Source organism: Rutidosis leptorrhynchoides, chromosome 1 (genome assembly GCF_046630445.1).
Source record: "Rutidosis leptorrhynchoides isolate AG116_Rl617_1_P2 chromosome 1, CSIRO_AGI_Rlap_v1, whole genome shotgun sequence".
Lineage (NCBI taxonomy): Eukaryota > Viridiplantae > Streptophyta > Magnoliopsida > Asterales > Asteraceae > Rutidosis > Rutidosis leptorrhynchoides.
The window spans coordinates 580,202,712-580,491,069 of NC_092333.1; the positions used below are offsets into that span (position 1 = coordinate 580,202,712).

The 288,358-nt window shown below is 34.4% G+C and overlaps 8 protein-coding genes and 3 long non-coding RNA genes across 12 annotated transcripts; 8 read left to right on the forward strand and 3 right to left on the reverse strand.

Moving 5' to 3' along the window:
• Positions 1-23,443: 23,443 nt before the first annotated feature.
• Positions 23,444-24,485, reverse strand: LOC139845656 (uncharacterized mitochondrial protein AtMg00810-like). Its single transcript, XM_071835921.1, has 2 exons — positions 24,330-24,485; positions 23,444-24,232 (listed from the first exon to the last, which is right to left on the reverse strand). Exons 1-2 carry the CDS (start codon positions 24,483-24,485, stop codon positions 23,444-23,446), a joined length of 945 nt encoding a protein of 314 aa, XP_071692022.1.
• A 1,121-nt stretch (positions 24,486-25,606) lies between these two features.
• LOC139882427 (chlorophyll synthase, chloroplastic-like) lies at positions 25,607-211,928 on the forward strand. Its single transcript, XM_071866751.1, is given in 16 exon segments — positions 25,607-25,700; positions 25,804-25,854; positions 26,060-26,151; positions 27,508-27,556; positions 27,559-27,594; positions 192,760-192,845; positions 192,924-193,010; positions 193,114-193,179; positions 193,259-193,342; positions 193,459-193,520; positions 193,880-193,955; positions 194,128-194,190; positions 194,302-194,383; positions 210,839-210,915; positions 211,111-211,158; positions 211,544-211,928. Coding segments are annotated over 16 exon segments (1,116 nt in total). The 3' UTR covers positions 211,607-211,928.
• A 1,551-nt stretch (positions 211,929-213,479) lies between these two features.
• On the forward strand, positions 213,480-217,562 carry LOC139845672 (wall-associated receptor kinase 2-like). The gene is made up of 4 exons (XM_071835922.1): positions 213,480-213,563; positions 214,469-215,429; positions 215,538-215,705; positions 216,312-217,562. Exons 1-4 carry the CDS (start codon positions 213,480-213,482, stop codon positions 217,523-217,525), a joined length of 2,427 nt encoding a protein of 808 aa, XP_071692023.1. The 3' UTR covers positions 217,526-217,562.
• A 16,824-nt stretch (positions 217,563-234,386) lies between these two features.
• Positions 234,387-235,760, forward strand: LOC139882437 (uncharacterized). Of its 2 annotated transcripts, XR_011771798.1 has the most exons (5): positions 234,387-234,711; positions 234,862-234,990; positions 235,072-235,161; positions 235,307-235,622; positions 235,742-235,760. It is a non-coding gene; the product is annotated as an uncharacterized lncRNA (long non-coding RNA). The 2 variants fall into 2 exon arrangements; XR_011771797.1 differs by having other exon boundaries at positions 234,387-234,990.
• A 65-nt stretch (positions 235,761-235,825) lies between these two features.
• Positions 235,826-237,904, forward strand: LOC139882446 (uncharacterized). Its single transcript, XR_011771799.1, has 3 exons — positions 235,826-235,889; positions 236,061-236,185; positions 237,185-237,904. It is a non-coding gene; the product is annotated as an uncharacterized lncRNA (long non-coding RNA).
• Positions 237,905-246,500: 8,596 nt separating this feature from the next.
• On the forward strand, positions 246,501-247,861 carry LOC139845688 (wall-associated receptor kinase 2-like). Its single transcript, XM_071835923.1, has 2 exons — positions 246,501-247,404; positions 247,497-247,861. Exons 1-2 carry the CDS (start codon positions 246,501-246,503, stop codon positions 247,859-247,861), a joined length of 1,269 nt encoding a protein of 422 aa, XP_071692024.1.
• Positions 247,862-253,709: 5,848 nt separating this feature from the next.
• Positions 253,710-254,984, forward strand: LOC139845704 (uncharacterized). Its single transcript, XM_071835924.1, has 2 exons — positions 253,710-254,693; positions 254,766-254,984. Exons 1-2 carry the CDS (start codon positions 253,710-253,712, stop codon positions 254,982-254,984), a joined length of 1,203 nt encoding a protein of 400 aa, XP_071692025.1.
• Positions 254,985-256,175: 1,191 nt separating this feature from the next.
• LOC139845720 (uncharacterized) lies at positions 256,176-257,639 on the reverse strand. Its single transcript, XM_071835925.1, has 4 exons — positions 257,379-257,639; positions 256,778-257,083; positions 256,304-256,522; positions 256,176-256,187 (listed from the first exon to the last, which is right to left on the reverse strand). The coding sequence occupies exons 1-4, from the start codon at positions 257,637-257,639 to the stop codon at positions 256,176-256,178; spliced, it is 798 nt and encodes a 265-aa protein (XP_071692026.1).
• A 4,947-nt stretch (positions 257,640-262,586) lies between these two features.
• On the forward strand, positions 262,587-265,855 carry LOC139882454 (uncharacterized). Its single transcript, XR_011771800.1, has 3 exons — positions 262,587-262,815; positions 265,435-265,520; positions 265,606-265,855. It is a non-coding gene; the product is annotated as an uncharacterized lncRNA (long non-coding RNA).
• Positions 265,856-268,118: 2,263 nt separating this feature from the next.
• LOC139845736 (uncharacterized) lies at positions 268,119-268,532 on the reverse strand. Its single transcript, XM_071835926.1, has one exon. It carries the CDS (start codon positions 268,530-268,532, stop codon positions 268,119-268,121), a length of 414 nt encoding a protein of 137 aa, XP_071692027.1.
• Positions 268,533-269,402: 870 nt separating this feature from the next.
• On the forward strand, positions 269,403-269,843 carry LOC139845752 (uncharacterized). Its single transcript, XM_071835927.1, has one exon. It carries the CDS (start codon positions 269,403-269,405, stop codon positions 269,841-269,843), a length of 441 nt encoding a protein of 146 aa, XP_071692028.1.
• Positions 269,844-288,358: the final 18,515 nt, after the last annotated feature.

Genomic DNA, 288,358 nt, shown 5'->3' on the forward strand with positions numbered 1-288,358 from the left:
CTGAGCCAACTTCTCTATTTTATCAGTTTCTCTTATCGGTAAGAAGTGTGCAGACTTAGTGAGACGATCTACGATAACCCAAATAGTATCGTGACCTCCCGCCGTTCTCGGCAGTTTCGTGATGAAGTCCATGGAAATACCTTCCCACTTCCACTGGGGAATCTCTGGTTGAGTTAATAATCCTGATGGCTTCTGATGTTCAGCCTTGACTTTAGCGCAAGTCAAGCACTTCCCGACATAGGTAGCAATGTCAGCTTTCAAATTTGACCACCAATAAAACGCCTTCAAATCTTGGTACATTTTATCTGATCCCGGATGAATTGAGTATCTCGACTTGTGTGCTTCCTCTAACACTAGTTATCTCAATCCACCAAACTTTGGTACCCAAATTCGGTTAGCAAAGTACCGTGTTCCGTCCTCCTTGATGTCAAACTTCTTATCCATTCCTCTGGGAAATTCAACATCGACGTTTTCTTGTTTCATGGCTTCTTGTTGTGCTTCGCGGATTTGTGATGTGAGATTCGCACGGACAACTATGTTAAGAGCTTTAACCCTAAGAGGTTTCTCTCGCTCCTTTCTGCTTAAGGCATCCGCCACAACATTCGCCTTGCCCGGATGGTATTGAAGTTCGCAGTTATAATCGTTAAGTAGTTCCATCCAACGTCGTTGTCTCATGTTGAGCTGTTTCTGATCGAATATGTGCTGTAAACTCTTATGGTCAGTGAAGATGGTGAACTTGGTTCCAAACAGGTCGTATCTCCACATTTTAAGTGCAAAGACAACAGCTCCTAACTCAAGGTCGTGCGTAGTGTAGTTCTGCTCATGAATCTTTAACTGACGCGATCCATAAGCAATAACCTTTTTTCGTTGCATAAGCACAACCCATTCCTTGACGTGAGGCATCACAATAAACAACAAAATCTTCACTTCCCACGGGTAGAGACAATACTGGTGCAGTTGTTAACTTCTCCTTCAACAACTGAAATGCAGTCTCTTGTGGTTCTGACCACTCAAACTTCTTGTCCTTATGAGTCAATGCGGTTAATGGTCAGGCCATTTTAGAAAATCCTTCAATGAATCTTCTGTAGTAACCAGCTAGACCCAAAAATTGCCTAATCTGCGTTGACGTCTTTGAAGTTTCCCAATTCTTAACCGACTCAATCTTTGCTGGATCGACCTGTATTCCATTGGCCCCTACAACATGGCCAAGAAATTGTACTTCTGGTAACCAAAAGTCACACTTAGAGAACTTTGCATACAACTGCTCTTCTCTAAGCATAGTCAATATCGAACGTAGATGCTGCTCGTGCTCTTCTCTGTTCTTGGAGTACACCAATATATCATCAATAAACACAATGAAGAATTTATCTAGGTATGGCTAACACACACGGTTCATAAGGTCCATGAACACTGCTGGTGCGTTTGTCAAACCAAACGACATCACTGTAAACTCATAATGTCCATAACATGTTTTAAACGCTGTCTTTGGGAAATCAGCTTCTTTGACTCTCAATTGGTGATACCCGGATCTCAAATCAATCTTCGAATAACGACTAGATTCCCTGTAGTTGACCAAATAAGTCATCAATCTCGGTAACGGGTACCGATTCTTGATTGTCAACTTGTTCAATTCTCTGTAGTCGATACACAATCTCATCGACCCATCTTTCTTCTTAACAAACAAGACCGAAGCTCCAACTCGGGAATTCGTGGTTATGTGACACACCTTCTAGTACATGTCACAAATTAGGGCATTACAACCCTGATGTTCTTCACCATGGGAAGTTCTTGTAGTTCTAAAGGTGCAAGTCCGTATATTGTGCGCGTAACTGGTGCAGCTGCTGGCACCAAATCAATTCGGAATTCGACTTCACGGTGGGGTGGACGTGTAACCCTAGGACATTCTCTAATAGTCGGGTCATAATCGGGTCCCTTAAATGTCGATTTATCTTTACTCACATGTGCCAGATTTGTGAGACATTCTCATCTCATGTACTTCTGGACCTTCGAGTAATTAGTGTAACTTGACGGTGTACTGATCTCCTCTCCGTACACTATTATCATAGGTAAAAGGAATTCGAATAGCCTTTCGGTCATAGCTGCCTCGGTTGTATCGTCAGATAACCAGTTTGTTTCAACCACGAGGTTAAAACTTCCTAGTTTAATAGTTCTATAGAGTACACGTTGTCTAAGAAAGGTACAGGGTTATAAACGTTGCGACCAAACTCCTCTAGCGTAAGGCTTCTCTCAGCACCGGTGTTGACAGCATATATAAACATTATGGTTGATGAGTGAGAACGTGACGAGTTCCATTGGAAAACGAAAATGAACAAGGTGTATGGCAACTCAAACAAAATATGATATTTATCGAAAAGGGTTGGTATAAACTCCCAAACATGTGTGTCTCACGGAGAAACAGGTGAAGTGTGGTTCGCGTCGATGTGTTCAAAGTTGGTTGGTAATATTTGTGGGTATAATGAAAATGATTGCCGCTTAAGAAAAGAACGTTGGAACAAAATGAGGAGGGATTTGGTAACGGGTAGTATTACCGGTAGCAATGAGTGATGGCGTTAGCGATAAGTAGCGATGTGTTATGATGAGCAGTGATGATAGTAGTGACGCATAAGTTGTTAGATAGCATGCTCGCATCATAAGTATATACACATGTATACTAATGCACCCAATAAGGCATAATAGCTATCAGTCGGTAGGCTCATGTTGGGAAGCAAAATCGTGAAACTGCGCGTGACTGAATGATAAGTAAGTTGGAAATCGAGTAGATAATGTCTACTACTTATTGTGTGGGCTGTTATCAGGAATTCCTCCTCTAAAGACGTATCATAAATGAGTTGTGATGCACAGCAGCGAGTAGTAAAACGCGGAGATGTTAGCAGTGACGAGTAGTACTTAGTAGTGGTAAATAGTAATGAGTAGTATTGAGTAGTAGCAAGTGGCAAGTGCTAGCGGCAAGTAGTATTTAGTAATGACAAGCAGTGAGAAGTAGTGATCAGTCGTGACTAGCAGTGAAAGGCGGCGTTGAGTAGTAGTTGACAGTGATAAACAGTACTGAGTAGTGGTATGAGATGACGAGTGTGTTCAAGTAGTGTCTTTGTAGTGACAAGTGGTGATCGGTGGTGACAGACATTGTCGAACAGTGGCAAGTTGTGTCATGATTATAAGTTACTTATAAGTTATAATAACAATTAATTTGCACAGTGTAAGTTTCTACTCACATTTGAGGTTATACGGTTTATTTTCTAAACTTTTTTTACCCAAGTAACCTACTTGACTCGACCCCAATTCCTTATTTTGCGATGTCGAAACTTCTATATGAGTTACCGCAATGTAATCCCGGTCATCACATTACGCTATCTCGCATTTCCATTCGACATCGCTCCATAAGTTCAAGATGACGTAGTCAACTTAATTCAGTTAAATCTGGCTTCATGTGTACGTATGTGTTTCGTGATATAGTATATTTAGTCCAAGTCCATATCGTATGGTATAAGGTGTATATGTATGTGGTGTAATGTGTAGCCCTAATTGTAACATTGTGAAGCAAATAATGCAGGTATGGTGTATAAAAGTCATCCAAGACACACGGCTATAGACTAGACTTCACTAATGCGCCCTACGGTTAGACACACTAATGTATCCTAGTTCTCTATAGCCAAAGCTCTGATACCAACTTTAACACCCCGCCAAATTACCATCTGACGGCGTGTTAATTCAGGTCCCACAGTTAACAGTTACGCCTTCTATATGAGACGTTTAAAGCAATCGCATTTAATTTAATTAAAAATTAACTTTCAAAAACATAAGTCAATAATCCCAAAATAGAAACACTGTTGTGATCGTAACCACAAGCCAACAGTATTTAAACAGTGTAAAAGTTTTAAATGCGAAAGTAAATAATGTTCTTTAAAATCAAATGCTGACTCCACGGCCAGTCATGCAGCAAACACAGCGGAAGCATACCTCTTAAGGACCTGAGAAGAACAACACGCAAAAACAGGTCAACAAATAATGTTGGTGAATCTACAGGTTTAAAGTAATGTAACAGTATCTGAAAAACAGTTATCAGAAAAATAGTTTAGTTTCCTTGACCACGAGATTCTATAGTTTGCATAAACCGAGCACCTGAATACTAGCAATGACCCGAGTATAGAAGCCACTATACCCGCCTTATCTCGTAAAATGTTATACACTTATTCAAATGTATTTAATGTTCAAAGTAAATGCACCACAGTTTTTATAGCGGGTGAGGTTGTCAACCTAACGGATCCGTCCATCTAAATTGTGCTTACACCGATGGTATTAAAAGTATTCAAGCTAGAGGATTTTTGAACAAACTCATTATGCATATGTGTAGTACTCATGTCAATACAAAAGTATTTGAAAATGTAAATATAACAGCTTGTATTCTCATCCCTGAAAACATATAAAAAAAGCGGGACTGTAGACTCACCTTTGAATAAAGCTCGGATTGAAAAGCGAACAATTAACTTGTACGGTTTATAGCCGAGTAATGCAACCTAAGTATACGTATGTAGGTTGGTCAATATATGTATCTTAAATAAGTGTGGTTTCATAGTGTACGTTGTCTTACTGCTCGACTCGACGCGTTTCAAAGTAAAAGTCAACTATATCATGCAAGTCAAACAAAGTCAACCGAAGTCAAACCGAAAGTCAAACTTGGTCAAAGTAGTCAACTAAAGTCAACATTAGTAGGTTCATGTCAAATATTGGTCAAAATGCCAAACCTAAGTCAAACAATACGTTTTAGGTCATGAATGATCATTTTCACAATTTCAGTTTATCGTCATGCACAAAGTTTATGAACACATAGCATACTTAGCACATTATCTCATAGTACAAAATTCAAGTAAATATGAAAAACTCCAGATCATAAATATACTTAAAATCGATTCCAAAAAGTCTGGTCAGGGACTCATACGACAATTAAAAGTCAGGAATCAGAAGGGAAACATTGGGGGTTTGTCAAGTCAGTTTCTGACCGCGCACTGATTTCATTTTGGCTATAACCAGAGTTAGGAACATGAAATTGATACAAGACCAGTGGCCATAGTTCAAGGACAAATCAAAGTAACATATATCAAAAATCTAGCAACTTTTGTTTAGCCAATTTGTAAAGTTTATTCATGCAAGTTGAACGTTCAGTTTTTAGCTCAAACCCAAATTCACATAAAGTATGGCTCTATTGTGCCCAATTCATAAGGTTTCAGAGATTGACATAAACTGAAAATAAGTCACATATCATGTTAAGTTTCATTTTCCAGAAGCATACATGCTCATGCAATTCACACAATCCACAGAGTACAAAACCGTGAGCAAGTTACAGATTCGATTCGATTCTCATTTAGTTAGCCACATTCGCACGCGATTATCCGAAGATCTAGATACAATTAGCCTATGATATCCACATGAAAGATGAATTAATTTTTGTCTAATTTTCAAATATGCAAAGCTTTAATCACAGAAGTTAAAAAATTTTATCATACAAGGTTATTTTCATGCAAGTGCTGTATAAAACTACTTTTACACTAATTCAAGCATATCTCAGGTTATACATAAGGCAACGACATGATATCCTAGTCTAAATTGAGTGTTTTTAAATTATATTTCCAGTGGTATAAGTCTCACATTCCAATTCGTTGTCTATCAATACCAGATTTCTGATCAAGCAACAAAAACACAACGATAATTCAAATTGACATAACTTAATCATACGGAAACGAAATCAAGCGAATCCAAAGCCTAAACTCAATAGTTTTTCGCAAGGAATCTGATTATAACATAATAATTAACATTTGAAAAACTTAATTTTTCTGATCAAACAATAACAAATTCGTTTTTAAACCCTAGCGCATCAAACAATCAAAATAACGATAACGATTAACACGTACGCGTATAGACTTGAGCAATTGACAACATAACTATGAAACTCTCATGAAAATCAGATTTTAAGAATTAGGGTTCATGCAATTATACCTTAGATCGCTAAAAGAATTATACCAACGCGTAGAGGAGACCGAGAATTGCAACTTTCGTGTTCAAGGCTTAAGCAAAAATTAAATTTTTGATGGTGGTAGTGGTGATGGAAGTCAACGGCCTGGAAGAGGGAGGAGGGAGCCAATTTAGTCGACTGGAATATTAGGGTAGGGATTATGGCAGTGTTTGCTTTTACATGTTAATTTATATTTAGGCCCTAATCACTAGTTAACAAGTAAAAAGGCCTAAAATAGAAATTTAAGGGGGAATGGGGGAGGGGTCAGCCGAATATGGCCCACATGGGGTTTCCGGGCTCGTGTTTTGTAATTCCGTGTAATCGTGGTCCGTTTTAAGTGCCGTTTAGTCGTACCGAAGGCCCGGAACGCTAACCCGATCGTTAAACGCAACTAATTATTTAATTTATTAAAAACTCAATAAATTAAATATTTTAAAAAGTTAATAATTAATAAAATTAATTATTAAAATAAACTCGAGCGTTTCGTTGCTCAAAAAGCTATTATCAAAAATCGTGTCTTTTTTATCGTATTTCATTAACCGAAATATTTATTTGAATTAATATCAACCCATATTAATTATTGTAACCCTCCGAAGATCAATTACGCATTTAATACACGTAAACGCACAAAAGTTAAATAATCGCCGTTAAATAAACTAACGGAAGGTTAACGGAAGTAACGGAAAATTAGGGTTGTTATAGTTCACACCATGAAACATCATTTTCTTTATTTTTTATTTCTCCCCCTAATCTAGGGAACAATGTTTCATTAAAGTGACAATCAGCAAAACGTGCTGTAAAAACATCACCCGTCATGAGTTCAATATATCTTATGATTGAAGATGTTTCATATCCAACATATATTCCCATCCTTCTTTGAGGACCCATTTTAATGCATTGTGGTGGTGCGATAGGAACATAAACCGCACAACCAAATATTCTAAGGTGGAAAATATTTGGCTGATGGCCAAAAGCAAGTTGCAAGGGAGAATATGTATGACTTGCACTTGGTCTAATGCGAATTAATGATGCAGCATGTAAAATTGCATGACCCCATACAGATACTGGGAGTTTTGTTCTCATTATCAATGGTCTTGCTATTAACTGAAATCATTTGATTAGTGATTCGGCTAAACCATTTTGTGTATGTACATGAGCAACAGGATGTTCAACAACAATCCCAATAGACATGCAAAAATCATTAAATGCTTGAGATGTAAATTCACCAGTATTATTCAATCTCACCCTTTTAATAGTATAATCAGGGAAATGTGCTCTCAATTTAATAATTTGAGCAAGAAATTTTGCAAATGCCATGTTTCGACTTGATAATAGACAAACATGAGACCATCTACTAGATGCGTCTATTAGGACCATGAAATATCTAAATGGTCCACATGGTGGATGAATTGGTTCACATATATCACCTTGAATTCTTTCAAGAAACATTGGTGATTCTTTTTCAACCTTAAGAGGTAATGGTCTTATTATCAATTTTCCAAGTGAGCATGATGTACATGGGATAATTGCATCATGAGGGATCTTTTGATCCGTCAATGGATTTTCATATGTATTTTGAATTATTCTTTTCATCATTGTTGATCCTGGGTGGCCTAATCTTTCATGCCACAGATTGATCATTACAGGATCACATGCCTTTTCATTAACTACCATGTGTGTTTCTGGTACATTTATATATATATAATGTAAACCAGAACTAAGTCTTGGTAGTTTTTTAATCACATGCTTCTTGTCAGTGATACTTAAATATTTATCATTTTCTGTAGTCACTGACTGATAATCATACCATTTTGGTATATGTCAGAGAAGCTTAAAAAATTTCTCTTTGACATGGGAGAAAATAAGGCATTTTTATCAGAAAATTTGTACCATTTGGTAACATAAATTTTGCTTTTCTCATTCCTTTTATTAAATCCGCAGGACCTGATATAGTATGTACCGTTCCTTCTGTTGCTTTAAAATCAGTGAAATATTTTTTAAATTTGAGTATAGTGTGTGTGGTACCACTGTCTGCAATACAAAGATTCCCACCATTTGACTGATTTTGCACTCCAGTAGTGTACATCATGAACTTGATTAGTGACTTGTGCTTGCTTAGATAAACCTTGATTATACGGAGCACTTCGTGCTGATAACGTGTTATAATTCAGTAGGCTTATAACTACCTTTAGTGGTTTAAACTTACTATAGATATTATAGTAATGCAAGAGTAAGAAATGAAAGAATGAAAAGTACTTGAAGTATGTGTTCAAAAACGGTGCAATTTTCATTCTTACATTCAACACTTATTTATACTACTTGATTACTGTACAAAATATTGTCACCATATATCAACTTGCAAATTTGTCTTTGACTTTTGTGGAAGCATTAAATTGTTAGCCATCTACTTTGACTCATATGATCATAACACTTTGAAACTAGAACTTTCACTGATATAAATTAAAAGCTAGTAATCTCAAATTTCATTTGGAACTTTTTGCAAGTATTGTATGATGTATCATGTATGTGTATTTATATTTAGTGTTATCAAATGAAATTACAAAGGCTAAAGGATTCTATGAGAAATTCAGATATTTATTTATACCATGGATAGTAATATTGTGACATAAATTAAAATATTTTATTGTATATTGTATAGATGACGAATTAGAAAAATTTACATACATAATAATTTTTAAATATATAAATTTGAATTTGGTTTAACAAAATATTGTGATTGTAATATTAAATCGAAGTCTAATATCAATTCGATTTCATTTATAATTGATCCAAAAATTGGTTTGATTTAAGACCTGTCATGAATCATTTTGTTTTTTTTAGTAAAACTGTTTCAAATTGATGTCGGGCAACCCTAAATATTCATATTCATACGAGTAAAAAACAAAGTACACTGTAATAATAAGTACGGAATATATACAAAGAATTACTGGTGTAACAGAATTTGCCAATTTTAGTCTAACAAGATTATGAATTTGGCATAATCGCCATGAATTTCATTGATGAGGATAAAATGTTTCTACAGTACAAATGAAGAAGAATACAACCTTTTTATACTATCTCTATGTCTATCAACTAATTACCACTAACTACTAACTAATTTGTAAGTAACTCTCTAACAACCAATAATACATATTTAGTGAATAAATTAAATACAATTACAATTAATAAAATGCTTTTGTCTGTTCATGTATTGTGATAAAAGTGAGTTGACCACAACTTTGACTTTGTGATGTGCTTCATCTTCATATATCTCTTTATCCCCCCCCTGAAATGTCCCGTTCTTATTGATTAAAAACGTTCCATATTAATTGATTTCGTTGCGAGGTTTTGACCTCTATATGAGACGTTTTTTCAAAGACTGCATTCATTTTTAAAACAAACCATAACCTTTATTTCATAAATAAAGGTTTAAAAAGCTTTACGTAGATTATCAAATAATGAGAATCTAAAATATCCTGTTTGCACACGACCATTACATAATGGTTTACAATACAAATATGTTACATCGAAATCAGTTTCTTGAATGCAGTTTTTACACAGTATCATACAAACATGGACTCCAAATCTTGTCCTTATTTTAGTATGCAACAGCGGAAGCTCTTAGTATTCACCTGAGAATAAACATGCTTTAAACGTCAACAAAAATGTTGGTGAGTTATAGGTTTAACCTATATATATCAAATTGTAACAATAGACCACAAGATTTCATATTTCAATATACATCCCATACATAGAGATAAAAATCATTCATATGGTGAACACCTGGTAACCGACATTAACAAGATGCATATATAAGAATATCCCCATCATTCCGGGACACCCTTCGGATATGATATAAATTTCGAAGTACTAAAGCATCCGATACTTTGGATGGGGTTTGTTAGGCCCAATAGATCTATCTTTAGGATTCGCGTCAATTAGGGTGTCTGTTCCCTAATTCTTAGATTACCAGACTTAATAAAAAGGGGCATATTCGATTTCGATAATTCAACCATAGAATGTAGTTTCACGTACTTGTGTCTATTTTGTAAATCATTTATAAAACCTGCATGCATTCTCATCCCAAAAATATTAGATTTTAAAAGTGGGACTATAACTCACTTTCATAGATTTTTTTACTTCGTCGAGAAATAAGACTTGGCCACTGTTGATTCACGAACCTATAACAATATATACATATATATTAAAGTATGTTCAAAATATATTTACAACACTTTTAATATATTTTGATGTTTTAAGTTTATTAAGTCAGCTGTCCTCGTTAGTAACCTACAACTAGTTGTCCACAGTTAGATGTACAGAAATAAATCGATAAATATTATCTTGAATCAATCCACGACCCAGTGTATACGTATCTCAGTATTGATCACAACTGAAACTATATATATTTTGGAATCAACCTCAACCCTGTATAGCTAACTCCAACATTCACATATAGAGTGTCTATGGTTGTTCCGAAATATATATAGATGTGTCGACATGATAGGTCGAAACATTGTATACGTGTCTATGGTATCTCAAGATTACATAATATACAATACAAGTTGATTAAGTTATGGTTGGAATAGATTTGTTACCAATTTTCACGTAGCTAAAATGAGAAAAATTATCCAATCTTGTTTTACCCATAACTTCTTCATTTTAAATCCGTTTTGAGTGAATCAAATTGCTATGGTTTCATATTGAACTCTATTTTATGAATCTAAACAGAAAAAGTATAGGTTTATAGTCGGAAAAATAAGTTACAAGTCGTTTTTGTAAAGGTAGTCATTTAAGTCGAAAGAACGACGTCTAGATGACCATTTTAGAAAACATACTTCCACTTTGAGTTTAACCATAATTTTTGGATATAGTTTCATGTTCATAATAAAAATCATTTTCTCGGAATAACAACTTTTAAATCAAAGTTTATCATAGTTTTTAATTAACTAACCCAAAACAGCCCGCGGTGTTACTACGACGGCGTAAATCCGGTTTTACGGTATTTTTCGTGTTTCCAGGTTTTAAATCATTAAGTTAGCATATCATATAGATATAGAACATGTGTTTAGTTAATTTTAAAAGTCAAGTTAGAAGGATTAACTTTTGTTTGCGAACAAGTTTAGAATTAACTAAACTATGTTCTAGTGATTACGAGTTTAAAGCTTCGAATAAGATAGTTTTATATATATGAATCGAATGATGTTATGAACATCATTACTACCTCAAGTTTAGTAGGTAAACCTACTAGAAGTGACAAGAAATGATCTAGCTTCAAAGGATCTTGGATGGCTTGAAAGTTCTTGAAGTAGGATCATGACACAAAAACAAGTTCAAGTAAGATTTTTACTCGAATTAAGATAGTTTATAGTTATAGAAATTGAATCAAAGTTTGAATATGAATATTACCTTGAATAAGAAAGATAACCTACTGTATATAACAAAGGTTTCTTGATCTTAGATGATTACTTGGAATGGATTAGAAAGCTTGGAAGTAAATTAGTAAACTTGAAGGGATTTTTGAAGTGTTCTTGAAGTGTTCTTCCTATGATGATTATAGCTTGATTCTTGAAGTGATTTTTGATGAAGATGATGATTAACTACTGGAAAAATACGTTCATAATAGTGTGTGTGTGTTGAGAGAGAATTAGAAAGAGAATTGGAAGTGAAATGGAGTGAATGATGAGTGGTAATTGGTGAGTGGTGAGTGGGGTTAAAAGGAGTTCTAGTTAGTTGACTAGCTCATGGTAGAAGTTAAAATTGATTAGTCATACATGACATAATCAAGAGTGGAATCCCATGCTAGTTCCTATTGGTATATACCCATAGTAAGTACGTTTTGAAGCTGTGTATAATACGGGTAAGAATACGACTAGAATTCTTGATGAAAGAAAAGATGGGAAAGTAACTGTAACCATTTTCGTTAAGTATGAGTGTTTTGATATATGTCTTGAAGTCTTCCAAAAGTATTTAATACATCTAAATACACTACATGTATATACATTTTAACTGAGTCGTTAAGTCATCGTTAGTCGTTACATGTAAGTGTTGTTTTGAAACCTTTAAGTTAACGATCTCAATTAATGTTGTTAACCCATTGTTTATTATATCTAATGAGATGTTAAATTATTATATTATCATGATATTATGATATATTAATATATCTTAATATGATATATATATACATTTAAATGTCGTTACAATGATAATCGTTACATATATGTCTCGTTTCGAAATCCTTAAGTTAGTAGTCTTGTTTATATGTATATAACTCATTGTTAATATACTTATGGAGATACTTACTTATCATAATCTCATGTTAACCATATGTATATCCATATATATATCGTCATGTCGTTTTTACAAGTTTTAACGTTCGTGAATCGCCGGTCAACTTGGGTGGTCAATTGTCTATATGAAACATATTTCAATTAATCAAGTCTTAACAAGTTTGATTGCTTAACATGTTGGAAACATTTAATCATGTAAATATCAATCTCAATTAATATATATAAACATGGAAAAGTTCGGGTCACTACAGTACCTACCCGTTAAATAAATTTCGTCCCGAAATTTTAAGCTGTTGAAGGTGTTGACGAATCTTCTGGAAATAGATGCGGGTATTTCTTGTTCATCTAATCTTCACGCTCCCAGGTGAACTCAGGTCCTCTACGAGCATTCCATCGAACCTTAACAATTGGTATCTTGTTTTGCTTAAGTCTTTTAACCTCACGATCCATTATTTCGACGGGTTATTCGATGAATTGAAGTTTTTCGTTGATTTGGATTTCATCTAACGGAATAGTGAGATCTTCTTTAGCAAAACATTTCTTCAAATTCGAGACGTGGAAAGTGTTATGTACAGCCGCGAGTTGTTGAGGTAACTCAAGTCGGTAAGCTACTGGTCCGACACGATCAATAATCTTGAATGGTCCAATATACCTTGGATTTAATTTCCCTCGTTTACCAAATCGAACAACGCCTTTCCAAGGTGCAACTTTAAGCATGACCATCTCTCCAATTTCAAATTCTATATCTTTTCTTTTAATGTCAGCGTAGCTCTTTTGTCGACTTTGGGCGGTTTTCAACCGTTGTTGAATTTGAATGATCTTCTCGGTAGTTTCTTGTATAATCTCCGGACCCGTAATTTGTCTATCCCCCACTTCACTCCAACAAATCGGAGACCTGCACTTTCTACCTTAAAGTGCTTCAAACGGCGCCATCTCAATGCTTGAATGGCAGCTGTTGTTGTAGGAAAATTCTGCTAACGGTAGATGTCGATCCCAACTGTTTTCGAAATCAATAACACATGCTCGTAGCATGTCTTCAAGCATTTGTATCGTCCTTTCGCTCTGCCCATCAGTTTGTGGATGATAGGCAGTACTCATGTCTAGACGAGTTCCTAATGCTTGCTGTAATGTCTGCCAGAATCTTGAAATAAATCTACCATCCCTATCAGAGATAATAGAGATTGGTATTCCATGTCTGGAGATGACTTCCTTCAAATACAGTCGTGCTAACTTCTCCATCTTGTCATCTTCTCTTATTGGCAGGAAGTGTGCTGATTTGGTGAGACGATCAACTATTACTCAAATAGTATCAAAACCACTTGCAGTCCTTGGCAATTTAGTGATGAAATCCATGGTAATGTTTTCCCATTTCCATTCCGGGATTTCGGGTTGTTGAAGTAGACCTGATGGTTTCTGATGCTCAGCTTTGACCTTAGAACACGTCAAACATTCTCCTACATATTTAGCAACATCGGTTTTCATACCCGGCCACCAAAAATGTTTCTTGAGATCCTTGTACATCTTCCCCGTTCCAGGATGTATTGAGTATCTGGGTTTATGAGCTTCTCTAAGTACCATTTCTCTCATATCTCCAAATTTTGGTACCCAAATCCTTTCAGCCCTATACCGGGTTCCGTCTTCCCGAATATTAAGATGCTTCTCTGATCCTTTGGGTATTTCATCCTTTAAATTTCCCTCTTTTAAAACTCCTTGTTGTGCCTCCTTTATTTGAGTAGTAATGTTATTATGAATCATTATATTCATAGATTTTACTCGAATGGGTTCTCTGTCCTTCCTGCTCAAGGCATCGGCTACCACATTTACCTTCCCCGGGTGGTAACGAATCTCAAAGTCGTAATCATTCAACAATTCAATCCACCTACGCTGCCTCATATTCAGTTGTTTCTGATTAAATATGTGTTGAAGACTTTTGTGGTTGGTATATATAATACTTTTGACCCCATATAAGTAGTGCCTCCAAGTCTTTAATGCAAAAACAACCGCGCCTAATTCCAAATCATGCGTCGTATAATTTTTCTCGTGAATCTTCAATTGTCTAGACGCATAAGCAATCACCTTCGTTCGTTGCATTAATACACAACCGAGACCTTGCTTTGATGCGTCACAATAAATCACAAAATCATCATTCCCTTCAGGCAATGACAATATAGGTGCCGTAGTTAGCTTTTTCTTCAATAACTGAAACGCTTTCTCTTGTTCATCATTCCATTCAAATTTATTCCCTTTATGCGTTAATGCAGCCAAGGGTTTTGCTATTCTGGAAAAGTCTTGGATGAACCTTCTGTAGTAACCAGCTAGTCCTAAAAACTGGCGTATGTGTTTCGGAGTTTTTGGGGTTTCCCACTTTTCAACAGTTTCTATCTTTGCCGGATCCACCTTAATACCTTTTTTGTTCACTATGTGACCGAGGAATTGAACTTCTTCCAACCAAAATGCACACTTTGAAAATTTAGCGTACAATTCTTCCTTCCTCAATACTTCTAACACCTTTCTCAAATGTTCACCGTGTTCTTGGTCATTCTTTGAGTAAATAAGTATGTCATCAATGAAAACAATGACAAACTTGTCAAGGTATGGTCCACACACTCGGTTCATAAGGTCCATGAACACAGCTGGTGCATTAGTTAAACCAAATGCCATGACCATAAACTCGTAATGACCGTAACGTGTTCTGAAAGCAGTCTTTGGAATATCATCTTCTTTCACCCGCATTTGATGATACCCGGAACGTAAGTCAATCTTTGAATAAACAGACGAGCCTTGTAGTTGATCAAATAAGTCGTCGATTCTCGGTAGTGGGTAGCGGTTCTTAATGGTAAGTTTGTTAAACTCTCGGTAGTCGATACACAACCTGAATGTACCATCTTTCTTCTTGACAAACAAAATAGGAGCTCCCCACGGTGATGTGCTTGGTCGAATGAAACCACGCTCTAAAAGTTCTTGTAATTGGCTTTGCAGTTCTTTCATCTCACTGGGTGCGAGTCTGTAAGGAGCACGAGCTATTGGTGCAGCTCCTGGTACAAGATCTATTTGAAATTCAACGGATCGATGTGGGGGTAATCCCGGTAATTCTTTCGGAAATACATCGGGAAATTCTTTTGCGACGGGAACATCATTGATGCTCTTTTCTTCAGTTTGTACTTTCTCGACGTGTGCTAGAACAGTATAGCAACCTTTTCTTATTAGTTTTTGTGCCTTTAAATTACTAATAAGATTTAGCTTCGTGTTGCCCTTTTCTCCGTACACCATTAAGGGTTTTCCTTTTTCTCGTATAATGCGAATTGCATTTTTGTAACAAACGATCTCTGCTTTCACTTCTTTCAACCAGTCCATACCGATTATCACATCAAAACTCCCTAACTCTACTGGTATCAAGTCAATCTTAAATGTTTCGCTAACCAGTTTAATTTCTCGATTCTGACATATATTATCTGCTAAAATTAATTTACCATTTGCTAATTCGAGTAAAAATTTACTATCCAAAGGCGTCAATGGACAACTTAATTTAGCACAAAAATCTCTACTCATATAGCTTCTATCCACACCCGAATCAAATAAAACGTAAGCAGATTTATTGTCAATAAGAAACGTACCCGTAACAAGCTCTGGGTCTTCCTGTGCCTCTGCCGCATTAATATTGAAAACTCTTCCGCGGCCTTGTCCATTCGTGTTCTCCTGGTTCGGGCAATTTCTAATAATGTGGCCCGGTTTTCCACATTTATAACAAACTACATTGGCATAACTTGCTCCGACACTACTTGCTCCGCCATTACTCGTTCCGACACCATTTGTTCCTTTCGTTCTATTAACCCCTGGTCCGTAGACCTCACACTTCGTCGCGCTATGACCATTTCTTTTACACTTGTTGCAAAATTTGGTGCAGAACCCCGAGTGATACTTTTCACACCTTTGGCATAGCTGCTTCTGATTGTTGTTGTTGTTGCGGTTATTATTGTTGTTGGGATGATTGTTGTTGTTGCTGTTGTTGTTGTTGTTGTTGTTGTTGTTGGGCCATTTGTTGTAGTTGCGATTGATGTTGCGATTGTTGGGATAATTGTTGCGATTATTGTTGTAATTGCTGTTGTTGTTGTATTGGTGATTCTTATCACCGTTTTCCTCCCACTTTCTTTTGACTTGCTTCACATTGGCCGCTTCAGCAGTATGTTTTTTAATTCTTTCTTCAATCTGGTTCACTAGTTTGTGAGCCATTCTACATGCCAGTTGTATGGAGGCGGGCTCGTGTGAACTTATATCTTCTTGGATTCTTTCCGGTAATCCTTTCACAAACGCGTCGATCTTCTCTTCCTCATCTTCGAATGCTCCCGGACACAATAGGCATAATTCTGTGAATCGTCTTTCGTACGTGGTAATATCAAATCCTTGGGTTCGTAACCCTCTAAGTTCTGTCTTGAGCTTATTGACCTCGGTTCTGGGACGGTACTTCTCGTTCATCAAGTGCTTGAATGCTGACCACGGTAGTGCGTACGCATCGTCTTGTCCCACTTGCTCTAGATAGGTATTCCACCATGTTAACGCAGAACCTGTGAAGGTATGCGTAGCGTACTTCACTTTGTCCTCTTCAGTACACTTACTTATGGCAAACACCGATTCGACCTTCTCGGTCCACCGTTTCAATCCGATCGGTCCTTCGGTTCCATCAAATTCCAAAGGTTTGCAGGCAGTGAATTCTTTGTAGGTGCATCCTACACGATTTCCTGTACTGCTAGATCCAAGGTTATTGTTGGTATGTAGCGCAGCCTGTACTGCGGCTATGTTTGAAGCTAGAAAAGTACGGAATTCCTCTTCATTCATATTCACGGTGTGTCGAGTAGTCGGTGCCATTTCCTTCAAAATAGTCAAATGGAACAAGTTAATCATACAGAATATTAAGAGTAGTTAATAGTATTTCGTAGCATAATATGAACTCATTTATAAAAGCTTTTTCTTCATATTAGCGTTTTATAAGTTTAAATTCGGGTAGTACCTACCCGTTAAGTTCATACTTAGTAGCTAATATACAATTCAACTACTACAATTCTATATGAAAAACTGATTATAATAATATTTCGCGTTCAACTTTTATACAATATTTTACAAACTTACAATACCGCTTATTTTACATAAAGCATGAAATATAGCACACAATAACTTTGATACAAGATAGTTGTGAAGATAATTCTAGCTAGTACACAAGTCGTTCAGCAAAGGCAATAAAGACACGTAATTCATACGTCCAGAAACAAGTCATGCATTCTGGTTTTACTAGGACTACTTCCCATCCTTGGTCTTGTGGAACATAACCGTTATGGCCGTTGATAAGACCGCATGTTGTAACGTCGTCAAAGGGACGAGGGTTACGTAATGTCCAACAGTCCCGTAACAATCTAAAAACCTCATTTCTTACCCCAATTACCGACTCCGTCACTTGTGGGAACGTTTTGTTTAATAGTTGTAGGCCGATGTTCTTGTTCTCACTTTGGTGAGAAGCGAACATTACTAATCCGTAAGCATAACATGCTTCTTTATGTTGCATGTTAGCCGCTTTTTCTAAATCACGAAGTCCAATATTCGGATATATTGAGTCAAAATAATTTCTTAACCCATTGCGTAAAATAGCATTTGGGTTCCCCGCAATATATGCGTCAAAGTAAACACATCGTAACTTATGGATTTCCCAATGTGATATCCCCCATCTTTCGAACGAAAGCCTTTTATAAACCAAGGCATTCTTGGAACGTTCTTCGAATGTCTTACAAACTGATCTCGCCTTAAATAGTTGTGCCGAAGAATTTTGACCGACTCTAGACAAGATTTCATCAGTCATGTCTCCGGGTAGGTCTCTTAAAATATTGGGTTGTCTATCCATTTTGTGTTTTTATACTGTAAAATAGACAAGAGTTAGATTCATAAAAAAAAAATACTTATTAATACAAGCAATTTTTACATATATCATAAAGCATAAGCACACTATATTACTTATATTACACCACACGCATACAACTATCTTATTCCGACTCGCTTGTTTCTTCTTCTTCGGTTTTGGTTCGTTTTGCCAAGTTTCTAGGGATATATGATGTTCCCCTAATACGAGCCGTCGTTATCCACATTGGTTTAGAAAAACCTGGTGGTTTAGAGGTTCCCGGGTCATTGTTACAACTTAAGGACTTCGGGGGTTGACGATACATATAAAGTTCATCGGGGTTGGAATTAGATTTCTCTATTTTTATGCCCTTTCCCTTATTATTTTCTTTTGCCTTTTTAAATTCAGTTGGGGTAATTTCTATAACATCATCGGAATTCTCGTCAGAATCCGATTCATCGGAGAATTGGTAATCCTCCCAATATTTTGCTTCCTTGGCGGAAACACCATTGACCATAATTAACCTTGGTCGGTTGGTTGAGGATTTTCTTTTACTTAACCGTTTTATTATTTCCCCCACCGGTTCTATTTCTTCATCCGGTTCCGATTCTTCTTCCGGTTCCGATTCTTCTTCCGGTTCCGACTCTTCTTCCGGTTCCTCTTCGGGAACTTGTGAATCAGTCCACGAATCATTCCAATTTACATTTGACTCTTCATTATTATTAGGTGAGTCAATGGGACTTGTTCTAGAGGTAGACATCTATCACATAATATCAAACGCGTTAAGAGATTAATATATCACATAATATTCACATGTTAAAAATATATAGTTTCCAACAAAATTTGTTAAGCAATCATTTTTTAAGTAAACACGGTCGAAGTCCAGACTCACTAATGCATCCTAACAAACTCGATAAGACACACTAATGCAAAATTCTGGTTCTCTAAGACCAACGCTCGGATACCAACTGAAATGTCCCGTTCTTATTGATTAAAAACGTTCCATATTAATTGATTTCGTTGCGAGGTTTTGACCTCTATATGAGACGTTTTTCAAAGACTGCATTCATTTTAAAACAAACCATAACCTTTATTTCATCAATAAAGGTTTAAAAAGCTTTACGTAGATTATCAAATAATGATAATCTAAAATATCCTGTTTACACACGACCATTACATAATGGTTTACAATACAAATATGTTACAACAAAATAAGTTTCTTGAATGCAGTTTTTACACAATATCATACAAGCATGGACTCCAAATCTCGTCCTTATTTAAGTATGCGACAGCGGAAGCTCTTAATAATCACCTGAGAATAAACATGCTTAAAACATCAACAAAAATGTTGGTGAGTTATAGGTTTAACCTATATATATCAAATCGTAACAATAGACCACAAGATTTCATATTTCAATACACATCCCATACATAGAGATAAAAATCATTCACATGGTGAACACCTGGTAACCGACATTAACAAGATGCATATATAAAAATATCCCCATCATTCCGGGACACCCTTCGGATATGATATAAATTTCGAAGTACTAAAGCATCCGGTTCTTTGGATGGGGTTTGTTAGGCCCAATAGATCTATCTTTAGGATTCGCGTCAATTAGGGTGTCTGTTCCCTAATTCTTAGATTACCAGACTTAATAAAAAGGGGCATATTTGATTTCGATAATTCAACCATAGAATGTAGTTTCACGTACTTGTGTCTATTTTGTAAATCATTTATAAAACCTGCATGTATTCTCATCCCAAAAATATTAGATTTTAAAAGTGGGACTATTACTCACTTTCACAGATTTTTACTTCGTCGGGAAGTAAGACTTGGCCACTGGTTGATTCACGAACCTATAACAATATATACATATATATCAAAGTATGTTCAAAATATATTTACAACACTTTTAATATATTTTGATGTTTTAAGTTTATTAAGTCAGCTGTCCTCGTTAGTAACCTACAACTAGTTGTCCACAGTTAGATATACAGAAATATATCGATAAATATTATCTTGAATCAATCCACGACCCAGTGTATACGTATCTCAGTATTGATCACAACTCAAACTATACATATTTTGGAATCAACCTCAACCCTGTATAGCTAACTCCAACATTCACATATAGAGTGTCTATGGTTGTTCCGAAATATATATAGATGTGTCGACATGATAGGTCGAAACATTGTATACGTGTCTATGGTATCTCAAGATTACATAATATACAATACAAGTTGATTAAGTTATGGTTGGAATAGATTTGTTACCAATTTTCACGTAGCTAAAATGAGAAAAATTATCCAATCTTGTTTTACCCATAACTTCTTCATTTTAAATCCGTTTTGAGTGAATCAAATTGCTATGGTTTCATATTGAACTCTATTTTATGAATCTAAACAGAAAAAGTATAGGTTTATAGTCGGAAAAATAAGTTACAAGTCATTTTTGTAAAGGTAGTCATTTCAGTCGAAAGAACGACGTCTAGATGACCATTTTAGAAAACATACTTCCACTTTGAGTTTAACCATAATTTTTGGATATAGTTTCATGTTCATAATAAAAATCATTTTCTCGGAATAACAACTTTTAAATCAAAGTTTATCATAGTTTTTAATTAACTAACCCAAAACAGCCCGCGGTGTTACTACGACGGCGTAAATCCGGTTTTACGGTGTTTTTCGTGTTTCCAGGTTTTAAATCATTAAGTTAGCATATCATATAGATATAGAAAATGTGTTTAGTTAATTTTAAAAGTCAAGTTAGAAGGATTAACTTTTGTTTGCGAACAAGTTTAGAATTAACTAAACTATGTTCTAGTGATTACGAGTTTAAACCTTCGAATAAGATAGCTTTATATGTATGAATCGAATGATGTTATGAACATCATTACTACCTTAAGTTCCTTGGATAAACCTACTGGAAAAGAGAAAAATGGATCTAGCTTCAATGGATCCTTGGATGGCTCGAAGTTCTTGAAGCAGAATCATGACACGAAAACAAGTTCAAGTAAGATCATCACTTGAAATAAGATTGTTATAGTTATAGAAATTGAACCAAAGTTTGAATATGATTATTACCTTGTATTAGAATGATAACCTACTGTAAGAAACAAAGATTTCTTGAGGTTGGATGATCACCTTACAAGATTGGAAGTGAGCTAGCAAACTTGAAAGTATTCTTGATTTTATGAAACTAGAACTTTTGGAATTTATGAAGAACACTTAGAACTTGAAGATAGAACTTGAGAGAGATCAATTATATGAAGAAAATTGAAGAATGAAAGTGTTTGTAGGTGTTTTTGGTCGTTGGTGTACGGATTAGATATAAAGGATATGTAATTTTGTTTTCATGTAAATAAGTCATGAATGATTACTCATATTTTTGTAATTTTATGAGATATTTCATGCTAGTTGCCAAATGATGGTTCCCACATGTGTTAGGTGACTCACATGGGCTGCTAAGAGCTGATCATTGGATTGTATATACCAATAGTACATACATCTAAAAGCTGTGTATTGTACGAGTACGAATACGGGTGCATACGAGTAGAATTGTTGATGAAACTGAACGAGGATGTAATTGTAAGCATTTTTGTTAAGTAGAAGTATTTTGATAAGTTTATTGAAGTCTTTCAAAAGTATATAAATACATATTAAAACACTACATGTATATACATTTTAACTGAGTCGTTAAGTCATCGTTAGTCGTTACATGTAAGTGTTGTTTTGAAACCTTTAGGTTAACGATCTTGTTAAATGTTGTTAACCCAATATTTATAATATCAAATGAGATTTTAAATTATTATATTATCATGATATTATCATGTATGAATATCTCTTCATATGATATATATACATTAAATGTCTTTACAACGATAATCGTTACATATATGTCTCGTTTAAAATCATTAAGTTAGTAGTCTTGTTTATATGTATATAACTCATTGTTAATATACTTATGGAGATACTTACTTATCATAATCTCATGTTAACCATATGTATATCCATATATATATCGTCATGTCATTTTTATAAGTTTTAACGTTCGTGAATCGCCGGTCAACTTGGGTGGTCAATTGTCTATATGAAACATATTTCAATTAATCAAGTCTTAACAAGTTTGATTGCTTAACATGTTGGAAACATTTAATCATGTAAATATCAATCTCAATTAATATATATAAACATGGAAAAGTTCGGGTCACTACAAAATTGATTAGTCATACATGACATAATCAAGAGTGGAATCCCATGCTAGTTCCTATTGGTATATACCCATAGTAAGTACGTTTTGAAGCTGTGTATAATACGGGTAAGAATACGACTAGAATTCTTGATGAAAGAAAAGAATGGGAAAGTAACTGTAACCATTTTCGTTAAGTATGAGTGTTTTGATATATGTCTTGAAGTCTTCCAAAAGTATTTTAATACATCTAAATACACTACATGTATATACATTTTAACTGAGTCGTTAAGTCATCGTTAGTCGTTACATGTAAGTGTTGTTTTGAAACCTTTAAGTTAACGATCTCAATTAATGTTGTTAACCCATTGTTTATTATATCTAATGAGATGTTAAATTATTATATTATCATGATATTATGATATATTAATATATCTTAATATGATATATATACATTTAAATGTCGTTACAATGATAATCGTTACATATATGTCTCGTTTCGAAATCCTTAAGTTAGTAGTCTTGTTTATATGCATATAACTCATTGTTAATATACTTATGGAGATACTTACTTATCATAATCTCATGTTAACCATATGTATATCCATATATATATCGTCATGTCGTTTTTACAAGTTTTAACGTTCGTGAATCGCCGGTCAACTTGGGTGGTCAATTGTCTATATGAAACATATTTCAATTAATCAAGTCTTAACAAGTTTGATTGCTTAACATGTTGGAAACATTTAATCATGTAAATATCAATCTCAATTAATATATATAAACATGGAAAAGTTCGGGTCACTACACCCCCCCCGGAAGTTGGCAATGTGTATGGGTCACATATGCCAAACTTGTAGATACAAGTATGAAATGGAGCTTTGCAGAGTGGTTTGGTGAGAACATCTGCAATTTGTGCTGTAGAGGGGATGAAATGAATAGAAAGTTGACCAGCTTTGACTTTATCCCTGACAATATGGCAGTCAATTTCAATGTGTTTGGTCCTTGCATGTTGTACAGGATTTGCTACTAGGGCTATTGTGGAGGCATTATCACAAAAAAATAGGGACATATGTGGTAGTAGGAACATGTAGGTCATGTAATAAACTCTGTAGCCATGTTATTTCACAAGTGCAGTCTGCAAGTGCCCTATACTCTGCTTCAGTAGATGATCTAGACACCATAGTTTGCTTTTTGGATTGCCAGGAAATTAAACAAGAACTCAAGTAAATGCAGTAACCTGTAACATACCTTCTAGAAATAGAGCATTTGATCCAGTCACTATCACAGTAGGCCTGTAAAGATAATGAAGTATGTTGTAGAAAGTGTAAGCCCTGTCCAGGAGACAACTTGATGTATCTAAGTACTTTGTATAAGGCCTGAAGATGACTTGTTTTAGGAGATTGACTAAACTGACTAAGTATTTGAGCTGCAAAGGACAAGTCAGGCCTGGTGATAGTGCAATAAATTAGTTTGCCAACAAGTGTTCTGTATTGGGTAGCATCAGGTAAAGGTTCACCAATGTTGTCTGTGAGATTAATGGTTGGATCTAAAGGGATATTAGATGGCTTTTCAACAAGTATACCAGCTAAGTGAAGAAGTTCCAAGGCATATTTCCTTTGTGATATTGTAATACCTTGTAAGTTTCTAAGGAATTCAATCCCTAGATAGTAATGTATGGAACCAAGGTCTTTGATGCTAAAAGTTGTATCAAGCTGCTGTTTAACATCAGAAATGAGTTTGGGATTGTTACCAGTAAGAAGCAAGTCATCAACATAGATGACAAGTGCCAAGAAAGTGGTACCCTTATTATATGTGAGCAAGGAGGTATCTGCATAGCTCTGCTTAAAGCCATAAGTTATCAGAAAAAGTGAGTTTAGTAAACCACTATCTATTAGCCTGTTTCAAACCATATAAAGACTTTTGTAATTTGCAAACAGAGTTTGGTGGAACAGATTTGGTATATCCCTGTGGTATGTGCATATAGACTTCTTCATTTAGATCACCATGGAGAAATGCATTATTGACATCTAGTTGTTCAATTTCCCAATTATGGTGAACCGCGGTTGCAATTAGTGCCCTAACTGTTACCATTTTTGCAACATGTGCAAAGGTTTCTTTATAATTGATAGATTCTGTGGCCATCAAGCTGAGAGTATTGCTCTTGAAGCTCCTTCCATAGTTCACTTGCAGTGTTGACAAAATTGAATGAGTTGCTGATCTGGTCCGTTATCGTATTGAGTATCCATGATATAATCATGTCATTTTTCATCTCCCATAGTGCTCTTGTTCTTGAATTAGTTTCTGGTTCAGCAAGTTCACCTTAACGATCTTCAGTTTGTTCTTTGCATTTAAGGCAATCATCATAGATCGCTTCCATGAGCCATATTTATCGGAACCAGTAAGCTTCTTTGATATGAGAATCAAGCCTGGATGATCATTTTGATGAAGGAATAGCGGATGATTGGGTGAATTATGATCCTCTTCGGTGAGATTTTCAGTTAAATTGTGAGTATTGTTGATCGACATGATTTGATTCGAGTTAGGTTAAGGATTTCAGTTGCGAAATTAACAAATTAGGGTTTTTCAATTTCATGAAGATGAGTGATGAAGATGATCAGTTTATGTGATGTTTGGTGAATCGGATAGAACGAAGATCGAATCACTGATTGTGATTCCGCTCTGATACCATAACAAGATTATGAATTTGGCATAATCGCCATGAATTTCACTGATAAGGATAAAATGTTTCTACAGTACAAATGAAGAAGAATACAGCCTTTTTATACCATCTCTATGTCTATCAACTAATTACCACTAACTACTAACTAATTTGTAACTAACTCTCTAACAACCAATAATACATATTTAGTGAATAAATTAAATACAATTACAATTAATAAAATGCTTTTGTCTCTTCATGTATTGTAATGAGAGTGAGTTGACCACAGCTTTGACTTTGTGATGTGATTCATCTTCATATATCTCTTTATAGTCAAAGAATTGATTTCATTGCCTAAAGAGATTACACTCCTACTAGTCACAAGTTGGTACAGGTACAACTATACAGAGGAGATTAATAAACCAATAAATTGAGTTGAACAAACAAACAGACCCATTAATAAAAAAAGTTGAGTTGAACTGAATTGAAATTTATAAACAAAAAATAAGAATCAATAAAATTCTGTTATCTCTTTCTCTCCATAGCTTGTTAAATGGCTACCATGGCGTCTTCTTTGCTCAATACTCTTTCTCCTTCCATTAAACCCAATTCTACTCTACCATTACCAACACCCATTTCTCTTTCTCGTCCTTGTAAGCTCAATCTTCAAAATTTGTCAACATTAAATTAATTACTTTAATTTTCTATTCCTGTAATTTGTTTAAGTTATCATTTAATTAATTATTCTAGGTAGAAGGCTAACATTAACAATCAAAGCAACGGAGACACATGCAAATGAAGGTGAGCATTAGGTAGAAGTCACTTCAATTATTTTTCTTAGTTAATGCCACACTTATTTTGTTATCTATTTATTTTTTTATATTTTACAGTTCATGTGTAATTTATACCTTTTTGTTCTAATGTTTATTACTGTATCATTTTTTTTTTCTTCCTAATATAAAGACAATTCTTTTTTTGGGTGATTAACTGTTTTTTGATAATGTAGGGGTGAAAGCAAAAACACCAGAGAAAGCACCGGCTGCAAGTGGATCAGGTTTTAATCAAATTCTTGGGATTAAAGGGGCTAAGCAAGAAACTGTTAAGTTTCTTATTCCAATCTCTTTTATGTTTCCTCTGTTATGAATTGTTATCTTTTGGTTATCATCTATATTATCAAAGTTACCATTTACCAATCAACTAGACATGGCTTTCCCACTTAACAAATTTTTATTTAATTTTGAAACAGCAACCTTTCAATCTGTCTTTTATCTCACCAGTATATGCAAACCGCACACATATACATACATATATATGTACACATAGGGGCAGGATCGATGGGGAAGTAACCAATCGGGGGAAGCGGGGGAAGCAAAAAAAAAAAATTCCTTTTTTTCTGGAATTTTTTTTCTTTCAGGCATCAAGATCACACGAAAATATGAACATTTAAAAAAGACTCTTCGTGATGAATGTTATTATTTAGGCAGGAAAACAATCGACAAAAATAACATTCAAGATAATATTGATCGTGAAGAATGTTAACGTTTTGTTTTTTGTTTTTTTTTTTTTCCTTCATGTTTTGTGAAGTAAAATTTATCCCGATTTAGAGTTTAGGGTTTAGGGTTTGGTGTTTTGGGTTTAGTCCCTAAACCCAAAACCCAAAACCCTAAACTCTAAACCGTTCGTGTTAAAAACTCAATCTAAATCCTAAATCTAAACCCTAAATCTAAACCCTAAACCCTATAACCCTAATATCTAAAACCTCAACATACGCTCGAAAAACACGATAATTGTTATATATTACTTCTTCGAGCGTTTTTCCGCCAACATAAAAACATTTATCATAAAGTGTCTTTATTAAATGTTCATATTTTCATCCAATCTATAATGTGCGTGAACAAAGTTTTTTCAAAAAACGAAAAAAAAAAAAATTTTGCTTCCCCCCGATTGGTTACTTCCCCCTTGATCCTACCAGTGTACACATATATACAAAGAGTCTTCAATGAGACTTGAACTCACAACCTATTGGTTAATGGGTTCATCACCTACTGCGTGTGGGTCAAATTCTAGTTTTAAGTAATTGTTGATAGTTCTTACAAGTCCTTTTTTTTATCATGTAAGCATAAGGTCCTAGAAATTTTACAGTAAAACATGGTACCATCTAAAGGGGTTCAATGTACTATCTGTTTGAATGTATGTGCATAGCAATTGGGCCCCGCTAGTTGCACTTAGAGAACTAGTCCATGAATGTGAATTATTCTGTCATAGAAGTGTTCCTACTATATGAATACAATGAGTAAATATATGGGAAAATATAGTAATAAGTGGTTTACTTATTGTATTAACTTTATAAAGTTGTGAATCTAGAGGCGTTTGCTACACATTCATGTAATTATAAACGATGTAATAACTTTTTTTTTTTGATCTTAACGACATTTGTTTTTGTGTCCGGTACAGGATATATGGAAGATCCGTGTTCAACTGACAAAGCCAGTTACTTGACCTCCGTTATTTGGGGTGTCGTATGTGGAGCTGCTGCTTCTGGTTATAACAACTTTTCAATTTACTTAATTTTTGATATATAATATAATATAATGTAAGATCCAGTTTCTCTCAGTTGTTTGGGACGCCGTCCAAAATGGTGTGACGCCATCCCAGTGTGAAGGGCTGGACGCCGTCCAGACTATTGGACGCCGTCCAAATGGTCTGGCGGGCCAGCTGTCTGTTTTTGGATATTTTAAAGAGGGCAAAGTAGTAAATTCACATGGGGACCGAATTTAAGGCCCTAAATCAGTTTTGGAGCATCATTTACTCCATTTTCAACAACCACACCACTTCCAATTCAATTTAGAGAGAGAAAAGGGTTTCTAGAGTGAGAGAGCTCAAATCAAGGAAGAAGAAGGTCGAATCGGGTCTAAGTGCGAGTTCTAAAGTTGTTCATCTAGTCCCTAGCTACATTTTGGTTGTAGTGGTAAGTCTTAACCTTGATTTCCTTGTTTTGATTGTTTAAGGGTTAGGGTTTGTGGTAAAGATAAACATAAAAATCAATTGTTAGAGTTTTGTAGGTTTTTGGGTAAGTTTGGGTCATGAGGACCCAAAGATGACTAACCTAGGGTTTGAAAATGTTAAATGGTGTATATGGGTCTTAAATGATAGTAAATCACTAGCACACTTAGAGTTTAAAGTGAATGGGTGTATTTGGGTATGATAGTGACCCAAATGGGTGTGTTAACCTTGAAATGGGTCACATGTGTCTTTGGTGGCCTAAGTGGGTTAATGGGTGCGAAGTGAGATAACTTTGTGTTGAAAAGTGTTTTAAGACCATAATTGAATCGTTAGTAAGGGTTTGACAAAATCCCGACCTAGTGTTAGAATGAATGGTGCAAATGGGTCATGTTTGCACTATGGGCCAAATGGCACTTGTATGGCGAATAAGTTGGTTGACCAACTTGAATGTATGATTGATATATGTGCGTAATGTATTAGGTACTTTGCTTTGAAGAGTACGGAAGTGTAATCATCACCGACGTGTTAAGGTGAGTGGAATAATTATATGCGTAGGTATATAATGTATTTATTTGTTGTAGCGTGAGATGTGAAGTGTCGATGTGCTAAGACACCATATTTCACGTGACGAGTGAAGTGTCGATGTGCTAAGACACCACTCAAAGTAATATGACGGGTGAAGTGTCGATGTGTTAAGACGCCACCCGGAGTGAAGTATCGATGTGCTAAGATGCCACTCCAAGAAGTTAACTGATGAAGTGTCGACGTGTTAAGACGCCATCCTGTAGTGACCCGAACTTTTTCATGTTTATATATATATATATATTAAATGAAATTGTTATTTACATGATTAAGTGTTTCCAACATGTTAAGCAATCAAACTTGTTAAGACTTGATTAATTGAAATAGGTTTCATATAGACAATTGACCACCCAAGTTGACCGGTGATTCACGAACGTTAAAACTTGTAAAAACTATACGATGACATATATATGGTTATATATATAGTTAACATGATTTTATTATGAGTATGTATCTCATTAGGTATTTTAACAATGAGTTATATACATAAAGATGAGACTATTAATTTAAGAAACTCGAAAACGATATATATATAACGATTATCGTTATAACAACGTCTTACTAGGTACATATGAATCATATTAAGATATTGATACACTTGGTTAATTATGTTAAATGATAAGTAAATATATTATTAAGTGTATTAACAATGAAATACATATGTAAAAATAAGACTACTAACTTAATGATTTCGAAACGAGACATATATGTAACGATTATCGTTGTAACGACATTTAACTGTATATATATCATACTAAGATATATTATATATCACAATATCATGATAATATAACAATTTAACATCTCATTTGTTATAATAAACAATGGGTTAACAACATTCAACAAGATCGTTAACCTAAAGGTTTCTGATAATGCTAAAAACGAACATATATTTCATAGCATTATTCCTCAAGAAAGACAAGCTTTTAGTTGCAATTGTTCTATTTACAAGTGATATTCGTTTAAATATTAAAAGGTAAAGACAAAAGACAGATTCGACGAATTAAAAACGCAAACGACCAAAAAGCTCAAAAGTACAAAATACAATCAAAGAGGTTCCAATTATTGATAAGAAACGTCTCGAAATTACAAGAGTACAAGATTCAAAACGTAAAGTACAAGATATTAAATTGTACGCAAGGACGTTCGAAAATCCGGAACCGGGACCAGAGTCAACTCTCAACGCTCGACGCAACGGACTAAAAATTACAAGTCAACTATGCACATGAATATAATATAATATATAAATAATTCTTAAAAATTATATATATATTATATTAATATTTAAAATCGTCGGCAAACAAAGAGCCAAGGATGAATGAGCGAAGGCCAAATGTACCGCGAGTCGCGGAGATTACCTGAACGAAAATTCCTATAAAAGCAAACGAATTCTGATCATTTTCATGATCCATAATCTATCTCTCTCTCAATATATACGTAAATATATATATATATATATATAATTTATATTTTAATTTTAATTTTAAATCCTAATAATAAGGGTATGTTAGCAAATGTTGTAAGGGTGTAAGTCGAAATTCTATCCGTGTAACGCTACGCTATTTTTAATCATTGTAAGTTATGTTCAACCTTTTTAATTTAATGTCTCGTAGCTAAGTTATTATTATGCTTATTTAATCCGAAGTAATCATGATGTTGGGCTAATTACTAAAATTGGGTAATTGGGCTTTGTACCATAATTGGGGTTTGGACAAAAGAACGACACTTGTGGAAATTAGACTATGGGCTATTAATGGGCTTTATAATTGTTTAACTAAATGATAGTTTGTTAATGTTAATATAAAGATTTACAATTGGGTGTCCCTATAAATTACCATATACACTCGATCGGACACGATGGGCGGGGTATTTATATGTACGAATAATCGTTCATTTTACCGGACACGGGAATGGATTAATAGCCACTAGAATAATTAAAATAGGGGTGAAATTATGTACAAGGACACTTGGTATAATTGATAACAAAATATTAAAACCTTGAGTTACACTCAGTCGACATCCTGGTGTAATTATTAAACAAAGTATTAAAATCTTGTTACAGTTTAAGTCCCCAATTAGTTGGAATATTTAACTTCGGGTATAAGAATAATTTGACGAGGACACTCGCACTTTATATTTATGACTGATGGACTGTTATGGACAAAAACCAGACGGACATATTAAATAATCTAGGACAAAGGACAATTAACCCATGGGCATAAAACTAAAATCAACACGTCAAACATCATGATTACGGAAGTTTAAATAAGCATAATTCTTTTATTTCATATTTTATTTCCTTTATTTTATATTTAATTGCACTTCTAATTATCGCATTTTATTTATTGTTATTGTATTTAATTGCAATTTAATTTTCGTACTTTTTAATTATCGCAAGTTTATTTTATCGCACTTTTATTTATCGCAATTTCATTATCGTTATTTACTTTACGCTTTAATTTAAGTCTTGTATTTATTTTTAATATTTTACATTTGGTTTTAACTGCGACTAAAGTTTTAAAATCGACAAACCGGTCATTAAATGGTAAAAATTCCCCTTTATAATAATAATATTACTTATATATATATATTTGTATTTTTATAAAAGTAAACTAATATAGTGTTAAGCTTTGTTTAAAGATTTTTCCTGTGGAACGAACCGGACTTACTGAAAACTACACTACTGTACGATTAGGTACACTGCCTATAAGTGTTGTAGCAAGGTTTAAGTATATCCATTCTATAAATAAATAAATATCTTGTGTAAAATTGTATCGTATTTAATAGTATTTCCTTGTAAAATATAAAGCTATTTTATATACACCTCGTACGACATCAAGTTATTTTTGGCGCCGCTGCCGGGGAAGCTTAAACGCCGAAAGCGCAACGCTAAATATAAAAAAAAAAGATTTTTATTTTTAGTTTACTTTTATTAAAATTCACTTTTGTAAAAATACGTTTTAAATATTCGAAAATATAAAAAGAAAAAAAACAAAAATTTATATATTTTTAAGATTTTGTTAAATATTTAAGTTTTATAAAGTGTCTTTATTTTTATTTTATAAAAATATAAGTTTTATTTAAGTATTTTGTTTTTATTTATAACATAAAAACAAAAAAACCGAAAAAAAACATATATAAATCTATTTTTAAGATATTTTTTTTATTATATAAATATTTTAGATTTTAAAACAGAAAACAGAAAAAAATATAAAAAAAAGCGTCGAATTTTAAACTGTACCTGAGTTGAAATTTGGAACCCCGCGACTCGCGGAGTTTGCTGCTTGGAACACCGCAACTCGCGAAATTCTCTCTGACGCGCCTGACAGAACCCTAATCAGCATTTATTACGGAGTAATTATTATTATTAATTTTTAATTAAAACCCTAATTAGGTTTATAGTTTTTAATTAGTTTTTAGTTTTTATTATTATTTTGTATATTTAGTTTATTTAGTTAATTAAATTGTAAAATTAATAGTTTTATAAAATAAATAATATAAAAATAATATTTTTATAAAAATTGTAATTTTTACAACTTTTTGTATATTTTTATATTTTGTCCCTTTTTAATTGTTTTAGCGTAATATTTGTATTTTTAGCTCATATTTAGTTTTAAACTTAGTTTTTGCCATAGTTATTTTTACTTCTAGATTTTTAGGCTTTGCCGTAAAATTCCTTAAGTCCTTTTTCTTTAGACTAAGATTTAGGTACTTTAGAATTTTGCGACGCCTTTTTAAGTTTTAGTTTCTTTTTAAGTTATTTCCATTTGGGATTTAGTTTTTCCTGTAAGCTTTAATATTTTTAGACGACTTTTACCTATGTATCAATTATCATTCCAATTAGTAATCTCAATTTGCGATTATAATTTTAAGTTAGTTGTAGTAATAAGGTTAGGTTAGTCAAGTGTTTTTAAGTGTTATAAGTTTCTTTTATTTTTTCGTCACCTTTTATTTTTCAACCATTTTTCTTTTTCGACCTTTTTCGACGAACTCTTTTTCTTTCTTATTTCTCGCTATTCTAGTTTTAGGACATAGATTTTTATTCTACTTCTTATCTAAATTTCTTAAAATTACGAAAATTTATTTTAAGTGGTTAAATTGATAGACATCAAAATTTTCTGGTTCGTAGTAATAGTTGGATTTGTATGTGGACCGGATTATTGGAGCCAAACAGTCCTCAATTATATTGAGACCAAACGAATCCTGCCCCTCTGCTGCATCTTTTGGCTATTCGAAACGTGGGCAAAATCAGAAAAGTCTATTAATTGGATAACTTATTATAATTTTTCTTTCCTTTTTAAAAAAACTAATAGGATATTCAGTGAATGCACCGAGCAAGACGTTCACCACCTTTTGTACGTTCACCACCTGTAACTAGATCAAGACATTTAGCAAATATTATCGCCGTTGATTTTTCTTTAGAATCGTCATCCAGTCGACCAAGTACTCCAGTTCAAATTTCCGATAATCCATTTTTTGAACCCGGCCTCACAATTGAGAATCCGGAGAATATTCAAGGACGATTCGTAGATCCTGAACCATTAAATTTTCCTCCGGAACCACCAATCATTCAAACAGAGATTGTTGAGGAACGAACCATTAAATCAGAATCCTCTAGTGATTCCGATTCAACAAATTCAATTATGGAGAATCTGGAACCTTTAAGTATGGAAGACCGAATGAGAGCTAAACGCACTGGCCAAGGTCACGCAATTACTCATCCAGACATTAATGCGCCAGATTATGAAATCAAAGGACAAATTCTACACATGGTGACTAATCAATGCCAATTTAGTGGTGCGCCGAAGGAAGATCCAAATGAACATCTTCGTACCTTTAATAGGATCTGCACACTATTTAAAATCCGAGAAGTGGAGGATGAACTGAAATGACTCGTTCATATACATTATAAACGATTCACAATAGTTGATTACATCGCGAGGTATTTGACCTCTATAAGATACATTTTACAAACATTGCATTCGTTTTTAAAAGACAAACTTTCTTTACAACGGAAATTGACGGTATGCACACCATTTCATAATACATCCAACTATAATTGACTTAATAATAATCTTGATGAACTCAATGACTTGAATGCAACGTCTTTCAAAATATGCCATGAATGACTCCAAGTAATATCCTTAAAATGAGCTAATGCACGGCGGAAGATTTCTTTAATACCTGAGAATAAACATGCTTTAAAGTGTCAACCAAAAGGTTGGTGAGTTCATAGGTTTATCATAACAATCATTTCAATATATTAATAGACCACAAGATTTCCGTTTATAAATATATGTACACTCGCAAGTGTATAAAATTATTCTATAAATTGTAGGCACCCGGTAACAAGCCTTAACGTTCATGTTTTACCCTCTGAAGTACACCAGATCAGGTGTGTTTAAAATAACCTCGAAGTACTAAAGCATCCCATAGTCAGGATGGGGTTTGTCAGGCCCAATAGATCTATCTTTAGGATTCGCGCCTACCGTACATAGACAAGTAGTTTAATGTTACCAAGCTAAGGGTATATTTCTGGTTTAAACCCACGTAGAATTAGTTTTAGTACTTGTGCCTATTTCGTAAAACATTTATAAAAAAACAGCGCATGTATTCTCAGTCCCAAAAATATATATAAAAGGGAGCAAATGAAACTCACAATACTGTATTTTGTAGTAAAAATACATATGACGTCATTGAATAAGTGCAATGTTGGCCTTGGATTCACGAACGTATCAATATTGAGATTCAATATTGCAGGAAAAGTACGTAGACGCAACGGAGATGATAAACACTAGTTTGACTCACGAGCAATACTCTCGATCAATACCCATAACCTCCATAGCTATAACCCATAATTTCCTTAGCTTTATCCCGTTTGAAAACTTATTTTGAAATCGTCTGAGTATAACTCCATCGTAGTATTTTATGTATACTAATAATATCATGAAATAATACAAAGAAAATATATATATGTAATTCGAATGAGAGAGTTTAGAGAAATATATTTTCAAGTTTCTATGAAATAATGAAACCTATTCAATTCTATTTATATTAGATTTTTGAATTATTAAATTATGAATTATTAAAGTGAATTATTAAAGTATGAATTATTAAAGTGAATTATTAAAGTGAATTATTAAAGTATGAATTATTAAAGTGAATTATTAAAGTGAATTATTAAAGTATGAATTATTAAAGTGAATTATTAAAGTGAATTATTAAAGTATGAATTATTAAAGTGAATTATTAAAGTGAATTATTAAAGTATGAATTATTAAAGTGAATTATTAAAGTGAATTATTAAAGTATGAATTATAAAAGTGAATTATTAAAGTATGAATTATTAAAGTGAATTATTAAAGTTAAAGTAAAGTAAAAGTAAATGTAAAGTAAAGGTAAAGTTAAAGTATAGTAAAAGTATAAAACTATATACGTATAATACGCGAATAAATATATATAATATTAATTTAAATCGTTATATATATTTAATAAAATAAAATATAAATATCGTTATGTTTATCATACTGGTTAAGTAATAAGTTGTCAAAAGTAGTTCTAGATATTTATAAAAGTTATATACGTTTTAATAATAAAGTTCTTTTTAAACTGAAAACGTCTTTGTACGTTTGAAAATAGATTAATAGAATATTATGGAAACCAATTCTCCACTAACTTTTGTCTAACTTTCGCAAATGACACTTTTTTTTATTTATAAATAGCTTTACAAATTATTCTAAATATCGTTAAGAGGAATAGATTTTCTCAAATCATAGTGGACCTCTCAACAGAGACTTGTAATCATAATTCAATGTTTCTAATAATTCAATCATTTAATATATTTTTTTTTAATTTCGTCGAAAATCATATTGAAACAAATACGTTCGTGTAAAGTATTATACGTTTAATACTTTATTAATATTCTCAAGTTATAATATATATATATACATATACATATCTATTTATATATAACGGTTCGTGAATCGTCGGAATTTGGTCGAGGTTATAATGAATGTATGAACACAGTTTAAAATTCTTGAGATTTAATTTAACAAACTTTGCTTATCGTGTCGGAATAAAAGAAAGATTAAAGTTTAAATTTGGTCGGAAATTTCCGGGTCGTCACAGTACCTACCCGTTAAAGAAATTTCGTCCCCGAAATTTGATAGAGGTCGTCATGACTAACAATGAGAATGTTATTATAACGGTTATAGAGTTTGATCATGTTCAAGAAGAATGGATAAAATAATTCGATTACTCGAAGCGTGTGAGTGAAGTTATCGTAAATGAATGAAATAAGATAATAGTGATTCGTCGTATCTTTTGACGTCATCACGATTGATCTCCGAAAAGAAAATCTTTGTAATCTATATTGGATTTGATTATTCGGCGATTAAGGAAATTATGATCCTCTTCGAATTAATGCGATAATCCATTTTGATTTCTCTGTCGGATATTACACCTTCTCAACTCATATTTTAAAGTATTTGTCAATATGCTTCATCCAGTGCTGATTCTTGATATACTCCTCACTTTCATATCTGTCACTCTTCTTTTTCATCTGCCTCTGAAAGAATCTATTTACTTCTACTATACTCTTGGTTTTATAGTGTTTTTAGTTCTCCCGTGTCTTTATATTGCTATATGCATTGATATATACGGTTTGTGATTTCTGGGTTGTTGTTGGGTTTTATATCTTCCCTTATATTTCAAAGTCCTTGCTTCTTCTATAATCATTGTCATTCCCAATTAATACTCTCTTTTATTTGCTGCGATTTATACCCCAATTTCTATTTCAGAGTTTTGTCCTTTCGTTTCTTCTTCTTGCGATTAAACACCGCTTGTAATGGTCCAGAATTCGCATATATGAATTTCGGAATGAACATTGTTAATGTTCTAAGAAGGAATTTGTAATGGCACGATCTTGACTTGTCAAATTACTAGAATACCTCGAAAAAGGCCGAATCATCAAGAAATATTTTCTTGATATTTTAGAGGTTAAAGAGAATACAAGAGTCGTGTAACATAGCACATGATGACGTTATGATCTGTGAATCATCACGTTCCATTTAGAAACTCAGCATGACTTACTGTAATATAATCACGTTGATCAAGTGTCATTATATTATACTAGTTCATGCTTCAGTTCACAACACTACTTCAAAAATATTCCTATTTTAAATTCGAAAGTTTCAGAATTTAGAAACTAAAATAGTTTCTTTTATGATGTAATACAGACAGCACGAAGAGGTAAATGATTTCAGATAAGAATAATTATGGAAATATCTTCAGAAATATGGAGGATATTTATAATGAAAGATACGATGATATCTTAAAATTTCTAATATCAGAGGATGATGAAGAATATTGTCCGTAAGGGTTTAGAGTCAGGAGCAAGGTATTAGATAATGACTTCAGCAGACAAAAATCATTTGGATTCTTTGAAGGTAGATTTCGTCCTTGTGATTTATCCACAGCCTTCTTCATGGTTTGCTCAATCCGTATTTTTCAGTACCAAATATTCTCTTTTTCTGAGCTTTGCCAACACACTACTCTTTATCATCAAACTTTTTACTGTTAAGGTCGTTTATAGTTTTTGCTGCTTCATCAGTATTTCGAGAACTAGTTCGCAGTTTAGGGTGTTTTTCAGAAACTTCACATTCAAAGTATATAAGTCCAGAAGATAGACACATATAATTGTTGGCGTAGACATGTTGCGAGATTTTAAAATACTGATTGCTAATTTCCGATGATTCGTATGGCAATTCTCGTTACAAGATGCAGATGAGTAAATGATGGGGTTTTGATAAATATAAAGATTTTTCGGAAAGTCAAAGATCAATGAAGTTATTAATAAGTTTACTGCTAATGTGGCGAGATATGACAGGTTCCCCGGTAATATTGATGAAGAGGTAATCATTATAATAAGGCTTAGTCGATTGAACAATTGAAGTTGGTTTGCTGGAGCTGTGACAAAACCGTCTATTTTTAGAAGGGATTGAAAAGTTATTTTAGCTAGTAAATGCCAAAAGGTCTGACATGGATACATGTTAAATTATGACTTTGGTTTCAAGAGTTTTTCAAGTACGTAACTGTGGATAACATGTGGTTGGATCATCATCTCGATTGTTCATTATTTGAAGTGTCTTCAGGTATTTCGAAGGGCTTGAACACTGATTATAATCGTTAATATACATACGATGTTCTAACACAGTTTTGAAGTTAAAGTATAGCTTTGAAAGATGTAAGAATCTAAGAGTGATGATACCGGTTATAACTTGAATTGAATTTGGCGATTTCAAAATCAGAATATGTAATTAGATTTTTGAATGAGTATGGTTGTTTTGATTTCTATAAAAGAATGTATATTGTTGTGAAAGTAGGGACTATAATGGATGATTTGCTGAATCAGATTCGAAGAATGTAACATATTAATTGTGAATTTATATATCTCTCGGGTATTACCTACCCGTTAAAAAAAATTGTCACAATTAATATTTTGTACAAAAGAATTTTATTACAGTCTTTATGGAAATATATGTGTATATTTCTTCAGATGTAATATTGATTTAATGAGTTAATATTAAATTAAACTCACTTAATTTATGGTTAAGGCTAGGATAGATAATTTCTAAACTTTAGAAATTACATAATCGTCATAGAATGTTTTCCCAATGAAGTTATGAATCAATACTTCATCGTTGTGGTATTCCTTAGTATCTACAGGGCGTATGACGTCGATGCTCATGAGACAGATTGTGAAGTTGAGGTTTGCGATGCGGTTGTTGTTGGTGGTGGTAATGGTACTGTTGATGTTGCTGGTGGTACTGGTTATGTTGTTGGTGCTGCTGCTGGTGTTTGTAACCTTTGCACCATATTCTCCAAAGCCACTACCCAAGCGCGAAGCTCGTTGACTTCTTCTATTACAACGGGGTGATTATCGGTTCGAATGAGCGGATAAATAAGATCTAGAATTTGGTGTAGTATATAATCATGACGAGATACTCTGGAAATGAGAGAGAAAATGGTGTTTCGAATAGGTTCACCGGTAAGTGCTTCAGGTTCTTCGCCAAGAGGGCAATGTGGTGGATGGAAGGGATCACCTTCTTCTTGTCTCCAATGATTATGGAGGCTACGAACCCATCCCCAATTCATCCAGAATAGATGATGACTAATTGGTTGATCCATTCCGGTCACACTGCTTTCGGAACTTGAGTGGGATTCCATTTCGGAATCCGAGGGACTTGAACTAATGACGAATTCCATTTCGTACGATTGAATAAAGAATTTTTCGATATGAAATGATTTTCTGGCTATCAGGTGGTATTCTAATTATATAGAGCAAAAGGTTTCGTAGATTACGGAGGAATTTACGGAAAATGTCAGGCAAAGTTTACAGTAACAGATACGCTAAGATATGAATTTGCAGATACGCTAAGATATGAATTTTGTCTATACACTATTCATGCAATCAATGCAATAAGATGTGTCTAGACTAAGAATGATAAGCAGATAATTTCCGACAAAAATGATGAGCAAAACTTTTGACATGCAGACACGGTCGAAGTCCAGACTCACTAATGCATCCTAACGACTATCAGTTAGACACACTAATGCAGACCTGGTTCGCTAAGACCACCGCTCTGATACCAACTGAAATGACTCGTTCATATACATTATAAACGATTCACAATAGTTGATTACATCGCGAGGTATTTGACCTCTATAAGATACATTTTACAAACATTGCATTCGTATTTAAAAGACAAACTTTCTTTACAACGGAAATTGACGGTATGCACACCATTTCATAATACATCCAACTATAATTGACTTAATAATAATCTTGATGAACTCAATGACTTGAATGCAACGTCTTTCAAAATATGCCATGAATGACTCCAAGTAATATCCTTAAAATGAGCTAATGCACGGCGGAAGATTTCTTTAATACCTGAGAATAAACATGCTTTAAAGTGTCAACCAAAAGGTTGGTGAGTTCATAGGTTTATCATAACAATCATTTCAATATATTAATAGACCACAAGATTTCCGTTTATAAATATATGTACACTCGCAAGTGTATAAAATTATTCTATAAATTGTAGGCACCCGGTAACAAGCCTTAACGTTCATGTTTTACCCTCTGAAGTACACCAGATCAGGTGTGTTTACAATAACCTCGAAGTACTAAAGCATCCCATAGTCAGGATGGGGTTTGTCAGGCCCAATAGATCTATCTTTAGGATTCGCGCCTACCGTACATAGACAAGTAGTTTAATGTTACCAAGCTAAGAGTATATTTCTGGTTTAAACCCACGTAGAATTAGTTTTAGTACTTGTGCCTATTTCGTAAAACATTTATAAAAAAACAGCGCATGTATTCTCAGTCCCAAAAATATATATAAAAGGGAGCAAATGAAACTCACAATACTGTATTTTGTAGTAAAAATACATATGACGTCATTGAACAAGTGCAATGTTGGCCTTGGATTCACGAACGTATCAATATTGAGATTCAATATTGCAGGAAAAGTACGTAGACGCAACGGAGATGATAAACACTAGTTTGACTCACGAGCAATACTCTCGATCAATACCCATAACCTCCATAGCTATAACACATAATTTCCTTAGCTTTATCCCGTTTGAAAACTTATTTTGAAATCGTCTGAGTATAACTCCATCGTAGTATTTTATGTATACTAATAATATCATGAAATAATACAAAGAAAATATATATATGTAATTCGATTGAGAGAGTTTAGAGAAATATATTTTCAAGTTTCTATGAAATAATGAAACATATTCAATTCTATTTATAATAGATTTTTGAATTATTAAAGTATGAATTATTAAAGTGAATTATTAAAGTGAATTATTAAAGTATGAATTATTAAAGTGAATTATTAAAGTGAATTATTAAAGTATGAATTATTAAAGTGAATTATTAAAGTGAATTATTAAAGTATGAATTATTAAAGTGAATTATTAAAGTGAATTATTAAAGTATGAATTATTAAAGTGAATTATTAAAGTGTGAATTATTAAAGTGAATTATTAAAGTATGAATTATAAAAGTGAATTATTAAAGTATGAATTATTAAAGTGAATTATTAAAGTTAAAGTAAAGTAAAAGTAAATGTAAAGTAAATGTAAAGTTAAAGTATAGTAAAAGTATAAAACTATATACGTATAATACGCGAATAAATATATATAATATTAATTTAAATCGTTATATATATTTAATAAAATAAAATATAAATATCGTTATCTTTATCATACTGGTTAAGTAATAAGTTGTCAAAAGTAGTTCTAGATATTTATAAAAGTTATATACGTTTTAATAATAAAGTTCTTTTTAAACTGAAAACGTCTTTGTACGTTTGAAAATAGATTAATAGAATATTATGGAAACCAATTCTCCACTAACTTTTGTCTAACTTTCGCAAATGACACTTTTTTATATTTATAAATAGCTTTACAAATTATTCTAAATATCGTTAAGAGGAATAGATTTTCTCAAATCATAGTGGACCTCTCAACAGAGACTTGTAATCATAATTCAATGTTTCTAATAATTCAATCATTTAATATATATATTTTTTAATTTCGTCGAAAATCATATTGAAACAAATACGTTCGTGTAAATTATTATACGTTTAATACTTTATTAATATTCTCAAGTTATAATATATATATACATATACATATCTATTTATATATAACGGTTCGTGAATCGTCGGAATTTGGTCGAGGTTATAATGAATGTATGAACACAGTTTAAAATTCTTGAGATTTAATTTAACAAACTTTGCTTATCGTGTCGGAATAAAAGAAAGATTAAAGTTTAAATTTGGTCGAAAATTTCCGGGTCGTCACATGAACAGATATATCTCATGTTATTTCCCTGGACTTTAAAGGGAGAAGCCAAAGATTGGTTGGAATCGTTACCTGAAGGGGCGATTGATACATGGGATGTTTTAGTTGAAAAATTTCTTAAACAATTCTTTCCGGCATCTAAAGCCGTAAGACTTCAAGCAGAAATTGTTACGTTTACACAGAAGCCAAATGAAACTCTATATGAGGCGTGGACAAGATTTGGAAAGTTATTAAGAGGATGTCCGCAACATGGTTTAGACACCTGTCAAATAGTACAAATATTCTACCAAGGATGCGACATCACTACAAGGAAAGACATAGATATAGCAGCTGGTGGTTCCATTATGAAGAAAACCGAAACTGATGCTTACAAAATTATTGATAACACTGCTTCCCACTCACATGAGTGGCACCAAGAAAAAGATATCGTTAGATCATCTAAAGCAGCTAGAGCCGATTCTAGCCATGACTTAGATTCCATTTCCGCAAAGATAGATGCTGTTGAGAGACGAATGGAAAAGATGACTAAAGATATTCACTCAATACGAATTAGTTGTGAGCAGTGTGGAGGACCACATTTGACAAAAGATTGTCTCAGTATTGAATTAACAATGGAACAAAGAGAGAATATTTCATACATAAACCAAAGGCCTGGAAATAATTATCAGAATAATTATCAACCGCCAAGACCGATTTACAATCAAAACCAGAATTATAACCGAAATATTCCATACAACAACCAACAAGGTCCTAGCAATCAACAAGTATCCAATAATACTTACAACCAGCAAAGACCTAATTTTCAAAACAAACCACTACAACAAATCGATGATAAAAAGCCGAATTTAGAAGATATGATGACGAAGCTAGTTGAAACTCAAACGCAGTTTTTCACATCTCAAAAACAAACTAATGAACAAAATGCTCAAGCATTTAGAAATCAACAAGCTTCTATTCAAAATCTGGAACAAGAAGTAAGTAACCTAGCAAGGTTAATAGGTGAAAGAAAACTGGGAAGTTTACCTAGTGATACAAATGCTAACCCCCGGAATGAAACAGCTAAAGCCATTACCACAAGAAGTGGTACAACACTTAAACCACCTGAAATACCTGTAACTTCTGATGAAGCTATTCCTACTCTACAAGAACCACAACCTGATCAAGATAAAGAAAAAGAACCGGTAGTTGAGAAGGTTAATGAAGATAACACAGTTAAGGCTAAACCTTATGTTAAACCATACCAACCACCACTTCCTTACCCGAGTAAAATGAAGAAAGAGAAACTTGAAGCCGAGCAATCCAAATTCTTGGATATGTTTAAACAGATAAATGTAAATCTTCCTTTCATTGATGTGATTTCAGGAATGCCTAGATATGCTAAATTCTTGAAAGATCTAATCTCAAATAGAAAGAAAATGGAAGAACTCTCAGCTGTTACCATGAATGCTAATTGTTCAGCAGTGCTGTTGAATAAGATACCAGAAAAATTATCTGATCCAGGAAGTTTCATAATTCCATGTTTTCTGGGTAGTCTTAGTTCAATAGAAGCATTGGCAGACTTAGGTGCCAGTATAAATTTAATGCCGTATTCACTATACGCTAAACTAGACCTTGAAGAATTGAAACCAACAAGAATAAGCATACAACTAGCCGATCGATCAATAAAATATCCTAGAGGGATAATGGAGAACATGCTAGTTAAAGTTGGTACTTTAGTATTTCCAGTAGATTTTGTTGTCTGGACATGGAAGAAGATTCTCAAGTTCCTCTCATATTAGGAAGACCATTCTTAAACACAGCTAAAGCAATGATAGACGTGTTTGGTAAGAAATTGACCCTAAGTATAGAGGATGAGAGTGTTACCTTTTCAGTTGATAGAGCAATGCAACAACCGCAATCTGTAGATGATACATGTTATTATATTCAAACTATAGATGCACATGCAGAATTGTTAGAAGAATTTCCAGAATTACAAGGAACAGGAGAATGTTCTTTAGGAGAAGGAACAGAACAAATTGATAAAGCTGAAATGTTAGCTACACTTATAGCTAATGGACATGAATCAACAACAGAAGAAATTCAAATGCTAAAAGAAGAAGACAGATATCGATATAAATCATCGATAGAAGAACCTCCGAAATTAGAGTTAAAGCCACTTCCAAACCATTTAGAATACGCTTATTTACATGGTGAATCTGAATTACCTGTAATAATATCGTCTTCTCTTACTGAAAATGAGAAATCACAACTCATTTCTGTGTTGAAAGCTAATAAACCAGCCATTGCATGGAAGATTCATGATATTAAAGGAATAAGTCCTTCGTATTGCACACATAAAATCCTTATGGAAGAAGGTCATAAAACGTATGTGCAACGCCAACGAAGACTAAATCCTAATATGCAAAATGTAGTTAAGAAAGAGATTATTAAACTGCTAGATACAGGTCTAATTTATCCAATTTCTGATAGTCCATGGGTAAGCCCAGTTCAATGCGTGCCTAAGAAGGGTGGCATGACTGTCATTACAAATGAGAAAAATGAGCTTATTCCTACTAGGACTGTAACAGGATGGCATGTTTATATTGATTATAGAAAATTAAATGACGCCACCAGAAAAGATCACTTTCCCTTACCTTTCATTGATCAAATTTTGGAAAGATTAGCCGGAAATAGTTACTATTGTTTTCTAGATGGATTTTCCGGATATTTTCAAATTCCAATAGCACCCGAGGACCAAGAGAAAACCACATTCACGTGCCCTTATGGTACTTTTGCTTACAAACGCATGCCATTTGGACTTTGCAACGCCCCTGCAACCTTTCAAAGGTGTATGATGGCGATTTTTCATGACATGATAGAAGAATGCATGGAAGTTTTCATGGATGACTTTTCAGTCTTCGGTGATACATTTGAAACATGTCTAGCTAATCTTGAACGAATGCTTATTAGATGCGAACAATTAAATCTAGTACTTAATTGGGAGAAATGCCATTTCATGGTTAAAGAGGGCATCGTTCTTGGACATAAAATTTCAAAAGAAGGAATTGAAGTGGATAGAGCTAAAGTAGATGTAATTGCTAAACTTCCACATCCCACCAATGTTAGAGGAGTTAGGAGTTTTCTAGGGCATGCCGGTTTTTACCGACGTTTCATAAAAGATTTTTCTAAAATTGCCACTCCTATGAATAAACTCCTAGAAAAAGATGCTCCATTCATCTTTTCAGATGAATGTATCAAATCTTTTAATATTCTTAAAGAGAAACTCACTAATGCGCCGATCATGATAACACCAAATTGGAATCTACCGTTTGAATTAATGTGCGATGCAAGTGATTTTGCAATGGGAGCCGTTTTAGGACAAAGGATTGAAAAACGATTTCAACCTATATATTATGCTAGTAAGACGTTACAAGGAGCACAAACAAACTATACAACTACTGAAAAAGAACTCCTTGCTATTATCTTTGCTTTTGACAAATTTCGATCATATCTCGTTCTAGCAAAAACGGTGGTCTATACCGACCATTCTGCTCTTAGATACCTATTTTCAAAACAAGATGCTAAACCAAGATTAATCCGTTAGATCTTACTCTTACAAGAGTTTGATATTGAAATCCGAGATAAAAGAGGAGCAGAAAATCTCGCCGCTGATCATCTTTCTCGTCTTGAAAATCCCGAATTAGAAGTTCTAAATGAATTGGCCATACAAGACAACTTTTCTGATGAATATCTATTAAAGATAGATTATAAAGAAATTCCATGGTTTGCAGACTATGCAAACTACTTAGTTTGTGGATTCCTTGAAAAAGGATTATCGTACCAAAAATGAAAGAAATTCTTCAGTGATATAAAACACTATTTTTGGGAAGATCCACATCTGTTTAAAAGTTGTCCCGATGGAATAATACGCCGATGTGTATTTGGAGATGAAGCTAGTAAAATTTTAAACCATTGTCACACAGGACCAACAGGAGGGCATTATGGGCCTCAACTAACAGCAAGAAAAGTTTATGATGCTGGATTCTATTGGCCTACAATTTACAATGACGCACACCTTCTTTGCAAATCCTGTGATGCTTGTCAAAGGACCGGAAAAATAAGTCAACGTGATGAAATGCCACAAAATGACATCCAAGTATGTGAAGTATTTGACATTTGGGGTATTGACTTTATGGGTCCATTTTCAAAATCTCATAATAATCTATATATACTCGTAGCCATTGATTATGTATCTAAATGGGCGGAAGCACAAGCTCTCCCAACTAACGATGCACGAGTTGTAGTCAACTTTTTAAAACGTCTTTTTGCAAGGTTTGGAACACCGAAAGCTTTAATAAGTGATCGGGGTACTCATTTCTGTAATAATCAACTTGAGAAAGTTCTTAAAAGATATGGAGTAACTCATAAAATCTCCACCGCATATCATCCACAAACAAGTGGACAAGTTGAAAATACCAACCGAGCTTTAAAACGTATTCTAGAGAAAACCGTAGGATCAAATCCGAAGGAATGGTCCATTAAATTGGAGGATGCACTCTGGGCTTTTAGAACAGCCTACAAAACTCCAATTGGAACCACACCTTTTAGACTTGTTTATGGAAAAGCATGTCATCTTCCAGTAGAAATTGAACACAAAGCATTTTGGGCTTTGAAGACATGTAATCTTGATATACATGAAGCTGGACGTCTACGATTAAGTCAACTAAATGAATTAGAAGAATTAAGACATGAAGCATACAAAAATTCATTAATCTATAAAGAAAGAACGAAGAAATGGCATGATAAAAGAATCATAAGTTTAAAAGAATTTAAAGAAGGAGACAGAGTTCTTCTTTTCAATTCACGATTCAAGCTATTTCCTGGAAAATTGAAATCAAGATGGTCTGGACCATTCATAGTCAAAAGAGTTTTCCCATACGGAACGATAGAATTAATAAATTCAAATGGAATTGAATTTAAAGTTAATGGTCACAGAGTTAAACATTACATACATGGTCCGATGGAAGAAGACAATGAAGTTAATCACAATTTCGATACCACAGCTAACTAAGTATAGGGGGTTTATGTATTTCTGTTAAAGTTAGATTGTCTGTTTTCGTGTAGTTCTTGAAAATGGAACCCGAACGGTCTTTCCCTAGCAGACCCTAAAGAACTAGTCTTCTCCCCCCATTCAGATTTTTTATTTTTTTTAGGAAATGAAGACTGCCTGTGAACTAAACCATGGTCTAATGCTACACGCTTTGATCACTAAACGTAATAATGACACACTTCCGAGTGAAATAGTATCAGTAATCAGAGAAAGATTAGACGGAGTAAGAAAAGAATCCAGATGTGAAGATAATAAGTCACAATTTGGTAAAGGAAAATCAAAATTCGCAGCGAAAAGAAGAGCACGACACCTAGAAAGATGTCACAAATGCGGAAAATGGTCACATGGAGGTAAATGTTCAAATAATCAAACCTATTCAAACACCGAATTTGTTACTTTATGCCGAGATGGACCGTTCATATGTTTAGAAGAAAAAACACTGAATGCTCGAGGTTACGCCTATGTAGCCATGGAAAACCAATTAAAGCAACTATCTTATGAATGGGATAGATCATATAACTAAGAAATCTATTTCACAGGTATGTTTGTACAGTTTTTTTTTTATTTTTATTTTTAACCTTTTGATAATAAACGCTAATTTGTTCGCTATAAAGTATTAAATTGGTATTGAATAAAATTAGGTTTGGCGACCGAAATTATTGATATCATTCAAAAATTTATTACATCACTGCGAAATTTAACGTTTATTCTTAAGGTATAAATATCTTTAATCAATCAACCCAAAATATTTCAAAAATTCGTCATGAGTTAAATTAGGTCATGGAACCGAAATTACTTTACCGAAAAGAGGGGCGCATATTTTTGATAATATTTGATTGATTAAAGTGGGATAAAAAGCCAAAAAGATTTTTAATTTTATTTTTACCATGTTTTTAAAATTAATATATAAATCTTAAATTAATATTGTAAACTTTGTAAAAACAATATATTTAAAATTGTAAATATTTAAAAAATTAATATAAGTTTGGTGTGAATTTATAATATGAATTTTTAAATTAAGTTTGGTGTGAATTTTTAATTTTTAAAATATGAATTTTATTTTTATGCATTTTAAATTGTAAGTTTGGTGTGAATTTTTAATATTAATTTTGAATTTTATATTTAAATTGTGTGAATTTAAAAACAAAAATTTACTTTATCTCATTAAGTTAAAAATATGATTTTTAAAATTCGTCGTAAGTTGAAGACTAGGTCTTTGAACCGAAATTGCTTTACCCAAGGGAGGGACGAGAACTTTTATTATCATTATTTTTAATCTTATTGAATTAAAGTATGCCAAAAACATTAAAAAAACCCCAAAAATCTTAGCTTTTAAAACAATCGCTACAAAAAGACAAATTTTAAAATTTTGTCGAAGGACGGACTAGGACATCGATCCGAAACGACCTCGTCCTAAATAACAAGGGAAACAAAATTTTAAAATTAATTACTTAATTGTTTTAATTAGTATAAGATGTTAAAAAAAAAAAAATACAAACTCCGTTACTCGCGGAGTTTGAAGGTTCAAACACCGCGACTCGCAGAGGGACCGAATTACAGAAAAAAATAAAGGAGCTGGAACAGCTCAGTCCACACAACACCCACAAAATATACTGCGAAAAAACCCGAATATATCACACAAAAATCGAATTTTTTCACCATTAATCACCAAATCTTTTACTAAAATCATGTTGAGAAGGATGCTATCAAGGAATTACTCAAGAAAAACGGTAAATTTCTACACCTAAACACCATTTAATCCGAAAATTAGTGTTCTTGAGCAATTTTATACCCAATTCGATTTTGATGCTTTTTAGTGTAATTATGCTTAAATTGCTTATGTATTATGCTTGTATAACCTAGATTGATGCTATTTAACATGATTAGAAGCCTTAAACTTCAAATTTTGAGTAATCTAGGGTTTGTGTAAAAAAGCAATTTGGGGCTTTTTGATATAAACAGGTTATGGCCGATTTTTGTCATGAATTGTTGCTAAATTAAGTAGTGTAACATGTTTAGGTAGTTAAATGATCCAAACTTTGAGCCTAAACATGATTTTGAGAATTAAAGTGGACTTTTTCAAGTCTAAAATTCATGAACTTGATTTTTGAGAGATAATGCCATTTGAAACTTGTTTAATTGCTAGTAATGATTATTTTTACATGTTATTTGAGTTGAATGCTTATGAACTTAGCGAACATTTTCGTATATGTTTATTTGAAAAAGTGTAGATTTGATGAAAATATGAAAAATGAGCTTAAGTTTGATATAAATTGATCATGTCATTGTAATTATTTTGATTGATGATTTTGCTGACACTAATGCATATTTGGATGCACAAAAATTGTGTTTGATGTGTTTTGCAGACTGAAAGGGGTGAATCTTCATCCCAAGCTCGCAATGCTCCTGCTGAGAATGCGGAACAACAGGAGGTGGATAACTACTACAAACAAGATATACCTCATCCAGTCATGACATTTTCTGATATGCACTTGGAAGATTTGCACCCGAACCTGAGATTTGACAGACTTTGGATAGATTATCCAAAATACCAAAGGGGTTTGCATACTCTTCATTCTAAAGTTGTTGAGGTACCTAGGGTCATAGAATGGGGACCATTAGAAGCTGTAGAATTGGCCGGGCCAATTAGGGAATTACTTGCACAGAGGTATGGTAATTCTACTTTTAATGACTGGGTACGTTTATTCACCATGCGTAGACCTGTATATAAAGTATGGTGTGAAGAATTGTTGTGTAGTATAGAATTAAATGATCGGGTAGCTAGTTTAACCGATCGATCTTTTATTAGATTTTTATTAGGAGGTTCGATGCGCCACATGTCTTTACTAGACATGGCTCAGGCTTTACGTATATATACGCCTGAGGAGTTATCATCTGCCGATTGTAGAGGGTTGATACTAAATGGTAGAAAGATAGATGAAAATTTTGATACACATGGTGTATGGAGTCAAATGACAAGCCATCACCGATTCAAAGGGGGAAATTACTCTTATTTGGATATAGATAGAGCTGAATTAAGAGTAATTCATAGGTTTTTAGCTAATTCGATTACACAAAGAGGTAAGAACAAGGAAAAGGTAAATGAACAGGATTTGTTTTACCATATGTGTATTCGAGACCCACAAAGCGCTGTAAGTATACCTTATTGTGTGGGTTATTATTTATCAGTTATGGTTAGGGGGATGAGACCGCATAGCATAATAGGAGGTGGTATATTTATTACTTTGATTGCTGAATATCTCGGTGTGGATATAAGTCGGGGGGGATTATTAGTCGAAGAACCAGAACCCCGCGATACAATAGGTTTAAATGTATACCATAGTGCGAAAGTTTTGAAGAGGCGAAATAACGCCGCAGTACAATACCATGGTAGACATCCACAGGTTGAGAGAAACCAACAGCAAGGTAATGTAGGAGGGGAAATGAAATGCAAGAAATGCAAAGGTTTATAGCTTCACAAGAGTATGAAAATGCTAGACATAGAGCATTTGAAGATTGGAAAGTTCATCAAAACCAAATCATAGCTTATTGCCAACATATAGGTAGAAACTATATTCCTACTCCATCGCCCATATTCCCTCCCTGGTCTATAGAAATTCAACCACCGTATCCTACGTATAACCCAGCCGAAGCATTTTATAGCACCTATGGTTATTCATGGAACCCCTATTGGTATCAGTATCATCCCTAGTCTACTTAGTTTTATTTATTTTGTAATTTGTAATGTTAATACGTTTAATACTTATGTTAATATTGTAATAGTTGTTATAATTTTCTAACTTTTATTCTTAGATTTTAATAATTTTTGAATGTGGGTAATATACCAAACTTCAAAAATATGTATATATGTTTGCAGTTTATCTTATGTACACAACAGGGTAAAACAACGCATTTTCAAAGACTGGCATTAAGTTCAGCAAAAATAACTAATTTTGACGACAACATGTAAAATATATGTGAAATAACAACAAGACGGAATGAACAAATGATGTGCACCATTTATCATTCAGCAAACAAACGCCAATATATTTGGAAACTTTGGTAAAATTTAATCATTTTCACACAAATCACCCTCAATAATTTAAATTGTTACTGATTTCTTGCAAATGAGGGCATTGCAAGATCTTAAGTGTGGAAAGGGGTTAAATTCTTTCGGATTTTTAAAAATTTTTATCATAAACACTTGGTTACCATTAAAAATACTAGTAAAGCAGTAGTTGTATTAGAATCTAGTGCTCTCTGATAATAAAGAACAACCCTAGTCTTATATACTGACTACCCAATTCTAGTAAAATTTTTCAAAATTTTCAATTAAATGAACTCAAAATCATGTTTATACATATTTATGAACGATAAAACTAGGTTTTAACACCGAAATTATTGTTACCTCGAAAAGGACATAAATTGAGAAACAAACCAAAATGTTAAAATTCATTTAAAATGGAATAGAGGACAATAAAAAGGAAAATAAAAGCCAAGTGTGGGAAAATTCTCCAAGTTATTCAAAACATATGTCACATATTTTTGTACAAATAACTGAAAATACTTTTGCTTTGGACTAAACTAAAAAATTTTACCTGATTTACTGTAAGAAAGATGGATCTACACGATGAATCAATTCCATCATTAAAAGGAAGTAAAGTCTTCCGAAAAAGACACGCGCTTCTTGATTTAGGTCAAGAAGTTGTCGTCCAGACCAGCTGTAGGTTGATGAAAAATCTAGAAAAGTCATCACTAAAATCAGCAGGAAATCCACGAACCTCAGCATTAAACAGGGTCGCCAAGTGGTCAGATTTATCCTAACTATGAGAAGGATTTATCTCGTACAATGGGGGGCACCGTGCAAATTAGCTGGATAAGACTAATGAATCAGATCCCCAGAAAGGATAATCTCCTTAAAGATTAAAAATCAGCTTTTAAGCCTGATATTACTCAATCCTAGAGATTGACCTTAAAGATTGAGAATTCAAACTCATGGAATTCATTGATATCTAAACTCGAGCTTGAACGAGAAAATATTTTGATAAAATTACAAACCGATTTGTTTTCTAAAAACCCATTTTCAATGCGTTCATTACCATTGAACATAAAATCCTAGGAATTCACCTGGAATTCATTAGGTCACCTGAACCAAATCGGGTGTCAACCGTAAGAACGGTGGTTGCATAGCATGGTCAAGGACAGGACCTTATGCCAGACCGAAAAATTATAAGGGTGAGCTTTATTATTGCTCCTACCAAGGATAGTAATTGCGTCCGACACGTTATAGACCATAATTAAAAGCATGTCAGGGGACATTGCCTTAACAGTTGCTTGTTCAACGCTTTCCTTTACAACCGGACGGTAGTTTACCGAAAGGTAATATACGGGACAAGTAAACTGGACGTGTTGCTTTCCAAATACAAGGTTAGCAAGTGGGTGACACAAAACCGCAAGTTTTGAGCTAAAATTTTCAAATCTGAAACCCACCAAACCCACAAAAATATTTTGCAAACACCGGTGAAGGGTTATTCTGGAAAACTTATCTAGGGTAAAAGCTAGATTTAATTTTCAAAAGATCAAATGTTTTCATAAAGATCCAATTTCCTTAATGGATCTAAATTCTTATAGTCATGTGGGACTGTAAACCATATCGTTACTACCATTGTTTATACCGCCGTATAGAAATCACTGATGTACAAAGTGTGAAGAATAAAGAAGTGATTCTAGTATTTCAAGACTATATTGCTTGAGGACAAGCAACGCTCAAGTGTGGGAATATTTGATAATGCTAAAAACGAACATATATTTCATAGCGTTATTCCTCAAGAAAGACAAGCTTTTAGTTGCAATTGTTCTATTTACAAGTGATATTCGTTTAAATATTAAAAGGTAAAGACAAAAGACAGATTCGACGAATTGAAGACGCAAACGACCAAAAATCTCAAAAGTACAAAATACAATCAAAGAGGTTCCAATTATTGATAAGAAACGTCTCGAAATTACAAGAGTACAAGATTCAAAGCGCAAAGTACAAGATATTAAATTGTACGCAAGGACGTTCGAAAATCCGGAACCGGGACCAGAGTCAACTCTCAACGCTCGACGCAACAGACTAAAAATTACAAGTCAACTATGCACATGAATATAATATAATATATAAATAATTCTTAAAAATTATATATATATTATATTAATATTTAAAATCATCGGCAAACAAAGAGCCAAGGATGAATGAGCTGTAAAAACGAACTCCGCGACTCGCGGAGTTCGAAGGCCAAATGTACCGCGAGTCGCGGAGATTACCTGAACGAAAATTCCTATAAAAGCAAACGAATTCTGATCATTTTCATGATCCATAATCTATCTCTCTCTCAATATATACGTAAATATATATATAATTTATATTTTAATTTTAATTTTAATTTTAATTTTAAATCCTAATAATAAGGGTATGTTAGCAAATGTTGTAAGGGTGTAAGTCAAAATTCTGTCCGTGTAACGCTACGCTATTTTTAATCATTGTAAGTTATGTTCAACCTTTTTAATTTAATGTCTCGTAGCTAAGTTATTATTATGCTTATTTAATCCGAAGTAATCATGATGTTGGGCTAATTACTAAAATTGGATAATTGGGCTTTGTACCATAATTGGGGTTTGGACAAAAGAACGACACTTGTGGAAATTAGACTATGGGCTATTAATGGGCTTTATAATTGTTTAACTAAATGATAGTTTGTTAATGTTAATATAAAGATTTACAATTGGGCGTCCCTATAAATTACCATATACACTCGATCGGACACGATGGGCGGGGTATTTATATGTACGAATAATCGTTCATTTTACCGGACACGGGAATGGATTAATAGCCACTAGAATAATTAAAACAGGGGTGAAATTATGTACAAGGACACTTGGTATAATTGATAACAAAATATTAAAACCTTGGGTTACACTCAGTCGACATCCTGGTGTAATTATTAAACAAAGTATTAAAATCTTGTTACAGTTTAAGTCCCCAATTAGTTGGAATATTTAACTTCGGGTATAAGAATAATTTGACGAGGACACTCGCACTTTATATTTATGACTGATGGACTGTTATGGACAAAAACCAGACGGACATATTAAATAATCCAGGACAAAGGACAATTAACCCATGGGCATAAAACTAAAATCAACACGTCAAACATCATGATTACGGAAGTTTAAATAAGCATAATTCTTTTATTTCATATTTTATTTCCTTTATTTTATATTTAATTGCACTTCTAATTATCGCATTTTATTTATTGTTATTGTATTTAATTGCAATTTAATTTTCGTACTTTTTAATTATCGCAAGTTTATTTTATCGCACTTTTATTTATCGCAATTTCATTATCGTTATTTACTTTACGCTTTAATTTAAGTCTTGTATTTATTTTTAATATTTTACATTTGGTTTTAACTGCGACTAAAGTTTTAAAATCGACAAACCGGTCATTAAATGGTAAAAATCTCCCTTTATAATAATAATATTACTTATATATATATTTGTATTTTTATAAAAGTAAACTAATATAGCGTTAAGCTTTGTTTAAAGATTTTCCCTGTGGAACGAACCGGACTTACTGAAAACTACACTACTGTACGATTAGGTACACTGCCTATAAGTGTTGTAGCAAGGTTTAAGTATATCCATTCTATAAATAAATAAATATCTTGTGTAAAATTGTATCGTATTTAATAGTATTTCCTTGTAAAATATAAAGCTATTTTATATACACCTCGTACGACATCAGTTTCAAAACAACATTTACATGTAATGACTAACGATGACTTAACGACTCAGTTAAAATGTATATACATGTAGTGTTTTAATATGTATTCATACACTTTTGAAAGACTTCAAGACACTTATCAAAATACTTCTACTTAACAAAAATGCTTACAATTACATCCTCTTTCAGTTTCATCAACAATTCTACTCGTATGCACCCGTATTCGTACTCGTACAATACACAGCTTTTAGATGTATGTACTATTGGTATATACACTCCAATGATCAGCTCTTAGCAGCCCATGTGAGTCACCTAACACATGTGGGAACCATCATTTGGCAACTAGCATGAAATATCTCATAAAATTACAAAAATATGAGTAATCATTCATGACTTATTTACATGAAAACAAAATTACATATCCTTTATATCTAATCCATACACCAACGACCAAAAACACCTACAAACACTTTCATTCTTCAATTTTCTTCATCTAATTAATCTCTCTCAAGTTCTAACTTCAAGTTCTAAGTGTTCTTCATAAATTCTACAAGTTCTAGTTACATAAAATCAAGAATAGTTTCAAGTTTGCTAGCTCACTTCCAATCTTATAAGGTGATCATCCAACCCCAAGAAATCTTTGTTTCTTACAGTAGGTTATCATTCTAATACAAGGTAATAATCATATTCAAACTTTGGTTCAGTTTCTATAACTATAACAATCTTATTTCAAGTGATGATCTTACTTGAACTTGTTTTCGTGTCATGATTCTGCTTCAAGAACTTCGAGCCATCCAAGGATCCGTTGAAGCTAGATCAATTTTTCTCTTTTTCAGTAGGTTTATCCAAGGAACTTAAGGTAGTAATGATGTTCATAACATCATTCGATTCATACATAAAAAGCTATTATATTCGAAGTGGTAAACTAGTAATCACTAGAACATAGTTTAGTTAATTCTAAACTTGTTCGCAAATAAAGTTAATCCTTCTAACTACACTTTTAAAATCAACTAAACACATGTTCTATATCTATATGATATGCTAACTTAATGATTTAAAACCTGGAAACACAAAAAACACCGTAAAATCGGATTTACGCCGTCGTAGTAACACCGCGGGCTGTTTTGGGTTAGTTAATTAAAAACTATGATAAACGTTGATTTAAAAGTTGTTATTCTGGGAAAATAATTTTTATTATGAACATGAAACTATATCCAAAAATTATGGTCAAACTCAAAGTGGAAGTATGTTTTCTAAAATGGTCATCTAGACGTCGTTCTTTCGACTGAAATGACTACCTTTACAAAAATGACTTGTAACTTATTTTTCTGACTATAAACCTATACTTTTTCTGTTTAGATTCATAAAATAGAGTTCAATATGAAACCATAGCAATTTGATTCACTCAAAACGGATTTAAAACGAAGAAGTTATGGGTAAAACAAGATTGGATAATTTTTCTCATTTTAGCTACGTGAAAATTGGTAACAAATCTATTCCAACCATAACTTAATCAACTTGTATTGTATATTATGTAATCTTGAGATACCATAGACACGTATACAATGTTTCGACCTATCATGTCGACACATCTATATATATTTCGGAACAACCATAGACACTCTATATGTGAATGTTGGAGTTAGCTATATAGGGTTGAGGTTGATTCCAAAATATATATAGTTTGAGTTGTGATCAATATTGAGATACGTATACACTGGATCGTGGATTGATTCAAGATAATATTTATCGATTTATTTCTGTACATCTAACTGTGGACAACTAGTTGTAGGTTACTAACGAGGACAGCTGACTTAATAAACTTAAAACATCAAAATATATTAAAAGTTTTGTAAATATATTTTGAACATACTTTGATATATATGTATATATTGTTATAGGTTCGTGAATCAACCAGTGGCTAAGTCTTACTTCCCGACGAAGTCAAAATCTGTGAAAGTGAGTTATAGTCCCACTTTTAAAATCTAATATTTTTGGGATGAGAATACATGCAGGTTTTATAAATGATTTACAAAATAGACACAAGTACGTGAAACTACATTCTATGGTTGAATTATCGAAATCGAATATGCCCCTTTTTATTAAGTCTGGTAATCTAAGAATTAGGGAACAGACACCCTAATTGACGCGAATCCTAAAGATAGATCTATTGGGCCTAACAAACCCCATCCAAAGTACCGGATGCTTTAGTACTTCGAAATTTATATCATATCCGAAGGGTGTCCCGGAATGATGGGGATATTCTTAAATATGCATCTTGTTAATGTCGGTTACCAGGTGTTCACCATAAGAATGATTTTTATCTCTATGTATGGGATGTGTATTGAAATATGAAATCTTGTGGTCTGTTGTTACGATTTGATATATATAGGTTAAACCTATAACTCACCAACATTTTTGTTGACGTTTAAAGCATGTTTATTCTCAGGTGAATACTAAGAGCTTCCGCTGTTGTATACTAAAATAAGGACAAGATTTGGAGTCCATGTTTGTATGATATTGTGTAAAAACTGCATTCAAGAAACTGATTTCGATGTAACATATTTGTATTGTAAACCATTATGTAATGGTCGTGTGTAAACAGGATATTTTAGATTATCATTATTTGATAATCTACGTAAAGCTTTTTAAACCTTTATTTATGAAATAAAGGTTATGGTTTGTTTTAAAAATGAATGCAGTCTTTGAAAAAAAAAAACGTCTCATATAGAGGTCAAAACCTCGCAACAAAATTAATTAATATGGAACATTTTTAATCAATAAGAACGGGACATTTCAGTTGGTATCCGAGCGTTGGTCTTAGAGAACCAGAAAATTTGCATTAGTGTGTCTTATCGAGTTTGTTAGGATGCATTAGTGAGTCTGGACTTCGACCGTGTTTTCTTTAAAAATGATTGCTTAACATTTTTGTTGGAAACTATATATTATTAACATGTATATATTATGTGATATATTAATCTCTTAACATGTTTGATATTGTGTGATAGATGTCTACCTCTAGCACAAATCCCATTGACTCACCTAATAATAACGAACAGTCGAATATATATTGGACTGATTCACAAGTTCCCGAAGAAGAACCGGAAGAAGAATCAGAACCGGAAGAAGAATCAGAACCGGAAGAGGAGGAACCAGAGGAGGAAATAGAACCGGTGGGGGAAATAATAAAACGGTTGAGTAAAAGAAAATCCTCAACCAACCTACCAAGGTTAATTATGGTCAATGGTGTTTCCGCCAAGGAAGCAAAATATTGGGAGGATTACCAATTCTCCGATGAATCGGATTCCGACGAGAATTCCGATGATGTTATAGAAATTACCCCAACTGAATTTAAAAAGGCAAAAGAAAATAATAAGGGAAAGGGCATAAAAATAGAGAAATCTAATTCCAACCCCGATGAACTTTATATGTATCGTCAACCCCCGAAGCCCTTAAGTTGTAACAATGACCCGGAACCTCTAAACCACCAGGTTTTTCTAAACCGTTGTGGAAAACGACAGCTCGTATTAGGGGAACATCATATATCCCTAGAAAATTGGCAAAACGAACCAAAACCGAAGAAGAAGAAATGAGCGAGTCGAAATAAGATAGTTATATTCGTGTGGTGTAATATATGTAATATAGTGTGCTTATGCTTTATGATATATGTAAAAATTGCTTGTATTAATAAGTATTTTTTTTTATGAATCTAACTGTTGTCTATTTTACAGTATAAAAACACAAAATGGATAGACAACCCAATATTTTAAGAGACCTACCCGGAGACATGATTGATGAAATCTTGTCTAGAGTCGGTCAGAATTCTTCGGCACAACTATTTACGGCGAAATAAGTTTGTAAGACATTCGAAGAACGTTCCAAGAATGTCTTGGTTTATAAGAGACTTTCGTTTGAAAGATGAGGGATACCACATTGGGAAACCCATAAGTTACGATGTGTTTACTTTGACGCATATATTGCGGGGAACCCAAATGCTATTTTACGCAACGGGTTAAGAAATTATTTTGACTCAATGTATCCGAATATAGGACTTCATGATTTAGAAAAAGCGGCTAACATGCAACATAAAGAAGCATGCTATGTTTACGGGTTAGTAATGTTTGCTTCTCACCAAAGTGAGAAAAAGAACATCGGGCTACAACTATTAAACAAAACGTTCCCACAAGTGACGGAGTCGGTAATTGGGGTAAGAAATGAGGTTTTTAGGTTATTACGAGACTGTTGGTCATTACGTAACCTTCGTCCTTTTGACGACGTTACAACACGTTGTCATACTATCAGTCACAATGGTTACGTTCCACAAGACCAAGGATGGGAAGTGGTATTAGTAAAACCAGAATGCATGACTTGTTTCTGGACGTATGAATTACGTGTCTTTGTTGCCTTTGCTGAACGCCTTATTTATTAACTAGAATTATCTTCGCAACTACTTTGTATCAAAGTTTTATGTGCTATATTTCATGCTATATGTAAAATAGCGGTATTGTAAGTTTGCAAGTTATTGTATAAAGGTTTGAATATGATATATATATTTTTTTGTGATTAGTTTTTCATATAGAATTGTAGTAGTTGAAATGGTATGTTAGCTACTAAGTATGAACTTAACGGGTAGGTACTACCCGAATTAAAGAGTATAAAACGCTAATATGAAGAAAGAGCTTTTATAAATAAGTTCATATTATGCTACGAAATACTATTGACTACTCTTGATATTCTATATGATTAACCCGTTTCATTTGACTATTTTGAAGGAAATGGCACCGACTACTCGACACACCTTGAATATGAGTGAAGAGGAATTTCGTGCCTTTCTTGCTTCAAACATAGCCGCAGTACAGGCCGTGCTACATACCAACAATAACCTTGGATCTAGCAGTACATGAAATCGTGTAGGATGCACCTACAAAGAATTCACTGCCTGCAAACCTTTGGAATTTGATGGAACCGAAGGACCGATCGGATTGAAACGGTGGACCGAGAAGGTTGAATCGGTGTTTGCCATAAGTGAGTGTACTGAAGAGGACAAAGTGAAGTACGCTACGCATACCTTCACAGGTACTGCGTTAACATGGTGGAATACCTATCTAGAGCAAGTGGGACAAGATGATGCTTACGCACTACCGTGGTCAGCATTCAAGCACTTGATGAACGAGAAGTACCATCCCAGAACCGAGGTCAATAAGCTCAAGACAGAACTTAGAGGGTTATGAACCCAAGGATTTGATATTACCACGTATGAAATACGATTCACAGAATTGTGCCTATTGTGTCCGGGAGCGTTCGAAGATGAGGAAGAGAAGATCGACGCGTTTGTGAAAGGATTACTGGAAAGAATCCAAAAAGATATAAGTTCACACGAGCCCGCCTCCATACAACAGGCATGTAGAATGGCTCACAAACTAGTGAACCAGATTGAGGAAAGAATTAAAGAACAGGCGGCTGAAGAGGCCAATGTGAAGCAAGTCAAAAGAAAGTGGGAGGAAAACGGTGATAAGAATCACCAATACAACAACAACAGCAATTACAACAATAATCGCAACAACTATCCCAACAATCGCAACATCAATCGCAACTACAACAAACAGCCCAACAACAACAACAACAACAACAACAACAACAACAACAACAACAACTACAATAATCATCCCAACAACAATAACAACCGCAACAACAACAATAATCAGAAGCAGCTATGCCAGAGGTGTGAAAAGTATCACTCGGGGTTCTGCACCAAATTTTGCAACAAGTGTAAAAGAAATGGTCATAGCGCGGCGAAGTGTGAGGTCTACGGACCATGGGTTAACAGAACGAAAGGAACAAATGGTGTCGGAACGAGTAATGGTGGAGCAAGTAGTGTCGGAGCAAGTTATGCCAATGTAGTTTGTTATAAATGTGGAAAACCGGGCCACATTATTAGAAATTGCCCGAACCAGGAGAACACGAATGGACAAGGCCGCGGAAGAGTTTTCAATATTAATGCGGCAGAGGCACAGGAAGACCCGGAGCTTGTACGGGTACGTTTCTTATTGACAATAAATCTACTTACGTTTTATTTGATTAGGGTGCGGATAGAAGCTATATGAGTAGAGATTTTTGTGCTAAATTAAGTTGTCCATTGACGCCGTTGGATAGTAAATTTTTACTCGAATTAGCAAACGGTAAATTAATTTCAGCAGATTATATATGCCGGAATCAAGAAATTAAACTGGGTAGCGAAATATTTAAGATTGATTTGATACCAGTAGAGTTAGGGAGTTTTGATGTAATAGTTGGCATGGACTGGCTGAAGAAGGTGAAAGCAGAGATCGTATGTTATAAAAATGCAATTCACATTGTAAGAGAAGAAGGAGAACCCTTAATGGTGTACGGAGAAAAGGGCAACATGAAGCTACATCTTATTAGTAATTTGAAGGCACAAAAACTAATAAGAAAAGGTTGCTATGCTGTTCTAGCACATGTCGAGAAAGTACAAACTGAAGAAAAGAGCATCAATGATGTTCCCGTCGCAAAAGAATTTCCCGATGTATTTCCGAAAGAATTACCGGGACTACCTCCACATCGATCTGTTGAATTTCAAATAGATCTTGTACCAGGAGCCGCACCAATAGCTCGTGCTCCTTATAGACTCGCACCTAGCGAGATGAAAGAACTGCAAAGATGTAACGACCCTACTTTTTCCGTTATCTTTTACCGTTAATTATTTAACGACCGTTAACTGTTATTCGTGCCACGTCATTTCTATGACCCATATTATTATTTTTGTAATAATATATTAATTATTATGTGTTAAATGAATATTTGTATTCATATTTTAAGTTGTACGTTTCTACGTGTCGCGGATTTCCATCCGGCGAATCTTTTCGATTTTCAAACCAACGGTCGAGTTTTTGGGATATTTAAATCCTAATTATTTTAAATATAATATTTTAAGGTCATATTATTATATAGAGTATTTATATTTATTTTTCGTCGCGCGTTTGTTATCTCTCCGAATTTTTAATCGCGTAAGCGTGTTTTCGCGTTTCGGGCTTCGGTCGGGCGTTCGGGCCACAAGCTTCTTGACTTTATAGCATTTTGGGCTAATGGGGCCCACCCCCATGCACATTTCGGCTGAACCCTTTAAGGGAGGGGTGTTTTTGCAATTTTTATGACTAGTTCCCTTTTAATCTCAAATTAATTCATTCCTTTATTTTATTTCTTAACCTAGCAAGCTTTTCTCTCCCTCTTTTCTTTCTTCTTGGCCATGAACTAGCAACAACAATATCATCATCATCAATTAAAAATATTACTTGGATCATCAAATCGTTTATACAATCAGATTCCTCATTCCGTTCTCTACGCGATCATACCAATTGTTTCTTGATTAGGGTATAAACCCTAACCCTAGAACTTTTAATTTTTATTTATTTTTCTGTATTTTATGTTTATATTATTAGTATGATGATTATTAGTTGTTGTAATGTTGATTGTATGCGTAGAATTGCTCGATTGCATACTTTTTGGTTTGATAAAATTGGGACAGCATCTTTTTCGTATGTTTCTGATATTGTACCTGATGTTGATCATAAAATAAAGTATATAAATGAGTTCCTGTCATCAAGACATTAATTTTAGACTCCGGATTCATGTCGTTTCGATTCCCGGAGCCCTAGAAACTATCAAAGTGGTATTATGTTAAGATTGAAATGTGATTTTGGTATGAACCAGGTTTGGTCCGACTTTGTGACCATATTTGGTGACTTTAGGGTGTGTTAGTGTGTTAGGACTAATGGTGGGGCGAACTTTCATGTTCGGGTCATCTCAATCCGAGCCACGAATCACCCGTTACGTCTAAAACACGTTTTTGATTGAATTGAAGTTCCAAGTAGTGTATTGGCTGTATATCACGACTTGTGGGCTGTTCATGGTGTGTTCTTGAGTGTACCAAAGTGTCGGGTGGTTTGCTTAGGCGGAGATATATGTAAGGCTCGCCGAAAACCGACACCCGGGGCTCAGGATACGACCCGATGAACTTTTGATTTAAAACTTGGGATTTATTATTAAACTTATGATATAAATAATGGATTTCATTATTATTTAACTACTTATGATATAAAAAGTAATTATTATTATTATTATTATTTAAGACTTATGATATATATTTATTATATCATTTAATTAATACTTATGATTTAATTAACATTTTAATTAAACTTGTGATTAATAATACTTTCATTATTAATGGAAAATACTTATGATAAGTATTAAACTTATATTATGAGATTATTATAATAAGACTTATAATAAGGATTAATTAATTATTTAATTATTATAAGGCTTAGTTATTATTTAATTATAATTTAATTATTAAATACTTATGATTTAATGATTATAATTAGAAACTTATGATATGATTAATAATTCATTATTAATTAATAATACTTATGATATAATTTAAAATTTATTATTAATTAATAATACTTATATTATGACTAATATTTAATTAATTAATTAAATACTTATGTTATATTAATTATATGATTTAAACTTATATTAACTGTAATAATTCATTTTAATTTAATTAAACTTATGTTATGACATAATTAGACATATTTAACTTTAATAAACATTATAACTTATATTATTATTATAACTTGCACTTTTAAAATTTACATTGACCATGTTTGACCAAGGTTGACTTTTGAGTTGAATTTCGGTTGACTTTGACTTTCAGTTGACTTTTGTTGACTTTCTAACTAAGGAAACTTTCCTAACTTATAAACTTTCCTAAAATAGCAACTTTCTAAATTTGGAAACTTTCCAAAAATAGAAACTTTCCAAAAATAGAAACTTTCCAAAAATTGAAACTTTCCAAAAATAGAAACTTTCCAAAAATGGAAACCTGCTAAAAATAGAAACTTTCTAAAAATAGAAAGTGTGTCCGTAAGCTGTTCCGATCAAACCGATGGATATTGAGTATTGTTCTATGACTACTTGCAACATGTACAATAGATATCATACTAAGACTTGACCTAAGTAAGTTATTTATATCGACCTGCTTTATTTATAGGTCGGCGTTGTGATCATTCCTGATCACTGTACTACATTTGCTGTTCGCTTAATTGTGTTGGTTACTTTGTTACTATTAAGGTGAGTTATAGTCCCATTTTTCTATTTTAAATCTTTTGGGATGAGAATACATGCAATTTATTTTATATTTTGGACAAGTGGAAGTTGGTTTAAATTATTCATTGTGAGTCGAACAAAAATATTCCCTAATCTGGTAATTGTAATCACTGATTTCTACTGGTGAACGCGAATCCTATGGATAGATCTATCGGGTTTGACAACCCCATTTCGAGCTAGTCGTGCTAACAATTTATAATCGGAATGTTTAGTACTTCGTAATTTGTTGTAGATACACTTGTTCGGTGTATATTATTTATTGTGTTTGGCAAGGGTAAATAAATGGTTAAGTGGTTACCAGGTGGCTCACGATAAATGGAATAATGTTTTTATATATTTTCTAGCATATAATTTTGTGGTCCAAAAAAGAGTTTTTATGTTTTCAAACATAAATTTTTATGGTTTACATTAAATATTGTTTGCAATATTAAACCTATAATTCACTCAACCTTTGTGTTGACAGTTATTCGCATGTTTTATTCTCAGGTTCATGATTGATTGCTTCCGCTGTGCTTAGAGAGTCTGCATATTTATGATGGCAGCTTTTGTTAAACATTAACTTGCATTCTATTTTGTTACATTGAATAGTGGGTGTTTGTTGACTTTGTTTTGGTCAAATTTTGGTTAAAGTATTTATGTATAGTTTTTCTAAACTTATACATTTTAGTAGATTTCCTTTATAGGAAATCATTTTTAAATAAAGAATGCAAGGTTGTTTTATTAAATTCATATAGAGTTTCGATCAAGCTGTGGGACCAAGATAACGATGGTCGTCAAGTGTACTTTGACGGGTCGTTACAGTTGGTATCAGATCTCTGGTTGTAGGGAATTAGGCTGCATTGATGTCGTTACCCGAGTCAATAGGGTGCATTAGTGAGTCTAGTCTACAGCCCGACCTATTATATATTATTATATGTGATTATTTGTATCGTATTGATATGTATATTGTTATCATACATACATCTCTATTATGTTCTGAATCCGGGAGGAACTCCCATTCCAATTTAAACGTATTCTCCGACTCATGCGAGTTTATCTTTTATAAGAACACCTCAGATAGTGAAACCGAGGGATGTCATTCTTGACTTCTAAAATTCTCGACATTCCTATGTCATCTATTATGGTTATGTGTTTGACATTTGAGTTATGTTACGCGAGATGTCATTCTTGACTTCTAAATGCTCGGCATTTCAATGTCAGCTGTCACGACCCGGAAAATTCCGACTAATTTTAAACCAAATTCTTGATATGATTTAATATTCTTGACACAATAAGTAAAGTCTGTTATGTTGAGTCTCAAAAATTTTGAACTGTTTCATATATTCAATTGACCTTCGACCATTCTTGATGATTCACGAACAACTTTGTAAATAGATATGTATATAGATATATATAAATAAATATATTTATATAATAACTTGAACTGATATTTATATATTGAATGAAATTGTTGTTATAAATAATTATGTAAAATAAAATACTAAGTAATGAAATTATTATATATACATATATGAATAATAATATTAAAATTATTTGTTTAAAATATATATATATATATATATATATATATATATATATATATATATATATATATATAATTAGTAAAGTCATTTATGTAATAAAACTTGTTATTTATAATGTATATATATACATATATATAGTATATTGAAAATGAATGATTTCGGGCTTAATTAGTAAACGTCAGAAACACTCGGTTGACGTTTCGTTAAGTTTTAATATAGATATTATACATATTCATGAATGATTGAAATAAAATTTGGACTGTAAATTGATTATGAAAATGGTAGATTTGTTAAAAATATTTTTACCTTTTTAATTTTAAATATTAGTACTCCGTACACATAAATTGGAACAGAAAATAAATAATTATCGAACCTTTTTGATCAGTTTTGAAACAGTTAATGAGTGAAATAATTAAATATACCTAATCTAAAAATTTGGGATGTTTAGGGACACTTTTATACGTTAACTGTTTAGCAATGGACACGATATAGCCAATCCGTTAAAAGTGTCGGTACATAAATCTAAATAAGAGATGGCTTCACTATTTGGGAATTACTGTGCTACCTATTATTCTGGTTCCTTTTCATTTACAACTTGCTAAGTTATGAGTATATATATATATATATATATATATATATATATATATATATATATATATATATATATATATATATATATATATATATATATATATATATATATATATATATATCACTCATACACAGAACATTTATCAAACTCCATCATAAAATTTCTTCATCGTCCATCACTTGAAACCATGATCCACCGGCCACCACATCCCACCGGAGCAACCACCATGTACAACCATCAAAAACCGCCACACCCTCTTTCTCATATATCTCTCTCTATCTTCGAGATATTAGAAAACCATCACCACCTCAACCATGCTCGACCGTCACCATCACCGTTTAACCACCTTACAACCCCCATCACGACACCAAAACAACCACTATGCGAACTACAGATGCCTGAATTGCTCGATGTATTGCTACTGCTTGCAGTTGGTATTCGACCCAAGTACCACCTTCACCTTCCCCTCCTCTCTCTCCTCTCTCTGTCCAAGAAAACCCCCACAATCACCCTCGTTTATACTTCTATTTAATCATACAACCCAAACCCACCTCAAATCATAATCACAACCGGGAACCACCTTCGTCTACTTGAATCATCACTCCGAGAACCACCACCCAGAACCTAGCACCACCTTTCTTTCTCTTTCTCTCTCTCATATTTTTTCTCCCTCCTCTCCATCTTCTATTTTTTTTTTTTCGGTTAATCATATTACAACTTTTGTTACCCTTCCTCATGCTCGATCACTAGTTGTTGCTATAAACTAACGAAAACCACGTTGCTAACCTTCTTATTCGTGGACAACCCAACCCAAAACCACCCACATGTTTAACCTTCAACACCACCTGCTATTATTACCTGAATCATTGTTCTATTTTAGTCGGATGTTAAGAGCAAAAACCGACACCTTGGATCACTACAAAATACTCATCAATTCAGCTATTATTGAATTGAATTACCTTATGCGACAAAAGGGCTGTTGGTATGCGTTTTTTTTCTTCTGGCCAAAAATCACAAAACCCCACTTGTGTTATTAAAGTTATATTAAGATAATAAAGTGGAGTGGTTTCAGTAAAGAGGAGATAGCTGTAAAGAAGAGAAGACAACGATTGTTTCTGTCTTTTTAATATAACCGAACCCCACCTCGAACATATTAACCCCACGCAATTACCTTGAATCGGTTTATATATTTTTTTTACTCCTGATCAATCGCCAACCTCCAATATATTGCGGCTATTATTTTTTTTTTTCATATATGCTTCTTGGTGGCCGACAAGCTCAACATTAATAAATCCCACAAGTGATAAACATCCAGCTGTGTAGTTTTCTTAACTTCCGAAATATATAAACTACAATCGGGCCATGTTTTATATAGGGCCGAAGTTTATTATCTGTTGGGCTGATATTTTGTTGTTGGGCCGTTAAGGTTGTTAATTGGGCCGTGACTGCATTTCTTCTTGTTTGGACCGATACCCAGTTCACTGGTTGGGCCGTAGAACTTGAATAAATGATGATGATGGAACGTGTGATAATGATTATTAGGGAATGATGATGTTAGATGTTTAATGATATATGAAGATTGATGATGAAGTTATATGATTAGTGTGGGTGACGAGTTATGATCTTGATGAGGTTATGATAAATGATATGATGATAATAATAATCATAAAATTGATAATGAAAATAATATGATGTTGATATGGAATGCGATATAGATCAGGATGAGGTTATAAATGTTAATGAGGATTTAAAGATAATAATGATGTATGATTAAAAGAAAGAATTGAAACAAAATAAAACGGGTTAGCAATAATTAAGCTGGGTTTAAATCATAAAGACAAGGATAGCCGAATGGTTAAGGGTATTATCGGGTTAGCGGGACGTCGCGGGTTCATACCCGGACTTGGGCATTATTTTTAGGGCTACTTCCTTAAGGTATTATTTATCTATTTATTATTATTATTATTATTATTATTATTATTATTATTATTATTATTATTATTATTATTATTATTATTATTAAAATTATTATTAATAATACCATTCATATTATTAATAGTATCATTTTTTTTTATTAAAAACTGTTATTAAAAGTATCATTTTTACTATTATTATTATTATTATTATTATCATTATTAGAGAAATTATCATTTTTATCAAAATTATTATTATTACTATCATTGTTATTATTTTGACATTAATATTATGATATTATCAATATTAATATCATAATTATTATTATTATTATTATTGTAAAATAAGACAACTTTTATTTATTATTATTATCAATATTACTTTATCAAATAACAATTAGTTATATAAAACCATATTTACTACACATAACTATATTAATACTTTTATAATAAATATAATTAATTAGGTTATTAATGAAACATCTAATTAAAATAACAATTAAATCACTAATAATATATAAATTTGATCGACTACCATTATATGTGTTAACATATATAAATGAAATAGGTTCGTGAATTCAAGGTCAACCCTACACTTGTTAAATGACGCCATATGTATTTTTACTACAAAATACATTAGGCGAGTTTCATTTGCTCCCTTTTTAATTGCTTGTGCAATATATATTTTTGGGCTGAGAATACATGCACTGTTTTATAACTGTTTTACGTTATGGACACAAGTAATTAAAAATATATATTCTACGTTGAGTTGTACCACTGGCATACTTCCCTGTAACTTGGTAACTACTATTTACATGAGATATTGTAAACGCGAATCCTGTTGATAGATTTATCGGGCCTGACAACCCCAACCGGATTGGACGACCAGTATTTAACGGTTGCACAATACTTCGTTTCGGTGACTACACTTGGTACGGTGTAGTAAGATTTCATAATAAAGGGAATATGCGACGTTGATTAAATGTTAAGTATGGTTATCAAGTGCTCAACAACTTAGAATATTTTTATTAAAACGTTTATGTATATGAAATCTTGTGGTCTATTACTATTACGGAAATAATTGATTATGATAAACTAATGAACTCACCAACCTTTTGGTTGACACTTTTAAGCATGTTTATTCTCAGGTACGAATTAAGTCTTCCGCTATGCATTTGCTCATTTTAAGGACATTATTTGGAGTTGATCATCGCAATGGGACCAAATGTTGAAGACTTCATCCAGGTGGATAAGGGCGGGTCTTTACAGGTGGTATCAGAGCGTTGGTCTTAGCGAACCAGGTCTTGCATTAGTGTGTCTAACTAGGAGTTGTTAGGATGCATTAATGAGTCTGGACTTCGACCTTAGCTGCATGTTATAAGTATTGTATATCATTTCTAGTGGAAAATTACCTGCTTATTATTCCTAAGTCTAGACACGACTTCCTGCACTTATTTGGTAGACAGTGTATAGATAAATTCATATCCTAGCATATCTGTTACTGTAAACTTTGCTTGACACGTTTCCTAATTCCCTCCGAAATCTACGGGATCTCCTGTACTATATCTAGGTATTCTATGCAATTAGAATATCATCCGATATCTGAAAATCTTTTCATATCGAAAAATCCTTTATTCACTCGTACGCAATGTAACTCACCACTAGTTCAAGTCCCTCGGATTCCGATATGAAATTCCACCTAAGCTCTGAAAGCAGTGTCACCAGAATGAGTCAACCAATCAGCTATCCCCAATTCATCTAATGGGTTCGTAGTCGACTTAACCAATGGAGTCAAGAATAAGGCGATCCTTTTCACCCACCAACCTGCATCCTCGGCGAAGCACCTGAAGCACTTACCGTTGAACCTATCTGAAACACCCTTTTTAGCCTCACCTCCAGGGTAACTCGTCACGATTATCTTCTATCTTTAATTCTAAACCTTATTCATTCGCTCGTTCCTACCGACAATCATCCCGGATTAATAAGTCAACAAGCTTTGCGCTCGAGTAGTGGCTTTGGAGAATATGGTGCAAAACTTACCAGCTTCAGCAGCATCACCGGCACCAACAGTACCGCCAACATCAGCACCAGTACCACCAACAACCCAAGTTTCAACATCACATTTCTCAATATCTCCTTCTATACCTCGAGTATAACCATCGTTCTACATATCGTTCAACATCAATTATCTTCGTTCTACATATCGTTATACCCCATTTATCTTCATCCAACACGTCAATTATGTAATCTCTAATGTTTTAGAGATTATGTACTCTAGTTCTAACCGTAAATAAAATGAGATTAATATCATATTAACTCATTAAATCCATGATTACATCTGAAGAAAATATATATGTATGTATATTTTCATAAAGATTGTAATTAAAAATTCTTTTGTACAAACTGTTAATGATGACAATATTTTAACGGGTAGGTAATACCCGAGGAATATTTAGATTTCACATTAATAAGTTACACTGTACATTCTTCGAATCTGATTCAACAGTCATTTACTATCCTACTTACATCCACAGATATACGTATCCGTTCACCGCAGAACAACCATTTTCATTCAATTTCATATTTGGATTTTGACCTATCAGAATCCAACAAGTGACATAATGAAGAAAACATTGCACAAAATAAAATTTGTTAGAAACAAACGAATTAACTAATTGAAATTTTGTTAAGAATCCACGCTAACTGTTCCTAGCTAACTGTTCCTAGCTAACTGGTTAAATTTTATTTATCGCAATTTAATTATCGCAATTTATATTCTCGCAATTTACATTCTCGCAATTTACATTCTCGCAATTTACATTCTCGCAATTTACATTCTCGCAATTTTATTTATCGTCATTTAATTTCTGTATTTATTTTACGCACTTTAAATAACGGGACACGTATACAAGGTTTCGACATATCATATTGACCCATCTATATATTTATCTTGGAACAATCATAGACACTCTATATGCAAATGATGGAGTTAGCTATACAGGGTTGAGGTTGATTCCAAAATATATATATAGTTTGAGTTGTGATCGATACTGAGACCGGTACACGGGTCACGATACGTATTAATTAATTTGAATGTTGTATATTAAACTATATATGAACTATTGGACTATTGAACTATTGGACTACTAACTTTGGACAATTAAAATGAATTAAAATATTGATTATAATATATGAAACTAAATAATTCTTCAAGTTTGCCACTTGATTTCATCTTAAACCTCATTTGAATCCTGACGATTCCAATCCATGTTCAAATCTTTCATGATTCTTGAAAACACCTCGATCGAAAGGATGGACCATCCGCAATTTATCTACAGAAGAAAAGATTTATGCATATAGTTATGCATCTGAAAAACTCTCGGAACCTGAGTAAACGTTTAACACATAGCTATGTTAATTCCTTTGGCGTTATTATTACCCAAAATAACTATGCAATTCCTTTCCAAATTAGCCAAATTTTGTCACAGCTCCAACAAGACAACTTCGACTTTTCGTTCGAAATAATCATATTATAACTTTGATATATATGCGTGCTCTTTTATTGTTACCGTGGAACCTTTCATATTCCATCATATTACCATCAGCGTTTAATCATCTAAAAACACAATTCTCCTAAAATTACCTCGAATTGATAACCGATGATTCAGATATCGTAGCATTAAATGCAGAGGAAACAGAAAAATCGTAGATGGTCTGAACGGCCAAGAGCTTGATGATGAAGTATGGAATGTTAGGAACGCTCGATAGAAAAATTTGGTACTGAAAAACGGATTGAGCTAACCATGAAGGAGACCAAGGACAAATACAAGGACCAAACCCTATATTCAAAGAATCCAGGTAATTCTGGATCCGATGAAATCTCTAGAGAATATTTTGCTCTGAAATCATGATAAAATCTTGTGGAAAATTTTTCTTTATCAACCTTTGAACTTTGAAATTCCAAAATATCATCATAAATATCTTCGATATTTCTGAGGATATTTTCATAAATATTCTTGTTCGAAATTATCCACCTCATTGTGTTTTCAGTATTCCATTATATTGAAAACTTCTGTAAAATCCGAGTATAAATTATGAATGAATTATGGAGAAGTGTAGGGAATTGAAGCATGAGTTAGTATAATATAATGACGCCGGGCCAAGGTGGTTATATTACAGTAAGTCATGCTAAATTTCTAATGGAACGTGATGATGGTTCGCAGATCATACCCTCATCATGTGCCATGTTACAGGACTCTTTCATTCTGCTTAATCTCTAAGCATATCACAGAAATATTTCTTTGATATTTCTGTTCTTCCGTAATTCCGACAGTTGCTAATAAATCGTACGATTACATTTTCTTTCTGATTAGAAGATTTCCTTAAATTCCTCGAATTCCGAAAATCAAGCGTAACTACGTCAAAAGTTAAGACAAATCCCTATTTCAATATTTCACGATAACTTCACTCATACTCTTCGAGTAATCGAATTATTTTATCAATATTACTAAATGTTGATAAAACTCTATTTATCAACTCATATTCATCATGAAAAACATTCTTATTGTTAGCCATGACGACCTCGATCAAATTTCGGGACGAAATTTCTTTAACGGGTAGGTACTGTCACGACCCGGAAAATTCCGACTAATTTTAAACCAAATTCTTGATATGATTTAATATTCTTGACACAATAAGTAAAGTCTGTTATGTTGAGTCTCAAAAATTTTGAACTGTTTCATATATTCAATTGACCTTCGACCATTCTTGATGATTCACGAACAACTTTGTAAATAGATATGTATATAGATATATATAAATAAATATATTTATATAATAACTTGAACTGATATTTATATATTGAATGAAATTGTTGTTATAAATAATTATGTAAAATAAAATACTAAGTAATGAAATTCTTATATATACATATATGAATAATAATATTAAAATTATTTGTATAAAATATATATATATATATATATATATATATATATATATATATATATATATATATATATATATATATATATATATATATATATATATATATATATATATATATATATATATATATATATAATTAGTAAAGTCATTTATGTAATAAAACTTGTTATTTATAATGTATATATATACATATATATAGTATATTGAAAATGAATGATTTCGGGCTTAATTAGTAAAGGTCAGAAACACTCGGTTGACGTTTCGTTAAGTTTTAATATAGATATTATACATATTCATGAATGATTGAAATAAAAGTTGGACTGTAAATTGATTATGAAAATGGTAGATTTGTTAAAAATATTTTTACCTTTTTAATTTTAAATATTAGTACTCTGTACACATAAATTGGAACAGAAAATAAATAATTATCGAACCTTTTTGATCAGTTTTGAAACAGTTAATGAGTGAAATAATTAAATATACCTAATCTAAAAATTTGGGATGTTTAGGGACACTTTTATACGTTAACTGTTTAGCAATGGACACGATATAGCCAATCCGTTAAAAGTGTCGGTACATAAATCTAAATAAGAGATGGCTTCACTATTTGGGAATTACTGTGCTACCTATTATTCTGGTTCCTTTTCATTTACAACTTGCTAAGTTATGAGTATATATATATATATATATATATATATATATATATATATATATATATATATATGTATATATATATATATCACTCATACACAGAACATTTATCAAACTCCATCATAAAATTTCTTCATCGTCCATCACTTGAAACCATGATCCACCGACCACCACATCCCACCGGAGCAACCACCATGTACAACCATCAAAAACCGCCACACCCTCTTTCTCATATATCTCTCTCTATCTTCGAGATATTAGAAAACCATCACCACCTCAACCATGCTCGACCGTCACCATCACCGTTTAACCACCTTACAACCCCCATCACGACACCAAAACAACCACTATGCGAACTACAGATGCGTGAATTGCTCGATGTATTGCTACTGCTTGCAGTTGGTATTCGACCCAAGTACCACCTTCACCTTCCCCTCCTCTCTCTCCTCTCTCTGTCCAAGAAAACCCCCACAATCACCCTCGTTTATACTTCTATTTAATCACACAACCCAAACCCACCTCAAATCATAATCACAACCGGGAACCACCTTCGTCTACTTGAATCGTCACTCCGAGAACCACCACCCAGAACCTAGCACCACCTTTCTTTCTTTTTCTCTCTCTCATATTTTTTCTCCCTCCTCTCCGTCTTCTCTTTTTTTTTCGGTTAATCATATTACAACTTTTGTTACCCTTCCTCATGCTCGATCACTAGTTGTTGCTATAAACTAACGAAAACCACGTTGCTACCCTTCTTATTCGTGGACAACCCAACCCAAAACCACCCACATGTTTAACCTTCAATACCACCTGCTATTATTACCTGAATCATTGTTCTATTTTAGTCGGATGTTAAGAGCAAAAACCGACACCTTGGATCACTACAAAATACTCATCAATTCAGCTATTATTGAATTGAATTACCTTATGCGACAAAAGGGCTGTTGGTATGCGTTTTTTTTCTTCTGGCCAAAAATCACAAAACCCCACTTGTGTTATTAAAGTTATATTAAGATAATAAAGTGGAGTGGTTTCAGTAAAGAGGAGATAGCTGTAAAGAAGAGAAGACAACGATTGTTTCTGTCTTTTTAATATAACCGAACCCCACCTCGAACATATTAACCCCACGCAATTACCTTGAATCGGTTTATATATTTTTTTTACTCCTGATCAATCGCCAACCTCCAATATATTGCGGCTATTTTTTTTTTTTTTTCATATATGCTTCTTGGTGGCCGACAAGCTCAACATTAATAAATCCCACAAGTGATAAACATCCAGCTGTGTAGTTTTCTTAACTTCCGAAATATATAAACTACAATCGGGCCATGTTTTATATAGGGCCGAAGTTTATTATCTGTTGGGCTGATATTTTGTTGTTGGGCCGTTAAGGTTGTTAATTGGGCCGTGACTGCATTTCTTCTTGTTTGGACCGATACCCAGTTCACTGGTTGGGCCGTAGAACTTGAATAAATGATGATGATGGAACGTGTGATAATGATTATTAGGGAATGATGATGTTAGATGTTTAATGATATATGAAGATTGATGATGAAGTTATATGATTAGTGTGGGTGACGAGTTATGATCTTGATGAGGTTATGATAAATGATATGATGATAATAATAATCATAAAATTGATAATGAAAATAATATGATGATGATATGGAATGCGATATAGATCAGGATGAGGTTATAAATGTTAATGAGGATTTAAAGATAATAATGATGTATGATTAAAAGAAAGAATTGAAACAAAATAAAACGGGTTAGCAATAATTAAGCTGGGTTTAAATCATAAAGACAAGGATAGCCGAATGGTTAAGGGTATTATCGGGTTAGCGGGACGTCGCGGGTTCATACCCGGACTTGGGCATTATTTTTAGGGCTACTTCCTTAAGGTATTATTTATCTATTTATTATTATTATTATTATTATTATTATTATTATCATTATTATTATTATTATTATTATTATTATTATTATTATTATTATTATTATTATTAAAATTATTATTAATAATACCATTCATATTATTAATAGTATCATTTTTTTTATTAAAAACTGTTATTAAAAGTATCATTTTTACTATTATTATTATTATTATTATTATCATTATTAGAAAAATTATCATTTTTATCAAAATTATTATTATTACTATCATTGTTATTATTTTGACATTAATATTATGATATTATCAATATTAATATCATATTTATTATTATTATTATTATTATTGTAAAATAAGACAACTTTTATTTATTATTATTATCAATATTACTTTATCAAATAACAATTAGTTATATAAAACCATATTTACTACACATAACTTTATTAATACTTTTATATTAAATATAATTAATTAGGTTATTAATGAAACATCTAATTAAAATAACAATTAAATCACTAATAATATATAAATTTGATCGACTACCATTATATGTGTTAACATATATAAATGAAATAGGGTGAATTCAAGGTTAACCCTACACTTGTTAAATGACGCCATATGTAGTTTTACTACAAAATACATTAGGTGAGTTTCATTTGCTCCCTTTTTAATTGCTTGTGCAATATATATTTTTGGGCTGAGAATACATGCACTGTTTTATAACTGTTTTACGTTATGGACACAAGTAATTAAAAATATATATTCTACGTTGAGTTGTACCACTGGTATACTTCCCTGTAACTTGGTAACTACTATTTACATGAGATATTGTAAACGCGAATCCTGTTGATAGATCTATCGGGCCTGACAACCCCAACCGGACTGGATGACCAGTATTTAACGATTGCACAGTACTTCGTTTCGGTGACTACACTTGGTACGGTGTAGTAAGATTTCATAATAAAGGGAATATGCGACGTTGATTAAATGTTAAGTATGGTTATCAAGTGCTTAACAACTTAGAATATTTTTATTAAAACGTTTATGTATATGAAATTTTGTGGTCTATTACTATTACGGAAATAATTGATTATGATAAACTAATGAACTCACCAACCTTTTGGTTGACACTTTTAAGCATGTTTATTCTCAGGTACGAATTAAGTCTTCCGCTGTGCATTTGCTCATTTTAAGGACATTATTTGGAGTTGATCATCGCAATGGGACCAAATGTTGAAGACTTCGTCCAGGTGGATAAGGGCGGGTCTTTACATCAGCTATTATGTTTAGGTATATAACATTCTTGTTATACTACTTGCCTTTGTGCTGTTGTGCCTATGTGCTTTGGTTTTTGAATCGGAAGACGTCATTCTTGACTTTTAGAGATTCTTGGTACTTCGAAGACATTTTTATGTCATCGTTACTCCTATTCGTTACTTTTGATGTTTATGTCTCTTGTGCTATTCTTAGTACATTGTTTAAGAAATCATTTTAGGGAAATTGTGTGGAAATCCGAGGTTGATCGCGTGTCCTGACCTCATGTAGTGCTATTGGAATGAAACTATGAATTAGTGAAATATAATGGCGTTAGGCCAACATGATTATATTACGTTAATTCATAAAGAAGTCCCAATATTGTGACATGAGGAATAGAAAGCGAGTCAAAAAAAAAAAAAAAATTACACTACTCATTCAGAAATTCCGATGTATTACATGGGTAGGGAAGATATTCATTATCTTATTTGTTGATATACGAGAAGCTCGTTTTAACCAGATTAGCTATCTCATGCCCTATCCTCCATAACTCGCTTGTTAGCAACAGCTTCGCTCGGGAACAGTTTTGGCTCAAGGATTTATGTCTTGATAATAGTCAAAATAACATTTAACTTATTGGTTTTTATGACCTCGTAACATATGTTGGTCAAATGTCGTACGGCAATTCAAGTCCTTTACTCGATCTTTCACGATCTTACTTCAACTTGTAACCTCTGAAATACAGATACTCTGTTTATCATCGGGAGTTTTACACATTTGTTTAATTGGGTGGTTCTTACGGATTTATGGGTGAATAGAAGTAATGAAATATTTTATCATGTATACAATTTATAAAATAGTATATGTACGTATGGATTCAAATGAATAAATTTACCTTTACCTATTTTGGCTAGTGTATACTAAATCATACCTTCAAAATTATTTTAAAACCACTCATTTATTGAGCTGTTTGATTAAGTCAATTTTTTTTATAAAAAAAAAAAATGGTACACATTGTACATACTTCTAAATTTACTAAGAACTTCGTTCCATTTATGTTGTCACATCAAACGTTTAAAGCTTTTTCAAAACTCCGTTGATTAATTTTATCAACTTTTCGCATTACCCTACAGCGTGTCTGGATCACAGTTCTTCTCATCCTCGGTTTAAGGATGAAACTTACCATTAAGTTCGTTGATAGAAACTCTTACACCACTTTGGATTCTGGTTTTATAAAATTTGTTGGAAAGTCTTTGCGCTCATAAAATTTTCCCTCTTATGGTTAGACATAGCCAAAACGCGGACCGATAAACCAATTTCTGGGGTACACTTGGTGTTCACCCTATTGTAGAAAAGGCGCTAGGTGGATTTCTACCCCCAACTGTTGTTATAGTGGGTATCATGGATATATATTACACTTGACCGTTTGAGGAGTTTCTACCCTCAATACTCGCTGTTAACCGCAACACCCTCGTAAACATCAATTCTAGGATTCAACACTTTGAGGTGCACGAAATTATTTTTGGAGATTCATCCCACCTGGAGTCGGCCATTCTTTATAACCCATGATTCGCGTTCTTTTCATCCGCACATAAATTTAAGAATATAGATGAATCCTAGATTTCCTCGCTCATTGCACAAAGAAGTTCACTCTCGTTGAAAAAGCACACCTTTCATACGTCTTCCTTTCGGAAATGTAATGAAAATTTACTTTGAAATCCATGATCCTCGTTATCTCCTTTGAGAGAATTGCCTTAAATATCTATGCCACCGATGTGATTACTCCATATATTGCTTACTTCATTGTTGCAACTATATTTCATTCGTCCCAGTTTGTCCCCTTGGGGAGCTCCTGTTTTGTTTATTAAGAAGAAAGATGGTTCGTTCCGGATGAGCATTGATTATCGTGAGTTAAACAAGCGTACTATTAAGAATCGTTACCCTTTTCTGAGAATTGATGATCTGTTCGATCAACTTCAAAGTTCGTCCATTTATTCTAAGATTGATCTTCGTTCTGGTTATCACCAATTACGCGCTAGAGAAACTGATATTCCGAAAACCGCTTTCCGTACCCGTTATGGTCACTGCGAATTTCTTGTTATAACGTTCGGATTGAAAAATGCACCTGCTGTATTCATGGACCTCATGAACCGTGTGTGTAGACCCTATCTGGACAAGTTCGTTATTGTGTTCATTGACGACATTCTTATTTATTCGAAGAGTGATGAAGAGCATGAAGAACATTTGAAGTTGGTGCTCGATCTGTTAAGAAAAGAAGAGTTGTACGCTAAGTTCTCTAAGTGTGCATTCCGGTTATGAGAAGTTCAATTCCTTGGACATATTGTTAGTAAACAACGGATACAAGTTGATCCTGCTAAGATTGAGGCGATTGAAAAGTGGGAAACTCTGAAAACTCCTACTCAGATTCGTCAGTTCCTAGGATTAGCAGGTTACTATAGAAGGTTCATTCAAGATTTCTCTCGTATAGCGAAACCTCTGACTGCTTTAACGCACAAGAGGAGGAAATATGAGTGGAAGGATGAACAAGAGACTGCTTTTCAGATTTTAAAGAAGAAGTTGACTACCGCTCCGATATTGTCACTACCTGAGGGTAATGACGATTTTATCATTTATTGTGATGCTTCGCGTCAAGGCTTTGGTTGTGTTTTGATGCAATGAAAGAAAGTTATTGCGTACGCGTTACGTCAATTGAAGATTCACGAGCAGAACTATACAACTCATGATTTAGAGTTGGGGGCCATTGTTTTTGCGCTTAAGATTTGAAGACATTAATTGTATGGGGTCAAGAGTACTGTGTACACAGATCACAAAAGTCTTCAACATATTCTCGATCAGAAACAGTTGAACATGAGACAACGAAGATGGATTGAGATGTTGAATGATTACGATTGTGAACTTTTATATCATCGGGGTAAGGCCAATGTTGTGGCGGATGCGTTGAGTCGTAAAGAAAGGGTTGAACCTCGTAGGTTTAGGGCCTTGAATATGACCATTCGAACAAACCTCGCAAAGCAGATTCTTGCAGCTCAACAAGAAACCTTGAAGGAGGAGAATTTCTTAACGGGAAGGTCTGAGGCTTGAGTAAACAATTAGAGATACGAACCGATGGTACTTGGTATTTTGCGGGACGCCTTTGGGTTCCGAAGTTTGGTAATCTGTGACAACTTGTTTTAGATGAAGCTCATAAGTCTAGGTACTCTATTCATCCTGGTTCAGGAAAGATGTATCATGATCTTAAGGAGCTGTATTGGTGGCCTCATTTAAAGGCTGATGTGACTACGTATGTGGCTAAGTGTTGACTTGTGCTAAGGTTAAAGCTGAACATCAGAACCGTCAGGACTTTTGGTGTGACCTGAAATTTCCGAGTGGAAGTGGGAAGGTATTACGCTGGACTTTATTACGAAAATATCGAGAGTTGCGGGTGGCTATGATACCATTTGGGTGATTGTAGATTGACTCACAAAGTCAGCTCATTTCTTGTCGATTAAAGAAACTGATTTGATGGAGAAGTTTACCCGTTTATATTTGAAGGAAATTGTTTCGAGGCATGGTGTTCCCGTATCTATTATTTGGACCGAGACAGTCGATTTACATCGAGGTTTTGGCAGTCCTTACAAGATGCTTTAAGAACTAAATTGGTTATGAACACTGCTTATCATACATAGTCAGATGGTCAGAGTAAAAGGACCATTCAAACGTTGAAAGACATGTTACGAGCGTGTGTTATTGACTTGGGTAATGGGTGGGATAAATATTTGCCGCTAGCTGAATTTGCTTATAACAACAGTTATCATGCATGTATTAAAGCCGCACCATTTGAAGCGCTATATGGTAGAAAGTGTAGGTCTCTTGTCTGTTGGAATGAGGTTGGGGATGCTCAACTCACAGGTCCAGGAATTATTCATGAGACTACCGAGAAGATCGTACAGATTAAGGAAAGTTTGAGAACCGCCAGTAGTCGGCAAAAGAGATATGCCAATAAGAGAAGGAAAGATATTGAATTTCAGGTGGGTGACCATGTTATGTTAAAGGTATCACCTTGGAAAGGTGCGGTACATTTTGGTAAAGGGGGAAAGTTGAATCCTCATTTTGTTGGACCGTTCAAGATTATTGAGAGAGTTGGACCCGTGGCTTATCGTTTGAAATTGCCACCAGAACTCAGTGTTGTTCACGATGTTGTTCATGTGTCGAATTTAAAGAAGCATTTGGCCGAGGCCGATATGACTATTTCTCTGGAGAAGCTTCATGTCAATAAGCAACTTCATTTTATTGAGGAACCTGTCGAAATTATGGATCGAGAAGTTAAGACTCTTAAACAGAGTAGAATTCCTATTGTCCGGGTTAGATGGAACGCCAGACGCGGTCCCGAGTTCACTTAGGAGCATGAAGATCAGATGAAGCAGAAGTACCCACATCTGTTCCCAGATGCTGAGTCAACTCCTGCACCTGCTTAAATTTCGGGACGAAATTTCCGTAACGGGAAGGTACTGTAACGACCCTACTTTTTCCGTTATCTTTTATCGTTAATTATTTAACGACTGTTAACTGTTATTCGTGCCACGTCATTTCTATGACCCATTTTATTATTTTTGTAATAATATATTAATTATTATGTGTTAAATGAATATTTGTATTCATATTTTAAGTTGTACGTTTCTACGTGTCGCGGATTTTCATCCGGCGAATCTTTTCGATTTTCAAACCAACGGTCGAGTTTTTGGGATATTTAAATCCTAATTATTTTAAATATGATATTTTAAGGTCATATTATTATATAGAGTATTTATATTTATTTTTCGTCGCGCGTTTGTTATCTCTCCGAATTTTTAATCGCGTAAGCGTGTTTTCGCGTTTCGGGCTTCGGTCGGGCGTTCGGGCCACAAGCTTCTTGAATTTATAGCATTTTATACTAATGGGGCCCACCCCCATGCACATTTCGGCTGAACCCTTTAAGGGAGGGGTGTTTTTGCAATTTTTATGACTAGTTCCCTTTTAATCTCAAATTAATTCATTCCTTTATTTTATTTCTTAACCTAGCAAGCTTTTCTCTCCCTCTTTTCTTTCTTCTTGGCTGTGAACTAGCAACAACAATATCATCATCATCAATTAAAAATATTACTTGGATCATCAAATCGTTTATACAATCGGATTCCTCATTCCGTTCTCTACGCGATCATACCAATTGTTTCTTGATTAGGGTATAAACCCTAACCCTAGAACTTTTAATTTTTATTTATTTTTCTGTATTTTATGTTTATATTATTAGTATGATGATTATTAGTTGTTGTAATGTTGATTGTATGCGTAGAATTGCTCGATTGCATACTTTTCGGTTTGATAAAATTGGGACAGCAGCTTTTTCGTATGTTTCTGATATTGTAACTGATTTTGATCATAAAATAAAGTATATAAATGAGTTCCTCTCATCAAGACATTAATTTTAGACTCCGGATTCATGTCGTTTCGATTCCCGGAGCCCTAGAAACGATCAAAGTGGTATTTTGTTAAGATTGAAATGTGATTTGGGTATGAACCAGGTTTGGTCAGACTTTGTGACCATATTTGGTGACTTTAGGGTGTGTTAGTGTGTTAGGACTGATGGTGGGGCAAACTTTCATGTTCGGGTCATCTCAATCCGAGCCACGAATCACCCGTTACGTCTAAAACACGTTTTTGATTGAATTGAAGTTCCAAGTAGTGTATTGGCTGTATATCACGACTTGTGGGCTATTCATGGTGTGTTCTTGAGTGTACCAAAGTGTCGGGTGGTTTGCTTAGGCGGAGATATATGTAAGGCTCGCCGAAAACCGACACCCGGGGCTCAGGATACGACCCGATGAACTTTTGATTTAAAACTTGGGATTTATTATTAAACTTATGATATAAATAATGGATTTCATTATCATTTAATTACTTATGATATAAAAAGTAATTATTATTATTATTTAAGACTTATGATATATATTTATTATATCATTTAATTAATACTTATGATTTAATTAACATTTTAATTAAACTTGTGATTAATAATACTTTCATTATTAATGGAAAATACTTATGATAAGTATTAAACTTATATTATGAGATTATTATAATAAGACTTATAATAAGGATTAATTAATTATTTAATTATTATAAGGCTTAGTTATTATTTAATTATAATTTAATTATTAAATACTTATGATTTAATGATTATAATTAGAAACTTATGATATGATTAATAATTCATTATTAATTAATAATACTTATGATATAATTTAAAATTTATTATTAATTAATAATACTTATATTATGACTAATATTTAATTAATTAATTAAATACTTATGTTATATTAATTATATGATTTAAACTTATATTAACTATAATAATTCATTTTAATTTAATTAAACTTATGTTATGACATAATTAGACATATTTAACTTTAATAAACGTTATAACTTATATTATTATTATAACTTGCACTTTTAAAATTTACATTGACCATGTTTGACCAAGGTTGACTTTTGAGTTGACTTTCGGTTGACTTTTGTTGACTTTCTAATTAATGAAACTTTCCTAACTTATAAACTTTCTTAAAATAGCAACTTTCTAAATTTGGAAACTTCTCAAAAATAGAAACTTTCCAAAAATAGAAACTTTCCAAAAATAGAAACTTTCCAAAAATGGAAACCTGCTAAAAATAGAAACTTTCTAAAAATAGAAAGTGTGTCCGTAAGCTATTCCGATCAAACCGATGCATATTGAGTATTGTTCTATGACTACTTGCAACATGTACAATAGATATCATACTAAGACTTGACCTAAGTTAGTTATTTATATCGACCTGCTTTATTTATAGGTCGGCGTTGTGATCATTCCTGATCACTGTACTACATTTGCTGTTCGCTTAATTGTGGTGGTTACTTCGTTACTATTAAGGTGAGTTATAGTCCCATTTTTCTAATTTAAATCTTTTGGGATGAGAATACATGCAATTTATTTTATATTTTGGACAAGTGGAAGTTGGTTTAAATTATTCATTGTGAGTCGAACAAAAATATTCCCTAATCTGGTAATTGTAATCACTGGTTTCTACTGGTGAACGCGAATCCTATGGATAGATCTATCGGGTTTGACAACCCCATTTCGAGCTAGTCGCGCTAGCAATTTATAATCGGAATGTTTAGTACTTTGTAATTTGTTGTAGATACACTTGTTCGGTGTATATTATTTATTGTGTTTGGCAAGGGTAAATAAATGGTTAAGTGGTTACCAGGTGGCTCACGGTAAATGGAATAATGTTTTTATATGTTTTCTAGCATATAATTTTGTGGTCCAAAAAGGAGTTTTTATGTTTTCAAACATAAATTTTTATGGTTTACATTAAATATTGTTTGCAATATTAAACCTATAATTCACTCAACCTTTGTGTTGACAGTTATTCGCATGTTTTATTCTCAGGTTCATGATTGATTGCTTCCGCTGTGCTTAGAGAGTCTGCATATTTATGATGGCAGCTTTTGTTAAACATTAACTTGCATTCTATTTTGTTACATTGAATAGTGGGTGTTTGTTGACTTTGTTTTGGTCAACTTTTGGTTAAAGTATTTATGTATAGTTTTTCTAAACTTATACATTTTAGTAGATTTCCTTTATAGGAAATCATTTTTAAATAAAGAATGCAAGGTTGTTTTATTAAATTCATATAGAGTTTCGATCAAGCTGTGGGACCAAGATAACGATAGTCGTCAAGTGTACTTTGACGGGTCGTTACAAAAGCCAACTGCAAGAACTATTAGAACGTGGTTTCATTCGACCAAGCACATCACCATGAGGAGCTCCTATTTTGTTTGTCAAGAAGAAGGATGGTACATTTAGGTTGTGTATTGACTACAGAGAGTTGAACAAACTTACCATCAAAAATTGTTATCCACTGCCGAGAATTGATGACTTATTTGATCAACTACAAGGCTCGTCGGTTTATTCGAAGATCGATTTACATTCTGGATATCATCAAATGCGAGTAAAGGAGGATGATATTCCAAAAACTGCTTTTAGGACGCGTTATGGTCATTACGAGTTTATGGTTATGCCGTTTGGATTGACTAACGCACCAGCTGTGTTCATGGACCTTATGTGAAATGTCCCGTTCTTATTGATTAAAAACGTTCCATATTAATTGATTTCGTTGCGAGGTTTTGACCTCTATATGAGACGTTTTTCAAAGACTGCATTCATTTTAAAACAAACCATAACCTTTATTTCATCAATAAAGGTTTAAAAAGCTTTACGTAGATTATCAAATAATGATAATCTAAAATATCCTGTTTACACACGACCATTACATAATGGTTTACAATACAAATATGTTACAACAAAATAAGTTTCTTGAATGCAGTTTTTACACAATATCATACAAGCATGGACTCCAAATCTCGTCCTTATTTTAGTATGCAACAGCGGAAGCTCTTAATAATCACCTGAGAATAAACATGCTTAAAACGTCAACAAAAATGTTGGTGAGTTATAGGTTTAACCTATATATATCAAATCATAATAATAGACCACAAGATTTCATATTTCAATACACATCCCATACATAGAGATAAAAATCATTCATATGGTGAACACCTGGTAACCGACATTAACAAGATGCATATATAAGAATATCCCCATCATTCCGGGACACCCTTCGGATATGATATAAATTTCGAAGTACTAAAACATCCGGTACTTTGGATGGGGCTTGTTGGGCCCGATAGATCTATCTTTAGGATTCGCGTCAATTAGGGTGTCTGTTCCCTAATTCTTAGATTACCAGACTTAATAAAAAGGGGCATATTCGATTTCGATAATTCAACCATAGAATGTAGTTTCTCGTACTTGTGTCTATTTTGTAAATCATTTATAAAACCTGCATGTATTCTCATCCCAAAAATATTAGATTTTAAAAGTGGGACTATAACTCACTTTCACAGATTTTTTTTTTTTACTTCGTCGGGAAGTAAGACTTGGCCACTGGTTGATTCACGAACCTATAACAATATATACATATATATCAAAGTATGTTCAAAATATATTTACAACACTTTTAATATATTTTGATGTTTTACGTTTATTAAGTCAGCTGTCCTCGTTAGTAACCTACAACTAGTTGTCCACAGTTAGATGTACAGAAATAAATCGATAAATATTATATTGAATCAATCCACGACCCAGTGTATACGTATCTCAGTATTGATCACAACTCAAACTATATATATTTTGGAATCAACCTCAACCCTGTATAGCTAACTCCAACATTCACATATAGAGTGTCTATGGTTGTTCCGAAATATATATAGATGTGTCGACATGATAGGTCGAAACATTGTATACGTGTCTATGGTATCTCAAGATTACATAATATACAATACAAGTTGATTAAGTTATGGTTGGAATAGATTTGTTACCAATTTTCACGTAGCTAAAATGAGAAAAATTATCCAATCTTGTTTTACCCATAACTTCTTCATTTTAAATCCGTTTTGAGTGAATCAAATTGCTATGGTTTCATATTGAACTCTATTTTATGAATCTAAACAGAAAAAGTATAGGTTTATAGTCGAAAAAATAAGTTACAAGTCGTTTTTGTAAAGGTAGTCATTTCAGTCGAAAGAACGACGTCTAGATGACCATTTTAGAAAACATACTTCCACTTTGAGTTTAACCATATTTTTTGGATATAGTTTCATGTTCATAATAAAAATCATTTTCTCAGAATAACAACTTTTAAATCAAAGTTTATCATAGTTTTTAATTAACTAACCCAAAACAGCCCGCGGTGTTACTACGGCGGCGTAAATCCGGTTTTACGGTGTTTTTCGTGTTTTCAGGTTTTAAATCATTAAGTTAGCATATCATATAGATATAGAACATGTGTTTAGTTGATTTTAAAAGTCAAGTTAGAAGGATTAACTTTTGTTTGCGAACAAGTTTAGAATTAACTAAACTATGTTCTAGTGATTACAAGTTTAAACCTTCGAATAAGATAGCTTTATATGTATGAATCGAATGATGTTATGAACATCATTACTACCTTAAGTTCCTTGGATAAACCTACTGGAAAAGAGAAAAATGGATCTAGCTTCAATGGATCCTTGGATGGCTCGAAGTTCTTGAAGCAGAATCATGACACGAAAACAAGTTCAAGTAAGATCATCACTTGAAATAAGATTGTTATAGTTATAGAAATTGAACCAAAGTTTGAATATGATTATTACCTTGTATTAGAATGATAACCTACTGTAAGAAACAAAGATTTCTTGAGGTTGGATGATCACCTTACAAGATTGGAAGTGAGCTAGCAAACTTGAAAGTATTCTTGATTTTATGAAACTAAAACTTTTGGAATTTATGAAGAACACTTAGAACTTGAAGATAGAACTTGAGAGAGATCAATTAGATGAAGAAAATTGAAGAATTAAAGTGTTTGTAGGCATTTTTGTCGTTGGTGTATGGATTAGATATAAAGGATATGTAATTTTGTTTTCATGTAAATAAGTCATGAATGATTACTCATATTTTTGTAATTTTATGAGATATTTCATGCTAGTTGCCAAATGATGGTTCCCACATGTGTTAGGTGACTCACATGGGCTGCTAAGAGCTGATCATTGGAGTGTATATACCAATAGTACATACATCTAAAAGCTGTGTATTGTACGAGTACGAATACGGGTGCATACGAGTAGAATTGTTGATGAAACTGAACGAGGATGTAATTGTAAGCATTTTTGTTAAGTAGAAGTATTTTGATAAGTGTCTTGAAGTCTTTCAAAAGTGTATGAATACATATTAAAACACTACATGTATATACATTTTACCTGAGTCGTTAAGTCATCGTTAGTCGTTACATGTAAATGTTGTTTTGAAACCTTTAGGTTAACGATCTTGTTAAATGTTGTTAACCCAATGTTTATAGTATCAAAAGAGATTTTAAATTATTATATTATCATGATATTATGATGTACGAATATCTCTTAATATGATATATATACATTAAATGTCGTTACAACGATAATCGTTACATATATGTCTCGTTTCAAAACCATTAAGTTAGTAGTCTTGTTTTTACATATGTAGTTCATTGTTAATATACTTAATGATATGTTTACTTATCATAATATCATGTTAACTATATATATAACCATATATATGTCATCATATAGTTTTTACAAGTTTTAACGTTCGTGAATCACCGGTCAACTTGGGTGGACAATTGTCTATATGAAACCTATTTCAATTAATCAAGTCTTAACAAGTTTGATTGCTTAACATGTTGGAAACATTTAATCATGTAAATATCAATCTCAATTAATATATATAAATATGGAAAAGTTTGGGTCACTACAGTACCTACCCGTTAAATAAATTTCGTCCCGAAATTTTAAGCTGTTGAAGGTGTTGACGAATCTTCTGGAAATAGATGCGGGTATTTCTTCTTCATCTGATCTTCATGCTCCCAGGTGAACTCGGGTCCTCTACGAGCATTCCATCGAACCTTAACAATTGGTATCTTGTTTTGCTTAAGTCTTTTAACCTCACGATCCATTATTTCGACGGGTTCTTCGATGAATTGAAGTTTTTCGTTAATTTGGATTTCATCTAACGGAATAGTGAGATCTTATTTAGCAAAACATTTCTTCAAATTCGAGACGTGGAAAGTATTATGTACAGCCGCGAGTTGTTGAGGTAACTCAAGTCGGTAAGCTACTGGTCCGACACGATCAATAATCTTGAATGGTCCAATATACCATGGATTTAATTTCCCTCGTTTACCAAATCGAACAACGCCTTTCCAAGGTGCAACTTTAAGCATGGCCATCTCTCCAATTTCAAATTCTATATCTTTTCTTTTAATGTCAGCGTAGCTCTTTTGTCGACTTTGTGCGGTTTTCAACCGTTGTTGAATTTGGATGATCTTCTCGGTAGTTTCTTGTATAATCTCCGGACCCGTAATCTGTCTATCCCCCACTTCACTCCAACAAATCGGAGACCTGCACTTTCTACCATAAAGTGCTTCAAATGGCGCCATCTCAATGCTTGAATGGTAGCTGTTGTTGTAGGAAAATTCTGCTAACGGTAGATGTCGATCCCAACTGTTTCCGAAATCAATAACACATGCTCGTAGCATGTCTTCAAGCGTTTGTATCGTCCTTTCGCTCTGCCCATCAGTTTGTGGATGATAGGCAGTACTCATGTCTAGACGAGTTCCTAATGCTTGCTGTAATGTCTGCCAGAATCTTGAAATAAATCTGCCATCCCTATCAGAGATAATAGAGATTGGTATTCCATGTCTGGAGACGACTTCCTTCAAATACAGTCGTGCTAACTTCTCCATCTTGTCATCTTCTCTTATTGGCAGGAAGTGTGCTGATTTGGTGAGACGATCAACTATTACCCAAATAGTATCAAAACCACTTGCAGTCCTTGGCAATTCAGTGATGAAATCCATGGTAATGTTTTCCCATTTCCATTCTGGGATTTCGGGTTGTTGAAGTAGACCTGATGGTTTCTGATGCTCAGCTTTGACCTTAGAACACGTCAAACATTCTCCTACGTATTTAGCAACATCGGCTTTCATACCCGGCCACCAAAAATGTTTCTTGAGATCCTTGTACATCTTCCCCGTTCCAGGATGTATTGAGTATCTGGTTTTATGAGCTTCTCTAAGTACCATTTCTCTCATATCTCCAAATTTTGGTACCCAAATCCTTTCAGCCCTATACCGGGTTCCGTCTTCCCGAATATTAAGATGCTTCTCCGATCCCTTGGGTATTTCATCCTTTAAATTTCCCTCTTTTAAAACTCCTTGTTGCGCCTCCTTTATTTGAGTAGTAAGGTTATTATGAATCATTATATTCATAGATTTTACTCGAATGGGTTCTCTGTCCTTCCTACTCAAGGCATCGGCTACCACATTTGCCTTCCCTGGGTGGTAACGAATCTCAAAGTCGTAATCATTCAATAATTCAATCCACCTACGCTGCCTCATATTCAGTTGTTTCTGATTAAATATGTGTTGAAGACTTTTGTGGTCGGTATATATAATACTTTTGACCCCATATAAGTAGTGCCTCCAAGTCTTTAATGCAAAAACAACCGCTCCTAATTCCAAATCATGCGTCATATAATTTTGTTCGTGAATCTTCAATTGTCTAGACGCATAAGCAATCACCTTCGTTCGTTGCATTAATACACAACCGAGACCTTGCTTTGATGCGTCACAATAAATCACAAAATCATCATTCCCTTCAGGTAATGACAATATAGGTGCCGTAGTTAGCTTTTTCTTCAATAACTGAAACGCTTTCTCTTGTTCATCATTCCATTCAAATTTCTTCCCTTTATGCGTTAATGCAGTCAAGGGTTTTGCTATTCTGGAAAAGTCTTGGATGAACCTTCTGTAGTAACCAGCTAGTCCTAAAAACTGGCGTATGTGTTTCGGAGTTTTCGGGGTTTCCCACTTTTCAACAGTTTCTATCTTTGCCGGATCCACCTTAATACCTTCTTTGTTCACTATGTGACCGAGGAATTGAACTTCTTCCAACCAAAATGCACACTTTGAAAACTTAGCGTACAATTCTTCCTTCCTTAATACTTCTAACACCTTTCTCAAATGTTCACCGTGTTCTTGGTCATTCTTTGAGTAAATAAGTATGTCATCAATGAAAACAATGACAAACTTGTCAAGGTATGGTCCACACACTCGGTTCATAAGGTCCATGAACACAGCTGGTGCATTAGTTAAACCAAACGGCATGACCATAAACTCGTAATGACCGTAACGTGTTCTGAAAGCAGTCTTTGGAATATCATCTTCTTTCACCCGCATTTGATGATACCCGGAACGTAAGTCAATCTTTGAATAAACAGACGAGCCTTGTAGTTGATCAAATAAGTCATCGATTCTCGGCAGTGGGTAGCGATTCTTGATGGTAAGTTTGTTCAACTCTCGGTAGTCGATACACAACCTGAATGTACCATCTTTCTTCTTGACAAACAAAACAGGAGCTCCCCACGGTGATGTGCTTGGTCGAATGAAACCACGCTCTAAAAGTTCTTGTAATTGGCTTTGTAGTTCTTTCATCTCGCTGGGTGCGAGTCTGTAAGGAGCACGAGCTATTGGTGCAGCTCCTGGTACAAGATCTATTTGAAATTCAACTGATCGATGTGGGGGTAATCCCGGTAATTCTTTCGGAAATACATCGGGAAATTCTTTTGCAATGGGAACATCATTGATGCTCTTTTCTTCAGTTTGTACTTTCTCGACGTGTGCTAGAACAGCATAGCAACCTTTTCTTATTAGTTTTTGTGCCTTCAAATTACTAATAAGATGTAGCTTCGTGTTGCCCTTTTCTCCGTACACCATTAAGGGTTTTCCTTTTTCTCGTATAATGCGAATTGCATTTTTGTAACAAACGATATCTGCTTTCACTTCTTTCAACCAGTCCATACCGATTATCACATCAAAACTCCCTAACTCTACTGGTATCAAATCAATCTTAAATGTTTCGCTAACCAGTTTAATTTCTCGATTCCGACATATATTATCTGCTGAAATTAATTTACCATTTGCTAATTCGAGTAAAAATTTACTATCCAAAGGCGTCAATGGACAACTTAATTTAGCACAAAAATCTCTACTCATATAGCTTCTATCCGCACCCGAATCAAATAAAACGTAAGCAGATTTATTGTCAATAAGAAACGTACCCGTAACAAGCTCCGGGTCTTCCTATGCCTCTGCCGCATTAATATTGAAAACTCTTCCGCGGCCTTGTCCATTCGTGTTCTCCTGGTTCGGGCAATTTCTAATAATGTGGCCCGGTTTTCCACATTTATAACAAACTACATTGGCATAACTTGCTCCGACACTACTTGCTCCGCCATTACTCGTTCCGACACCATTTGTTCCTTTCGTTTTATTAACCCCTGGTCCGTAGACCTCACACTTCGCTGCGCTATGACCATTTCTTTTACACTTGTTGCAAAATTTGGTGCAGAACCCCGAGTGATACTTTTCACACCTTTGGCATAGCTGCTTCTGATTGTTGTTGTTGTTGCGGTTATTATTGTTGTTAGGATGATTGTTGTAGTTGCTGTTGTTGTTGTTGTTGTTGTTGTTGTATTGGTGATTCTTATCACCGTTTTCCTCCCACTTTCTTTTGACTTGCTTCACATTGGCCTCTTCAGCAGTCTGTTCTTTAATTCTTTCTTCAATCTGGTTCACTAGTTTGTGAGCCATTCTACATGCCTGTTGTATGGAGGCGGGCTCGTGTGAACTTATATCTTCTTGGATTCTTTCCGGTAATCCTTTCACAAACGCGTCGATCTTCTCTTCCTCATCTTCGAATGCTCCAGGACACAATAGGCACAATTCTGTGAATCGTCTTTCGTACGTGGTAATATCAAATCCTTGGGTTCGTAACCCTCTAAGTTCTGTCTTGAGCTTATTGACCTCGGTTCTGGGACGGTATTTCTCGTTCATCAAGTGCTTGAATGCTGACCACGGTAGTGCGTACGCATCGTCTTGTCCCACTTGCTCTAGATAGGTATTCCACCATGTTAACGCAGAACCTGTGAAGGTATGCGTAGCGTACTTTACTTTTTCCTCTTCAGTACACTTACTTATGGCAAACACCGATTCGACCTTCTCGGTCCACCGTTTCAATCCGATCGGTCCTTCGGTTCCATCAAATTCCAAAGGTTTGCAGGCAGTGAATTCTTTGTAGGTGCATCCTACACGATTTCCTGTACTGCTAGATCCAAGGTTATTGTTGGTATGTAGCGCAGCCTGTACTGCAGCTATGTTTGAAGCTAGAAAAGTACGGAATTCCTCTTCATTCATATTCACGGTGTGTCGAGTAGTCGGTGCCATTTCCTTCAAAATTGTCAAATGGAACAAGTTAATCATACAGAATATTAAGAGTAGTTAATAGTATTTCGTAGCATAATATGAACTCATTTATAAAAGCTTTTTCTTCATATTAGCGTTTTATAAGTTTAAATTCGGGTAGTACGTACCTGTTAAGTTCATACTTAGTAGCTAATATACAATTCAACTACTACAATTCTATATGAAAAACTGATTATAATAATATTTCGCGTTCAAACTTTTATACAATATTTTACAAACTTACAATACCGCTTATTTTACATAAAGCATGAAATATAGCACACAATAACTTTGATACAAGATAGTTGTGAAGATAATTCTAGCTAGTACACAAGTCGTTCAGCAAAGGCAATAAAGACACGTAATTCATACGTCCAGAAACAAGTCATGCATTCTGGTTTTACTAGGACTACTTCCCATCCTTGGTCTTGTGGAACATAACCATTATGGTCGTTGATAAGACAGCGTGTTGTAACGTTGTCAAAGGGACGAGGGTTACGTAATGTCCAACAGTCCCGCAACAATCTAAAAACCTCATTTCTTACCCCAATTACCGACTCCGTCACTTGTGGGAACGTTTTGTTTAATAGTTGTAGCCCGATGTTCTTGTTCTCACTTTGGTGAGAAGCGAACATTACTAATCCGTAAGCATAACATGCTTCTTTATGCTGCATGTTAGCCGCTTTTTCTAAATCACGAAGTCCAATATTCGGATATATTGAGTCAAAATAATTTCTTAACCCATTGCGTAAAATAGCATTTGGGTTCCCCGCAATATATGCGTCAAAGTAAACACATCGTAACTTATGGATTTCCCAATGTGATATACCCCATCTTTCGAACGAAAGCCTTTTATAAACCAAGGCATTCTTGGAACGTTCTTCGAATGTCTTACAAACTGATCTCGCCTTAAATAGTTGTGCCGAAGAATTCTGACCAACTCTAGACAAGATTTCATCAATCATGTCTCCGGGTAGGTCTCTTAAAATATTGGGTTGTCTATCCATTTTGTGTTTTTATACTGTAAAATAGACAAGAGTTAGATTCATAAAAAAGATACTTATTAATACAAGCAATTTTTACATATATCATAAAGCATAAGCACACTATATTACATATATTACACCACACGAATACAACTATCTTATTCCGACTCGCTTGTTTCTTCTTCTTCGGTTTTGGTTCGTTTTGCCAAGTTTCTAGGGATATATGATGTTCTCCTAATACGAGCCGTTATTTTCCACATTGGTTTAGAAAAACCTGGTGGTTTAGAGGTTCCCGGGTCATTGTTACAACTTAAGGACTTCGGGGGTTGACGACACATATAAAGTTCATCGGGTTGGAATTAGATTTCTCTATTTTTATGCCCTTTCCCTTATTATTTTCTTTTGCCTTTTTAAATTCAGTTGGGGTAATTTCTATAACATCATCGGAATTCTCGTCGGAATCCGATTCATCGGAGAATTGATAATCCTCCCAATATTTTGCTTCCTTGGCGGAAACACCATTGACCATAATTAGCCTTGGTCGGTTGGTTGAGAATTTTCTTTTACTTAACCGTTTTATTATTTCCCCCACCGGTTCTATTTCTTCATCCGGTTCCGATTCTTCTTCCGGTTCCGATTCTTCTTCTGGTTCCGACTCTTCTTCCGGTTCCTCTTCGGGAACTTGTGAATCAGTCCATGAATCATTCCAATTTACATTTGACTCTTCATTATTATTAGGTGAGTCAATGGGACTTGTTCTAGAGGTAGACATCTATCACATAATATCAAACGCGTTAAGAGAGTAATATATCACATAATATTCACATGTTAAAAATATATAGTTTTCAACAAAATTTGTTAAGCAATCATTTTTTTCAAGTAAACACGGTCGAAGTCCAGACTCACTAATGCATCCTAACAAACTCGATAAGACACACTAGTGCAAAATTCTGGTTCTCTAAGACCAACGCTCGGATACCAACTGAAATGTCCCGTTCTTATTGATTAAAAACGTTCCATATTAATTGATTTCGTTGCGAGGTTTTGACCTCTATATGAGACGTTTTTCAAAGACTGCATTCATTTTAAAACAAACCATAACCTTTATTTCATCAATAAAGGTTTAAAAAGCTTTACGTAGATTATCAAATAATGATAATCTAAAATATCCTGTTTACACACGACCATTACATAATGGTTTACAATACAAATATGTTACAACAAAATAAGTTTCTTGAATGCAGTTTTTACACAATATCATACAAGCATGGACTCCAAATCTTGTCCTTATTTTAGTATGCAACAGCGGAAGCTCTTAATAATCACCTGAGAATAAACATGCTTAAAACGTCAACAAAAATGTTGGTGAGTTATAGGTTTAACCTATATATATCAAATCATAATAATAGACCACAAGATTTCATATTTCAATACACATCCCATACATAGAGATAAAAATCATTCATATGGTGAACACCTGGTAACCGACATTAACAAGATGCATATATAAGAATATCCCCATCATTCCGGGACACCCTTCGGATATGATATAAATTTCGAAGTACTAAAACATCCGGTACTTTGGATGGGGCTTGTTGGGCCCGATAGATCTATCTTTAGGATTCGCGTCAATTAGGGTGTCTGTTCCCTAATTCTTAGATTACCAGACTTAATAAAAAGGGGCATATTCGATTTCGATAATTCAACCATAGAATGTAGTTTCTCGTACTTGTGTCTATTTTGTAAATCATTTATAAAACCTGCATGTATTCTCATCCCAAAAATATTAGATTTTAAAAGTGGGACTATAACTCACTTTCACAGATTTTTTTTTTTACTTCGTCGGGAAGTAAGACTTGGCCACTGGTTGAATCACGAACCTATAACAATATATACATATATATCAAAGTATGTTCAAAATATATTTACAACACTTTTAATATATTTTGATGTTTTACGTTTATTAAGTCAGCTGTCCTCGTTAGTAACCTACAACTAGTTGTCCACAGTTAGATGTACAGAAATAAATCGATAAATATTATCTTGAATCAATCCACGACCCAGTGTATACGTATCTCAGTATTGATCACAACTCAAACTATATATATATTGGAATCAACCTCAACCCTGTATAACTAACTCCAACATTCACATATAGAGTGTCTATGGTTGTTCCGAAATATATATAGATGTGTCGACATGATAGGTCGAAACATTGTATACGTGTCTATGGTATCTCAAGATTACATAATATACAATACAAGTTGATTAAGTTATGGTTGGAATAGATTTGTTACCAATTTTCACGTAGCTAAAATGAGAAAAATTATCCAATCTTGTTTTACCCATAACTTCTTCATTTTAAATCCGTTTTGAGTGAATCAAATTGCTATGGTTTCATATTGAACTCTATTTTATGAATCTAAGCAGAAAAAGTATAGGTTTGTAGTCGGAAAAATAAGTTACAAGTCGTTTTTGTAAAGGTAGTCATTTCAGTCGAAAGAACGACGTCTAGATGACCATTTTAGAAAACATACTTCCACTTTGAGTTTAACCATAATTTTTGGATATAGTTTCATGTTCATAATAAAAATCATTTTCTCAGAATAACAACTTTTAAATCAAAGTTTATCATAGTTTTTAATTAACTAACCCAAAACAGCCCGCGGTGTTACTACGGCGGCGTAAATTCGGTTTTACGGTGTTTTTCGTGTTTCCAGGTTTTAAATCATTAAGTTAGCATATCATATAGATATAGAACATGTGTTTAGTTGATTTTAAAAGTCAAGTTAGAAGGATTATCTTTTGTTTGCGAACAAGTTTAGAATTAACTAAACTATGTTCTAGTGATTACAAGTTTAAACCTTCGAATAAGATAGCTTTATATGTATGAATAGAATGATGTTATGAACATCATTACTACCTTAAGTTCCTTGGATAAACCTACTGGAAAAGAGAAAAATGGATCTAGCTTCAATGGATCCTTGGATGGCTCGAAGTTCTTGAAGCAGAATCATGACACGAAAACAAGTTCAAGTAAGATCATCACTTGAAATAAGATTGTTATAGTTATAGAAATTGAACCAAAGTTTGAATATGATTATTACCTTGTATTAGAATGATAACCTACTGTAAGAAACAAAGATTTCTTGAGGTTGGATGATCACCTTACAAGATTGGAAGTGAGCTAGCAAACTTGAAAGTATTCTTGATTTTATGAAACTAAAACTTTTGGAATTTATGAAGAACACTTAGAACTTGAAGATAGAACTTGAGAGAGATCAATTAGATGAAGAAAATTGAAGAATGAAAGTGTTTGTAGGTGTTTTTGGTCGTTGGTGTATGGATTAGATATAAAGGATATGTAATTTTGTTTTCATGTAAATAAGTCATGAATGATTACTCATATTTTTGTAATTTTATGAGATATTTCATGCTAGTTGCCAAATGATGGTTCCCACATGTGTTAGGTGACTCACATGGGCTGCTAAGAGCTGATCATTGGAGTGTATATACCAATAGTACATACATCTAAAAGCTGTGTATTGTACGAGTACGAATACGGGTGCATACGAGTAGAATTGTTGATGAAACTGAACGAGGATGTAATTGTAAGCATTTTTGTTAAGTAGAAGTATTTTGATAAGTGTCTTGAAGTCTTTCAAAAGTGTATGAATACATATTAAAACACTACATGTATATATATATATATATATATATATATATATATATATATATATATATATATATATATATATATATATATATATATATATATAATTTTACCTGAGTCGTTAAGTCATCGTTAGTCGTTACATGTAAATGTTGTTTTGAAACCTTTAGGTTAACGATCTTGTTAAATGTTGTTAACCCAATGTTTATAGTATCAAAAGAGATTTTAAATTATTATATTATCATGATATTATGATGTACGAATATCTCTTAATATAATATATATACATTAAATGTCGTTACAACGATAATCGTTACATATATGTCTCGTTTCAAAACCATTAAGTTAGTAGTCTTGTTTTTACATATGTAGTTCATTGTTAATATACTTAATGATATGTTTACTTATCATAATATCATGTTAACTATATATATAACCATATATATGTCATCATATAGTTTTTACAAGTTTTAACGTTCGTGAATCACCGGTCAACTTGGGTGGTCAATTGTCTATATGAAACCTATTTCAATTAATCAAGTCTTAACAAGTTTGATTGCTTAACATGTTGGAAACATTTAATCATGTAAATATCAATCTCAATTAATATATATAAACATGGAAAAGTTCGGGTCACTACATTATGAACCGAGTGTGTGGGCCATATCTTGACAAGTTTGTCATTGTTTTCATCGATGACATACTTATTTACTCAAAGAATGATCAAGAGCACGAAGAACATTTGAGAAAATTGCTAGAAGTATTGAGGAAAGAAAAACTATACGCTAAGTTTTCAAAGTGTGCATTTTGGTTGGAAGAAGTTCAATTCCTCGGTCACATAGTGAACAAAGAAGGTATCCAGGTGGACACTGCAAAGATCGAAACCGTTGAAAAGTGGGAAACCCCAAAAACTCCGAAGCATATACGTCAATTTTTAGGATTGGCTGGTTACTACAGAAGATTCATCCAAGATTTCTCCAAAATAGCAAAACCCTTAACTGCATTAACGCGTAAAGGGAAGAAATTTGAATGGAAGGATGAACAAGAGAAGGCGTTTCAATTATTGAAGAAAAAGCTAACTACGGCACCTATATTGTCATTGCCTGAAGGGAATGATGATTTTGTGATTTATTGTGACGCATCAAAGCAAGGTCTCGCTTGTGTATTAATGCAACGGACGAAGGTGATTGCTTATGCGTCTAGACAATTGAAGATTCACGAGCAAAATTATACGACGCATGATTTGGAATTAGACGCGGTTGTGTTTGCATTAAAGACTTGGAGGCACTACTTATATGGGGTCAAAAGTATTATATATACCGACCACAAAAGTCTTCAACACATATTTAATCAGAAACAACTGAATATGAGGCAGCGTAGGTGGATTGAATTGTTGAATGATTACGACTTTGAGATTCGTTACCACCCGGGGAAGGCAAATGTGGTAGCCGACGCCTTGAGCAGAAAGGACAGAGAACCCATTCTAGTAAAATCTATGAATATAATGATTCACACTAACCTTACTACTCAAATAAAGGAGGCGCAACATGGAGTTTTAAAAGATGGAAATTTAAAGGATGAAATACCCAAAGGATCGGAGAAGCATCTTAATATTCAGGAAGACGGAACCCGGTATAGGGCTGAAAGAATTTGGGTACCAAAATTTGGAGATATGAGAGAAATGGTACTTTGAGAAGCTCATAAAACCAGATACTCAATACATCCTGGAACGGGAAAGATGTACAAGGATCTTAAGAAACATTTTTGGTGGTCAGGTATGAAAGCCGATATTGCTAAATATGTAGGAGAATGTTTGACGTGTTCTAAGGTCAAAGCTAAACATCAGAAACCATCAGGTCTACTACAACAACCTGAAATCCCAGAATGAAAATGGGAAAACATTACCATGGATTTCATTACTAAATTGCCAAGGACTGCAAGTGGTTATGATACTATTTGGGTAATAGTTGATCGTCTCACCAAGTCAGCACACTTCCTGCCAATAAGAGAAGATGACAAGATGGAGAAGTTAGCACGACTGTATTTGAAGGAAGTCGTCTCCAGACATGGAATACCAATTTCTATTATCTCTGATAGGGATGGCAGATTTATTTCAAGATTCTGGCAGACATTACAACAAGCATTAGGAACTCGTCTAGACATGAGTACTGCCTATCATCCACAAACTGATGGGCAGAGCGAAAGGATGATACAAACGCTTAAAGACATGCTACGAGCATGTGTTATTGATTTCGGAAACAGTTGGGATCGACACCTACCGTTAGCAGAATTTTCCTACAACAACAGTTATCATTCTAGTATAGAGATGGCGCCGTTTGAGGCACTTTATGGTAGAAAGTGCAGGTCTCTGATTTGTTGGAATGAAGTGGGGGATAGACAGATTACGGGTCCTGAGATAATACAAGAAACTACCGAGAAAATCATCCAAATTCAACAAAGATTGAAAACCGCCCAGAGTCGACAAAAGAGCTACGCAGACAGTAAAAGAAAAGATATAGAGTTTGAAATTGGAGAAATGGTCATGCTTACGGTTTCACCTTGGAAAGGCGTTGTTTGATTTGGTAAACGGGGGAAACTAAATCCCAGGTACATTGGACCATTCAAGATTATAGATCGTGTCGGACCAGTAGCTTACCAACTGGAGCTACCTCAACAACTCGCGGCTGTACATAACACTTTCCACGTCTCAAATATGAAGAAATGTTTTGCTAAAGAAGATCTCATTATTCCGTTGGACGAAATCCAAATCAATGAAAAACTTCAATTCATTGAAGAACCCGTCGAAATAATGGATCGTGAGGTTAAGAGACTTAAACAAAACAAGATACCGATGGTTAAGGTTCGATGGAATGCTCGTAGAGGACCCGAGTTCACCTGGGAGCGTGAAGATCAGATGAAGAAGAAATACCCGCATTTATTTCCAGAAGATACGTCAACACCTCCAACTGCTTAAAATTTCGGGACGAAATTTATTTAACGGGTAGGTACTGTAGTGACCCGAACTTTTCCATGTTTATATATATTAAATGAAATTGTTATTTACATGATTAAGTGTTTCCAACATGTTAAGCAATCCAACTTGTTAAGACTTGATTAATTGAAATAGGTTTCATATAGACAATTGACCACCCAAGTTGACCGGTGATTCACGAACGTTAAAACTTGTAAAAACTATACGATGACATATATATGGTTATATATATAGTTAACATGATTTTATTATAAGTATGTATCTCATTAGGTATTTTAACAATGAGTTATATACATAAAGATGAGACTATTAATTTAAGAAACTCGAAAATGATATATATAACGATTATCGTTATAACAACGTCTTACTAGGTACATATGAATCATATTAAGATATTGATACACTTGGTTAATTATGTTAAATGATAAGTAAATATATTATTAAGTGTATTAACAATGAAATAAATATGTAAAAATAAGACTACTAACTTAATGATTTCGAAACGAGACATATATGTAACGATTATCGTTGTAACAACATTTAACTGTATATATATCATACTAAGATATATTATATATCATAATATCATGATAATATAACAATTTAACATCTCATTTGTTATAATAAACAATGGGTTAACAACATTCAACAAGATCGTTAACCTAAAGGTTTCAAAACAACATTTACATGTAACGACTAACGATGACTTAACGACTCAGTTAAAATGTATATACATGTAGTGTTTTAATATGTATTCATACACTTTTGAAAGACTTCAAGACACTTATCAAAATACTTCTACTTAACAAAAATGCTTACAATTACATCCTCGTCCAGTTTCATCAACAATTCTACTCGTATGCACCCGTATTCGTACTCGTACAATACACAACTTTTAGATGTATGTACTATTGGTATATACACTCCAATGATCAGCTCTTAGCAGCCCATGTGAGTCACCTAACACATGTGGGAACCATCATTTGGCAACTAGCATGAAATATCTCATAAAATTACAAAAATATGAGTAATCATTCATGACTTATTTACATGAAAATAAAATTACATATCCTTTATATCTAATCCATACCCCAACGACCAAAAACACCTACAAACACTTTCATTCTTCAATTTTCTTCATCTAATTAATCTCTCTCAAGTTCTAACTTCAAGTTCTAAGTGTTCTTCATAAATTCTACAAGTTCTAGTTACATAAAATCAAGAATACTTTCAAGTTTGCTAGCTCACTTCCAATCTTATACGGTGATCATCCAACCTCAAGAAATCTTTGTTTCTTACAGTAGGTTATCATTCTAATACAAGGTAATAATCATATTCAAACTTTGGTTCAATTTCTATAACTATAACAATCTTATTTCAAGTGATGATCTTACTTGAACTTGTTTTCGTGTCATGATTCTGCTTCAAGAACTTCGAGCCATCCAAGGATCCGTTGAAGCTAGATCAATTTTTCTCTTTTCCAGTAGGTTTATCCAAGGAACTTAAGGTAGTAATGATGTTCATAACATCATTCGATTCATATATAAAAAGCTATTATATTCGAAGTGGTAAACTAGTAATCACTAGAACATAGTTTAGTTAATTCTAAACTTGTTCGCAAATAAAGTTAATCCTTCTAAATAAACTTTTAAAATCAACTAAACACATGTTCTATATCAATATTATATGCTAACTTAATGATTTAAAACCTGGAAACACGAAAAACACCGTAAAATCGGATTTACGCCGTCGTAGTAACACCGCGGGCTGTTTTGGGTTAGTTAATTAAAAACTATGATAAACTTTGATTTAAAAGTTGTTATTCTGGGAAAATAATTTTTATTATGAACATGAAACTATATCCAAAAATTATGGTTAAACTCAAAGTGGAAGTATGTTTTCTAAAATGGTCATCTAGACGTCGTTCTTTCGACTGAAATGACTACCTTTACAAAAACGACTTGTAACTTATTTTTCCGACTATAAACCTATACTTTTTCTATTTAGATTCATAAAATAGAGTTCAATATGAAACCATATCAATTTGATTCACTCAAAACGGATTTAATATGAAAAAGTTATGGGTAAAACAAGATTGGATAATTTTTCTCATTTTAGCTACGTGAAAATTGGTAACAAATCTATTCCAACCATAACTTAATCAACTTGTATTGTATATTATGTAATCTTGAGATACCATAGACACGTATACAATGTTTCAACCTATCATGTCGACACATCTATATATATTTCGGAACAACCATAGACACTCTATATGTGAATGTTGGAGTTAGCTATACAGGGTTGAGGTTGATTCCAAAATATATATAGTTTGAGTTGTGATCAATACTGAGATACATATACACTGGGTCGTGGATTGATTCAAGATAATATTTATCGATTTATTTCTGTACATCTAACGGTGGACAACTAGTTGTAGGTTACTAACGAGGACAGCTGACTTAATAAACTTAAAACATCAAAATATATTAAAAGTGTTGTAAATATATTTTGAACATACTTTGATATATATGTATATATTGTTATAGGTTCGTGAATCAACCAGTGGCCAAGTCTTACTTCCCGATGAAGTAAAAATCTGTGAAAGTGAGTTATAGTCCCACTTTTAAAATCTAATATTTTTGGGATGAGAATACATGCAGGTTTTATAAATGATTTACAAAATAGACACAAGTACGTGAAACTACATTCTATGGTTGAATTATCGAAATCGAATATGCCCCTTTTTATTAAGTCTGGTAATCTAAGAATTAGGGAACATACACCCTAATTGACGCGAATCCTAAAGATAGATCTATGGGCCTAACAAACCCCATCCAAAGTACCGGATGCTTTAGTACTTTGAAATTTATATCATATCCGAAGGGTGTCCCGGAATGATGGAGATATTCTTAAATATGCATCTTGTTAATGTCGGTTACCAGGTGTTCACCATAAGAATGATTTTTATCTCTATGTATGGGATGTGTATTGAAATATGAAATCTTGTGGTCTATTGTTACGATTTGATATATATAGGTTAAACCTATAACTCACCAACATTTTTGTTGACGTTTAAAGCATGTTTATTCTCAGGTGAATACTAAGAGCTTCCGCTGTTGCATACTAAAATAAGGACAAGATTTGGAGTCCATGTTTTTATGATATTGTGTAAAAACTGCATTCAAGAAACTGATTTCGATGTAACATATTTGTATTGTAAACCATTATGTAATGGTCGTGTGTAAACAGGATATTTTAGATTATCATTATTTGATAATCTACGTAAAGCTTTTTAAACCTTTATTTATGAAATAAAGGTTATGGTTTGTTTTAAAAATGAATGCAGTCTTTGAAAAAAAAAACGTCTCATATAGAGGTCAAAACCTCGCAACGAAATCAATTAATATGGAACGTTTTTAATCAATAAGAACGGGACATTTCACATCCGGGGTGAAGTATCGACGTGTTAAGATGCCACCCGAGGTGAAGCATCGACGTGTTAAGATGCCACCCGTGGGATTAGTGTACGACGTGTTAAGTACTCTAATGGTTGTTATGAACACCGATGGGAAATTCAAGTACCATTCCTTGTACGATTGGTTAACCATAGTTATGTGTTGTAGTATAGCATAATATATTGTTCGTGTTATATGCTATCGTTTGTGCTAGCTCATGATATCGTGGACTTAGCATTTGTATTTTGAGATGGTATGCTAATTTTTAAAATGCTAGCGTGTATGAGGTATTTGTGTAAGTGATTGCAAGTAAGTAGATTATATATGTATGTGTATAATTGTTGCATTCACTAAGCTTTGCTTACCCTCTCGTTGTTTACCTTTTTATAGGCTCGGGCGTCGACAAGGGTAAGGGCGTTCGGTTGGATTAGAGATCCCGCTTGTTTTGATAGGGGACACTTTTGGATGTGTTAGCTTTTGAAGTTTGGCCAGTATGTGGGTAGTTTAACCCCAAACACCATGCTCTAGGTGTCGTTTGGAATTTAAACTCTTATGGTCGAACTTGTATTTTTGAACGAAACTCGTAAAACGGCCGATGTGGGCCCGATGTTGTAAAACTTGGTTTTATGGTGGAAACCTCTTAGTTTAACTTATTATAACATGTTGTGAAAGGGTTTTCGCTTAAAAGTGTCGGGAAGCGGGTTTTCCGCTAACGTAAGTGGGACACCTAGATCAGTCCCTGGCAGTTCATTGGGAAGCCGTCCCAAAAGGCTGGACGCCGTCCTGGCCTTCAGTGCTGGACGCCGTCCAGAATGCTGGACGTTGTCCAGATGTACTGACCCATATTTTTTTTAAGGCGTGTTTTTGGGTATAACGAGGGTTGGGTTGTTACAAGTGGTATCAGAGCATGGTCTAAGGGATTTAGGAGACTTGAGATAGGTACCTAGACTTAGATTTGAATTGTTTATGCGCGTTATGCGGGACTTGTAGGAGACGGGTCGGACCGGGGAATGGTTAGTGTAACGACCCTGGATTTTCCAACTTATATTTATTAATATTTATTATTAATACTTGTGTCTTAATAAATGTATTCTTGTACATTTACTTGTCACCGTATTTGACTTTACATGTCCCGACTTGTCTTTGTGACACACGTACTTTTCACGAATAATATTTCGAATATTATTTACGTTCATGATTAATTATTACTAATCATTTTTAATTAACTAATGTAAGTAGTTAATTACTTGGACTTTATTTAATTAATTGTTACATACTTGGACTTGGGCCTTTATTAATGGGCATGGACTTGGAAGCCAACCCTACTTCTCTTAATGGACTAGTTGTGAGCCCACTATATTACTAGCGACTTATTAAGGCTTAAACTTAGATTAATTAAGTTAATGGGGAGACAAAGTTGTCACAAGCATGCTAGCAACTCTTTCCCATACATTTATGATAATGCTAAAAACGAACATATATTTCATAGCATTATTCCTCAAGAAAGACAAGCTTTTAGTTGCAACTGTTCTATTTACAAGTGATATTCGTTTAAATAATAAAAGGTGAAGACAAAAGACAGATTCGACGAATTGAAGACGCAAACGACCAAAAAGCTCAAAAGTACAAAATACAATCAAAGAGGTTCCAATTATTGATAAGAAACGTCTCAAAATTACAAGAGTACAAGATTCAAAACGCAAAGTACAAGATATTAAATTATACGCAAGGATGTTCAAAAATCCGGAACCGGGACCATAGTCAACTCTCAACGCTCGACGCAACGGACTAAAAATTACAAGTCAACTATGCACATAAATATAATATAATATTTAAATAATTCTTATAATTATTTATATATTATATTTATTTAATTAAAACGTCGACAAACAAGAAAACAAGAACTTTGAGCTGTCACCGACGGCCATGCGATCGCATGGCTTGGAGGAAGAAATCCCATGCGATCGCATGAGCATCTTTTCCAGTTCACAAGGCCTATAAAATCGAGTGTTTGGTGCACCATAAAAAAATATATCCATCCTCTCTATATCTATACGTAAATATTTATATTTATATTTTAATTTTAATTTTAATTTTAATCCTAATAATAAGGGTATGTTAGCGAATATTGTAAGGGTGTAAGTCGAAATTCTGTCCGTGTAACGCTACGCTATTTTTAATCATTGTAAGTTATGTTCAACCTTTTTAATTTAATGTCTCGTAGCTAAGTTATTATTATGCTTATTTAAAATGAAGTAATCATGATGTTGGGCTAATTACTAAAATTGGGTAATTGGGCTTTGTACCATAATTGGGGTTTGGACAAAAGAACGACACTTGTGGAAATTAGACTATGGGCTATTAATGGGTTTTATATTTGTTTAACTAAATGATAGTTTGTTAATTTTAATATAAAGATTTACAATTGGACGTCCCTATAAATAACCATATACACTCAATCGGACACGATGGGCGGGATATTTATATGTACGAATAATCGTTTATTTAACCGGACACGGGAATGGATTAATAGCCACTAGAATTATTAAAACAGGGGTGAAATTATGTACAAGGACACTTGGCATAATTGTTAACAAAGTATTAAAACCTCGGGTTACACGCAGTCGATAACCTGGTGTAATTATTAAACAAAGTATTAAAATCTTGTTACAGTTTAAGTCCCCAATTAGTTGGAATATTTAACTTCGGGTATAAGGATAATTTGACTAGGATACTCGCACTTTATATTTATGACTGATGGACTGTTATGGACAAAAACCAGACGGACATATTAAATAATCCAGGACAAAGGACAATTAACCCATGGGCATAAAACTAAAATCAACACGTCAAACATCATGATTACGGAAGTTTAAATAAGCATAATTCTTTTATTTCATATTTAATTTCCTTTATTTTATATTTAATTGCACTTCTAATTATCGCACTTTTATTTATTGTTATTTTATTTAATTGCACTTTTAATTATCGTACTTTTTAATTATCGCAATTTTATTTTATCGCAATTTCATTATTGTTATTTACTTTACGCTTTAAATTAAGTTATATTTATTTTTATTATTTTACATCAGGTTTTAACTGCGACTAAAGTTTTTAAAATCGACAAACAGGTCATTAAACGGTAAAAACCCCCCTTTATAATAATAATATTACTTATATATTTGTATTTTTATAAAATAAAACTAATATAGCGTTAAGCTTTGTTTAAAGATTTTTTTTCCTTGTGGAACGAACCGGACTTACTAAAAACTACACTACTGTACGATTAGGTACGCTGCCTATATGTGTTGTAGCAAGGTTTAAGTATATCCATTCAATAAATAAATATCTTGTGTAAAATTGTATCGTATTTAATAGTATTTCCTAGTAAAATTTAAGCTATTTTATATACACCTCGCATAACATCAAGTATTTTTGGTGCCGCTGCCGGGGAATTCGAAATCTAGCTTAAAAGCCGGAAGCGCAACGCTAAATAAAAAAAAATTTATTTTTAGTTTACTAATATAAAAAAAATACGCTTTTGTAAAAATACGTTTTAAATATATTCAAAAATATAAAAAGAAAAACAAAAATATAAATATTTTTAAGAGTTTGTTAAATATATAAGTTTTATAAAGTTTCTTTATTTTTATTTTAGTTTGTAAAAATATAAATTTTATTTAAATATTTTGTAATTATTTAAATATTTAAAACAGAAAAAAAAATAATAAACTCTCGGGCCTGCTACTGTAGCAGCCCGTAACCTGGCCCAAAATCCAAGCTCATGCGATTGCATGAGCCCGAAGGCATATTTTCATGCGATCGCATGAGATCGTCTGACACGCCACAGTTTACCCTAACTCTGCATTTATTACGGGTATTGTTTATTATTATTAATTTAAAACCCTAATTAGGTTTTTAATATTTAATTAGTTAGTTTAGATTTTAATTAATTTATGTATTTAGGTTAATTAGTTTAAATAATTTATAAAATTAATACTTTTATAAAATAAATAATATAAAAATAATATTTTTATAAAAATTGTACTTTTTACAACTTTTAGTATATTTTTATATTTTGTCCCTTTTTATTTGTTTTTAGCGTAATTTTTGTATTTTTCGCTCATAATTAGTTTTAAATATAGTTTTTGCCATAGTTATTTTTACTTCTAGATTTTTAGGCTTTGCCGTAAAATCCCTTAAGTGTTTTTTTCTTTAGACTAAGATTTAGGTGCTTTAGAATTTTGCGACGCCTTTTTAAGTTTTAGTACCTTTTTAAGTTATTGCCATTTGGGATATAGTTTTACTTGTAAGCTTTAATATTTTTAGACGCAACTTTTAATTTTTAGTTTTTAGTTCCTTTTTAAGTTTCGACGTCTTTTACCTATGTATCAATTATCACTCCAATTAGTAATCTCAATTTGCAATTTTAATTTTAAGTTAGTGATAGTAATAAGGTTGGGTTAGTCGATTGTTTTTAAGTTTTATAAGTATCTCTTTTTCTTTCTTATTTTTCGACGTCTTTTCTTTTTCGAACTTTTTTGACGCGCTCTTTTTCTTTCTTATTTCTCGCCATTCTAGTTTTTAGGACATAGATTTTTATTCTACTTCTTATCTAAATTTCTTAAAATTACGAAAATTTATTTTAAGTGGTTAAATTGATAGACATCAAAATTTTCTGGTTCGTAGTAATAGTTGGATTTGTACGTGGACCGGGTTATTGGAGCCAAACAGTACTCAATTATATTGAGACCATACGAATCCTGCCCCTCAGCTGCATCTTTTGGCTATTCGAAACATGGGCAAAATCAGAAAAGTCTATTAATTGGATAACTTATATAATTTTTCTTTCCTTTTAAAAACTAATAGGATATTCAGTGAATGCACCGAGCAAGACGTTCACCACCTTTTGTACGTTCACCACCTGTAACCAGATCAAGACATCTTGCAAATATTACCGCCGTTGATTTTTCTTTAGAATCATCATCCAGTCGACCAAGTACGCCAATTCAGATTTCCGATAATCCATTTTTTGAACCCGACCTCACAATTGAGAATCCGGAGAATATTCAGGGAGAATTCATAGATCCTGAACCATTAATTTTTCCTCCGGAACCACCAATCATTCAAACAGAGATTGTTGAGGAACGAACTATTAAATCAGAATCCTCTAGTGATTCAGATTCAACAAATTCAATTATGGAAAATCTAGAACCTTTAAGTATGGAAGACCGAATGAGAGCTAAACGCACTGGCCAAGGTCACGCAATTACTCATCCAGACATTAATGCGCCAGATTATGAAATCAAAGGACAAATTCTACACATGGTGACTAATCAATGCCAATTTAGTGGTGCGCCGAAGGAAGATCCAAACGAACATCTTCGTACCTTTAATAGGATCTGCACACTATTTAAAATAAGAGAAGTGGAGGATGAACAGATATATCTCATGTTATTTCCCTGGACTTTAAAGGGAGAAGCCAAAGATTGGTTGGAATCGTTACCTGAAGGGGCGATTGATACATGGGACGTTTTAGTTGAAAAATTTCTTAAACAATTCTTTCCGGTATCTAAAGCCGTAAGACTTCAAGGAGAAATTGTTACGTTCACACAGAAGCCAAATGAAACTCTATATGAGGCGTGGACAAGATTTGGAAAGTTATTAAGAGGATGTCCGCAACATGGTTTAGACACCTGTCAAATAGTACAAATATTCTACCAAGAATGCGACATCACTACAAGGAAAGACATAGATATAGCAGCTGGTGGTTCTATTATGAAGAAAACCGAAACTGATGCTTACAAAATTATTGATAACACTGCTTCCCACTCACATGAGTGGCATCAAGAAAAAGATATCGTTAGATCATCTAAAGCAGCTAGAGCCGATTCTAGCCATGACTTAGATTCCATTTCTGCAAAGATAGATGCTGTTGAGAGACGAATGGAAAAGATGACTAAAGATATCCACTTAATACGAATTAGTTGTGAGCAGTGTGGAGGACCACATTTGACAAAAGATTGTCTCAGTATTGAATTAACAGTGGAACAAAGAGAGAATATTTCATACATAAACCAAAGGCCTGGAAATAATTATCAGAATAATTATCAACCGCCAAGACCAATTTACAATCAAAACCAGAATTATAATCGAAATATTCCATACAATAACCAACAAGGTCCTAGTAATCAACAAGTATCCAATAATACTTACAATCAGCAAAGACCTAATTTTCAAAACAAACCACCACAAACCGATGATAAAAAGCCGAATTTAGAAGACAAGCTAGTTGAAACTCAAACGCAGTTTTTCACATCTCAGAAACGAACTAATGAACAAAATGCTCAAGCATTTAGAAATCAACAAGCTTCTATTCAAAACTTGGAACAAGAAGTAAGTAACCTAGCAAGGTTAATAGGTGAAAGAAAACCGGAAAGTTTACCTAGTGATACAAATGCTAACCCCCGGAATGAAACAGCTAAAGCCATTACCACAAGAAGTGGTACAACACTTAAACTACCTGAAATACCTGTAACTTCTGATGAAACTATTCCTACTCCACAAGAACCACAACCTGATCAAGATAAGGAAAAAGAACCGGTAGTTGAAAAGGTTAATGAAGATAACACAGTTAAGGCTAAACCTTATGTTAAACCATACCAACCACCACTTCCTTACCCGAGTAAAATGAAAAAAGAAAAACTTTAAGCCGAGCAATCCAAATTCTTGGATATGTTTAAACAGATAAATGTAAATCTTCCTTTTATTGATGTGATTTCAGGAATGCCTAGATTTGCTAAATTTCTGAAAGATCTAATCTCAAATAGAAAGAAAATGGAAGAACTCTCGGCTGTTACTATGAATGCTAATTGTTCGGCAGTGCTGTTGAATAAGATACCAGAAAAACTATCTGATCCAGGAAGTTTCACAATTCCATATTTTCTGGGTAGTCTTAGTTCAATAGAAGCATTGGCAGACTTAGGTGCTAGTATAAATTTAATGCCGTATTCACTATACGCTAAACTAGACCTTGGAGAATTGAAACCAACAAGAATAAGTATACAACTAGCCGATCGATCAATAAAATATCCTAGAGGGATAATGGAGAACATGCTAATTAAAGTTGGTACTTTAGTATTTCCAGTAGATTTTGTTGTTCTGGACATGGAAGAAGATTCTCAAGTTCCTCTCATATTAGGAAGACCATTCTTAAACACGGCTAAAGCAATGATAGACGTGTTTGGTAAGAAATTGACCCTAAGTATAGAGGACGAGAGTGTTACCTTTTCAGTTGATAGAGCAATGCAACAACCGCAATCTGTAGATGATACATGTTATTATATTCAAACTATAGATTCACATGCAGAATTGTTAGAAGAATTTCCAGAATTACAAGGAACAGGAGAATGTTCTTTAGGAGAAGGAACTGAACCAATTAATGAAGCTGAAATGTTAGCTACACTAATGGCTAATGGATATGAACCAACAACAGAAGAAATTCAAATGCTAAAAGAAGAAGACAGATATCGATATAAATCATCGATAGAAGAACCTCCGACATTATAGTTAAAGCCACTTCCAAACCATTTAGAATACGCTTATTTACATGGTGAATCTGAATTACCTGTAATAATATTGTCTTCTCTTACTGAAAATGAGAAATCACAACTCATTTCTGTGTTGAAAGCTCATAAACCAGCCATTGCATGGAAGATTCATGATATTAAAGGAATAAGTCCTTCGTATTGCACACATAAAATTCTTATGGAAGAAGGTCATAAAACGTATGTGCAACGCCAACAAAGACTAAATCCTAATATGCAAGATGTAGTTAAAAAAGAAATAATTAAACTGCTAGATGCAGGTTTAATTTATCTAATTTCTGATAGTCCATGGGTAAGCCCAGTTCAATGCGTGCCTAAGAAGGGTGGCATGACTGTTATCACAAACGAGAAAAATGAGCTTATTCCTACTAGGACTGTAACAGGATGGCGTGTTTGTATTGATTATAGAAAATTAAATGACGCCACCAGAAAAGATCACTTTCCCTTACCTTTTATTGATCAAATGTTGGAAAGATTAGCCGGAAATAGTTATTATTGTTTTCTTGATGGTTTTTCTGGATATTTTCAAATTCCAATAGCACCCGAAGATCAAGAGAAAACCATGTTCACGTGCCCTTATGGCACTTTTGCTTACAAACGCATGCCATTTGGACTTTGCAACGCCCCTGCAACCTTTCAAAGGTGCATGATGGCGATTTTTCACTACATGATAGAAGAATGCATGGAAGTTTTCATGGATGACTTTTCAGTCTTCGGTGATACATTTGAAACATGTCTAGCTAATCTTGAACGAATGCTTATTAGATGCGAACAATCAAATCTAGTACTTAATTGGGAGAAATGCCATTTCATGGTTAAAGAAGGCATCGTTCTTGGACATAAAATTTCAAAAGAAGGAATTGAAGTGGATAGAGCTAAAATAGATGTAATTGCTAAACTTCCACATCCCACCAATGTTAGAGGAGTTAGGAGTTTTCTAGGGCATGCCGGTTTTTACCGACGTTTCATAAAAGATTTTTCTAAAATTGCCACTCCTATGAATAAACTCCTAGAAAAGGATGCTCCATTCATCTTTTCAGATGAATGCATCAAATCTTTTAATATTCTTAAAGAGAAACTCACTAATGCGTCGATCATGATAACACCAAATTGGAATCTACCGTTTGAACTTATGTGCGATGCAAGTGATTTTGCAATGGGAGACGCTTTAGGACAAAGGATTGAAAAACGATTTCAACCTATATATTATGCTAGTAAGACATTACAAGGAGCATAAACAAATTACACAACTACTGAAAAAGAACTCCTTGCTATTGTCTTTGCTTTTGACAAATTTCGTTCATATCTCGTTCTAGCTAAAACGGTGGTCTATACCGACCATTCTGCTCTTAGATATTTATTTTCGAAACAAGATGCCAAACCAAGATTAATCCGTTGGATCTTACTCTTACAAGAGTTCGATATTGAAATCCGAGATAAAAGAGGAGCAGAAAATCTCGCCGCTGATCATCTTTCTCGTCTTGAAAATCCTGAATTAGAAGTTCTAAATGAATCGGCCATACAAGACAACTTTCCTGATGAATATCTATTGAAAATAGATTATAATAAAATTCCATGGTTTGCAGACTATGCAAACTACTTAGTATGTGGATTCCTTGAAAAAGGATTATCGTACAAAAAATGAAAGAAATTCTTCAGTGATATAAAACACTATTTTTGGGAAGATCCACATTTGTTTAAAAGTTGTCCAGATGGAATAATATGCCGATGTGTATTCGGAGATGAAGCTAGTAAAATTTTAAACCATTGTCACACAGGACCAACAGGAGGGCATTATGGGCCTCAACTAACAGCAAGAAAAATTTATGATGCTGGATTCTATTGGCCTACAATTTACAAAGATGCACACCTTCTTTGCAAATCCTGTGATGCTTGTCAAAGGGCCGGAAAAATAAGTCAACGTGATGAAATGCCACAAAATGTCATTCAAGTATGTGAAGTATTTGACATTTGGGGTATTGACTTTATGGGTCCATTTCCAAAATCTCATAATAATCTCTATATTCTCGTAGCCATTGATTATGTATCTAAATGGGCGAAAGTACAAGCTCTCCCAACTAACGATGCACGAGTTGTAGTCAACTTTTTAAAACGTCTTTTTGCAAGGTTTGGAACACCGAAAGATTTAATAAGTGATCGGGGAACTCATTTCTGCAATAATCAACTTGAGAAAGTTCTTAAAAGATATGGAGTAACTCATAAAATCTCCACCGCATATCATCCACAAATAAGTGGACAAGTTGAAAATACCAACCGAGCTTTAAAACGTATTCTAGAGAAAACCGTAGGATCAAATCCGAAGGAATGGTCCATAAAATTGGAGGATGCACTTTGGGCTTTTAGAACAGCCTACAAAACTCCAACTGGAACCACACCTTTTAGACTCGTTTATGGAAAAGAATGTCATCTTCCAGTAGAAATTGAACATAAAGTATTTTGGGCTTTGAAGACATGTAATCTTGATTTACATGAAGCTGGACGTCTACGGTTAAGTCAATTAAACGAATTAGAAGAATTAAGACAAGAAGCATATGAAAATTCGTTAATCTATAAGGAAAGAACGAAGAAATGGCATGATAAAAGAATCAGAAGTTCAAAAGAATTTAAAGAAGGAGACAGAGTTCTTCTTTTCAATTCACGATTCAAGCTATTTCCTGGAAAATTGAAATCAAGATGGTCTGGACCATTCATAGTCAAAAGAGTTTTCCCATACGGAACAGTAGAATTAATAAATTCAAATGGGATTGAATTTAAAGTTAATGGTCACAGAGTTAAACATTACATAGATAGTCCGATGGAAGTCGACAACGAAGTTAATCACAATTTCGATACCACAGCTAACTAAGTGTGGGGAGAATCAAGTCTTTTAAGGATTTTATGTATTTCGGTTAGAGTTAGATTTTATGTTTTCGTGTAGTTCTCGAAAATGGAACCCGAATGGTCTTTCCCTAGCAGACCCTAAAGAACTAGTCTTCTCCCCCCATTCTGAATTTTTATTTTTTTTTAGGAAATGAAGACTTCCTGTGAACTAAACCATGGTCTAATGCTACACGCTTTGATCACTAAACGTAATAATGACACTTCCGAGTGAACTAGTATCAGTAATCAGAGAAAGATTGGATGGAGTAAGAAAAGAATCCAGATGCGAAGATAATAAGTCACAATATGGTAAAGGAAAATCAAAATCCGCAGCGAAAAGAAGAGCACGACACCTAGAAAGATGTCACAAATGCGGAAAATGGTCACATGAAGGTAAATGTTCAAATAATCAAACCTATTCAAACACCGAATTTGTTACTTTATGCAGAGACGGACCGTTCATATGTTTAGAAGAAAAAACACTGAATGCTCGAGGTTACGCCTATGTAGCTATGGAAAACCAATTAAATCGACTATCTTATGAGTGGGATAGATCATATCACTAAGAATACTATCTCACAGGTGTAGTGACCCGAACTTTTCCATGTTTATATATATTAATTGAGATTGATATTTACATGATTAAATATTTCCAACATGTTAAGCAATCAAACTTGTTAAGACTTGATTAATTGAAATATGTTTCATATAGACAATTGACCACCCAAGTTGATCGGTGATTCATGAACGTTAAAACTTGTAAAAACTATATGATGACATATATATGGATATATATATATATAGTTAACATGATACTATGATAAGAAAACATATCATAAAGTATATTAACAATGAACTACATATGTAAAAACAAGACTACTAACTTAATGATTTTTAAACGAGACATATATGTAACGATTATCGTTGTAAAGACATTTAATGTATATATATCATATTAAGAGATATTCATACATGATAATATCATGATAATATAATAATTTAAAATCTCATTTGATATTATAAACATTGGGTTAACAACATTTAACAAGATCGTTAACCTAAAGGTTTCAAAACAACACTTACATGTAACGACTAACGATGACTTAACGACTCAGTTAAAATGTATATACATGTAGTGTTTTAATATGTATTTATACACTTTTGAAAGACTTCAATACACTTATCAAAATACTTCTACTTAACAAAAATGCTTACAATTACATCCTCGTTCAGTTTCATCAACAATTCTACTCGTATGCACCCGTATTCGTACTCGTACAATACACAGCTTTTAGATGTATGTACTATTGGTATATACACTCCAATTATCAGCTCTTAGCAGCCCATGTGAGTCACCTAACACATGTGGGAACCATCATTTGGCAACTAGCATGAAATATCTCATAAAATTACAAAAAATATGAGTAATCATTCATGACTTATTTACATGAAAACAAAATTACATATCCTTTATATCTAATCCATACACCAACGACCAAAAACACCTACAAACACTTTCATTCTTCAATTTTCTTCATCTAATTGATCTCTCTCAAGTTCTATCTTCAAGTTCTAAGTGTTCTTCATAAATTCCAAAAGTTCTAGTTTCATAAAATCAAGAATACTTTCAAGTTTGCTAGCTCACTTCCAATCTTGTAAGGTGATCATCCAACCTCAAGAAATCTTTGTTTATTACAGTAGGTTATCATTCTAATACAAGGTAATAATCATATTCAAACTTTGGTTCAATTTCTATAACTATAACAATCTTATTTCAAGTGATGATCTTACTTGAACTTGTTTTCGTGTCATGATTCTGCTTCAAGAACTTCGAGCCATCCAAGGATCCATTGAAGCTAGATCCATTTTTCTCTTTTCCAGTAGGTTTATCCAAGGAAATTAAGGTAGTAATGATGTTCATAACATCATTCGATTCATACATATAAAGCTATCTTATTCGAAGGTTTAAACTTGTAATCACTAGAACATAGTTTAGTTAATTCTAAACTTGTTCGCAAACAAAAGTTAATCCTTCTAACTTGACTTTTAAAATCAACTAAACACATGTTCTATATCTATATGATATGCTAACTTAATGATTTAAAACCTGGAAACACGAAAAACACCGTAAAACCGGATTTACGCCGTCGTAGTAACACCGCGGGCTGTTTTGGGTTAGTTAATTAAAAACTATGATAAACTTTGATTTAAAAGTTGTTATTCTGAGAAAATGATTTTTATTATGAACATGAAACTATATCCAAAAATTATGGTTAAACTCAAAGTGGAAGTATGTTTTCTAAAATGGTCATCTAGACGTCGTTCTTTCGACTGAAATGACTACCTTTACAAAAACGACTTGTAACTTATTTTTCCGACTATAAACCTATACTTTTTCTGTTTAGATTCATAAAATAGAGTTCAATATGAAATCATAGCAATTTGATTCACTCAAAACGGATTTAAAATGAAGAAGTTATGGGTAAAACAAGATTGGATAATTTTTCTCATTTTAGCTACGTGAAAATTGGTAACAAATCTATTCCAACCATAACTTAATCAACTTGTATTGTATATTATGTAATCTTGAGATACCATAGACACGTATACAATGTTTCGACCTATCATGTCGACACATCTATATATATTTCGGAACAACCATAGACACTCTATATGTGAATGTTGGAGTTAGTTATACAGGGTTGAGGTTGATTCCAAAATATATATAGTTTGAGTTGTGATCAATACTGAGATACGTATACACTGGGTCGTGGATTGATTCAAGATAATATTTATCGATTTATTTCTGTACATCTAACTGTGGACAACTAGTTATAGGTTACTAACGAGGACAGCTGACTTAATAAACTTAAAACATCAAAATATATTAAAAGTGTTGTAAATATATTTTGAACATACTTTAATATATATGTATATATTGTTATAGGTTCGTGAATCAACAGTGGCCAAGTCTTACTTCCCGACGAAGTAAAAATCTGTGAAAGTGAGTTATAGTCCCACTTTTAAAATCTAATATTTTTGGGATGAGAATACATGCAGGTTTTTTAAATGATTTACAAAATAGACACAAGTACGTGAAACTACATTCTATGGTTGAATTATCGAAATCGAATATGCCCCTTTTTATTAAGTCTGGTAATCTAAGAATTAGGGAACAGACACCCTAATTGACACGAATCCTAAAGATAGATCTATTGGGCCTAACAAACCCCATCCAAAGTACCGGATGCTTTAGTACTTCGAAATTTATATCATATCCGAAGGGTGTCCCGGAATGATGGGGATATTCTTATATATGCATCTTGTTATTGTCGGTTACCAGGTGTTCACCATATGAATGATTTTTATCTCTATGTATGGGATGTGTATTGAAATATGAAATCTTGTGGTCTATTGTTACGATTTGATATATATAGGTTAAACCTATAACTCACCAACATTTTTGTTGACGTTTAAAGCATGTTTATTCTCAGGTGAATATTAAGAGCTTCCGCTGTTGCATACTAAAATAAGGACAAGATTTGGAGTCCATGTTTGTATGATATTGTGTAAAAACTGCATTCAAGAAACTGATTTCGATGTAACATATTTGTATTGTAAACCATTATGTAATGGTCGTGTGTAAACAGGATATTTTAGATTATCATTATTTGATAATCTACGTAAAGCTTTTTAAACCTTTATTTATGAAATAAAGGTTATGGTTTGTTTTAAAAATGAATGCAGTCTTTGAAAAACGTCTCATATAGAGGTCAAAACCTCGCAACGAAATCAATTAATATGGAACGTTTTTAATCAATAAGAACGGGACATTTCAGTTGGTATCCGAGCGTTGGTCTTAGAGAACCAGAAAATTTGCATTAGTGTGTCTTATCTAGTTTGTTAGGATGCATTAGTGAGTCTGGACTTCGACCGTGTTTTCTTTAAAAATGATTGCTTAACATTTTTGTTGGAAACTATATATTTTTAACATATGAATATTATGTGATATATTAATCTCTTAACGTGTTTGATATTATGTGATAGATGTCTACCTCTAGAACAAGTCCCATTGACTCACCTAATAATAATGAAGAGTCAAATGTAAATTGGAATGATTTGTGGACTGATTCACAAGTTCCCGAAGAGGAACCGGAAGAAGAGTCGGAACCGGAAGAAGAATCGGAACCGGAAGAAGAATCGGAACCGGATGAAGAAATAGAACCGGTGGGGGAAATAATAAAACGGTTAAGTAAAAGAAAATCCTCAACCAACCGACCAAAGTTAATTATGGTCAATGGTGTTTCCGCCAAGGAAGCAAAATATTGGGAGGATTACCAATTCTCCGATGAATCGGATTCCGACGAGAATTCCGATGATGTTATAGAAATTACCCCAACTGAATTTAAAAAGGCAAAAGAAAATAATAAGGGAAAGGGCATAAAAATAGAGAAATCTAATTCCAACCCCGATGAACTTTATATGTATCGTCAACCCCCGAAGTCCTTAAGTTGTAACAATGACCCGGGAACCTCTAAACCACCAGGTTTTTCTAAACCAATGTGGACAACGACGGCTCGTATTAGGGGAACATCATATATCCCTAGAAACTTGGCAAAACGAACCAAAACCGAAGAAGAAGAAACAAGCGAGTCGGAATAAGATAGTTGTATTCGTGTGGTGTAATATATGTAATATAGTGTTCTTATGCTTTATGATATATGTAAAAATTGCTTGTATTAATAAGTATTTTTTTATGAAACTAACTCTTGTCTATTTTACAGTTTAAAAACACAAAATGGATAGACAACCCAATATTTTAAGAGACCTACCCGGAGACATGATTGATGAAATCTTGTCTAGAGTCGGCCAGAATTCTTCGGCACAACTATTTAAGGCGAGATCAGTTTGTAAGACATTCGAAGAACGTTCCAAGAATGTCTTGGTTTATAAGAGACTTTCGTTTGAAAGATGGGGGATATCACATTGGGAAACCCATAAGTTACGATGTGTTTACTTTGACGCATATATTGCGGGGAACCCAAATGCTATTTTACGCAACGGGTTAAGAAATTATTTTGACTCAATATATCCGAATATTGGACTTCGTGATTTAGAAAAAGCGGCTAACATGCAACATAAAGAAGCATGTTATGCTTACGGATTAGTAATGTTCGCTTCTCACCAAAGTGAGAACAAGAACATCGGGCTACAACTATTAAACAAAACGTTTCCACAAGTGACGGAGTCGGTAATTGGGGTAAGAAATGAGGTTTTTAGATTATTAAGGGACTGTTGGACATTACGTAACCCTCGTCCCTTTGATGACGTTACAACACGCTGTCTTATCAACGGCCATAACGGTTATGTTGCACAAGACCAAGGATGGGAAGTAGTCCTAGTAAAACCAGAATGCATGACTTGTTTCTGGACGTATGAATTACGTGTCTTTATTGCCTTTGCTGAACGACTTGTGTACTAGCTAGAATTGTCTTCACAACTATCTTGTATCAAAGTTATTGTGTGCTATATTTCATGCTTTATGTAAAATAAGCGGTATTGTAAGTTTGTAAAATATTGTATAAAAGTTTGAACGCGAAATATTATTACAATCAGTTTTTCATATAGAATTGTAGTAGTTGAATTGTATATTAGCTATTAAGTATGAACTTAACGGGTAGGTACTACCCGAATTTAAACTTATAAAACGCTAATATGAAGAAAAAGCTTTTATAAATGAGTTCATATTATGCTACGAAATACTATTAACTACTCTTAATATTCTGTATGATTAACTTGTTCCATTTAACTATTTTGAAGGAAATGGCACCGACTACTCGACACACCGTGAATATGAATGAAGAGGAATTCCGTACTTTTCTAGCTTCAAACATAGCCGCAGTACAGGCTGCGCTACATACCAACAATAACCTTGGATCTAGCAGTACAGGAAATCGTGTAGGATGCACCTACAAAGAATTCACTGCCTGCAAACCTTTGGAATTTGATGGAACCGAAGGACCGATCGGATTGAAACGGTGGACCGAGAAGGTTGAATCGGTGTTTGCCATAAGTAAGTGTACTGAAGAGGACAAAGTGAAGTACGCTACGCATACCTTCACAGGTTCTGCGTTAACATGGTGGAATACCTATCTAGAGCAAGTGGGACAAGATGATGCGTACGCACTACCGTGGTCAGCATTCAAGCACTTGATGAACGAGAAGTACCGTCCCAGAACCGAGGTCAATAAGCTCAAGACAGAACTTAGAGGGTTACGAACCCAAGGATTTGATATTACCACGTACGAAAGACGATTCACAGAATTGTGCCTATTGTGTCCGGGAGCATTCGAAGATGAGGAAGAGAAGATCGACGCGTTTGTGAAAGGATTACCGGAAAGAATCCAAGAAGATATAAGTTCACACGAGCCCGCCTCCATACAACAGGCATGTAGAATGGCTCACAAACTAGTGAACCAGATTGAAGAAAGAATTAAAGAACAGACTGCTGAAGAGGCCAATGTGAAGCAAGTCAAAAGAAAGTGGGAGGAAAACGGTGATAAGAATCACCAATACAACAACAACAGCAATTACAACAATAATCGCAACAATTATCCCAACAATCGCAACATCAATCGCAACTACAACAAACGGCCCAACAACAACAACAACAACAGCAACTACAACAATCATCCCAACAACAATAATAACCGCAACAACAACAACAATCAGAAGCATCTATGCCAAAGGTGTGAAAAGAATCACTCGGGGTTCTGCACCAAATTTTGCAACAAGTGTAAAAGAAATGGTCATAGCGCGGCGAAGTGTGAGGTCTACGGACCAGGGGTTAATAGAACGAAAGGAACAAATGGTGTCGGAACGAGTAATGGCGGAGCAAGTAGTGTCGGAGCAAGTTATGCCAATGTAGTTTGTTATAAATGTGGAAAACCAGGCCACATTATTAGAAATTGCCCGAACCAGGAGAACACGAATGGACAAGGCCGTGGAAGAGTTTTCAATATTAATGCGGTAGAGGCACAGGAAGACCCGGAGCTTGTTACGGGTACGTTTCTTATTGACAATAAATCTGCTTACGTTTTATTTGATTCGGGTGCGGATAGAAGCTATATGAGTAGAGATTTTTGTGCTAAATTAAGTTGTCCATTGACGCCTTTGGATAGTAAATTTTTACTCGAATTAGCAAATGGTAAATTAATTTCAGCAGATAATATATGTCAGAATCGAGAAATTAAACTGGTTAGCGAAACATTTAAGATTGATTTGATACCAGTAGAGTTAGGGAGTTTTGATGTGATAATCGGTATGGACTGGTTGAAAGAAGTGAAAGCGGAGATCGTTTGTTACAAAAATGCAATTCGCATTATACGAGAAAAAGGAAAACCCTTAATGGTGTACGGAGAAAAGGGCAACACGAAGCTACATCTTATTAGTAATTTGAAGGCACAAAAACTAATAAGAAAAGGTTGCTATGCTGTTCTAGCACACGTCGAGAAAGTACAAACTGAAGAAAAGAGCATCAATGATGTTCCCATTGCAAAAGAATTTCCCGATGTATTTCCGAAAGAATTACCGGGATTACCCCCACATCGATCCGTTGAATTTCAAATAGATCTTGTACCAGGAGCTGCACCAATAGCTCGTGCTCCTTACAGACTCGCACCCAGCGAGATGAAAGAACTGCAAAGCCAATTACAAGAACTTTTAGAGCGTGGTTTCATTCGACCAAGCACATCACCGTGGGGAGCTCCTGTTTTGTTTGTCAAGAAGAAAGATGGTACATTCAGGTTGTGTATCGACTACCGAGAGTTGAACAAACTTACCATCAAGAACCGCTACCCACTACCGAGAATCGACGACTTATTTGATCAACTACAAGGCTCGTCTGTTTATTCAAAGATTGACTTACGTTCCGGGTATCATCAAATGCGAGTGAAAGAAGATGATATTCCAAAGACTGCTTTCAGAACACGTTACGGTCATTACGAGTTTATGGTCATGCCGTTTGGTTTAACTAATGCACCAGCTGTGTTCATGGACCTTATGAACCGAGTGTGTGGACCATACCTTGACAAGTTTGTCATTGTTTTCATTGATGACATACTTATTTACTCAAAGAATGACCAAGAACACGGTGAACATTTGAGAAAGGTGTTAGAAGTATTGAGGAAGGAAGAATTGTACGCTAAGTTTTCAAAGTGTGCATTTTGGTTGGAAGAAGTTCAATTCCTCGGTCACATAGTGAACAAAGAAGGTATTAAGGTGGATCTGGCAAAGATAGAAACTGTTGAAAAGTGGGAAACCCCGAAAACTCCGAAACACATACGCCAGTTTTTAGGACTAGCTGGTTACTACAGAAGGTTCATCCAAGACTTTTCCAGAATAGCAAAACCCTTGACTGCATTAACGCATAAAGGGAAGAAATTTGAATGGAATGATGAACACGAGAAAGCGTTTCAGTTATTGAAGAAAAAGCTAACTACGGCACCTATATTGTCATTGCCTGAAGGGAATGATGATTTTGTGATTTATTGTGATGCATCAAAGCAAGGTCTCGGTTGTGTATTAATGCAACGAACGAAGGTGATTGCTTATGCGTCTAGACAATTGAAGACTCACGAACAAAATTATACGACGCATGATTTGGAATTAGGCGCGGTTGTTTTTGCATTAAAGACTTGGAGGCACTACTTATATGGGGTCAAAAGTATTATATATACCGACCACAAAAGTCTTCAACACATATTTAATCAGAAACAACTGAATATGAGGCAGCGTAGGTGGATTGAATTATTGAATGATTACGACTTTGAGATTCGTTACCACCCGGGGAAGGCAAATGTGGTAGCCGATGCCTTGAGCAGGAAGGACAGAGAACCCATTCGAGTAAAATCTATGAATATAATGATTCATAATAACATTACTACTCAAATAAAGGAGGCGCAAGAAGGAGTTTTAAAAGAGGGAAATTTAAAGGATGAAATACCCAAAGGATCGGAGAAGCATCTTAATATTTGGGAAGACGGAACCCGGTATAGGGCTGAAAGGATTTGGGTACCAAAATTTGGAGATATGAGAGAAATGGTACTTAGAGAAGCTCATAAAACCAGATACTCAATACATCCTGGAACGGGGAAGATGTACAAGGATCTCAAGAAACATTTTTGGTGGCCGGGTATGAAAGCTGATGTTGCTAAATACGTAGGAGAATGTTTGACGTGTTCTAAGGTCAAAGCTGAGCATCAGAAACCATCAGGTCTACTTCAACTACCCGAAATCCCAGAATGGAAATGGGAAAACATTACCATGGATTTCATCACTAAATTGCCAAGGACTGCAAGTGGTTTTGATACTATTTGGGTAATAGTTGATCGTCTCACCAAATCAGCACACTTCCTACCAATAAGAGAAGATGACAAGATGGAGAAGTTAGCATGACTGTATTTGAAGGAAGTCGTCTCCAGACATGGAATACCAATCTCTATTATCTCTGATAGGGATGGCAGATTTATTTCAAGATTCTGGCAGACATTACAGCAAGCATTAGGAACTCGTCTAGACATGAGTACTGCCTATCATCCACAAACTGATGGGCAGAGCGAAAGGACGATACAAACACTTGAAGACATGCTACGAGCATGTGTTATTGATTTCGGAAACAGTTGGGATCGACATCTACCGTTAGCAGAATTTTCCTACAACAACAGCTACCATTCAAGCATTGAGATGGCGCCGTTTGAAGCACTTTATGGTAGAAAGTGCAGGTCTCTGATTTGTTGGAGTGAAGTAGGGGATAGACAGATTACGGGTCCGGAGATTATACAAGAAACTACCGAGAAGATCATCCAAATTCAACAACGGTTGAAAACCGCCCAAAGTCGACAAAAGAGCTACGCTGACATTAAAAGAAAAGATATAGAATTTGAAATTGGAGAGATGGTCATGCTTAAAGTTGCACCTTGGAAAGGCGTTGTTCAATTTGGTAAACGAGGGAAATTAAATCCAAGGTATATTGGACCATTCAAGATTATTGATCGTGTCGGACCAGTAGCTTACTGACTAGAGTTACCTCAACAACTCGCGGCTGTACATAACACTTTCCACGTCTCGAATTTAAAGAAATGTTTTGCTAAAGAAGATCTCACTATTCCGTTAGATGAAATCCAAATCAACGAAAAACTTCAATTCATCGAAGAACCCGTCGAAATAATGGATCGTGAGGTTAAAAGACTTAAGCAAAACAAGATACCAATTGTTAAGGTTCGATAGAATGCTCGTAGAGGACCCGAGTTCACCTGGGAGCGTGAAGATCAGATGAAGAAGAAATACCCGCATCTATTTCCAGAAGATTCGTCAACACCTTCAACAGCTTAAAATTTCGGGACGAAATTTATTTAACGGGTAGGTACTGTAGTGACCCGAACTTTTCCATGTTTATATATATTAATTGAGATTGATATTTACATGATTAAATGTTTCCAACATGTTAAGAAATCAAACTTGTTAAGACTTGATTAATTGAAATATGTTTCATATAGACAATTGACCACCCAAGTTGATCGGTGATTCATGAACGTTAAAACTTGTAAAAACTATATGATGACATATATATGGATATATATATATATAGTTAACATGATACTATGATAAGAAAACATATCATAAAGTATATTAACAATGAACTACATATGTAAAAACAAGACTACTAACTTAATGATTTTTAAACGAGACATATATGTAACGATTATCGTTGTAAAGACATTTAATGTATATATATCATATTAAGAGATATTCATACATGATAATATCATGATAATATAATAATTTAAAATCTCATTTGATATTATAAACATTGGGTTAACAACATTTAACAAGATCGTTAACCTAAAGGTTTCAAAACAACACTTACATGTAACGACTAACGATGACTTAACGACTCAGTTAAAATGTATATACATGTAGTGTTTTAATATGTATTTATACACTTTTGAAAGACTTCAATACACTTATCAAAATACTTCTACTTAACAAAAATGCTTACAATTACATCCTCGTTCAGTTTCATCAACAATTCTACTCGTATGCACCCGTATTCGTACTCGTACAATACACAGCTTTTAGATGTATGTACTATTGGTATATACACTCCAATTATCAGCTCTTAGCAGCCCATGTGAGTCACCTAACACATGTGGGAACCATCATTTGGCAACTAGCATGAAATATCTCATAAAATTACAAAAAATATGAGTAATCATTCATGACTTATTTACATGAAAACAAAATTACATATCCTTTATATCTAATCCATACACCAACGACCAAAAACACCTACAAACACTTTCATTCTTCAATTTTCTTCATCTAATTGATCTCTCTCAAGTTCTATCTTCAAGTTCTAAGTGTTCTTCATAAATTCCAAAAGTTCTAGTTTCATAAAATCAAGAATACTTTCAAGTTTGCTAGCTCACTTCCAATCTTGTAAGGTGATCATCCAACCTCAAGAAATCTTTGTTTCTTACAGTAGGTTATCATTCTAATACAAGGTAATAATCATATTCAAACTTTGGTTCAATTTCTATAACTATAACAATCTTATTTCAAGTGATGATCTTACTTGAACTTGTTTTCGTGTCATGATTCTGCTTCAAGAACTTCGAGCCATCCAAGGATCCATTGAAGCTAGATCCATTTTTCTCTTTTCCAGTAGGTTTATCCAAGGAAATTAAGGTAGTAATGATGTTCATAACATCATTCGATTCATACATATAAAGCTATCTTATTCGAAGGTTTAAACTTGTAATCACTAGAACATAGTTTAGTTAATTCTAAACTTGTTCGCAAACAAAAGTTAATCCTTCTAACTTGACTTTTAAAATCAACTAAACACATGTTCTATATCTATATGATATGCTAACTTAATGATTTAAAACCTGGAAACACGAAAAACACCGTAAAACCGGATTTACGCCGTCGTAGTAACACCGCGGGCTGTTTTGGGTTAGTTAATTAAAAACTATGATAAACTTTGATTTAAAAGTTGTTATTCTGAGAAAATGATTTTTATTATGAACATGAAACTATATCCAAAAATTATGGTTAAACTCAAAGTGGAAGTATGTTTTCTAAAATGGTCATCTAGACGTCGTTCTTTCGACTGAAATGACTACCTTTACAAAAACGACTTGTAACTTATTTTTCCGAATATAAACCTATACTTTTTCTGTTTAGATTCATAAAATAGAGTTCAATATGAAATCATAGCAATTTGATTCACTCAAAACGGATTTAAAATGAAGAAGTTATGGGTAAAACAAGATTGGATAATTTTTCTCATTTTAGCTACGTGAAAATTGGTAACAAATCTATTCCAACCATAACTTAATCAACTTGTATTGTATATTATGTAATCTTGAGATACCATAGACACGTATACAATGTTTCGACCTATCATGTCGACACATCTATATATATTTCGGAACAACCATAGACACTCTATATGTGAATGTTGGAGTTAGCTATACAGGGTTGAGGTTGATTCCAAAATATATATAGTTTGAGTTGTGATCAATACTGAGATACGTATACACTGGGTCGTGGATTGATTCAAGATAATATTTATCGATTTATTTCTGTACATCTAACTGTGGACAACTAGTTATAGGTTACTAACGAGGACAGCTGACTTAATAAACTTAAAACATCAAAATATATTAAAAGTGTTGTAAATATATTTTGAACATACTTTAATATATATGTATATATTGTTATAGGTTCGTGAATCAACAGTGGCCAAGTGTTACTTCCCGACGAAGTAAAAATCTGTGAAAGTGAGTTATAGTCCCACTTTTAAAATCTAATATTTTTGGGATGAGAATACATGCAGGTTTTTTAAATGATTTACAAAATAGACACAAGTACGTGAAACTACATTCTATGGTTGAATTATCAAAATCGAATATGCCCCTTTTTATTAAGTCTGGTAATCTAAGAATTAGGGAACAGACACCCTAATTGACGCGAATCCTAAAGATAGATCTATTGGGCCTAACAAACCCCATCCAAAGTATCGGATGCTTTAGTACTTCGAAATTTATATCATATCCGAAGGGTGTCCCGGAATGATGGGGATATTCTTATATATGCATCTTGTTATTGTTGGTTACCAGGTGTTCACCATATGAATGATTTTTATCTCTATGTATGGGATGTGTATTGAAATATGAAATCTTGTGGTCTATTGTTACGATTTGATATATATAGGTTAAACCTATAACTCACCAACATTTTTGTTGACGTTTAAAGCATGTTTATTCTCAGGTGAATATTAAGAGCTTCCGCTGTTGCATACTAAAATAAGGACAAGATTTGGAGTCCATGTTTGTATGATATTGTGTAAAAACTGCATTCAAGAAACTGATTTCGATGTAACATATTTGTATTGTAAACCATTATGTAATGGTCGTGTGTAAACAGGATATTTTAGATTATCATTATTTGATAATCTACGTAAAGCTTTTTAAACCTTTATTTATGAAATAAAGGTTATGGTTTGTTTTAAAAATGAATGCAGTCTTTGAAAAACGTCTCATATAGAGGTCAAAACCTCGCAACGAAATCAATTAATATGGAACGTTTTTAATCAATAAGAACGGGACATTTCAACAGGTAAGTCTGTACAGTTTTTATTTTTTTATTTTCATTTTTAACCTTTTGATAATAAACGCTAATTTGTTCTCTATAAAGTATTAAATTGGTATTCGATGAAATTAGGTCTGGCGACCGAAATTATTGATATCATTCAAAAATTTATTACATCACTGCGAAATTTAACGTTTATTCCTAAGGTATAAATATCTTTAATCAATCAACCCAAAATATTTCAAAAATTCATCATGAGTTAAATTAGATCATGGAACCGAAATTACTTTACCCAAAAGGGGGGCGCATATTTTTGATAATATTTGATTGATTAAAGTGGGATAAAAGCCAAAAAGATTTTTAATTTTATTTTTACTTTGTTTTTAAAATTAATATTAAAATAATATTGTAAACTTGTTTAAATTAAATCAATATATTTAAAATTGTAAATATTTGAAAAATTAATATAATTAATATAAGTTTGTATGTATAAAAACAAAAATATAATATAAGTTTGGTGTGAATTTATAATATAAATTTTTAATTAAGTTTGGTGTGAATTTTTAATTTTATGCATTTTAAATTTAAGTTTGGTGTGAATTTAAAAACAAAAATTTACTTTATTTTGCTAAGTTAAAAATATGATTTTTAAAATTCGTCGTAAGTTGAAGACTAGGTCTTTGAACCGAAATTGACGAGAACTTTTATTATCATTATTTTTAATCTTATTGAACTAAAGTATGCCAAAAACATTAAAAAACCCCAAAAATCTTTACTTTTAAAACCGCGCTTTGAATTGACAAATTTTAAAAATTTTGTCGAGGGACAGACTAGGACATCGATCCGAAAAGCCCTCATCCTAAAAAGAAACAAATTTTTAAAATTTTATTAATTATATGTTTTATTTAGTTTAAGGTTTTATAAAAAAAAAAAAAAAAAAAAAAAAAAAAAAAAGCTGAAACACTGTTCCCGGATACCCATGCGATCGCATGGGTATTGCACTCCAACTCCATGCGATCGCAAGGAGCTGGAAAACAGGCCTGATACAAAACTCTCAGCGGTTCTGTCTTCTCCACACAACACACACACAAACACGAAACACTCTCAAATCTTCACCAAATTTCGCTAATTTTCCACCGTAATTCGCCATTTTTCTTGCTCTAATCATGCCTAGATTCTCATTCTTCAACAAAATGGTAAAAATTACACCCCTAAACTCTATAAATTTCTAGTTTTTGTGATAATTACCAATTTTTTACCTAATGCAATTTTGTTAATTTCTAGTGTAATTAGTGTTAAATTGTTAGTATTTTATGCATGTATAACCTAGATTGATGCTATTTAACATGATTTGAAGCTAAAAACTTCAAAATTTTTAGAAATCTAGGGTTTGTGTTCTTGAGCAATTTGGGGCTTTTTGATATAAACAGGTTATGGCCGATTTTTGTCATGAATTATTGCTAAATTGAGTAGTGTAACATGTTTAGACAGTTAAATGATCCAAACATTGATCCTAAACATGATTTTTAGAGATTAAAGTGAACTTTTTAAGTCCAAAATTTATGAACTTGATTAATTTGATATATTTACCATTTGAGACTTGTTTAATTATTAGTAATGACTATTTTGACATGTTATTTGAGTTAAATGCTTATGAACTTTGTATACATTTTCATATGTGCTTATTTGAAAAGTGTCGAATTGTGAAAAATTGTGAAAATGTGTATAAGTTTAATTTTTACTTAACATGTTATAGTGATTGTTTTAAGTTGTTATTTTGCTAACACTAATGCATATTTGGATGCACAAATTTTGTGTTTAATGTGTTTTGCAGAAAGCCGATACTGGAGGTTTAGGAGCATCATCATCTAGACGACCAGCACCAGAACCAGAACCAGAAATGCAACACGAACAAGAACCACAACAAGAACCACAACAACAGCCTGATTAGCACATACCTTATTATGATCCGGTACAGTTTGTTGATGAATTCATAGTATTCCCGATGAGACCGCCAGTAGAATTCCCAACAATTCCTGAGCACACTCTACATCCTAATCTGAGATTTGATAGAAGATGGAGAGATTACGAGACATATCAAAGGAACAAATTCAAATTGGTAACAAAAAATGTAGAGGTGCCAAGGGTAATCGATTGGGTTCCTTTAGAAACGGTCCATCTAGCTGACCGTGTTAGACAGCTTTTAGTTCAAAGGTATGGCAGTTCTTCTTTTACAGATTGGGAACATATTTTCACCATTCGTAGACCTGTATATTAGGAATGGTGTGTTGAGTTGATGAGTACTGTATCACTTGATACAAATATAGTTAGAATAGATGATAGAAGATTTCTTAGGTTTATCCTTGGCGGTAGGATGTACAGAATGTCCATGCTGGACATGGCCAGAGCTTTACAGATATATACTCCTGGTGAGTTGCTACTACCCGATTGTACAAACTTGATTCATTATGGTGAAAGGGTAGATAGCAACTTTGACGCTGACGCCATTTGGAGGCGTATGTCATATTTTGATGTTTTTACACGAGCAGGAGGACACTCCTATACACATATTGACAGAGCCGAGCTTCGTATTATTCATAGATTTTTGGCTAACTCGATTACACAGAGAGGTCACAATAAAGAAAAAATTACCTTACATGATTTATTCTACCTAAAGTGTATTCGGGATCCTAGAAGCTTTGTCAATATCCCTTACTGTGTTTCTTTTTATTTATCTAAAATGGTAGAGGGAATGCAGGACTGAAGTATAATAGGAGGAGGTATTTTTGTTACTCTCATTGGAGAGTATTTAGGTGTTGATAGGAACCAAGAAGATCCATTATAGCTTTGTAGAGAACAGGTTGAGCCCTTAGGATTGAAAGTTTATGTGGGTGCTAAGGTATTGAAAAGTAGACGTAACCAGGCAGTACCCTATGAGGGATCTCATCCTCAGGTAGAGAGAGGCTCAGACGAGGAAATGGAGGAGGCGGAAGACATTAGGGATGTCTTTCGAGATGCTATTCTTGACGTCCACGTTCGTATAGATGAGGAAGCAATGACGAACGCGGCCAGACATAGTATGTATGAGCAGTGGAACTCCGAGCGAGTATACGAGAATTATAGGTGACGCCAACACGATAGCTGGTTAGTTCATCAGCACCAAATCATGAGCCAGCTATCATATCAGGTACCAAATAACTATGTACCTACTCGACCTGCTCATTTTCCGCCACACAGCCCCGATATCCGACCACCCTTTAACCGGTATGACTATAACCAAGCCTATCAGAACACCTATAACCAACAATGGAACCCACCTGACGAGATGAACTGGAACCCATATCCAGACTGATTTGGTTCCATTTGGTTATTTATATGATTTTTATGTTTTTATCTTTTTACTTATTCATGTTTAAACTTATGTTGTTGAATATACTTATGTAATCTTTATAATTTTTATTATTATTGTGTACTAATATTTCACATTTAGGATTTGAAAGTGGGATATTAAGTCCCATTTCAAATTGCCATGCATGTTTATATTTGTATGTATGTATATTGTAAATTGTACAAAACAGGGTAAAACAGCGCATTTTCAAAGACTGGCATTAAGTTCAGCAAAAGCTACTAATTTTGACGACAAGATGACAAATAAATGTGATGTAACAACAGATGGAATGAACAAATGATATGCACCATTTATCATTCAGCAAACAAACGCCAATATGTTTGGAAACTTTGGTAAAATTTAATCATTTTTACGCTAATCACCCTCAATAATTTAAATTGTTACTGATTTCTTGCAAATGAGGGCATTGCAAGATCGTAAGTGTGGGAAGGGGTTACATTCTTTCGGATTTTAAAATTTTTACTTTATACACTTGGTTACCATTAGAAATACTAGTAAAGTAGTAGTTGTATTAGAATCTAGTGCTCTCTGATAATAAAGAACAGTCCTAGTCTTATATACTGACTACCCAATTCTAGTAAAAATTTTCAATTAAATGAACTCAAAATCATGTTTATACATATTTATGAACGATAAAACTAGGTGTTAACACCGAAATTATTGTTACCTCGGAAAGGACATAAATTGAGAAACAAACCAAAATGTTAAAATTCATTTAAAATGGAATAGAGGACAATAAAAAGGAAAATAAAAGCCAAGTGTGGGAAAAATTACCAAGTTATCTTAAACATATGTCACATATTTCTGTAACAAATAATTGAAGATACTTTTGCTTTGGACTAAACTAAACGGTTTTACCCGATTTACTGTAATATATTTGAAAGAAATATGGATCTACACGATGAATCAATTCCATCGTTAAAAGGAAGTAAAGTCTTTCGAAAAAGAAATGCGCTTCTTGATTTAGGTCATGAAGTTGTCATCCAGACCAGCTGTAGGTTGACGAAAAACCTAGAAAAGTCATCTCTAAAATCAGCAGGAAATCCACGGACCTCAGCATAAAACAGGGTCGTCAAGTGGTCAGATTTATCCTAACCATGTGAAGGATTTATCTCGTACAATGGGGGGCACCGTGCAAATTAACTTGATAAGACTAATGAATCAGATCCCCAAAAAGGATAATCTCCTTAAAAGATCAAAAATCAGCTTTTAAGCCTGATATTACTCAATCCTAGAGATTGACCTTAAAGATTGAGAATTACAAACTCATGGAATTCAATGATATCTAAACTCGAGCTTGAACGAGAAAATGTTTTGATCAAAATTATAAACCGATTTGTTTTCTGAAAACCCATTTTCAATGCGTTCATTACCATTGAACGTAAAATCCTAGGAATTCATTTGGAATTCATTAGGTCATCTGAACCAAATCGGGTGTCAACCGTAAGAACGGTGGTTGCATAGCATGGTCAAAGACAGGACCTTGTGCCAGACCGAAAAATCATAAGGGTGAGCTTTACTATTGCTCCTACCAAGGATAGTAATTGCATCCAACATGTTATAGACCATAATTAAAAGAATGTCAGGGGACATTACCTTAACAGTTGCTTGTTCAACGCTTTCCTTTACAACCGGACGGTAGTTTATCAAAAGGTAATATTCAGAGCAAGTATACTGGACGTGTTGCTTTCCCAATACAAGGTTAGCAAGTAGGTGACACAAAACCACAAGTTTTGAGCTAAAATTTTCAAATCTGAAACCCACCAAACCCACAAAAATATTTTGCAAACACCGGTGAAGGGTTATTCCGGAAAACTTATCTAGGGTAAAAACTAGATTGAATTTTCAAAAAGATCAAGTGTTTTCATAAAGATCCAATTTCCTTAATGGATCTAAATTTTATAGTCATGTGGGATTGTAAACCACATCGTTACTACCATTGTTCATACCGTCGTATAGAAATCACTGATGTACAAAGTGTGAACAATAAAGAAGTGATTCTAGTATTTCAAAACGATATTGCTTGAGGATAAGCAATGCTCAAGTGTGGGAATATTTGATAATGCTAAAAACGAACATATATTTCATAGCATTATTCCTCAAGAAAGACAAGCTTTTAGTTGCAACTGTTCTATTTACAAGTGATATTCGTTTAAATAATAAAATATGAAGACAAAAGACAGATTCGATGAATTGAAGACGCAAACGACCAAAAAGCTCAAAAGTACAAAATACAATCAAAGAGGTTCCAATTATTGATAAGAAACGTCTCAAAATTACAAGAGTACAAGATTCAAAACGCAAAGTACAAGATATTAAATTATACGCAAGGATGTTCAAAAATCCGGAACCGGGACCATAGTCAACTCTCAACGCTCGACGCAACGGACTAAAAATTATAAGTCAACTATGCACATAAATATAATATAATATTTAAATAATTCTTATAATTATTTATATATTATATTTATTTAATTAAAACGTCGACAAACAAGAAAACAAGAACTTTGAGCTGTCACCGACGGCCATGCGATCGCATGGCCTGGAGGAAGAAATCTCATGCGATCGCATGAGCATCTTTTCCAGTTCACAAGGCCTATAAAATCGAGTGTTTGGTGCACCATAAAAAAATATATCCATCCTCTCTATATCTATACGTAAATATTTATATTTATATTTTAATTTTAATTTTAATTTTAATTTTAATTTTAATCCTATTAATAAGGGTATGTTAGCGAATGTTGTAAGGGTGTAAGTTGAAATTCTATCCGTGTAACGCTACGCTATTTTTAATCATTGTAAGTTATGTTTAACCTTTTTAATTTAATGTCTCGTAGCTAAGTTATTATTATGCTTATTTAAAACGAAGTAATCATGATGTTGGGCTAATTACTAAAATTGGGTAATTGGGCTTTGTACCATAATTGGGGTTTGGACAAAAGAACGACACTTGTGGAAATTAGACTATGGGCTATTAATGGGCTTTATATTTGTTTAACTAAATGATAGTTTGTTAATTTTAATATAAAGATTTACAATTGGACGTCCCTATAAATAACCATATACACTCAATCGGACACGATGGGCGGGATATTTATATGTATGAATAATCGTTCATTTAACCGGACACGGGAATGGATTAATAGCCACTAGAATTATTAAAACAGGGGTGAAATTATGTACAAGGACACTTGGCATAATTGTTAACAAAGTATTAAAACCTTGGGTTACACGCAGTCGATAACCTGGTGTAATTATTAAACAAAGTATTAAAATCTTGTTACAGTTTAAGTCCCCAATTAGTTGGAATATTTAACTTCGGGTATAAGGATACTTTGACGAGGATACTCGCACTTTATATTTATGACTGATGGACTGTTATGGACAAAAACCAGACGAACATATTAAATAATCCAGGACAAAGGACAATTAACCCATGGGCATAAAACTAAAATCAACACGTCAAACATCATGATTACGGAAGTTTAAATAAGCATAATTCTTTTATTTCATATTTAATTTCCTTTATTTTATATTTAATTGCATTTCTAATTATCGGACTTTTATTTATTGTTATTGTATTTAATTGCACTTTTAATTATCGTACTTTTTAATTATCGCAATTTTATTTTATCGCAATTTTTATTTATCGCAATTTCATTATTGTTATTTACTTTACGCTTTAAATTAAGTTATATCTATTTTTATTATTTTACATCAGGTTTTAACTGCGACTAAAGTTTTTAAAATCGACAAACCGGTCATTAAACGGTAAAAACCCCCCTTTATAATAATAATATTACTTATATATTTGTATTTTTATAAAATAAAACTAATATAGCGTTAAGCTTTGTTTAAAGATTTTTTTTCCCTGTGAAACGAACCGGACTTACTAAAAACTACACTACTGTACGATTAGGTACACTGCCTATAAGTGTTGTAGCAAGATTTAAGTATATCCATTCAATAAATAAATAAATATCTTGTGTAAAATTGTATCGTATTTAATAGTATTTCCTAGTAAAATTTAAGCTATTTTATATACACCTCGCATAACATCAATTTAACTTTAATCCATTCTAAGCTTACACCATCTCCCCATGCATGAAAGTGAGCATTTGACCTTCCCATTTTGGTGCCCAATACCGTCGGCCATAAGGGCTTGTGAGGGAGGTTCCAACTTTTTTTTATGTTACTTATTTACTTATATTACTTCATTTTTCTCACACACAAACTTACACTTTCTTTCTCTCATCTCTTTTCTCTCAAACTTGTAAGTAACAAGACTTTATTTTCTTTCTTTTTCTTCCTTAAAACCGAAATATATCATCATCATATTACTTGTTTTGCTACTTGTTTGATTGTTTGTTGTTGTTAAAGATCAAGTTTTCTAACTTGTATCTTCATGTAATCTTGGTTACTTCCATCTTTTGTTTGATGAAGAACTAAGAACAAGAATTTAAACTTATTAGTTTATGGTTCTACACTTAAATGTTTTAAAGATCTAAAAGTTCATAAGCTTTATAATCATACTTGTGTTCATGTTTTGTAGACTTGAAGTTTATTTCCTTAAGATCCAAACTTTGATTTGAATCTTCTCAAGTATGAAACAAACATGAACATAATACTTGTAACTTTAGTTTATTTTCTTTCTTTTGTAAGTACTTTAAAGTTGTGATGTTGTTAATTTGGTCAAGTATTACTAGTTAAACTTGATCTCATATTTCTTGAAACTAAAGTTAAACTTTGTAAGTTCAAGAACATGGAAGTATAACTTTCTAGTTATAACTTCATACACTTGTGTTGGATCTAAGTTTCTATAGCTTATGGTCTTCCAATTTTGTTGTAAACAAGAGCTTAAAAGCTTATATACATTTTACAAGATAAAAATCTAAGTTTCATAACTTATGGTTTATTAAAGTAAAGATCCAAGTTCTATAACTTAGGATTTAATTTAAGAACACTAGATCTAGACTTTCTAGTCTATGATCTTTAAGATCTAACTAAGATCTAAGTTCTACAACTTAAGATCTTGTTTATTTATTTTACTTTCAAGTTTATAGCTTAATATTACTATTAAAACTCATGTATGTGTCGGATCTAAGATCCTGATGTAACTTTGGTTCATCAAACTACTTACAACCCTTAAATGAGTTGTGCTACATATCTTAGACATACATTAGTGTTATGATGGTCAAAACTTGGTAAAGATGATGCAAACACATCAACGAGTTGTACACTTGAAGCTATAAGCATCAAGGATGAGAACCGTGATGAGCATCAAGCACCAAGAACCCACCGGAGCACCTTACCTACTGTTTTCCGGGTCTGATCAGTAACCTGGTGTAATAACCCGAATTTATCCGTTAAATTTCCGTTAAAAAACATAACAACCGTTACTTAAAATCTACAATTTTATATGTAAAATTTTTTTTTATAATATACTACTATTAATATTGGTTACATTTTTTTTTGAAAACACTACGGTTAGTGAAAACGAAAAAAAAATATATTTTAAGACAACAAAATGTATGATTATTAATTTTAATAATTAGGTTATATAACAATTGAGTTTTGAAAATCATTTTAATTAAGTAGGATGTTGATTCTTATATTTTTATTCAACAAGTATTTATACGCGTATTATACGAACGTTTCTATATATATAGTTTTATACACTAATAATTCAAACTAATAAATGAATTAATAATTCAAATTAATAATTTGGTTTAATAATTCAATCTAATAATTCAGTTTATTATTATAATATTTTATATTATATAATGGATATAAAAATTCGTAACCCACTTGCCAACTACTCCCATAATTTACGTAGCACATGACTTATAAACATTATAATTACTCTATCATATAATTTAAATATTATAGTGATATTTAAACATAATCTTAATAATTGACTGGAATTAAATATAAAAGGTTTCGAACAATATACATAGATGTATTTTTTTTAAATATAAAATTTATCAATCACAGAAACATGTTAAGGCAAAATACATTGGGTTTTAGATAACGGATAAAAATCTAATAAATATCTAATATATATATATATATATATATATTTTAGGGATACCCGTAAATGCCATTGTTAATTACCCTTGACTATATATTATATCTATATTTCTTACTATTAAACCCGTGACTACAAAAATTTATAACCCGTGTTTATTTAATATTACATCCATGATATATCTATACCCGTGACTATACAGTTAATACCCGTGATATCTATTATTGAGATAGATATTTACCCGTGATTCTATCTTATCTATATCAGATTCATTTCATCAAACAACCACGTACACAATTTTTCTCTTAAGAACACCCATCTACTATTCATCATCTTCATCGATCTTCCTTCCTCAAAAACACCTTCAAGAAATCACTTGATCATAAAATCGTTTACATATTCGGACTCCTCTCGAAGAGCTCTACACATCTATACCAATAATTTCTTGATTAGGGTAAGTTTTAAAAACTCTAATTTTTGAGTTTTCATATTTTTGATACATATTAGGGTAGATAGTGTCTAGTGCTCAAGTCCTTGAATATTTACAAATGAAATGGTGTTTAATTGATCATTTGAGTAGTTATAATGAAATTCCATTTTTGAACTGATATGAACTCATTCTTACATGTAAAATACAGTTAATCAAAGTTCATAATTGAATTGCTATCGAAGAGTAGTTAATTTTTCATATAGATATTGCGCGATTTCGATTTCTAGACCAAAAATTGTGATTAATTGATTTTGGTTTAAAAATTCGTATTTGATATTGCTAATTTGGAAAAGTTGAGTTTATAATCTGTTCTTGGCATGATAATATTTGAAAAGAGCTTGAAAAATTATTAACTTTTCGTTTAGATATCATATGTTTTCGATTTATAGAACTTAAGTTATGAACGATTGAAGTTATGTTTTTGTATGATTAAAGGTGAACGTTTTTGGCATGCTAAATGACATATAACTGATAATATAAGTTCATAGGGTTGTTGGACTTGAAAAACCACTGATATTAGACTCAAGAATCGGGTCGATTCGAATTTTCTTTAGACTTTTACGCTCGTTCAAAGTTTGGTACATGTTAATAAAAATGCTGTTTGATTTCTGAAAACTGCACGAACATAGTTTAACGTATTCTGTAACTGGGGCTTTTTTGGCACAAATCAGACTATACGAAAAATTGGATAGATTCTCCACTTAAAAATTCCACATGTCCAATTGGCGGTGACTGATTTGGAGTTGCGATGATTTTTCTAAAAATCACAGAAGTTGCTGCTGTAAACCTTGTTTTAAACTTGTGTTTTTGCAAATGTTTCGGGTTATAAAAATAATGACCAATACTTGAGACTTGAAACTTTTTGTATGAACTTAATACACTTATATTAACTATTTCATATAGTGTGAGGTGTTCTAAAGTGGTAATTTTGTATATGTATAAACCATGTAATTTAAACCGTCCGTTTGGACATTTAACCCGTTTAAGCCAAAAAGTGTCAAAATGGGTAACGGGCACCAAGGACACGTCCGATATATCAATTTAAGTAAGTTTGAAGTTTGTAATGTTTTAAAAATGATTTTTGGCATGTTTTGATCAAAATGAGTATTTATGACCCATTTGAGTCATACGCGTCTACTTTGAACAATATGCGAAATTTTGAGGATCAAAGTTATGTAACACGTCTAAAATATCATTTTTAAACTTATGACATGATTTTTACATGCTCAAGTATTATGATTTGGAATTTGAGTTGTCAATGGAAAAATTTTATTATTTTAGTGAAAGTGTCAAAATGACTCTCGGGCTCACTTTGTAGGCTCGTAAATTATAAATGATTAAGTTACGGCAAAAGCTATTATTTGGGTCAGAAAGTAGATATGAGATGCTTCAAAATGATATAAGATATGTATGATTTTGTCGAGTCAAAACTTGTTTAAAACGAGCCTGAAAACAGGATGTTGGGTCTGACTTTTAGTTTTGGTGAAGTGTCAAAAATGACTCTTGGATCTACTTTGCGGACTCGTAAGTTGAAATCAGTTAAGTCTGGATAAAAACTATTAATTGGTATTGAAAGTATTTACGACATGCTTTAAAAGGATATATTATATGTATGCTTTTGTTAAGTGTAAACAGGTTTAAAACAAGCGTGAAAATGGGTAATCGTTTAGGATTTTGAACACTTAGCATTATCAGCAGTTTACATTTTTTCAGCAGTTTATGTTTCGGGAGGCTGTTTTCGCGAGGCCATAACTTTCAAACCCTAACTCCGTTTTCATCAAATAAAATGTCTATAGAAAGGTGGGATGATATACTTTCCAATGGTTATGACCTAAGGTATTATATCAAAGTTAGTGGGACCCAGAATCAGCTACAAAATACCTAAAAAATACATTTATGTAAATAATATTTTTTTCTAAGTAAAAATAGATAACCTAAATTTGACTTATGTTTGACTATTTGACCAAATTGGGTAATATTATGAGATTGTTTATTTGTGTTGACCATGTTGACTGTGTTTGACTTGCGTTTGACTTACATTTGACTTACTTTGACTTCTGTTGACTTTTATTGACTTTTGCTAAACTTTGCTAAATTTATGAGTCAGACTTGAGTAATAGGACTATACTTATCCTATGGACCGACCTAGCTTATTAGACACTTATTGACCAACATATGTTCTCTAGGTTGAGGTCTACGGTTACTTGCATTTCGATATTCAGTCACATCTCTGTGATTTATTTCTGAAGTTGTCAGGTGAGTTTCATTGCTCTTTTTTTAATTGCTTTTGCAATCTATATTTTTGGGCTGAGAATACATGCACTTTATTTTAAACGCAATGGATACAAGTACATACTAAATTCTACACTGAGTTTGAACCGAAAATCCCTTAGCTTTGGTAACTGTTAACTGCCAGTTATAAGGACTGGTGGGCGCGAGTAGTAGTATATGGATCCATAGGGCTTGACATCCCCGTCTGTTCCAGGTATAGAAACCCTAGCCTGAACTATAAAACAGACGTATGCTATTTGAGCTTATTACACATTGGTTTGCGTGTATTGTACATGTTGGTTGCATGTATGTTAAAACGGGGATACTTATTAGATATACATTAAAGTTTAGTTACCAGGGTGCTCAATCTTGTAGAATATTTTGATAAACGTTTCTGGATGAAACAGCTGAAATCTTGTGATCCACATTTATATATAGATTATGCGCAATATTAAAACTATGAACTCACCAACCTTTGTGTTGACACTTTTTAGCATTTTATTCTCAGGTCTCTAGAAGTCTTCCGCAGTTTACTTATACGTTATACAAGCTATGTGCATGGAGTCATACATGCTTTATTAGAGAAAACTTTGCATTCACAAAATCATCACCATGTATCTTATTTTGACTGTATTGTCAACGGATGTATTATTGTAAACTATTATTTACGGTGGTTGTCTATATGTGATGCCCCGTACAAAACCATCGTGTAAGAATCATCAACAACAGGATCATTACAAGGTTAAGTACTATATGCTGTAATAAAAGAAGTTGCATTCACGATAAAAAGGTGACGTCATAATCGACATCAAATGTTTTACACCAACAGTATGCTTCTACGAATAGCAAGCATGAATAAAAGTATGTGACCCTTAGGTCGTTACAAAACATAGTTTCAAATGTAATAAAGTTTGAATGCAGGATAAACAGTTCATGTGGTGATAACACTAGAGCAGCGAGTGTCTACGGCAAGACTAGCACAACAGTGGAAGCAAATAACCTTAAGCATCTGAGAAAAACATGCTTAAAAACGTCAACACAAAGGTTGGTGAGCTATAGTTTAAGTATAACAGTAAGTAAGGTAGGCCACGAGATTTCAGTGCTACAAAGAGCGTTTCAAAACAGTATGATAAAGTATATGTTAACCGTGGGCACTTGGTAACTAACTTAACGTTTATACCCCCTGAAAGTACACTTGGCAAGTGCGTATGTCTACAAAGAATTAAACACTCATTAAATGCTAGCGCGACTAGCCCGAGTGGGGATGTCAAACCCTATGGATCCATATCTAAGATTCGCGTTCACCGGTTCAAAAACCAATGATTAAACGTTACCGAGCTAAAGGGAATGTTTCTGCCGTTATATAACCCACACATATATAAAGTTTAAGTACTCGTGCCTAGTATGTAAAACGTAAAATCTGCATGTATTCTCAGTTCTCAAAATAAGTTAAAGTAAAAAGGGAATGCTATAACTCACAATGATAATGTAGTCGTAAAGTCGAGTCGGGAAAAGTGTGCAAGTAATCGGTTCGAAAGTCCTCAACCTAAGTCAAATAGTACTAAGTCAGTAATTCTTCCGAATAGGTTTAAAAGTACGTAAATAAGGTCTTAAAGGTCATCATCAATCATCATTTAACAAAGGGCATAAAGTAAGTTTCGTTTATGAAAGTAGTTTAAAACAAAGGCTGACTTCAGTCAGTCACCACGGCCTCTACCCTTACTGAATTAAGGTGAGACCAGTGGCCATGGCTCCATATATGAGTCCTTTAAGGGTGATAAAATTTACATAATCAAACTCGTCTTCATTTGACCGTGGCGACGGTCTAAGTGCGAGTAGGTCAGAAATTTCTGCACAATGTTAAAGGACATAGTGACGATCGGAGGGCCATAAATCCTAAACCGTAACTCGGATTAAGACGAGTCCTATATGAAAAGTTATCTACACGAACTGACCTAACTGAAAATCAAGGTTAGAGTAGCCCAGGTGTACTGGTATGTTACAGAAACAGCAAAACAGTAAGCAGGGGACAGGAAACAGAAAAATAGTGGGTTCCGGTGGGTTTGGTGCTTGATGTTCATCATGGTTCTCATCCTTGATGCCTATAGCTTCAAGTGTACAACTCATTGATGTGTTTCCATAATCTTGACCAAGATTTGACCATCATAACCCAAGTGCAAGTCTAAGACATGAAGCACAACTTACTTAAGTGTTGCAAGTGTTTTGATGAACCAAAGTTACATCAAAGTCTTAGATTCAACACATACATGAAATGTAAAAGTAATATGGAACTATAAACTTGAAAATAAACTAACTAATCAAGATCTTAAGATGTAGAACATAGTTCTTAGTTAGATCTTGAAGATCCAAGACCCAAAAGTCTAGATCTAAGGTTATTAAGTTAAATCCAACACAAGTATGTAAAGTTATAAATAAAGTGTTACACTTCCATGTTCTTGAATCTTTAAAGTTAACTTTAAGTTTCAAGAAAGTATGAGATCAAGACTAACTTGTAGTACTTGACCAACAACAACAACAAACATGAAATTAAAGTGTATAAAATGAAGAAGTAAACTAAGTAAACAAGTAATTTGTTCATGGTTGTTCATACTTTAAAGATTCAAACCAAAGTTTGATCTTTAAGAAAGTAAACTTTAAAGTTTACTTCATGAATCACAAGTATGATTTTAATCAACACATGAACTTACAATCCTTTAAGAAAGTATATGCAGAACATAACTAGTAAGTTTATGTTCTTGTTGTTCTTGTTATAACAAGATAAAATGAAGAATCAAACTAGAAAGTTTGGTTCTTGGAAACTAGTAAGTAAAGTAACTAACAAATACATGTAACTAAATAATAATCAAGAACAAGTAGCAAACAACAAATGATGATGATGATTTTGTGGTGTAAGGCCACGGTTTTGTCCAAAGAAAAAGAAGAGAAGAAAGTTCTTGCTACTTACAATTTAGAGAGAAAAAGAAGAGAAAAGTTGAGAGGAATTTGTGTGTGTGTTTTGAATGAGAGAATGCTAGTGAATGAAGTGATGAAAAATGAAAACAAAACTCCCCTTATGCTTGCTATGGCCGACGGATTGGGTGGGTCAAGGGGGGAAGGATTTTGTTCACTAGATTATTACATGTAAAGCCTTCAAAAGTGTGGTTATTTGGTGTATGTGCATGGGGATTATGGTAACTAGATTCCTTCAAGTAAAACTAACTAGTTAAATCCCTAAGTGGTACTTACATGAAGAAGAATGGGCTAGTTAAGTCCATATGTGATGTAGGGTGGGCTTACAAATCTAAATTCATGAGTCCATTACACTAAACAAGCCCAAGTTCCATTAGTTAACAAATAAATCCAATAAAAGCCCATGTAATTAACTAGTAACCTTAGTTAAATAAAATGATTAATAAACTTAATTATGAATGCAAATAATATCTAAAAATATTATTCGTGAAAGTTTCGGGTGTCACAAAGACGTTTCGGGCAATTAAAGTCAAGTTCGGGCAATCATGGCAACATGTAAATGTAATAACATACATTTGTTTAATCACACGTATTAATAATAATAATACTTAATAAATAAACGTTGGAAAATCCAGGGTCGTTACATTACCCACCTGTTAAAGAAAATTTCGTCCCGAAATTTAAGCTGAGGTAGATGGAGGAGTCGGGAAAAGGTGAGGATACTTCCGCATCATTTGATCCTCTCGCTCCCAAGTAAACTCAGGTCCTCATTTGGCATTCCGTCGTACTCGGACGATCGGTGATAAGACTAAAAAGGAACATATAATTCATAGCAATATCCCTCCTAAATAATAGGTTTTCATATGTAATTGTATTATATTTTCATTGTAATTGTTTAAATAAATAAGTGCGAAGACAAAAGGCGAAAACGAAGATTTGAAGACAAAAACGTCCAAAAAGCTCAAATGTACAAGATACAATCCAAGTGGTTCAATTTATTGATGAGAAACGTCTCAAAATGACAAGAGTACAAGTTACAAAACGCAAAGTACATGATATTAAATTGTACACAAGGACGTTCGAAAATCCGGAACCGGGACATGAGTCAACTATCAACGCCCGACGCAACGGACTAAAAATTACAAGTCTACTATGCACAAGAATATAATATAATATATAAATAATTATATTAATTATTTATATTTTATATTTATATATAAATTATGTCGACAAGCTAAGATCCAAAAAATTGTGAGCTGAAAAATCAAACTCCACGACTCGCGGAGTTTGAAGGCCAAAAACTCCACGACTCGCGAAGCAGCCAGATTCCAAAATGCCTATAAAAGGCCACGAGCTTCTGCAGTTTTAAAAAAATATAAATATAAATAATAATAATAATAATACTCTGTAATAAATAAATAAATAAATATATATATAATATATATAGTATAGGGTAGTTTTATATTAGATTAGTTCGGGTTATGTAAAGGTTATTTTACGGGTTTTTGAAGTCGAAATTCTGTCCGTGTAACACTACGCGATAAATACTCAATGTAAGTTATGTTCTCCTTTTTAAATTAATGTCTCGTACTTAAGTTATTATTATGCTTATTTAATACCGAAGTAATCATGATGTTGGGCTAAAAATATTAAAATTGGGTAATTGGGCTTTGTACCATAATTGGGGTTTGAATAAAAGAACGACACTTGTGGAAATTAGACTATGGGCTATTAATGGGTTTTATATTAACTAAACAATACCTTGTTAATTTAATATACAAACTTATAATTTGACGTATTTATATATAACCACATACGCTTGACTGGGTACGGTGGGCGGGATATCTATAAATACCAATAATTATTCATTTTACCGGACACGGAACTGGATTAATAGTTAATAGACTTGTTGAAACAGGGGTGAATTACATTCAAGGGTAATTGGTGTAATTGTTAACAAAGTTGTAAAACCTTGGTTTACACGCAGTCGATAACCTGGTGTATTCATTAAACAAAGTATTAAAACCTTGTTACAATTCGAATCCCCAATTAGTTGGAATATTTGACTTCGGGAATAAGAATAATTTGATGAAGGCTTTCGCTCTTTATATTTACGACTGATGGACTATTATGGACAAATCCGTATGGACATATTAAATAATCCAGGACAAAGAACAATTAACCCATGGGCATAAAACTAAAATCAACACGTCAACCATCATGGTTACGGAAGTTTAAATAAGCATAATATATTTTATTTCATATTTCCTCGTACTTTTATTTATTGTCATTTTAATTATTGTTATTTATTTTATATTGTTATTTAAATATCGTCATTTACTATACGCTTCACTTAAAATATAAATCGACAAACCGGTCATTAAACGGTAAACCCCCTTTTATATATTATTATATATAATTATATATATTTTGTACAAATATAGTTGTTTAAAAATATAGTGTGCAATAAGCCCGCTCCCTGTGGAACGAACCGGACTTACTAAAAACTACACTACTGTACGATTAGGTACACTGCCTATAGTGTTGTAGCAAGGTTTAGGTATATCCCATTTGTAAATAAATAATTAAAACTTGTGTAATTTGTAACGTATTTCGTAGTAAAATATAGTACTATCACGTACCCCCACGCTACCACATCAAGTTTTTGGCGCCGCTGCCGGGGACTCGGCGAAACGCTATATTTTTAATTTATTTTTGTATAAATATATTTATATATATTTTTAGAAAAACAATATAAAATTTAAAAAAAAACACGTTTTTCAAACTCCACGACTCGCGGAGTTTGCAGGCTTAAAACTCCACGACTCGCGGAGCCACCCTGACAGGCGCACCCAGGAACCCTACTTCGCATTTATTACGGAATAATATTAATTATTATTATTTTAAAACCCTAATTAGGTTTAATTAATTTAATATTTAATTTTTAGTTTTAATTAAATTTGTAATAATTACTTTTAATTAGTTTTATTATATATAAAAATTAATACTTTTATAAAATAAAAATATAAAAATAATATTTTTATAAAAATTGTACTTTTTACAACTTTAAGTTTATTTTTATATTTTGTATTTTTTTTAGTGTAATATTTGTATCTTTATTGTTCGTAGCTAGTTTTAAGTTCTAGTATTTTGCCGTTGCTTATTTTTATTTTTAGATTTTTAGGCTTTGCCGTTAAATCCCTTAAGTGCTATTTCTTTAGACTAAGATTTAGGTGCTTTAGAATTTTGCGACGATTTTAAAATTTTAGTGCCTTTTAAGTCACGACTCGCTACTTTCTTATTTTTATTTTTCGACGTTTTTCGACGCGCATTCTTTTTCTTTCTTATTTCTCGACGCTTTAGTTTTTAGGACTTAGAAATTTTCTCTACTTCTTCTCTAATAATTCAAAACGAAAAATTATTTTAAGCTGTTAAATTGATAGACATCCAAATTTTCTGCTTCGTAGTAATAGTTGGATTTGTTAGTGGCTGAGTTGTGAGCTTCTGATTTAAAGGGTTCTGGCTCCCTGCTACATCTTTTGGCTATTCGAAACGTGGGCAAAAGCAGAAAAGTCTATTAATTTGATAACTTTAAATAATTTTTATCTTTTTATAACTAATAGGATAATTAGTGAATGCACCACATTGTAGCTAAAATTTGGCCATCGCAATAAAATGGAAAATTTTTGAAACAAGGCCTTGGAAACTCTTTATGACATCCGAAATCAATTTAATCAATACTCTCAAACGGGTGTTGATGACAATTCGTTCGTTCAATCTTGGATCACGAATGACGAAACAATAACTGGTTGTGAAATCTGTGGAGATTATCACTCAACATGGGAATGTTATTATTACGTTCCTATGGAAAATTACGCACCCACGGAACCTGAATGGAATGATTATGAAGAATACAATTCAAATTGGGATTATTCCCAAGAATATTTCCAAACTCAACAACCAGTAGACGAGGAAAATTACGTGTCTGAAAATTTATTAGACAATATGAAAATCAAACTCGAAGAACTCAATGTTCAAAATGAACAAATGAGAGAGTTTGTAAACCGGCAAGCTGAAACTCTATCAGACTACACACCTGTTGATCTGAGGAGTCGTGTGCAAGAAAATTTCATATCATCGAATTTTGATGAATTCGAGAGCTCCGAAATCACCAACTATCCCGATGATACTTTTTATTCAGTCTTACCAATTTCACAACATATCGACACATTAGCCTCTACCGACGAAATCATGGATCCATCAATGGATAAAGAAGAAGTAAGGGTGACAAATTGGTACTCTTGGGAATACGATAACGTTGAAAATTTTACCCCCGAGGCCAAACCGAACTTCACCATTCCACAACCTTCCAACCCATATTCTCAATAGACGAGTCATCCACCGGAAATGAACTACGAGCTGTAATAGATAATGACACCTCGAATTTCACCCAATTGGGAAATAGAGGTGAAAACTTTGATCCTGAGAATAAAAGGAAGGAAATATTAGGAATTGTCCACCCTATAGAAATAAGTATGTCGGTGTATATCGATCCATTTGACCAAGAGCCAGAAAAGAGACATATCCATTTACTAAAAGCTACACTTAAAAAAGAATTAAGTAGTGACGATCGGGTGAGTCTAAACTTTAAACCCATTGATATATTATACACCACCCGAGATGTAAATAACTGGCTCACTATTTTAATTCGTGGAACTTATTCTACCGACTTCACATGTCGTCAGCTAAGTGTGGGGAAGTCTAACCCCACTTAACGTTAAATTAGGGGTTCGGGTTAGTGCATAACTCGTTAATAAAAATGCATGATTAGGGTAAAAGACGCTTTTTCAAATATTAGTAAACAGTTCAGAAAAGCAGTCGTTTTTGAAAAAAAAGCATGTGTAATAAAACAAGAAGGAATGAACGATGAGGCGCACCATATATCTTTTGACGAGCTTTGTAATTACAAACTGGGTATTTTCAATCACTTTTCTACACTAATCACCCTCATAAATTTATAATTAGAGTCTAATTTCATGCAAATGAGGGCATTGCATGATCTCAAGTGTGGGGAAGGGTTATAAATTCTCTCGGGTTTATACGCCAAATTTTATGAAAATTTGAAAAATTTTCAACTAAATGAATTTAAAATCATGTTTATATATATTTATGAACGGTGAAAATTAGGTGTTAATACCGAAATTATCGTTACCTCGGAAAGGACATAAATTTGAGAAACACCCTAAAACGCTTGAATTTATTTATTTAAGAATAAAAAGGCAAAGAAAGAAACTAAGTGTGGGGAGAATGTACCTAGTTATTCAATTAAAAACTATCTAGCACATGTTTCTGTAAAGTTTATTGCAGGTGCTTTTGTTTTGAACTAAATTAACTATTTTACCCGATGAAAGAAAAGAAAAGATGGATCTACACGATGAATCAATTCCATCATTAAAAGGAAGTAAAGTCTTCCGAAAAAGACACGCGCTTCTTGATTTAGGTCAGGAAGTTGTCGTCCAGACCAGCTGTAGGTTGACGAAAAATCTAGAAAAGTCAACACTAAAATCAGCAGGAAATCCACGGACCTCAGCATCAAACAGGGTCGCCAAGTGGTCAGATTTATCCTAACCATGAGAAGGATTTATCTCGTACAATGGGGGGACACCGTGCAAATTAGCTTGATAAGACTAATGAATCAGATCCCCAGAAAGGATAATCTCCTTAAAGATTAAAAATCAGCTTTTAAGCCTGATATTACTCAATCCTTGAGATTGACCTTAAAGATTGAGAATTACAAACTCATGGAATTCAATGATATCTAAATTCGAGCTTGAACGAAAAAATATTTTGATCAAAATTACAAACCGATTTGTTTTCTGAAAACCTATTTTCAATGCGTTCATTACTATTGAACGTAAAATCCTAGGAATTCACCTGGAATTCATTAGGTCACCTGAACCAAATCGGGTGTCAACCGTAAGAACGGTGGTTGCATAGCATGGTCGAAGACAGGACCTTGTGCCAGACCAAAAAATCATAGGGTGAGCTTTACTATTGCTCCTACAAAGGATAGTAATTGCGTCTGACACGTTTATAGACCATAATCAAAAGCCAGTCACGGGACATTGCCTTAACAGTTGCTTGTTCATCGCTTTCCTTTATAACCGGATGGTAGTTTACCGAAAGGTAATATACGGGACAAGTAAACTGGACGTGTTGCTTTCCTAATACAAGGTTAGCAAGTGGGTAACACAAAACCATAAGTTTTGAGCTAAAATTTTCAAATCTGAAACCCACACAACCCACAAAAATATTTTGCAAACACCAGTGAAGGGTTATTCCGGAAAACTTGTCTAGGGTAAAAGTTAGATTGAATTTTTAAAAAGATCAAATGTTTTCATAAAGATCCAATTTCCTAACGGATCTAAATTTTCATAGGCATGTGGGACTGTAAACCGCCTTTCAAATGTGCACTTTGCTTTGGAAACCGAAAATAAATCGACTATTTGATTGCAAGTGTCGTTGACCTAAACCCGAGGCAACTGTGGATGACACACCCACCTTTAATCATGGTTCTATCGTTACTATCATTGTTTATACCACCATATCAAAATCACTAATATACAAAGTGTGATGAATAAAAAAGTGATTCATGTATGTTTTTATTTCAAGTTCTGTATTGCTTGAGGACAAGCAACGCTCAAGTGTGGGGATATTTGATAAGACTAAAAAGGAACATATAATTCATAGCAATATCCCTCCTAAATAATAGGTTTTCATATGTAATTGTATTATATTTTCATTGTAATTGTTTAAATAAATAAGTGCGAAGACAAAAGGCGAAAACGAAGATTTGAAGACAAAAACGTCCAAAAAGCTCAAATGTACAAGATACAATCCAAGTGGTTCAATTTATTGATGAGAAACGTCTCAAAATGACAAGAGTACAAGTTACAAAACGCAAAGTACATGATATTAAATTGTACGCAAGGACGTTCGAAAATCCGGAACCGGGACATGAGTCAACTATCAACGCCCGACGCAACGGACTAAAAATTACAAGTCTACTATGCACAAGAATATAATATAATATATAAATAATTATATTAATTATTTATATTTTATATTTATATATAAATTATGTCGACAAGCTAAGATCCAAAAAATTGTGAGCTGAAAAATCAAACTCCACAACTCGCGGAGTTTGAAGGCCAAAAACTCCACGACTCGCGGAGCAGCCAGATTCCAAAATGCCTATAAAAGGCCACGAGCTTCTGCAGTTTTAAAAAAATATAAATATAAATAATAATAATAATACTCTGTAATAAATAAATAAATAAATATATATATAATATATATAGTATAGGGTAGTTTTATATTAGATTAGTTCGGGTTATGTAAAGGTTATTTTACGGGTTTTTGAAGTCGAAATTCTGTCCGTGTAACACTACGCGATAAATACTCAATGTAAGTTATGTTCTCCTTTTTAAATTAATGTCTCGTACTTAAGTTATTATTATGCTTATTTAATACCGAAGTAATCATGATGTTAGGTTAAAAATATTAAAATTGGGTAATTGGGCTTTGTACCATAATTGGGGTTTGGATAAAAGAACGACACTTGTGGAAATTAGACTATGGGCTATTAATGGATTTTATATTAACTAAACAATACCTTGTTAATTTAATATACAAACTTATAATTTGACGTATTTATATATAACCACATACGCTTGACTGGGTACGGTGGGCGGGATATCTATAAATACCAATAATTATTCATTTTACCGGACACGGAACTGGATTAATAGTTAATAGACTTGTTGAAACAGGGGTGAATTACATTCAAGGGTAATTGGTGTAATTGTTAACAAAGTTGTAAAACCTTGGTTTACACGCAGTCGATAACCTGGTGTATTCATTAAACAAAGTATTAAAACCTTGTTACAATTCGAATCCCCAATTAGTTGGAATATTTGACTTCGGGAATAAGAATAATTTGATGAAGGCTTTCGCTCTTTATATTTACGACTGATGGACTATTATGGACAAATCCGTATGGACATATTAAATAATCCAGGACAAAGAACAATTAACCCATGGGCATAAAACTAAAATCAACACGTCAACCATCATGGTTACGGAAGTTTAAATAAGCATAATATATTTTATTTCATATTTCCTCGTACTTTTATTTATTGTCATTTTAATTATTGTTATTTATTTTATATTGTTATTTAAATATCGTCATTTACTATACGCTTCGCTTAAAATATAAATCGACAAACCGGTCATTAAACGGTAAACCCCCTTTTATATATTATTATATATAATTATATATATTTTGTACAAATATAGTTGTTTAAAAATATAGTGTGCAATAAGCCCACTCCCTGTGGAACGAACCGAACTTACTAAAAACTAGACTACTGTACGATTAGGTACACTGCCTATAGTGTTGTAGCAAGGTTTAGGTATATCCCATTTGTAAATAAATAATAAATATCTTGTGTAAAATTGTATCGTATTTAATAGTATTTCCTTGTAAAATTTAATAGTATTTTATACCCCTTAGCTTTAACATCAATCGGAATCTTGTTGCGTTTCAAAGTTTTGACCTCTCGATCCATAATTTCAACAGGTTCTTCCACAAAGTGAAGTTTTCGTCAATTGTAAGTTCCTCAAGTGGTATGATAAGTTCAGGTGCAGCAAGACACTTCTTCAAGTTTGACACGTGGAAGGTAGGATGAACTGAGCTCAATTGTGCTGGTAGATCCAAACGGTAAGCAACGGGTCCAACACGTTCCAAAATTTCGAAAGGACCAATGTATCGTGGGTTTAAATTTCCTCGTTTTCCAAAGCGAATCACACCTTTCCATGGTGCAACCTTCAACATTACACGATCACCAACGTTGAATTCAAAGTCTTTACGTTTAAGATCGGCTTAACTCTTTTGACGATCGCGGGCAGTCTTAAGTCTAGCTTGAATCTGAGCAATCTTCTCCGTGGTTTCGTGGACTACCTCGGGTCCGGTGATTTGCTTTTCACCTACTTCGGCCCAACAAATAGGAGATCAGCACTTGCGGCCATACAATGCTTCAAAAGGTGCAGCATTAATGCTTGAGTGATAACTGTTGTTGTACGAGAATTCGGCTAATGGCAAATGTCTTTCCTAGGCCTTTCCAAAATCAATGACACATGCACGCAACATGTCTTCCAACGTCTGAATCGTTCATTCACTTTGCCCGTCGGTCTGAGGGTGATAAGCAGTACTCATGTCAAGACGAGTTCCCATGGCTTCTTGCAAAGTACGCCAAAATCTAGAAGCAAAACGGGGATCGCGATCTGAGATGATCGATAAAGGTACACCGTGTCGTGATACAACCTCCTTAATGTAAAGTTGAGCAAGCCTCTCCATTGTATCGGTCTCTTTCATCGCTAAGAAGTGTGCAGATTTGGTAAGGCGGTCAACAATAACCCAAATAGTATCGTATCCGTTCACCGTCTTTGGTAGCTTGGTGATGAAATCCATTGTTATCCGTTCCCACTTCCATTGTGGGATTTCTGGTTGTTGAAGCAAACCATAAGGTCTCTGATGCTTGGCTTTAACCTTCGAGAAAGTCAAACACTTACCAACATAAGTCGCAACGTCCTTTTTAAGATTCGGCCACCAATACTGTTCTTTAAGGTCGTGGAACATTTTGCCCGCTCCAGGATGAATCGAATATCTCGATTTGTGTGCTTCATCAAGTATAAGGTTCCGTAGATCTCCATAAAAAGGTACCCAAATTCTTCCGGCATAACATCGGAGTCCAGACTCCCTAACCTCAAATCGAGAGACAAGTATGTTCAAATGTTCGTAAGATATATTCTCCTCCTTGAGAGCCTCATCTTGGGCTACTCTGATCTGGCTGTTGAGGTTCGAATATATGGTGATGTTCAGAGCCCTAACACGAAGAGGTGTCGTCCTCTCCTTTCAGCTTAAAGCGTCAGCTACAACATTGGCCTTGCCAGGATGATAGCGAAGTTCACAATCGTAGTCGTTCAACGTCTCGATCCATCGACGCTGTCTCATATTCAGTTGCTTCTGGTCGAAGATGTGCTGGAGACTCTTGTGATCGGTGAAGATAGTGCTCTTAGTTCCATAAAGATAGTGTCTCCACAATTTGAGTGCAAAGACAACGGCTCCAAGTTCAAGATCGTGAGTAGTGTAATTCCGTTCGTGAATCATCAATTGGCGGGAGGCATAGGCGATAACCTTTAAGCATTGCATCAGTACACAACCAAAACCACTCTTCGATGCATCACAATAAACAACAAAGTCGTCACTGCCCTCAGGAAGTGATAGGATAGGTGCGGTGGTTAACTTCTTCTTCAAAGTTTGAAATGAGGATTCATGTGCGGGTTCCTAAATGAACTTCTTGCCCTTGTGAGTCAGTGCGGTCAAAGGACGTGCAATCAGAGAGAAACCTTCGATAAACCTTCAGTAATAACCGGCGAGACCTAGGAATTGGCGAATATGCGTCGGAGTAGTGGGGGTCTCCCACTTGCTGATGGCTTCAATCTTGGTGGGGTCAACTTAGATACCCTGGTCGCTCACAACATGACCCAGAAATTGAACTTCCTTCAACCAAAATTCACACTTGGAGAATTTGGCGTAAAGTTGCTCTTGTCTCAAGAGTTCAAGTACTAATCGGAGGTGTTGCTCATGCTCTTCTTCGCTCTTAGAGTAGATGAGGATATCATCTATGAAGACGATAACAAACTTATCCAAGTACGGCTTGCAGACACGATTCATGAGGTCCATGAACACGGCAGGTGCATTTGTCAACCCGAATGGCATCACGAGAAACTCATAATGACCATAACGAGTTCTGAACGCAGTTTTCATCACGTCACTTTCCTTCACCCTCAACTGGTGATAACCGGATCGCAAATCGATCTTTGAGTAGACACTCGATCCTTGTAGTTGATCAAAAAGATCGTCAATTCATGGAAGAGGATACCGATTCTTGATAGTCAATTTGTTGAGTTCACGGTAGTCGATACACATACGAAAAGATCCATCCTTCTTCTTCACAAACAGAACAGGTGCGCCCCAAGGCGAGAAACTTGGTTGGATAAACCCTCAGTCAAGTAGTTCTTGTAGTTGGCTCTGTAATTCTTGCATCTCGGAAGGTGCGAGTCTATAAGGTGCGCGAGCTACAGGTGCAGCTCCTGGCACTAAGTCAATCTGAAACTCTACTGCTCTCTGTGGCGGCAATCCAGGTAATTCCTCTGGGAAGACATCGGAAAATTCGTTCACAATTTGAACGTCGTTCACGCTCTTTACCTCAGTTTCTACCGCTTTCACATGTGCTAGGACAGCAAAACGTCCCTTCTTCATAATCTTTTGCGCTTTCACGTAACTAATGAGGCTCAACTTCGAGGTACATCTCTCTCCATAGATAACCAGTGGTTCGCCATCTCCTTGTGGTATGCGAAGTGCTTTATCTCCACAGATAATATCGGCCCTTATCTTACTCAACCAATCCATACCAACGATCACATCAAAACTTCCCAGTTTGATAGGTTTCAAATCAATTTCGAAATCTACGCCAGCTATGTTGATAATAGCTCCTCGACTAATGTGGTCAACTTTTTTAAGTTTATCGTTGGCGACCTCGACAAGCATACTCTCTTTTAACGGGACTAACGACCAATTAATCTTATCGCAAAAATGTCTACATACATAACTTCTATCCGCACCAGTATCAAACAAGACAGAAGCTAAAAGATTGTTGATTTTGAATATACCTGTCACCAAGTTGGGGTTTTCGTGTGCGTCCCTTGCATTAACATTGAAAGCTCTAGCGCGCGGTGGTCCGCCATCTTTTCGCTTGTTTGGACACGCATTTTTGAAATGGCCCGTCTGCCCACATTCGTAGCACTTCTTCGGTCTATTGGTGTTCGGCTTCCCATTCAAAGTGGTGACCTTGCAATCCTTGCCAACATGCCCAGACCGTTGGCACTTCTCACAGATAACATTGCAATACCCAGTGTGGTGTTTGTAGCATCGCTTGCATTGTGGTAGGGTTCCTTTGTAGTTCGGGTTGGAGTTGGTGTTGTTGTTGGGGTTGGGGTTTCCACCGTTGTTGTTTCCTCTGAAACCCTCATGTCATTTCGACGGGTTCTGTTCATAGTTTCTTCCCCTGTTGTTGTTGTTGTGGTTATCCCATTTGCGCTTCTCGCTAGTACCCGCTTCAGTCTTAGTTTTCTCCGGTTCATCGATGGTTATTTGATTCATTAAAGTATGCGCCATGCGCATCGCTTCGGGAACATTTGGTGGTTTGGACGAGGTGACGTTTCCCTTAATGCTCTTAGGGAGTCCCCAGAAGTACATCTCCATTCGCTTGAATTCTGGGGTGACCATTGTCGGACACATCAGGGCTAGTTCCAAAAATCTCCTGTTGTAACCATCAAGGTCGTTCCCAACGGCCTTTAACTGCATGAATTCCATTTCCATCTTTTGGATTTCGGTTCTCGGACAATACTCCTCAATCATGGCACACTTAAATTCTTCCCATGGCGTAGCATACGCCTCATCAATGCCTTGTGCCTGTGCCATTGTGTTCCACCACGTGAGCGCGTCGTCAGATAGCGTGCAAGAAGCAAATTTGGTTTTGTTGTTCTCCGAACAGTTGCTAACTCGGAATACTGATTCAAGTTTCTCGAACCATCTGGTGAGACCAACCGGTCCCTCGGTGCCGCTGAAGTTATGTGGTTTACAGCTCTGGAATTCCTTGTAAGTACACCCATTTCGAACGGGTTGAATAACCGGTGGTGGTGGCGGTGGCGGTGGAGCTTGGGGTTGCATTTCTGCAATGGCTGCGGCTACACATTCTTGGATCATCTCTTCAATTTGAGCAGCAGTAGGTGTGGATCGACCGTTAGCCATGGTGTTCTATACAAACATTTTGACTCAAGTCAAAATCCAGCATTCAATATATAATAATATAGTATATAATAACCAACATGGAGTCAAAACATCACATGTTATTAAATAACGCATCTTGGTATAAATACCACAGAATCATCGTACAGTAATGTAAATAGAACATCGTGCAAGAATTAAATAACGCAAAGTTCCATTAATAATAATAAGTTTCATACATCTGAATAAGTCCGTAAAATACATAAGTGAAATATGAAACTACAACTAGATTACATCATGAAATCTAATACAAAAGGTCCTACGGTGAAGGTGGATGTAGGATGTCTAAAACCTGAGCCAACTGCTCCTCGAGCTCAGTAACCCGAGCTCGGAGGATTCCCACCTCCCTTATCAATTCCTCGACAGTGGGAGATGGTGGTGCAGGTGGTGGTGCTGGTGGTGCAGGTGGTGCGGGTGGTGCCGGTGGTGCGGGTGGTGCAGACCGCACGAAACGGGGTGCATACATTCCGGCTCCAGAAATAGTCAGTACGTAACGGGGTGTCTTACGCACTTGTGGGTCGGCAGGGTATGGCACAAGCCGCTTACGAGCAGTAACCCTACGACGCCGACCAAATGCGTCAGTGAAAGCACGGCCTTCGTTGATCCCCGGAATGATGGTACCGTCGAAGCAATACTGCTTCTTCGGCGGGGTGGAGAGTGGCTGAATAGGTATATCGGCAGGGTCCTCAACATCACTGGAGTCGTCTGAGGAAGAGTCATCTGATGAAGAATCGGTGGATGATGAGTCATCTGAATCATGTGGTGGTGGCACTGGTGGCTGAACTGGCAGTCCGAAGGCGGCCAACATCTCTCTGTTTCTGCCTGGCAGAATCGGCACTAAACGTCCATTAGCAGCGCGTCAGCACGGCATGCGCATATGTTTACGGAATGGCCCTTCCCCGAACTCCGCGGGAATCACGACACCACCGATGCGGGGCTGTGGCTCTGAGGCTCCGGGAGCAGACGGAGCTGGAATCTCCGTAGGGTCCACGTGTCCGTCAATAGTATCCACTGGTGAAGGCGCCTGGCTGCTAGTCCCGGAAGATGAAGCGTCGGCGTCACTCGTGGGTAGCGGGATCGGTGTGTCGACTGCAGCAGCAGGTGGGGTGGCTGACGAGTCTAAACTGCCCAAAACGATAGTAGGTGGAACATCCGACATCTGAACAAGGAAAAATAAATTTTCCATGTCAGTAAGTCATAGAGCAAGCACGTATTAGGCCAACAGTTTAAATCATGTATAATAATAAGTAGCATGGCAATAATAACGAATCGTACGGAAGTAGCATGCAATCGAAAGCAAGTAATATCATGCAGTAGTGAAATCATGTAATAGCATACGGCATGTAGCAGTAAAAGTAAGCAGCAGCATGCAGTAAGTTCAGCGGAAACAAGCAAACTAGCAAGTTGTAGATTAGTCCTATTAGTGAATCCTACTCGGGTCGGTCTTAGACTCACTAATGCATCCTAATTCCCTACAACCAATGCTCTGATACCAAATGTGATGCCCCGTACAAAACCATCGTGTACGAATCATCAACAACAGGATCATTACAAGGTTAAGTACTATATGCTGTAATAAAAGAAGTTGCATTCACGATAAAAAAGGTGACGTCATAATCGACATCAAATGTTTTACACCAACAGTATGCTTCTACGAATAGCAAGCATGAATAAAAGTATGTGACCCTTAGGTCGTTACAAAACATAGTTTCAAATGTAATAAAGTTTGAATGCAGGATAAACAGTTCATGCGGTGATAACACTAGAGCAGCGGGTGTCTACGGTAAGACTAGCACGACAGTGGAAGCAAATAACCTTAAGCACCTGAGAAAAACATGCTTAAAAACGTCAACACAAAGGTTGGTGAGCTATAGTTTAAGTATAACAGTAAGTAAGGTAGGCCACGAGATTTCAGTGCTACAAAGAGCGTTTCAAAACAGTATGATAAAGTATATGTTAACCGTGGGCACTTGGTAACTAACTTAACGTTTATACCCCCTGAAAGTACACTTGGCAAGTGCGTATGTCTACGAAGTATTAAACACTCGTTAAATGCTAGCGCGACTAGCCCGAGTGGGGATGTCAAACCCTATGGATCCATATCTAAGATTCGCGTTCACCGGTTCAAAAACCAATGATTAAACGTTACCGAGCTAAAGGGAATGTTTCTGCCGTTATATAACCCACACATATATAAAGTTTAAGTACTCGTGCCTAGTATGTAAAACATAAAATCTGCATGTATTCTCAGTTCTCAAAATAAGTTAAAGTAAAAAGGGAATGCTATAACTCACAATGATAATGTAGTCGTAAAGTCGAGTCGGGAAAAGTGTGCAAGTAATCGGTTCGAAAGTCCTCAACCTAAGTCAAATAGTACTAAGTCAGTAATTCGTCCGAATAGGTTTAAAAGTACGTAAATAAGGTCTTAAAGGTCATCATCAATCATCATTTAACAAAGGGCATAAAGTAAGTTTCGTTTATGAAAGTAGTTTAAAACAAAGGCTGACTTCAGTCAGTCACCACGGCCTCTGCCCTTACTGAATTAAGGTGAGACCAGTGGCCATCACTCCGTATATGAGTCCTTTAAGTGTGGTAAAATTTACAGAAGCAAACTCGTCTTCGTTTGACCGTGGCGACCGTCTAAGTGCGAGTAGGTCAGAAATTTCTGCACAACATTAAAGGACATAGTGACGATCGGAGGGCCATAAATCCTAAACCGTAACTTGGATTAAGACGAGTCCTATATGAAAAGTTATCTACACGAACTGAGCTAACTGAAAATCAAGGTTACAGTAGCCCAGGTGTACTGGTATGTTACAGAAACAGAAAAACAGTAAGCAGGGGACAGGAAACAGAAAAATAGTGGGTTCCGGTGGGTTTGGTGCTTGATGTTCATCATGGTTCTCATCCTTGATGCCTATAGCTTCAAGTGTACAACTCATTGATGTGTTTGCATCATCTTGACCAAGATTTGACCATCATAACCCAAGTGCAAGTCTAAGACATGAAGCACAACTCACTTAAGTGTTGCAAGTGTTTTGATGAACCAAAGTTACATCAAAGTCTTAGATTCAACACATACATGAAATGTAAAAGTAATATGGAACTATAAACTTGAAAATAAACTAACTAATCAAGATCTTAAGATGTAGAACATAGTTCTTAGTTAGATCTTAAAGATCCAAGACCCAAAAGTCTAGATCTAAGGTTATTAAGTTAAATCCAACACAAGTATGTAAAGTTATAAATAAAGAGTTACACTTCCATGTTCTTGAATCTTTAAAGTTAACTTTAAGTTTCAAGAAAGTATGAGATCAAGACTAACTTGTAGTACTTGACCAACAATAACAACAAACATGAAATTAAAGTGTATAAAATGAAGAAGTAAACTAAGTAAACAAGTAATTTGTTCATGGTTGTTCATACTTTAAAGATTCAAACCAAAGTTTGATCTTTAAGAAAGTAAACTTTAAAGTTTACTTCATGAATCACAAGTATGATTTTAATCAACACATGAACTTGCAATCCTTTAAGAAAGTATATGCAGAACATAACTAGTAAGTTTATGTTCTTGTTGTTCTTGTTATAACAAGATAAAATGAAGAATCAAACTAGAAAGTTTGGTTCTTGGAAACTAGTAAGTAAAGTAACTAACAAATACATGTAACTAAATAATAATCAAGAACAAGTAGCAAACAACAAATGATGATGATGATTTTGTGGTGTAAGGCCACGGTTTTGTCCAAAGAAAAAGAAGAGAAGAAAGTTCTTGCTACTTACAATTTAGAGAGAAAGAGAAGAGAAAAGTTGAGAGGAATTTGTGTGTGTGTTTTGAATGAGAGAATGCTAGTGAATGAAGTGATGAAAAATGAAAACAAAACTCCCCTTATGCTTGCTATGGCCGACGGATTGGGTGGGTCAAGGGGGGAAGGATTTTGTTCACTAGATTATTACATGTAAAGCCTTCAAAAGTGTGGTTATTTGGTGTATGTGCATGGGGATTATGGTAACTAGATTTCTTCAAGTAAAACTAACTAGTTAAATCCCTAAGTGGTACTTACATGAAGAAGAATGGGCTAGTTAAGTCCATATGTGATGTAGGGTGGGCTTACAAATCTAAATTCATGAGTCCATTACACTAAACAAGCCCAAGTTCCATTAGTTAACAAATAAATCCAATAAAAGCCCATGTAATTAACTAGTAACCTTAGTTAAATAAAATGATTAATAAACTTAATCATGAATGCAAATAATATCTAAAAATATTATTCGTGAAAGTTTCGGGTGTCACAAAGACGTTTCGGGCAATTAAAGTCAAGTTCGGGTAAACATGGCAACATGTAAATGTAATAACATACATTTGTTTAATCACACGTATTAATAATAATAATTTTTAATAAATAAACGTTGGAAAATCCAGGGTCGTTACACTATATGTAGAAATCATCAAATGTCGAAAGCCTTGGATTTAGATATTCATTTATGGTGTGTCTTTTCAAAAGAATGCAATGTTTACAAAACGTATCATATAGAGGTCAATACCTCACAATGAAACCGGTGAATAACGTACTGCGTCAATAGCGATTTTGGCGGGTCGTTACAAGTGGTATCAGAGCGTTGGTTGTAGGGAGTTAGGTGCATTAGTGTGTCTGACCTGGACTGTTTGGATACATTAGTGGTCTAGTCTACAACTGTGTCGTTACACTTATACGTGATTATGTGCATATTCTGACATTAATATAATATTATTATTACTATCGGTGAGAAAGTATTTCTCCTTTTGATTACAAGCCTTCTCCTGCTCAAGTCATTTTCAACACCCCGGTTAGTGAAAAACCAGGAAGTGTCATTCAGGACTTTCGAAATTCCCGACATTCCTATGTGAGTTATTACTTATATATTTTTATAGATATCATATGTGTTATATTATGTGCTTATGTGCTTCGATTCAGAAACTCCCGACATCTCGAACTGTAAATCGGAAGAAGTCTTATCGGACTCACGAAGATTCCCAATAGTTTCAAAGACATTCTTACATCATTACCCTTTCAATATTATTAATTAAATTAAATATTATATTCTCGTACTATTTTTATTACACCCCTTTTTGAAATCATTTCGATTTATAAATTCTGGAAAATGACACTTGTTTTATATCCATAAATATTTTGGAGTAGTGTTGGAATGGAAGCATGAGTTAGTGTAATATAATGACGCCCGATCAACATGGTTATATTACGGTAAGTCATGCGGAAGTTCTAATGGAACGTGATGGTGGTAATGCTTGATCAACCTTACCTTCACCAAGTATCATGTTACATGACTCATTTATTTTCTCTGCTGACATCTGAATATACTCTGACTATATATGTGACATCATTTGAGGTTACACTTGATTTCCTTTCCATCTTTGTCATATCATACTTGCACTCCGAGCAGTTTATTCGAAGGTATTCGTCACCAAAGGAATATGATCTCGTTTTACCCAACTTTCATATTTAACTACAAGATGCTCGATCTTACTACGTCAAGACAAACATTTCTATCCTCACTTGTTTTCCTAAACGCCGTTTAATCGCACTAACCAAAATTTCGGGACGAAATTTTCTTTAAGGGGTAGGTACTGTAATAACCCGACTTTATCCGTTAACTTTCCGTTAAAAAACATAACAACCGTTACTTAAAATCTACAATTTTATATGTAATTTTTTTTTATAATATACTACTATTAATATTGGTTACATTTTTTTTGAAAACACTACGGTTAGTGAAAACGAAAAAAAAATATATTTTAAGACAACAAAATGTATGATTATTAATTTTAATAATTAGGTTAAATAACAATTGAGTTTTGAAAATCATTTTAATTAAGTAGGATGATGATTCTTATATTTTTATTCAACAAGTATTTATACGCGTATTATACGAACGTTTCTAGATATATAGTTTTATACACTAATAATTCAAACTAATAAATGAATTAATAATTCAAATTAATAATTTGGTTTAATAATTCAAACTAATAATTCAGTTTATTATTATAATATTTTATATTATATAATGGATATAAAAATTCGTAACCCACTTGCCAACTACTCCCATAATTTACGTAGCACGTGACTTATAAATATTATAATTACTCTATCATATAATTTAAATATTATAGTGATATTTAAACATAATCTTAATAATTGACTGGAATTAAATATAAAAGGTTTCGAACAATATACATAGATGTATTTTTTTTTTTAATATAAAATTTATCAATCACAGAAACATGTTAAGGCAAAATACATTGGGTTTTAGATAACGGATAAAAATCTAATAAATATCTAATATATATATATATTTTAGGGATACCCGTAAATGCCATTGTTAATTACCCTTGACTATATATTATATCTATATTTCTTACTATTAAACCCGTGACTACAAAAATTTATAACCCGTGTTTATTTAATATTACACCCATGATATATCTATACCTGTGACTATACAGTTAATACCCGTGATATCTATTATTGAGATAGATATTTACCCGTGACTCTATCTTATCTATATTATCTATATCAGATTCATTTCATCAAACAACCACGTACACAATTTTTCTCTTAAGAACACCCATCTACTATTCATCATCTTCATCGATCTTCCTTCCTCAAAAACACCTTCAAGAAATCACTTGATCATAAAATCGTTTACATATTCGGACTCCTCTCGAAGAGCTCTACACATCTATACCAATAATTTCTTGATTAGGGTAAGTTTTAAAAACTCTAATTTTTGAGTTTTCATATTTTTGATACATATTAGGGTAGATATAGTGTCTAGTGCTCAAGTCCTTGAATATTTACAAATGAAATGGTGTTTAATTGATCATTTGAGTAGTTATAATGAAATCCCATTTTTGAACTGATATGAACTCATTCTTACATGTTAAATACAGTTAATCAAAGTTCATAATTGAATTGCTATCGAAGAGTAGTTAATTTTTCATATAGATATTGCGCGATTTCGATTTCTAGACCAAAAATTGTGATTAATTGATTTTGGTTTAAAAATTCGTATTTGATATTGCTAATTTGGAAAAGTTGAGTTTATAATCTGTTCTTGGCATGATAATATTTGAAAAGAGCTTGAAAAATTATTAACTTTTCGTTTAGATATCATATGTTTTCGATTTATAGAACTTAAGTTATGAACGATTGAAGTTATGTTTTTGTATGATTAAAGGTGAACGTTTTTGGCATGCTAAATGACATATAACTGATAATATAAGTTCATAGGGTTGTTGGACTTGAAAAACCACTGATATTAGACTCAAGAATCGGGTCGATTCGAATTTTCTTTAGACTTTTACGCTCGTTCAAAGTTTGGTACATGTTAATAAAAATGCTGTTTGATTTCTGAAAACTGCACGAACATAGTTTAACGTATTCTGTAACTGGGGCTTTTTTGGGACAAATCAGACTATACAAAAAATTAGGTAGATTCTCCACTTAAAAACGCCGCATGTCCAATTGGCGGTGACTGATTTGGAGTTGCGATGATTTTTCTAAAAATCACAGAAGTTGCTGCTGTAAACCTTGTTTTAAACTTGTGTTTTTGCAAATGTTTCGGGTTATAAAAATAATGACCAATACTTGAGACTTGAAACTTTTTGTTTGAACTTAATACACTTATATTAACTATTTCATATAGTGTGGGGTGTTCTAAAGTGGTAATTTTGTATATGTATAAACCATGTAATTTAAACCGTCCGTTTGGACATTTAACCCGTTTAAGCCAAAAAGTGTCAAAATGGGTAACGGGCACCAAGGACACGTCCGATATATCAATTTAAGTAAGTTTGAAGTTTGTAATGTTTTAAAAATGATTTTTGGCATGTTTTGATCAAAATGAGTATTTATGACCCATTTGAGTCATACGCGTCTACTTTGACCAATATGTGAAATTTTGAGGATCAAAGTTATGTAACACGTCTAAAATATCATTTTTAAACTTATGACATGATTTTTACATGCTCAAGTATTATGGTTTGGAATTTGAGTTGTCAATGGAAAATTTTTATTATTTTAGTGAAAGTGTCAAAATGACTCTCGGGCTCACTTTGTAGGCTCGTAAATTATAAATGATTAAGTTATGGCGAAAGCTATTATTTGGGTCAGAAAGTAGATATGAGATGCTTCAAAATGATATAAGATATGTATGATTTTGTCGAGTCAAAACTAGTTTAAAACGAGCCTAAAAATAGGATGTTGGGTCTGACTTTTAGTTTTGGTGAAGTGTCAAAAATGACTCTTGGATCTACTTTGCGGACTCGTAAGTTGAAATCAGTTAAGTCTGGATAAAAACTATTAATTGGTATTGAAAGTATTTACGACATGCTTTAAAAGGATATATTATATGTATGCTTTTGTTAAGTGTAAACAGGTTTAAAACAAGCGTGAAAATGGGTAATCGTTTAGGATTTTGAACACAGCATTTTATCAGCAGTTTACATTTTTTCAGCAGTTTATGTTTCGGGAGGCTGTTTTCGCGAGGCCATAACTTTCAAACCCTAACTCAGTTTTCGTCAAATAAAATGTCTATAAAAAGGTAGGATTATATACTTTCCAATGGTCATGACCTAAGGTATTATATCAAAGTTAGTGGGACCCGGAATCAGCTGCAAAATACCTAAAAAATACATTTATGTAAATAATATTTTTTTCTAAGTAAAAATAGATAACCTAAGTTTGACTTATGTTTGACTATTTGACCAACTTGGGTAATATTATGAGATTGTTTATTTGTGTTGACCATGTTGACTGTGTTTGACTTGCGTTTGACTTACATTTGACTTACTTTGACTTCTGTTGACTTTTATTGACTTTTGCTAAACTTTGCTAAATTTATGAGTCAGACTTGAGCAATAGGACTATACTTATCCTATGGACCGACCTAGCTTATTAGACACTTATTGATCAACATATGTTCTCTAGGTTGAGGTCTACGGTTACTTGCATTCCGATATTCGGTCACATCTCTGTGATTTATTTCTGAAGTTGTCAGGTGAGTTTCATTGCTCTTTTTTTAATTGCTTTTGCAATCTATATTTTTGAGCTGAGAATACATGCACTTTATTTTAAACGCAATGGATACAAGTACATACTAAATTCTACACTGTGTTTGAACCGAAAATCCCTTAGCTTTGGTAACTGTTAACTGCCAGTTATAAGAACTGGTCGGCGCGAGTAGTAGTACATGGATCCATAGGGCTTGACATCCCCGTCTGTTCCAGGTATAGAAACCCTAGCCTGAACTATAAAACAGATGTATGCTATTTGAGTTTAGTACACGTTGGTTTGCGTGTATTGTACATGTTGGTTGCATGTATGTTAAAACAGGGGTACTTATTAGATATACGTTAAAGTTTAGTTACCAGGGTGCTCAATCTTGTAGAATATTTTGATAAACGTTTCTGGATGAAACAACTGAAATCTTGTGATCCACCTTTATATACAGATTATGCGCAATATTAAAACTATGAACTCACCAACCTTTGTGTTGACACTTTTTAGCAAGTTTATTCTCAGGTCTCTAGAAGTCTTCCGCTGTTTACTTATATGTTATACAAGTTATGTGCATGGAGTCATACATGCTTTATTAGAGAAAACTTTGCATTCACAAAATCATCACCATGTATCTTATTTTGACTGTATTGTCAACGGATGTATTATTGTAAACTATTATTTACGGTGGTTGTCTATATGTAGAAATCATAAGATATCGAAAGCCTTGGATTTAGATATTCATTTATGGTTTGTCTTTTCAAAAGAATGCAATGTTTACAAAACGTATCATATAGAGGTCAATACCTCGCAATGAAACCGGTGAATAACGTACTGCGTCAATAGCGATTTTGGTGGGTCGTTACACCTGGGCTACTGGAAAAGTTTATTTCCAGCTAGTTCGGTTCGAGTAGATGATTTTCCATTTAGGCCTCGTATTAATCCGAGTTACGGTTTAGGATTTATGGCCTTCCGAAAGTCGCTACACCCTTTTAACGTTGTGCTGAAATTTCTGAGCTACTCGCACTTAAACCATCGCCACGGTCAAAAAAAGAAGAGTTTGGTTATGGAAATTGGTCAGCCTCTAGGGGACTCATATACGGAGCCATGGACACTGGTCTCACCTCATTTCAGTTTGTATAGAGGTCGTGGCGACTGAACGAATTCAGCCTTTATTTCAAACTCTATTCTTGATTGAAACTTACTTTACACTTTTTGATTAATGATGAATGATGATGATACTTAAGACCTAATTTACATATTTTTAAACCTTTGGGAACGATTTACTGACTTAGTAACTTTTGATTTAGGTTGAGGACCTTCCGGACCAACTGCTTTCTTACTTATTCTCGTACCGACTTTACTACTTTTCACTGTGAGTTATAGCATCCTTTTTTACTTTAACTATTTTGGGAACTGAGAATACATGTGCATTTTACATTTTACATACTAGGAATGAGTACTTAAACTTTATATATGTGTGGGTTATACAACGGCATAAACTTTCCCCTTAGCTCGGTAACGTTTAGTCATTGTTCTTTGAACCGGTGAACGCGAATCTTAGATATGAATCCATAGGGTTTGACATCCCCACTCGGGCTAGTAGCGCTAGCATTTAACGGGTGTTTAATACTTCGTAAACTTACGCATTCGCCAAATGTACTTTTAGGGGGTGTTATTTACGTTAAGTTAGTTACCAAGTGCCCACGGTTATACATATACTTTTCATACTGTTTTGAAACACTGAAATCTCGTGGCCTACCTTACATTACTGTTATACTTAAAATATAGCTCACCAACCTTTGTGTTGAGTTTTTTAAGCATGTTTTTCTCAGGTGCTTAAGTTTTGTTTGCTTCCGCTGTTGTAGTCTTGCTGTAGACACCCGCTGCTTGTGTTAGTGATGTCTTCGCATGAAATGTTTATCTTGCATTCACAAACTTTATTACTTTTGAACAATGTATTCGTAATGACCATTGGGTCACGTACTATTATTAATTGCTTCTATTCATAGAAGCATACTTTCGTTGTAAAACATTTGATGTTGGTTAAGACATCACCTTTTCTTATGAATGCAAAACTTCTTTTAAAACCGCATATAGTGTTTGACCTTGTAATGATCCTGTTGTTGTTGATCCGTACACGTTGATTTTGTACGGGGCGTCACAGTTAGTGCCTAGGATTAGGTGAACTAACTATGCGCTAATTTTTTTGTGTTGTGTTTTTGCAATCATTATGCGAGATGGACGTTGTACTAGCGAGTTAATGCGACGTGCTCGCGTAACAATGATTAGCTACCATTGTTACGGGTTCAAGTCGTGTCAAACAAGCGATGTACGACGATTGTTGAGCAAGATGGGGCGGTGAGGTGAATATGTATATGTGTCATGTCTTTTTGTTCGTTGTTTAACCTATTTCTGTTTTATAGAATGAAGATGAGAAATGGACACGACACCAATGAAGGAGGTACGAGTGAGGATGTTGAGTTCACGGCCAAAGTCGAGGCCATCTTTAAACATCAAAAAGTGGAGTTTCTCGAAGACGTTAAGAAGATGTTTCTAGAAATGATCGACGAGCAACTAGTCAATGTGGTTAAGGAACAAGTTAAGCTTGTTCTACAAGAAGATAATGTGGGGAGACGGGACTTCTTTTATAAGAATTTCAAGGATTCTCAACCTCCCACCTTTGATGGTGAACGAGACCCTCTTAAGAGTGCCCGTTGGATCTCCGATATGGAGGGGGCTTTCCGTACTTGTGAATGCCCTCTCGATAAGAAGACAAGGTACGGGTGTAGTATGTTGCGGGGCGACGCCAAGTTGTGGTGGGACGCGAAAATCCAACTTTACGGTGAAGAACAATGTATGGACTTCACTTGGGACGAGTTCAAGGCGGAGTTTTTCAACGAGTACTGAACTTCGGCCGATCTTACTAGACTCAAGGACGAGTTGTGTGCCTTGAGGCAAGGGTCGATGGATTTGAACACTCTCAAATCCGTTTTCTTGTCAAAAACCCAATTTTTTCCGGAGTATGTCGGGAACGATAAAATGTTGAAGGAAGACTTCTATCGAATCTTGAACGACAACTATCAAGAAAAGATTAGTGTAAACGTGGTGAAGAGCTTTGATGAGTTGTTCGACATGGCTAAAGGTTTTGAAGCGCTTGTCATGAGAAAGGGTGGTTTTACTTTTGGTAAAAGAAAGTTCGAGGGTTCGAGTCAATCGAACTTTTCAAGCAAGAAGAACAAGAAGGGTACCGAAAGTGTTAGTAGCAGGGGTTTTTCTTATTCGTGCTACAATTGTGGGCAAAAGGGGCACATGGCTCGCGATTGTCCAAACCAATCCGCTACAAACAAAATCATATGTTTTAATTGTAACAAAGAAGGGCACCGAAGGACGGAATGCCCCGAGTTGCGGGGTGATCATGTTAAGAAGTTAGAGAAGGCAACGGGTACGGCTCGGGGGCGAAACTATTTGATGACCAATGATGAAGCCAAGCAATCAAACGAAGTTGTCTCAGGTACTTTCATGGTTAACTCAAATCCGGCAAGGATCCTATTTGATAGCGGTGCTAATTTATCGTTTGTTTCTCCAAGATTTGTGTCTAAGCTTGAGAAACCGCTAGCTAAGTTAAGTCATCCGGTAGAAGTCGAAATAGCAGATGGTAAGACGGTACTAGGGGTTGATGTGTGTAATGATTGTGATATTGTGTTTGGTTCTTAAACGTTTAAAATTGATCTTATCCCGATGACCTTGGGTGAATTCGATATTGTCGTTGGTATGGATTGGCTCGATCGCTATAGAGCCGATATTGCCTGCCATGAAAAATCTATTCGTGTGAAGACCCCAAGTGGGGGAGAGTTAATAATTCATGGCGAGAGGCAGAGAAGAGTTGTGCCATTATGCACTTATGCACGGGCATGTCATTTTCTTGTTAGTGGTGGTATGGCTTTTCTTGCGCATGTAGTTGATAATCGTGAAGAGCCACCATCCATTCGTGAAATTCCGGTGGTTAGTGAATTCGAAGACGTTTTCGGATGAATTACCGGGTGTTCCGGCGGAAAGACAAGTTGAATTTCACATCGAGTTGGTTCCGGGCGCTACTCCCATTGCTAAAACTCCTTATCGTTTAGCACCAACGGAGATGCAAGAGTTGTTAAATCAAACCCAAGAGTTGCTTGAAAAGGGATTTATTCGATCGAGTGCTTTACCATGGGGCGCTTCAGTTTTATTCGTGAAGAAGAAGGATGGTATTATGTGGATGTGCATCGATTATCGGGAGTTGAACAAATTGACGATAAAGAATCGTTATCCATTGCCTCGGATTGACGATTTGTTTGACCAACTCCAAGGTGCAACGTATTTCTCTAAGATTGATCTACTGTCCGGCTATCACCAAATGCGGGTCCGTGAGGAAGATATTGAGAAAACGGCTTTTCGAACGCGTTATGGGCATTATGAGTTTGTAGTTATGCCTTTCGGTCTTACGAATGCACTGGCAGCATTCATGGATCTTATGAACCGAGTGTGCCAACCTATGTTGGACAAGTCGAAAATTATGTTCATTGACGACATACTTGTCTATTCGAAGAGTATGAAGGAACATGAACATCATTTGCGTGGTGTGTTGAAGACGTTGCGGAAGGAGAAGTTGTATGCAAAATTCTCCAAATGTGAATTTTGGCTAAGGGAAGTTCAATTCCTTGGCCATATTGTGAACAAGGATGGTATTCAAGTAGATCCGGGGAAGATTGAGACGGTGAAGAGTTGGGGACGACCGACTACGCCTACGGAAATCCGAAGTTTTCTCGGATTGGCCGGTTATTAGCGTCGGTTTATCCAAGACTTTTCTAAAATCGCTTCTCCATTGACAAAGTTAACGAGAAAGAACGCGAGATTTAATTGGAAAACGAGCAAGAAATTGCTTTCCAATTGTTAAAAGAGAATTTATGTCAAGCTCCGGTTTTAGTATTGCCGGAAGGTGTAGAAGACATGACGGTTTATTGTGATGCTTCTTTAAATGGGATCGGTTGTGTTCTAATGCAACGAGGTAAAGTCATCGCGTATGCCTCTCGATAATTAAAGGAACACGAAACGAGATATCCGACTCATGATCTTGAGTTGGCGGCGGTTGTTCATGCGTTGAAAATTTGGCGCCATTACTTGTATGGTTTCAAGTGTACGATTTATTCAGATCACATGAGCTTAAAACATCTTTTTGACCAACGAGATTTGAATTATCGTCAACGTAGATGGATGGATGTGGTAAAAGATTACGATTGTGAAATACTTTATCATCCGGGTAAGGCGAATGTGGTCGCGGATGCGTTAAGTCAGAAGAGTCAACATCCGGCGATACGAGTAGGATCGTTACGCATGATTATTACTAACGATTTTCTTGTAAAGCTTGGCGAGACTCAAATTGAAGCTTTTGTTAACAATAAGCATGAGGAACGAATCGTGGGACAAACGGAGTCTATTACTTTAGGTCCGCATGGTTTGTTATCCTTTCAAGGACGAGTGTGGGTGCCTAAGATGGGTGATTATCGACGAGTGCTACTTGATGAAGCACATAAGTCAAAGTATTCCATTCATCCGGGCGCGACAAAAATGTATCTTGATTTGAGGAAAGAGTATTGGTGGCCGTGCATGAAACGTGATGTTGTTAAGTATGTGGAACAATGCGTCACGTGTTTGCAAGTTAAAGCTGAACACCAAAAGCCGTATGGTATGTTACAACCGTTAGAAATCCCGAAATGGAAATGGGAGCACATTACCATGGATTTCATCACAAAGTTACTGAAGATGGCGAGGACCCAATTTGACTCGATTTGGGTAATAGTTGATCGATTGACGAAAAGTGCCTTGTTTCTTCCCATTCGGGAAACGATATCGTCGGAGACTTTGGCTAAATTGTTTATCAAGGAGGTGATATCGAGGCATGGGGTTCCTATATCAATTATTTCGGATCGAGACACTCGGTTCACATCTCGGTTTTGGGAGAAGTTTCATGAAGATATGGGTACACAATTGAAATTGAGCACAGCGTATCATCCTCAAACGGACGGTCAAACCGAACGTACGAATCAAACATTGGAGGATATGTTACGGGTGTGTATTATAGATTTCGGTGGTAGTTAGGATGAGCACTTGCCCTTGGTGGAATTCTCGTACAATAATAGTTATCACACTAGTATCGGGATGCCACCTTATGAGATGCTCTATGGGCGTAGATGTCGAACCCCGATTTGTTGGGGTGAAGTGGGCCAAAAAAAAATCCGGAGTACCGATTTGGTTTAAGAGACGAATAGCAAAATTGATATGATACGGGCTCATTTGAAAGCGGCTCAAGATAGGCAAAAGTCGTATGCCGACAAACGAAGGCGATTGATTGTGTTCCAAGAAGGTGACATGGTGATGCTTAAGGTTTCTCCATGGAAGGGTATTATTCGGTTTCAAAAATGGGGAAAGTTAGCTCCTCAGTTTATTGGGCCATTCAAGATTTTAGCTCGTGTTGGTGAAGTTGTTTATCGTTTGGAATTACCCGAAGAGCTTGCGGTGATCCATAATACATTTCATGTTTCCCATCTCCGAAAGTGTCTTGCGGATGATTCTTCATGGATGCCCTTAGATGAAATTGAGCTAAACAACAAGTTAGAGTATGTTGAGGAGCCGATTGCTATACTCGATGAGAAGGTCAAAACGTTGAGAAATAAAAAGGTGAGAACTTTTAAAGTTCAATGGCGTCGAAGTATAGGTTCTGAGTTTACGTGGGAATCCGAAGAGTTTGTGTTGGTGTATCTTCCTGCTTGTCATGCGGCTTGAATAAGCTCATTTTTCTCATTTGTGATGACAGTCATGCCACCCTTCTTAGGCACGCATTGAACGGGGCTTACCCATGGACTATCAGAAATTGGATAAATTAAACCTGCATCTAGCAGTTTAATAATTTCTTTTTTAACTACATCTTGCATATTAGGATTTAGTCTTCGTTGGCATTGCACATACGTTTTATGACCTTCTTCCATAAGGATTTTATGTGTGCAATACGAAGGACTTATTCCTTTAATGTCATGAATCTTCCATGCAATGGCTGGTTTATGAGCTTTCAACACAGAAATGAGTTGAGATTTCTCATTTTCAGTAAGAGAAGACGATATTATTACAGGTAATTCAGATTCACCATGTAAATAAGCGTATTCCAAATGGTTTGGAAGTGGCTTTAACTCTAATTTCGGTGGTTCTTCTATCGATGATTTATATCGATATCTGTCTTCTTCTTTTAGCATTTGAATTTCTTCTGTTGTTGGTTCATATCTATTAGCTATTAGTGTAGCTAACATTTCAGCTTCATCAATTGGTTCAGTACTTTCTCCTAAAGAACATTCTCCTGTTCCTTGTAATTCTGGAAATTCTTCTAACAATTCTGCATGTGATTCTATAGTTTGAATATAATAGCATGTATCATCTACAGATTGTGGTTGTTGCATTGCTCTATCAACTGAAAAGGTAACACTCTCGTCCTCTATACTTGGGGTCAGTTTCTTACCAAACACGTCTATCATTGCTTTAGCCGTGTTTAAGAATGGTCTTCCTAATATGAGAGGAACTTGAGAATCTTCTTCCATGTCCAGAACAACAAAATCTACTGGAAATACTAAAGTACCAACTTTAACTAGCATGTTCTCCATTATCCTTCTAGGATATTTTATTGATCTATCGGCTAGTTGTATACTTATTCTAGTTGGTTTCAATTCTCCAAGGTCTAGTTTAGCGTATAGTGAATACGGCATTAAATTTATACTAGCACCTAAGTCTGCCAATGCTTCTATTGAACTAAGACTACCCAGAAAACATGGAATTGTGAAACTTCCTGGATCAGATAATTTTTCTGGTATCTTATTCAACAGCACTGCTGAACAATTAGCATTCATAGTAACATCCGAGAGTTCTTCCATTTTCTTTCTATTTGAGATTAGATCTTTCAAGAATTTAGCATATCTAGGCATTCCTGAAATTACATCAATGAAAGGAAGATTGACATTTATTTGTTTAAATATATCTAAGAATTTGGATTGCTCGGCTTCAAGTTTCTCTTTTTTCATTTTACTCGGGTAAGGAAGTGGTGGTTGGCATGGTTTAACATAAGGTTTAGCCTTAACTATGTTATCTTCATTAACCTTTTCAACTACCGGTTCTTTTTCCTTATCTTGATCAGGTTGTGGTTCTTGTGGAGTAGGAATAGCTTCATCAGAAGTTACAGGTATTTCAGGTGGTTTAAGTGTTGTACCACTTCTTGTGGTAATGGCTTTAGCTGTTTCATTCCGGGGGTTAGCATTTGTATCACTAGGTAAACTTCCCGGTTTTCTTTCACCTATTAACCTTGCTAGGTTACTTACTTCTTGTTCCAAGTTTTAAATAGAAGCTTGTTGATTTCTAAATGCTTGAGCATTTTGTTCATTCGTTTATTTCTGAGATGTGAAAAACTGCGTTTGAGTTTCAACTAGCTTCGTCATCATATCTTCTAAATTCGGCTTTTTATCATCTGTTTGTGGTGGTTTGTTTTGAAAATTAGGTCTTTGCTGGTTGTAAGTATTATTGGATACTTGTTGATTGCTAGGACCTTGTTGGTTGTTGTATGGAATATTTCGGTTATAATTCTGGTTTTGATTGTAAATCGGTCTTGGCGGTTGATAATTATTCTGATAATTATTTCCAGGCCTTTGGTTTAGATATGAAACATTCTCTCTTTGTTCCATTGTTAATTCAATACTGAGACAATCTTTTGTCAAATGTGGTCCTCCACACTGCTCACAACTAATTCGTATTGAGTGGATATCTTTAGTCATCTTTTCTATTCGTCTCTCGACAGCATCTATCTTTGCGGAAATGGAATCTAAGTCATGGCTAGAATCGGCTCTAGCTGCTTTAGATGATCTAACGATATCTTTTTCTTGGTGCCACTCATGTGAGTGGGAAGCAGTGTTATCAATAATTTTGTAAGCATCAGTTTCGGTTTTCTTCATAATGGAACCACCAGCTGCTATATCGATGTCTTTCCTTGTAGTGATGTCGCATCCTTGGTAGAATATTTGTACTATTTGACAGGTGTCTAAACCATGTTGCGGACATCCTCTTAATAATTTTCCAAATCTAGTCCACGCCTCATATAGAGTTTCATTCGGTTTCTGTGTGAACGTAACAATTTCTCCTTGAAGTCTTACGGCTTTAGATGCCGGAAAGAATTGTTTAAGAAATTTTTCAACTAAAACGTCCCATGTATCAATCGCCCCTTCAGGTAACGATTCTAACCAGAGTGGGCTGCTACAGTACCGGACTCGAGTTTTAATATATATTTTTTTTCTGTTTTTGCTGTAAAATATATTTATAAAATATATTTATAAATTAAATAAAACTTATATTTTTACAAACTAAAAAATAGAAATAAAGAAACTTTATAAAACTTAAATATTTACCAAACTCTTAAAAATATTTATATATTTTTTTTTCTTTTTATATTTTTGAATATTTAAAACGTATTTTTACAAAAGCGTATTTTTTTTATAAAAGTAAACTAAAAAGAAAAATCTTTTTTTTTATATATATTAGCGTTGCGCTTTCGGCTTTTAAGCTAGATTGTCTCCGGCAGCGGCGCCAAAAATACTTGATGTTATGCGAGGTGTATATAAAATAGCTTTATTTTTACAACGAAATACTATTAAATATGCTACAATTTTACACAAGATATTTATTTATTTAACGGATGGATATACTTAAACCTTGCTACAACACTTATAGGCAGTGTACCTAATCGTACAGTAGTGTAGTTTTTAGTAAGTCCGGTTCGTTCCACAGGGAAAATCTTTAAACAAAGCTTAACGCTATATTAGTTTAAATTTATAAAAATACAAATATATATATAAGTAATATTATTATTATAAAGGGGGATTTTTACCGTTTAATGACCGGTTTGTCGATTTTAAAACTTTAGTCGCAGTTAAAACCAAATGTAAAATAAAAGACTTAATTTAAAGCGTAAAGTAAATAACAATAATGAAATTGCAATAAATAAAAGTGCGATAAAATAAACTTGCGATAATTAAAAAGTACGATAATTAGAAGTGCAATTAAATATAAAATAAAGGAAATTAAATATGAGATAAAAGAATTATGCTTATTTAAACTTCCGTAATCATGATGTTTGACGTGTTGATTTTAGTTTTATGCCCATGGGTTAATTGTCCTTTGTCCTGGATTATTTAATATGTCCGTATGATTTTTGTCCATAACAGTCCATCAGTCATAAATATAAAGTGCGAGTATCCTCGTCAAATTATCCTTATACCCGAAGTTAAATATTCCAACTAATTGGGGACTTAAACTGTAACAAGATTTTAATACTTTGTTTAATAATTACACCAAGTTATCGACTGCGTGTAACCCAAGGTTTTAATACTTTGTTAACAATTATGCCAAGTGTCCTTGTACATAATTTCACCCCTGTTTTAATAATTCTAGTGGCTATTAATCCATTCCCGTGTCCGGTTAAATGAACGATTATTCGTACATATAAATATCCCGCCCATCGTATCCGATCGAGTGTATATGGTTATTTATAGGGACGTCCAATTGTAAATCTTTATATTAAAATTAACAAACTATCATTTAGTTAAACAAATATAAAGCCCATTAATAGCCCATAGTCTAATTTCCACAAGTGTCGTTCTTTTGTCCAAACTCCAATTATGGTACAAAGCCCAATTACCCAATTTTAGTAATTAGCCCAACATCATGATTACTTCGGATTAAATAAGCATAATAATAACTTAGTTACGAGACATTAAATTAAAAAGGTTGAACATAACTTACAATGATTAAAAATAGCGTAGCGTTACACGGACAGAATTTCGACTTACACCCTTACAACATTCGCTAACATACCCTTATTATTAGAAATTAAAATTAAAATTAAAATATAAATATATATATATATATATAATTTACGTATGATGAAGAAGGAAAAAGATGTGTTTTGTGGTGCACCAAAGCTCGATTTTTATAGGCATGTGGGCTGGAACTGTGCACCATGCGATCGCATGGCCAGCTGGGGAGAGTCACATTTGATTGTTTTCTTCTGCCGACATTTATTTAAATATAATATAATATATATATTAATTTTAAGAATTAATTATATATTATATTATATTCATATGCATAGTTGACTTGTAATTTTTAGTCCGTTGCGTCGAGCGTTGAGAGTAGACTCTGGTCCCGGTTCCGGATTTTTGAACGTCCTTGCGAATAATTTAATATCTTGTACTTTGCGTTTTGAATCTTGTACTCTTGTAATTTTGAGACGTTTCTTATCAATAATTGGAACCTTATTGATTGTATTTTGTACTTTTGAGCTTTTTGGTCGTTTGCGTCTTCAATTCGTCGAATCTGTCTTTTGTCTTCACCTTTTATTATTTAAAATCACTTGTAAATAGGACAATTGCAGCTAAAAGCTTGTCTTTCTTGAGGAATAATGTTATGAAATATATGTTCGTTTTTAGCATTATCAAATATTCCCACACTTGAGCGTTGCTTGTCCTCAAGCAATATAGTCTTGAAATACAAGAATCACTTCTTTATTCTTCACACTTTGTACATCAGTGATTTCTTTACTGTGGTATAAACAATGGTAGTAACAATATGGTTTACAGTCCCACATGACTATAAAAATTTAGATCCATTAAGGAAATTGGATCTTTATGAAAACATTTGATCTTTTGAAAATTAAATCTAGCTTTTACCCTAGATAAGTTTTCCGGAATAACACTTCACCGGTGTTTGCAAATTCTTTTTGTGGGTTGGTGGGTTTTAGATTTGAAAATTTTGGCTCAAAACTTATGGTTTTGTGTCACCCACTTGCTAACCTTGTATTAGGAAAGCAACACGTCCAGTATACTTGCTCCGTATATTACCTTTCGGTAAACTACCGTCCGGTTGTAAAGGAAAGCGTTGAACAAGCAACTGTTAAGGCAATGTCCCCTGACATGCTTTTGATTATGGTCTATAACGTGTCGGACGCAATTACTATCCTTTGTAGGAGCAATAGTAAAGCTCACCCTTATAATTTTTCGGTCTGGCACAAGGTCCTGTCTTTGACCATGCTATGCAACCACCGTTCTTACGGTTGACACCCAATTTGGTTCAGGTGACCTAATGAATTCCAGGTGAATTCCTAGGATTTTACGTTCAATGGTAATGGACGCATTGAAAATAGGTTTTCAGAAAACAAATCGGTTTGTAATTTTGATCAAAATATTTTCTCGTTCAAGCTCGAGTTTAGATATCATTGAATTCCATGAGTTTGAATTCTCAATCTTTAAGGTCAATCTCAAGGATTGAGTAATATCAGGCTTAAAAGCTGATTTTTGATCTTTTAAGGAGATTATCCTTTCTGGGGATCTGATTCATTAGTCTTATCAAGCTAATTTGCACGGTGCCCCCCCATTTTACGAGATAAATCCTTCTCATGGTTAGGATAAATCTGACCACTTGGCGACCCTGTTTTATGCTGAGGTCCGTGGATTTCCTGCTGATTTTAGAGATGACTTTTCTAGATTTTTCATCAACCTACAGCTGGTCTGGACGACAACTTCATGACCTAAATCAAGAAGCGCGTGTCTTTTTCGGAAGACTTTACTTCCTTTTAATGATGGAATTGATTCATCGTGTAGATCCATCTTTTCTTTTCTTTCATCGGGTAAAACAGTTTAGTTTAGTCCAAAGCAAAAGTATCTTCAATTATTTGTTACAGAAATATGTGACATATGTTTAAGATAACTTGGTAATTTTTCCCACACTTGGCCTTATTTTCCTTTTTATTGTCCTCTATTCCATTTTAAATATATTTTAACATTTTGGTTTGTTTCTCAATTTATGTCCTTTCCGAGGTAACAATAATTTCGGTGTTAACACCTAGTTTTATCGTTCATAAATATGTATAAACATGATTTTGAGTTCATTTAATTGAAAATTTTGAAAAATTTTACTAGAATTGGGTAGTCAGTATATAAGACTAGGGCTGTTCTTTATTATCAGAGCGCACTAGATTCTAATACAACTACTACTTTACTAGTATTTCTAATGGTAACCAAGTGTATAAAGTAAAAATTTTAAAATCCGAAAGAATTTAACCCCTTCCCACACTTAAGATCTTGCAATGCCCTCATTTGCAAGAAATCAGTAACAATTTAAATTATTGAGGGTGATTAGCGTAAAAATGATTAAATTTTACCAAAGTTTCCAAACATATTGGCGTTTGTTTGCTGAATGATAAATGGTGCATATCATTTGTTCATTCCGTCTGTTGTTACATCACATTTATTTGTCATCTTGTCGTCAAAATTAGTAGCTTTTGCTGAACTTAATGCCAGTCTTTGAAAATGCGCTGTTTTACCATGTTTTGTACAATTTACAATATACATACATACAAACATAAACATGCATGGCAATTTGAAATGGGACTTAATATCCCACTTTCAAATCCTAAATGTGAAATATTAGTACACAATAATAATAAAAATGATAAAGATTACATAAGTATATTCAATAACATAAGTTTAAACATGAAAAAGTAAAAACATAAAAACATAAAAATCATATAAATAACCAAATGGAACTAAATCAGTCTGGATATGGGTTCTAGTTCATCTCGTCAGGTGGGTTCCATTGTTGGTTATAGGTGTTCTGATAGGCTTGGTTATAGTCATACCGGTTAAAGGGTGGTCGGATATCGGGACTGTGTGGCGGAAAATGAGCAGGTCGAGTAGGTACATAGTTATTTGGTACCTGATATGATAGCTGGCCCATGATTTGGTGCTGATGAACTAACCAGCTATCGTGTTGGCATCACCTATAATCCTCGTATACTCGCTCGGAGTTTCACTGCTCATACATACTATGTCTGGCCGCGTTCGTCATTGCTTCCTCATCTATACGAACGTGGACGTCAAGAATAGCATCTCGAAAGACATCCCTAATGTCTACCGCCTCCTCCATTTCATCGTCTGAGCCTCTCTCTACCTGAGGATGAGATCCCTCATAGGGTACTACCTGGTTACGTCTACTTTTCAATACCTTAGCACCCACATAAACTTTCAATCCTAAGGGCTCAACCTGTTCTCTACAAAGCTGTAATGGACCTCCTTGGTTCCTATCAACACCTAAATACTCTCCAATGAGAGTAACAAAAATACCTTCTCCTATTATACTCCCGTCCTGCATTCCCTCTACCATTTTAGATAAATAAAAAGCAACACAGTAAGGGATATTGACAAAGCTTCTAGGATCCCGAATACAATTTAGGTAGAATAAATCATGTAAGGTAATTTTTTCTTTATTGTGACCTCTCTGTGTAATCGAGTTAGCCAAAAATCTATGAATAATACGAAGCTCGGCTCTATCAATATGTGTATAGGAGTGTCCTCCTGCTCGTGTAAAAACATCAAAATGTGACATACGCCTCCAAATGGCGTCAGCGTCAAAGTTGCTATCTACCCTTTCACCATAATGAATCAAGTTTGTACAATCGGGTAGTAGCAACTCACCAGAAGTATATATCTGTAAAGCCCTGGCCATGTCCAGCATGGACATTCTGTACATCCTACCGCCAAGGATAAACCTAAGAAATCTTCTATCATCTATTCTAACTATATTTGTATCAAGTGATACAGTACTCATCAACTCAACACACCATTCCTTATATACAGGTCTACGAATGGTGAAAAGACGTTCCCAATCTGTAAAAGAAGAATTGCCATACCTTTGAACTAAAAGCTGTCTAACACGGTCAGCTAGATGGACCGTTTCCAAAGGGGCCCAATCGATTACCCTTGGCACCTCTACATTTTTTGTTACCAATTTGAATTTGTTCCTTTGATATGTCTCGTAATCTCTCCATCTCCTATCAAATCTCAGATTAGGATGCAGAGTGTGCTCAGGAATCGTTGGGAATTCTACTGGCAGCCTCATTGGGAATACTATGAATTCATCAACAAACTGTACCGAATCATAATAAGGTATGTGCTGATCAGGCTGTTGTTGTGGTTCTTGTTGTGGTTCTTGTTCGTGTTGCATTTCTGGTTCTGGTTCTGGTGCTGGTGCTGGTCGTCTAGATGATGATGCTCCTGAACCTCCCGTATCGGCTTTCTGCAAAACACATTAAACACAAAATTTGTGCATCCAAATATGCATTAGTGTTAGCAAAATAACAACTTAAAACAATCACTATAACATGTTAAATCAAAATTAAACTTATACACATTTTCACAATTTTTCACAATTCTACACATTTCAAATAAGCACATATGAAAATGTATACAAAGTTCATAAGCATTTAACTCAAATAACATGTCAAAATAGTCATTACTAATAATTAAACAAGTCTCAAATGGCAAATATATCAAATTAATCAAGTTCATGAATTTTGGACTTAAAAAGTCCACTTTAATCCTAAAAATCATGTTTAGGATCAATGTTTGGATCATTTAACTATCTAAACATGTTACACTACTCAATTTAGCAATAATTCATGACAAAAATTGGCCATAACCTGTTTATATCAAAAAGCCCCAAATTGCTCAAGAACACAAACCCTAGATTTCTAAAAATTTTGAAGTTTTTGGCTTCAAATCATGTTAAATAGCATCAATCTAGGTTATACATGCATAAAATACTAACAATTTAACACTAATTACACTAGAAATTAACAAAATTACATTAGGTAAAAAATTGGAATTTATCACAAAAACTAGGAATTTATAGAGTTTAGGGGTGTAATTTTTACCATTTTGCTGAAGAATGAGAATCTAGGCATGATTAGAGCAAGAAAAATGACGAATTACGGTGGAAAAATGATGAAATTTGGTGAAGATTTTAGGGTTGGTTCGTGTAAATGTGTGTGTGTTTGTGTTGAAGAAGACAGACTCGCTGTCTGTATGTATCAGGCCAGATTTTTGCCTCCATGCGATCGCATGGAGGTATAAGGTGATTCCCATGCGATCGCATGGGTACCCGGCTACAGTGTTTTGACCTTTTTTTTTTTTTTTTAAACCTTATACTTTATAAAACTTATGATTAGTTAAATTTTAAAAATTTGTTTTCCTTTAGGAGCGAGGATGTTTCGGATCGATGTCCTAGTCCGTCCCTCGACAAAATTTTAAAATTTGTCAATTCAAAGCGCGGTTTTAAAAGTAAAGATTTTTGGGTTTTTTAATGTTTTTGGCATACTTTAATTCAATAAGATTAAAAATAATGATAATAAAAGTTCTCGTCCCTCCCTCGGGTAAAGCAATTTCGGTTCAACGACCTAGTCTTTAACTCACGACGAATTTTAAAAATCATATTTTTAACTTAGCGAAATAAAGTAAATTTTTGTTTTTAAATTCACACCAAACTTAAATTTAAAATGCATAAAATTAAAAATTCATATTAAACTTAATTAAAAATTCATATTATAAATTTACACTAAACTTATATTATATTTTTATTTTTATACATACAAACTTATATTAAAAAGATTAATTTTTCAAATATTTACAAACTTAAATATATTGATTTTATAAAGTTCAAAATATTAATTTAATATTTATATATTAATTTTAAAAACATGGTAAAAAATAAAATTAAAAATCTCTTTGGCTTTTATCCCACTTTAATCAATCAAATATTATCAAAAATATACGCCCCTCTTTTTGGTAAAGTAATTTCGATTCCATGACCTAATTTAACTCAGGACGAATTTTTGAAATATTTTGGTTGATTGATTAAAGATATTTATACCTTAAGAATAAACGTTAAATTTCGCAGTGATGTAATAAATTTTTGAATGATATCAATAATTTCGGTCACCAAACCTAATTTTATTCAATACCAATTTAATACTTTATAGCGAACAAATTAGTGTTTATTATCAAAAGGTTAAAAATAAAAATAAAAAATAAAAACTGTACAGACTTACCTGTGAGATAGTATTCTTAGTGATATGATATATCCCATTCATAAGATAGTCGGTTTAATTGATTTTCCATGGCTACATAGGCGTAACCCCGAGCATTCAGTGCTTTTTCTTCTAAACATATGAACGGTCCGTCTCTGCATAAAGTAACAAATTTGGTGTTTGAATAGGTTTGATTATTTGAACATTTACCTCCATGTGACCATTTTCCGCATTTGTGACATCTTTCTAGGTGTCGTGCTCTTCTTTTCGCTGCGGATTTTGATTTTCCTTTACCAAATTGTAACTTATTATCTTCGCATCTGGATTCTTTTCTTACTCCGTCCAATCTTTCTCTGATTACTGATACTATTTCACTTGGAAGTGAGTCATTATTACGTTTAGTGATCAAAGCGTGTAGCATTAGACCATGGTTTAGTTCACAGGAAGTCTTCATTTCGTAAAAACCTAAAAAAAATAAAAATTCAGAATGGGGGGAGAAGACTAGTTCTTTAGGGTCTGCTAGGGAAAGACCATTCGGGTTCCATTTTTGAGAACTACACGAAAACAGACAATCTAACTCTAACAGAAATACATAATATCCTTTAAAGAATTGATTCTCCCCACACTTAGTTAGCTGTGGTATCGAAATTGTGATTAACTTCATTGTCAACTTCCATTGGACTATCTATGTAATGTTTAACTCTATGACCATTAACTTTAAATTCAATCCCATTTGAATTTATTAATTCTATCGTTCCGTATGGGAAAACTCTTTTGACTATGAATGGTCCAGACCATCTTGATTTCAATTTTCCAGGAAATAGCTTGAATCGTGAATTGAAAAGAAGAACTCTGTCTCCTTCTTTGAATTCTTTTGAACTTCTGATTCTTTTATCATGCCATTTCTTCGTTCTTTCCTTATAGATTAACGAATTTTCGTATGCTTCATGTCTTAATTCTTCTAATTCATTTAATTGATTTAACCGTAGACGTCCAGCTTCATGTAAATCAAGATTACATGTCTTCAAAGCCCAAAATGCTTTGTGTTCAATTTTTACTGGAAGATGACATGCTTTTCCATAAACAAGTCTAAAAGGTGTGGTTCCAATTGGAGTTTTGTAGGCTGTTCTAAAAGCCCAGAGTGCATCCTCCAATTTAATGGACCATTCCTTCGGATTTGATCCTATGGTTTTCTCTAGAATACGTTTTAAAGCTCGGTTGATATTTTCAACTTGTCCACTTGTTTGTGGATGATATGCGGTGGAGATTTTATGAGTTACTCTATATCTTTTGAGAACTTTCTCAAGTAGATTGTTACAGAAATGAGTACCCCGATCACTTATTAAAGCTTTCGGTGTTCCAAACCTTGCAAAAAGACGTTTTAAAAAATTGACTACAACTCGTGCATCGTTAGTTGGGAGAGCTTGTGCTTCCGCCCATTTAGATACATAATCAATGGCTACGAGAATATATAGATTATTATGAGATTTTGGAAATGGACCCATAAAGTCAATACCCCAAATGTCAAATACTTCACATACTTGAATGACATTTTGTGGCATTTCATCACGTTGACTTATTTTTCCGGCCCTTTGACAAGCATCACAGGATTTGCAAAGAAGGTGTGCGTCTTTGTAAATTGTAGGTCAATAGAATCCAGCATCATAAACTTTTCTTGCTGTTAGTTGAGGCCCATAATGCCCTCCTGTTGGTCCTGTGTGACAATGGTTTAAAATTTTACTAGCTTCATCTCCGAATACACATCGGCGTATTATTCCATCTGGACAACTTTTAAACAGATGTGGATCTTCCCAAAAATAGTGTTTTATATCACTGAAGAATTTCTTTCGTTTTTGGTACGATAATCCTTTTTCAAGGAATCCACATACTAAGTAGTTTGCATAGTCTGCAAACCATGGTATTTCATTATAATCTATCTTCAATAGATATTCATCAGGAAAGTTGTCTTGTATGGCCGATTCATTTAGAACTTCTAAGTCGGGATTTTCAAGACGAGAAAGATGATCAGCGGCGAGATTTTCTGCTCCTCTTTTATCTCGGATTTCAATATCGAACTCTTTTAAGAGTAAGATCCAACGGATTAATCTTGGTTTGGCATCTTGTTTCGAAAATAGGTATCTAAGAGCAGAATAGTCGGTATAGACCACCGTTTTTGCTAGAACGAGATACGAACGAAATTTATCAAAAGTAAAGACAATAGCAAGGATTTCTTTTTCAGTAGTTGTGTAATTTGTTTTGCTCCTTGTAACGTCTTAATAGCATAATATATAGGTTGAAATCGTTTTTCAATCCTTTGTCCTAAAACGGCTCCCATTGCAAAATCACTTGCATCGCACATTAGTTCAAACGGTAGATTCCAATTTGGTGTTATCATGATCGGCGCATTAGTGAGTTTCTCTTTAAAAATATTAAAAGATTTGATACATTCATCTGAAAAGATGAATGGAGCATCTTTTTCTAGGAGTTTATTCATAGGATGAAACGTCGGTAAAAACCGACATGCCCTAGAAAACTCCTAACTCCTCTAACATTGGTGGGATGTGGAAGTTTAGAAATCACATCTACTTTAGCTCTATCCACTTCAATTCCTTCTTTTGAAATTTTATGACCAAGAACGATGCCTTCTTTAACTATGAAATGGCATTTCTCCCAATTAAGTACTATATTTGATTATTTGCATCTAATAAGCATTCGTTCAAGATTAACTAGACATGTTTCAAATGTATCACCGAAGACTGAAAAGTCATCCATGAAAACTTCCATGCATTCTTCTATCATGTCGTGAAAAATCTCCATCATGCACCTTTGAAAGGTTGCAGGGGCGTTGCAAAGTCCAAATGGCATGCTTTTGTAAGAAAAAGTACCATAAAGGCACGTGAACGTGGTTTTCTCTTGATCTTCGGGTGCTATTGGAATTTGAAAATATCCGGAAAATCCATCAAGAAAACAATAATAACTATTTTCGACTAATCTTTCCAACATTTGATCAATAAAAGGTAAGGGAAAGTGATCTTTTCTGGTGGCGTCATTTAATTTTCTATAATCAATACACATACGCCATCCTGTTACAGTCCTAGTAGGAATAAGCTCATTTTTCTCATTTGTGATGACAGTCATGCCACCCTTCTTAGGCACGCATTGAACGGGGCTTACCCATGGACTATCAGAAATTGGATAAATTAAACCTGCATCTAGCAGTTTAATAATTTCTTTTTTAACTACACCTTTCATATTAGGATTTAGTCTTCGTTGGCGTTGCACATACGTTTTATGACCTTCTTCCATAAGGATTTTATGTGTGCAATACGAAGGACTTATTCCTTTAATGTCATGAATCTTCCATGCAATGGCTGGTTTATGAGCTTTCAACACAGAAATGAGTTGAGATTTCTCATTTTCAGTAAGAGAAGACGATATTATTACAGGTAATTCAGATTCACCATGTAAATAAGCGTATTCCAAATGGTTTGGAAGTGGCTTTAACTCTAATTTTGGTGGTTCTTCTATCGATGATTTATATCGATATCTGTCTTCTTCTTTTAGCATTTGAATTTCTTCTGTTGTTGGTTCATATCCATTAGCTATTAGTGTAGCTAACATTTCAGCTTCATCAATTGGTTCAGTACTTTCTCCAAAAGAACATTCTCCTGTTCCTTGTAATTCTGGAAATTCTTCTAACAATTATGCATGTGATTCTATAGTTTGAATATAATAGCATGTATCATCTGCAGATTGCGGTTGTTGCATTACTCTATCAACTGAAAAGGTAACACTCTCGTCCTCTATACTTAGGGTCAGTTTCTTACAAAACACGTCTATCATTGCTTTAGCCGTGTTTAAGAATGGTCTTCCTAATATGAGAGGAACTTGATAATCTTCTTCCATGTCCAGAACAACAAAATCTACTGGAAATACTAAAGTACCAACTTTAACTAGCATGTTCTTCATTATCCCTCTAGGATATTTTATTGATCTATCGGCTAGTTGTATACTTATTCTAGTTGGTTTCAATTCTCCAAGGTCTAGTTTAGCGTATAGTGAATACGGCATTAAATTTATACTAGCACCTAAGTCTGCCAATGCTTCTATTGAACTAAGACTACCCAGAAAACATGGAATTGTGAAACTTCCTGGATCAGATAATTTTTCTGGTATCTTATTCAACAGCACTGCTGAACAATTAGCATTCATAGTAACAGCCGAGAGTTCTTCCATTTTCTTTCTATTTGAGATTAGCTCTTTCAAGAATTTAGCATATCTAGGCATTCCTGAAATTACATCAATGAAAGGAAGATTGACATTTATTTGTTTAAACATATCCAAGAATTTGGATTGCTCGGCTTCAAGTTTCTCTTTTTTCATTTTACTCGGGTAAGGAAGTGGTGGTTGGCATGGTTTAACATAAGGTTTAGCCTTAACTATGTTATCTTCATTAACCTTTTTAACTACCGGTTCTTTTTCCTTATCTTGATCAGGTTGTGGTTCTTGTGGAGTAGGAATAGCTTCATCAGAAGTTACAGGTATTTCAGGTGGTTTAAGTGTTGTACCACTTCTTGTGGTAATGGCTTTAGCTGTTTCATTCCGGGGGTTAGCATTTGTATCACTAGGTAAACTTCCCGATTTTCTTTCACCTATTAACCTTGCTAGGTTACTTACTTTTTGTTCCAAGTTTTAAATAGAAGCTTGTTGATTTCTAAATGCTTGAGCATTTTGTCATTCGTTTGTTTCTGAGATGTGAAAAACTGCGTTTGAGTTTCAACTAGCTTCGTCATCATATCTTCTAAATTCGGCTTTTTATCATCGATTTGTGGTGGTTTGTTTTGAAAATTAGGTCTTTGCTGGTTGTAAGTATTATTGGATACTTGTTGATTGCTAGGACCTTGTTGGTTGTTGTATGGAATATTTCGGTTATAATTCTGGTTTTGATTGTAAATCGGTCTTGGCGGTTGATAATTATTCTGATAATTATTTCCAGGCCTTTGGTTTAGATATGAAACATTCTCTCTTTGTTCCATTGTTAATTCAATACTGAGACAATCTTTTGTCAAATGTGGTCCTCCACACTGCTCACAACTAATTCGTATTGAGTGGATATCTTTAGTCATCTTTTCCATTCGTCTCTCGACAGCATCTATCTTTGCAGAAATGGAATCTAAGTCATGGCTAGAATCGGCTCTAGCTGCTTTAGATGATCAAACGATATCTTTTTCTTGGTGCCACTCATGTGAGTGGGAAGCAGTGTTATCAATAATTTTGTAAGCATCAGTTTCGGTTTTCTTCATAATGGAACCACCAGCTGCTATATCGATGTCTTTCCTTGTAGTGATGTCGCATCCTTGGTAGAATATTTGTACTATTTGACAGGTGTCTAACCATGTTGCGGACATCCTCTTAATAATTTTCCAAATCTAGTCCACGCCTCATATAGAGTTTCATTCGGTTTCTGTGTGAACGTAACAATTTCTCCTTGAAGTCTTACGGCTTTAGATGCCGGAAAGAATTGTTTAAGAAATTTTTCAACTAAAACGTCCCATGTATCAATCGCCCCTTCAGGTAACGATTCTAACCAATCTTTGGCTTCTCCCTTTAAAGTCCAGGGAAATAACATGAGATATATCTGTTCATCCTCCACTTCTCTTATTTTAAATAGTGTGCAGATCCTATTAAAGGTACGAAGATGTTCGTTTGGATCTTCCTTCGGCGCACCACTAAATTGGCATTGATTAGTCACCATATGTAAAATTTGTCCTTTGATTTCATAATCTGGCGCATTAATGTCTGGATGAGTAATTGCGTGACCTTGGCCAGTGCGTTTAGCTCTCATTCGGTCTTCCATACTTAAAGGTTCTGTTACTTCCATAATTGAATTTGTTGAATCTGAATCACTAGAGGATTCCGATTTAATGGTTCGTTCCTCAACAATTTTTGTTTGAATGATTGGTGGTTCCGGAGGAAAATTTAATGGTTCAGGATCTATGAATTGTCCCTGAATATTCTCCGGATTCTCAATTGTGAGGTCGGGTTCAAAAAATGGATTATCGGAAATTTGAACTGGAGTACTTGGTCGACTGGATGACGATTCTAAAGAAAAATCAACGGCGGTAATATTAGCTAAATGTCTTGATCTAGTTACCGGTGGTGAACGTACAAAAGGTGGTGAACGTCTTGCTCGGTGCATTCACTGAATATCCTATTAGTTTTTTAAAAGGAAAGAAAAATTATATAAGTTATCCAATTAATAGACTTTTCTGATTTTGCCCACGTTTCGAATAGCCAAAAGATGCAGCAGAGGGGTAGGATTCGTTTGGTCTCAATATAATTGAGGACTGTTTGGCTCCAATAACCCGGTCCACGTACAAATCCAACTATTACTACGAACCAGAAAATTTTGATGTCTATCAATTTAACCACTTAAAATAAATTTTCGTAATTTTAAGAAATTTAGATAAGAAGTAGAGAAAATTCTACGTCCTAAAAACTAGAATAGCGAGAAATAAGAAAGAAAAAGAGCGCGTCGAAAAAGAAAAGGGTTGAAAAATAAAAGGCGTCGAAAAATAAGAAAGAAAAAGAGTGACTTATAAAACTTTAAAACACTCGACTAACCCAACCTTATTACTACCACTAACTTAAAATTATAATCGCAAATTGAGATTACTAATTGTAATGATAATTGATACATAGGTAAAAGGTGTCTAAAAATATTAAAGCTTACAAGTAAAACTATATCCCAAATGGAAATGACTTAAAAAGGTACTAAAACTTAAAAAGACGTCGCAAAATTCTAAAGCACTTTAATCTTAGTCTAAAGAAAAAGCACTTAAGGGATTTTACGGCAAAGCCTAAAAATCTAAATAAAAAAAAATAACTATGGCAAAAACTATGAATTAATAACTAAATACGAGCGAAAAATACAAATATTACGCTAAAACAATTAAAAAGGGAAAAATATAAAAATATATTAAAAGTTGTAAAAATTACAATTTTTTATAAAAATATTATTTTTATATTATTTATTTAATAAAACTATTAATTTTACAATTTAAATAAACTAATTAAACTAAAAATACAAATTAAATAAATAACACTAAATTAAATTATATAATATATAACCCTAATTAGGGTTTAAATATAATAATAATAATTATAATCCGTAATTAATGCAGGCTGCAGTCAACTGTGGCGTGTCAGATGGTCTCATGCGATCGCATGAGTCCTAAGCTACCCGGCCATGTGATCGCATGGGCTAGGGTTTCGGGCCACAGAGTGGGCTGCTACAGTACCGGACTCGAGTTTTAATATATATTTTTTTTTATTTTCTGTTTTTGCTTTAAAATATATTTATAAAATATATTTATAAATTAAATAAAACTTATATTTTTACAAACTAAAAAATAGAAATAAAGAAACTTTATAAAACTTAAATATTTACCAAACTCTTAAAAATATTTATATTTTTATTTTTCTTTTTATATTTTTGAATATTTAAAACGTATTTTTACAAAAGCGTATTTTTTTATAAAAGTAAACTAAAAAGAAAAATCTTTTTTATATATATATTAGCGTTGCGCTTCCGGCTTTTAAGCTAGATTGTCCCCGGCAGCGGCGCCAAAAATACTTGATGTTATGCGAGGTGTATATAAAATAGCTTTATTTTTACAACGAAATACTATTAAATATGCTACAATTTTACACAAGATATTTATTTATTTAACGGATGGATATACTTAAACCTTGCTACAACACTTATAGGCAGTGTACCTAATCGTACAGTAGTGTAGTTTTTAGTAAGTCCGGTTCGTTCCACAGGGAAAATCTTTAAACAAAGCTTAACGCTATATTAGTTTAAATTTATAAAAATACAAATATATATATAAGTAATATTATTATTATAAAGGGGGGTTTTTACTGTTTAATGACCGGTTTGTTGATTTTAAAACTTTAGTCGCAGTTAAAACCAAATGTAAAATAAAAGACTTAATTTAAAGCGTAAAATAAATAACAATAATGAAATTGCAATAAATAAAAGTGCGATAAAATAAACTTGCGATAATTAAAAAGTACGATAATTAGAAGTGCAATTAAATATAAAATAAAGGAAATTAAATATGAGATAAAAGAATTATGCTTATTTAAACTTCCGTAATCATGAGGTTTGACGTGTTGATTTTAGTTTTATGCCCATGGGTTAATTGTCCTTTGTCCTGGATTATTTAATATGTCCGTATGATTTTTGTCCATAACAGTCCATCAGTCATAAATATAAAGTGCGAGTATCCTCGTCAAATTATCCTTATACCCGAAGTTAAATATTCCAACTAATTGGGGACTTAAACTGTAACAAGATTTTAATACTTTGTTTAATAATTACACCAAGTTATCGACTGCGTGTAACCCAAGGTTTTAATACTTTGTTAACAATTATGCCAAGTGTCCTTGTACATAATTTCACCCCTGTTTTAATAATTCTAGTGGCTATTAATCCATTCCCGTGTCCGGTTAAATGAACGATTATTCGTACATATAAATATCCCGCCCATCGTATCCGATCGAGTGTATATGGTTATTTATAGGGACGTCCAATTGTAAATCTTTATATTAAAATTAACAAACTATCATTTAGTTAAACAAATATAAAGCCCATTAATAGCCCATAGTCTAATTTCCACAAGTGTCGTTCTTTTGTCCAAACTCCAATTATGGTACAAAGCCCAATTACCCAATTTTAGTAATTAGCCCAACATCATGATTACTTCGGATTAAATAAGCATAATAATAACTTAGTTACGAGACATTAAATTAAAAAGGTTGAACATAACTTACAATGATTAAAAATAGCGTAGCGTTACACGGACAGAATTTCGACTTACACCCTTACAATATTCGCTAACATACCCTTATTATTAGAAATTAAAATTAAAATTAAAATATAAATATATATATATATATATATATATATATATATATATATATATATATATATATATATATATATATATATATATATATATATATATATATATATATATATATAAAATTTATGTATGATGAAGAAGGAAAAAGATGTGTTTTGTGGTGCACCAAAGCTCGATTTTTATAGGCATGTGGGCTGGAACTGTGCACCATGCGATCGCATGGATTTATGCCTTCCAGGCCATGCGATCGCATGGCCAGCTGGGGAGAGCCACATTTGATTGTTTTCTTCTGCCGACGTTTATTTAAATATAATATAATATATATATATTAATTTTAAGAATTAGATATATATTATATTATATTCATATGCATAGTTGACTCTGGTCCCGGTTCAGGATTTTCGAACGTCCTTGCGAATAATTTAATATCTTGTACTTTGCGTTTTGAATCTTGTACTCTTGTAATTTTGAGACGTTTCTTATCAATAATTGGAACCTTATTGATTGTATTTTGTACTTTTGAGTTTTTTGGTCGTTTGCGTCTTCAATTCGTCGAATCTGTCTTTTGTCTTCACCTTTTATTATTTAAACGAATATCACTTGTAAATAGGACAATTGCAACTAAAAGCTTGTATTTCTTGAGGAATAATGCTATGAAATATATGTTCGTTTTTAGCATTATCAACGCCACCCGGAGTGAAGTATCGATGTGCTAAGATGCCACTCCAAGAAGTTAACGGATGAAGTGTCGACGTGTTAAGACGCCATCCGGGGTGAAATATCGACGTGTTAAGATGCCACCCGGGGTGAAGCATCGACGTGTTAAGATGCCACCCGTGGGATTAGTGTACTACGTGTTAAGTGCTCTAATGGTTGTTATGAACACCGATGGGAAATTCAAGTACCATTCCTTGTACGATTGGTTAACCATGGTTATGTGTTGTAGTATAGCATTATATATTGTTCGTGTTATATGCTATCGTTTGTGCTAGCTCATGATATCGTGGACTTAGCATTTGTATTTTGAGATGGTATGCTAATTTTTAAAATGCTAGCGTGTATGAGCTATTTGTGTAAGTGATTGCAAGTAAGTAGATTATATATGTATGTGTATATTTATTGCATTCACTAAGCTTTGCTTACCCTCTCGTTGTTTACCTTTTTATATGCTCGGGCGTCGACAAGGGTAAGGGCGTTCGGTTGGATTAGAGATCCCGCTTGTTTTGATAGGGGACGCTTTTGGATGTGTTAGCTTTTGAAGTTTGGCCAGTATGTGGGTAGTTTAACCCCAACCACCATGCTCTAGGTGTCGTTTGGAATTTAAACTCTTATGGTCGAACTTATATTTTTGAACGAAACTCGTAAAACGGCTGATGTGGGCCCGATGTTGTAAAACTTGGTTTTATGGTGGAAACCTCTTAGTTTAACTTATTATAACATATTGTGAAAGGCCGGAGGTCCTCTCGGAAGCAATCTCTTTATCCGTCGAATAAAGAGAGGGATGACTTTCTCTACTCTTGAGAGTGTGTCACTCTGGGTGGAGAAACGACTTGTCTTTATTCTCGGATAGGGGAAGAATTGTCTACATCTCACCTCCCCCATACACCACTCATGTGGTATTGGGTATTGTTGTTGTTGTGTTGTGAAAGGGTTTTCGTTTAAAAGTGTCGGGAAGCGGGTTTTTCGCTCGCGTAAGTGGGACACTTAGATTAGTCCCTGGCAGTTCATTGGGACGCCGTCCCAAAAGGCTAGACGCCGTCCTGGCCTTCAGTTCATTGGGACGCCGTCCAGAATGTTGGACGCCGTCCAGAATGCTGGACGCCGTCCAGATGTACTGACCCAGAATTTTTTTTTTTTTAAGGCGTGTTTTTGGGTATAACGAGGGTTGGTTTGTTACATATAATAATATCTGGAAGGAAGCTAACAAGCCACATTATAGAATTGGGTTCATTGTGCCAGAATTTGAGTTTTTGGAGTTAAGTCCATCCATTTTAAAGCCATACATGCATATAACAAACATTCAACCTGTGGATCCCACACAATGAAGTGTCAAATTGCTAAAACAATCCAACCGTCAAGCTGTTGATATATCAGTTCTGTTTTGAACTTTCTTTGGATTGCAGGTAACTTCGAATGGACCGTTGAAGATGTTGCTAAATCAATTGTTTGCATGCTGATGTCAGGCCCATTTCTAACTGGATACACACAGGTAGAGTTCATGTACTTTTTTCCATTTAGTGAAAGTTTTGGACCATCAAAATGTCATGTTTTCATTTCCATTTTATAGACAATCAATGATTGGTATGATAGAGATATTGATGCTATTAATGAACCGTACCGTCCAATTCCTTCAGGAGCCATATCTGAAAATGAGGTTAGTTAAGGGGGTTCTTTATTGTAAAGATTAGTTTCTTTTTATCATTAGTAAACAAACAGCTATAATTCAGATTTTTTTTTTTATCTTTTTTAATCTTCAGGTCATTACTCAAATTTGGGTACTTTTTCTAGGAGGTATGGGATTGGCTGGTATACTAGACGTGTGGGTACGTTATGTCATCTTTTTTCTTTTTAAGTTTTGTTTTAATTTAAAAATGTGAGTTTCTAAGGACCATTTTGTTTTAGGCAGGGCATAAGTTTCCTACAATATTCTATCTTGCTTTGGGTGGATCGTTGTTATCTTATATCTACTCAGCTCCACCTTTAAAGGTAAATTCCTTTTTAAATTTGAGGTATATTCTATCTTTCTAATCAAGCCTTTTGTTACACTCAACACTAAATCTTGTTATATCAAAATGACCCTTATATTTTTTATGCGGTTGCACCTCAAACAGAATGGATGGATCGGCAACTTTGCATTAGGAGCAAGCTATATTAGCCTACCATGGTCTGATTTTTTACACCTTACTATTCCGGTTGATTAACTGATACGGGTTGTTAATTTATCTATTTCCATCAATGTTTGACTAATTTGAGTCAAATCTCGATTTTATTGTTTTTATTCAAATTATTACACAAATTTATGCAAATGCATGTTACAGTTTAAGTTTATAAGTTCCTTTTGTTATTGAAAGTACGAGTTATTTTCCTTCTTTTGGAATAGACTGAATATTATTTTCCTCAATGGTAGGATTATTTTTTATTAAAATCCGAGTCGAGCTTATATAAATGGATACGAGCTACAATTCCAAATCAATAATCCATGTTCATTTACATGATGATTTATGCTCTGACTCATTTTAATAGGTGGGCTGGTCAAGCGTTGTTCGGAACTCTTACACCTGACATAGTAGTTCTCACCCTTCTATACAGCATAGCTGGGGTATGTAAAAAATATTAATATACATGTGATTAAATTAATGGTCCAATACTTCTATTTAACTATGTTCGGGTTCAAGTGTTACAAATTATTGCAGAACATAATATAAGTACATGATAGAAGTCAACCATAACAAACCTTGTTATTCTTGATTTTTCCTCTTTCAAAATTGAAGCTCGGTATTGCTATAGTAAATGACTTTAAAAGCGTTGAGGGAGACCGGAAAATGGGGCTTCAGGTTAGCTACACACACTTTTTTTTTTCTTCATTAATATATATCTATATTATCTTATCATTATCGACTTATTTTGAATCACGATGATTTAACATTCGTATGTTATGCGTATAGTCGCTTCCTGTGGCTTTTGGTGAAGAGACAGCTAAATGGATATGTGTTGGTGCCATTGACATTACTCAGCTCTCTATTGCAGGTTTGACCATTATTCATTTATTTGTATCTGAATGAAGCTCTGCTTTGTTCTTCCTTTTAATGGCAAAAACTTGCTATAGTGAAAAGTAGGTGGCTTTGTCGATTAAATTCAACGATAACTCGGTCAAATGAATTAAGATTTAACTGTCTTCAAATTAACGTTTGATGTGATCAGTAGTTTATGGCTAGTTATTGTTGGAAAAATGATCTGATGAGTCAAAGTGTTTTGCAGGAGTTAGAGTCTGGAGTCCTAGAGTCTGAAGTTGCAGATTCTGATAAAGTCAACGTTTTGATTACTTGATGATTAAGCTACGGAAAATTCTGGAGATTTGTTTAAATATTAAGAAGATTGTGTTTTGATTCTGTGTTATCTCTAGAAGATAAACTTTGCATTGTTTAGAATATTTGTTAGTTTTAAGTTTATCTTTTCCTAAGTTTTAGTCAAGTAGTTTAGGAAACCAAATCTTCAAGATTTGGTTTAACTCTGTATAAATAGGGCTACGGTTTATCATTGTAAAGCACCCTTTTGCACGATTAACATTGTCTTTCTTATATCTTCATATCGTGTTCTCTCAATTTTTGTTCTTATAATTCATATTTACTATTCAATTGAGAGTCTGGTGTTCATAGTTCAAATACTGTGAACTTATAACTGGTATCAGAGCGGGAAAGGTGTAAATCCAACTTGGTAATCTTTTAAAACGATCCATATATTGATCAAGATGTCTACCAGTACCATTCCAACCCCAGTTATGGCTGGAAAAGGTGTGCCAATATTCGATGGCACAGACTTTGCAACATGAAAATTGAAAGTTCTTTGGTTTCTGGGTTCCATTCATGAAGATGCTGAGCAAGTCCTCACAACATGACCTATTATACCTGGTGCAATGGTTGAAGCTGTTCCTGCCACAGATACTGTTGCTGCACAACCTGCTTATTTTCGTGAAACTCCAAGAGATAGATGGACTGAAGCACAAGCCATAAAATTCAAGCTTGATAGCAAGATAAGGAGTATTATAGGCAATGCTGTTACTGTTCCAATTCTAAGAAAGATCAGCCATGCCAAGACTGCTAAAGCTATGTGGGATCTTTTGCTTAATGACTATGAAGGAGTCACAGTTGTTAAGACTCAAAAGAAAAAGAATCTGATAAGGTGTTATGAAAACTTTGCTGCTCAGCCGAAAGAATCTTTGAGTGATCTCCATTCAAGATTTCAGGTTCTAATTAATGATCTTGGAAGTGTTGGCGTAGAGAAAACACAACAGGTATTGTGTCAAAAGTTCATTGAATTGTTGCCTTCAAATTTTGAGTTTATGATTACATCCATGGTAATCAGTGAGAAGATAGACAACTATGAATTAAGTTGAGATGTTTGGTATACTATCAAATTTTGAAGAAACACAATTAAAGAACAAGATTAATGCTAAGAAGGTTGTTAAAGATCCAGAAGCTGCATTGGTGGCTACCACAAAGAAGAATAAGCAATTATTCTCCAGTTATTCTAGCAAGGTTGAATCTGAAAGTGATGAAACTTCTGATGATGATAGTGATTCTGATGAAGATGAGGAGATTCAAGATCTGGAAGGGCAGGTGGCTCTTTTGACACAAAGGATTGAGCAGAAAAGGTTTGGTTATAAGAAAGGTAAAGGTAAGAGTACTTTTGATCCAAAGAAAGCTAAATGTTTTAAGTGTAGAAAGATAGGTCACATAGCTGCAGATTGCTGGTCTAAGAGTGAAGGAGGTTCAAATACCAACAAGTCTGTTGACAAGGCAAGAAAGTATAAGCTCAAGTACATAAAGTTGAAGAGTGAAGCAGAAAAGTCAAAGAACAAAGATCAGGAGAAGGCTTTGTACACAGAAGCATGGGAGGATGAAGATTCATCATCTGATGAGGAAGAGGATAAGTCTCTTATGGCTATAACTGAAAGGGATAGTGGTTCTAGCAAGTTTGAGGAAGATTTGAAAGCTATTGAAAAGATGGATAAAGACTCTACTTGTAATAAAGTTTCTGCCTATAAGGTACAAAATTTTGTAAACTATTTTGATAATGAAAAAGTGAGAATGTTTCAGTATTTGTTACTTGACTTTAAGTGGTGTTTAGAAGATATTGATAGGTTAAGAACACAAATTTTTGATCTTAAAAACACCATCGAAAACAAAGATGCTGAAATTAAAGAGTTAAAAGAATGTGAGGCAGAACTTGACACCTATAAAATGGCATACACAGAAGAAACAAAAAGGCTAAATACTGAATTAGGAAGATCAGTTAAAAGGTCAAAATATTATGAAACAATTTGTAAATCTTGGTGTGTGTCTTCCAAAAAGAATTCTGATGCTATTGCCAAACAAATTTCAAATGATGTCAAGGCTATACTAGGTGAAAACTACATATTAAACAATAATGTGGAAGTTGATCCTAGTGTATTCAAACCTGACATTTTACCTGACACTTTTGTAAAATTTGATGGTGACAAAAAGATTTTAACTAATGCATTTGTAAGATCATTAGATCCTGTTGAACCCTCATAGACTATAATACTAGAATGCAGAAATCCACTAGAGTCTGAACTCTTGAAATCTTCAGACTCTAACAGTTTAGTCTCTAAAAGTGAAAGTGTATGTTCTGACCTAGAGTCTGACTCCCAAGAGTCAAGTAGCAAAAGTGATTCTGAATCATCCTCTGATAGTGACACTTGTCCAGATCCAATAAGGTCAACTAAAAGAAGGTCAAAACAAGCAAAGATTATCCAAAAACTCAAAAGGAAAATTTCAAAACTCAATGAAAAAATCAAGAGTCAAGAAAAACCTTTAGTTAAAAGAACATCTTGTTTTCCTGAGAAAATTGAAAAGGTATGGAAACCTAAAGTTTGTGAAAATGTTTTGAAAACAGTTAAGGACAAGTTGATTTGGATTGGGGACAAAGCTTTTGTTTGGAGAGTGAAGAGCACTCCAACTGAACCCACTGAAAAGTGGGTTCCCCTTAAAAACTAATCATTTTCTTTTGTTTTGTGTCTTGTGTAGCAGGGTAATTTGTGGTATTTGGACAGTGGCTGCTCAAGACACATGAATGGATGCAAAGAGCATCTTGTAGGGTTTGTAGAAGAAAAAGGTCCTTCTGTAAGATATGGTGATAATTCAGTTGCAAAGACTATTGGTTATGGTACTGTTAAAGCTGGAAGTGTTTCATTTAAGAAAGTTGCTTTAGTTGAAGGGTTGAAGCATAATCTGCTAAGTGTGAGTCAGATTGCTGATGAAGATTGTGAGATTAGAATAAGAAAGAAAGCTGGTATTATTTATGATCCAAAAGGAAGGCCAACACTTGTAGCTTGGAGAGTTCAAAATGTGTACATGCTGGATTTAGATTCTGTTGATACTGGAATTGAAACTTGTTTGTATTCTCAGACTGTTCCTGAACTTAATTGACTTTGGCATAAAAGGTTATCTCATCTCAATTTCAAAAATATTAATGAGCTTTCCAGAAAGAAGCTTGTTAGAGGGTTGCCTCAACAACCTTTCAAGAAAGATAAACCTTGTTCTGCTTACATTATGGGTAAACAAACCAAAACAAAGTTTCCCTCAAAAACCCTAGCTACTATTAGTGATCCACTTCATATGCTTCACATTGATCTATTTGGTCCAATGAACACTAGTAGTTTGGGTGGGAAAAGATATACTTTGGTAATTGTTGATGAGTATTCTAGGTTTACCTGGGTTATTTTCTTACCTGCAAAAAGTGATGCTCCTGAAGAAATCATTAATTTGATCAAGAGAGAACAGGTTCAAAAAGGTGTTCTTGTTAAGCAATTGAGAAGTGATCATGGCACTGAGTTCAAAAATGTTACTTTAATTGACTTTTGTGAAGAGTCTGGAATTGGTCAAAATTTCTCTGCTGTTAGAACTCCACAACAAAATGGAGTTGCTGAAAGAAGAAATAGAACACTTATTGAAGCAGCCAGAACTATGCTATGCCAATCAAATGTTGCACTCAGATTCTGGGCAGAAGCTATTAATACAGCTTGTTATACTCAAAACAGGGACTTGATTGTGAAGAAACATGGCAAAACTTCCTATGAGCTATTTCATAAAAAGATACCTACTATTCATTACTTCCATGTATTTGGATGTAAGTGCTATATTTTGAATCAAAGAGATCAGCTTGAAAAGATGAGGCCAAAATCTGATGAAGGTGTGTTCATGGGATATTCTTCTGTTTCTAAAGCTTTTAGAGTATTTAATAAGAGAAGAATGAAGATTGAAGAATTCATTAATGTTTCTTTTGATGATAGTTCTATTGAAATAGATCAGTCATCTAGTTCTGAGCATTCTGCACTTAGTGAATTGTCAAATTTAATTTCTGGTAACAGTGTTCAGACTCTGGATTCAGAGTCTGAGTCAGATGAACCTCATTCTTCTGGATTGAAAAATGATTCTGCAGATAATTCTCATACAGAAGAAGTTCAACAAGAAGATAAGCCTGTTGTTATTCAAGAAGGTGATCAATCACCTAATAACACCTTGGTTCCTGTTGTTCATATCAGAAAATCTTCTAGAATCTTAGTTCCTCCAAAGCATCTTGAATATTATGTTGTAGATCCTGCTGGTTTGCCTAAACCTGGTTCTTCTCAGACACCTGTATCTGACTTTGCCATTGCAAACTATTGTTTCTTTTCTAATTTTCTTTCACTCATTGAACCCAAAGAAGTAGATGAAGCATTGGCTGACAATGATTGGGTTGAAGCTATGACTGAAGAGTTGACAGAGTTTGAAAGGAATGATGTATGGGAGTTGGTTCCAAAACCTGATGGTAAAACTGCAATTGGTACTAAATGGGTTTACAGAAACAAGGTTGACAAAGATGGTATTGTGGTTAGGAATAAAGCAAGGTTAGTGGCTCAAGGGTATAGACAAGAAGAAGGTATAGACTATGATGAGACATTTGCTCCTGTTGCTAGAATTGAAGCTATTAGATTGTTTCTGGCATATGCTTCAGATAAAGATTTTGTGGTGTTCCAAATGAATGTAAAGAGTGCTTTTCTAAATGGTAAATTGCAAGAAGAGGTTTATGTGAAGCAACCTCCTGGTTTCAAGAGTAAGAAGTTTCCCAAGCATGTCTTCAAGTTGAAGAAAGCTTTGTATGGTCTGAAGCAAGCTCCCAGAGCCTGGTATGATACTTTGTCAACATTTCTTCTAGAAAAGAAGTTTTCTAGAGGGGCTATTGACAAAACTTTATTCATCAAAAAGGAGAAAGGTGATGTGTTACTTGTTTAAATTTATGTTGATGACATTATTTTTGGGTCTACTAATCCACTTTTGAGAAAATGGTTTTCAGACATAATGTCTAAAGAATATAGAATGAGTAATTTATGTATTCTAAACTATTTTCTTGGACTACAAATAAAGCAGAGTCATGAGGGTATTTTTATTAACCAAAGTAATTACATTTCTGATATGTTAACTAAATATGGTTTTAAAAATTGCTCCTCTTTAAGAACTCCAATGAGTGTTTCTGAAAAACTTGATAAAGATGAGTCTGGAAAACCCACTTGTCAATCAACCTATAGAGGTATGATTGGATCTTTGTTATATTTAACTGCTAGTAGACCTGATATAATGTTTGCTACATGTATGTGTGCACGTTATTAGTCAGATTCTAAGGAGTCTCATTATAAAGCTGTGAAAAGAATTTTTAGGTACTTAAAAGGTACCCCTAACCTGGGTCTTTGGTATGCTAAAGACTCAGGGTTTGATCTAATTGGTTACACAGATGCAGACTATGCAGGTTGTAAGTTAGACAGAAAAAGCACTTCTGGTGGGTGTCAATTATTAGGTGGAAAATTGGTGAGCTGGTCCAGTAAAAAGCAAAATTCAGTGGCCACTTTCACAGCAGAAGCTGAATATGTTGCTGCAGGAAGTTGTTGTGCTCAGTTACTTTGGATGCAACATCAACTTTTGGATTTTGGGTTATCATTGACCAAAACTCCAATAATGTGTGGCAATGAAAGTGCAATTGCTATTACTGAGAATCCAGTGTTTCACTCCAGAACCAAGCATATTGAAATCAGACATCATTTTATAAGGGATTGTGTTGAAAAGGGCAAAGTGTTTTTAAAGCATATTCAATTGGCAGATATTTTCACAAAGGCACTTCCTGAAGAAAGGCATTTTTATCTGCTTGGACAACTTGGAATGTTAAATCCATCTATTGAAATGTTGTCCAGTGATGATATTTCTTGAGTCTGAATTATTTTCTTAGGGTCTGGGTGACGTAATATTGTTCAGAGTCTGGGAAAGTTTACTCAAGTGTATTTTTGTATATAAATTTGTTTCATTCTTTAGTCAAATAAAGTTTTTTTTAAATTTCGTTTTTAGGTTAATTTTTTTTTTCTTTATTCTATTTCCTAAAATAAAAGGGTCAAATTTGTTATTAATGAAGGGAATTAATGGTAACCTTTTGCAAATTTTTGTCAGGAGTATTAATTTGATAATGATTGTGTCAATCTTTTTGATAACTTTTTGCTATAATGCATTGGATCAATCTTGACCGTGCAGACCAACCTGCAGATTCTGAGCAATCGAAGTATGAGTTGTTACCCCAGAATTGAATTGAATTGATTGTACAAATTGCCATTCTCGAGTATCTTTTCCGCCCTACACCGACACCGGGTTTAGTTGGCTCGGTAATTTTACTCGACGTGTGGTTGTTTCGAAACAGGGAACAACTTTGAATACACAAGCTTGTAACCCGCGGATGAACCGCACACTAGAGCCTTATTGGGGCTAAAACCAGTAACGAGAGCCTTTTTGGTGATGTTCCACAAACAGAGCAGGCTGAAGACATGGGTGAGGAAATCCCACCTCACTCTAACCCATCTTCACCCACTGCTGCTGAGCAAATTATCCACTCAACCCACCTTATGAACCCACCAGTTCATACTGAGAATACCACCATATCTACAACCTTAGATTCTACAGCACTTGTGAATTCACCTCAAAAATTCACTAGGAAAAGTGTTGTATGTACTATTCCACCACCTCTGCTAGAGGTTGGTGAGAAGAGTGCTTTAACCCAGCCTGAACCTGGTAGGTTAGTTAGCTTGGATACCCACACTACAGTCGCTGAGAAAACTCACTCAGTTGACTTACATGAAGAAGTCCCAATCCTGGATTCAAATAAACAAATTCAACAACCTACTGCAATGACCAAGCCAACTGCTACCCCAGACTTAAGTCTGCCACTACTCACTCCAAATATTCCATCCTTACACTTACTTGCACAGGCTGTCAATATCACACTCATGTCACAGGGTGAGATACAGGCCTCAAATCCTTCCATGTCCAAAGATCGCCCTACTTTTCAACAGGAAGGCTGTGAGGACATACCAACCCTACCCTTATCTTCTGGCACTACTTCTCAGACTGAGGCACCAGTCACCATGGTTGGCCTACATCAGGCTTTGACCAAGTTGACTAAGGAGTTTGATGACAAACTCTCTGGTGTGCAGTCTAAGATTAATAATCTTAACTTTAATAATAATTTTGTTTCAAAAGATGAGCTGTTGGAGGTAAGGAGGTTGGTTGGGGATATGCAGGGGTTGTCTAGTGCAGGTGGTTCAGGGTCTGTTACAGAAATTAATCACAGGTTGGCTGAGCTGGAGAAAAGGATGGTTGGTGTTGATGAACTGAGACAATGCTTTACTGGGTTTGCTTCTGATATTTGTTCCCTCAAAAATCAATAATCAGAAATTTGGAAGGTCATATCTTCTCTGCCTTTAGATGATGTCAAAAAGGGGGAGAAAAGAAAGAGGTCAGATGATGCAGGTACAGGTACTGCAGATGCAGGTTTTGCAAGTGTTGAGGGGGAGCAATCAAAGAGAGCTCAAATTGAGGGGGAGCATCAGGTTGAGGGGGAGAATATAGTTGATAGAGGTGTTGGTGATACTCAAATGGTTGGTGGTGTTGTTGATATTCAGGGAAGTTCTAGTGCTGTTGTGGTTGCTGCTACTCAAAGAGCAGATGGTGATTTAAGGGCTCAGATGAACAAGAGATTTAGATTCAGAAGATATGAAGGTGATGTTGTCAAGGTTGAGGTTGATAAATCTGAATTTGAAGGTGTAACTCTACTTCTAACAATGACACATTTACCAGATAGGAGATTAAGAGTTAAAATAAATCAAATTGTTCGTTTGGGTTTTTGTGAGTGGAAAGGCATAGCTGTGTGTATCAAGGAGTATACAGGAGATCAAGTTGTTGTGAAAGAAGTGTTGAAGAGAGGTTATATGCTGGTACATTTGGTGTTTGAAGAAGGGTTTATAAGTTTTAAGGATTATGAGGTATTTTGTGGAATGTTTATGAAGGAGAGAAGAGCTAAGGGACATGTTAAAAGGTATGTTGTTCCTGAACATTTAGAGTTTGTTGATGATAAGTATGTTGAGTATTTGGATGCTTTGATGATCAAGACAAATGGAAATCAAAGGATGTTAATTATGTGTGATCAGTTTGAAGGGGCTATCATTGATATGTTGATCAGCTTACTGTCCAGATGTAAAATACAGCAGACAACTTCTTTCAGGGTGCAGCTGTTAAAACACTTGTATAGTAAGCTTTCTATGTTGAAGAATATCAGGTCTATGAAGAGCAAGTGCAAATTGATTGAAAGGGAGTATGCAAAACTGAAGGAATAGGTGAACAGGTGGTTTTGACATCATCAGATAGGGGGAGATTGTTGGAAAAATGATCTGATGAGTCAAAGTGTTTTGCAGGAGTTAGAGTCTGGAGTCCTAGAGTCTGAAGTTGCAGATTCTGATAAAGTCAACGTTTTGATTACTTGATGATTAAGCTACGGAAAATTCTGGAGATTTGTTTAAATATTAAGAAGATTGTGTTTTGATTCTGTATTATCTCTAGAAGATAAACTTTGCATTGTTTAGAATATTTGTTAGTTTTAAGTTTATCTTTTCCTAAGTTTTAGTCAAGTAGTTTAGGAAACCAAATCTTCAAGATTTGGTTTAACTCTGTATAAATAGGGCTACGGTTTATCATTGTAAAGCACCCTTTTGCACGATTAACATTGTCTTTGTTGGTGCATATAAATCCCGAGTTCTTATCAACCGAGGCAAACATGACTGTCGGCCGACTGTCATATCAATCGACCGATGTTGGAGACAGTCGACCGACTGTCTCCCTGAGAATATATATACGGGTTGCCTTGTTCATTTTAGTTGTTGATCGTTCCACACCCCGTCACTGCTCCCGGTCGTTTTCCTCCCGTCCCAAAAACCCACACAAGTCGAATCTAGACTCTAGGCATCGATCTAATCCGGTCCAAAAGGATCCGGTTCGACCCATTCGATCCCGAACGTCAACGATTCACGAAAACCTTCGATCCCAAGATCCGTCGAGCTCCAACAAAGTGGTATCAGAGCTTTAAGGCTTGTAGGATCGATCGTTCAATCCGTGAATTCGTTTTTGAGTCATAAAAATTCGATTTTTAAAGTTTTTTTCCGGTTCAAACATTGGTTTGTAAAGTCAAAAAGAGTATTGTTTTAAATAAAACTAAAATTGCAAAAGTGTTCTAAATCATGTCACGTACCTTTCTGCAAGTTTTCAAGTCCTAACTCGCTGTTTTGGGTCTCCTCCACCGCGAACCACCACCACCCGCTGCCATTTTCTGCAAAATCACCAAGAAAACGTCATTTTTAAAGTCGACCGATTGTCAATCTACTTCGGCCGATTGTCAACCTACTTCGGCCGATTGTCACTCTCAATTCGACCGATTGTCACCTCACTTCGACCGATTGTAAAAGCCAAATTGACCGATTGATATTTTACCAAATAACCTGTTTGACGTCGAACCTCGGCCAACTAACGATACGACAGTCGACCGACTGTCATATCAATCGACCGATGTTGGAGACAGTCGACCGACTGTCTCCCTGAGAATATATATACGGGTTGCCTTGTTCATTTTAGTTGTTGATCGTTCCACACCCCGTCACTGCTCCCGGTCGTTTTCCTCCCGTCCCAAAAACCCACACAAGTCGAATCTAGACTCTAGGCATCGATCTAATCCGGTCCAAAAGGATCCGGTTCGACCCATTCGATCCCGAACGTCAACGATTCACGAAAACCTTCGATCCCAAGATCCGTCGAGCTCCAACAAAGTGGTATCAGAGCAAAAGTGTTCTAAATCGTGTCACGTACCTTTCTGCAAGTTTTCAAGTCCTAACTCGCTGTTTTGGGTCTCCTCCACCGCGAACCACCACCACCCGCTGCCATTTTCTGCAAAATCACCAAGAAAACGTCATTTTTAAAGTCGACCGATTGTCAATCTACTTCGGCCGATTGTCAACCTACTTCGGCCGATTGTCACTCTCAATTCGACCGATTGTCACCTCACTTCGACCGATTGTAAAAGCCAAATCGACCGATTGATATTTTACCAAATAACCTGTTTGACGTCGAACCTCGGCCAACTAACGATACGACAGTCGACCGACTGTCTAATCCTCGATCGATTGTCTCTCTTCTTCGACCGACTGTGTTTCTGAAAAAAATATATATATAACAATTTAGGTAAGTTGCAGGTACCTATTTTTGTTTGATAAGTGTTGAGAAGAAGAAGTAACAGTGTTTGTTTTGTCACGAAGATACAAAAAGAAAGAACAAGAGATTAGTATTGAATGTGGAAATTATCAGTTGTGGGAAGGAGATTAATAGACTTGTGACTTAAATAGATGCATGAGTTCACTGGATTATTGGTTTTAGTATAAGAGTGAGACTCATTTTGGATTGTTGTCAAACAAAGAAATAAGTGTCATTCTTGTGGGGACCATCCTTGGTGTTCTTATTTTATTCTTTGTTGAGACGTGGACGAGAGAGATAGAGATTGGTGTTGATGTACTTTGAGGCAAGTTGGACCACACTTTTTTGGAGTATTGATCAACATCACATAAAAAATAAAATAAAAAGGTGCAAGTATTGGTATTGGTGAAATCATACAAAAGTTTTTTTTTTTTTTTTTTTTTTTTTTTTTTTTTTTAGTTACACTTCTTTTATTTTAATTCAATTTTTGTTATATATATATAAAAAAAAACGACTTTCTTGTTTTAATATAAATATAAATAAATTTGTGGACTCCTTTTATTTTGTATTGGTCAATAATTGAAAGAAATAAGGAGATGGATCCCACTTGTGTGCTTGTTGACATAGAACAGGAGCAAGAAGCAAAGTAAGCAAACAAAGTAATTTAATTACTTGTGGTTTTTGGTGATACACGTGGGACAAGAAGAGAAAGAAAGAAGGATCAAAATTTGTGTCCAAAATTTTAAAATCTCTAATCTTTGGTTATTTTTTGGGAATTTCGCGATTTTTTGTCAGATTTTAAAGTATTCATATGTTTTACTCGTGTGACGAAATGAAGGAAAATAAGGGACAAACGTTGAAACGGGAATGGAAAAGATTTGCAGCACGGAGTACCGAGACTTTAGAGGACACGATAACGAGATATTGTCATTTAATATCCGAGATGAAAAATTGTAGAATCGAGGTGACACAAGATAAGGCTGTAAAAGTTCTAAAAGAGGGATTGCCAAGGAAATGGAATGCATGCATTGAGCAACTTGAAGAGAGAGCTTGGGTTAGAGATACTGTTCTCACTCTCAATTCAGTTATTTCCATGTTGAGAGAGAAGATATTAGAACAATATGCTATAAGCAATATGCTTCAAGATCTTAAGATAAATGATACGTCTTCATCCAGAGTTGAAGAGCCGGTTGTGAATGCTGTTGCTGATGAGTCAGATAATGTTGAGCAGGATGCGGTCATCACTAAATCAGTATTGAATTCAGAATCTGAAGAAGACAGTTGCGCTAAGGAGAATAGTACGTTCATGAAAGATGCATCTAGCAGCTCTAAGGTACATGCTGAACCTTCCTTTGTATGTAATGATTGTGTTAGTCATAAACGTGAGATTGCTAAACTGGAATGCATAGTTTCTAAACTGAATGGAATCCCCTTAGATTGTGTTTACTGTCCCGAGTTAAAACGGGAGCTTCATATTTTTAAGGCGAGTTATCTAGAGATGAAATCCCTGTATGAGACTAATTTAATTCACTTTAACAATAAGAAGGAATTCAGGGAGACAATCAAAACTCTAGAAGGTCAAGTTCATGATTTAAGAGCCACAATTTCAGGTGACCAAAAGGCCATAATGATGTACTTAAATCAACTTGAATGTGCTAAGAGAGAAAAGGAAGAGTTTAAGATTAAGTATGAGTCAGAAAAGGCTAGAAATGACACTTGGCAGCGAATGTCATATGTCACTGACTATACTGTCTACAACAAGAATGATGGTAAAAAGGGTTTAGGTTATAATGAATGTCCTCCTCCTCTTAGGAATGAGTACATTAATAAACCTTCTGATTCTTGTCTTAGTGAAATCCTAAGTGCTAAATCTGTAGAGACTGAGAAGGTTGAGACTCCTAAGCTTTTTAAGAAAGATCTAGGTAAGTCCCATGAGTTAGTTGATGGAATTGTTAAAGATTCGATTTCTGAGGATGAGTCTGGTACTCTAGGTTTAACAACATCAGATCCCACCCCTGCGCAAAAACCTGTTGAAAAACCTGAGTCAGAATTTAGAAAAACTTCCAAACCCAAATCCTCTAGATCTAAATCGAAACCAAAGGTTAAACCTGATTACAGTTATGTGACCAATCCTGTTAAATTTATTAATGAAGGAGAATTACCAAAGGTACCTCTCCCGAGTCAAAATGTGAAAACTGGATACGTACCGCCGCATAGGAGAAATGTTACTCAGGAACCTATTTTGAAAGAGAAAGTGACTCATCGTCCTAGAAAGTTTGTAGACCGTAGGACATGTTTTGATTGTGGAGAATATGGACATGTTGCTTGGAAGTGTCCGAACTACTTGCGTACACCACATAGGAAGGTTGACCTGAACCAAAAGTTTAATGAAAATTTGTCTAGGTCAAAATGGAAGAACAATAGATTTTTCAAGAATCGTTCAGCCTCTCCTATTAAGAAACGTGCTTCCACCCCAACTTTCAGAACTTCCACACCTCCTAACTTTGACTCGAAAATTGTTTATCGTAAACAATCGCCATCTAAGCGTCAGGTTTGGAAAGCTAAGTCTGATGGAGGTGATAGTACAAGTGGTGATGATGTGATTACGACATCGTGGGGATCCACAGGAAAATGGGTGGATCTGCAGGTTATTGGTGTCGACGGGAAACCCACTGCCATTCGGGCTTGGGTTCCCACTTTGAATTAATGTGATATCGTCCCAGAAACGAAACGTCAAATGAGTAACCAACTCTTTTTATGTTTTCTTTACTATATTTGTACATTTGCATGTTAGGTAGTTTAAATTTATGCATTGCATTTTATCTTTTGATTGCATAAAATCCAAAAAGCCAAAAAGATTTTCGGTTTTAGTATTTTAGGGGGAGAAAATGGTAACAAAAAAAAAAAAAAAAAAAAAAAAAATGATGATAAAATGAAAAACACACAAAAATAGAAAATCAAAAAATTGAGTTGCTTGATCAACACGTTGGGAGATGACTGTATTACTAAACTTGCATGTTTATCGTTTGGCGCGAATAATAAGTAGTATAGATTAAATCAATGATTATTCATATCAAGTACCATTAAGCCTTATGACTCAATCATCAGAATGAGATGATCACACTCATAATCATGTAAATATCTTGATAAGGAAATCATGGAAAGATTTACAGCGGTTGAACGGTAGTCACCTAATTATCACGTGTGCATATTCTAGAAATAATTGTTCAGGAAATCAACAGAAGGTGAGGGTATTCCCTATTGAGATTTATACTGGACATATTTGGCGTTGAATATCCCCAAGCAATAATCAAAATTTGCTCTACCATTGAGTCTAACGACTAATTGGGATATTCAAGTGATCAATACAAGGTGAGGATATTTTGTACAGATATTGTATATCAAATTCTATCGGCTCGTAATGCTTGAATCCAAATATAGAAAGGTTAGCTTACATAGAGGTAAATATATTTCGAAAATAATGTTTAAAAGTATATCCAACCATCACGGGCCGTCCTTGTCTTTAAGGGAGAACACCTATGAATGATTTGAGCATCCAAAGTAATTATGAAGTCAACGAGCATCTGCATAAAGTTCAAGTCAAGCTTTAACAAGATGAAAACAATATTCAAATGTTCAAAGATGAAGAATTCAAGTCAAAATCAATCAAGAAGAAATATAATGAAGAGAGTTCCCATAATGAGGAGAGTTCCCATAATTAAAGAAGATATGTGCTCAAATCTCAATTCATTCATAGTGTGCCGCTCTCGCGTGGCTTGGATTGTTGATCCAGGGGTTCACTTTGAACTGCCGAACATCCTTGTGCCTGTGATATACGATATACCCATTAAGACAAGAAGTTAGAAATATATTTACAGATATGTACTCTAAGTTATGCTATTACAGATGAAAAGCATGGGGTTTATAGCAGTTGTGTATGCACATCTCAGAATATTCAAATACTATGAGATCTACCCGAGCCATCTAAATCGAAGGTATAGGTTGAGGTAGAAGCCCAAGGCTGACAGAAATATTCAAAATACTGTGAGAGTACCTCCTGATCAATTAGATCAAAAGTATGTGCTAGTGATAACGGACATCGTCTGGACTTTAGTGCTCAATTGACTACCTGATACATCGTGCGATCTCAAATGAGGACTGATTCGATGATCTAATCTAGCATAGAAATATGTTAAAGTAATTAATCAACGTGATCATCAAAATGTCTATGAGGAAAGAATATGAAAGCTTAATGTGACTTGATATCTATAATCAGAGTTTTAATCTGTAGGTACTTAATCTTAAGAATTGAACGATGATGATTTGCTACAACAGTTTAGTATTGATTCCATGTTAAGATCAACATATTAAAAGAAATATGTGATTTTGTTTCCGTTAAAATATTTGTTAGTATTTTAGTGTAATTGCATCAACTTTTCATACATGCATTCATATTATGCAAAACAAAAAGATTTTTGGTATGTTTTAGCATAAATTTTTAGAAAATTCAAAAATATTTTCGGTCTTATTTATTTTTCTGGTTACTCATGTGAGATGAAACTGACGTGTCAGACTGAAGTTAAGTTTTGTTGAAAAGCAATAAGTGTTTTTGCTGTTTGAAAATTCAAAAGTTTTGAATGTTTACAACAATGTGATTTGAATTTTGAATGTATATGAAAAATGTTGAGTCAAAATGGTTAAACCTGTGTTTGTTTGAACTGTATGTCTATATGACCAACATTTTGTCAAAGTTGATATACGTACGAGCCATGTTAACTGAAAGAAGAAGTTAAAGTTGGAGCTTCGGGAGTTCTGATGAACATGAAGGAATGGCGTACGTGAAAGAAATGAATAAAGCTGCTTAATTAATAGTCTCGATGATTATAATGTTAAGAAGCTTTTGAAGAAAATAGAAGTTATTGTGGGATAATCAGAAGCGTCTGATTATTTATGGGCCAAACATTGTCAAATCTTAAGACTCCGCTGCTTCTAAGAAGATTTGAAGAGATTGAAGAACCTGAAGTCACAACAGTCATAAGTTAGGGTTAATCTAATGACTGTCGAGCTTTGAAGATTGCTGAGTATACGTCTCCGAGTATCAAAAGAGATTTTACTTAAAGGTTCAACAAATTGTATTTCTTGATAATTGTATCGACTTGCAATTGTCACTGGAATATGATAAGGATAAAGATGAAGAGAGAAGACGAGTAGAGAAAATATGTGCCATATAAGGGAGTTTATTGGTGCATAAGGGAATTCAAGTAAATCAGAATGTAATGCCACATCCTAGGGGGAGTATGTTGATCCTCAATGGAGTTTGGTGGTGTTTATGTCCGAGTTAAGAAGAAATGTTGATAGAACTAGGTCTTAGGGGGAGTTTGTTGGTGCATATAAATCCCGAGTTCTTATCAACCGAGGCAAACATGACTGTCGGCCGACTGTCATATCAATCGACCGATGTTGGAGACAGTCGACCGACTGTCTCCCTGAGAATATATATACGGGTTGCCTTGTTCATTTTAGTTGTTGATCGTTCCACACCCCGTCACTGCTCCCGGTCGTTTTCCTCCCGTCCCAAAAACCCACACAAGTCGAATCTAGACTCTAGGCATCGATCTAATCCGGTCCAAAAGGATCCGGTTCGACCCATTCGATCCCGAACGTCAACGATTCACGAAAACCTTCGATCCCAAGATCCGTCGAGCTCCAACAGTCTTTCTTATATCTTCATATCGTGTTCTCTCAATTATTGTTCTTATAATTCATATTTACTATTCAATTGAGAGTCTGGTGTTCATAGTTCAAATACTGTGAACTTATAGTTATCCTTATTAACAAAAACTAACTAGTAAATACTATGCAATTTTGGTGACAGGTTACCTTTTAGGATCTGGTAAACCGTATTATGCTTTAGCACTCGTTGGGTTAATTGCTCCACAAATCTTCTTTCAGGTAACGAATATTACTTGCTAAATCTTCATCTCATTAGAGTTGATTAAAGTACCACTTTCTTCATCAATCTCATGAGAACTTGAAATTTTGAAATCAACAATTTAAATTACTAATATTGTTTAGTAAAATGTCATTAACTTCATGACGAGTACCAAGATTGCAAAATTTTGATACCAACCTTGTTTCTTGATGCAGTTTAAGTACTTCCTCAAAGATCCAGTTAAATATGATGTCAAGTATCAGGTATCACATAATATGACGTATGCGCTTTGACCTTTATTGTCAAGCCTTTACCAATTCCGTAAAATGTCTGTTTTTTGTTATGAAGTTGAACATCATTCTAAATCATTTAATTTCAAATTTTATATTCTATATAAACCCTCTAAAACATATTTGTAAGCATGTCAGTTTCAATGTGTGGCCTATTTTTCGCTCAGTTTCATTGATAATATTAAGGAAAAATTTGTTTGGCAGTTCACTGCTATAGTATTGTTGCCTATGATTTTTGCCATTATTATAGCTTCTTAAAATTGGCGTTATAATTATTTTGATTTAGATTATTAGATGATAGATGATAATATGTCCGAAATATTGGAACTAATGAAGTTGTTTAATGCTTTTATTCCAGGCTAGTGCTCAACCATTTCTTGTTCTTGGCCTTTTGGTGACTGCGTTAGCTACTAGTCACTAATATACATTTTGAAAAATGTTACACAGTCACTAGGTCAAAAGTTTTACAGAATCGTTTTCAAGCTTCTCCGCATAATTAAATCCCCGATTTTGTTTGACTTGCGCATTTAAATTCTGTTTTCGGTATATTCCTGTTTCTCCAGCTACATGTGTGAGTCGTTAGCGTTGTTGGTGCGAGATCTGGCAATAATTGTTGTAATTATCTGCTATCCTTTCTTTTCCCTTAAATCAGAAACAGGTATTACTTTATACATGTAATAACATATGTGAGTGAAGTTTGTGTATATTGATTGATAATAATATCAAATAGAAATGTTTGTTAGTATGGTGAAAATATGTTTTAATGACTTCATTTAATAATTAATAAATCTCACAAAAAAGGGCTTCAATATCAAAACAAAAATGGCCGATTTTGTAGAATATGAGATGTTAGATTTCAGATTAATCTTCTTGGACAGTTGACTTTTGAATTCTCAAAAGTCTACTCAATTGGGAGTGGAGGAATAATAACTTTAATTATAAAAAAAAAATACTCCGTATAAAATAGTCAAATTAAAGTAACAGGTTAATATAGGCATAAGTTAAATTTTCAGGAAATTATCAATCACATCATTTACATATTAATAATTGCAATTATGTGTATTTTCTTTGCTTGTGTAGAATATGTCAAACATCTAAATATTAAATATACTATACTAGTGAATCTGTTTATTAATTAAGAGAATATTGCTAGCTTGACAACTACAATCAAGTTACCATTATTATTATTAGAATTAATTATTAATTATACCATTGCTCCCTGTGGTTTATTCAAAATTATACAGGTAGTCCTTTTCTTTTTAAAATTATACCAGTAGTCCATGTGGTTTAATAAATGCACATCGTTGGTCCTAAATCTAACGTCATGTAAATAGTTAACGAGACAAATTAAGTAACGTTAAATTTAGGACCAGCCCCGTACATATATCAAACCACGTGGACTATCGGTATATTTTGAAAAGAAAGGGACTAGTTTTCTCCTTTTTTTCTCATCTTCATCATCTCAAAGTTATAAACCCTAAATTTATAAATCTCCATCTTCAATCCCAATTACATGAACCCTAATTTTATAAACCTTCATCTTCATCATCTCAAAATTATAAAACCTAATTTTATAAACTTTCATCTTCATCATCTCAGTTACATAAACCTTAATTTTAATAATCTTGATCTTCAACCCAATTACATGTTACTTTAATTTTGCTAATCACAGTTATTGGTTTCACTTTTGCTTATTGGTTATATAAAATGAGTATAATATTATAAAATTACTGTATATAACAAAATTGTTACAAAATAGAATGTCAGATTTTAGCATTATAAAATATCAAATTTGGTCATCTATTAGTTTTCGAGATGCTGGGGTTGTGTGATTGCTTATTATGACCCATGTGGATATTCAGCATACATCAACCGGGTTTTGTTTTTTTGGTACACAAATAAAAGTGGTTGAAATAAAATCGTAATACGTCAAAGACTATAATGTTGACTTTGATTTAATATTTGGATGGTTCGCCTACAAATTGTATGATTGATTACAAAAATCCTTAAAGTGGAACTTTTGTTGGGCACTGAGATTAAGGTTCATATAATTGTAAGTAAACATAGTGACTGTAATTTTATCCTTATAAAATTAGACTTCATTTAATTTGGAATGATGAAGAGAAGTTTTATGGTTTATTATTTTGAGATGATGAATATGAAGATGAATGTGAGAAAAGAGGAAATAACTAGTTTTTTTATTCAAAATTATACGAATAGTTCATGTACTTTGATAAATATAAGGAGCTGGTCCTAAACTTAACGTTAATTAATTTGTACCGTTAACTATCTACATGGCATCAAATTTAGGACTAACGCCATACATTTATCAAACCACAGGGACTACCTGTATAATTTTAAGGAGGAAAGGACTACCAGTATAAATTTTGGTAAACCACGTGGACCAATGGTATAATTTACTCTTATTATTATTAGGATTAGGATTTTTTAAAAAGTATTTGATAAGATGCTAAGTTTATTCATTTTATATTTCATATATAAATTAATTTCATATTTATAATTAACCGTGACAAATAACATTAATACCAAAATTATATAAAGAATACCGATATTAAAAAAAGAAATATTTATGATATGCAATTAATTCAATAGAGTATCAATACTTAAATGGTATATGCTTAAATAATAGTTGCTCTAAAATTAATACTTAAGCGTTATATACAACACTCTTATGCATATAATCAACGATAACCTTAAAAATTATGTTAAAAAAATATTTATTAAAATATGAAGTTGACAACAAGCCAACCATCAATAACAATAACTCGTTGATTTGCCTAAATAAATTACCACTCCCAGATGCAAATTTGGGCATCTTCAAAAATTTTTACACAAAACTTAACAATTTGGCCTGCTTTTATCAACAAAACTTGTGTTAATTAACTTTCAATTAATGCACTCGTAGCAGTTTTCTTGCAGATCAGCCAGTAATCCCACTAGCTATTGATTCTAGTGCTCATGTTACCTATGTGACTTTTCGATGTTTCCATACGTACGATGTTGCACCAACAATAATACAAAACATTCGAGAATGTAATGATCACATATATCACCTAAAGTTCCAAGTCAGCATGCTAAGAAAGTTGACCGGTTCTTGTGCTGAATGATGTACTTAATTTGCTGTGATTATTCTCTATTGACTTTGTATAATTTAGTCAACTGCTTACAAAGATTGCTCATATAAAGTCAACTTGTGAATTTGGGTTTATCTGATTAATATAAGTTTTTATTAACACCATATTTATATTTATTTGTTATATAGGCCCCCAAAACAAATTGGTCTCATCTAGCTTCCTCCTCAAGAACCATGAAGTTCATAACAAACATTCATTTGTTTATTTTATTGTCTGCCTTGCTAATCACACATTCTATATCACAATCCACCACTCCTGGTGATGTCATCACCATCACAAAGGTTGCCAACGTAGCGAAACCCGGCTGTCAAAGCCAATGTGGAAACATAACAATCCCATATCCTTTTGGTATCGGTCCAGGCTGCTTTTTAAGCGACTGGTTCGAAGTCATTTGCAACACCACTTTCAACCCTCCCAAGGTCTTAATCGGCCATCTAGATATCCGTGAATTCACAGACTATACTTTTCGAGTCGCTAACAGAGTCGCAAACCAATGTTACAATCAACTAGGAAACCTTACAATTGACAACCCTGTTATCTCAAATCTTGGTTTGGATTCACCTTTTTCATTTTCGCAAAAAAATACATTCAATTTAATTGGGTGTGATGATTTTGCGTTATATGTTGGCCCATTAGAAAAAAACTACACCACCGGGTGCATTGCACTGTGTTCAAATCCTGAAGAGGTGGTCAACGGATCATGTTCGGGGGTCGGATGTTGTCAAACATCTATTCCAAAGGGAATTCAGTATTATTACACTTCTGTTGGTACTATGCTTCATAACCACACCCAAATCTGGTCTTTTGATCCTTGTACGTACTCGTTTTTAGGTGAGACCGAAAGGTTTATATTCCGTGGGGTATCGGATTTTAAAGATCCCAACTTCATCAACAGGACCATTGAAACTGTTCCAAGGTTGGTTGATTGGGTGGTGGGGAACTTGAGCTGTAGTGAGGCTAAAAGTGCAGGTGTGTTAGCTTGTCAAGCAAATAGTCAATGTGTCGATTCGGATACAGGGATCCCTGGTTACAGATGCATCTGCAATAAGGGTTATCAGGGTCAACCATATCTTGAACCAGGTTGCCAAGGTTAGTTTAATAATTGATTAATTACATTATTTGATTGATCTATTTCAGGGAGAACTTTTCATATTTCAGTATCATTACTGATTAATTTTCTGTGTTTGACGTTGACAGATATCAACGAGTGTGAAGATCCTAATAATCTTTGTGGTGGGATCTGTACTAACACTCCTGGAAATTATACGTGCAGTTGCAAAGTCGGTTACGAAGGAGATGGCCTGAAAAACGGACATGGTTGTACTAAGATAAACTCACAGTTTCCGGTTATCAAGTTCTCTCTAGGTACAAGATTGACAAATTGTGTTTTTCAACTTGTCTCTCATTTCCAGTTTTCATTGATCCACATATGAATTGGGTATTAAAATTTTATGAAACGGTAAAACAACATCATAGGTCATATTATGCATACTGTGAACTATTTGTAATTACAGAAGAATAATTATTTAATTATGTTATTGAAATAGTTATGGGAAATTAATATGCCATTAGGAATTCTAAGGTTACCTTTTATGGTCTAACGGATGAATGTTGAGCCATTCAGCATTTGACCAGTTTGTTTCTGACCTGTGAATGACATATGATGCTGAATAGTTCAACATCAATTGGTGAACCATTTGGAGTTGATGCTCTCGTAAGAATTAAGCACTTAAATTTGGTTTTATGGAATATCCTCTTTAAATTATATAAGAACCCTTATTATTCATGCAACATTGATTTGTACATCATTTACATTGTTAATTCAAAATGATTATCAAATATGTTATTATCATTGAGAACCATCTTCATTCAAAACTTTTGAAGCGATTATGAACTATTCAAGACTTAATCATTCAGTTTTATTAGACGCATCCTTATTCAGTTTACTTGATTTGATGTTTTAACATGTAGGTATGGGGCTTGGTTTCTTGGCCATTTTAGTGGGAATAACATGGCTCTATTTTTTCTTCAAGAAGAGGAACCTTGTTAAAATCCGACGTAAATTGTTTCACCAAAATGGTGGTCTGCTACTTAAACAAAGAATTACAACTACCGAAGGCAACGTCGATTCAACCAAAGTCTTCACCGCCCAAGAGTTAGAAAAGGCGACCAACAATTACTCAGAAGACCGAATATTGGGTCGTGGTGGTTACGGGACTGTATACAAAGGCATTTTATCAGACCAACGAGTCATTGCAATCAAGAAATCACGAGTAATGGATGCAGCCCAAATTGAACCATTCATAAATGAAGTGATTATCTTAACTCAGGTTAACCATCGAAACGTGGTAAAGCTCTTGGGGTGTTGTTTAGAGAGCGAAGTTCCATTATTGGTGTACGAGTATGTGTCCAATGGAACTCTTTATGATCATATTCATGGTAAAGGCACTACGACATGGTTATCATGGGATAATCGTTTACGAGTAGCAGCGGAATCCGCGGGTGCACTTTCTTATCTTCATTCGGCGACATCGACTCCCGTTATTCATAGGGATGTGAAATCGGCAAATATATTATTAGATGAAAATTATACTGCAAAGATTGCTGATTTTGGGGCTTCAAGACTAGTCCCTATTGATCAAACACAAGTAACAACACTTGTTCAAGGGACTTTAGGGTACTTAGATCCCGAGTACTTCAACACAAGTCAGCTGACCGAAAAGAGTGATGTTTATAGCTTCGGAGTTGTGCTTGCAGAGCTTTTAACTGGGAAGAAGACGTTGTGTATGGAAAGAGAAGAAGACAAACGGAACTTAGCAACGTTATTCATCATGGCACTAAAAGAAAATCGTCTGTTTCAAATTCTTGAGCCTAGGGTTGTAAGGGAAGGTACGTTAGAACAACTTCAAGAAATCGGTGAGCTTGTGAAAAGATGTCTTAATCTAACGGGTGATGAACGACCCACGATGAAAGAAGTATCCCTTCAACTTGAAGGGTTACGAAAGTTTGCGCAACATCCATGGGCTAATCATCAGGGTGATGAAGAGGATACAAACTTGTTAAACCCAAATAACATGCAAACGGATCTTTATGGAGAATCTATAAATCCGTATTCTAGTACAGGAGATATCTCTTCAAGTCTTTCTATTGCTAGCGGAGTCTATTCTGCAAACATCCTCCGATGATATAATTATTAATGAACCTCTCAGGCTCATTGGACGAATACGTTAAATGCTCAATTATTAACACCTAATTTGGAAGTGTAAGTTATCTGTGTTTTCTTTGTTAAAGAGAAAGATAAGATCCAAACGATGTACACAAATTTTGCCTTTCTTGTTTAAGTTTAATTTGCGAACTATGAATCTTATATATTAGTTTGCACACAAGTAGAATAATAGCATCTTGTAAAAGGGTCAGTAGAGTTAATTTATGTTTCCCGGATTCAATTAAACATCCTAAGACACCAACGAAGCTTCGCTTCAACAGTATCCCCAACACCTTGTGTGTTAGGGCGAGGGTTAGGTCATGGGTTCGAGCCTCGCTCGGCCCATCCTGTTAATCAATCTGCCTGAAATATGGAGCTCCAGATTGACCTCAGGGGGGTTTTCTCCCGGATCCATTCAGAAATCAAACCCGGTCCGCCTGCCCCTCGGGATGGTTTAAGGATCGGGTTCCTGCAATGTGATTCGGGTTTCCTCCCGAAAGGGCGTGCGTGGCAAATGAGAGTATTCGATGCCGACCATTGCCTTTAAAAAAAAAAAAAATTAAACATCCTAAGACTACTAAAGTTTATAATAACTTAGATTCATTCTTCTAAACATACACTTTAATTATTGATAATCCCCTATAGTACAGGACTAACTTAAGCGAAAAAATGTAAAAGCAAGTGCCTCCCAATTAAAGAAACAATCAAAAGTTGAAATAGGGACTCACAAAGATATGCAGAATAAATTAATAGTTGTGCAACTCTTCATCACATCTTCATTTTGTTGTGTTTGTGAAATGCCCATGTACACTACCACGATCAGCAGCATCTGTTGTTGATCAGGCATGATCAGTTGATCACCATAACTGCAAAGTCTTAACTAAAAGATATTAGCCAACAAATTTATGAGACGTGAAAGATTTAGCAACTGAAATTATACATTACCAGCAAAATCAGTTGATATAGCTCCCTCTAAAGTAGTCATTATGCTACCGGGAACAATACTCTTTAGAGAAATATCAGAGTGAGTTCTTTGAGACATTTAATCGAACACTTGGACTACATAATAAAGGCTGTAACTCAATATACTAAAACAGATAAAAAAACATTTTGCCCAGAAATTCACGCAGTGAAATTATTGAATGCCCTGTTAAATGACACGTAATCACTTCCTCAATCTGGTAGCTTTGAAGAGTCGTCCAAATTGGTGAGTGTAGTAGTGATGATATAAAGTGAATTAAACCGATATAAAGTTGATGAAGTGTGAAATATGCAATTATGCAACTTGATTTAGAACAAGAATTTGAAGCTTCTCAGCTTATTTGAAAATCAAATCAGACCAAATAAGTTGATCCATCAATCAATGATGAATAATTCAAACTCACTAGTTAATAAGGGAAGATCACGAATCAATAGAAATCAGAAATCTATCCTAAAATGAATAGAAAAAAAAAAAAAAACCATAAACAAGCCTACTTAGCTAAACAAACAATTATCCACCAACATAGTGGATAACCAATTAACAAAACCGGCTAAAACAAACAAGTCTAAAATCTAAAACACTAAACCCGGGAGGACCGTAACCATTCAACAAACATCGAACCACCGAGAGAACGCTGAATGCCGCTAACCGCCAAAAACCAGAGAACAAAAAAATACATATGATCGCCATGAAACTTTACGAGCAGCAGCCGCAAAAGAGATCGAAACCGCAAAAAAAACCGTCTCATCCCTAATTATGAAAACCAGATCTTCAACAAGGAGATCGTTTGTTGGAGATTGTCGTCCGATCCAAAACCAAAAGCGCAACTGAAAAATGACCAGACAAGATACTTACGGCTTCAAACAAAACCAACGCGACCAAAACCACACCCATCACCACCACCCTGGCCCCCCTTAATAACGAGCAACCACCACCAACAGGGTGATGGGTCACCCGAAAGGTCAACAAAAGTAAAAACCTAGTTGCCTTTAATAGTCGATCCCTTTAGTGGCCACCACCAAGTAGATGGTGAACCATACATCACCACTGTCAATAGCTAACACCCAAACCACCGAACTTAACTTAAGCAATTCAAAACGTCAGGAAAATATTTAGAAATTTTCACATCCTCGATTTATTCGGTCCGTTTTGTTCAGCATTAATTTTTCTTGAAGCAAACTAACACCAAACCGAAATCAAACTGTAAAATGAATTTGAATTCATTTCGGTTAAACAAAAAGATCATAATTCAATCAAAATAACAATAAAAATTGATTTTTTAATTATACTTTTTATTTTAAATCGACTAGTCATCTACATATATTTATAACTTAATAGATTATTAGTTGAATCTGGTTTCGTTTTAACCGACTAGAGTTCTATATATCTTAGCTTAAGTGGCTCTTCAACGTCATGTATACTGATTTATTTTCTTTTCTTTTTGTTAAATTATTAATATTTAATTATTATTATAGATTGCTTTTATTGTTTGTTTTATAAAAGTAAATAGGGGGCCATAAAAAAATACAATTTTCTTTAAAAAAAAATGAAGAAATTAATTTAATTAGAAAATAGTTACATGGACAATATTGATTGTTATTTATTACTGTATGTTACTAGTATGAGAGCACGTGCGTTATAGTTTTAAAAAAAATATATATAAAAAGTTTTTCACAATTAAAAGAATTAGTCTTTTCAATAAAATGTTCTCCGTATAATACTAATGAAAACCAACAAATTTGTTAAAGAAATAACTATATTAGAATAAATAATTGTTAAGCTAATGAAATAACAGTTTGAGAACGATATTATTTGAAATGTCCCGTTCATATTGATTATAAACGTTCCATATTAATTGATTTCGTCGCGAAGTTTTGACCTCTATATGAGACGTTTTTCAAAGACTGCATTCATTTTTAAAACAACCATAACCTTTATTTTATCGATAAAGGTTTAAAAAGCATTACGTAGATTATCAAATAATGATAATCGAAAATATACCGTTTACACACGACCATTACATAATGGTTTACAATAAGAATTTATTACATCAAAAATAAGTTTCTTGAATGCAGTTTTTACACAATATCATACAATGATGGACTCCAAATCTTGTCCTTATTTTAGTATGCAACAGCGGAAGCTCTTAATAATCACCTGAGAATAAACATGCTTAAAACGTCAACAAAAATGTTGGTGAGTTATAGGTTTAACATATATATTATCAAATCATAATAATAGACCACAAGATTTCATTTTTATAACACATCTCATATCAGGCATTTCGCAAACTGCATAGAGATAAAAATCATTCATATGTTGAACACCTGGTAACCGACGTTAACTTAATGCATAGAATATCCCCAAAACAGAACCTCTCGTCTGTATAATAATCTCGAAGTACTAAAGCATCCATAACCTGAATGGGGGTTGTTAAGCCCAATAGATCTATCTTTAGGATTCGCGTCAATTAGGAGCCATTTCCCTAATTCTTAGGTTACCAGACTTGAAGGGCGATATTCGGTTTAATAATCCAACCATAGAATGTAGTTTTGCGTACTTGTGTCTATTTTGTAAAACATTTATAAAGCTGCATGTATTCTCATCCCAAAAAAAATATTAGATTATAAAAGTGGGACTATAACTCACTTTCACAGATTTTTACTTCGTCGGGAAGTAAGACTTGACCACTGGTCGATTCACGAACCTATAACAAATATGTACATATATATCAAAGTATGTTCAAAATATATTTACAACATTTTTATTACGTTTTAATGATTTGAGTTTGTTAAGTCAGCAGTCCTCGTTAGTAACCTACAACTAGTTGTTCACAGTTAGATGTACAGAATAAAGCAATATATACTATCTCGAATCAATCCACGAACCAGTGTCTACAAGTCTCAGACTCGATCATAACTCCAAGTATATATATTATTTTGGAATCAACCTCAACCCTGTATAGCTAACTCAAACATTACTGCATATAGAGTGTCTATGGTTGTTCGAAATATATATATAGATGGGTCGATATGATATGTCAAAACATTGTATACGTGTCTATGGTATCCCAAGATTTCATAATATGTATAATACAATATAAATTAGTTAGGATATGTCTAGTCTAGATTTGTTACAAAATTTTCGTAGCTAAAACTAGCAAATTTATCCAATTTTATTTTACCCGTCATTTCTTCGTTTCAAATCCGTTTTGAGTGATTCAAGTTGCTATGGTTTCATATTGAACTTAAGTTTATGAATCTAAACAGAAAAAGTATAAGTTTATAGTCGGAAATACAGGTTACAAGTCAATATTATAAGAGGTAGTCATTTCAGTCGAAAGAACGACATCTTGATGACCATTTTGAAAAATATACTTCCACTTTGAGTTTAACCATGATTTTTGGATATAGTTTCATGTTCATAAGAAAAATCATTTTCCCAGAAGAACAACTTTTAAATCAAAGTTTATCATAGTTTTTAATTAACTAACCAAAAACAGCCTGCGGTGTTACTACGACGGCGTATGTCCGGTTTTACGGTGTTCTTCGTGTTTCCAAGTTTTAAATCATTAAGTTAGCATATCATATAGATATAGAACATGTGTTTAGTTGATTTTAAAAGTCAAGTTAGAAGGATTAACTTTATTTGCGAACAAGTTTAGAATTAACTAAACTATGTTTTAGTGATTACAAGTTTAAATCTTCGAATAAGATAGCTTTATATGTATGAATCGAATGATGTTATGAACATCATTACTACCTTAAGTTTAGTAGATAAACCTACCAGAAGTGACACGAAATGATCTAGCTTCAAAAGATTCTTGGATGGCTTGAAAGTTCTTGAAGTAGAATCATGACACGAAAACAAGTTCAAGTAAGATTTCTGCTCGAATTAAGATTTCTATAGTTATAGAAATTGAATCAAAGTTTGAATATGAGTATTATCTTGAATTAGAGAGATTACCTACTGTAAGTAACAAAGGTTTCTTGATCTTGGATGATTACTTGGAATGGATTAGAAAGCTTGGAAGTAATCTTGCAAACTTGAAAGTGTTCTTGGTTTTATGAAACTAGAACTTATAGAATTTATGAATAACACTTAGAACTTGAAGATAGAACTTGAGAGAGATCAATTAGATGAAGAAAATTGAAGAATGAAAGTGTTTGTAGGTGTTTTTAGTCGTTGGTATATAGATTAGATATAAAGGATGTGTAAGTTTGTTTTCATGTAAATAATTCATGAATGATTTATAATATTTTTTGTAATTTTGTGAGATATTTCATGCTAGTTGCCAAATGATGATTCCCACATGTTTAATGAATCACATGGGCTGCTAAGGAGCTGATCATTGAAGTGTATATATGTCACGACCCGAAAAAATTCGACTAATTTTAACCAAATTCTCGATACGATTTAATATTCTTGACACGATATAGCAATCCGTGTTAAAGTGTCGGTATAGGATTCCATTACAATTTGACATAGGATACTTATGTAAGAAAACTCTACTTGATATATCCAATATAATCCACCTGTCTCCAATTTCAACGATTACTTCCTAATTGTACTATGTATCTTTTGTCATAATTCGATTTTAAAACGGAGTAGTTATGATTTAGATACAAATATCTAAAAATTGTAAAAAGTATACTAACACGTTCTTTTTGTTTATAATTATTATTAATAACATATTATTACTTTATCTTTTATTTTATCATATATATGTGTATGCATATGAAGATTTGAGATATCTTCATTCTTCAAAGTCACCTAACCAACCTTCAACATAATTCATCATTTTTTTTACACCACTTACACTATGATGAACAAGCAAACCGGTCATCACCTATATGATCAACCACCACATACGTTTTCTGTCGACAACCCATATCAATCACTGCATTCGATCACCACCTTTACAACACCCCATGAAAACCCTACTGCTCCTACTTGGATCGATTATAAACCAAACCCAATATGATTATGACGACTTGCTGCTACCTATTCGAGTTCAACTTACAACAAATCGAAAACCACTATTAATCACCATCTTCACCATGATTCCACCCTCACGAACCATCTCAGCACCCAACGTGATCATAAACCAAAAACCCATCACCACCTTCGTCACCTTGAACGATTTCCTGTTATTCGTTTCTGTTTTAACCACAACGACCCACCACCAACAACCGGGGTCACCTCCATAGCGTTTTGATCTACTAGTCACCGAAATCACCACTACTGCTACCATCCATTCTACTTTGTTTTCCGGTACAGTATAACCTCAAACCCCATCGGCCTTTAACCATCAAACACCACCTTTCTTCGATTTACAACAACCCAAAAACCCACCTGCAATCACACTTTATTGCTACAGCTACCTGCTGTACTGCTACTTTTATTTCTGTTTCGAATCATTTAATCACACACCACCATACATACCGTATAACCGCCCTATCGCCAGCTTATGTTTCCTACTTCTGTTTCTGTTACTGATCCGAACGATGTCAACAACCTCCATCAAAACACCTAATCAACTAAGCCGCTATTATAACCTGTTCCTGCTATAAACACCATATTGTCGCCTGTTTACTTTCTATTATCTAATCGCCATATTTTCTTTTCTTTTCGATAAAGAGGGTAGAAGAAAAGAGAATGATGACGATGGATGGATGAGAAGCAGGTAAGATGAATAAGGTTATCATAATATAGATTGTTGGTGCACATGTGGGTCTAGAGATGGATGAGTACCAGCTAATTCTTTGATTATTTAATCAATATTTGTTGCTGGCCAAAGTAATTCCACGTACCCACATGTCGGGTTCGTTTTTGATATTAGGTAGCAGGAGTAAATTGGAAACCAACGATTTAATATTTGGACTTTTAAAATTAATTGGGCCGTGCCATTCTTTTGGACTGTGATCCAGTTTCTAGTTCTGATTGAATTAAATGATAAAAGTGATGATTATGGTTGAATGAAATATGATGAAGATTAAAATTAGGAAATGATGTTGAGATAATACGGTTATCATCATGAGATGTTTATGGTGAGGATGTGATTATGATGGTAAGGATGGTATAATGATGATGACTAATGAAAATGATGATCATGTCAATTGATTATGGTTCTCGATTGATGACGATTAGGTGATGTTATGATAATTAAAATGATGTTTTGGTATGATAATGATGAGGAGTATTAGATGATGATAAGTATGATGATGAGGTTGATAAATGATAGTCATGGAAGGTGACACACAAATAATAATGATGATGAAGTATTAAGATGATCATGAGGTGATTGAAACTAGGATCGAATTGTTATATAATGATTAAGTTTAGATGGATATTAAGATAATAAGGATGATGGTTATGAACGAGATGATAATGGTGATGTATAAAATATGATTGGTGATGATGAATCGAAGACGTTTTGGTTGTTATCGGGACGTCGCGGGTTCGAACCCGGACTTCGGTATTGTTTTTAGGGCTACTTAGTTATTTATCTATTTATTATTATTATTATTTTATCATATAAACCTTAATATAAATTAGTACCATTTAAAAAAAAAATGATAAATATTATAATTAAAAATAAATTATCAAACTATTTTAATAAAGAATTTATTATATCCATATAAATAAATGAATTAATGAAACATATAATTTATATCACTAATAAGTAGACATAAACTTGTTAGAGTACCATTTTGTGTTAATATATATATATATTTGTCCTAGGTTCGTGAATCCGAGGCCAACCCTACATTTGTTCAATGATGTTATATGTATTTTTACTACAAAATACAGTATGGTGAGTATATAGTCCCACTGTTAAACTTTAAATATTTCGGGATAAGAATACATGCATTTTATGATTTACGTTATAGACACAAGTGACTAAAAATATATATTCTACGTTGAGTTGTACCACTGGCATATTTCCCTGTAGCTTGGTAACTACAATTTACATGGGTATTGTAAACGCGAATCCTGTTGATAGATCTATCGGGCCTGACAACCCCAACCGGACTGGACGACCAGTATTTAACGGTTGCACAGTACTTCGTTTCGTTACTACACTTGGTACGGTGTAGGGAGATTTCATAATAAAGGGAATATGCGACGTTGATTTAATGTTAAGTATGGTTACCAAGTGCTCAACAACTTAGAATACTTTTATTAAAATGTTGATGAATATGAAATCTTGTGGTCTATATTTATAACACTGCTAGCATCAAACCTATATATCTCACCAACTTTATGTTGGCGTTTTAAAGCATGTTTATTCTCAGGTACGTATAGAGTCTTCCGCTGTGCATTAGCTCAAATTAAAGATATTATTTGGAGTCGATCATCGCAATGAGACCAGATTGATGATTACGTCCAGGGGGATAAGGACGGGGTTTGACAATATACCAATAGTATATACATCTAGAAGCTGTGTATTGTACGAGTACGAATACGGGTGCATACGAGTAGAATTGTTGATGAAAATGAACGAGGATGTAATTGTAAGCATTTTTGTTAAGTAGAAGTACTTTGATATGTGTCTTGAGGTCTTTCAAAAGTGTACTAATACATCTAAATACACTACATGTATATACATTTTAACTGAGTCGTTAAGTCATCGTTAGTCGTTACATGTAAGTGTGTTGTTTTGAAACCTTTAAGTTAACGATCTTGTTAAATATAATTAATTCATTGTTATTATACTTAAATGAGATGTTAAATTGTTATGTTAACATGATAACATGGTGTATAAATATATCTTAACATCATATATATGTTAAAATACTATTACAACGATAATCGTTACGTATATATATTGTTTCGAAATTCTTAAGTTAGTAGTCTTGTTTTACATATGTAGTTCATTGTTAATATACTTAATGATATATATAATTATCATTTTATCATGTTAAAAATAGTGTAATATCTTAATATGATACATATGTATTTAGTAAGACGTTGTTATAACGATAATCGTTATATATATCGCTTCGAGTTTCTTAACTTAGTAGTCTCATATTTATGTATATAACTCATTGTTAATATACCTAGTGATATACTTATTTATCATAATATCATGTTAACTATATATATATATATATATATATATATATATATATATATATATATATATATATATATATATCAATCATATAGTTTTTACAAGTTTTAACGTTCGTGAATCGCCGGTCAACTTTGGGTGGTCAATTGTCAACATGACACCCATTTCAAATAATCAAGTCTTAACAAGTTTGATTGCTTAACATGTTGGAAACATTTAATCATGCAAATATCAATTTCATTTAATATATATAAACATGAAAAAGTTCGGGTCACTACATTATTAATTTTTCGAGGATTGATTATGTTTTTGAGATCTGGAGAGAAGAAAAAATTATGTTTTCGAGATCTGGAGAGAAGAAATAGATGATTTTTTAGACATTATATAAATTTGAATCAAAGTTTATCTAAATAAAATTTTTAATAACGTAACTGATTTCTGTATTTGAACAAAACTAAATTCGCATACATAAGTTTAATTGAAAAATATATATTTTTACATTATTTTGATTTTAATTAGATTTTTATTTTTATGAAAGAATAAACAAAACTTGTAAAATTGTATGGGAGTATAACCTAAGGAAATAGATAGAAATACGATGGCCAAAAAATAAAAATGATAAATTTGAGGGTAGAGTACTCAAATAGTTTATCTTTTTAAATTACTTTTCTCCCTTTTTTATTTCTTAACAAAAAAATAAATAAAAATACAACCGCCTCTGTTTAACGGCTACAAAATCTCATTATATTACTTCTTTGATGATTAATCAATTCAAGTCTTAAATTCTTCCCCTTTCTTTGATTTGAGCGGTTTGCTGTGGGTTTTAACATCTTCCCCTTTCTTTGATTTGATACCACGAATTTAGGGTTTTATTTCTTTGTTTACTTGTATCGTATGTAGGTACGTATGGCATATTCATCTTTAACGTGTTTCTTAACCAGTATTAAATTGTTAATCTTGAATCATCAGCAGGTTGTAGATTAGGGTTTCTGAGGATATTTCTCAAGGAAAATAGATTTTTTTATTTTGTTCTAATATACTATTTCAAGAAACATTATTTTTCATTAAAGTTTATGAGAATATATTTTCCCAGACACGTTGTTTATATCAATCAGTTCACATCTAATATTTTTTCAAGAAAACTTTGTTTTTCATTACAGTTTTTTAGATATTTTTCAAAGAACATTGTTTTTAGTTATGGTTTGTGATGTTTTTAATTAAATGGAATGAATATTTTTTCGGAAAGCCTTGTTGTTCAATAATCCACTATGCGAACTTCTTGTAGCTTGTCGTTTGTCCCATAAGATTGACCTGATTGCTATGGGTTTTTTGATATAGTCGGTTGTTTTCTTGATATTGTAATTTCTGTTCTACTTGATTTTTTTTCTTCTTATTTTGATTTGCTTATTTGTTATTCATTCTGCTTTTTAATGGTAGTTTCAAGCACAATTCTCTGATTTTTGCCTTCATTTGTTTTGAGTTTCAATAATATATTTTATATCACATTCAAGGACATGGAATCAGCTAACTAGAACACCTAAACACCTATATTAACCTTTTTGTGCTTTGAGGCTTGTACTTAAAGGTTGATCAGGGAAGTACATAAGTTTTCCAAGTAGCGGATTTGCTTCCTTGATAGGGGTATCTTTGATGCTCTCCTCTTTATTGATTTTGTTATTTCTTTCTCAATAAACATCTTTATCGTTATTTACGTTTTTGTTCATATGGGTATTGTCTTCCATAGCTATTTGCCTATTATTGTCAATTTCTAATTATGATTTTGTACCTGCATCCAAGAAGTTGAAATCCCTTACTTAACACACCTAAGCAGATAGCACCCACTTCAACATTCTTTGTACTTTGAGGCTTGTACATGGATGTTGATTGGGTGTCTGCAGGTTGTGCAAGTAAGCAGGATTTTGCTTTTCGTGAAGTGGGTATCTTTTTTTTTTTTTACTTGTTATAATTTTTTTTAGTTTTGTATTCGGATCCATCGGAGTTGAGATAGGTTTGCAATTAAGCATTCCGTACTTTTTTAAAAGATCTCGCGCATATTTCTGTTGTCCCAGAAATAATCCTTCTCTTTTCTGCTCTATTTCGAGTCCAAGAAAATGTTTGAGTTCTCCAAGCTCCTTCATATGAAATCTGATAGGCAGATTCTCTCTTGTCCTTTGGATCTCCTCATAGTGATCTCCCGTGATGATTAAGTCATCCACATATACTAGCACTATGGCTAGTTTTCCTTGATCTTGTTTCACAAATAAACTAGAATCTGAAGGAGCAACTGTGAAACCACTTTGTACCAAGAACTCACCAATTTTCCCGTACCAAGCTCTTGGAGCCTGCTTCAAGCCGTATAGTGCTTTCTTTAATTTGCAGACATGGTCAGGATGGAACTTGTTCTCAAAGCCTCTTGGTTGCTCCATATAAATGTCTTTGTCAAGTTCTCCATGTAAGAAAGCGTTCTTGACATCCATCTGCCACAACTTCCAAGATTTGCTAGCGGCTAAAGCTAGTAGAGCTCGAATTGTTGTGATCTTTGCCACTGGACTAAATGTTTCTTCATAATCTAGCCCATATCGTTGAGAAAAACCTCGAGCAACAAGTCGAGCTTTATACCTTTCAATGGAGCCATCGGATCGAGTCTTCACCTTGTAAACCCACTTACAAGATATTGGTTTCACATCTTTTGGCTTTGGAACTAAACTCCATGTCTGGTTTTCTTTTAGTGCATTAATTTCTTCTTCCATCGCTTTCTGCCATTCTCGACTTTGTGCTGCTTCTTCATAAGTAGAAGGCTCAATATGTATTGATTCATCCACATGAGCAGCATTGGCATACCTCGGATTAGGTTTCCTCGACCTTGTTGATCTCCGTAATTCTTGCACATGCTCCTCGGCATCCATTTGGCTTGGACGAACCTCTTCGGATGTAGATTGATGTACCCCAGTTTTCCATGGACTCGTTTCCTTAGAGTACGATCCATCTCCTTCTTTAATTGGATTCGATATGTGCTCTTTATGTTCTTCTTTTTCTTCTGGACCTTCTTCTAATCCATGAGATTCTGGAAGCTCTATCTTTTGAGGTGACCACCATGAAGACGCTTCATCAAATACCACATTTCTTGAAGTATGACACTTTCCGGTATTTGGATCACAACATCTCCATCCTTTTCTTGATTCATCATAACCAACAAAAATGCACCGAATTGCCTTCTTCTCAAATTTGCTTCGTAGATAATCTGGCACGAAGACGTAGCATACACATCCAAAAACTTTGAGATGGTTGACGGTTGGTTTGATCTTCCATAATCTTTCATATGGTGAAATATATCCCAACTTTGTTTGTGGGAGTCTGTTAATCACGTATGAAGCCGTCCTCATACATTCGGCCCAAAATCTTCCTGGTACATTCTTACCATGAAGCATACTTCGACAAGTTTCAGCAAGATGACGATTCTTACGTTCTGCCACTCCATTCTGTTGTGGAGTATTAGGGCAAATTAATTGCCTTCTGATCTTGTGCTTCTCAAGATAGATATTGAACTCGGTTGATAAATATTCTCCTCCATTATCTGTGCGTAAGCATCGAATCTTAGTATTGAGCTCACTTTCTACCTTGTTCTTGAACTCTTTAAACTTCAGAAAAGTCTCCGACTTCTCCTTCATGAAGTAAACCCACACATATCTTGAGAAGTCATCAATGAATGTCACCATATATTTCATACCTCCAAGTGATGTTTGTTTCACTGGTCCGAAGACATCTGAGTGTATTAGCTCTAGTGGTGTCTTGGACTGATGCGCTGACTCCTTGAATGGCAATTGGTGAGCTTTGCCAAATTGACATCCAGCACATATTGTATCTGTTCGGATATCAATTTGAGGAAGCCCATTTACTATGCGTTTCACCATCATCTCCTTTAACTTATTGTAGCCCACATGCCCAAGACGTTCATGCCAAAGATCAGCCGTCTCATTTTTTCGAGTCTTATCCACATAAGCTGTTTCAGCAGATAATACATAGACCGATTCTATTCTTCTTCCATGCATAACTGGATTGCCAACCACCTTTACTCTCTTGAATACGGACACATCTTCTGGTCCAAAGAGCACATAGTTCCCTTCTGCTGTCAATTGTGGTACTGACAGTAAATTCTTCTTTAGGCCAGGGATAAGATACACCTTCTCGAGTTGGAGCTTATGAGAGTCGCCTTCATTTGGAATTATTGTCTTTCCAATGTGAGAAATAGACAACCTTGATTTGTCGGCTGTCAACACGACTCTCTTTCCTTTGTAATCCTCCATTTCTTGCAGCTTCGTCTCATCATTGGTCATATGATTTGAGCACCCAGAATCAATGATCCAATCATCTTTGTAGTTTATTTTTGACTTTAAGGTTGCTGCAAGAGCTTGATCATCCATGTCAGCTTCAACGGAGAGTCTTGCTTCTGCATCCCATGTTTCCTCATTAATGGTTGCTTCGAATGTGACCTCTTTCTTCTCATCTCTTGCGGCGACCACATTTCCTTCGAAAGTTCGCCTTCTGGGGAATCTACATTCTCGAGCAAAATGACCCTTCTTGCCACAATTGAAGCATTCACCATTCTTTCTCTTATCATTTTCCCCGTATTGTTGGCGATGATCTCTTCTTCCTTGTTGAGCTCCCCCTGAAGCGTTGCCTTTTGATTTTGGGTGACCCTTACACCCATATGTCTTACTTTCTTTCATCGCCTCTTGTCTTCGAGATGTTGCTTTCTTTTTATTGGTGAAGAGTGCATCTTCTCCGTCTTTTACGGTTACTTCATTCATCTGCTTGGCTAATGCCTCTTGATTTGCCAATAGATTCTCCAGCTCTATTAATGATGGTTGAGTAGGCCATCCTCTCACAGCGGCTATAAATCCATTATACTCGGATCTTAAGCCGTGGATGATAATTCTCTTCATCCTTGCATCACTCACTTTCTCTTCAGGAGCAAGTTGAGATATCTCACGGTAAATTGATTTCACCTTGGTGAAATACTGAGAAACAGACAGACTTCCTTGTGAGATACCCGCGAGCTCATTTTCCAAGAGCTGGAGGCGTGCTTCATTCTTCTTTGAAAATAATTTTTTAAAAGTTTCCCAAGCTGCCTTTGGTGTTTTCTCGTCACGGATGTGCTCCAATAGATCCTCCTCGATTGTAGTCTTCAATATAAATAAAGCCTTCCCGGCCTTGATGTTCCATTTTCTCAAGGCTTCAGCATTTTCTTTCGGTGGAGGCGTTGTGTCACTGCCAGCAACTATTTCCCATAAATCCTGTCCTTGTAGGTAGGATTCTATGCAAGTCCGCCAATAACCATAGTTGTGGTTATTGAGACTCTTGATTCCACTGCTCGTACTTGCAAGATCTGCCATCATGACGTCCAACGTCCAATAAGCTTGGTCCCTGACCGATGAGCTTTCACAGTTCCTAACTGTGCTCCGACAGAATCTCCCTTAGAGCCTTGGCGAAAACAAGTCGATGTAAACGTCCAACGTTTACCGATTTCCTCCACTTGAAATGGTCCCGAACGACCCGCTCTGATACCAATTGTTGGAAGCTTCGACGAGCCCAACACACCACTATAGAGGATCTAGACTATACTAGACTCACTACACCAACACTTTGACGTTGGTTAGCCTTTAATTTTATAAATCCTTAGTGCACAATGTACTTAGGCGACAGTGTCGACCATATATCTTTAGGCGGTATAACCGACCATGTATTACTTAGGCGGCAGAGCCGACCATATAATAAGAACAACAAAAGTGCACTAAGAACTTAAACACAAACTAAGGCTTGATCGGGAAACTTAACAAAAACACTTATATTAAATTACAATTACAATATTACTTACAAGCTTTATCTTCTCTACTTTCGCTAACTCACACTCTTCTTCTCTTCTTCACAACTCACTTCTTATTTCACTCTCACAACTTCCTCACACCTTACACACAAATGAAATCCTCACCTATATTTATACTACTCCATGGAAGTTTCTAGAAACTAGATATTTCCATGGATAAATAAATATCTAGATATTTTTATACAAATATCTATATTTTTCTTTTCTAAATTTTTCTTTTATTTTCTAATATCTAGATATTTTCTTATACATATTAATATCTAGATATTTTACATATATACATCTACAAATTCCATATTATTTTAAAATATCAAATTTGCATTGCATTTTAACAGAACATTGTAAAGGAATAAGGATTCTTTTATTTGTCATCCAGTTAGTTAATTGTTATATTTTTTTAAGATCATCCTACGTATCTGTATCCCTTTTGTTAGTTTAAAAAGTCTAGTTTGTTTCATTGTTGAGATTAGTTTTGGTCTTTGTATTTAAGCTAATGGAGTTTGGTACGGCCGTATAAGATGATGGCCTTTTCGATCCCATCCTTATTCCGATCAAAGAATCAAAGAAGGTTTTTATCTGGAGGGAATAATTTGATTATCAATCCAGAATTTTCTCAGTGGATTTAGTTTATTTAGACTCACTCGTAGGGATGGCAAAAAGACCCGCAGGGTAAACCCGAAACCTGACTCTTTTGGGCTGGGTTCGGGTCTGGGTAATCGGGTCGTGGGTCGGGTTTGGGATGATTTTAATTTTATTAACGGGTTCGGATGTGGGGATGAGTTTAGATATAAACCCGCATACCTGACCCGTATACCCGTATATTCGACCCGAAGGGGATTTCAATTTTATTAATAACAATAATAAAATTAAACAATAATAATATAAGCTACAATGTGGTATTGTACTATTATTCGATATCTACATATAGTCATTAAAATTTACTACTCATTTTAATGACATTATTGAAACAAAAATTAAAAATAGACGAGTGGTATATGAGAATGAGTAACAATAGATATATTTGATACTCGCGAGAAAACCCGGTAACCCGAGTGTAAGTAAGTAAGTGGGAATCCCCGTTTACCCGTGGAGAAACCCGATAATCCGATGGTTAGTAAGTAAGTGGGGAGCCGACGGGTATAGGTTCGGGTTTAGGAAATGGTTTCCTAACCGGGTTCGGGTCTGGGATCACCCAAGCCCGGCCCAAACTCGACCCGATGCCATCCCTAATTTTGATTCTAGAGTCGCAAGGGTATAATATGACAATTGAGAAACTTCGCAACCGAAACTGTTTTTTTTCCTTACTGTAGCATAGGCCTGCGCCACTTCTTAGAGTGGATTCTATCAAAATCTCTGAAGCGATAGGACAAGTCATGGGTAAGACCCCCCGAGCTCGATTAATAATGACCTGAAGAACCACGAAAGTAGAAACATCAATATCCAACATTAGTTTGTTAATTATTTGCGAGTATTTATATTTATCAACGATTGTGTATTGTTTGGCCAACGATATGATCTGCTATTATTGGGTATTTGAGTTTTTGGTAATGGTCGAACGAGTGGGGTGTCTACGAGTGGTTGGAACTTGCAGAATCGCCAAGAGAGGTAGCGAGATCAATACTAGAGCAGTGAACAGCCAAACAATATTTTTCTTTGTCAATATCAGCTTTCAATATTTAAACACACAAACCCGCTTACAATATAGATGAAAAGTTTTTAAATATTTATTAATGAAAAGTTATTTCTTTTTCACATTTAATAAAAAAACAATAATTTAGTAATAAAAAGATTAAAAAATTTGATAAAAAATAAAAATGGAGTTGAAATTCATTAAAAAAAGAATTAATAATAAATAAAACAAAAAAAATTATAAAAAATAAAAATGGAAGTTGAAATGGAAGTTGAAATGGAAGTTGTGGACACCTCCACTCATGTCACCGTCAGTCAGTTTCAGCTTCCAAAATGGACACTGAAATGGAAGTTGGGAATGGACTACGGACACCTAGTGCTCTTATCATGATTTAGATGATAGATGAATATGTCCGAAATATTGAAAGTAATAAAGTTGTTTAATGTTTTTTTATTTCAGGCTAGTGGTCAACCATTTCTCGTTCTTGGCCTTCTGGTGACAGCCTTAGCTACTAGTCCTTAACCCTTATAAAGCGTGAGGGTCACTTGCTGACGTGTCAATCGACTAATGATCCCACTAATTACTGTCCACATGTAAATCCATAAATTAATCCTGATTATTTATGCTAATTACAAAATAATTACACGTGTCCCCAATTAATCTCGAGAAATAGCTGACAGTTTCAAAACTGAAAACCGTTATATCCGTTCCACAACTATAACCTTTTGGGAAAATCAACACAGATTATGTATCGATTCATCTACAAAATCGTCCATGAATCACAACTCGGATCGAGAACAACGAAATCATTCCAATTGCTCGATATATCGATGATTCAGATTGCTTTTCTTTGGTTCAATCTATGCAAAAAGGTATTAAATATGAGTTTCTAGGTTAATACCGGAATTGTTTAAATCTGCATAACTAATTGTATCTTGATCTTCTTTTGTCAGTGTCCTCAATGCAATAGAAGATGCACAACAAAAGATGATAGAGTACTTTATGCATCACAGCTTTCTGTTGTTGATGAAGAATTACAAAAGGTAACTATGAATCTATGATACTGTGAAATTAGGAGATAATTTGTTTATTGAATCTATCACATTTGGTGTATCTTCTATATTTTTGGTTGTTATTATACTTATTTCCACACCAACTATCTGACTTCTGATTATTATCTTACCCTAGGGAGAGTTTCGGGTAGATGGCGGTCGATATTTTGATATGGATGCTTCTGGTCAACTTATAATGGTTGCTCGAAGACTTAATGGAATAGGAAGAACTGACATACTAACCAAAACATTAAAATGAACATCAATTTATTTTGTCCCAAAAGTATATTATCCACTATTCATGGTATTGTGCAGATAAGTTTGGTAGATCCAAATGATAGAGAAGATATGCAACGTCCCACAAATACAAAAGTTGTTAGGTCCCTTTGTGTTAAACCTTGTAGCAAGCTTGCACTTCTTACTTCTTTAGGGAAAAAGTTACCAGTTGTCAGGTGATATTCTTTTGTATTATGGGTCAACACTGCTACACAACTATAAGTAAAAATGTTCTTTATTTACTTGAATTATTTTTTACAGATAGATAATAGCTAATTGCTTTATTATTTGGCAGAATTGAAAAGGAAAAGTGACATACAAGTTTTATCATTTGGAAGTTATATGAGTATAAATAACCCGATTTGTGTTTGTTGTTTTCAGTTTGTTCGTGTGGTTACTTAATCAAAGTTTACATCAGTTGTTCATGTGTTGTGTTCGTAACGGTACTGCATTTTATTATTGTTGTTGTTTCTGTTATTTTGTTTGCATTGTGCCTGTTGTGTTTTTTCGATGCCTGTTTCTTATTTGTTGTGCTAGGCTTGCTATATTGTTGTGCGTTTGTCTTTCATTTTAGTGTTTTATATCATTTGTTGTGGCCCGATATTGTTATACAGTAAAATGTCAACTATGAAAAGGGATAAAAGAGGTAACAATTGTGGTGATTTGTGTGATCAACAATCTGGCAGTATGATACGGGTTTTATTTTCTTGGTTGACCCGCCAACGCAACTGGCCTGAAGGTAACAATGTTGTGTTTAATCTTCGTCGCCATTTTTTACTTTTTCTTCTTTTTTAGTGACTGGGTTAATGTAATAACATCTTGATCCGTAAATTTTTTTTGGTCATAATGGGTGCTTGATGGAATTTTTCGGTGCTAATATTCTGCACGTAAGAGAGACAAATTATAATGACTTTTAGGTAAATTAGCATTCTTTAGAGTTTATAAGATTATGCTGTTTGTAGGCACTGGTGTTATCTTATCCACATCCGTTGCTGCTACTGCTACTCACTGATTAAACAATGATCCATCAATCTTTGTAGAATATTACGTTATGATAGGTTGTTACCAACATTGTGCCTTAAGGATTTAATTATCAACGAATATCTAATTAGGTATCATCGTATTAATACCTTATCACGAGCCTCTTTCTATAAAAAGAAAATGCTGATTACAAATATGTTATAAGAAGGTTTTGATATGACGGTCGTCGATAAGAAGGATTAGTATTTCATTCAACCAAAAAAAGAATTAGTTAGAAGTAGTAATCGTGACCCGTATACTAATTAAACAAGTAATAGGTCAGACATGTGTTGTTTAAGATGACAAAGTGTTGTGGCTGTGTTTTATTTCAGATGATTTATTAGGTGCAGAATAGGTCAGACATGCATTGTTTAAGGTGACAAAGTGTTGTGGCTGTGTTTTGTTTCAGATGATTTAGTAGGTGATGAATAGGTAACTTTCAGGTTTAGATAGTACTACTCGAACCCATGCCAAACCAACTTACACATTCGCATAGCGTAGTGAATTATATATTTAGCTTCCTATATTTATGATAAATTTCCTAATTATTTCCTTCCGTTGTTTGAGATCGTTACCTGGATGACAAACAGTTCCTAATGGTATGATTAGAATGGGTAATAACATTCTAATTAGGGTTCCTGATAAAAAGTTGACTGCCAAAAGTCAAAGGGTTCTTCTCTTGATGGCTAATGCTTATTTATGGTGTTGACTGTTCCAGATAATTTAGGTGTGGAAAGGTCATTTTTTTGGTAAGCAATTGGTGGTATCCTGAATCATAAGGGTGTAATTTCGAACTTTTATAGTCAAATGACAGATTGTTGTATCAAGGGTGGTGTTTCAAAGATGGAATTTAAAGATGGGGTCATTATGATAATGGATACATGTGCTACAACAAGTACTATAAGGGTTTTGAGCTGCGTACGTTACCTTTCTTTTCCGTATCAAAATGTTCAAGATTTTCATTTCTTTGAGTTTGCTGACCTGTTGACTTGTAAAAGTCAATGGATTTTGGTCGTGAGGAAACCCCTGTACAGATAGGGGTGATATGTTTTGGGAAATTGCTCTTATTGGTAATACAATGTATACAAGTTTTGATAGTATAAAGATAGCTACTGGGGATGGAAATAGAATTAAGCCTCTGTTCGGATTTGTGTATTTTGTTTATATTAGGCATCCATTATTTTGGTACATGCATCTCTCCATTGACATTAGCCTTATAAATTATGGCATTTGGTTTTGAGATGTGCATTAAAACATCTCCGAGGTCCTTTTGTTCTTATGGTCATTGTTACCTGTCATAGGCGATCTTTGTCATTTGTAAGTGTTTTGGGTGTTCTCTAAAAACGCCCTATCGGGTATACCCGTTGTAAATGTACATTTTCTTTTTTCTGTTTCTAATGGATTTTTCCATGGGATATAAACTATAATGACAAATTTGATGAACAAAAGACGTTTGTGAAACAAGTAATGTGAAAGCTTGACAAACACAACAAATATTGACCCATTTTAGTAGCGGATATATCAAAGAGAAATTGTTACCTCTAACTATAGCTCCAAGTGCTATTGTCTATGTCTACTGTGGGGACATCCGACATAGAGTATATGACATTGACTAAGAACAATTGATAGTTAAATTGTAATTGTATTTATTAATATCGTTTAAATATCATTCGTTTCAATATAATGTTATTAATTGTATCATGCATCTAAGCTAATCAGTCTTAATACTAACATTTTCAAATGTTATTGATTAAGAGTTGTCGTGCAACGCACGGGCTCTTAAAGGCTAGTTAGTGATATACTGTTTGAATCATGTAATAACATAGTCACTAGGAAAATGTAAGATCGGAATTTTTATAGCATCATTTTAAGCTTCTCTGCATTCTTGCTTCCCTGATTTTCTTTCACTTGCGCATTCATATTTTGTTTTTGACATATTCCTGTTACTCACAGTCTGGGTCGTTAGCTTTGTTGGTTCGTCATCCGAAAATGATTGTTGTAATTATTTGCTCTTCTTTCGTTCCTAAATTCAGAAATAGGTAATACTTTATACATAGAATAACATTCGTGAGTGAAGTTTGGGTATGTTGATTGATAATATATTAAAATTAAATAGAATGCTTGTTAGTTGTTTGTATGGTTTCTGTATATTTTAAAGACTTCATTCAATAAATAAATATCACATAAAAGGGGCCTCAATATCAGAAAATGACTGATTTATAAAATATAAGCTGTTAGATTTCAGATTAATCCTCTTGGACAGTTGACTTTGTTATGTATATGTGTTGTGGGTTGAAAATCAATAACCGGACTGATCCAAGAATCGTGTATTCACTTTCTTAATAGAATATTTCGACGCACTTGGTCACATGTATTACTAAATCAAGATTACCGGTTGCACTAAAAAATATCAACAAACACAAGTACACAATATAACATAACATAATGGCAACAGAAAAATCCAGTAACCAAACGGCAACCCGAGCCGTCACAAGATTAGCCCAACCCGTAAAATACCGAATCCTCCTCCGGATATGGAACTAGATCTCCAATAGATCATCACCACCGAAGCTTGCCTTGAGTGGTATGAGGTGGGATCCAACTTGAGTTACTGCCAACCCAGGTTCGATTCTCACTCCAAGCAGGGAGTTTCCAACATTTGATGGTATTGCCAACATCAATGCGATTGGGCAGGTCTGTGGGGGGTTTTCCCAACCTTCGATGGTACTGCCAACATCGTCGAGAATTGGGTTTCTTCCTAACACGTGTGTCGGTGACAAATGAGAGCATTCGATGTCGATATCGCCATTAAAAAAACAGAGAGATTATCGCCTGGTCCATACCCAAAGGCACCCCGAATAAAGAAGGAACCCGCAATCAAATCTATGACATTAAACAACCCAAAAACACCATATGCCCCACAACTGCCAACATCTCACCCACCCCCCCCCCCCCCCCCCCCACCCCCCACCCCCACCCCACACACACACACACACATGTTATCCTTTGGCCTCCGCAAGTGGCCTTCCCAAACGGGGGAAGAAGCCACCACAACCACCGAGAGATAAAATTCGTAACAGAAAACCCCTGGTGGACATCACCAGAAGGGTGATAAGCCATATGCCGCCGTTACCGATGTCCACCCATCCACCATAATCCCGTCTCCAAACAGTGGCCACCACCAACTGGGTGGTAGAACACATTTCATCACCGAAACAGTGCACATCAGGATGAGTACCAAGGAAGAAGGTAGAAGCTGAGAAAACTCCCCTTCAACAACAACCGGCCATAGGCCACCCAACAGAGTAGTAAAACACCGACCACCTCCAAGGGATTTGTAGCCAACAAAGGGATGAATAAGCGGCGGAAGAAAGCTCTAACAACCACAGCCAAAACCATCACGAAAAATGTAGTGGATAATGGCTATAGTCGTCGATAACCGTCTCCGGCCAACAAGAACAGGATGCTCCGACCGCCGAAAAAATAATCACAAAGAAAAATGGCCGAGCCACCGGTTGCCGGAAGGGGGACAAACGCTGGAGACGGTTAATAAGAAGTTGACAACATGCCAGCCATCAATAACTATAACTCATTAATTTTCCTTAAATCAATCACCACTCCAGAAACAAATATGGGCATCTTCATGAACTCTTAAGTTTTTACACAAAACTTAACAATTTTAATTTTTACATGCTATTATGAAGAATTTTTGTGTTGGTTAACTTCCAACTAATGTATTCGTATCAGTTTTTTTTATTGCAAATCAGACAATAATCCCACTAGCTATTCTGATACTCATGATACGGTTATTACCTATGTGACTTTTTGTTGTTTCCATACACTACTTGTCACGCAAACAATACTACAAAACCTTCGAAAATGTAATAATCACATATATTACCGAAAGAAAAGAAAGTTGACCAGTTCTTGTGATGATGTACTTAATTTCAGTGACTATTTTCTATTGACTTTCCATTGATTTAGTTAACTGCTTACAAATATGGCTCAGATAAAGTCAACTTGTGAATTTGGGTTTTATCTGATTTTTTTTTTTTTTTTTAACAACATGTATGTAGAAGTCATTGACAGGGCCATAGCCAACCACACAATCATATTCGGACCACTTGTCAGGAGGAAACCCGGAAACCCAGAAACTCAGATTAGATTAACGGCCCAAAAGGCACAATCTAGAGAAAACCCACATGAGAAACCCCAAATTAACAAAACCCACAGGAGAAACCCCAAATTAACTGCCCATAAAGCACAATCTGAGATGACTCCCCCTAGATTCGAACCCCCGATCTCATGAAGCTCAACTACCTCGGGGTACCACTGCTCTGTTAAACAAGTGGTGGCTTTATTTGATTAATATGAGTTTTTATTAAGGCCATATGGCACCAAATAGTTTTATAACGCGTGAATAAATAGCCCTCACGTTGTTGCGGAAATGATTTCGCTCGATAACATAAACATTGTTTCAATAGTAGAGATTATCTGCACATTGTTACGGAACGACCAAAATTGTGTAAGGATATTAGGACCCAAAACAACGCAAGTGATTCAACAAGATCACTCACCGATAGTAATTCTACAAGATTACTAACCCACTTAATGAACGAAAGATTATAAATGCAAGAAATGTAAATCGACACAAGAGATAACGTGATTATATGCAATCGTTGTGATTGCTTTAGTCCACGGACCAACTAGAGAATGTTTTTACTGAATATTTGTGGTGTGTTTACAATGAGTTACAAAAGGGTCTATTTATAGAATGATTTAAGGAATAAGCTAAAAACAATTCCTTGAAGCTTCGTGTGAGTTTCCTGGAATCTTCCCTCTAATTGTTTAAAGTTCTCCATATCTCCAACAATCTCCCACTTGGAGACTTTGAACAAACCCAACCTTCGTCAACCCAAAATATCAACGATCTAACCAAGAACGTTAAACCACCATTATACCGCCAAACTCCATTTGGGACACGCACACTCAACACATACTTCGGATGAGCAGACTTTCGATACAAGGTCTTCAACACTACTTGTTAGAATATTAACTCTCTAATTCTCTAGTTGGGGTCTTCTCTCATCAATTCATTAGAAGACCAATTGAGGTAATGCAAAACCTCAATTTCTCTGTCGTAACAACCTTAGTAAACATATCAGCATGATTCTTCGTACCAATGATTTTCTCCAATAATAAAGTACCATCATTTATATGTTGTCGAATAAAATGATACCTTATCTTGATGTGTTTCGTACGACTATGAAACACCGGATTCTTCCCAAGATGAACCGCACTTTGATTATCACAATTCAAGACGCAATAGTCTTGTCTTTTACCCAACTCACCTAAGAAGTTTTTCAACCAAACAAGCTCTTTAGAAGCTTCTGCAATAGCCATATATTCGACTTCGGTGGTTGATAAAGCAACACTCTTTTGTAGTCGAGACATCCAACTAACCGCCGTCTTCCCTATTGTGAAAACATAACCCGTAGTGCTTTTTCCCGAATCGTCACATCCACCCAAATTAGCATCCGCATAACCTCTAAGTATGACATTGCTTTTAGAGAAGCACAATCCCATATTAGAAGTACCTTTCAAATAACGAAGTAACCATTTAACCGCTTCCCAATGCTCTTTCCCCGGATTAGACATATAACGACTTACAACTCCCACTGCGTGAGCAATATCGGGTCTTGTACAAACCATGGCATACATAATACTACCCACGACCGATGCATATGGAACCTTTTCCATATCCGTTTTGTCTTTTACCGTCTTTGGTGATTGGCTTTTCGATAACTTAATCGTGCTACCCAAAGGCATAGAACGAGCCTTTGAATTCTCCATATTAAACCTCTCTACTACTTTCTCAATATATTTGGATTGAGACAAGTATATAGTACCTTTCACACGATCACGCACAATACTCATGCCAAGTATTTGCCTAGCACCACCAAGATCTTTCATCTCGAATTCACGGGAAAGTAATCCCTTCAACTTGTTAATTTCGGACATGTTGGAACCTGCAAGTAACATGTCATCAACATACAACAATAAGATTATATAAGAAGACTTGAGTTTCTTCAAGTAGCAACAGTGATCCGCTTCACATCTTAAGAAACCAATCTTCTTCATAAAATCATCAAACTTCAAGTACCATTGCCGAGGTGCTTGCTTCAATCCATACAAACTTTTCTTTAGCTTACAAACCCACTTCTCTTTACCCTTTACCTCAAAGCCCTCGGGTTGCCTCATGTAGATCTCTTCAACAAGATCACCATGCAAGAATGCGGTCTTCACATCTAGTTGCTCTAGATGTAAGTCTTCAGATGCAACCATAGAAAGTACCAAACGGATAGTAGTCATTTTAACTACTGGTGAAAATATTTCTTTGTAGTCAACCCATTCCTTTTGTTGAAAGCCTTTGACTACCAAACGAGCCTTGTACCTGTTATTGACATCCAACTCATTCTTGATTCGATACACCCATTTACTTTGCAACGCCCTTTTATCATGAGGTAACTTCACTAGTGACCAAGTTTTATTCTTCTCAAGTGACCCCATCTCTTCTTTCATGGCAAGCTCCCATTGTATGGATTCTTTTGTCTTCCTTGCCTCAAAGTAACTTTCGGGTTCACTATTCTCGGTATAGAGCAAGTAGTTTGCTGATGGAGAATACCTAGGATTAGGTTTGGGCACTCTAGTCGAGCGTCTTAGTGTAGGAGCAACCGAAATGGTTGGACCGGTTTCATTTGTGTCCTCCTCATCACTAGAACTCGCACTATGTTCGGAATCATCACCGTTTTCCGAATCATTTCCATCATTAGCATTTTCTGACGCCTCACCGTTAATTGGCAATTCATTGTTACCCGTACTCCCACTAGAACCTGCAAGATCATCAATAGAAACATCGTCAAAAGTAACATGACCCGGTTTAGGACTCCCCGTTTCCGGTTTGCCATAAACCGAATCTTCATCAAAGGTAACATCACGAGAACGAATCACTTTTCTAGCCTCGTTATCCCAACAACGATAGCCAATTTCATCCGAACTGTAGCCTACGAAAATACACTTCTTTGACTTAGCTTCAAGCTTGTCTTTATCCGCATCTTTGGTCTTTACATAAGCATTACACCCAAAGATCCTAAGGTGATTATAACTCACCTTCTTACCTTGCCATTCTTCCTCGGGAATTCGGAAACCCAACGGTGTTGAGGGTCCCCTATTTATCAAATAAGCCGCCGTGTTAACCGCATCCGCCCAAAACATTTTAGGCAAACCGGCATGTAGTCTCATACTCTTAGCCCTTTCATTTAACGTACGATTCATACGTTCGGCGACCCCATTGTGTTGCGCTGTCTCCGGTACCATTTTCAACATTCTAATACCGAGCTTTGCACAATGGTCTTTAAACTCAAGACTACCATATTCCCCTCCATTATCCGACTTCAAGCACTTGACTTTCAAATTAGTCTCATTTTCTACCATAGCTTTCCACTTCACAAAAGTATTAAATACATCGGATTTAGCTTTAAGAAAATAAACCCATACCTTTCGAGTGGAGTCGTCAATGAAGGTGACATAATAGCGAGAACCTCTATGTGATTCTACATTGGCTGGACCAAACACATCCGTATGAACGAGCTCCAATTTCTCTAACTTAGGTGCATTCCCTGATTTCCCAAAAGTCACCTTCTTTTGCTTCCCATATACACATGGTTCGCAAAACTCAAGTTCTACCCTTTTCAAATCCGGAATTCTCCCACTCGAAACAAGCATCTTCATACCTTTCTCACTCATATGCCCGAGTCTTCGGTGCCATAGAGTTGATTCGGACTCAACATTAACTGTAGCAACCACCGTGTCTTCATCAAACACTTCAACCATATAAAGAGTTCCCCTTTTATGTCCACGAGCCACGACACAACTACCCTTAACCACCTTCCATTGGCGGTTTTCAAAAGTAACCGCGTTACCTTCATCATCTAATTGACCAACCGAAATAAGTTTCCTTTTTAATTTAGGAATGTACCTTACATTTTTCAAGGTCCAATTAGAGCCAAGAGTAGTCTTCAATACAACATCTCCAATGCCTTCTATATTGAGTTGTTTATCATCCGCTAATCTCACCTTGCCTTGATATGAACGAAAATTCTTCATCATGCTTTTGACATGAGTAGCATGAAACGAAGCTCCCGAATCCAAAATCCAAGACTCCATAGAATTTTCAACACTACATAAAAGTGCATCATCACTTTCTTCCGCGGTCAAGTTCACACCTTTCGCCGGACCATTTTTACAATTCCTTTGAAAGTGTCCTTTTTGATTGCAACCCCAACAAACAGCTTCACTTCTATCTTTCGATGGAAACCTCTTCTTAGACTTCTTTCTACCCTTCTTCTCACCGCAATCAAATTTCCTACCACGGTTGTCGGTACTTAACAAAGAACCGGATGTCGATTCCCCCGAGTTTCTCCTACGAGTATCTTCACCAAGAATCAAATCCCTTATTCCTTCAAACGCTAGCTTAGTAGTTCCCGTAGAGCTACTAACTGCGGTAACCGTACCCGACCAACTTTCCGGTAATGATGAAAGCAAGATTAGTGCCTTTAACTCATCATCAAACACAATATCTACCGATGCTAACCTCGATATGATGTTGTTGAACTCGTTGATATGATCCGTTGCACTCGTACCTTCCTTCATCTTCGTATTGAACAATTGTCGCATGAGAAAAACCTTATTAGAAGCGGTAGGTTTCTCATACATGTTAGAGAGTGCTTTCAAGCAAGCAAACGTCGTCTTCTCATTCACAACATTGTATGCAACGTTCTTAGCAAGTGAAAGACGAATCGCACTCAAAGCTTGACGATCCAAAAGCGTCCAATCGGCTTCGCTCATGCTTTCGGGCTTGGTCTCTAACAAGGGTTGGTGTAGCTTCTTTTGATACAAGTAATCTTCAATTTGCATCTTCCAAAAGCCAAAGTCTCTCCCATCGAATCGGTTGATTCTAAACTTCCCGTCTTCCGCCATCGTTCCCTTAACGCAACCTTGTGCTCTGATACCAGTTGTAAGGATATTAGGACCCAAAACAACGCAAGTGATTCAACAAGATCACTCACCGATAGTAATTCTACAAGATTACTAACCCACTTAATGAACGAAAGATTATAAATGCAAGAAATGTAAATCGACACAAGAGATAAAGTGGTTATATGCAATCGTTGTGATTGCTTTAGTCCACGGACCAACTAGAGAATATATTTACTGAATATTTGTGGTGTGTTTACAATGAGTTACAAGAGGGTCTATTTATAGAATGATTTAAGGAGTAAGCTAAAAACAATTCCTTGAAGCTTCATGTGAGTTTCCTGACAGCTTCATGGAGGCTACATATGAGTTTCCTGACAGCTTCGTGGAAGCTACATGTGAATTTCCTCACAACTTCGTGGAAGCTACATGTGAGTTTCCTAACAACTTCGTAGAAGCTACATGTGAGTTTTCTAACAACTTCGTGGAAGCTTCGTGTGAGTTTCCTGGAATCTTCCCTCTAATTGTTTAAAGTTCTCCATATCTCCAACAAATTGCGCACCCAATAGTATAGTAGGTATAATAATTAAAACAATAGCTTTAAATCATGGTTAATGGAGGAAATTTGTAACTCTTGATTGGTATGGGTAAATAACATATATGCCACAAGCTGACATAATGCTAAGGACATACGAAAAAAATAACATCAAAAAACATCAACCCAATAATATAATCTGGCACCACCGAGGCATTACCTGAGTGGTACAAAATCCCTGGTAGGCGCTTGCTTGTATCCACCTAGGTGGTGCAGGTTCGAATCCGAAGGGGGCTGGTTTTCCTGAATATTATGTAAAATATCTCTGTTCCAGTACTTGGGTGTGTGAGTTAGGGGTGTTACCTCCCCGCTAGCCGTTCAAAAAAGTAATAATATAATCTGGCTTAAATAGACCCCCACTGCTAAACAATTCGGTCTCATCATATCTTCCTCCCCAAGAACCATGAATAACATTCATTTGTTTTTCTTATTGTATGCCTTAGTAATCACACATTCTATATCACAATCCACCACTCCTGGTGATGTCATCACCATCACAAAAGTGGCCAACGTAGCGAAACCCGGCTGTCAAAGCCAATGTGGAAACGTGACAATACCATATCCTTTTGGTATCAGTCCAGGCTGCTTTTTAAGCACCCCATTCGAAGTCATTTGCAACACCACTTACAATCCCCCAAAGACCTTAATCAGCCATCTCGATATCCGTGAATTCACAGACTATACTTTTCGAGTGGCCAACAGAGTCGCAAGCCAATGTTACAATCAACTAGGAAACATTATATCTGACAATCCTGTCATGTCAAGTCTCCGCGACTCACCTTTCTCGTTTTCACAAAAAAATAGTTTCACTTTAATTGGGTGTGATGATTTTGCCTTATATGCTGGCCCATCACCTAAAAACTACACCACCGGCTGCATTGCACTGTGTTCAAAGCCTGAAGAGGTGGTCAACGGCTCATGTTCCGGTGTCGGATGTTGTCAAACATTGATTCCAAAGGGACTTCAGTATTATTACACTTCTGTTGGTAGTATGCTTTTTAACCACACCAAAATCTGGTCTTTTGATCCCTGTACGTACTCGTTTTTGGGTGAGACCGAAAAGTTTACATTTCGTGGGGTGTCGGATTTTAAAGATCCCAGCTTTATTAACAGGACCATCGAAACTGTTCCGAGGTTGGTTGATTGGGTGGTTGGGAACTTGAGCTGTAGTGAGGCTAAAAGTGCAGGTGTGTTAGCTTGTCAAGCAAATAGTCGATGTGTCGACTCGGATACAGGGATCTCTGGTTACAGATGCATCTGCGATAAGGGTTATCAGGGTCAGCCTTATCTTGAACCAGGTTGCCAAGGTTAGTTTAATAATTATCATACTTGATCTATTTCAGGGTGAAGTTTTCATTTACAGTATTGCTGACTAATTTTCTGTGTATGATATTGACAGATATCAATGAATGTGACGATCCTGATAATCTTTGTGAGGGGATATGTACTAACACTCCTGGAAATTATGCATGCAGTTGCAAAGACGGTTACGAAGGAGATGGCCTGAAAAACGGACATGGATGTACTAAGAAAATCTCACAGTTTCCGGTTATCAAGTTCTCTCTAGGTACGAGATTGACCAATTGTGTTTTTTCAACTTTTTTTTGGGTATACCGGGTTTCTGACTCGCTTTGCGAGCCGACTAATCCCAGGGCGACTATCGCTTTGCGGGCAGTCCTGAGTCATCGAACCTCGGGCCATGAGAGGGATTATATTTTTCATCTTTATAGAATCGAAACCATGATCTCCACTTTAGAAGGGTAGGCTCTAACCACTCCACCACCACCCCCGTGGTTGTGTTTTTTCAACTTGTATCTCTCTTTCTGTTAAGTCTCGATTGATTTAAAAGTTAGAGAGCAGGTCCGCACCTATAATTCTAACATTTAAATTTAAATCCTTGTTAAAGGGATTCATCCTTGGATAGTTACGTGAATAGTTTACAATAGGGTTTGGATGAAACTAGCTGGAGCTGGAGCTTATAGCTGGAGCTGAAGCTTTTGAGATAGAGCTGGAGCTGGAGCTTTTTTTGAAGCTGATAGCTAGAGCTTATTATTTTTTATAAGTGTTAGCTGGAGCTTATTTTTTTAGTTCATAAGCTTTACTTTTTTTCATAAGCTACTATAAGTAGTTTATTTTTTAAGAGCTTATGAAATTAATAAGCTCTGCTTTTAATGTCAACCAAACAAAGCTTATGACTTATAGCTTATTAAAATTATAAGTTCAAGCTCCTATAAGCTCTCATAAGCTCGTCACCCAAACACTATGGTTAATTGTTTGCAATGTATTTGTCAATGTAATCCAATGTTTAGTTTGTAGGTTGTTCAATAGAATGTCAAATGGATTGTTGGATCTTGTCAAACAACGTTATTGGGTCTGTAACAATTGTCAAACAGAGTTTAGTAGCTTTGGGTCTGATCTTGTTCTAATAAGCTAGGTTAGTACAAAGGTGTATAATCAAAATAAAATGATTTTTACCCTTGATTTTAGGTCGTCATCTTCTTCAACAGTAATATTGCAAACGCACAATAACCTGCAAATTCAAGTATTTAACTGACTCTGGTGTCATATACGTTGATTTATTTATTTTCTTTATTTTAATTGTATCAACAGTTATTATTAAAGAATCTTTCGATTGATTATAAAAGAAAATAGGGACCATTAAAATAGTTATATGGACAATTTTGATGTCATTTACGTAGTACGTAGTATTATTTTACTTTTGACAAATATCACGGACGGCTCCCGGAGGGCCATCTCAATGATTTTGGGGCAATGTTCGAGACATAAAAATTGGCTCTCTTTTAGACATAAAACTTTTAGTACATATAAATAGATGATATCACTAAAATTATCAATACAAAAAAAGTTCTCAAAATAAGGGTAGCAATTTATTTTATTTCCAAATAATTGGCATTTCATTATAATTAAACTTTTAATTAAATAAAACTTCTCCTAGCATTTTTGAAAGCAATTATCGAACAATCGTTTATAGTCAATACTCCTTAAGATATTGTTCTCAATAGCTATCGACGCCGACCCATTAAGTCTTTCTTGTAATAGGGTCAACCGCAACTAGGATTTCAACAAATGCTTCATTGTGACAATTTTTTTTTTTTTTGTTTCAATAAAATTATGTAACTGTATATAAAGATATGCAATTATTATTTTTCAAATTTTTGGGCCCCTATAAAAATTTTGGGCATGTTCGGTTGCACACTTTGCACATATATCGAAGACGCGCCTGGACTCATATGATTTGTATCGGAAATCATCCTAGTACTTTTTTTGTCATGAATGGTCCATGTGGTTTATACTTGAATCATAAGGGTTCATGTACTGAAAATTACATGGAGCATACTTATGGAAAAAGCAGACTTTTAGTGTAATCCAATACCAATAACAAGGACCATTCGTGATACTTTGTCTTTATTTTTTTAGACAAATATATAAATAAATATATAAATATAAATTTGAATAAAACCATATCAAAAAATTTATAATAACGTAAAAAAATAAATTAATATGAATATAAATAAGTTTAATAAAAAAAAAGAGTGTATTTATGTCTTTTTTACATTATTTAGATTAAACTACGTAGTATTTAGATTTGTGCTTGAATGATTACACATGTGCTTTCAAATGTTATTCTAACAAGTAATTGGGTCAGCATACGTCCAATTACCATTTTGAACCAACCCCTTGTTAGATCAAATTATCTTTTAAAAAGGGGGGAAAAAGATGTTGCGTAGTCTTGAACTCAAAACCATGCCCAAGGCCAAACCACCCAGGCAACGTTATGACTTATATTATTAGAAAACATTTTCTATTTATGTAGTTAAAGAAAACATAAAAAAGGAGTTGAAAATGTTAAATTTGCGGCTGAGCATATGAACATTGTCGATTACGTTTTCTCTAATTGAATTTGAATATATACATAAATTTTAGGCGAGTAAACAAACATGTATAACCTAAAGAAATATAGATGGCCAAAATATAAAAATGATAAATTTGATAGTAGAGTATAATTTATTTTTATCCTTCTTTTTCTTGTAACAAAAAAATTAATAAATTTTTCTAAACATAACCCTTAAAATTATGGTTAAGACTTTAAAACATACTTTTACTTGTACATTGTTTAAAACCAACTCCAATAACTACGTTACTACATATATGTACCATAATCAATGCCTTAATTATTTTTTTAAAGTATAACACTAAGGGCTACACTTAGAAAAATTCAAAATAAATGCGAGTATACAACCGCCTCTTTTATTTTTTTTTATTTTTTTGTATTTGTGCAAAAAACAGGAATTAAATTAATATAAAACTAGCTTAAAGCCCGCGATTTCGCAGGCAATTTTGTATGGGCGTTATCAAAGTGTAGAATTAAAAGAGCTGTTGTTATTCCCTCTTGTAAGCACTGTATTTATAAGAGATGCAAAATAGGTATCCAGCAAGACTAACGAAAAACTTAAAAACATATTAAAATATCACGACTAACATGTTGTCTTTGCCTTCTTTCGAACCTCAGGCACAATATTTAGTTTATGAATAAACTTCCTAAACGACTTGGTCACATAAGTTTAATAACTACTGAATACATATACATATATTTATCAAAGCACATGTGACACACTTATAAATCAATGAATACATCTTATATGAAGTATTCAAGTGAAACTTGTTCCAACCCAAGTTATTTTGACCTGAACCCATTTTGACCCATTACCCCACCAACCTTGCCAATTAAACTGTCATTTATCTCTTAGTGCTGACACGGACAAAGTTAACCTTTAACTCATATGTCATCATGAAGTGCAGAATAAAACTTCAGTTTCATAGCTAGCTTACAAATCTTGCTTTATAGGTAACCGAGACTGTGACTTATCCATTTGGCATCAATGTCGAATGCTACTCCACATCAACCCAAATAAATTCATTTTCATGAAGTCTTGAGCTGCAAAACAAAATTGACTTAACTATCTTTAGCCAAACACCTCCAAAAATGGAAATATAGTGGGAGACTCAATCAACACAAGTACAGTTTAACCATACTTACAACAAAAATACTGACTTCTTTTCGCTTTTAATTTGTTATGCCCAACTTGCCCGACCCGTCTATATATATTATTATCTTTTATTTATAATGGTTCAAAACTCAAATGGATAAGTTTATGTAAAAATAATTGCAAGTAAATGGGCCATATATGTCCAACATTGACCCATACTTGCGAAACCTGACCCACATGGTTTTAACCGATAGAAAATTATCTGTTTTGACCCATTATCCTTCCAGCCCAACCATCCATTTGAGGCTTTCAGATAGGACTCGTTAGTGACATGTTTCAACCACCCATTCGTGTTACAAAGTTGAAGATAAGTTAATAAACAAATCATCAGTATATCTTACTTGCCTTTTCTCCAGACAAGTTATGACTTTCAACGGGCTCAATACCATAAAGTTGAGAAAAAAGTACTTGATTAATTAGAGTTACTAATAAAGATAAATGGACATTGTCATCAACTTTAAATGAGTAGAACATAAGATTGATTATAAAAATTTATAAGTAAGGAATAGAAAGACACAGACCTGGGATGCATTTGTAACAGAAAATGAGTAGTGATTATGGTGCCTTTGTATTTTCTCCTGTACAAACATGGTTACATGTAAATGAAAGTTAGTAAAATTTGGATAAAATATGCTTAAACCTTTGACGTAACTCTGGTGATCTCGGAATTCGGACAAAATTGGTCAAATTTGAAAATAGTCATAAAACTGGACAAAATTAGTCAAATTTCAGTCACTAATAAAAATTTAAAATATAAAAAGATTTTTGTCAACCCATTTGACACTAAAAAACCAATCTGACACAAGCAGTCACAACAATTATCTGTATGAACGTGGAAATGGTTTGAATCAGTTATACAGAACAACATTCTCTTAAAAATTGCCATAACCTGATCATCTAAACCTGTAAGACAGGCACCTCATTTGTCAAAATCATAAGATAGCATATATGTCATCTTACTCCAAAAGCAACAATTATATGTTAACAGAAAAAGGATGAAAGGGCTAGTTATACAAAGTAACCAATTACACACACAAAGTTATCATATCTTGACAACGATAAGTTTCAAAACTGTACGAAGCCCCAATTTGCTAATCGCCGTTAAAATCGAATAATTTCAAAATTGAATATTGAGACAGATAACTTAATAACTGAATCAATTAAAATAGAACACGATCACCCGAAATAATATACACTACATACTCAACTTTTATAAAATAAGATCTACAAAAGGATTCAAAGATTCAGATACAAACGTAATGATACCGACCCGTTTTGTTCGAATGTAATTCAACCTTGTTCGAATTTAATAATAGAACGGTTATTAATTTCCCACCACATCTGCAGATTGGAGTTTGATCAGTCGTGATCATCTTGAGAGAAACCTAGGGTTTTTTTGTGTGAAAATGGTGGATGAAGGTGAAGTTTTGAAACCCCTAAATTGGATAGTCTATCCCGTGTGTGTTTTTTAATTTGAGGGGTAAATTAGGATTTTTAAATGTATTGGTATTGATTATGAGGTCATAAAGATGGGTCATCAAAATTAAGGGTTATGATTAAGTAGTAGTTAACTAATGAATGGTTAGGATTAAGTTTAAATTATTTTGATGACTTATTTTTGGTTTTCTTTTAATATATGTATAGATAGATAGAAGATAGATAGATATAGATATAGATAGATAGATATAGAATAGAATAGATAGATATAGATATAGATATAGATAGATATAGATAGAATAGAATAGAATAGAATAGAATAGAATAGAATAGAATAGATAGATATAGATAGATAGAATAGGGATTATCACCAAAATACCTTTTTTTTTAAGCTTGTTGACTGACAGCCCTAAAAAAAAAAGTTTGACAATTTGCCCTCGCAAGGCGCAAGACACCTTGCGTCTTTGCGACCTTGCGTCTTTGCGATCTTGCGACCATGCGACCTTGCGTTACTGACAAACGCAACAAAGAGACTTGCGTCCTTGCGTATTGCGTCTTGCGTCTTGCGACTTGCGCCTTTGCGTCTTGCGTCTTATCCCGATAAGATTTTCATGATTTCGTGGATAAGATTTTGTACGATTTTTGTACTATTACGGATAACTTTTTCAATTCATATAAGGTATTACCAGCTCTATTTTCACTTCATTTCCACCATTTCAACATAAATCATATAATTTCAAGCGTCATTAAGGTAACTTTCTTTGTTTTAAATAATGAGTTTTAGTGATAATGAAACCTTTGTTATTCATATATGTTGTGGTGGTTCTTTTCAATTTATTAATAACTTACCTATGTATTTGCCTCTAGATTGTTTTAGAACACGATTAAAACTCCCAGTTGCTCCCCAAAAACTAATTACTCGAAGAATATTGTTAAAAAATGTTCTTAGAAAAATTAATTTGCCACCTAATGCTCCTGTTTCAATGAGATATGTTGTCGATAATCTTGTTTTTGATATTACTGATGATTATGAAGACTTTCGTGATTTTCTACAACATGCAATATCAAATGCTCCTATTAATATTTACATTGTCGACAAAGTTACAATGCATCAACTCCCAGAAAACTTACAGTCAGTGCAAATCCTACCAATACACAATGTCCATCAAAACCTACCAACACACGATGTCCAACAAAACCTACCAACAAACGAGGAGAGCACAAACCTTCACACACCCAATTTGGAAGAAGCACGACCTGAAGTACCACCTCCAAACACAGAAGAGTTTGATTTCTTCAACTATGGAGTTGAGAACGTATGTAAAATTAAAAAAACAGATCACCCTTTTGAATCAGTTGTCGCGTCTAGTGCTTCGGAGGAAGAAAATGACAGAGAAGATCAAGATGAAGATGAAAATGAAGAAGAGGAAGAAAAAAAGGATGTATTCTGGAATATGCCACTTTTATTGAGTGAGCATGACCAAGAGACTGAATCTACGAGCCAAATAACAACCAGTTATAGAGTATCCGATTTGATTAAAGTTCGACAAACTTTTTTAAACAAGGATGATTTTGTAAACCATCTATACACAAAATGTCTTGAAGAAAACTTCCAAATTAAGCCTGTAAAGTCTGACAAATCTCGATTCACTGCTAAATGCATGTTGCCAAATTGTGAGTGGAAATGTAGTGCATACAAAATACGCCACACTGACAACTTCATCGTAAAGAAATTGCATGACGTACACACATGCTCACGTACCCAAATTATGGGAAATAATAAACATGCTTCCAAAAAGGTGTTAGGAAGTATTCTGATGGAATCGTTCAAAGCTGCAAATCGAGACTATAATCCAAAAGATATACGTGATGATGTTGGCAACCGTTTTCGGGTGAGCATTTCTTACAATCAAGCATGGAGAGCCAAGTGTCATGCAATAGAGATGCTTCGTGGCAGTATGGATGACTCGTTCCGAATGCTTCCCATTTATCTTCATAACATTAAGATTCATAACCCAGGAAGCATGACAAATGTGGTGACTGACAATGAAAATAGATTCGTGATGTGTTACATGTCCTTTGGCGCAGTTGTAAGTATCACTCATCCTACAATTGTTTTATCTTAAACTAATAGCAATCTCATTTGATTTGTTTGCGTGCAGATTCGATCATTTGTCCAAAATGTTCGCCCTATTATCATCGTTGATGGTGCACATTTGAAAGCTGGATACTTGGGTACAAATTTAGTCGCTGTTGCAATGGATGCCAATAACGGAATTTTGCCATTGGCTTATGGAATTGGTGAAGGCGAGACAAACGAGGTTTGGTCATGGTTTTTTTGGCAATCTAAGAGATCATTTAGAGAGTTGTGGTATGAGTAATCGTATGTCAGAGATTACCTTTATTTCTGATCGTGCTCCTTCAATAGCACATGGTATTTCAAATGTGTTTCCTGAAGCCTTTCACTCTTTTTGCGCACGTCATCTATTCATGAACATAAAAACGATGTCCAACAAATTCAAATATTTTGAATGGCACTATTGGAAAATGGTTAAGGCTTATCGTTTGTCAGATTTTCAAGATCATGTTAGTGTATTTCAACGAAGATTAAAAGGGTCTCACAAGTATCTAAATGACGTTGGTTTCAACAAATGGTCCAGAAGTCATGTTGGTCATGTTAGGTATGCATACCTTACTAGCAACAGTGTAGAGTCTATTAACGCTCTATCCAAACATGCTCGCAAACTACCAGTTTGCATGTTATTGGAATTTTTTCGCGCTTCTATACAGGATTGGTTTTTCAAACATCACAACAAAGCAGTTAGTCTCATTTCAACGGTTACTCCATATGTTGAACGTAAATTAGGTAAGAGGACGAACAAATCAAGAAGATGGCAAGCATTTCCATCGACAAACAATCTAATAGAGGTGCGTGATGGAATGAAAAACGGCCTCTTTAATCTAGAAGATAGAACATGTACATGTGGGCAATGGCAATTATCAGGCATACCTTGCGGACATGTATTGGCAGCAGCACGACTCTTCGGAGTGGAAGATGTTACATGTTATGTATCACATTGGTTCTTGTCTCAAACTTATATAAATACATATTCCGAACACATCCTTCCTTTGCCCCATCGATCCGAATGGTCCGATCCAGGGCCCAAGATCTTGAAAATCGTAAAGCCCCCAATTCAAAAGAAAAGAGCACCTGGACGCCCAAAAAGTACCGATCGGATTCCATCTCAAGGTGAAGAAACTGAAAAGAAAGTAAGAACATGTACTCGTTGCAAGCAAGCAGGTCATAACCGAACAACATGTAGCGCTTCTTATGACCTAACCAGTGAATCTACTTCTCAGAGGGTTAAAAAAACAGCCTCAAAATCAAAGTCAAAGTCGAAAGAGAAAGTCGAACCTTCGCAAGCTTATCAGTCTCAATTTTATCAAACGTACGATTTAGACCAGAATTAGGGGACCAGAATTAGTTGCTTGTTTATCAGTCTCAGTTTGTTGTTTATCAGTCTCAGTTTGTTTTTATGTTTATCAGTCTCAGTTAGTTGTTTAAATATGTGTCATAGATTGACCTACAAACAGACGCAAGAACGCAAGAAAAATCTTGCGTATGTCATCAAACACACGCAAATACGCAAACAATAACTTGCGTCTGTCTTTAAAAAAGACGCAACTTTTCAAACAATACCTTGCGTATGTCATGAAACATACGCAAGCACGCAAACATCAACTTGCGTATATCTTTTAAAGAGACGCAAGACGCAAACATAATCTTGCGTAAGTCTTCAAACATACGCAAGAACGCAAACAAAACCTTGCGTAAGCCATTTAAAGAGACGCAAGGACGCAAACAACACCTTGCGTCTGTCAAAAAACCAGAAGCAAGGACGCAAAAAAGGCCTTGCGTCTGTCCCAGATTATTTACATACAAAAATTACATGTTTTACCTAAAAACTGTATAATAATTACATCTACAAGTTAACTAATTAACAACCTTTGGGTCCTCTGGGTCCTCTGGTGGTGGTGGTTCCTGTGTATCAAAGCGTGCACGGAAGAATGTTCTTGCCATTCGAATTCTATAGTCCTTAGCAGCCTTTTTAGGGTCTCCAATGTTGTCAATCTGATCCCAACCAAAAACTATCCTCTCTATATGAAGGCAGACCCAAACACCACAATCACCATGGCCACCACTCTGCATTGGCACATACGGTGCATCCTCGATCATCAACTCTACATCTTCTCTGTTCTCATAATAGTCAACAATTTGTGAGTCCTGCTTCTTGTTAAAGTAATCAATAGCCTTCAAATATAACGGCAAGTTGTCTGATAAGTTTTTGAAGACAGCCTCGAGTTGACCTTTTTTCAAACAACCCTTTAAACTATCATAGACTAATACTCTCTGTTCATCTAAGTTCAAAGTGAGTAGTATAAAATGTTCAGGATCTGAAAAATGTACTGGAATCAAAATCTGCAACAAAAGAAACATAAAAAGTCAATAAGGAAGGACGCAAGGTTGACCTTGCGAGACACGCAAGGACGCAAGGTAGACCTTGCGTCAGGCGCAAGGACGCAAGGTCTACCTTGCGGGTGGACGCATGGACGCAAATTTTACTTTGCGTCCATAATGAAGACGCTAGGTTAATATTGCGAGGGTCGCAAGGACGCAAGAGAGTGTTTGCGAACGGACGCAAGGGCGCAAGATTTGTCTTGCGCCTATTACAGTTTACTCAAAATGTATAGTTTATATAAAAAAAAGGACTAACCTTATCACATTCAGCCCAGGATGGATAAAGGTCATCACTACCATCCCCAAGACCAATCAAATACATATAATCTGGGGGATTGAATTTAATGATCCCCTCTGCTTCAGGATTAGATGTATCCCCCTTCTCCTCCTCATTTTGAGTGTCATCATCATAAAAGGACTTGAATTTCTCCAGTTGATTGAGGAAACCCAATGGCATAATCGTCCATCGAGAACTACATGTATAATCTGCAATCGAAAACTGAGGACTCGAGGACATCTGGCTAGCTCGGGGTAGAAACCTCTGCCGAAATCTCAACAGGAAGGTAGCCCATCCATCAATATGCTATAATCAGATCAAGTTGATTATGAATGTTATAAACCTAAAAACAAAACAAAACAAAACAAAACATGCATAAGTTTATAATTATTAACAAACTTACTATGTTTTCCAAATAACCAGAAAATGTAATTCCCAATAAACGTTTCCAAAACTCAGTATCAAGGAAGAGGAAGGTTTCATTTTGGAAAATGAACATGCAACGCGTATCTTGCTTATTGAGGATTAGTGATTTCAAATCTTTTGCTGGCCCCACATGCTTCCTTTGATCTCTCCATGCATTTGGTGGTGGTGGTTGCAAAGTTCCTTGATCGTTTATAAATTTATCAACCATTGACCAAATTTTCTCCTCACCAACCCAATCCTTTTCCTTCCTTTTTCTCTTCCTTTCCTTTTTCTGAAAAAAAAATAGTAATCAAGACGCAAAGACGCAAGAATTGTCTTGCGTCGGTGTAATGCAAACGCAAATACGCAATATAGGTCTTGCGTCCATCAGTGAAGTATACGCAAAGACGCAAGGTAATCCTTGCGTCCAACAATGAAGAAGACGCAAAGACGCAAGGTGATCCTTGCGTCATTCACTAACCTCATGCTGGTCTGCTTGTTTTTCTGCTTCATTAACCAATGGCAAATCAACTCCTTGCTCAATCTCCTCAGACACCAGAGCCACGTTCTCATCTTGTTTATCAACAGCTTTTTCAGCCCCTTTTTCAGTAGGCTTTTCAGTTTCCATTGGCAACACATTCTCAGCTTCTTTAGTCCCTTGATGAGAAACTTTCAGCCTTTTTACTCTAGAAGCTACTTCGTCAGACAACTGTATATAATCTATGAGTCAGCAAACATACGCAAGGACACAAGATATATCTTGCGTATACCAAGACGCAAAACGCAAGGTCTTATAAACATCAGGCGCAAGGACGCAAGGAAAACCTTGCGTCTGGTGAATGTTACAGACATACCTTCTCCAATGGTTTTCTGTAGCCCGGTGTTGTGAAAGGGGAATTTAAAAAATGAGTGGGCCTTCTTTCTCTTTTCCCACGTCTAACAACCCTCGAAGATGTATCATTGTCAGAGAAAGATCGAGGATCCACATATGCATCCTCGTTATCAACATACTATAATGAACAAAATGCAAAAAATAAGAAAAGTAGCCATACGCAAGGTCGCAAGTAAGTCCTTGCGTCTGAGTTAGGGACGTAAGTACAACATGCGCCTAAATTACAATAAAGACGCAAGGACGCAAGATGGTACTTGCGTCTGATATAACATCAGGCGCAAGGACGCAAGTAAAACCTTGCGCCAACATAACAGGCAAGACGCAAGGTCGCAAAAAAAAATGCGCCTAGTTTACCTGATGTTCTTGGTGTTCCTGTTCTTTCAAACGTTTTTCATGATCATCAAGCTTCTTTTTACAATCAGCCAACTCCTTTTCTTGATCATCCACCCTCTTAGTCAACATATTAACCATACGCAACAATTCCTGCAAATTGTTGCCTTTTTGTGTTGGATGAGGGTCCGAGGTCTGCTCTGACTCCTCCTGCAATAATTCCTTCAAACTGCCACCCAACTCCTCTTCAACTTGATTATCATCTTGTGTATTTTTCTCGTCTTCAACAACATCTCCTTGAAAGTAAGAGGAACTCTGGATCCACCATCGACAACCTCTCTCTGTCTCAGATGGGTGCAGGGAACGAAAAGGTCTTTTTCTCTTCGGACAATCATCCTGAAATGAAGTTATATTAGTAAAAACAAAAGGACGCAAGGACGCAACAGTCATTTTGCGTCTAGACGCAAGAACGCAAAGATCATCTTGCGAGTAGACGCAAGGACGCAAGAGTAAACTTGCGACACACGCAAGGACGCAAGCATGATTCTTGCGCCTGTAACAAGTATAACCCAGGGTTCACACGCAAGGACGCAAGGATATCCTTGCGACACACGCAAGGACGCAAGGGGTATCTTGCGTCCTCATGCGACACACAAAACTGCTCTGTTAAAACAGAAACTGCTGTATATACACTATATAAAAAGCTCTTGGAGATATTAACTAACCATTATATGTAGAAGTTTTAGGTAGTCAGACACTGTAAAGGTTTCAGCAGATGAACGCTTCCAAAATAATGCTCTTGGTACTCCATCCTTATCAGTTTTGGTTGCAAAACTCTTAATGGTACGACGGTATGCCTCGAGGATCCAAATCTTAAATGCCCACATAAAACCAGCCAAAGTGTAAGCCTTTCCACCCCCACTCTCTAATTGGCTTTCTCGAACCTCAAAACCTTCGCTCACCGCTGAGTAAGTAGCATCCCAAATACGAGACCCCCATGGGTACGCGTTCACCTTATTGAAATCTTCAACCAACCATAGAAACTGTTTACTAACCACATGTTGCCCCTGCTTCCCCATAAACGCTCTCTCTACGATCAAAATTATAGCTAGTCGAACAATATCATCGTCACTAACCTTGGGAACCTTTACATCACCTTGTTTTTTGATAAGGATGTTTTGTATATCACTAACCAAAATGTTGCTGGCATCGGGACGTTCTGGAAAACAACGTCGTCTAATGGGTGCGGTCTTAGATTCATAATTTCGAGGGATGTAATATGCCATGTCCGTCCGGCTACCAAACATAAAGCCGGTGACTAAACAAAATTCACGCCGACCAAATCTAATCATAAAATTAGGAGAAAAATGAAACCATATATCTTGTTGCTCTTCAGGGTACTTACTAGCATCTAATTTTGCTGAACGCTCACATTTCCGTTGGAGCATGGCATGTACTAGGCCAGGATCATTACCCGTGTATGAAAGATCTAACCAGGGACCAAAGCATGTACTTCTAAATAATTTTTCTTGTCTCTCAGTCAACATTTTCTTGACCTGAGGAATCACGGTCAACATATTCTTCACGGTCAATTTACCTTCCACATAGCCCTGTAAAAGTCAGAAGAACAACAGAAGAAAATCACATAGACGCAAGCAAGCAAGACAGAGATTGCGTACAAGGCCGCAAGGACGCAAGGACGCAAGGTTAACCTTGCGTAACAGATGTGCAAGACGCAAGGACGCAAGGTTAACCTTGCGTAACTTATGATCAAGACGCAAGGACGCAAGGGTTACCTTGCGTGCACATGCAAAGGTAAAATTATAGCAAACGTAAGGTCGCAAATATCACCTTGCGTACATTGTGAGGCATACGCAAGGACGCAAGGATTGTCTTGCGTCTACATAGCAACAGAGTTACAAAACTTGAATCTAGCAAAAATTCCTGGGTATCGTACGCAATCTCAATAATATACAATCAAAAACACAAAATACAAACAAATTTCGTTGACACATTTTTTCGAACAGTTGGCGTGCAAAGAGTGCAAAAACTTTGTTTTAGCACATAAATCTAAGCACTATGAAGTAGATCGAATAATATAACATAGATCTAAGAAATCTAACCTGTTCTTGAGACATAGTGAACGATGATGGTGATTCGATGATGTTGGTGGCGTAGAAGCTCGCTTGTACTCGGGAAGATCGAAGATGGAAGGATGAAGAAGATCTAGTAACGATGAAGATGTGAGGAGGATGACGTGAGGATGATGATGAAGATTTTGCGAGTGATTTGCGAGTGTTTGGATCTTGCGAATGACGAGCGAAAGGGCACCAGAGAGGAGTTTGCGTATGTGTGTGGGAACAGTGAACGCAAACTGATCATTTAACTAGTTCTTTTACTGCTACACGCAAGGTCGCAACGTCGCAACGTCGCAAAGACGCAAAGACGCAAGGTCGCAAGGACGCAAGCTGTCTTGCGCCTTGCGAGGGCAAATTGTCAAACTTTTTTTTTTTAGGGCTGTCAGTCAACAAGCTTAAAAAAAAGGGCATTTTGGTGATAATCCCATCTATATATTTCACCATGACAATTAATTTCAACCAGTCACAAGCCCAACTTTGAAACATCATTGAAGCCAACCAGAAAATTATAGCCCAGTTAAGAATTACTAAGGCCCAACAATAGGCCCAATAGCAAGCCTATCAGCAGGCCCAATGCTTTTACACAGCCCAGCCCGCTTCATTTACTCAGGAGACTATTTCTCCTAGTGTATTTAGTGCAAATGATTACAGATGGCACATGGACACGGGTGCGTCTTCACATTTTACCTCTTGTATTAATAATCTAAGTACTACTTTTAATAATTGCAAATATCCGTCTGTCGCCGTAGGTAACGGGAACACTATTCCCGTTATCAACACCAGCCATAGCTTGTTAACCATCTTCACCAAAGGCCTTCCATTTGCTCTATTCGACGAGTTCAGATCTAGCTTGAGTGTCCGACGCACTCTCGCTCCAACTGCGGGGGATGTTAGCCGATAATTATAGTCCATGTCACTTTGTATATGAGCTCAGCCCAACTTCTAGTATCAGGGTTTATTGCTATATAAGCCATTGTTTGTGTACCTACAATTGATGAAATAATAATACACCACTTTGAATTATAACACAATTGTGGCCAAATGTCCTGCGAGGAGGCCAAAGACGTTGCAAAAGGCACAAATTGTGTTTATGCTTTGGGTGGAGTTTGAGGCTATGGATATCAAACATTACCAGTTAGACATCCACTAATGCTTTTGAGCACCTCCCGGCTTTTAAGTTGACATCAGTTTCTAAGGGCAACTAATGCAGTGACATATGTTTAACTCGCTTAACTTTTGTGCATCTCCGCATGTTTTTATTTTTTTTGTATTTTTGCACAAAACAGGAATTAAATTAATATAAAATTTTAAAAAATTTCTAGTACAAACGAACCAAACTGGACTTACATAACCCTTTGACCACTTGATGAAAGGCCCACCATGGATAAAAGGGCCTTACAAACTACACCAAATACAACCGACTCTGTTCAACGGCTACAAAATCTCATTATGTTTGCTTTGATTAATCAATTAACCCTAAAATTCTTCCCCTTTCTTTAATTCATTTACGCGTACGATTCTAGGAGATGAGCCGTTGGTTGTGCGTTTTAACGTCTTCAATATACACGATTTGTATATATCATCATCAATCGTCATTATCATAATTATACTCGTGAAATTTAGGCAAATATATTTACAACAATTTCATCAGGTATGCTCTGCTTATACACCCGAATTTAGGGGTTTATTTGGTTACCACAGTTTCATCAGGTACGTTCGAAATTAGGGTTTTGTTTCTTTGTTTACTTGTATGTACGTACGTATCTCATATTTATCTCTAACGAGTTTCTTTTTAGGTCTTAAATTGTTAATCTTGATTCATCAGCGGGTTGTAGATTAGGGTTTCTGAGGATATTTTGAGGAAAATTGAGTTTTTCTATATTCTAATATAATACTTCGTAATAATATTTCAAGAAACATTGTTTTTCATTCAGGTTTCTGTCTCTCTGAGAATATTTTTTTTTTTCCATAAACATTGATTATATTAGTTCACATCTAATATTTGTTCAAGAAAACTTTGTTTTTCATTACGGTTTTTAGAATATTTTTCAGAGGACATTGTTTTTGGTTATAGTTTCTGAGAATTGTTTCAAGAAATATTGCTGATAAACATAGGACTCTTTCAAGAAAACCTTGTTAACTGTCACTTCTTTTTAATTAAATGGAGTGAATATTTTTTCAGAAAGCCTAGTTGTTTGATAATCCAGACTATTCAAATTTCTTGTAATTTGTGGTTTGTGCCATAAGATTGACCTGGTTGCTATGGGTTTTTGATACAGTCGGTTGTTTTCTTGATATTGTAAATTCTGTTGTACTCGATTTTTTTCCTTCTGATTTTGATTTTCTTATTTGTTATTCCATCTGCTTCTTTTTATGGTAGTTTGAAGCACAATTTATTGATTTTTGTTTTCATTTGTTTTGTGTTCCGATAATATATTTTACCTAACATTCAAGGACTTGGAATCCCCCAACTAGAACACCTAAACACCTATTTTCACCTTTTTGTGCTTTGAGGCTTGTACTTCAAGGTTAATCGGGATGTACATAGGCTGTTAATGTAGTGGAATTGCTTTCTTGATAGGTTGATCAGGATGTTGGTATTGCCTTCCATTACTATTTGCTTTTTAACGTCAATTTTTCTTCTATAAGCATTTTCCTTATATATATATATATATATTTTTACGAGGAACCCCTACTACGAACGGGCACATTGGCCCTTCTATAAGCATTCACTTCAACTTTCTTTGTACTTTGAGGCTTGTACATGAATGTTGATCTGGTGTATGCAGGTTGTGCAAGTAAGTAGGATTGCGTTTTGTGAAGTGGGTATCTACGTTTTTTGTTATTTTTAGCTTTTTAAGTATCATTTCACTTATTTACTTGATTACTTGACTAGTATTCTTGTTTTTTAATTGTCAATTTTTACCACACATTCGAGTTTCCGTTTACTAGCACATATAAACACTCGTTAACCTTGTTGTACTTTGAGGCTTGTACTTTATGGTTGATTGGGTGTATGTATGTTGTTTATGTAGTGGGTGCTTGTATGATATGGGTATCTCCAGCTTCTTATTTTATACTTTATTATATCAAATTCTCACCTCGGTTTCAAGAAGTTGCAATTCCCCAACTAGAACACCTAACCACCTGCTTGAATCTTCTTGTACTTTGAGGCTTGTACTCTAAGATTTGATCCAGGGTAGATAGGATGTCAAAGTTGCGGGTTGCTTTCTTGGCCTGGGTGGGTTCTCCTTTCTATTGATTTTATTAGTTTTTAATCACATTTATAATTGTTTTCAAGATTTTTCATTCTTGTCGATATTAGCTTCCTTTTTTAATATTTGTTTTCTTTATTTTTATTCAGATTCTTATATTTTTGGCTCATGTATCATGGTATATAGTTTTTTTACATGTATACTTTATATCCTTTTTATTTTTTTTTTCTTTTTAGTAATGTTTTTTTACTTAAATTCGAGAAAATGAAATCATATATTTGCACATGAGCACCCACTTTAACATTCTTGTACTTTGAGGCTTGTACATTGACGTTGAGTGGGTGTATCTAGGGTGGCAAATATATGAGATTTCTTTTTCTTGAATTGGGTATATCGCTACACCTTTTTTTTTTTTTTTTTTTTTTTTTTTGTTTTTTTTTTTTTTGTCTATTATACTTTTTCTAGTTTTCATTTCTGCTGCTTATCTTAGTGGTTTTCCAATCTTTCTATACTAATTTTGTTTATATTTTACTTGCTGCTATTTCGTGTTTTTAACATTGTACTTTTGCCCTTCTCTGTTTTCAATCAAGTGAAGTTGTAATCTCTTACTTCTTTTCCTTCTTACTTCCTAATCATGAAAACACTGTCGAGAACTTGCAAACTGTATACTCTTTTTATTAAGTCAGTTGTATGTTATTATAATTCTATTCTATAGTTTCAGCTTGTGATATTATGATGATATATGCTCATAAACTATTTTTTTCTTTAATGTGTCATGAAAAATTAATTTTTGTTAGACATGGAGTTGCTACTACCGTTTGTTAGCCATCAAACATATTTGTGTGGCAATTCAGAACCTCTCAAATGATATGTTCCTTGAATTTAAGTTTTTTAAATGAACTAAATCCATTCATGTTTAAGGCATAATTGATATTTCTAAGCCTTCCAACCTTCAATCTGTGGATCCGGCTTAATGAAAGCGTCAAATGGCTAAAACAAACCGACAGTCAAACTGTTGATAATCAGTTCTGTTTTAAACTTTCTTTGCATTGCAGGTAACTTCGAATGGACCGTTGAAGACACTGCTAAATTAATTGTTTGCATGATGATGTCTGGCCCATTTCTATCCGGTTACACACAGGTAGATTTCATGTTTTTATTTCCATTTCGAGAATGTTTTGGAAAATCAAAGTTAATAATGTCATTTTTTTGTTTCAAATCTATAGACAATCAATGAGCGTTATGATAGAGACATTGATGCTATTAATGAACCGTATTATCCAATTGCTTGAGGAGCCGTATCTAAAAATGAGGTTAGCCATATGTTAAAGCTTATGCTGTACGGAATAAATTGTATACATTATCAGCTCTAGTTAAGCGGATTGTAGGAATTTGTTTTCGATGTGCTTTTGTTCATTTAAGTTGTAATAATCAGATGTTTAAATGTTTGGAAAACCAAAAACTATCATTACTTACGTAACCTATTCATAAAATGACCCTAATATAGTATGATTTCTTTACCTTACTTCTCTAATTGATTAACTGATATTTGTTGTCAATCTATCTATATCATCACCATGCTTGCTAAAAGTCATATTTGACTAATTTCAGTCAAATCTGGATATTTTCCGTTTTTATTTAATGTTCACACAAATTTATGCAAATGCGAATGCATACTATATTTTAAGTTAATAACTTCTTTTCGTTATTGAAAGTCTGAGTTATTGTCCTTCTTTTGGAATAGACTGAACTTCATTTTCCTCAATGCTATGATTTTTTATTGAAACCCGAGTCGAGCTCAATATTATAAAATGATACGAGCTACAATTCCAAATCAACAATATTAGACAACTATAATTGTATAAGGTTATACTCTAGTTATAGTTATAGTATAGAGATATATTATGTAATTGTTCTTCCTATATAATGGAAGCTTATGTAGTGATATCAAATGTACAGAACTTACAAGTTCAATATCTCTCTTCCTCTATTATATCTTCTATTATGGTATCAGAACTGTAAAGGCCTAAGTCCGGCAACAATTCCGGCAGCCACTATTCCGGTAACAATTCCGGTAGCGACAGTCACAGAACAAAAAAAAATTACCTTTAAAAATCAAAAACGTTGTGGTATATATGATTGAGCGAGTAGAGTAAGACCGGTTTCAACAACATGATGATGTTGTCTTTCAACCAAACCATTTTGTTCACTTGTATGAGGATAGGAAAGACGATGATTGATGCCTAGTGGAGAAAAGAATTGAGAGAAGTTTATTTCTAAATTCACCTCCCCAATCATTTTGGACAGATTTGAGTTTGGTCTGAAATTGTCTTCAACCATTGCCACAGATTGCTTAAAGGTGGCGCAAACATCAGATTTGAGTTTTAATGGGAAAAACCACATAAATCGTGAAAAGTAATCAATACACAGCAAAAAGTATTTGTTACCATCAAAGGAGGTAACAGGCGCAGGTCCCTATACATCACAAAAGACTAAACCCAAAATGTGCGAACTTTTATAAGTAGATGGTAATAGATGAAGTTTAGAGGATTTTTCAACATTACATGAATCACAAAAGGTGGTTGTAAACTTATTTTGTAAAGGCAAATGATATTTAGATAACATGGACTTCAAAAGTTGTGGATGTGGATGCCCGAGTCTTTGATGCCATGTAATTGAAGATGCACGGGTAGTGGAGACTGCTACTTTGTGAACTGGTGAAGACTGAGGAAGATGGAAGGAGTAAAGACCACCATTACTTGGACCCGTGAGGAGGGTAGTGTGTGTAATCTTGTCCTTCACAGCAAAGAAAGTTGAGTGAAATTCAAAATACACATTGTTCTCAAGACAACTTTTGTACAGAAAGTAATTTATGTTTTATTTCAGGAAAATGAAGTATGTCTTTGAGGGAAAAGGTTTTGTTTGGAGAAGAAAATTGTGAGGAACCAACGTGTAGAATGGGTAAACCCTTACCATTGCCAACATGAAGATTGGCCTCACCGTAGTAGACCTTGGAGTTGCCAAAGTTGGATAGGTCTGGAGCAACATGGTGACTAGAGCCTGTGTTTGGGATCCAAGATGTTGACGCTTGGGAGCGATAGTCTGTAAAGTCGGCTAAAGGTGACTGTCGTCTCATAGTAGATGGGTTACGGTTAGGGCATTGAGATGGGATGTGCCCAATCCCACACCTGTTGCATGTGCCAAAAACTGTGTTTTTATTAGAAGCCCAGTTAAATGAATTTCGATTACCTGCTTTATTTCTGTTGTTATAGTTGCCTCATCCACGTCTGTAATCACGTCCACGGTTATTGCCAGATCGGTTAATGTACATGGCTTGTGCAGCCGGTATATGGGCAGGTTGAGCTTGGAGACCAAGTTAAGATAAAAGCAATTGTACGGCTTGAAGCTGATATGTTTGTGAAGCGGGCAAGACATTATTAGGAGCTGTTGAATTGCGACTTTGTGTGCTAGTCGTGAATGATTGAGCTGAAGGAATGTCGGGTACAGATTTCTTGATCATGTAGTCGTGGTCTGATAGCAGACCATGAAGGTCTACAAAGGTAGGGGGCTTTTTGCGGCTCAGAAAGTTTGATTTTAAACCGTTGTATTCCTCTCGTAGTCCTGATATAACTAGCATCACCAAATCTTTTTCTTTCAGCTTTTCGCCTATGTTAGCGAGCGCAACATCGTATTCTTGAGTCCTAGTTAGGTAGTCTGCGGTTGTTTCATCTGGCTTCATCTATAGTAGTCTGAGGAGCTGGGTTTTCAAAGTGTATTCTCGAGAGGAAGTGTGAGGAGCGTAGGCACGATCAAGGGACAACCAGAGATCACGAGACGTTAGTCCTTGAACATGTTGGAATGATGCTTCGGATATGGTAGAAATGAGGAGCATTCTTATATGAGCATCATTAGAGACCCAATTAATGTAATTGGGGTTTGGTGTTTGAGATTGTGTTTCTTCATCTTTTTCTGATGACGGGACATTTTTAGGTGGACAAGGGATTGTGCCATCAATATAGTCAAATAATTTGTTGGTGACGAAGAACGGTTGAATCATTGTCTTCCAGTAACCATAGTTTGTGGGAAATAAAGTGAAACCAAATTTCTGAGAGTTGTGTGCGGCTTTCTCTGTTGGAGTAAAGGTAGCTAGCATTGCTATTTTCAGAAATAGATAAAAGATAAGTAATAATAATTTTTTATTTTTTTTAAATAAAAAGTAAAAATGACAAATATATATATATATATACTGTATAAAAGGAAGGATGAAGAGTTAAAAGACTTCAGTGTTAATTTTTTTTTTCTCGTTCCACAACTGAACATACAGAACCGGCATGTACAGTGGCGGCCGGCGGCGGTCGACGGTGGGTCGTAGCCCGAAAAATTTGAAAATTTCAGGGATCGGTCGGAATTTGACTCCGAAGTAGTGGTACTGGCGGTTTTCTCTGATTTTGGCCGGATTGTTCTCGATCGAAAAAGAAAGTCGAAAATATCCGGCGACCGTGGCGGCGCGTGGCGGCGCGTGTACTGGCGGTTATGGCTGAAATTTTTGTGCATGTGTTCGGAAACTAATTCCGCATGTAGCTGTGTTGTTAATTTGGCTGATTAGGGTTGTATTGAGTTGCGGTGATTTTGTGGGTTGACGGGATTTAGTTGTTATGACTTGAAAAGCTCGTTTCTGATGTGAACGTTGCGACAGCGCTGCATTCACAGAGCATACTTTGATTTTTAAAGGTCATTTTTTTTTCCCGGTACTGTTGCTGCTGGAATAGTAGCTGCCGGAATTGTTACCGGAATAGTGGCTGCCAGAATTGTTGCCGGACTTGGGCCTTTACAGCTCTTGATACCATACCGTGGTAGAGCGAATTTTGGATCCTTCCTTTTATACACTATTATTATTATTATTATCTTTCCTATCTAATATCTAATGAGGAGTAGGTATCTTATATATATTATTATATATATTTTTCATTTTTACTCTTTATATAAAAAAATATTATTTCTTATCTTTTATCTATTTCTGAAAATGGCAATGCTAGCTACCTTTACTCCAACAGAGAAAGCCGCACACAACTCTCACAAATTTGGTTTCTCCTTATCTCCCACGAACTATGGTTACTGGAAGACAATGGTTCAACCGTTCTTCGTCACCAACAAGTTATTTGACTATATTGATGGCACAATCCCTTGTCCACCTAAAAATGTCTCATCATCAGAAAAAGATGAAGAAACACAGTCTCAAACACCAAACCCCAATTACATTAATTGGGTCTCTAATGATGTTCATATAAGAATGCTCCTCATTTCTACCATATTCGAAGCATCATTCCAACATGTTCAAGGACTAACGTCTTGTGATCTCTGGTTGTCCCTTGAGCGTGCCTACGCTCCTTACACTTCCTCTCGAGAATACACTTTGAAAACTCAGCTCCTCAGACTACAGATGAAACAACCGCAGACTACCTAACTAGGACTCAAGAATACAATGTTGCGCTCGCTAACATAGGCGAAAAGATGAAAGAAAAAGATTTGGTGATGCTAGTTATATCAGGACTACGAGAGGAATACAACGGTTTAAAATCAAGCCTTCTGGGCCGCGAAAAGCCCCTTACCTTTGTAGACCTTCATGGTCTGCTATCAGACCACGACTACATGATCAAGAAATCTGTACCCGACATTCCTTCAGCTCAAGCATTTACGACTAGCAAACAAAGTCGCAATTCAACAGTTCCTAATAATGTCTTGCCCACTTCACAAACAGATCAGCTTCAAGCCGTACAATTGCTTTTATCTCAACTTGGACTCCAAGTTCAACCTGCCCATACACCCGCTGCACAAGCCATGTACACTAACCGATCTGGCAATAACCGTGGACGTGATTACAGACGTGGATGAGGCAACTATAACAACAGAAATCAAGCAGGTAATCGAAATTTACTTAATAAAAACACAGTTTTTGGCACATGCAACAGGTGTGGGATTGGGCACATCCCATCTCAATGCCCTAAGCGTAACCCTTCTACTATGAGACGACATTCACCTTCAGTTAACTTTACAGACTATCGCTCCAAAGCATCAACCTCTTGGATCCTAGACACAGGCTCTAGTCACCATGTTGCTCCAGACCAATCCAACTTTGGCAACTCCGAGGTCTACTACGGTGAGGACAATCTTCATGTTGGCAATGGTAAGGGTTTACCCATTCTACTCGTTGGTTCCTCACAATTTTCTTCTCCAAACAAAACATTTTTCCTCAAAGACATACTTCATGTTCCTGAAATAAAACATAAATTACTTTATGTACAAAAGTTTTGTCTTGATAACAATGTGTATTTTGAATTTCACTCAACTTTCTTTGCTGTGAAGGACAACATTAGACACACTACCCTCCTCAAGGGTCCAAGTAATGGTGGTCTTTACTCCTTCCATCTTCCTCAGTCTTCACCAGTTCACAAAGTAGCATTCTCCACTACCCGTGCATCTTCAGTTACATGGCATAAAAGACTCGGACATCCACATCCACAACTTTTGAAGTCCATGTTATCTAAATATCATTTGCCTTTACAAAATAAGTTTACAACCACCTTTTGTGATTCATGTAATGTTGGAAAATCCTCTAAACTTCATCTATTACCATCTACTTATAAAAGTTCGCACATTTTGGATTTAGTCTTTTATGATGTATGGGGACCTGCGCCTGTTACCTCCTTTGATGGTCACAAATACTTTTTGCTATGTGTCGATCACTTTTCTCGATTTATGTGTTTTTCCCATTAAAACTCAAATCTGATGTTTACGCCACCTTTAAGCAATTTGTGAAAACTCAAATACTTTTTGTGATGTATGGGGACCTGCGCATGTTACCTCCTTTGATGGTCACGAATACTTTTTGCTATGTGTCGATCACTTTTCACGATTTATGTGTTTTTCCCATTAAAACTCAAATCTGATGTTTACGCCACCTTTAAGCAATTTGTGGCAATGGTTGATCGACAATTTTAGACCAAACTCAAATTTGTCCAAAACTGATTGGGGAGGTGAATTTAGAAATCTGTCTCAATTCTTTTGTCCACTAGGCATCAATCATCGTCTTTCCTGTCCTCATACAAGTGAACAAAATAGTTTGGTTGAAAGACGACATCGTCATGTTGTTGAAACCGATCTTACTATACTCGCTCAATCACATGTACCACAACGTTTTTGGCATTTTGCTTTTGGAACTGCAGTGTACCTTATCAATCGAATGCGAACCAAAACAAACTCAGCAACCTCACCCTTTGAACATGTGTTTAAACATAAACCCGATTTTTCAATTCTTCGAGTTTTTGGGTGCCAATGCTACCCTCATCTTTGTTCATACAACAAACACAAAATGGATTTAGTCTTTTATGATGTATGGGGACCTGCGCCTGTTACCTCCTTTGATGGTCACAAATACTTTTTGCTATGTGTCGATCACTTTTCTCGATTTATGTGTTTTTCCCATTAAAACTCAAATCTGATGTTTACGCCACCTTTAAGCAATTTGTGAAAACTCAAATACTTTTTGTGATGTATGGGGACCTGCGCATGTTACCTCCTTTGATGGTCACGAATACTTTTTGCTATGTGTCGATCACTTTTCACGATTTATGTGTTTTTCCCATTAAAACTCAAATCTGATGTTTACGCCACCTTTAAGCAATTTGTGGCAATGGTTGATCGACAATTTTAGACCAAACTCAAATTTGTCCAAAACTGATTGGGGAGGTGAATTTAGAAATCTGTCTCAATTCTTTTGTCCACTAGGCATCAATCATCGTCTTTCCTGTCCTCATACAAGTGAACAAAATAGTTTGGTTGAAAGACGACATCGTCATGTTGTTGAAACCGATCTTACTATACTCGCTCAATCACATGTACCACAACGTTTTTGGCATTTTGCTTTTGGAACTGCAGTGTACCTTATCAATCGAATGCGAACCAAAACAAACTCAGCAACCTCACCCTTTGAACATGTGTTTAAACATAAACCCGATTTTTCAATTCTTCGAGTTTTTGGGTGCCAATGCTACCCTCATCTTTGTTCATACAACAAACACAAAATGGATTTTCGATCTACACCTTGTGTATTTCTTGTTTACAGTACTGCCCATGATGGCTATCGTTGTTTCGACCCAAAGTCGGATCATATTTATATAGCCCGTCATGTTCGATTCAATGAGCAATCTTTTCCTTTTAAACAATCTGATACAACCATTTCTACACATCCAGTCAATCCTACATCTTTAAATATCCAAATCCTACCTCACAAACTAAAGATTCACCTTTCACAGTTCCTAAAACACATTCTGTCCCACCAGAACCACAAAATACCACCACTACACCGCTTGAACGCGGCACGATCAAACCACCTATCATTCACACATATCTTCGTCGCTCAAAAACCTCCTCATCACCACCTAAACAAAGTCACAACCAACTACATCAGACTACTGCTACTTCTACCACCACTTCTACAAACACTGAGCCACCTCCTCGTTTTCGACCAGCCAATCTTCGCCCCAATCCTAAACAAATCCACCAACATAAGGCCACCTCCTATCATACAAGAGGTCCCTCATCCGACACTGAACCAACAAACTTTACCATTGCTAACAAGGATCCTCACTGACGTAAAGCCATGACTGAAGAGTATTCAGCGTTGGTGCGGAATGGTACTTGGTCCCTGATAATGCTAAAAACGAACATATATTTCATAGCATTATCCTTCAAGAAAGACATGCTTTTAGTTGCAATTGTTCTATTTACAAGTGATATTCGTTTAAATAATAAAAGGTGAAGACAAATGACAGATTCGACGATTTGAAGACGCAAACGACCAAAAAGCTAAAAAGTACAAAGTACAATCCAAGTGGTTCAAATTATTGCTGAGAAACGTCTAAAAGTTACAAGAGTACAAGCCGCAAAACGCAAAGTACAAGATATTAAATCGTACGAAAGGACGTTCGAAAATTCAGAACCGGGACATGAACCAACTATCAACGCGCGAGACAACGGACCTAAAATTACGAGTCAACTAGGCACAAGAATATAATATAATATATATATATATAATTATATATAATTATATATATATAATTATATATTAAATAAACTCAGCAGCCCACGTTTTGATTGCAAAATATCTGAGTACAGCCTGGCCATGCGATCGCATGGCCTGGAAGAACAAAAACCATGCGATCGCATGGCACCCAAGAGACGGCCAAGTGCTATAAAAAGGCAGTTTGCTCGACGTTTTATGTACACCTTCTTCAACTGATACTCTCCATCTCTCAATATATATTTATATTTTAATTATAATTTTAATTTTAATATTAAGTTAATAATAATAAGGTTACAGTGGCGAATGTTTTAAGTTTTAAGTTTATAAGTCGAAATTCTGTCCGTGTAACACTACGCGATTAATACTCATTGTAAGTTATGTTCAACCTTTTTAAATTAATGTCTTGTAACTAAGTTATTATTATGTTTATTTAAGCCGAAGTAATCGTGATGTTAGACTAAATATTAAGACTGGGTTATTGGGCTTTGGACCATAATTGGGGTTTGGACAAAAGATCGACACTTGTGGAAATTGGACTATGGGCTATTAATGGACTTTATATTAATTAAATGATATCTCGTTGATTTAGTATAGAGATTTATAATTTGACGTGTTTATATATAACCACATACGCTTGACTGGGTACGGTGGGCGGGATATCTATAAATACTAATAATTATTCATTTGACCGGACACGGGGATGGATTAATAGTCACTGGAGTCATTAAAACATGGGTGGATTACATTCAAGGGTAATTGGTGTAATTGTTAACAAAGTATTAAAACCTTGGATTACACGTAGTCGATAACCTGGTGTACTCATAAAAAAAAGTATTAAGACCTTGTTACAGTTTAAATCCCCAATTAGTTGGAATATCTGACTTCGGGTATAAGGTTAATTTGGCCAAGACTCTCGCATTTTATAATTATGACCGATGGACTATTATGGACAAAACCAGATGGACATATTGAATAATCCAGGACAAAGGACAATTAACCCATGGTAATAAATTAAAATCAACATGTTAAACATCATGATTACGGAAGTTTAAATAAGCATAATTCCTTTAATTTATATCTCTTCGTACTTTTATTTACCGTCATTTTATTTATCGTCATTTTATTTATCGTACTTTAAATTACTGCACTTTTATTTATCGCATTTTTATTTATCGTCATTTACTTTACGCTTTAAATTAAGTTATATTTATATATTTATATTTAATATTTTACATTAGGTTTTAATTGTGATTTAAGACATAAAATCGACAAACCGGTCACTAAACGGTAAAAACCCCCCTTTATAATAATAATAATATTACTTATATATATATTGATACAAATATAGTTTAAAACATATATAGCGTTAAACTCAGCTACCTCCTTGTGGAACGAACTGGACATACTAAAAACTACACTACTCTACGATTAGGTACACTGCCTATAAGTGTTGTAGCAAGGTTTAGGTATATCTCATTCTATAAATAAATAAATATCTTGTGTAAATTGTATCGTATTTAATAGTATTTCATCGTAAAAATAATAATATTTCGTACTACACCTTGCACACATCAAGTATTTTTGGGGCCGCTGCCGGGGAATCATCAACGCCGAAGCGAAACGCTATATTTAAAAAAAAAAAAAATTTAGTTTTAATCTATTTTTGTAAAAATATAATAAGTTTTAAAAACAAAAATATAAAAACATAAAAAAAGAAAAATATATATCTATATTTTTAAGAGTTTAAATTAAAAAGTTTTTTTTAGTTACAAAAACTAATAAGTTTTTTATATATATAAGTTTTAGTTATATTATATTTTCTATAAAATAAGAAAATAAAAAAAAATCAAAGAAAAAAGTTAAAAAAAAAAAAAAACGATTGAACCTGCATTTTTTGGCCTGCATATAAATTGAAACTGCACATCATGCGATCGCATGGCTGCAGTACTTAAATCTCATGCGACCGCATGAGAAGGTCTGACAGGGTCTGATCATCGTACAGCACACAATTAGGGTTTGTTATTAATTATTATTATTATTAATTAACCTAATTAGGGTTTTAATTAAATATTAATTAGTTTTAGTTTTAATTAATTTTGTAATTTAAGTTTTAATTAGGTTTATTACTTTATAAATTAGTACCTTTTTAATAAAAAATTATAAAAATAATATTTTTATAAAAATTGTATTTTTATAACTTTAAGTTTTATTTTTAACTTTTGTATCTTTTTATTAGTTTAATTCGTAATTTATATATTTATTATTCATAATTAGTTTTAAACTAGTGTTTGCCATAGTATTTCTAGATCTTTAGGCTTTGCCGTAAAATCCCTTAAGTGCTTTTTCTTTAGATTAAGATTTAGACGCTTTAGAATTTTACGACGTCACTTATCGCTTTAATATTTAATAGATTTTAGTGCCTATTTAAATTATTGCCGTTTTGGATATAAAATTCCTTTTAAGCTTTAATACCTTTAGACGCAACTTTTAATATTTAGTTTTTAGACTTTTAAGTTTTCTACGCTTTACTTTCTTATTATTATTTTTTGACTTTTTATTTTTCGACGTTTTTCGACGCACTCTTTTTCTTTCTTATTTCTCGACGCTCTAGTTTTTAGGACATAGATTTTATCTTCAAAAAATTCGACGAAAAATTATTTTAAGCGCTTAAATTAATAGACATCCAAAATTTTCTGGTTCGTAGTAATAGTTGGATTTGTTAGTGGCGAGTTGTGGGCTTCCGATTTAAAGGGTCCTGGCTACCTGCTGCATCTATTGGCTATTCGAAACGTGGGTAAAATCAGAAAAGTCTATTAATTTGATAACTTATAGAATTTTTTATTTTTTATTTTTATAACTAATAGGATATTCAGTGAATGCACCGAGCAAAACGTTCACCACCTTTCATACGTTCACCTCCTGTAACTCGATCAAGACATCTAGCCAATATTGTCGCCGTTGAATTTTCTTTAGAATCGTCATCTAGTCGACCAAGTACTTCAATTCAAATTTCCGATAATCCATTTTTTGAGCCCGACCTCACAATTGAGAACCCGGAGGATATTCAAGGACAATTCAGAGATCCTGAACCAATAATCATTCCTCCTGAACCACAAATCATTCAACCAGAGATTGTCGAGGAAGAAACCATTAAATCAGAATCCCCTAGTGATTCAGATTCAACAAACTCAATCATGGAAAATCCGGAACCTCTAAGTATGGAAGATCGAATGAGGGCTACACGCACTGGCCAAGGTCATGCCATTACTCAACCAGACATTAATGCGCCAGATTATGAAATCAAAGGATAAATCCTACACATGGTAACTAATCAATGCCAATTTAGTTGTACGCCGAAGGAAGATCCAAACGAACATCTTTGTACCTTTAATAGGATATGTACTCTATTTAAGATCAGAGAAGTTGAGGATGAACAGATCTATCTCATGTTATTTCCCTGGACTTTAAAGGGAGAAGCCAAAGATTGGTTAGAATCGTTACCTGAAGGGGCGATTGACACATGGGATGTTTTAGTTGAGAAATTTCTTAAAAGATTCTTTCCGGCATCTAAAGCCGTGAGACTTCAAGGAGAAATTGTTACGTTCACACAAAAGCCAAATGAAACTTTATATGAAGCGTGGACAAGATTTGGAAAGTTGTTGAGAGGATATCCTCAACATGGTTTAGACACTTATCACAAATATTCTACCAAGGATGCGACATTACTACACGAAAAGACATCGACATAGCAGCTGGTGGTTCCATTATGAAGAAAACCGCAACTGAAGCTTACAAAATTATTGATAACACAGCCTCCCACTCACATGAGTGGCATCAAGAAAAATACATCGTTAGATCATCTAAAGCTGCTAGAGCCGATTCTAGCCATGACTTTGATTCCATTTCCGGAAAGTTAGATGCTTTCAAGAGACGAATGAAAAAGATGACTAAGGATATTCACGCAATACGAATTAGTTGTGAGCAGTGTGGAGGACCACATTTGACAAAAGATTGTCTCAGTATTGAACAAACAATGGAACAAAGAAAGAATGTTTCATATATGAACCAAAGGTCTGGAAATAATTATCAGAATAATTATCAACCGCCAAGACCAAACTACAATCAAAATCAGATTTATAACCGAAATGTTCCATACAACAACAAGGGCCTGGCAATCAACAAGTATCCAAGACCAAACTACAATCAAAATCCGAATTAAACCACCACAAACCGATGATAAAAATCCAAATTTAGAAGATATGATGTCGAAGTCCCAAACGCAGTTTTTCACATCTCAGAAACAAACCAAAGAACAAAATGCTCAAGCATTTAGAAATCAACAAGCTTCAATCCAAAATCTGGAACAAGAAGTGAGCAACCTAGCAAGGTTGATAGGTGAAAGAAAACCGAAAAGTCTACCTAGCGATACAAATGCTAACCCCCGGAATGAAACAGCTAAAGCCATTACCACAAGAAGTGGTATTACACTTAAACCACCTGAAATACCTGTAATTTTTGATGACTCTATTCCTACTACACAGGCACCACAATCTGAGCAAGAGAAGGAAACAGAACCGGTAGTTGAAAAGGTTATTGAAGATAACACAGTTAAGGCTAAACCTTATGTTAAACCATACCAACCACCGCTTCCTTACCCGAGTAAAATGAGAAAAGAAAGACTTGAAGCCAAGCAATCTAAATTTTTGGATATGTTTAAACAAATAAATGTCAATCTTCCTTTCATTGATGTGATTTCAGGAATGCCAAGATATGCTAAATTCCTGAAAGATCTAATCACAAATAGAAAGAAAATGGAAGAACTCTCGGCTGTTACAATGAATGCTAATTGTTCTGCAGTGTTGTTGAATAAGCTACCAGAAAAACTCTCAGATCCAGGAAGTTTCACAATTCCATGTTTTCTGGGTAGTCTTAGTTCAATAGAAGCATTGGCAGACTTAGGTGCTAGTATAAATTTAATGCCGTATTCACTATACGCTAAACTAGACCTCGGAGAATTGAAACCAACACGAATAAGTATACAACTAGCAGATCGATCAGGAAAATATCCATTCTTAAACACGGCTAAAGCAATAATAGACGTGTTTGGTAAGAAACTGGCCCCAAGTATAGAGGACGAGAGTGTTACCTTTTCTGTTGATAGAGCCATGCAACAACCGCAATCTGCAGACGATACATGTTATTATATTCAAACTATAAATTCACATGCAGAATTGTTAGAAGAATTTCCAGAATTACAAGGAACAGGAGAATGTTCTTTAAGAGAAGGAACTGAACCAATTGATGAAGCTGAAATGTTAGCTGCACTTATGGCTAATGTGTGACAACCTGGAAATTTCTGACCAAATTTAAACTTAATCTTTATATGTTTTCGATACGATAAGCAAAGTTTGTAATGTTGAATCTCAAAATTTTGGAACTACATTCATGTAATCAATTACCCTTTGACCGCGCTCGACGATTCACGAACATTTATGTGTATAGATATGTATATATAATATATGGTTATATTAATTGAAAACGTTAACAAAGTATTATATGTATAATACTTTACAGGAACGTATTTGTTTCAATATAAGTTTATTATAATTATCGACGAGATTATAAGATGATATCAAATGATTGAATTATCAGATATATTGTGATATGATTACGGGTCTCTGTTGTAAGGTCCACTGAGAATTAAGAAATCTATTCTTTTTAACGGTATTCGGAATAATTGGTAAACTGATTTACAAGTAAGAACAATTGTGTCAATTAACGGAAACTAGACAAGGGTTAGTGAAAATTCCTGTTTAATTTCCAATTCATGTTTTATAATATTTTTCTCGTGACCTTGATAAGATAACTATGTTAACTTTCATTTTATTTAATGTGAAAGTAAGAACGTGGAGTGTAAATAACTTAGATGTTGGATATCGACAAGTTAAGTAACTCGACATTTTTCATTAAGATGATTTCATATGTTTATTTAACCTTTGGACTTTATCACATGCTTCACCAACAGACTGTAATTTAAAAACTTGAAACCTATTATGAATATATAATATTCTATTTTTCTAAAACGTTTTATGATATAACGATTTCCATTATTTTAACTTTTTAACAAAATGATTCTTAAATATATTTAGTTTTGGAAAACAAAATTATCATATTTATTTGATTTAGTTTTAAACGTACAAAAACGTTTTCTGTTTAAAAAGAACTTTATTATTAAAACGTATATAACTTTTATAAATATCTAGAACCACTTTTGACAACTCATTTCTTAACAATTATGATAAAGATAACGATATTTATATTTTATTTTATTAAATATATATATTTTATTTTATTAAATATATATAACGATTTAAATTAATATTATATATATTTATACGCGTATTATACGTACATAGTTTTATACTTTTACTATACTTTAACTTTACCTTTACCTTTACTTTTACTTACTTTTACTTTACTTTAACTTTAATAATTCACTTTAATAATTCATACTTTAATAATTCATACTTTAATAATTTACTTTAATAATTCATACTTTAATAATTCACTTTAATAATTCAAAAATCTATTATAAATAGAATTCAATAGATTTCATTATTTCATAGAAACTTGAAAATATATTTCTCTAAACTCTCTCAATCGATATATATATATATATATATATATATATATATATATATATATATACTCAGTATTATTTCAAGATATTATTAGTATACATAAAATACTACGACGGAGTTATATTCAGGCGATCTCAAAATAAGTTTTCAAACGGGATAGAGTTAAGGAAATTATGGGTTATAGCTATGGAAGTTATGGGTATTGTTCGGGGGTATAGCTCGTGAGGTTAACCTAGTGTTTATCATCTTCATTGCGTCTACGTACTTTCCTGCAATATTGAATCTCAATATTGATACGTGAACATTCATATCTTATCTTTTATATATTAATAGTGTACCCCTGACTTGTACTCGAGTATATATGATTATGCATGTTTGTTTGCTTAGTTTCGTCGTTATATAGTTTATGATAAATCATGAATTTAATACATATGCTACTAAGATAAGGTATATGATATGCATGTCGTTGGAAAGCTGGCGAAAAATTAATAACTTTTCATTTAGAAAGCTTATGGTTTCGATGAACGAATTAAAAGATATGGTCAACTGAATTATTATTAATTTCATCATCATCATCATCATCATCATCATCATCATCATCATCATCATCATCATCATCATCATCATCATCATCATCATCATCATCATCATCATCATCATCATCATCATCATCATCATCATCATCATCATCATCATCATCATCATCATCTAGACTCTAAAGAAGGAGCAAATGATATTTACAGGATTGCAAAATCTATGGAGCGTAGGAGGAGGGATATAGATAACATCAAGTTTATCAAGGATGAAGCCGGTCAAACCATAGTGAAGGAAGAAGAAATTAGGAAAAGATGGGAAGGGTATTTCTCATCTCTTTTCGTGGGTGAAGGACCTGGGCGCCAAGAGGTTCCGCAGGACTTGGGAATAGGACAATTTTGGAACAACAATTTCTGTAGGAGAATTAGTCAGGAAGAAGTAAGTTCGGCACTACGAAAGATGGGTAGAAACAAAGCTGTAGGACCAGATCAGATCCCAATAGAGGCGTGGCGATGCCTTGGTGAGGATGGTGTCAGGTGGTTGACGTGTCTTTTCAATAAGACGCTTAGAAGTTATAAAATGCCTACGGAATGGAGACTCAGCGAGATTATCCCTATTTACAAAAATAAAGGGGATGCCCAAATCTGCGGTAATTATAGAGGCATAAAATTACTTAGTCATACTATGAAGCTTTGGGAGAGAGTGATTGAGACTAGACTTCGACGCGAAACTACGGTTTCAGAAAACCAATTTGGCTTCATGCCAGGGTGCTCTTCGATGGAGGCAATTCATATTTTAAGAAGCGTTATGGAGAAGTATAGGGAGAAACAAAAGGGTCTAGAGATGGTCTTCCAAGACTTAGAAAAGGCCTATGATAGCGTACCGCGAAAGCTGATTTGGAAGACACTTAATGTTAGGGGTATCCCAAGTAGATATATTAGAGCTATTATGGATATGTACGATGGGGCGAAGTCCTGTGTCAGGACGCCTGTGGGAAACACAGAGTATTTCCCGATAGAAGTAGGCTTGCACCAGGGATCAGCCCTTAGTCCTTTCCTTTTCGCTTTGATTCTCGACGAGCTGTCTCGAGGAATACAAGAGAACATCCCTTGGTGTCTGATTTTTGCCGATGATATCGTGCTTGTATCAGAATGTCACGACCCGAAAATTTTTGACTAATTTTGAACCAAACTCTCGATACTATTTAATATCTTTAACACGATAAGCAAAATCTGTTAGGTCGAGTCTCAAAAATTGTGAACTGTTTCATATATTCAATTGACATTCGACTGTTTTCGACGATTCACGAACAACTATTTGTAAATAGATACACATATATTTAAATATATATATATATATATATATATATATATATATATATATATATATATATATATATATATATATAATAATTTGAAATATTATTTGATATAATATATGATTTAATTTTAGGAAATAAATATGTAAAATAATATGAGATGTAATGGAAACTACTATTACAAATATGTAGATATGTATATGTATATCTAAATGTTTCTTGTAAATATATCAAATTATATTAAATCTAATTGTTTAAAAATATATAATATAATTATTTTAGTAAGTTAAAACTTGCTAGTTAAAACTGTTTGCATCTAGAAAGAGAATATATTAAAAGTAATTGATCTCGAGCCTACTTAGTAATCGTCAGTGACACTCGGTTGATGTTTTGTTAGTTTTAATATAAATATAATACATGTTTATGAAAGATTAAAATAAAAATTGGAGTGTAAATTGATTACGAAGATTCTAGATTTGTTAAAAATATTTTTATCCTTTTAGTTTAAATTTTAGTACTCCGTACACATTATTTGGTATAGAAAATAAATAATTACCGAACCTTTTTGATCAGGTTTCAAACAGGTAATGAGTGAAATAATTAAATATGTTTAATCTAAAAATTTAGGATTTTTAGGAACACTTTTATACGTTAACTGTTTAGCAAGGGACACGATATAAAACTCCGTGAATTCATAAAAGTACAAACCTCCGGCTGCTAATTTCATCGAATACTATTGTGCACTGTTTTCTTTTTGACATTATGTTATCATATAGATTATATTAATCTTACTTGCTAATGGACTGTTTTTGGGCCACTAGAAAAATAATCACAACCGATTGTTGCTGCTGCTATTTAATTTCTGTTTCTATTTCAGTTTTACAACGAAGAAGATGAAGAAGATGGTGAGATAATGGTGTACGAGGTATAGTTAATAATGTCGATGATGATAAAAACGTAAAAGGGATGATGATTGTTGTTACTCTAGTTGAGTTGTTTTAAAAGAAGATGAGGAACAAACATGTAATGGTTATACACGTTTAAGTTGTAAACTAAAACAGAAATGCAAGATAGCTCAGATGGTTAAGGGGGTGAGCGGGTGAGCAAGAGGTCTTGGGTTCAAGCCCGGTTTGGTGCAAATTTTTTTTAATGGCTTTGGAAGGTAGTTTTTCCATTCTAAATTTTTTTTTATTACTAATATTATTATTATTACTAAGAATATAATTTTTATCATTGTTATTATTATGATTTTGGTTATTATTATTATTATTATCAATATCATTAACAAAATTTTCCCTAAAATGATTATTATTATGACTAATATTAATATTAGTATCATTATCGTTATTATTAATAAGATTGCTAAAAAAAAAAACGTTAAAATTATCATTTTTGATATTATCGTTAATATCCATATTATTAATAAAATAATTATAACTATAAAAATAAAGGTTTTAATAACGTTAAGTATATCAACAAAGACTATACATATAAAAGTATATACATATTTAAATAACAAAATTTAATTATATTAATATTTTCATATATAAAATGATAATATACAAATAAATAATGAAACTTATAAATTATTAATATAACAATTACATCACTAATTATAAATAGATTTACTCGATTACAAATATATGTTTTAATATATATACGAATGATATAGGTTCGTGAATCCGAGGCCAACCCTATACTTGTTAAATGACGTCATATGTATTTTTACTACAAAATACAGTATGGTGAGTTTCATTTGCTCCCTTTTTAATTGCTTTGCAATATATATTTTTGGGCTGAGAATACATGCGCAACTTTTATAACTGTTTTACGAAATAGACACAAGTACTTAAAAATACATTCTACGTTGAGTTGTACCACTGGCATACTTCCCTGTAGCTTGGTAACTACTATTTACATGGGTATTGTAAACGCGAATCCTGTTGATAGATCTATCGGGCCTGACAACCCCAACCGGGCTGGACGACCAGTATTCAACGGTTGCACAGTACTTCGTTTTGGTGACTACACTTGGTACGGTGTAGTGAGATTTCATAATAAAGGGAATATGCGACGTTGATTAAATGTTAAGTATGGTTACCAAGTGCTCAACCACTTAGAATATGATTATTAAAAACGTTTATACATATATGAAATCTTGTGGTCTATTAATATATTGAAATGATTGTTATGATAAACCTATGAATTCACCAACCTTTTGTTTGACACTTTTAAGCATGTTTATTCTCAGGTATATAAGAAGTCTTCCGCTGTGCATTTGCTCATATTACTTGGAGTCATTCCTGCATATTTAAGATCAGTACCTCGCAATGGAACCAGATGTTGATGACTTCGTCCAGGGGGATAAGGACGGGTCCTCACAGGTGGTATCAGAGCGGTGGTCGTAGCGAACCAGGTCTTGCATTAGTGTGTCTAACTAGGAGTTGTTAGGATGCATTAATGAATCTGGACTTCGACCTAGTAGTTGTTAGGTTATGTTAATGAGTCTAGACTTGAACCTGGTCTACATGTTAAAATTTTTTACTTACCACCATTTGTCGAAAGATATATACTTATCATTTTCAGTCTCGACACGTCTTATTGCAATTATCGCATAGACAGTGTACAGACGAATTCATATCCCATCACATTAAACTTTGTCTGACACATTTCCTTAATTCCCTCCGTAATCTACAGGATCTCCTGTACTATATTTAGGTATTCTATGTAGATAGAATATCATCCGACATCCGAAATTCATTTCATGTCGAAAACCCTTTATCTAACCGTACAAAATGGAACTCACCACTAGTTCAAAGTTCTTCAGAATCCGACAGCTATTCCGACATGGATATTCACCTACGCTCCAGAAGCAGCGTCGCCAGAATGAATCAACCAATCATCCATCCCCAATTCATCTGATGAGTTCGTAGTCCACTTAATCATTGGAGGCAAGAAGAAGGTGATCCCTTCCACCAACCGAATTCACCTCTGGGTGAAGAACCTGAAGCACTTACCGGCGAACCTGTCCGAAACACCATTTTCTCTCTCATTTCTAGAGTATCTCGCCACGATTATATACTACATCAAATTCTAGATTTTATTTATCCGCTCGTCCGAACCGACAATCACCCCGGTGTAATAGAAGAAGTCAACGAGCTTCGCGCTCGAGTTGTGGCTTTGGAACGTATGGTGCAAAGATTACAAGCACCATCAGCAACACCAGTACCACCAGTAACGTCCACATCGCAAGCCTCAATACCATAAGCACCAGCAGCATCAATGGCAGCAACAGTACCATCAACAACATCAACATCCGCATCCCACACCTCATCATTAAAATTTTTTACCACGAACATCAACATCATACGCACCATATATACCAAGGAGTACCAACAACAATGAACAATGAAGTATTGAACCATAACTTCATTAATATTCTGCGAAGAATATGTGGTTCCTAATAGTTTTAGAGAATACTTATTCTAGCTCAAATCGAAAAGCAAATGAGATTAATATCACATTAACTCATTAAATCCATGATTACATCTGAAGAAAATATATATGTATATATGTTTTCATAAAGATTGTAATTAAGAATTCTTTCGTACAAACTGTTAATGGTGAAAATATTTTAACGGGTAGGTAATACCTGAGGAGTATTTAGATTGCACATTAATAAGATACACTGTATATTCTTCGAATCTGATTCAACGGTCATTTACTATCCTACTTACATCCACCGATATACGAATCCGTTCACCACAAAATAACCATTTTTATTCAAATTTCATATTTGGATTTTGACCTATCAGAATCCAACAAGTGGCATAATGAAGAAAATATTGGACAAAATAAAATTTGTTAGAAACAAACGAATTAACTAATCGAAATTTTGTTAAGAATCCACGCTAACTATTCCTAGCTAACTGGTTACATTTTATTTATCGCAATTTAATTATCGCAATTTATATTCTCGCAATTTTATTTATCGTCATTTAATTTCTGTTATTTACTTTTACGCACTTTAAATCGGGACACATGTACACAATACGTCGGATTAATTCTGAGACAATAAGTTGTACACGGGTCATGATACGTATTTATTAATTCGAATATTTGGTACATCCTAACACAATAAGTATACAATACGTTTTGATAAATCCTAAGACAATACGTACACAATACGTCTTAGTTAATTCTAAGACAATACGTCTACAATACGTCTCTGGGTTGATGCAAAGACAATACGTATACAATACATCGTTAGGTAATTCTAAGATTATATATATATAAACCAATTATTGGACTATCAACTAAGGACTGCCATTATTTGACCATTAAAATGAATTAAAATATTGATTATAACATATGAAACTAAACAATTCTTCAAGTTTGCCACTTGATTTCATCTTAAACCTCATTTGAATCTTGACGATTCCAATTCATGTTCAAATCTTTCATGATTCTTGAAAACACCTCAATCGAGAGGATGAATCAGCCGCACTTCATCTACGGAAGAAAAGTTTGATGCATATAGTTATGCACCTGAAAAACCCTCAGAAATTGAGTAAACGTTTAACACGTAGCTATGCTAATTCCTTTAGTGTTATTATTACCCAAAATAATTTGGTAATCCCTTTCAAAGTAGCAAATTTTGTCACAGCTCCAGCAAGTCAACTCTGACTTTTCATCCGAAACAACCTTATTATAACCTTGATATATATGCGTACTCTTTATTGTTACTGAGGAACCTTTTATATTCCACCATATTACCATCAGCGTTTAATCATCTAAAAACACAATTCTCCTGAAACCACCTCCGTTTGATAACCGATGACCTAGATCCGTTAACTTTGAAAATGCTGATGAAGCAGCATGTTGTAGATGGTTTTAATGGCCAAGAGTTTGATGATAAAGAATGGAGTATTGGGAACGCTCGATATAAAATTTGGTACAGAAAAACGGATTGAGCTAAACCATAAAGGAGACCATGGACAAATACAAGGACCAAACCCTATATTCATGAATCCAGGTAATTCTGAATCCGATGAAATCTTTAGATATTATCATGCTCCGAAGTCATGTTAAAATCTTGCGGAAAATTTTTCTTCATCAACCTTCGAACTTAGAAATTCCAAAATATCATCATAAAATATCTTCGATATTTCTGAGGATATTTTTCATAAATATTCTTGTCTGAAATTATCTATCTCTTTGTATTTCTGTATTCCATAATATTGGAAACTTCTGTAAAGTCTAAGTATAAATTATGAATGAATTGTGTAGAAGTGTTGGGAACTGAAGCATGAGTTAGTATAATATAATGCGCTTGGCCAACGTGATTATATTACAGTAAGTTATGCTGAATTTCTATTGGAATGTGATGATTCACAGACAATACCATCATCATGTACCATGTTACATAACTCTTTCATTCTACTTAATCTCTAAGCATACCACGGAAATATTTCCTTGATATTTCTGTTCTTCCGTAATTCCAATAAATTGCTAATAAATCGTGCTATTACATTTTATTTCTGATTAGAAGATTTTCTTTAAATTTCATGAATTCCGGAAATCAACCGTGACTACGTCAAAAGTTAAGACGAACCTTAATTTTATCATTTCACTCTTTTGCGATAGCTTCACTCATACTCTTCGAGTAATCGAATTATTTTTATCATTATTACTGAATGTTGATAAAACTCTATTTATCAACTCATATTCGTCATGAAAACATTTTTTTTGTTAGCCATGACGACCTCAATCAAATTTCGGGACGAAATTTCTTTAACGGGTAGGTACTGTCACGACCCGGAAAATTTCGACTAATTTTGAACCAAACTCTCGATACGATTTAATATCTTTAACACGATAAGCAAAATCTGTTAGGTTGGGTCTCAAAAATTGTGAACTGTTTCATATATTCAATTGACATTCGACTGTTCTCGACGATTCACGAACAACTATTTGTAAATAGATACACATATATTTAAATATATATATATATATATATATATATATATATATATATATATATATATAATAATAATAATAATAATAATAATTTGAAATATTATTTGATAAAATATATGATTTAATTTTAGGAAATAAATATGTAAAATAATATGAGATGTAATGGAAACTACTATTACAAATATGTAGATATGTATATGTATATCTAAATGTTTCTTGTAAATATATCAAATTATATTAAATCTAATTGTTTAAAAATGTATAATATAATTATTTTAGTAAGTTAAAACTTGCTAGTTAAAACTGTTTGCATCTAGAAAGAGAATATATTAAAAGTAATTGATCTCGAGCCTACTTAGTAATCGTCAGTGACACTCGGTTGATGTTTTGTTAGTTTTAATATAAATATAATACATGTTTATGAA

Bases quoted from the DNA above. Each gene is read 5' to 3' on its own strand.
- LOC139845704 (XM_071835924.1), top strand. From the start codon at position 253,710: ATGCATCAACTCCCAGAAAACTTACAGTCAGTGCAAATCCTACCAATA. The intron at 254,694-254,765 runs GTAAGTATCACT...GTTTGCGTGCAG, and splicing joins ACATGTCCTTTGGCGCAGTT to ATTCGATCATTTGTCCAAAA.
- LOC139845688 (XM_071835923.1), top strand. From the start codon at position 246,501: ATGAATAACATTCATTTGTTTTTCTTATTGTATGCCTTAGTAATCACA. The intron at 247,405-247,496 runs GTTAGTTTAATA...TGATATTGACAG, and splicing joins TCTTGAACCAGGTTGCCAAG to ATATCAATGAATGTGACGAT.
- LOC139845656 (XM_071835921.1), bottom strand. From the start codon at position 24,485: ATGGTAACAGTTAGGGCACTAATTGCAACCGCGGTTCACCATAATTGG. The intron at 24,233-24,329 runs GTTTGCAAATTA...GGCTTTAAGCAG, and splicing joins AATCTGTTCCACCAAACTCT to AGCTATGCAGATACCTCCTT.
- LOC139845720 (XM_071835925.1), bottom strand. From the start codon at position 257,639: ATGTCCTCGAGTCCTCAGTTTTCGATTGCAGATTATACATGTAGTTCT. The intron at 257,084-257,378 runs GTTAGTCCTTTT...CTTTTGTTGCAG, and splicing joins CCTGGGCTGAATGTGATAAG to ATTTTGATTCCAGTACATTT. The intron at 256,523-256,777 runs GTCTGCCTTCAT...AATCTGGGACAG, and splicing joins ATGGTGATTGTGGTGTTTGG to ACGCAAGGCCTTTTTTGCGT.
- LOC139845752 (XM_071835927.1), top strand. From the start codon at position 269,403: ATGGCAATGCTAGCTACCTTTACTCCAACAGAGAAAGCCGCACACAAC.
- LOC139845672 (XM_071835922.1), top strand. From the start codon at position 213,480: ATGGCATCAAATTTAGGACTAACGCCATACATTTATCAAACCACAGGG. The intron at 215,430-215,537 runs GTTAGTTTAATA...TGACGTTGACAG, and splicing joins TCTTGAACCAGGTTGCCAAG to ATATCAACGAGTGTGAAGAT. The intron at 215,706-216,311 runs GTACAAGATTGA...TTTAACATGTAG, and splicing joins GGTTATCAAGTTCTCTCTAG to GTATGGGGCTTGGTTTCTTG.
- LOC139845736 (XM_071835926.1), bottom strand. From the start codon at position 268,532: ATGCTAGCTACCTTTACTCCAACAGAGAAAGCCGCACACAACTCTCAG.